The following is a 288358-nucleotide window of genomic DNA, read 5'->3' as shown; positions in this document are numbered from 1 at the left end:
GACGCTTTGGTTACTGAGAGATCCACGACGAGGTTTAGCTTTACCACGCCACATAAGAAAAGCATTTCGTCTAAAGTAGTTTTGTTCTTTGACAGTCATTCCAGCCTGGGTGTATTAGCCAAGTATTTACCAGAGTTGCACAACGTTTTCACAATATTGTTGTATAATCCATTAATATGTTTCATATGCACCTGATAATTACAACCATGATCTTCACAGACTACAACATAATATAGGATTTTAATCTTGTTTAATCAGAATAAAAGTGTTTGAGGATATTTCTGTTTTTCGTCGGAAGTGAGGTCTGACCAATTAATGTTGTTTTTCAAAGTTAAGAGTTCACTGGGGCGATAATCAAATGTCATTAATGTAGTTTGGTGGTAGGACAGTGCTAGATATGATTTATTCTCATACCACTTATATCGGAAATGGCAGTGTGAAGAGACACAACAATCCAACTAAGGGAGATAAGTTAATGTGCTAGTCATTGAGATAAGTAAAATTTGTTCTGTGTGTTATCACATTATGGTTTTAAACTAAATAATAGAAAAGAGCCAAAACCAAAACGTTCAGTAGAGTTTATAATTTATTTCCCTACACTGTACAATACAAAGTGAAAATTTAAAATGTACTTTCAGTATTGTGAATTAAATTCCAACTGGTCCTAGAGGTTCTATCACACAAGTCCAAAAAATATTGTGTTCCAAATATCCTGGAATGAATTCAGAATAATGCCAAAATAGTGCTTAAGTCTGAAAGAATAAATGAACATTTTGTAATTCCAATGAATAATTTAAATATAACTAAATACCGATTCCATTACAGATATGAAGATAGGAATGAATAATTCTGAATGTAAACAACCTTAATATAAAAAGCTAAGACACAATAAGAGGACCAAGATGAGGGTCAAAAGATAATTTCCAGAACATTCTGAGTTGAAGACAAAGTCAGTTCGTTTACTTAAATTTTAGTAAAAAATACGACAAACATAAGGTAGACCACGAATTTCCTTGTGAAAAACCTGATCCAAGTAAACATGTTTAAAACTCCTACCCTCAATTATAGACACAGGTCAACCACACAATACAAATTAAATATGCATAACAGTGATCTACTTTGAGTTTTAAGTCTGATATGGTATAATATAATAATATTCATCTCAAAACAGGCGAAAATCTCCAAAGGGAGTGGATTTTGAGTATATCAGCATTCAAACTAACTACAGTATTCGCATACTCTCTCGTTTGTACACAAACGTTTAGAGTGTTATCATTATCTAGAATATAATTAATTTTACACAGATACTCGACAAATTCCTAACAATTTTCAAAAAGATCACAAGGTTAGATAGATATTTACAAAAAGCAAAGAGGAAGAAGACTCAGTCTGACAGCTGAGATCAGCTTTTAATCAGATTGTAGTAATACATATTATTCTGGGATCGTCGAGGTGTTGTACTTCTTAATTCTTGCAAGGAGTTATCCATATAATACCCTTATACCTCTGGAAGGTTTACCTGTGTGAATGTCTTTAAGAAGAATCAGTTGGTTGTACCTCTGTCCGTGAACTCCTCGTGCACCAACACTGATGAGAGGCACTGCAACTCACTCTCGAATCATGTACAAAACAAATGTCAGAAATATAACATTTTGTAAAATAGTATGCATATATTTATTTTTAGAACGGTTAGTCCGAGTTTCTTCTGACCCTTGCCACCCCATTTTTTTATATTTGGACATTTATGTTAGGGTGTAGGGTCAGAGCGCATTCCCTATCGAAAAGTTGGAATTCACCGACACCATTTGGTGTCGGCATGGGGTAGCCGTTTTCTAGCCCACCCAGCACACTTGAACGACCTTTCATCGAGATATACCTGCATGAAATCGATAGGAATAGGATATATTTACTCAGAAATTGTGATCATAGTATTCGTTATGTTTTTAAAACGCTGATACCCGAGACGAAAGTACATCGTTGCTAAAATTTGACCTGGATCTGGCCTTTTGTATTCCTAGTCACGTGACTACATCTCTCGTAACCTACATGTCAATGACATCAGAGGTCATTCAGTCACGTGATATGAACAACAGACCATTACTAGTGCTGATGTAGGAAAACAAATCAAACATATAACTAAAAGTCATGTAATTTGTAAAGAAAAATGAAAAAAAACCCCATAAACTTCTCAAAATATTTATTGTGAAAACAACGACGAAAATCTGTGAATATTGCATAAATTTGAAGAAAACCAGATTCACTACGAAGAACATGCGTCTATGGGTAGTCACGTGACTAGCTACGATGTCGTAGCCTCAACTTGATTTGTTGTGGTTGAGGCTACGAACTGATCCCATATCATGTAATGGAGCAAAAAAATTCGTCACTAAAGTCAGAAAAACAAACAGTGTAGAAATCAAATACATAAGTATAATCATACTGTGGAAGAAATTTGGCTTATTTTGAATTTATTAAGCCCTTATGCGATAAAATAAATTGGCATGGTTACTCTAACCTTATCCTGTCTGCCATGACAGATAACGCGAGACTCTCGCCGTGACCCCTTTTCTACGAAAGTCTTGCCAGACCATATTTTGGATTTTCTACGCTATACAATTATCAATTAAGTGCGAATAATCGCTTCTTGGTGGAATTTCAAAGTTGCCGGTAAACCGTATTTACTTTTAATGCGCAGAATTTCTGACCCAAACGGCGCCAAAATTTTACTACGATTTGTTTACATTTCCAAAAAAGGCGCCAATGTCCTTATATGGCACACAAACAAACAAGGCTGAGAACGGAAGTAATCATTATTTGAAATAATATGGTGGATGATCTAAACGAAAATATCGGCTGAAAAAGGTAAACGAGATTTTACAACTATTTCTACAATGATTTTCGATACTTCCGGTATTAAATAAGAGGACTACTCAATTTATTGGCTTACATGCAAGGAATGTGTTTAAAGTTTTATTATTAGGCTAAAGGAACGCCGGGTGTGAATCACACCCGGCTTGCTCCATTAACACGTATATGCTCATGTTAGTACCCTGTCCACGAGGTACGAGTAAGGGTACTAATATTAGTACTATCACGTGACACCAACAAAAAAACATCGCTGACACGTGCTCGGTACTTCTTGGAAATGGTTTTCTCCACCCTGCTGCTATACGGACAGGTTTCTGTTCGTTGTTCTCAAAATAAATATGTTGAGAATTAAGTGTGCATTATATTTAATTACAAACATTAAGTGACTTCTATATAATATATCCAAATTATATGTACAACAACTTGGGAAATTTGTGTATTGTTGATTTCACGTGACTATATGACCTCTTATGTCATTGACATGTAGGTTCCGAGATTTGTATCGTCGTGTGACTCGGAATGCAAATGGCCAGATCCAGGTCAAATTTCAGCAACGACGTACTTTCGTCTCGTCCGTCAGCGGATTAAAGACATGACGAATGCTATGCTCACGATTTTAGAGAAAATAAATCATATTGCTATCGATTTCATGCAGGTATATCTTGATAAAAGGTCGTTCAAGTGTGCTGGGTCGGCAAGAAAGCGGCTACCCCCATGCCGACACCAAACGGTGTCGGCGAATTCCAACTTTTCGATAAGGAATGCGCTCTTACCCTACACCCCAACATAAATGTCCAAAAATCAAAAATGGGGTGGCAAGGGTCAGAGGAAGTTAGGACTATTGAACGGTATGCGTATAAGAGCCATTCATTTAATTTAATGACGTAAGCAATGATATTGAATTCAGTCTGATGAAGCAATAAAGCGAAACTGGCACACATTCTACGTGTTGGTGTTAATTTATTTTATAATTTATAAAGAAGCCATCATGTATAGTTGAATCCATTATAGTAAAACTTTGGAATATTAGAGCTTAATTCCCACTTTGGATAGTTGTTGTTGTTGTTGTGGGGTTTAACGCCATTTTTCAGCACACGATAGGCTATACATGGCGGCCAGTATTAATGGTGGAGGAAGAACCAGGTGAAACCCCCAGCAGCAGAGAGACTGGGCCCACCAACTTTTTCGCCCAACAGGACCATCTATCAAAAACTCTTCTGATAGAAGTTCTTATTTCACAAAATAAACCCTTCTAGCCAGAAACTATGATGACTAAATCCTCTTTTCTGGCTAACGGGGTTATTTCGACAGCGATAACCAGCCGCTATCGATAATAGTTTCTTCACCGGGGTGACGTCGACGACGACGTTGGTGGCGTAGTCTCTCTGCTGCTAATCATTTTAGGATTTCTGTTGTGAATTAAAAATTCGGGGTTAACAATAATGGTCAACATCGGAGAAGCACGTTCTGCTAGACTAGCTCGAGAGCGACTAGAAGCAATAAAAAATTTTCTTCCTGTTCGTGATAGTGTCAGAGAAAAATTACAACAACGACAGCAAGCAAAAGTTGAATTCACGGAGGGTACAACAGAATTATTTAAACCCGTAACAACAGCTACTGAAACAATAAAAACCGCTATCATAGGAAAACCTGATCCTGATAAACCGCAACAAAGTCTTCTTCAGGCGATAGAAGAACTTAAGAAGGCTCAGCCAAAACCTATCAAAGGATTTAATTATAAAACGGATTTCGTTGAAGGTTTTGTGGATGAAATCAAAAAATTTCCAGTTGGGAACAGAAATGAAATAATTACCTTTGGTGCTGAAGCTGCTAAGGCTTATCACTCTCGAGAAAAGTTGATTAAAGATCCTAATCAAAAGATAACTAAACAACAATTTCTCGATGGAATTTATAAAATAAAACGGGGTGTTGAACGGTTAGATACCAGTGATGTATTTTATCAAGAGTACATGTCAGGATCAGATCGATATGATATCCAAATGCGACAGACAAAACGGCATAAAAAACCAACTCCGAAAAAAATAATAGCTAAACCGCAAGTCGTCGCAGAGCCAACAGAAAAAGAATCAGAAGAATTATATCGACTTCCTCCTCCGTTGCAGCAGACCCAAGAGAAGACTCTTCGGATGTTGTTTACGAAAACCGGTCTTGATAAAATGGAAGGAAAGAGTTGGAATCTTCACGTTTTTGCTTTAGATAATTTTGATAAGAGAAAAAAATTTTTAAGAAAAAATAGTGAACAAATAATTGATACCTTTGATAAATGGGCAAAAGTGGTATATTTTGGTAAACATGATTTACCCGTTGATATGAACGATCCTGGTTATATAAAATTTAATGAGAGAGTGGCAGAGTTAATAGAGAAACGACAACAACAACCACAATCATCCTTCTCCGAGGGAGCCACTAAAGAGGAATTTTATAGTGACTCCGGAGAAAAGTCCGGGAGTGGTTTAGGGTCTGGTTTTATTGCTTGTCCTAATAATATCGTCGATGATGTATCTCGGTTGGAAGTCCTCATCGGAGGAAAACGTGCCGGAAATAACTCCCCGGAAATAATTAATGAAGCCGCAGATATCTGTCAGCGACTATTTCAGCGTGGTATCATGGATATCGGCATCTATCGGGGACTCATTAATGAACTCGCAGATGGTTACTACAGCGATTAGTTAGAGAAACAGCAATTGAATAACATGATAGTACACGATACTCGACCCAGCCCAGTCAGAGTAGTGAATTCACGATCACCGGTCTACAGAGCAACCTACGGAGATGGTCTCGGTGATGTTGTTACGGGTTTGTTTTCAAGGATAGCCCCTAAGGCGTTACCGATTGCGAAACAACTGTCGATGAAAGCGATTGATGTTGTCAAGGATAAAGCTCTTGGAGCTGTTGGTAATCTTGCCGGAAAGGCATTTACGTCAATCAAGAACAGACTGTCACGGTTAGCACGTAGACCTAGCGCGGTTAAACCACCGCCAGTAAAATTGCCGAGCACTGAACTTATGCCCGCGGATGTCAGTAAAGTAATAAATCAATCCGCAAATCAAAAACTTGCGGCGCTAGTAAACCAAATACCCGAACAAATAAATACGAGCCTGATATCAGGAAGTGGTCTTCGTTTTAGACGTCGATAATTTATATAAAATGTTCAAACGAGTATCAGATCCAGCGTTCGACATGGATGCACCATTACTCAAAGATGAGTCCGTGCGTGATTATCAGTATTATTCCTACGAAGCAACATCGCCCAATCAGCCGAGTCGAATTGAATTACGAGTTCAGGATATAAGCAGATATTTCCTGCCCGCGGAAGCGTTTCTTGAAGTCGAAGGTAGTATTTTAAGACCCGATAACACAGCATACGGAAGAGATGACCAAGTTGGTTTTGTTAACAACGGCATCATGGCACTGTTCAAAAGTGCTTCATATAGCATTGACGGGAGAGAAATTGAAACAATTCAGGATAACGTCGACGTTGCCACAACAATTATCGGATTGGCGAGATACTCAGATGATTACACCAGATCAGCCCGTCCGACTATGATGTTCGCTAAGGATAATTCTGATTATCCGGATCATAGACCCAGCATTTTGAGACGACCAAAAAACCGTGCTGCTCCTCCTGTTCCTTCTGATGATGTAGAAGATTTATATTTTTCCAACCCTAATTACAATCTGGGGTTTGCAGCGCGCAAATCAATGTTATCAGGTGACGGAAGATTTTCGTGTGCGATTCCGTTGTCTCACATCTTTGGATTCTGCAGAGGTGTCCGAAAGGTTATTTTTGGAGCTAATCATACGGTTGTACTTGTCAGAAAAGGTGATAGCAATGATGCTATCTGGCACGGTCCGGGCGCTGATGTTGCCGCAACTAGAGCACTTCATGGTAAAGTAGTATTATCCAAGCTTGCGTTGTGGATGCCAGTGATGTCCCCATCGTTAGCTGAAGAGCAACGGTTACTCTCTTTCATGGACACAGGTGGTAAATCATTGATATCATGGTTGACAACATCTACAGATTCTATTCAGGGCGCCGGGACTGGGGATTTTACGTGGCACATAGCATCACAGCAGGGGGTGTCAGCACCACGACATATTTTCGTTGCATTCCAAGAAAATAAGAGATTAAACGATCAAACAAGAAACCCTATGGCATTTGACCACCTTCAGGTCAGCGAGGTTTCGCTGCGTGTAAACGGACATCAAGAACCGTCCGAAGATATTCGTATAACTTTTGGGGAAAATAAGGTTGCACGTGCATATCACCGTCTGCTGACATTTATGGGACGTGATCAAAATATTGATACCGGTCTACAGATATCTCAGTTGGATTTCACAACGCGGTATCCGATTTATTACTTTTCTCTGGAACATATGGATTTAACCAAACAATCTGTCGTTGATATACACTTCAAGGCTAAAGTGGGCCTTTACCCACCTGCAGCAGTTGATGCGGCCGGACCTCCAGTCGTACTTGCAGGTCCCGCTGGTTTCAGAGCAATTGCTGTTATACTCTCTGATAAATCAATGTTGCTTGAAGGTGTTGGCGGACGAATGAGAGTCATCGATGCTCCAGTGGAAAATATGTAACATTGCTAGCAGCACGTGTAAACAATTAGATCAACATCATATTAAATAAAATGTCATACAGTTACGTTGATGTGTCACTGACTCCTGGTCAGGTAAAGAAATTACAATCGAAAAACGCGAGCACATGTGGGACATCAATAACGTTAAAGCACGATCAGCTAGCGGGCGGTCCCAACAAGCTGTCGCTGACTAAAACTCAGCTAAAACATTTCAATAGCGCGAAGCAGGGCACGACTGGAGTTCGAATTGATCTCTCTCCGGCCGCGGTCAAAGATATGGTCAAAAAGACCGGCGGAATACTTCCATTTCTTCCAATAATTGCCGCCGCGTTAGCACCAGCAGCAGCAGCCGCGGAAAAGGCAGCCGCGTTAGGAGCAGTTGGAACCGCTGCTGGAATGGCACTAAAGAAAGTAACCGGAAAAGGAATTTTACACAAGGAAAGTCTAAAAAAAAAGACAAACAAGAACACAAAAACCAACAAGACGCCCCCGAAAGACAACTATGCCTCAGCCCAATCGTTTGAAACTTCCAGTGGAACAATACGGAGCGGGTCTAAGACTACCGGGAACTCCGGCGTCATGGTACCCAAAAAGGTTTTGAAAACACTTCCAGCGTCCAATTTTGATCTACTCGATGCTGCTAAACAATTACGTATAAAATCCTTCAAAGGTGTATTTATGCGAGATGAATTACCAGCACGACCGAATAATCCAGAAACAGGAATTATTAATCTTGACAACAAGGAAGGCCCTGGGACTCATTGGGTTGCTTACGCGATCGATCCGCGTGGAATTATCTATTTCGATTCGTACGGGCTAGCACCGCCAGTTGAATTTTTCAGGTACGTCCAAGGATTTTCAATTCCAGTTTGGCAGTCAATGCTGCCAACACAAACACTAACCGATCCTCCGATATGTGGTCAAGAGGTTTTGAATGTTCTTGACGCGATAACAAAACATCCAGCGATTCCTCCTCATAAAGTCGTGCACAAATACACGTTGAAAAATCATCTCCAAATTTAAACAACCCCATAACAGATAATGGTTGATATTTACGGAAGATCAAGCAGATCCAAGGAGCGCCGCGAAGACGTCGATTTATCGAAGTATGCGACTAAAGATGAAATTGATGATCTTTTAAATCTGACCGGGATAGACCCGGATGAGGTTGTTATTTTTCAGGACAGGCACGGCAAGCTAAGAACCAGTAACATTAAGTGGAATGACATAATTCGCAGGGTTATTTTAGCTGTCACGGACAACATTGTTGTATTCACTGACAGCGGCAGAATCAGAGATTCGTCGATATCAATTGCGATGCTGGGAGATGATGCACGAAAAGTCGCCCGGGAACGTGTAGCAAAATCCGGCGACATAATGACAGGCGAACTCAGCATGAACGGCAACAAAATAACCGTTCTAAAAAATCCGGAAGGTCCCGAAGATGCCGCAAACAAACAATACGTGGACACCGTCAACGGTAAACTAGCCACGTTGCGGGCAGAGTATGATGATCACATAAAAGCGTTTACAAATCTCCGTAAAAACTTTAGGAAAGCTGATGAGACCGTGGATAAGTTCTTTGGGGCTCCTCCAGTCGTCGACGTGAAACTCACCGATGTACAGAACGACATCAGCACGATCAAACAAACACAGCAGGATATCGTATCGGGAATTCCTGAGATCGTTAACAAAATCAGTTTGATTAAAGTCCCCGTTACATTTACTCCCGGTCATATCACCAACATCGTATTCACGGTATCATCGGGATTCGCAACATGGTCCCGACAAAATAATACTATCAATTACACAGCAACGGTCACTGGCGTGTACAGGTTGTCTGTGTTTTCAGCCGCTAAATTTGAAATCTTCACAACATATCCTTGGAGACATTCCACCGATAAGTATTCCGGGGTTGTAACTATAATACTAAACAGCGGAACCGAAGAAATATTTATACTCGAAGCCGCAGACAAGAAATTAACCGCAACATCTTACTGGTGGTGTTTGGAATTCGTCGCAACAACGCCTCAATTGGTTACCGCGTAATTGAATAATGTCAGCGACACCAGATGCTCAACAATATCGATACAATCAGGTACGTGAGTGGCAATCAACGTTAAAAGCCACCATAGACATGTACTCGACAAAAATAAAAAAATACCGACGCCGCATAACAGTGCTGGACATCGCAGTGTATTCGGTATCCGCGGTGGTTGCATCCGCGGGCGTGATACTATCTGCGTTGACTCCGGTAACCGCCGCCGTAGCAATTCCAATTACTATCTCGGCGTCGACGACGCTCGCAGGTGTCGCTAATATCATCGCGAAAAAAATATCTTCGTGCGCGACGACAAAACTACACGAGTATCAACAACTGTCCAACGCGGCCAGCAGCGCTTACTCAAGGCTGTCCTCGTTGATATCATCCAGCGTCGACGACAATAGCATATCAGATTCCGAGTTTGCGCTGATGTCTAGCTGCTACAGCGACTATTGTTTTCATTAAAAACCAACTACAACAATAACGATGGAACGACAAGCGCTGCTCGACATAGCCGCAAATACAACTCCGGTAAAAACATCGATGATATCAGTGTCTTCGACGCAACCCGAATTCGGAATTAATTTTCCAACTGCAATTCCAGTTACCGAAATCGCGTTGGCACAATTACGAGTATATCACAGTTGGCCCAATATCAGGTCGACATCATTTCACGAACAAAACCCAAACAACTCATTTGTTTTTTCGTATCAGAATAACGCTGATGGAACCCCAGATTGGAACGTTATCACGTTACCAACTGGGAGTTATCAGATAGAAGAAATCAACAAGGAAATACAGCGTCAAATAAAACGTGTCACCGGAAAGGAAGCAAAGATTAGTATATCAGCACACGAGCCAACGTTGTCAACGGTCATCGAAGTCTCAACATCCGGTTACGCCGTCGATATTTATAGCAGCTCAGTAAGAACCGTGCTAGGATGGCCGGTGGAGAAACCACCAATACCAACACCAACGAAGTCTGATTATATCACTGACGCGCAGTCATATCACAAAATTACAATGCCGTACCGGGAACGTCTTGATGAGATCCGCCGTGATAATCTGCGGGGTAAGATTTTTCCTCAAGCGCAGGGTTCAGATGTAATGTTTAATTTTGTTTATGAAACCGAACAAACGCGGGTTAGTGTTGGAGTCCCCATAAACCTGAACGACATCGTTGGGTACCTGGCGGGTATCAGTGTCGCGCACGAAACACACCGAGGTTATCTACGGCAACGTTTTCAAGAACATATCGCCGCGGGAAGGACCACGCTAAAATGTTCGCGCGAAGAAATTATCAAACAAATTGAGATATTAAACCAACTTGCCGCAGATAACGAGTACATCAACGATATCGTGATTCAAGCGGTAATCAACAGTTACCTATCCTTCGATAAAAGAAAATTTTTGGATAAGTACTCGTTGACAGAAGCTGATCTACCAAAATTTAAATTACCAGGATATGTTTCCAGAGATGACTTACAAAAACTCGTTACTGATATCGTCGATGAATACTTCGATGACATACTCGCGCGGTACGCACAAATACAACTAGAACCTGTTATCTTGGCGTATGATAATTCCGAAGCGAGTGATGGCCGGCACATCTCTCCGGGAATAGTGAACATCACCGATGTCGTCGCGGTTAATCTTGTGTGTGACGTCATCGATGGCAGTTACAGTGTAAACACTGGCGAATCAAATCAAGCCCAGCAAGGGTTTATACTGTATTCATTTACTCCTACACAACCGCCTGGATTTTTGATTGTGCAGGAGCCAATCAATCCGGTGTTTCTTCGGTGTCATAACCCGACACTGACAAGAATAAATTTTAAAGTCACTGACCAACAACAGCGACTGTTGGACCTGCGTGGGGAGACTGTTAGTATTAATCTGCTGGTAAAGTCCTAAAGGATTTCCATCTTAAGATTTTCATCGTGAAACGATTTCCATCCTAAGGGATTTTCGTCTTAAGACTTTCATCCTAAAGGATTTTCATCGTGAAACGATTTCCATCGTAAAAATACAAAGTATTTTTCAATTAATAATATCATATCATAATAATGTCCAAAAAATCTTCGAATTACCAACAGTATGATGATGACGAGGATGTCTCTGATGTGATTTTGTTGTCAACGACGAAGATGTCTCTGACAGTGATTTTGTTGTCAGTGATGAACATGATGAAACACAAAGTGTTTGTGAATCACAGCGTGATTCTGACAGTGATTTCGCTGACAACGACGACGATGACGATGATAGCACTGTGGGAAACGCTAGCGTTTCCAACGGCATCACCATCAGCGACAGCACTGTCACAATAAATTATATTAAATGAACGCGAATAACATAGCAAATGTATCAACACATGAAATGTTCCATCGTTGACAAGCGTGCGCTTGAAGAATTCATCCGAAAAATATTTACCTGAAATCATTCCCCGGGCGTTGTTAAAATAATCATCGATAAACACGGCAATGATGACTTTTTACTGACAGATTTTCAGCTGAAGCAACTCCGCGAAAACAATATCACGATGATTACTTGTGATGCAGACCAAATCCTCAATGTTGCTCACTCGTGCATTTCACGGGATCATCTTGATAAGATACTTCAGTGAAAATTCTTTACTTTATATATATTTTTTTACCACTGACCATTTTCCCGATTTCATAACGGTATTTTGCTATGAAAATCAACGAAATCGGACAGTTGCATAATTTACACAGTAAAAAAAAATATTACTTTTTTTTTACTTTCGATTTCACTTCCAAGTAAAATGCAATCAAGGTGAGGTATTTACTTCCTCGTGAATGACTTCGTCATCCGTGACGAAGCTATCATTGCTTTCACCCTTGACTTCATCATCCTTGACTTCGTCAGCGGACATACAATGCTTTAATTTCCGGACCCGATTGTTAATTATTTTTTTAGTTTCATACTCAGCTGCCAGTGCCAGCCTGATCTTTTCGACTGCACGAGACAGTGGAACAAATTCATTTATTTGTGTCTCCGCTACGCTGGCCAGCGATTTATACAAATTATTTTGGATCATCTTTATGAATCGATATTGAGCAGGAAGAATATAACGCCCTGCGCGTTTAGCTTCGTATAATGATTCAAAATCTGACAGAATAGTTTCAATATTTAGTAATATTTTAAATCCTTGTTTTTCTAATTTTTGAATAGCATCAATCACATTATTGATATTTTCTTGATTCATATTTATATATATTTTTAAATCTTTAAAATAAAAAAACATCACATCTCCTTTGAGTCTCTAGGGTGTCTTATGACATCCTACCAAACTCAGGAGGGGGCGGAAACACTTACCCCCGATTGAGCCCCTAAACTGCCAAATAACAGTCTAGAAGGCCCAGAGGGTGTGTTTGCGAAACGACGAGACATTCCCCATTTGTGAACCTCCTAGCTTACCATCTGATATGCTAGCAAGGCTCATATGGGGATAACACATAACATATAACTTAATTCTAACTTATCCTAGGGGACGGCACAAACATATAGTATTTACAGTAGAAGCATATTTACAGCAGTAGAAGCATATTTACAGCAGTTGTATTTTACAATTGTATATATAACTTATCTTAGGACGGTACAAACATATAACTTATCCTAAGACGGCACAAACACATAACTTATCCTAAGACGGTACAAACACAATGCGGGGTTATAATTCTACATCCAACAAGTTGCACACTACCCCCTGAAATCAACCCTGTTTCCGGGTAAAAGGTTACCCCGAAACGGGGCGATAACAGAGTACGTGTGCAACTTCGTTGGGTTTCGAAACCCCAATACGGTATTAGGACGATATTGTATATAAACTGACTGATACTTGAAAGTCCAGAAATAGCTCAGCGTGATTTGTTTAAAACGTATATTCTTAAATATTATCGTGTGGAAACCACAGATGAACCATAAACGAGAACAAGTGTAATAAAATAGCAATATTGTCTGTGAAAAAAAAAAGATAAATACACGTTTACCTGATAAAATCCGGAAGATAAAATCATTCTTGCGCTGTCACCTTGACTTGTCAAGGGGAAACAAGGGAAGTTATTTACTTCCTTGTGCAGAAAATCGTCTGCTCGTTACCTGTGAATGCGGAAGTGTTAACGCGCTGTCAAGGTAACATCCTTGACAGCGTCAAGGGGGAAATAATTGTATCATTGACTTGAAAAATCTTTCGGATTTTCACGCAGTCACTGCAGAGTTATGTACATAATAAAATATAATCCAGCTATCAAACCTATTTGAAAAAGTTGATTTGATAACATTTTCTGCGACACGTTGAACCGAACGCGGTTCAATACCAAAATACTTCGCAGCTAAGCTCATTGAGCGAAATATATTTTCTTTGTTAGTATTTTTGTTGAGAGATCTTACAGCTCTTGGGATTTTTGCAAATTTGCCAGTGCCACCTCGTGCAGAATTCTCGCTCTGAGTAATGGCTTGCAAATTCTGAAGAGAGTTATTAAGTTTATTATTATCAATGTGATCAATTACAAGACCTTTTTTGATCTCACCGTTAAATACCTCGAACACAAACTTGTGATTAAGATACCTCTTTCTCCCAACAGAAAATTGGAGATAACCAGAATTAGTAACAGCACCAACTGGTTTTTTCAATCTACAGTGTCTGACTATTCCCTCGCGAGATGCTTCATAATTTTTAATGGTTGGATGTGAGACAAATTCTTGATTCATTTATACAATAATATATTTGTCTAATTTATAATTTGTCTGAAAACCTAGTTATATAATCACTCTCCGATTTTAGCGCGTCTCCGTTATTTTTTTTATTGTAATATCGCTTGAGTTCCCGGTATCGTTTCCCCCCCGCACCCCGCACATAATTGTGTTTTACCTCTGACACCAATGCCACATCGCAGGCAGCGAATAGGTCCTGTGCTTCCTCGTTTGATGCTCTGTATATGTTCACCGCAGAATTCCTTCCTACAGGGCTTACCACAGACTGTTACAGATCCAATTTTTAACCATCTGCAGGTGTTCATTGTATATATAATATTTTCTTATTTAAATATTTGTCTTAAATATAACAATGGAGGAGTTTTCTAGGCTAACCGCAGTTGGCGCTGGGAGATTCGATCTTGACAGGCTAAACCCGGATCCACGACGACGGCATCTAACTGATCTGTTCGATAGTATCAACGAGGGTAAGAAAGAATTCCGCGACGACGGCGCATCTCATGTATGGTCGACATTTAAAATTATCCGCGACGCTGACGAAGTCAACGACATCATCGATGCTACAATGACTGATGCCCGAGCAAAAACAATTATTGATTATATTAATCAACGTGACAAGAAATATTTTTTCAGAATAAAATTTATTGTCAACGTTGAAGACGATACGTGGATTATCCGTGACAAACTCGACCCTGTTCTTGCTAACGGAAAGACCGCTCTGTTAAGCAGCAATTGTAAACCAGGAATGCTGACCGGGATTGATATACCATATTACGCTCGAGCGTATCCTGTAACCGCAGTCATTTATGGAATATATCCTGTAAAAAAACCAAAAATTGATAAACTCGCTCCGATGCGAATGACTGCGTCATTTACTTCGACGGTGTTGAATTGTGTAGCCGAGCGAGTAATGGAACATTTTAAAAACACAAAACGAGGAAACGGTTTAACCGACCTGCGACGTGAAAAAATAACAGCCTGGGGCGATTCGGTTAAGAATACCGGGGCAACAATAAATGATGTTGCTGCGCTATCAAGTAAATTAAAATACTCAATAACAGTAAAAACACTAACCGGGGAAATATTATACAGTTCGAAGCGTTATAAAAAGTCAGGAACACCGATTGAAATTATTGATCATAATTCGCACGCGTGGACTGATGCGGTTACAATATTTCCACGAGATCGTGTTGTCAAGTTTTATCGTGGAAACATATACGAGGTTATTTACGCGCTGAGTAAAACCGACCCTGTGTCGGTGTGGTTATTTAGGAGCTCCGAAGATTCCGAGTATGATCAATTTGTGAGACCCAACGGAGAATTATACAGAACAGAATAGTTGCACCAACAAATGAAAAAACTCGCAAAAATGTATATGAGAGATGCTAGCGATGAGCAATTATTGATTAATTGTTTTACAGTTCCAAGTGTTGCCGCTCACGCCGCCAGAGAGAGAAATTCGTGGAGACCAACCCGAAGTCAGTTTCTTTCGGATATACAATTAAGTTGTGTCGAGTATGGTCATGGCGGGTTGTGGAACACCCGATATGACTACCGGGATATGATTTCCGTGGATATGATTGCCTGCTACCCAGGAAGCTTTCTCGGGAACGGCGAGTGCCGCGAATACTTTGCGCGGTTTGGACACCCCACGAACTCGATGACACGAGTCGCCGTAAACGGCAGTTTACCCGACGCTGACCTGACAGGATTTGCTCGTGTGACTTCGTTTGAATTTGCTGCGGGACTTCATCCGTGCTGTTATGTTTGGTTTGGCAGACACTTCGTCGAAAAGCGCTGGGTACCAATAGTGTTGCTGCGATACATGCTTGACAGCGGCATACTGGTATCGTTGACTGTCAGTGAAGCAATCATATGTTATCGACCGCAGACATCAGTTTGGTTGCCAACACCGGAGCGTGTAACTCTCGAAGAAGTTATCGAAGAATGGACACAAGCACGTCCAGAAACTCCTATTGATGCTATCCGCGAAGGAGCTCCTGAAATTCTCAAGATTAGACTCAAAAACAGTGAAAGTACAGCGAAAGATCTTGGACGAAGAATAATCGGTAAATTTACTCAGGGTGCAGCATTTGATCATAAAATGCATCACTCACGGTTGATTATCGATGAAGCTGAATTGGATTTTATAATCGCCGACGCGGTTGCCAGAGACATATTTTGTAACAGGGAGGATGTGTTCTTGTCCGACGGGGAAAAGTTGGGCACAATTGTAAGTTATATCGACGGAGAATCGCCTCAGTACACACATTTGAGATCTTCAATGCTGGCTTATGTTTCTATAAATTTGTTATCGATGGTAAATCGATTTCCTGACACCGCAGTCAGAGTTGCCACGGATTCATTTTACATCGACAAGAAATATTCAGAATTACTGACCGATATAATGAAATTCTGCGGCGGAGATGAATGGGGTTCGTGGAGAATAAAAGCCGAGATGTTGCACGGGTATTGTGAATCCGCTGATGTTGCAACAGAGGACGATTATTATAAATCAACAATGCCAGAAATATCTTCCGCACCGTCTGTGGATGATCCAATCACCAGACATAAAACTGTTTATTTGAACGGGCCGGGCGGGTCTGGTAAAACAACTCGAGCGATTGAATTATTTCGGAATTCAGATATGACTGTGCTAACACCTACACACAGACTTGCCAGAGAGATGAAACAGCGAGGAGTCAATTCTTGTACTTATCACAGCTTTTTCAAATACAGCGGCGGTACGTGGACGCCAGATCGAATGGGCACAAAATATATCAATGATATAATAATTTGGGATGAGATATGTACGGTGCCGCTCGAAACGTTAAAAACATTTCTTGATTGGCTGCTAACGAAAAATACCGCAGTGATTATGTGCGGCGATCACGGTCAACCACCTCCGTTTGTCGGCGCATCTCCGCATGATTGGCTGAGGAATTTTGTTGATTATCACGAAGAAGTAACTGATGATTACCGAGCACTTGATGCAACGCTGAAAGAATTTAAAACACTAATCAGGCTACAACCGAATAAAATTCAATGTGAAATCATGCGCGAGATGATTCCTGAAACTTCGATGAGCGACTTTTTACGCGTGTGGAAACCAAACGATTTGATAGTGGCGAGTAGAAAGATAGTCAGAGACACACTTCAACAACAGCTATTTCAGTTAAAAAAAAAAGTTTCCAATGCTGCCAACGCCGTTATGTTATAGACCAACTGATACACGGCTACAAAATATAGATGTTGATATTCCAGGAAAGACAGAGAAACAGAATTTAGTATTGAAAGATATTGTGTTAGTTGACATCGATGCTGTCGAGGATGCACTAGCGATGAATAAATCCCCGTGGACGCTAGGATACGCAATGACCATTCATTGTTCTCAAGGACTGACTATCTCTGATACAACTGTCTGGATCATTGATGATCGAATCGAATGGTCCAACCTAGTCAACTTGGCGGTGTCCAGAGTCAGAAGAATATCTCAACTGCGAAGAATTGTCTTGGAAAATCCTTCGGATTTTAAATCAAACAATGAAAACAACAGCATCACCGATGGTGATGTAATAAGAAAAAAACTCGCCGGTTACAAACAGAGTGACAAAAAAAATAATCGCGATTTTGATCTTGATGTTGACTTCGTTGTTGCGCTGAAACAACAGCAGAATAATCACTGTGCGAGCTGTAATTGTATAATGCTATGGCAGTATTCGAATAAAAATTCAAGACAATTTACCGTAGACAGAAAAGATAACAATCGCGGTCATACACGTGATAATGTCATGTTGACCTGTCTTGAGTGTAATCGACGTCGGGGTGCCAGCGCTAGTTAAGTCACTTCAGTGATTTTGGCGGCAATTGTGTGTCCTCGGGAATTACCTGAAGTTGCTCACGGGTGAATCCGCGTTGAGGAGCAGTTGAATCCAACCTGTAGATTGCTGGTCTAGAAACGCTTGCGTCTCTCCCAGTGGATCTTGTCACGGTGGATATCTTATGTGTGGTAACACTCCAGATGGGATCAGTCGCTCTTCGTTTACGACCTTCAAGTTCGCCTGGTTCGTATAAATATCTAACTGTGACATTACCCAACACTGGCTGTGTTGAAATATTATTTCGTTGTATTTGTATATATTTTTTTGTGATCGCGATGGAAGGTTTCATGTTGGTGGTTCGGGTAATTTCATTATTTAGCGCAGCTATCACGCTTGGTAATCTTGCAACCCATTCGCGCGATGTCGTATCTTGAATGAATTCCTTCGCGTATTGATATCCAAATAACCGCTCAGCAAGTGTTCGATTGAATCGCTCAACAATTGCCTGATCACGGTGAATTTCAGTGTGTCCTCGTCGTATAGTGACGTTATGTTGTTTCATCAACGATGATACCGCACCTTGAAATTCTTTGCCAGGATCAACTTGTAGCAGATGTGGCCATCGCAGAGGTCCTCGCCGACAAATTCTTTCAAACGCAGAAGCAACCTCATATGCTGTTTTAGTTGTTAACGGTTCTGCATCTTTGTATCTACTGGCAACATCAACTATGGTTAACGCGTACTTGTATGTGCGTCTTCGGATAGTATCATGTGGCAGAAATAATATATCAGCTTGATGAACCTCATTTGGTACACTAACATCAAAATGCGCAAAGTGAATTTGTTTAGGGCGCGGTAGATAAATTTGCCATATTGCCTGTCGGGATAACCAATTTTTGGCAACCGCGCGTGTTACTGATGCCGCGCTGGCAAGTTTATCAATTGCCGCGTTACCTCTCCAGTATCCGCTTGGGGAATAATAAATCGACTCCATTATATACCAGTACCTAACGCTAATTTACCCTTCATTGCAGTTTTTATCAACCAAGACGCTAACCTTTCTTTGAAAGATTTATCAGGGATGGCATTTAACGCGTGAATTAATTTCACGTCCGCGAGATGGCGCTGTTGCAAATCCTTGCTTCGGTAAGCTACATCATGAGCATGGCACGCTGCATCGATAGCGTTTATCGGGTACTCACCTGGTTTTGGTTGATCCTGAGCATCAAGTCTGATATCAAGTCGGGTTCCTGGACCACAGTAATTATATCCTGGAAGATGTTTTTCTCCTGGGTATTTAGCCCACGGAGCTCCTGGCAGCGCTGTTAACTTGGCTGCGATATCACCTCCGCTTTTTTTTAAATAAATCTAAATTTTTTTGTGCCACATCGTTCACACTTGCCCGTGAGCGCTTGTCGATTATTTTTTGTTGTAATTGTTGTCGTATCCGCAGTTGGGGTACGTGCTCGGCATTTCACACAATATAAATCCATATTATTTTATGATATATCTAATGGAAATCACTGACTTTTCCGCGACAAAGCGACGAGAGCCAATCAAGCATAACTCAGTGCTACCAAATTCTGTTCGAATGATTATCATAGGCCCATCTGGGTCGGGTAAAACACAGCTGTTGTTGAAATTTGATAATGAAGTGGATGAAGTGGGATAAACTGTATTTGATTGCCCCGTCTGTGGACGATCAGCGGTGTTATCAAGTGCTAAAAGATTTTAACGAAAGTGCAAAATCGATAATGGAAAATCAAAGTGATTTTCACGAAGATGTTATTGATTTTATAACTGACATCGAAGAAGCTCCATCCGTCGACGACATTGATGGATCAATTAACAACCTAGTTGTGTACGATGATGTGATGTTGGATAAACAAAAAAATCCAGCCAGAATATTCTCCCGTGGTCGACACAAAAACACTGATGTCATTTATGTGACTCAACGGTATACACAAATTCCAAAAGTGATCAGAGATAATTGTAACGTTCTTGCGGTGTTTAACGGAGTTGATGCACACACGCTGAGAAATATTCATCAGACTTGGTGCAGCGGAGACATGGACCTCAATAAATTTAAAAATTTCTTTAGTCATGCTCAACGAAAACCACACGGGTTTGTGACGATAAATTTACATGATCCTCGGACACGATACCGAGTTGGGTTAGATACATTTTTTAACTAAAAATCCTAAAATGATTAGCAGCAGAGAGACTACGCTACCAACGTCGTCGTCGACGTCACCCCGGTGAAGATACTATTATCGATAGCGGCTGGTTATCGCTGTCGAAATAACCCCGTTAGCCAGAAAAGAGGATTTAGTCATCATAGTTTCTGGCTAGAAGGGTTTATTTTGTGAAATAAGAACTTCTATCAGAAGAGTTTTTGATAGATGGTCCTGTTGGACGAAAAAGTTGGTGGGCCCAGTCTCTCTGCTCCCCCGGAAAGAACCACCGACCCACGAGAAGCCACTGGCAAGCTTTCTCACATACCCACATTGGCTGAATCTGAGACTCGAACCGGCGCAGACAGAGGTGAGATGGCAGTGATCCGTAACGGAGAGCGCTTTAGACCACTCGGCCACTCAATATGGATAGTAGTCTTTAACCAACGTATTCCTTGGCCACGCATCCACGTTCATTACCAAACTGCAAGGTGATTTTCGAGCTGGCATGCGTATTGTATTTCATACATATAGTTCTCCACCCCACCCCATCCCTCTACCCCCCAGGGTTGGCTTAACAGAGTAATCCTCAGTATAAGACGATATGTTCGACTGAGTTTCAGGTGGGCAAGCCGTGTAATGAATATGTCAGCAATGTGCTCAAGTGACAGGATGCGTAGCTTTGTGTTCCTGGTCCTTGTAAAATTTTGTATCTACCGCTCATAAGTGGTAATTATATCTAAAATTACAAAAGATGACCAGTCTAGATAGTAGCAAGGAGGGTGAACAGACCAATTTTGGAGCAAATCTTCTTTGAAAATAAGGTTTCCTAGGAAAAAAATGAAAATACAAGGTCAATAATGGCAAACCGAAGCCTCTAACCGACCGAGATTTTCTCTAATTGGGTTAGCTCATTTTGTTACTTTATCATTGTGGCTCGTGTTTTCAAATTTGTATGTGCGTTTGTTTATCCACCTGGACACTCATTATTAGTCGACACTCTCCCTTGTGATGTATTGTGCGCGTAATTAAATCATTATTATATGAATAATGGAATCTCACACAGCTAGGTTAGCTCGAGAGCGACTAGAGCAATTAAGAAATATCTCCCCGTCCGGGATTCTGTCAAGAAACAACTATAAGAGTAAGTCTCAGGTGGAATTTGCAGAGGGTGCAGAACAATTATTTAAACCGGTTACGAAGGTTAACGAAGGAGTTATAAAAGCTACCACAGGTCTTCTTCCCTCGTTGGAGCCAACCGATAAAGCAACTGGAAAAATAGCAGAAAGAACCATATATATAAAAAAAAGGAGAACTTCCAGGTGAAATAGCTGCTGCCCAACCCCTTGAAAAAGTCAAGGAAGTAATACTTGAAGGTATTGACCAAGCTCGTGCTGAAATAGGTGATATAAAAGATCGTATACCAAAACCAGAATCAGAACAGGCAAGAGAGAGAACCGCGCTGATCGATAAATTTACCGAAAGTAATATTACTGATATCAGGATCGCCAAAAACATAAAACGATTAGCTTTGAGAGTCGTGAAGAGTTTTAATAAGAAAGAACAATTTCTGAAACCCGAGTACCGTGATCATTCTGTACGCGGTGAAGACTGGTACAAATGGATATTTCGCATACATTACGGGGTTAATCGGGCCCGAAATGATGATATAAGAAAAAATGAGTTTATCGATACGATATATAGATATCTTACACGGTTACAACAACAACGAAAACAACCACGATCAGTATTACAACAACCACAAAACAACAATCAAAGCAACCATTCCAAACAACAAGTGACGAAGAAGAAAGATGACAGAATGTAAGTTCTACCCCCGGTGCCACTGGAAGTGGTATTGGTTCAGGGACCAGGGGGAGTGGTCTTAGTCCATGTCTCAGTAACGTCCTTGAACGACTAGAAATTCTGATTGGCGGAAAACGAGCCGGTAATAATTCCCCAGAAATTATCAATGAAGCAGCTGATATTTGTCAACGATTATTTACAGACGGTATCATGGACATTAATGTTTATCGGTCTCTCACTGATGAAATCATTGATGATTATCACAGTGATGAAGGGTATGTTAATAAATCAGTGACAAGAAAATAAGATGATCACACTTAATGCTCAACGTGAACCTTTAATGGTCAGAGTGATAAATTCGCGATTACCAACCTATAAAGTGATCTACGATGATGGACTCGGTGATGTTGTTCAATGTCTATTTAGAAAGATAGCCCCAAAAGCAATACATATTGCAGAACAATTATCAAGGAAAGCTATTGACGATGTTCGTGATAAAGGTACTGGTTCGTTGGCGATGTTGCTTGCAAAGCATTCTCAGCAATCAAAGATAGACTAGCACGAATAACACGACGAAACCTTCAGTCAGTAAAATTACCCAGTACTGGAGTTATGTCTGCAAATAATAGTAAAATTATCAATCAGTCTGCTGTTGTTGTTGGTGTTCTAGGGTTTAACCCCATTTGTCAGCATAAGATAGGCCCGTATAACTGGTAGAGGAAGAACCCTGGAAAACCCAGGGAAGAACCACTGACCCACGAGAAGCTACTGGCAGGCTTTCCCCACATACCCACGCAATCAATCTGCAAATCAAAAACTAGCAGAGTTGGCATTGTACCCATGTCAGAAAAAGAAGAAAAAATACAACTGCTAGTCTGATAGCAGGACGCGTTCTTCCTGTTAGATGATAACAAACATAATAAACTGTTCAAATGTGTAACTGATCCAGCAGTTGATATGAACGTACCAGTACTCAAGGATGAGTATGTTCGTGATTATCAGTATTATTCTTATGACGCATGAGAGTCAAACAGTGTAGACGAATCGAACTGCAAGTTTAGGATACAAGTAGATATTTCTTACCTGCTGAAGCATTTTTTTTAAAGTAGAAGGTGAAATAATTTTAAAAACAGATGATACTGAATATGAAGCTGGTGTTAGATGTGGTTTTGTTAATAATGGCATCATGGCATTGTTCAACAGTGCCACGTATAATATCGACATAAAAGAAACATTGAATCATGCCTGGAAAACGTCGTCGTTGCCACGACGATATTGGGTCTAGCAAGATAGTCGGATGATTATTCAAGATCCGCTGGTCCATCAGTGGTGTTTGAGAAGGATACTTCTGACTTTTCTGATCACAGACAGTTTGAAATAAGACGACCAAGAAACAATGCCAATAAAGCTGACGCTGATGTCTGGTCGTTGGTTCATGATGTTAACCCAGAATTCAACTTGGGATTTTCAGCACGTCGATCAAGGCTGAAAGATGGTCGTAGACGATTTTTATGCGCAATTCCACTGTCCCACATCTTTGGATTTTGCAGAAATGTCAGAAAAGTCATTTTCGGAGGCAAACATAATACAGTTGTAAGAAAGGCTTCTGTCGATGAATCAGTCTGGCGCCCTATTGGTGATGCAGGTAAAGTAATGCTAACAAACTTTCATTGTGGATGACAACAATAATACCATCACACGCTGAAGAACAACGGTTGCTATCTTTTATGGACTCGGGTTGTAAATCAATGTTATCATGGTTGACAGTGACCACAGATAGTGTTCAAAGTACCACTAATAGTTCATTCACATTTCAGATATCATCACAACAAGGTGTTTCTGCACCGCGACATATATTTGATGCTTTCCAAGATACTGCACGAGTAAATTCACAAACACACAGTATAATGATATTTGACAAACTTGGTATTACTGAAGTTTCACTGAGAATAAATAGACATCAAAAACCATCCGAAGATATATTATTGAATTTTGAGAATAATCATGTAGCACGTGCATATCATCATTTGATGACGTTCATGGGATGTGCTCAAAATATTGATTCTGGTCTACAAATATTACAACAAGATTTTACAACGCTGTATCCGATTTATTACCTTCCTTGGAACACCTGGATTTATTTAGACAATCTGTCGCTAATATATGCTTTCGAGCTCGTGTGGCAAGAGGAGCTATAGCTAATTACAGAGCAATCGCTGAGATACTCTCAGACGAAACAATGTTACTTGATGATGTTGGTGGACGAATGAGAGTTATTGATGCCCCAGTAAGAAACATGTAATTCAATCGCTCATGATATAATGTCATATCATCACGTTAGTGTCAGTCTCACTCCTGGTCAGATTAAAAAGCTACATTCAAAATCAGCAAATAAATGCGGGACAAAAATAGCACTAAAACAAGATCAGATCGCAGGTGGTCCAAGTAAAATATAACGGAGATAACGTCAACTCAGGCACTTGAATGAAGCCAAGCAACCAAAGACCGGCGTACAACTTAATCTTTGTTCGGGTGCCATTAAAGACGCAGTCAAGACGGGTGGTATATTTCCACTTCTTGCAGCTATATCGGCGTTGTTAGTCGCTGAAGCCCCAGCTGTTGCAAAAGCAGCTGCACTTGGTGCTGTTGAAACTGCCGATGAGATGGCACTAAAGAAATCAACAGGTCATGGAATAAAGACTTTCAAAAAAAAAGGGAAATGGTTTAGGACTGCCAGTCCCCCCCCCCCCCCTTCGTGGTACTGAAAGGGTTTAAGACTTCCCGGGACACTTTGTTAGACCCAAAGAGTCTCCTCCCTTCGTCCAATTTTGATTTAATTGATGCTGCTAAGCGATTAAATATAACAAATTTTAGAGGTGTTTTTTGCGTGACCAATTACCAAAACAACCAAACCGTGTTGAAATCGGTATCATTATTCTCGATGCAAGTTCTGGAAAAGGTACTCATTGGGTTGCATACTCTATTTATCCACGTGGAGTTGTTTATTTTGATTCGCATGGGTTGTCGCCATCAAAAGAATTTTTAAAATATGTCGGCGGACTTTAAAACACTCCCGTCTGGTATTCAACATTACCAACACAGACAATAACCGATCAGCCAATATGTGGCCGTGAAGTACTCGCTGTACTCGACGATGTGTCAAGGTCGCTGACACCACCTCATAAAGTCGTACACGAATATACAAGTAGACGGTATAACCGTCCACCGTTGTTTGAAACAGATCTTAAAGTATAATGGTAGATATTTACGGAAGATCTCTCCTGACTAAAACTCAGCAAGGCGACTTATCTAAATATGCAACACTTGACAGGTCAATGATGATCTCACTAATCCTCTGAGTCTCGCAAATATGGATCAAAATGAAGTCGTTGTTTTTTAGGATAAAAAAAGAACGATTAAAGACAAGCAATATCCCGTTGACATATATTATTCTGCGGGTTCCAGATGCGACCGAAGATATCTTAGTGGTCTTTACTAAAAACGGTAAAATTCGAAAGGAGCTCCGATAAATATCGTTGATCACAATGCGCATGCCTGGATTTCTGCTATAACAATATTTCCAATAGATAGAACTGTTAGATTTTACCAAGAAGATATATTTGATTACATTATCGAAGCAAGTAAGAATGCTCCGTTATCAGTATCAATGTGGTTATTTCAGAGTTCTGACGAAAATCGTGACGAATTAATTAAACCTTATTCTATATCAAAGAAAATAAATATGATCAGTTTGGACGACCTTATTGTGAGAATTATCACACAGAATTTGTTCATACAAAAATGAAAGATCTTGCGTCGAAATACACCAACGATCATGAAAAGTTGCTCAGCAATTGTTTTACGATACCATCAATCGCGGCTCATTTTGCTAGAGAAAAAAAGATCATGGAAACCAACTCGGTTTCATTTTCTTGATGATACAATATCAAGTTATGTCGAATACGAATAAGGTGGATTGTGGAATGCCAGATACGATTGCGGATATATGATATATCTTGATATGGCTGCGCGTTATCCGTGAAGTTTTCTTGGAATGGGAGAGTGTTCTGAATATTTTAAGCAATTAGGACATCCAACACATGATATGATCAGAGTATCGGTAAATGGACCTTTACCAGATTATGATATAACAGGATTTGCACGAATTACTTCATTCAAGTTTGCTTAAGGTCTTCATCCGATTTGTTATCACTGGTTTGGTAAACACTTTTCAGAAAACAATGTGGGCACCAGTAGTATTATTACGATATATGTTTGATGTAAAAATACTAATATCATTAACAATAAGTTTGGCAATAACATCATATTGTCCACAGAAACAATTTTGGCTACCGGAAGAGAAAAAACGATCTTTGGATCCCAATGAAGATGAAGATAAAATCAATTATGAGAATAAACTCTACAAATCTCGATAGAGAGATAATTGGCAAATTACACAAGGTGGTTCACGTGATCATAAACGATGATGTTGTTGATTAGTTATCGATGATGCTGAACTAGACTTTATAATTGCTTATACAAACGAAGAAGAATACCTGTATTAGCCGAGAAATGTCAGATGGAACTTAATTAGGTACAATTGTGAGTTACATTGATAGTGAATCACCTCAGTTTACTCATTTAAGGTCTTCAATGCTGCCGTACGTATCAATAAACCTACTGTCGATGGTGAACAGATTTCCTAAAATCGTTGTCAGAGTATCAACCGATTCATTTTATATCGACAAGAAACATATAAATCGATTGAAACAGCTGAATATCGGCACTGAATCATCATGGGGTGGATGGAGGAAAAAAACGAGAACAATTACATAGCTATGATGAAACAGCTGATATTGAGCATAAAAATATTTATTTTGAAAACAATCAAATATCAGTATCATCAGCACCAAAGATAAATGATCCCGTAACGAGATATAAAACAGTTTATCTCAACGGACCAGGAAATTCGGTAAAACAACACGTGTAATCCAATTATTTCGAGGACTTGATATAATTGTGTTAACCGCTACTTATAGACTCGCCAGAGAAATGAACGAACGAAGAGTTAAATTTCATGCTTATCACAACTTTTTCCGAAGTAAGGGAGATACATGGACTCCTGAACGAGTGGGTGAAAAATATTTTTCAAAGATTATTATCTGGGATGAAAAATGTACAGTGTCGCTGGAGACATTAAAAATATTTCTTGATTGGTTGTGGACAAAAATACTGCTGTGATAATGTGTGGTGATCATAGTCAACCGCCATTTTTTGTTGGATTGTCTCTACAAGAATGGCTGAAAACGTTTGTGGATTATGATAAGGAGATAACTGATGATCATAAAGCGCATAATCCAGAATTAAGAGAGATTAAGAAAATAATCAGACTACAACCAAATAAAGTTCAGTGTGAAATAATGCGTGAGACAATTTCAGAAATTCATATGAACAATTTTTGGAATATGCGGAAACCAGACGATTTGATAGTTTCAGGTAGAAAGATAGTTCGTGGTACTTTTCGACAACAATTATTTCTGTTTCAGAAAGAAAAAATTTTCAAATCTACCTGTACCATTGTGTTATCGCCCAGCAGATACTCGACGGCAAACCATCAACGTTGAAATTACAGGTTGTGGTAGTAAACACAATCTTGTGTTAAATGATATTGTTTTAGTTCCTGTAAGAGAGCGTGTTAACAATGGATAAAACTACATGGACGCTAGGATATGCAATATCGATTCATTGGTCACAAAGTCTAACTATTTTGGATACTAATATTTGGATTATTGATGAATGCTCAAATTTAGTTTATCTCGCAGTGTCTCGAGTCAGAAGAATATCTTAACTGCTGAGGGTTGTCGTAGACTTCACAGAAAATAATAATCAAACTCCGGAAATCAACGATGATGTAGTAAGAAAAAAAAATAGAAATAAACAGTGTGACAAAAAAAAGCGCGACTTTGATCTCAATGCTGAATTTATCATGACGTTAAAACAACAGCAGAATAATCATTGTGCAAGCTGTAACACAATAATGTTGTGACAGTATTCAAATAATAATCCAAGACACTTTACCGTAGATAGAATTAATAGCAGTTTTGGTCACACACGCGAAAATGTGATGCTGACCTGTTTTGAATGTAATCGACGTCGAGGCGCTAGTTCACAATAGTGAACGTGGTGGTAATTGTGAGTCTTCAGGAATTACTTGTAATTGTTTACGTACAAATCCACGTTGAGGAGCAGTTGAATCTAGGTTGCAAGTCTACCCGTGAATCATACCATGCTGGATATTTTATGTCGTCACACTCCAAATAGGTGCTCTTTTTTACTACCTTCAAGCTCACTAGGTTCATATAGATATCTACAGTCACACTACCTAATACTAGTTGTTTTGAGAAGGAGTCATGTCGTTGTATTGGTATATTTCTTGTGATCGAATTAATGGGTTTCATGGAAATCGCACGAGTAATTTCATTGTATAATGCAGCTACCACACTTGGCAGTATTGCAACCCATTCACGAGATCTCTTATCCACGGATTTAAGGTCGGTGGATATTTCCTTTGCATACTGATATCCAAAGAACCGCTCAGCAAGTGTTCGATTAAATCGTTCAACAATTGCTTGATCACGATAAATTGCTGTATGTCTTCGTCTGATTTTGACGTTATGTTTTATATCAGTGATGATACTGCACCAAGAAATTCTTTGACAGGATCAATCTTGTAGCAACTGTGGCCATTGTAGACCACCACGTTGATAAATTCGTTCAAACGCAGATGCATCGTCAGTTGCTGTTTTTGTTGATAGTGGTTCTGCTTCTTTATTATGAAATTTAACGAGTGAATCAACTTGACATTTGCAATATGTCGTTGTTGTAAATCGTTATTTGTATACGCTGCATCATGAAAGTGACATGCTTGATCAATAGCATTTATTGGATACTCTCCAGGTCTTGGTTGATCTTTCTCGTCAAGTCGGATATTAAGTCGGGTTCCAGGACCACAATAATTATATCAGGAAGATGTTTTTCTCCTGGGTATTTAGCCCATGGAGCTCCTGGTAATTTTCCTAATGAAACAGCGGTATCACCACCTGTTTTCCTTGAACTGTCAAGGGAGATAAATTTATATTTTTGTACCACATTTCACACACTTGTCTGTAAGTGCGCGCTTTTTATATTTTGTTATTATTGTTGGCAATCCACTTATAGGAGTGGATGCTCTGCATACGAACACAATATAAATTCATATTATTTATTATATTTGTACAACATGGATGTCAATCTCGTATACGATGATGTTATGCTGGACAAACAATCAAATCCAGCCCGGATATTTTCTCGAGGCAGGCACAAAAACATAGACGTGATTTATGTTACTCAGCGATATACACAACTATCTAAGGTGATCAGATATAACTGTAATATTTTAGTTGTGTTTAATGGAGTCGATACACATACCCTGCGAAATATTCATCTGACTTGGTGTTTAGTCCTACAATGTAAGACATAGCATATGTTGGTTTTGTTTTAATACTTTCGTACTATCCAAATAACGGCCTTGTATAGCATGTTCCGATGTCGTTGACACTGGAACGAGTAGTCAAAGTTTCAGGAATATCTCACACATTTGACAACATATATCGACACTCTTCCACTAATTTATGTGTAATTAATATACATGCTGTGCTGTCTTTATCCTGGCGGAATGAAAATATGACACTAGAAAATGGACTCATTTTCATGTTCCGTTGACATATATTTGAATTTGTTGCAATGGGACGGTAGTCGAGGTATGCAGAAGTATGTGTAAGTAGGTTCATGTGGCGGATATGTTTCGTGAACGAAACGAAACGTTGCTTTACAGTTCCAATAGACATAATATATGTTTATTCGTTTTGTTAAAGAATAATATTTCAACTTAACCCGATTTCGGCATCCCCGGCTTTCATCACTTTCCAGTCAGCTGAAATGTAGGCTAAAGAAACTTGAAATCAGGTCCATTTCTTTTGTGAGAATTTGAATTTGCCATTTGTGTGAGATATTCCTGAAAATTTGACTCTCATTACAATGTTAGTCGACATCAAAACACACTACACAGCGCTGTCAGATAGGGGGTCTCCATAAATACAGTAATGTACAGTAATGAAGAGTAATGGACAGTAATGGGCTGTAATGTACAGTAATGTGGACAAAAATACAATATTGCGAAAACAAATTATAGTAATGTACACTAAATATTATAGTTTCTATGGTACGAGCTTAAATACATAAATCATAAATAACAAATCTGGTTGTTATATTGGTTTTTTTTTTTTATATTGTTCATAATATGCTTTGATTAAAATAATGCCAAAAAGGGAATAACTCTGTCGCTGTCTATCTGTCTGTCTGTCTGTCTGTCCCCCCCCCTTCTCTAAGACTGTCCACCTTTTTTATTTTGTCCTCGTCTGACTCCACTCAGCTCTCATCCTTTTTCTCTGGTGAGGTCTTTTCCCTCCTGAAGGCGTTTTTGGTATAGTAATTTTACCATTTGCCGACCTTACTGTTAGCTTATTTGTACTCTTGTATTTGAGAAACTTTCTGAATAAAACATGTTTGTTTCTGTTCCTTGACACCACACGTCAAAAGACTTCGCATGTAGAGTGGAACCAATAATCACATAGGGACTACCTGAATCAAAATGTATACAGTCTGCAGAAGATCATAAGATGCAAGCTGCCGGCAGTCACAAATGGGTAAACCAGTAACATTTATAGATATGCAAAATAATAATAATGATAATAATAATAATAACTTTATTTTATGATGATAATACAGTTAGTTCTAGGATTGTGGTGGGTATATCTAATTTAGGTATATCAAATCGTTTTAGATTTGACATAAACAGAATACAGTAATTTGTGATGTGGGCTCTTAAAAGAATCAAGTATGTTGAAAATAATATACATAACCTAGATATACATACAGAATAAATGAGAAGATAGATAACCTTTTCTTGTAATATAAAACTCTATGACAGAGATAAAATATGATTTATTTAACGGCCTGATTGAAAACAACAATTCAACATTTATTCTAGGGAGCTTATTACCGACATCTTTTTATTAAAAAAACTTGAGTCGTTACAACATGGATGACTTGCAAACAATACAGACACAGCATAATACATTAATACAGGAAAATACAGACACAGCGTAATACCTTAATACAGTAAAATACAGACACAGAATAATACATTAATACAGTAAAATACAGACACAGCATAATACATTAATACAGGAAACTACAGACACAGCAAAATACATTAATACAGTAAAATACAGACACAGCAAAATACATTAATACAGTAAAATACAGACACAGCATAATACATTAATACAGGAAAATACAGACACAGCAAAATACATTAATACAGTAAAATACAGACACAGCATAATACATTAATACAGTAAAATACAGACACAGCATAATACATTAATACAGGAAAATACCTAATATGCTTATCATGTATCATCTGACAATAAAGTTGCTGAGATGCATGAATACAATTATGAGAGAGAGAGATCGAGATCATGTATTATCGAGGTAATGGAATTCATCACCCAAAATCTTATTATGACGTTCATTTTCTTTCTTTAAATTGATTTTACTACATTCCATTCACCATTTTCAAGATAAATATCGGTATGCAATCGGCAACATATAACATCGAATTGGTAAAATGTTCTTATCAAATACTCAGTTATTATACGGAAAGTTAGAATGCTAATTTGAAGACTAAAACTCCTCAATTTGCGATCAGTGACATACAAAAATCAATCCGATAATAAAGCTAATGAGAAAATGAAATTATTATTTAAAAACATCTACTTTACCAATTTTAAATGAATTTAAGAAAGGTATTGTTATTTATAATATTTTTTACATGTGATGTTGTTAACATTACACAAACAGGACAAATATACACTTGTTTATTAAATATTCGCTTCTTTCATCTTTCCTTTTCACATTTGATAACATATTATTGAAGCAGTGTGTTTAATTTAAATGGCAACAATTAATAAATTGTACTGGCTTATGAATTTTATGTGTGTGTGTTCGTGTGTGTGTGATTAGGAATTTAACGTAATCATTACATTTTTAGTCATATCGCTACGATGTCTGCAGTGTGACAGCTTGTAGTAGTGATGTCTAGCACTTGGGCATCATGTCTCAGACATGTAGCATGATGTCCCACCCAGTCATCTTATCCTGACACCAGCCCGACCTGCAGAGGCGTAGCTATGATATTTTGCGCCCGGGGACGAACTATAAAATTGGCGCCCCAGCCCCCTCCCCGTTTAATCACATTTTTGAATATTACCCTTGTTTACTTATTATAATGTAACGTTGTAAGCCTCATTTTGGCGCCCCTGTACCTTGGCGCCCGGGGACATATGTACCCCCCTGCCCCCCTCCTAGCTACGCCTCTGCCGACCTGTCCTAACACTAACCTGTACGCCTAGCGAGGCTAGGCGGTTAGTACCATTTTTGTAAGTCTTTGGTATGACTCGGCCGGGGTTCGAACCCACGACCTTCCGCTTTAGAGGCGGAAGCTCTAACCACAAGGCCACCGGAGCTGTCTCAATTTTATGTAGATATTGTTTAATGTTAAACACAGCTCACAGGATGTTTGCATATTTAAACGAATGATTGTACTGACAGCTCAAAGAATTTGCAGGGAGAATATAATAAAAATGATAGAAATTAAAGATCGTTAAATAGAAACTTAACAATACATAAGCAATCCAAAAGAAGTCGAACCTTACATAAAAGACAGCCCAGCCCTCAATTTTCCTACAATCACTGCAAGGAAACTGTTTCTTGCTCTTTCCTTTTACCATTCTAATATCACAAATGTCCACAAAACTGAGAATTTTATCACAGTAAATAGAAAATTGGTTTCTGGTTTGAGTACAACCTTCATATATATATATATATATATATATATATATATATATATATATATATATATATATATATATATATATATATATATATATATGTGTGTGTCTCTTGGAGCCTTCTCATTCCTTTCATCTTGATAGCAGTTATTTACATTAAAAATCACTGTTTAAACATTAGTGAAAGTTGACGACAAGCACTATTGTTCATATATCATTATATTAACTCAACTCTGTAACAAATGCTGTTGTTGATACCTCTGTTCAATTCTAGTAATGTATTAATTTTCATCTCACGGTATGTCCTTAAACGATAATTATTTTAGGTCATATATGACACTGCCTACTCAACTTACTTCATTCAGTGTGCTGCTAAAGTGGACGTCAAAGACACTTGCGACAGGTGAATACGGCATTTAATGAAAGCACACTATACTAGTTTTAGGTGGCTATTCAATTTAAATGTTTCAGCCATTAGTCCCAAAATAGAAATCAGTTAGCTATTTTTTTACAGAAAATTTTGAAGAAACGAACACTTAAATGGAGTCTCTTAAATGAAGACAGACATAAAATGATAAATAAATAAGTTCCATAGCTATGCAACTCTATGTTATTATTTGATAACATAGATTAGTATATACCGTTCACAAGTGCCAACATATATATTTTGTTTTGTTATACATATTTGATTCCCCAGAAAATTACATGTGGGTATACATAACAAAAGGATTTGACATAAGTTTTTCAACTTACCAGTTTTACTCCCTTATAAACATAATTAATTAACACACAGCCTTGAGGTCTCGAAAAAAGTCAAGACAGTTGACATACATGCATAGAATTAAATGAGAGAGATGAAAGAATGATAAAGTCAGAGGGACAGTGATTCATGTTTGTCTGGAATGCAAAATTTTAAATAGCAATGGTGATGGAACAAAACATAAATATGTTTCTGAATCTTTTTTTTGCTAATAATAAATTTCTGCGTATAAATCTTATAAAAATAGTTCCATGAATTTACTCCATTCCTGTTGAGCTGCAGAGAGGGCGAACAGACCCAAGAATTCCGACAAAAAAAAAATAAACAAAAATAAAATCATCTCGTAGAAAGGTCCAGATTTTTACAAAATAAACGTTTCCTGGGAGGTTTTAATTTTTGTTGAAACCAACCCCCCATCAATAAAACCTTAGTTCGAAAAGGTAGCTGAAAAATAAAGTACTCTACGTGTTTATTTATTTTTTGTTTAATTTCCACGGACGACCAACGTTGGTAGGCGCCCTCTCTGCTGCTATTAATTTTAAAAATCAGAAACGTTAAAAGATTTTATCAAGACCCACACGATATCTTGTTCTTGGATCATGTAAATTTATTGTTATAAATCCATGCGGAGTAGCTTGCGCTCGTGAAAAGAAATTTCTGAATTTATTACAATCCATGTCACCACCACACCAAGTTTGATGAATATTTCTAAGTGTGTGTGTGTGTCTACACCATTAAGCACAACTAAAAAACTAAACTGATCACTTTTGGTATTTGTGTATACCGTTGAGTAACATAAATTACATCTGTATTTTTATGTCTGCCGCGAGAAAATATTCTGGCTGGATTTGATTGTTTATCTAGCATCACATCGTCGTATACAACTAAATTATTAATAAATCCATCTAAAACATCTACGGATGGTGCTTCATCAATATTTGTTATAAACTCTATAACATCATTAACTTCGTCCAGTAATCTTGCGTTTTCATTGAAATCTTTAAGTACATCATAACATCGTTCATCATCAGCGGATGGTGCTACCAAATACAATTTATCCCATTTTAACCATCTCATTATCAAATTAAGTAATAATTGCCTCTTACCGGATCCAGATGGTCCTATGATAATCATTCTGATGGAATTGGGTAGCGCAGGATGATGCTTAACAGGTTCTCGTTTTCTTGTCGCTGAGAAATCAATTATATCCATATATTTTATAACATGAATTTATATTGTTTACGCTGTAAAGTTAGAACTCCAACTACTAATTCAGCTACGGTTACGACAAAAATAAAAAAATAGCGTATGATGGAAAATGTTCTGTGTGCGGTAGAAAATTTTTTTCATTTTTACCTAATAAGCGCAGTGGTGATATTGCTAATTTGATGTCAAAGTTTCCAGGTGCCCCATGGGCTAAATACAGCGGAGAAAAACATCTACCAGGATATAATTATTGCGGTCCTGGTACTCGACTCGATATCAGACTTGATAATCAAGATCAACCAAAACCAGGCGAGGAACCAGTAAACGCTATTGATAAAACTTGTCATGTTCATGATGTTGCGTATAAGAGTAAAAATCTACAAGACAGACATATTGCAGATGTGAAATTAATTCATGCGCTAGATTCTATAAAAAAAAAATATTAGAGAATCATTAGCTAATTGGTTAGTAAGATCCGCGATGAAAGGTAAATTAGCGTTTGGGTCTGATAATATATAATGGAATTAATTTATTATTCACCAAGAGGATATTGGAGAGGCAAAGCAGCAATTGGTAAACTTGCTGATGCAGCAGCGGTTAGACATTTTACTGCTAAAGCGTGGTTATCCAAACAGGCAATATGGTAAATTTATCTACCACCACCGAAACGAATTCAGTATGCGTATTTCGATGTTAGTGTTCCTAATGAAGTTCATCAAGCAGATATTCTGTTTTTACCACATGATACTGTACGCAGAAAAACGTACAAGTACGCGTTGACCGTTGTTGATGTTGCAAGTAGGTATAAAGAGGCAGAACCACTATCAACGAAAACATCATCTGAAGTAGCCGATGCGTTTTTTATCAACGAGGACCATTACGATGACCACAATTATTACAGGTTGATCCTGGTAAGGAATTTCTTGGTCCAGTATCATCGTTGATGAAACAACATAATACCAAAATACGACGATGTCATACTGCAATTCACCGTGATCAGGCAATTGTTGAGCGATTTAATCGAACACTTGCTGAGCGGTTATTTGGATATCAATACGCTAAGGAATTTATTCAAGATAAAAGATCTCGCGAATGGGTTGCAAGATTACCAAGCGTGATAGCTGCATTAAATAATGATATTACACGAACAACCAACATGAAACCCATTAATGCAATTACAATAAAAAAAAATATACCAGCACAACGAAAAGATACTGAAAAACAAAAAATATTGGGTGATGTTACAGTTAGATATTTATATGAACCGGGTGAACTTGAAGGTGGTAAAGCGAGAGCGACTGATCCTATTTGGAGTGTTAACACACACAAAATAGCCACCGTGACAAGATCCTCAGGTAGACCTGCAATCTATAGATTAGATTCGGCTGCTCCTCAACGTGGATTTACACGTGAACAACTACAAATAATTCCCGAGGATACACAACTACCACCGCGATCACTTAATTAGCACTAGCGCCTCTACGCCGATTACATTCAAGACAGGTCAACATGGTATTTTCTTGTGTATGACCGCGACTATTATCTTTTCTGTGTACGGTAAATTGTCTTGAATCATTACTCGAATACCTCCACAGCATTATACAAGTGCAACTTGCACAATGATTATTCTGCTGCTGTTTTAACTCAATAATAAATTCAGCATCAAGATCAAAGTCGCGTTTATTTTTTTATCAGATTGTTTGTATCCGATTAATTTTTTTCTTATTATATCGTCATCGATGATGTTAAATTTATCAACGATTTCAGGAATTATAATTCTACGTAATTGAGATATTTTTCTGACCCTCGATACCGCTAAATAAACTAAATTTGACCACTCGATGCGATCGTCCACAATCCAAACTCGTGTATCAGAAATAGTTAATCCCTGAGACGAGTGGATCGTCATAGCGTATCCCAACACCCATGGAGATTTGTCAGCGCGTAATGCATCTTCGACCACACTGATATCAACGGCGACAATATCATTCAATACGAGATTCTGTTTTTATCAACATTAATATTCTGTCTTCGTGTATCTGATGGTCTATAACACAACGGTACGGGTAATTCTGAAAATTTTTCTTTATGCAGCTGAAATAACTGCTGCTGTAAAGCGTCTCTGATTATTTTTCTGCTTGCTACTATCAAATCGTTGGGTCTCCATAAATTTAAAAAATCACTCATTGAGGTCTTTGAGATTACTCCGCGTATTATTTCACACTGAATTTTGTTTGATTGTAATCTGATTAATTTTTTAAACTCCTTTAAATTTTCATCGAGAGCTCTATGATCATCATCTATTTCTTCGTAATAATCAATGAAATTTTTTAACCAATCATGCGGAGATGGTCCAACAAAAGGCGGCGGTTGACCAAGATCGCCACACATTATTATAGCGGTATTTTTCGTCAACAACCAATCAAGAAACGTTTTTAATGTATCCAATGACACCGTGCATATCTCGTCCCAAATAATTATTTTAGGTATATATTTTTTCTCCCATTCGTTCAGGAGTCCATGTATCCCCGCGCCACCGAAAGAAACTATGATACGTGCACGATTGTACTTTCCGTTGTTTCATCTCGCGTGCAAGTCTATGTGTGGGTGTCAGCACGATCATATCTGAATTTCTAAAAACATTAATTGCTCGAGTCGTTTTGCCGCATCCACCAGGTCAATTGAGATATAATGTCTTATATCTAGTCACTGGATCACTCACCGGCGGCGCTTTCGACATTTCTGATATTTTATTACCCTTACGATAAAAATCTCTCATTGGAACATCTGCTGATTCTGTATAATTGTGCAATATTTCTTTTTTTATTCTCCACGAACCCCATCGTTCATCATTACTTGTAAATTTCATAACAGATTCTAAATATTTAATCGAAATATAAAACGAATCTGTTGCGACTCTGACTGCGGTCTCAGGAAATCTATTAATCATCGATAATAAATTTATAGAAACATAAGCCAACATAGAAGATCTTAGATGAGTATACTGTGGGGAGACATCATTTATGTAACTAACGATCGTACCCAATTTTGTTCCGTCGGATAAATAAGCAATTTCTCGATTTACAAATATATTTCTCGCTGTTGTGTCAGCGATTATAAAATCGTACTCGACATCATCTAAAATTAATCGTGCGTGATGTCTTTTATGATCATATGCACCACCTTGAGTAAATTTACCTACAATTTTTCTACCGAGATCTTTTGCGGTTTTGAGTTTAATCTCGAGAATTTTAGGAGCTTCTTTGATAATATTATCTTCGGAAACATCAGGACATTTTTCCTTAAATTCCTTAATAACTTCATCGAGATTGATATAATCTGGCATGGGCAACCAAACTTCGGTCTGCGCGTGATATGATATAATTGCCTCACTAACCACCAACGATGTCAGTATCGCACAATCTAGCATATATCGTAATAAAACTATAGGCACCCAACGTTTTTCACAAAAATGTCTGCCAAACCAAACATAACAAATCTTGTGAAGATTTTCCTTAAGCTCGAATGATTCAACACAAGCAAATCCAGTCAGATCAAAATCAGGTAATGGTCCATTAATTGCCACTCGCGTCATCTCGTTTGTAGGGTGACCAAAGCTTTTAAAGTACACAGAACAATCTCCGTATCCTAGAAAACTTCCTGGATAACATGCAACCATATCAACCGAAATGACATCATTGTAATTATACTTGGTATTCCACAATCCGCCGTGTCCGTATTCGACGCAACTTGCGCGTACGTCCTCGATTAAATCAAATCGTGTTGGTTTCCATGAATTTTTTTCTCTAGCGAAATGAGCCGCAACAGATGTAACGGTAAAACAATTAGTTGGTAATTTGTCAGTATTTTCCGTGGAGTGCTTGCACTCTAAAAACTTCTCCGCGACATTTTTCATCTCGTGATGGAGAGATTCTGTTCGATATATTTCACCGTTTGGTCTAACAAACTGATCAAATTCACCTTCCTCATTACTTTTAAATAACCATACTGATACAGGATCATTTTTACTTATTTCCTTAATAAAATCAAACATACTCATATCTGAGGAGTAAAATCTAACAGTTCGATCACGCGGAAATATTGTTACTGCGCAAGTCCATGCATGCGCGTTATGATCAGTAATATTTATTGGAGCTCCTTTCGATTTATATTTCGATTCGTACAGTATTTCTCCCGTTATTGTCGATACGGTTATTGGAAATTTTAATATTTTTCCTAATTCCTCAACATCTTTTATTGTAGCACCGGTATCCTTAACTGAATCAGCCCATGAGTTTATTTTTTCACGCCTTAAATCAGTTAATCCATTTCCACGCATCGCGTTTGTAAAGTGTTCTATTAATCGTTCGGCTACACAATTTAACCTTGAAAATTTCATGGGTGCCAGTTTATGAACGTTGGGTTTTTTTATTTATCTCATAGATTCCATAAATAACTGCTGTTACAGGATACGCTCGCTCATAATACGGTTTGTCAATACCCGTCAATAGACCCGGTCTGGAATTTTTACTTAATATGACAGTTTTGTTATTAACAAGGACAGGATCATATTTGTCACGGATAATCCAACTACCCGTTTCTGTTAATACAATAAATTTTACTTTGAAGAAATATTTTTGATTGCCCTCATACTCAGCGATGTAGTTAATGATAGTTGCCGCTCGCTTGTCATTCATTGTGGCGTCCTTGGCAGTATTGCGTATAATCTTGAACGTTGACCATACATGAGATGCACCATCCGTGTAAAATTCTTTCTTGGCGTCGTGAATTTTCGAGATCAAACTTTTATTTTTCGGATCAACCAGATCTCGTACTGGTAAGTCAGAAGATAATCTGTCGAGATTAAATTTATATTTAGAAGACCTAGTTTGGGATAATCTCTCAAACTCGTTCATATAATTAAAACAAATATTTAAATAAAAAATATTATATATACAATGTCTCAATTCAGATGGTTGATGATCGGTTCAGTAAATCGATAAAATAAATCCTGCAGAAAGGAATTTTTTTGGATGCACTTACAAAGTATACGACGAGGAAGTCCAGGACCAATACCGTGTCTGCGATGTGGTATTGGGGTGCGAGGAAAAACAGAATTATGTGGAAAGTGCGGTGGAAAACGGTTCAGAGAACTTAAAAGATATTATGACAAAAAAATAATGATAGTGAAAACGCTATAAAATCCGTGGAGGATTATATATCAAGATTTCAGACAAACAATGATTTAAACAAATAATATTATTGTATAAATGGATCAAAATATATTTGTCCCACATCCTGTCATTAAGAATTACGAATCAGATCATAATGGCATGATTAGAAATTGCATGTTGAAGAGACCGGTTGGTACTGTTGATAATACTGGCTATCTTAGATTTACTGTTGGGAAGAAAAGATATCTTTGTCATCGATTTACGTATGAGTGTTTCTTCGGAGTGATCAAAGATGGTCTTGTGATCGATCATATTGACGGGGATCCTCAGAACAATAGTTTATCCAATCTTAGGGTTGTCACGCAAAGTCAGAACTCTGCACGTGGTAATACTGGAAGATGTAAGACAGTTTCTAGAAGGGTGATCAAGGCTACAAACAAAGAAACTGGTGAAGAAATTATATTTCGTTCGATATGTTCTGCTGCGAAATACTTTAATATTCACCCGCATTCGGCACAAAAAGTAGCAGAAAATATATATAAAACTGCTTTCTCAAAAAAATATAAACAGAAAATCACCTTTCAGTATTGTTAACTATCATCACTACCTTAAATTATATTATTATTTGAGGAGACCCAGTACTGCATAATCGTATACTACTGAATTTTTGATTATACAAAAGGGAGATTACTGTGTAATATATAGTTTTCTTCGCAGATTTCTGATTTTGTAGGTCGTAATTAGTCAGTTTAATTACGTCGTAATTAATTACTCGTAGAAGTATATTTATGGTTTTTAAATATATAAACGTATTTTCCCATCATACAACATAGCGGATCCATTACGAGAAATCAGGGTAATATACAACCGCTGTTATTGATCCGCAGGTAGCTGTATATGCTGCATTTACAATCAGCTTAGAAACCGTTGTTATGGTGCACAGGTGTATTTCACAATCCGTTATTGATTTCGCAGGTTTGTATTTGCAGTCTGCTTAGGAAAAACGCTGCTATAATACAGAAACCGCTGTTATAATACAAAAACCGTTATTTTAATGCAGAAACAGTTATTTAAATGTTGAAACTATTATTATTCAGAAACCGTTGTTTTAGCGCAAATATATTTGAAATTAGTTCCTTTTCAGCTATATATTGCCGTCCGAAACATATGTTTGTAACAAGAGTCGATGGCTCAATCGGTATCCTATTTGACTGTGACGCTCGCGGTCCAGGATCGAATCCCCATGGCTGACAACTGGTCGGTGGTGTACGCATGATTGCGATTTTTATAATAATTGGGAAACCGCAAAACCCCCGCTCAGCAAAACTCAATCACCATATCAACCGGTGGTTGAGACATATTTTCGTATCACCCACGGGCTTGATTATTGTGGGTGGGGTTTTGATGTGCGTATATGTTTGTATTGTCCTTCATTCATTATATGTTTGTAATGTCCCTCATTCATTGTACATACCCATTTCATTTCATAATATATGTTGTGTCGTCCCATGCATAATCTGAGCTCGCTAAGACACTCGAATAGGGGCTCGTCATTCATTGTATATATCCATTTCATTGTATATATCCATTTCATTGTATATATCCATAATCTGAGCTCGCTAAGACACTCGAATAGGGGCTCTTCATTCATTGTATATATCCATTTCATTGTATATATCCATTTCATTGTATATATCCATAATCTGAGCTCGCTAAGACACTCGAATAGGGGCTCTTCATTCATTGTATATATCCATTTCATTGTATATATCTATTTCATTGTATATATCCATAATCTGAGCTCGCTAAGACACTCGAATAGGGGCTTTTCATTCATTGTATATATCCATTTCATTGTATATCTTGTGCCGTCCTTGAAACATCCCGACGAACTCGCTAAACACTCGATAGGGGTTCCATAGGGATATTTTTTTTATTTTAAAGATTTATATATTATATAATGAACCATGAAAATATCAAAGACATTATTTCTGCTATCAAAAAACTAGAAGAAAACGGAATTAATATATCTGACGAACTAAATCCTGAAAAAAATAATATCTGATTTTGAAACATTAGAAGAACTTAAGAATGAAAATAAGTATGTTCTATCATCTAAATATAAGTTCATAAAGCGGATTCAGGCAGCTATGTTTCAGTCACTGGCTTTGGTGAACGATGATCAAGTAAATGAATTTGTTCCTCTTTCTGTCGCAGTATAAAAGGTCAGATTGGGATTATCCAGCGAGTACGAAACGAAAAAAAACAATCAGTACCCGCATAAGATACTTAAGAAAAATTATGTCAACAAGTGACGACCAAAGCAACCCTGTCTGAAATATTTTATTTCTGAGATTATATTTATTCTGAGATTATATTTATTCTGAAATATTTTATTTTTTCTGAAATATTACATTTATTCTGAGATTATATTTATTCTGAAATATTATATTTATTCTGAGATTATATTTATTCTGAAATATTATATTTATTCTGAAATATTATATTTATTCTGAAATATTTTATTTTTTCTGAAATTGATGGGTTAGAATCATGCAAAAATGATCAAATTCATAATTTTGATGGGCTAGTTGGTACTCAGAATCATGCAAATCAATCAATTTTGTAATTTTGATGGGCTAGTTGGTACTCAGATTTATTCTGAATTATTATATTTATTCTGAATTATTATTTTTTTTCTGAAATTGATGGGTTAGAATCATGCAGACCAATCAAATTTATGACTCTGATGGGTTAGTTGGTACTCAGATTTACTTATTCTGAATATTTTATTTTCTGAATTGCCTATTAGATCGTCGGGTAAAGTTGCCTGATTCTCTGATTGATTTTAATTGAATAAAATATCAAAACCAGTAAAAATTACAAAAAAATCAGTAAAATTAGCTCAAATATCAGTAAAATTAGCTCAAAAAATATGTAATTTTTTACTGATTTACTTGTTTTAAATGATTTTGATATTTTATTCAATTAAAATCAATCAGAGAATCAGGCAACTTTACCCGACGATCTAATAGACAAAACCACCCAAGATGGGTAAAATACACCTCAAAAACACGAAATTTGTTGATTTTTCACTGAAATTCAGAAATAAAATAAAATAAAATAAAATATTTCTGATAAAATAAAATAAAATATTTCTGATAAAATAAAATAAAATAAAATAAAATATTTCTGATAAAATAAAATATTTCTGATAAAATAAAATAAAATATTTCTGATAAAATAAAATAAAATATTTCTGATAAAATAAAATATTTCTGATAAAATAAAATAAAATATTTCTGATAAAATAAAAAAAATATTTCTGATAAAATAAAATTTTTCTGATAAAATAAAATAAAATATTTCTGATAAAATAAAATAAAATATTTCTGATAAAATAAAATAAAATATTTCTGATAAAATAAAATTTTTCTGATAAAATAAAATAAAATATTTCTGATAAAATAAAATAAAATAAAATAAAATATTTCTGGAATATTCTTTTTTTTAAGTTGATCGACTTTAATACAGGAGTGTGCATAATTTAGAATCTGATCTCTGCTACAAATGATCTCGATAATATGTTTTTGACGGAGCTCATCTAACTGTTCTTGTGTTAATAAGAAATCCTCGTTTCCGTATACATCAATAACTAAATTAACGTTAAATTGTTCCATGTTTTGTGAAAACGCTGTTCTGATGGCGTTTTCAAGTACTTCTTTGTCAATTATAAAATCCCTCACGTGCTGGTACATTATATAATATTTACGGTATCTTTAAAATCAAGGATCTATGATTTCACATACAGATTTATCACAAGCTCTTCTCCACGTATGTCAATTAAGCGATTAAGGTGATCTGTGAGCTTAAAATTTATTCGTGTTAACATATTATTGTGACACCGCAAATACACAGGATTAGTTGGTTCTTGCACGATTAAACTTCCAGGGGGAACTTGTGGTGTAAATGTATATAAAATATATCCTTGTTGAGCCTGATTTGATCTTCCGAGATCTATTTGATAGCTGCAATCGACTACATCACAAACTAAATTAACCACGATCGTGCTGGTTATATTAACGATTCCCGGAGATACGTGTCTGCCGCCACCGTGTGGATCATTATTATATCTTAAAACAGTTGGAGGTGGTGCTGGTTTTCTCCATGCATCAAGTATTTTAGGAAAGTTCTCATCAATGACATCACTGACATATTTTTTAGTTCATTCGCGTTATATCCGGAGAATTTAAAATTTGGTAGATCAGCTTCCTTTATTTTATACTTGTCTAAAAATATCTTTTGTCATGGTTGTCTGCTTTTGTATTAATTACTGTATTAATTAATCGCTGGTTAAGATATTCCATGTCGGATACAAGTTGATTTAATATTTCTATAATGATTTCTTTGCGTGAGCTTGTTATTATCAAAAAGATGTTCTTGAAAGTACTGTTATAGTTGCTCTAGTTGTTGTTTATGATGTTTATTAATTTCTGTAAATATTTTAGTAAGTTCAGTTGTGCTAATAATAACTAGGGCAGTTGTTCCGAATTGGATTTATAAATATCAACGGCATAATCGGGAGAATGTATCTCAACCGTCGAGGATAGTGTCGGTTCATGAACGTTAATTGATATTTTTGCTTCTTTTCCGGTTATTGATTTTATTCCACGTTGAAATTCCTCATTGATATCTTCAATCTCATAACTACCAGTGGGTATTCCAACATCTATCCTGTCAGGAGTACCATCTGGTTTGTTCTTGTTAGCAAATATAAGCGAATTATTTGCTGGTGTACCATTAAATGATTTTGATCTGATATTTAGCCAGCTGTAATATACCCGTAATTGAGCTAATGCTATTTCTTTTACTCGAATTGCAGTAGGAAAGTTAATACTAAATTCAGGATTAGTTGAACTTACCGAGATCATCGTTATCTTTGGCGGAGTTGTGTTAGTCACGATCTGCTGGAGTAATTATGTCATTATTAATACTTGTATCTTTAATACCGATACCTTCATGATATATTTTAGTTATCATTGAAAACTCGAAATCAGATATAATTCCATCACTGAGACTCGCTGATAACAACGAAGACAATTTCGAGTATGCTACCGTCGCTGTGTGTAATTTTATTATGTAATCGGATAATTTTTCGTTCGTGCAAGTACATATTTTTTTTGCGATGATGTTAAGCACACCTGCAATCGTTGTTGCCGCTGAAATACAAATAGTCACAGCTACTGGTGCCATCATTGTCACCGCTGATAATATAACACCCGTTGCATCAACAACAGCGGATACTGAATAAACAATCACATCAACGATAACTAATCGTCGTCGATATTTTTTTTACTTTTACTGTATACTGTTCGACTCGATCTTTCAACGCTGCCTGTCATTAACGCGCTTGATTATACCTGTATTGTGCACCGTCCATATATTTTTATGCAGTAACCAATTGAGGTGTTTCGGCTACAAATTCCAAACACCACCAGTAAGATGTTGCAGTTAATTTCTTATCAGCTGCTTCCAAAATAAAAATTTCTTCGGTTCCGCTATTTAATATAACAGATACAACCCCGGAAAACTTATCCGTTGAATGACGCCATGAATACGTTGTAAATATTTCAAATTTTGCAGCACTAAACACAGATAGCCTGTACACGCCAGTGACTGTTGCGGTATATTTGATAGTTTTATTTTGCTGCGACCATGTTGCAAATCCCGATGATACTGTGTATACGATGTTTGTGATATGTCCGGGAGTTATTCCAGCTGGAATTTTAATCAAATTGGTTTTATTAACGATCTCAGGAATCCCCGCTACGATGTCTTGCTGTGTTTGTTTGATCGTGTCTAGGTTAGTTTTGATATCAACGAGTTTTAGATCAGCGACCAACGGATTACCAAGAAAATCTTCTGCGGTTTCATTAATTTTTCTAAAATTTCTGCGAAGATTTGTGAACGCGTTTACGTGAACGTCATACTCAGCCCGCAGCTTGGATAATTTACCATCTACGGTGTCGACGTATTTTTTTGTTGCTGCTTCTTCGTCGGATGTTGGATCTCTTAAAACTACTATTTTATTTCCGTTCATGCTTAGTTCACCCGTCATTGTGTCGCCGGTATTTTTCACGCGATTAGCGACGCTTCTTGCAATTTCATTTCTAATGGTTGCAAACGACATACTTGAATCTCTGATTTTGCCGCTGTCAGTAAACACGGGAATATTATCCGTAACTGCACCGAGTACTCGTCGAACTATATCATTCCATCTGATGTTCCTCATTTTTAGTTTACCATATCGATCCTGAAAAATAACAACCTCATCTGGGTCAACTCCAGCCAGGTTCATAATATCAACGAGTTCATCTTTAGTCGTGTACTTTGACAGAACCACTTCGCCGGGTTTTTTCTCAACGCGTGATGATCTTCTTCCGTAAATATCAACCATTATAATAAGACCTGTTGTCTAAAACGCTTTACGCGCAACGAAGCGGGTGCTTGTATAATCATGCACGACTTTATATGGCGGTTTGGATGATTTTGATATAGCGTTAAGTACATTAATTACTTCACGACCACATATTGGCGGATCTGACATTGTTTGTGTGGGTAGCGTTGAATACCAAACTTTACAACCAGAGGTTCTTGCGTGAAGTGGTGCGACATACTTGATAAATTCAACTGGTGGAGCTAACCCATATGAATCAAAATAAACAATTCCACGTGGATCAACCGCGTATGATACCCAGTGAGTACCGGGTCCTGAAGTCGAGTCTAGATTAATAATACCTGTTTCGAGTTTGTTCGATTGTTTCGGTAATTGATCTCGCATAAAAACACCTCTGAAGTTTTTTATTTTTAATTTTTTAGCAGCATCAAGTAAATCAAAATTTGATGCTGGAACATCTAGCGTGGAAGCCTCAGACCTCTCCCCCAACGAGATCCTGGTAATCTTAGACCGGGTCCCTTTTTTTTGCTATATCGTCCACCAGTAATTTTTTCGAAAACTTTTTACCCGCCGCTCCAGCAGCACCTAACGCAGCAGCTTTTGCTAACGCCGGTGCAGCAGCTGCGGCTATTGCAGGTAACTCAGCAGCTTTTGCTGCAAGTAGTGCTAGTATTGCAGCTAATAGTGGGAAAAATCCACCTATTTTAATCATATCTTTTATAGCGCTTGGAGAAAGATATAACTGAACTCCGGTTTTTGATTCTAGGGCTTTATTGAAATGTTTAATCTGATTATTTGTCAACGATAATTTGTTTGGACCACCACCAATCCGATCTCGTTTTAGTGATATTTTAGTTCCACATTTGTTGGCGGTTTTTGATTGAAGCTTTTTGACCTGACCAGGAGTCAGAGTAACATTAACATGACTATACGACATTTTTATATAAAATATATTTTTCTAAATAACATGATTAAATATTTTTCACTGGTGCATCAACGACCCTCATCCGACCACTACCACCTTCAAGTAACATGGCTTTATCGCTAAGTATGACCGCGATTGCTCTATAATTAGCACCATCTGTATTTAATGTTGCTTTAAGATGTATATCAACGACAGATTGTTTTGATAGATCAAGATGCTCCAATGAAAAATAATAAATCGGATATAGTTTTGGAAAATCTAATTGTGATATTTGCAACCCAGTATCAACATTTTGATCACGTTCCATGAACGACATTAAACGATGATATACACGTCCTATATTATTTTGTTCATAATTTAGTTGTATATTCTCTGTTGGTTCTTGTTGCCCGTTTATCCGTAAGGAAATATCTGTAACACCTAGTTTATCAAATATCATGTGAGAGCAAGTTTGATCACTTAATCGATCATAGTTCTGAAAAGCAATAAAAATATGTCGTGGTGCAGAAACACCCTGTTGTGATGCTATGTGCCATGTAAGCGGACCGTTAACGTTAGTTTGTAAGCTATCCGTGCTTGTTGTTAACCATGACAACAAGGATTTACCACCAGTGTCCATGAAAGAAATCAACTTTTGTTCTTCTGCGATCGTTGGAGTCATTACCGGCATCCACAGTGAAAGTTTCGATAATACTACTTTACCAGCATCACCAGCGGGTCTCCACAGAGCATCGTTATCATCATCTTTTCTCACAAGAACCACCGTGTGTCTAGCTCCAAAAATAACCTTTCTAACATTTCTACAAAATCCAAAAATATGCGATAATGGAATTGTACATGAAAATTTTCTATTGTCTCCTAGCAGCATTTTTCTGCGTGCTGCAAATCCCAAGTTGAAATCATCATTAACACTTTTAACCACCGACTCCACATCAGCATCAGCGTTATTGGCATGATTTCTTGGTCGTCCTGTTGTATATTGATCACTTTCAGGGTGACCAGTATTATCTTTCATAAACATCATTGTGGGACCTGCTGATCTTGTATAATCATCAGAATATCTTGCCAGACCAATTATTGTTGTAGCAACGTTGACATCTTTCTGAAATGATTCAATATTTTTTCCATCGATCATATAAGTGGCGCTATCAAACAGTGCCATGATCCCGTTGTTGACAAAACCAACTTTTACCGCATTTGCATAATTAGCATTAGTTGTTCTTACAATTGTACCTACTACCTCAATAAACGCCTCAGCGGGTAAAAAGTATTTACTTGTGTCATGAACTTGTAGTGCAATTCTTCCACGTTGATCTGGTATTCGTGCGTCATAAGAATAAAACTGATAATCACGCACAGATTCATCTTTAAGCACAGGTGCTTCCATGTCAAATGCTGTGTCTGATATACGCTTGAACATTTATTATAATTATTTTCCGTTTAACACGTTGATTACCGCGTTCGGGAAATTCCACTTCCTGAATTCAAACTTGAAATATTATTCCCTGATTCACTTGCTAACGCCGCTAGTTTTTGATTTGCAGCCTGATTTATTATTTTACTGACATCTGCAGGCATAATTTCAGTACTTGGTAATTTTACTGGTGATTGTGATTTTCGTCGCAATAATCGTGCTAGTCTTTCTTTGATTGCCGAGAACGCCTTACCAGCAACATTAACAATTGCTCCAGGAGCTTTATCACGAACAATATCAATAGCTTTCATCGATAATTGTTTCGCAACAGGCGCTACTTTTGGAGCTATTCTTGTGAATAATCCCTGAATAACATCACCAAGTCCATCTCCGTAAATTGCTCTATAGGTTGGCAATCGTGAGTTTACCGCTCTGACCTGTACCGATTTACGATGATTATTATGTATGATCATCTTATTTTTACTTGTTATTTATCTAACAACTAGTCATCAACAAGTTCATCGATAAGTTCTCGGTAAACGCCGATATCCATGATACCACCTTGAAATAATCGTCGACAAATATCAGATGCTTCATTAATTATTTCTGGTGAATTATTTCCTGCACGTTTTCCTCCTATGAGAACTTCTAACCGTGACACATCATTAATAATATTATCAGGACAAACAAAATTGTTTCCCAGACCACTACCAGTAGCACCTGGTACATCATCGTCAGGATCTTCTTTTTTAGAATCTATTTTACTTGATAAAAGAGACAATTTCTTTTTCCGCTCAGTCTCTCTCTCACTCAATTCTTCTTTTTTTTTGTCTCGCTCTTTCTTTTTTTTTGTTCTATTTCTGCCAGCATCCTTTCCCTTTATTTTTTAAACTCTTCAATTGACTCCCGCTTCGATGAAGAAAACTGTTGTTGTTCTGTTTGTTGCAGAGGTGGAGGAAGTTGATACTGGGAGAGTTGTTCTTGTTCTAGTTGTTTCAGTCTCCCTCTATAAAGTCTTTTTACTTCTTCTTCAATAATTTTATATTCTCGACCTTTAGCCTGTTTTTTTGTTGTGATATACGCGATATATATATATATATATATATCTAATAGTATTATCATCACTTACTTTTTCATGACGAGGTTTAAAAATATCAGATTTATTAAATATACTATTTAATATTACTTCGGGTAATTGTTCTTTTTTAGCATTTCTAATTTCTTCAACAACCCCTTTCCTAAATTTTGCAATCAATTCTACGTTTTTTTTTCTACTAGTTCGGGTTCAGGTGCATATTCTTTTTGCACGTCGGCGACTTCAGCACGAAGTTTTCCAATTTCTTCAAGTATTTCCTCACCAACAGGTGGAGGTTGAGCCGCAGCTATATCAACTGGAAGATCTCGTAAAATCTTCTTTGTTTGTTTAGTTCTTTTTGCTGTTTCTTTAGTTTGTGCCGCAGTTTGTTCTAATACCGGAAAAATACCCTTTTCCTCTTCTCATCTTCCTCTGCAATATCCCCCCATATAGTTTTTTCAGCAACCGCTGAAGCTTTCTCAGTAGCTGCAGTGACGGGTTTAAACAGCTTTTTAGTGTCCTCTTCGTACTCAACTTGTGTTTCTTGCTGCGCTTGCAAGTTTTTTCTAAATGAGTCTCTGACGGGAAGAAATTTTTTAATTGCTTCTAATCGTTCTCGTGCTATTCTTGCAGTATGAGATTCCGGATGTACCATTATTTTGATATAATAATTTTTTAATTAATACCAGCAGAGAGGGCGCCTACCAACGTTGGTCGTCCGTGGAAATTAAACAAAAAATAAATAAACACGTAGAGTACTTTATTTTTCAGCTACCTTTTCGAACTAAGGTTTTATTGATGGGGTTGGTTTCAACAAAAATAAAAACCTCCCAGGAAACGTTTATTTGTAAAAATCTGGACCTTTCTACGAGATGATTTTATTTTTGTTTATTTTTTTGTTGTCGGAATTCTTGGGTCTGTTCGCCCTCTCTGCTGCTTGTAGCTTTTCTTACATTACATTATTGTCGTCTACATTACTGTACATTGCTGCACATTACTGTCCATTACAGACCATTACTGTACAATACTGTGTTTATGTAGACCGTTAGTTAGACTGTGAGACCCTGACGCCCAAAACACAAATATCAGCGTCAAGGTCTTACATGTAGGACTATTTTGGTGTTCAGGGGATGTGGATATGATTAAGTTCAAAAACTTCTTTTCACTTGCGCAAGCTACCCCACACGGATTTATCAAGATATTTTCCTGATCCTCGGTCGCAATATGGTATAGAGCTTGATACAATTTTAGGTTGAGAGACAGCAGCAGGGAGGGTGACCAACAATGAGTGTCCAGGTGGGTAAACAAACACCAGGGTTCATACAGAATTCTGAATGATAAATTCAAAGACTTTTCCTAAACTTCCAAAGACCACAAACATGGATTTCCAAGACCTATTTTCGCTAACATTTTGTTTACAAGTTATGTTATATGAGAAAACAACGAATGCAAAATTCTACAATTATGTTTAAATTATGATGAAATTCAAACTATAATTAATCAAAAGAAAGAAACCAGGAAATCTCGACTACATCCGAGTCTAACAACCATGGACAATTTTATTTGTTATTATGGAAAGAAATTAAAAAAATTGGGTTTATTTCAATTTTCAAATACTTTTAAAGACCTCGCAGTAATCTGCCCGATTTTCCCAAACTTTCAATGCCTTGAAAATGCTACCTCATTTTTTCCAATCTGTCAAAGACCTTCAAAGACCGTAAGAACCCTGGAAAACACATACAATTTTGAAAACACGAGTGACAAAGATAAAGTAACAAAATGACCCTACCCAGTTAGAGAAAATTTCGGTCGGTTTTGGCGTTATTGACCTTGTATTTTTATTTTGTTTCGTAGGAAGCAATATTTTCACAGAAGACTTGCTCCAAAAATGGTCTGTTCAGCATTCATGCTGCTAAAACTGTGTAGTGATGAGTTCTCCCCCTTAGTACTTGCGTGCTCTACGTTCGGCATACCTTTGTTATTTCGATTGCAATCTTAATTTAGTGGACGCCATATTGAAAAAAGGGAGCTGGTTGAAAAATATCTTGCGGTCTTCTTTTGGTCCGCAGAGATTTTCTGACGTCGACTGTCTCCATAAACAACAAGCATAATGTTTCCAATAGGACCAGGTATAACCATGCTGACATATTTTTCAAATGTATACACTAATTAGGCCTGATTTTTGCGATCTTAAATCATGGACGAAAACAAAACCCTTTTGCCGTTATCTGATTTTTGCCCTCCTTTCCAGGTTCTGAATGGGTTAGACACTGGGTCCGTACTGCATTTCAGTAAAATACACGTGACAATAAAATAACCAAATATGACACAAAGTCTCAATTATGTGTGTATCTGTTGGATCATCACAGGCGTCTGACGTTTTAGCAATAAAGTACGACGAAATCTCCTTGTCGGTACTATATATTAACAGGAGTTCAAGCGTGATCACAACCCTCCGCTCGATTCGACTTTTCTCATGCGTCTTTTATTGCTTCAGAATCACATGAAGACAGAAAAACTACGCATATCCATTCATAAGACAGTAATATACCAACTCGTAACTCTCGCACGACCATCGCATAAATCCAATCCGGCAAATAAACCTTTATGTTCACCATTACGGTCACAAACCCATTATAGCAGAATCTACTGAAAGTACATGTTCTACAGGTCATGCATGCATTCAGCATTGATTATATCAGCCATTGATGTAAAAACAAAATAGCTTATTACACATAATTTTAAATGATGAATATTTAGTTTATTTTGTCCCTCGTCGATGAATGTTACACTGTTTCTCTATACCCTCATTTGCGCTTCAGAGACCCCCAACTTTATAATTTGACCCCCAATTTTGACACCAAGGAGATTTTTGGCTCTCAGTCCTGCATCCCTAGGGGTTACACTGATGTTACCTGAATAATCATAATGTAAACTAATAATACTGTACCCCTGTTTCTTGGGTTACTAATATGAGCCTATGTGTATCAACAGAGGAGTCATGTGTTATTCACATGTGGCACATTTTCATTTTTCTGTCAAAAGCTTTGAACATGTTCATTACATTTACTGAAAGAAATGAAATTGTCCTGTTTTGATTGTCCAATTGCTGCATATCATGGTACGTGTAAAATATTGTTTACCTTATTTATTGGTATTTTTTAATATCATTGGTCATTTTAATGAAACTGATAACTGGTTCTGTTTTCAGCTTAATTTTTTTGTGTGCAGTATAAGGACATTGTTGCCTTATTTGGATACATTAACAGATAGTAATAAATATGATATGCAATAAATAACATTGTAGGATATCCATATTAGTTTTGTAAATTCAAAAATAATTTATTTGCCTAGAACACAAAGTTAAAATTTAAAAAGAACTTACAGGTTTTAAACAAAATCCCAAATGGTCCTAAAACTCAAGTCCAAATGTATGAAGTTCCAGATGAATTTTAATGGTATTCCAAATAAATTTTGATATTGAATGTGTTGATGTGCCTGTAGTCTCCATTGTGCTAAGGAGTGTGATGATGTGCTAACAGTCTTTGATATATTGCAATAATATAATCTAAAATCCCTTCAGCAGGGGCATCTCGGCACAGAACAATGTTCATACATGGGTAAGGAAAAAATAGAGGCAACGTCTTTAACTAAAGATTTTTATTTCAGTAGAACTCGGCTACAGGGGAGTTAGAAGAAAAATGGATATTTAAGTCTTGGTTAAATATTTAACTATGGCTATTTCCTCCTCCCTCCTTTTTATGCAGCTCCCCCTTATTTTGATGACAAGTGAGAGCCACCACCCCACCTCCCTTTAGATAAAATCTTGGTAACATCTCTAAAGTTAAAGCACTGATGATGGAGGTGAAAGTATAAAAACTTAAAGAGTAGTGCTTACCATCTGGGTCCAACTACAATGACTTTTTATGAATGTCATTTCATTACCTTGATTTTTATTTCAATATTGTGTTTGTATTTATTTCTTGTATTTAAATTAGTAACTGAAGTAGAACACTTGATACCATGAGTAGTCACTGAACAGTGAAAACTGGTCATTGAAAAGTCGTTGAATTTCAGTTCACTTGATCTGTATATACCCAGATTAATATCACCAACACTTTTTCTTCTTAAATATCAATCAGTCATAATTGAGAAATATCAATCTTGCTTTAGAAAGCTACCAATATTGACCAGAGGTTCACAATAAAAATACTTCTCCAGAAAGTAACTGTAAAATAAAAAGGAAGACTTGGTAAGTATTAGAAGCCCTCTTGGTCATCAACCAGAAGGGCTTATTGGATGGTCTGTCATTTGTCTGTATGTTATTGCAAGTTTGCTATTACTACTCCTTCTAATTTACTTGCATGATTGGCACAAAACTTACACAAACGTTCATCCATAGTCTAGTTTTTCTGTAAACATATGATGTGGCTACCACACAGCCATTTTGAAAATCTAGCCCCTCCTCCTAAAGGGATAGTCATATCAACATGAGGCCTACTTGATCCCAGATGGCAGCCATACTGAAAATATTGTTACCACTGTTCCTCCCAAATGTATGGTCTGGTCATGAAAAGGTTCAACTAAAAGACTTCTTCTGGTGCCTACTTGACCCTCAAACTACATGGTACTAACAGTCCATTACAACTCATTATGAACAAAAACTTAAAATTGATGTGTAAATTTTCCCTACAAGACTTCTTGTGATACCCAGTTGGTCTTGAATGACCAAGGTGCCAATCTGACATTCAACTTGGCCACCAGACATCAGTGATCTTGAAAACCTTGTTATTGCTACTCCTGAATGGATTGTTGTATCAATATGATGTTTTCACTAAGACTTCTTATACTCAATTGGTCCTAATGAAATTGGTGCCAATCTGATGTCCACTATGGGCCCCCACAGCAGCAAATCTAGAAACTGCAAGGAAGGCATATTGACATTGGGTTTTCACCAAAAGACTTCTTATATCGTCTGTTTGGTCCTTAAATCAAACAGGAACCATGATTGCTGATTGGCCAGCATGATGGACTACTGAGTGAAAGGGTGATGGTTTGATTCCTACAATTGCTTGTCAATCTTGTCACTAATTCCCCTGAATGGACAATCATTATTACAGAGGGTGTTGATAAAGCTATCTCTACTTTGTCCAAAATGAAAATAGTACCAAGTTGACATCTATTATGTCCACCTCACTACAGTTTAGGTCAGTGCTGTCCAACCCGGGGGCTGCATGCAGCCTGCAAGCTGATTTTAAATGGCCCGCCATAGCTTGAGCAGCTATATAGTCGTTGCTTTTCAATTTTCTGCTGCGGTCCTCGGCATCAAGAAAAACATTTTTCAGTGGCCCATGGTGTCAAAAAGGTTGGACATCACTGGTTTAGGGCCTCATGATCGGGGTGGGTGGGTACTCAATAACAAAGAGAAAAAGACATACCTCATCCACATCGAAGTCTACAGATAGGCAGTTTAAGGTACTATACATTATATTACAGTGAAAGCAGGGTGAGAATATCTCATTATTGCAGTATAGGCAAGATGTGGGTTTTCACAACATATAGGAACCCTTGAAGATTTATGTCTTCATGATGCTAATCCTGTAAAATAAAAATGAAATAGTCGATCAGTTACTTACTAATAGGGACTTTGATGACGATAGCAATGCAGTGCTGGTTTGGCAAGTACGTATGTCCGATTAACAGTATTTTTGTAGTCCATGCTACCTCAGATTTTTCCTGCCCAATGTTAAATGCTCTCGCATTTCTTTTGGGATTTGAGGTCAGGGCTCATTGCCTATCCAAAATATGGTATTTGCCGCAACAAACTTACTTTGGGCCAATGAAACAGGTGTTGGCATAGGACAGCCACTTACTACTGGGTTTATGAAACTTGTGTTGGCATAAGGCAGTCACTTATTACTGGATCTATGAAACTTGTGTTGGCATATGGCAGCCACTTATTACTGGATCTATGAAACTTGTGTTGGCATATGGCAGTCACTTATTACTGGATCTATGAAACTTGTGTTGGCATATGGCAGCCACTTACTACTGGGTCTATGAAACTTGTGTTGGCATAGGACAGCCACTTACTACTGGGTCTATGAAACTTGTGTTGGCATATGGCAGCCACTTATTACTGGGTCTATGAAACTTATGTTGGCATAGGACAGCCACTTACTACTGGGTCTATGAAACTTGTGTTGGCATAGGACAGCCACTTATTACTGGGTCTATGAAACTTGTATTGGCATATGGCAGCCACTTACTACTGGGTCTATGAAACTTGTGTTGGCATATGGCAGCCACTTAATACTGGGTCTATGAAACTTATGTTGGCATAGGACAGCCACTTACTACTAGGTCTATGAAACTTGTGTTGGCATAGGACAGCCACTTATTACTGGGTCTATGAAACTTGTGTTGGCATATGGCAGCCACTTACTACTGGGTCTATGAAACTTGTGTTGGCATAGGACAGCCACTTATTATTGGGTCTATGAAACTTGTATTGGCATATGGCAGCCACTTACTACTGGGTCTATGAAACTTGTGTTGGCATATGGCAGCCACTTACTACTGGGTCTATGAAACTTGTGTTGGCATAGGACAGCCACTTATTATTGGGTCTGTGAAACTTGTATTGGTATAGGGCAGCCACTTACTATTGGGTCTATGAAACTTGTGTTGGCATATGGCAGCCACTTACTACTGGGTCTTTGAAACTTGTGTTGGCAGATGGCAGCCACTAATTACTGGGTCTATGAAACTTGTCTTGGCATAGGACAGCCACTTACTACTGGGTCTATGAAACTTGTGTTGGCATAGGACAGCCACTTATTATTGGGTCTATGAAACTTGTGTTGGCATATGGCAGCCACTTACTACTAGGTCTATGAAACTTGTGTTGGCATAGGACAGCCACTTATTATTGGGTCTATGAAACTTGTCTTGGCATAGGACAGCCACTTATTATTGGGTCTATGAAACTTGTCTTGGCATAGGACAGCCACTTACTACTGGGTCTATGAAACTTGTGTTGGCATATGGCAGCCACTTATTATTGGGTCTATGAAACTTGTGTTGGCATAGGACAGCCACTTATTATTGGGTCTATGAAACTTGTCTTGGCATAGGACAGCCACTTACTACTGGGTCTATGAAACTTGTGTTGGCATATGGCAGCCACTTACTACTAGGTCTATGAAACTTGTGTTGGCATAGGACAGCCACTTATTATTGGGTCTATGAAACTTGTGTTGGCATAGGACAGCCACTTACTAGGTCTATGAAACTTGTGTTGGCATAGGACAGCCACTTATTATTGGGTCTATGAAACTTGTGTTGGCATAGGACAGCCACTTACTACTAGGTCTATGAAACTTGTGTTGGCATAGGACAGCCACTTACTACTGGGTCTATGAAACAGATGTTGGCATAGGACAGCCACTTTCTACTGGGTCTATGAAACTTGTGTTGGCATATGGCAGCCACTTACTACTGGGTCTATGAAACAGATGTTGGCATAGGACAATGAAACTTGTGTTGGCATATGGCAGCCACTTTCTACTGGGTCTATGAAACTTGTGTTGGCATATGGCAGCCACTTACTACTAGGTCTATGAAACTTGTGTTGGCATAGGACAGCCACTTATTACTGGGTCTGTGAAACGTGTTAGACAATTTACATTGAGCCCTACCTAAATGAAATTGGTAAGAAGATGATTTATCTTCTGAAATTGCAGGTGTAACCTTTGTTATATTTTCTATTCATCAACAGGATCATCAGGAAGAGAAAATTGCTCTCCCCTAACATTTTTCAGTCATAATATCCACTAGTCATATTGATAAAACCTGTTTTGCTTAGTATTTGTTGCCATGTATTTTTTTTCCTTCAATAAAGACTGGTCTGGTACCTAAGTGTATATAAACTATAATGAATCTGTGACAGATGGTTTCAAATTCAAGAAATCTGTTTTCTTGGAAATGTGTCATGTACAGTTACTATGAATAGAAAATAAGGAAACTATTTGACATACGTTGGCACATACATCGAAGATGTAACATCAGTAGACAGAGGTCTGTGATTGTCAGGTGTGTAGCAGCCATTATTCACATATGAGCCTCGAACTGTATACGTTTTTCTGTGACTTTCTTACTCCTGATGCCATAACTAAACAGGTACCCTATGGGTGATGTTATTACCCGATTAATTTTGAATTAGTCTGCACTTGACTTCCCACATACCCATTGACAACTTTATTTTGGAAAGGTCATGGGAATCTCGGAGTTACAGTCTCTGACTTTACCATACAATCTAACAAAGCCAGTCAAGATTTATGCAGCCATGACTTCAGATGCAATATGCGAAATCTTTTGTTCAACCCTCTATGGGAGCAGCTGAATATTGGAAATTTAAAATGTTTGAGGTTTTAAATGTTTTGTCAGAAATTAATGCAGTGAAGTCATAAATTATTCGTAAGTTTTTAATAATCTGCCGACTGAAACAAATTACCAATAAAACAATTCAAGTTGGTCCACTTACCTTGATAACCGGCTTCGCAAGCCACTATAATGATATGCTTCAGTTCTGACCAATTGATTATAATTTGCTGTCCAAAGATACCAATGCCGATATTTGATCAAAAGGCAGTCATTTCATATCTTAATTGTTTCCTTTTCGTCTGTTGTAAACTTCAAACATAATCATGAAACAATCCAACCTAATTCATTTGCACCTCTGCCTGACCTGACATCATTGAACAGTTAGCTCCACCCATTTCATAAATATCTTCCATTGGTTTGACATTATTGGCCATCAAACTGTTGTGAATCAGATGTCAGTCAGATGTCAATCTGTGCCTCCTACAGTAAACTTGTTATGAACAGCGTACTCTTAGTAAGAAACTAAGCTGGAGGTTCATTAAGATTAATACTCCAGCCCAAAATGGAAAATTCCATGCATCAAAACCTGAGGGTACACGTCCATTGAACACCCTGTGGTATCAGACCCACCTCGTTGTCAACACTGGCACCTCATATGTGGGTAATACAGAGTTAAAAAGTGATCTGTATATTGTCTTATTTGAAGACTTTTGAAAAATAAAATAATAGTTTGCTTTGTTACTGTAAATAAATATAGAAAGATCATACCAGAAATATGTATGAAAGTTACGAACTTTAAGCAACATAATCTGTTTTTTGTACCATCTAATAACTTGACTTAATGCAGAATGTTCAGAGAAAATCAAACTAAACATTTGTTCTTTTGTAACTATTTTTATTCGAAATGTATTGAAGTTCAGAATAAAATCAAAATACATTTATGTGTTGTTTATTTGATTTTGGATAAGATATTTGGATGTTATGGTGTGCTCAGAAAAAACACTGAGTATGTAAGCGAATTTATTTTGTGCCAGTTTGCATTGTGAAATAAAGCAGTCAGTTTGTGAAATAAAGCAGTCAGTTTGTGAAATAAAGCAGTCAGTTCATAGCATGGAAGAAGAGTGGCCAGCCATGAACCAAGTAACTATCATGCAAGAGAAAATTCGTCACAGTTTCCAGATTGGCATAAATGTAGATATACATATAAAATGGTTTGAAATGTTAATACATGTGATTGTCATTTAAAAGGGCATGTCATTCGATCAAATGCCGTGTTTCCATGAATGCATTATGGATGTCACATTCAACAGCATTCTCATTGTTGGGTATCTTTAATTAATATGATAGCAGCAGCCGCAATGTCTCAATCAAATTGTTTTCTTTTTCTTCATGAAAAATAGTTAAATACAGCTGAATCCATGGTATATGATGAAATTTATTTTTCATTTGATGCTACATTATATAAAATTTGTGGATTGGGGAAGACGATTTTGATGTGTAATTGAAGTTTTTTTGTTGGAGGCAATAGTAGTTTTTGATGTCTGAGACTTGGTTGGATTTCGTGTCATGCTATCTGATTGGTATATTGAGTTTCAGGCGTGTATTTAATAAAGTTACTCCTGCATCTTTTTTACATAATTCCTTTTTTGTTAATGCTAGAGTACGTGTAGCTGATATTCCTCCTTTCATAGGATATATTAGTACACCATCTCCATATTGAGCAAGTGGATATGCTTATAATGTCGAGGTGGGCATATATCCCCCTTTTTTATTGAGAAGTTAAGTAGAGGAAGTGAAAGATCAGGACCATTGTTGGCAAGAGAAGGACGATTACAGATTTTTGAATTAAAGAAAAGATCATTAGAGATCCCCATTATCCTTATGTTACATATAGTGGTGTCATTAGGTGATGAGGTCTGGGGATTTGCAAGAATAGTTTTTTTAAAAAACTCCTATAATTATGGAAAATCCTTGTACCTGTAAAATTAATGAACACACTGTTATTGTTATGTATTCTGATGTATATTAGTGATCCCCGCTATCCATATTCTATTTATGTATGTTAATATAAGATATACACATTATCCAAATGTTATTTTTACGTATGCTAATATATTTAAGAGATCCCCATTATCTTAATCCATGTTTTTTATGATTAGACGAAATAAGCAATGATTAGACAAAATAACCAATCTCATCTCATCTGTTTTCATCATTTATTAAATCAAGCTGAATGTAATGACTCAATGTCTAAAAATTGATAGCAAATGTCTGAGTGTATTTTATGTTTCTTTCTGTTATATTGAATTATTTTTGTAAAGCATTTGTCTGGTTCTGCTTATGCCATTAGTTTATATTAGTGACGTAATGTGCTTTTAAATTGCTTTATGTCTCAAATGAAAACTAATTGTTCAGTATATCAATATTGTTTTGCTTTTGCATTGCAGCATGTTTCTTTCGGCCACACAAGGCATCACATTTTATTCCGAAATGTTGGAATACAGTTTGCTAAAGTCTTTAGAATCTTTACACAAAATATTCTTTTCATAATGGTTTCATTTCAAATTTCTACAAGTGCAAAAAAAGAAGTCATATTAGGATATAATTAGATTTATTTCTGTAATACAAGAGTTTTGAAAGAACGAGATGTGATGCTACGCCTTGGAAGAGCTATTGGCTTATTGCACTCTTTTGTTTCCATTGAAGGTTTAACCAGTTTTATGAACCAACAGATGAATGGTATGTAGCCCTTAGTTTCTCTTTCTATCCTAACTAATCCCATCTACACTTTCGAGTAGGGTCTAACTTTGAATATCATTTCAGCAATGTCATTTTCACTTCTTGCCTGGAGCGTACAGACATAAATGTTACAACGCTATAAATTGTTTATGCTGACTGTGAAAGCTAACATGACACAGGGCTGAGCAGATATTTGGATTTGTGGACAACTTGTTCTGCAAAATCAATCACTTGTCCTGCAGATTGATTGATTTGTCCTACAAAATCAATCACTTGTCCATGAATTTAAGTAACATTAAAATAGTTGCTGCTGTGACTTAATTTATTTTTATTTAGTATTTAAAAATTTTAACTTTACATAACAAACTATGAATTTTGAGAAATATTGTTTCTTGTTTTTTGTTTAGTTATTAGTAACATTTCTTTTTTGAAAGATAAATATCTGATTGTTTGGAATAAATATCAGTCTTTTTCTAGATGAACTAAATGCATGTTACTAGGACTGAATTTTATTTTGATATTAGTAGTTCTATACATTTTATAGAAAATTCAGTAAAATCATGGATGACACTGTTGACAGTTTTTGTCTTAGTAGCTAAAGTCTGCTGTCGTGTTTGTGCTAGATGGTTGCATAAGAATTTAATAAATTGGGTATTTTATTCTTATGTTTGAACCTATTACACTTTTTATGATCAGATTGGGTACTTTATGAACACTGCAAAGCACGGCACTGCATGCTGTTAATCATTTGGATCGATTTGAGCATTTTCATTGTTTAATTATTGTCGCTTAAAACATGTAAGGAGCACCTGGAACTAATTGTATTCATTGTGTGTGTACAACAGGAGCAGTACAATGATAACTTTCTGCTCTGAGCTTAAAATTGTTTTGTGTAATTTGTATGCATTACGTTTCATTGTCTGTTTTATTTTGTTTTCTAATTGTCTGTAAAATATGCAGTGATGCTGCTTATCTATTGCTCTGCATCTTTTTATTTTAAGATTTTGTCAGCACAACCAACAAAAATCTTCCTGATCTGCAAATTTTAAGTGTCTCTCTCGTCTGTGTTGCTTTTCAGTTTTCCATTTCAGTATTACTAGGTAAAGCAGTATCACAGTGATAGGTTGGGAGTCATTTTCATATTGGGGGGGTTGGGTTGCTGCTTTCCATTACCAATCAATTCAATCTCACTTCTGTTCATGCATGTTCAAGTATCGGGCTCTGCCAGTGTGTGTTTGTGGGAAAGTTTGCCTGTAGCTTTCCGTGGGTCAGGAGTTCTTAATGTTTTTTTTTCTGGGTTCTTCCTTCACCAGTTTGTATTGACTGCCATGTATAGCCAGCCTATCAGTTGCTGAAAAATGACATTAAACCCAGCACCACAACATTGTATTAAAAATGGCATTAAACCCAGCACCACAACATTGTATTAAAAATGGCATTAAACCCAGCACCACAGCATTAAACCCAGCACCACAACATTGTATCAGAATTTGTGCTGTACTATGTTAAATAAGGTATGAAACTCAAAATGGAAGAGTTGCTAGGCTGCTAGCCTCATATCCATGGATTTAATTGATATTGGCCTGAAATGAATGGAAAGTGTAAACTCATTAAAGTCAGTACATAGTGTCACTAGCTTGACCACCAATTGGCCTCTACACATTTTAACAGGTGTTCTTATGAGTGCCAGGCTGTGTTGAGGCAATCCATATAAAAGTATCAATTCTGAACACATGTTGACATGGGTTTAATACAGTCCTGGCTTGCGTTTTGACAATGTAACTGAAGGTGTTTGTTCTGTATGCATGTTGACTTGTGTTTTTAGCAATCCCACACAGCAGAGTCTGATCTGCACACATTTTGACAGTTTTTTTTTATGAGAGTAGATTGTGTACAATCGTGGGTAGCTTTCTGTAGATACTGACAGATGTTTTTTTTTAATTTTTAATGCCAGGTTATATTTTAGCAATCCAGACAAAGGTGTTTATATTCTGACAGAGGAGTAGTGAGCCAATGCTCTACTGTTTGTTTGAAAATGTATAAATCCACAAACCAAGATGGCAGCTTTCTGTTCACAGTCCAGGGTAAAATAGACATGTTTCTGGCCAGAACATTGTCAACATAGTCCACTTCACAATAACAAATTACCAAAACACATCCTGCTTAACATTCGATAAATTTCATGATAAGATTTATTGAAAGTGCTCACATGTATTAATTTAATTTACAGTATATGCTTGCATATAAGCCCATTGGGATATATGCCCACCCCTCACCCCCCCCCCCCCCCCCCCCCCCCCGGCCACTGAACTGGTAAAACATTAAAAAGCTGACCCATAGGTCTGGCCATATTGAAAATCTTGCTATTGCTACTCTGTGAAAGTATTGTCATATTCACAAGGGATTTCAGTACAGGAGGTCCCGGGGGTTCAGGTTAGGTATGTGATCTCGTATTTGGCAAGCTAAAATAACAATATGTACTAACAATATATATATACTGGTAGTCAACAAGTAAAGTTTAAACCTTGTTCAGTTGATAGTTGACCTCCCTTCTTCCAGGCTTTTATTTTTTCCTAAATTATTCGGCCTATATGTAAGTATATTTGGTAGCTGTGAAAGCTGATATTTTTGACAGATTATTTAATATACTGGTCATTAATCCAAGTAAGAAATTAGCAATTGTCCTAGATAAGTGACTTGGAAATTTTCACCCGCCTGATTGAGAATACAGTATTTTTTTTTCTGGATGATTGGCTATGGGATTTGTTCAACCCTGATGTAGATATATATGCATATATATTAGTCGTATGTTGCTTGCATTTGCTTCAGTACATGAGTACAACGTCATACCAACGACTAATTGTGCATGTAATCTTGCAAGTCGATATTTATACCCACTTTTTATGGATGTTCATGCTACTGCTTTTTTTGTCTGTCCATTTGCTATTCAGTTTTCCTTGTGACCTGAATTCCATATACACTGTGTGAATGTGACGATATGGGTATGTTATTTCATGGAGAGGAGTATTGGGGTCAAAGGTTGCAATTATTGATGGCATGCTCGGATATTATACATACCTCCACATGGTTGGGTGTCTTCGTTTCCATCGTGTTATTTTTTGTGATGTGATGTGTAATATACAGCCAACTGTGTGACATACATATGGTTGTTTGTTTTGTCAGGTACTGCATTTTAACTCAGTGTTACATGATTCCTAATTCAGGCAAAGACTTTGACTGGTTTTTATTAGAAATGTTGATGGTTTGTGTGGAAAAATAGTCAAACTAATTGAATTATATCCATCTGATATTGTTTAAACTGGTTTCCCTCAGCATCTGGTCATCCTTAGACACTGAGTAAAACATGGAGTGGTAAAATCGGCATGGCAAGTATCTTGGATTGGAACAACCATGGTAGGGTTACCGTTTACACCGTCACTCAGATCATCGGATAAAAATGGTGCAAAGTGGTAATTTTAACATCAGCACACCATAGAGACCATAGAGCAATACACATAACTTACTGGTCATTGCAAAATCGGTACACTGTAGATATACACATTAAATCCCCCCCCCCCCCCCCCCCGAGATATGCGCATGAAGTAGTGATAAGTTTAGAATTGGCAGATACTTGAAGTAGTGGTAATTTTATAAACCGTACACCATAGTGAGATACACTTGAAGTAGTGGTAATTTTAAAAACTGTACACCATATTAAGCATAGCTGCCAACCCTCACGATTTTGTAGTGAATTTCACAAATATTCAGTGATACATGGATTCACGCTGCATGCAAAAAGTCACGAATTCCCCAATTCTCAATTATTTTAAATCTTTAATAAAATAACATTTCCCGTTAAACGCTAGTTGTGATATCAGTAGTTGCTGAAACGGTCCATTACTGCTTGTCTGACTATAGCTGATTGGTACAGCTGGCCTGGTAGCAAGCATTTTAGCGCATTTTATTCTATATGTATAAGAGTAATTTTACAAATGATTTTGAGAGAAATTGGGGCCTAACCGAAATTTTGCTCCACATGTGCCGCCAACACTGATTTGAATTACCATTCAGCATCGTGTCTTGAAAATGTCTTCACCTCCAAGGAAAAAGAAATGTGCAGAAAGCGAAGTTTAGTTGGGAATATACCAAAAATTGGCAGTGCATTCAGCCATCAAACACCGATATACATCATGCTTTTTGCACACAGGAAGCACATTGGTAGCAAAAAGCACATGGAGGTTGGAAAAACTCAGATTTCAGCTCTGGAATATTTTAAGCCATCAATGGAAGACCTGCAAGCTACCAACGCTGAAGCATTGTACAATCTACCTTTATCAGCTTAAGACCATGCTAGACATTTGTTATTACAAATATTCCCAGACTCAAAGATCGCTTCACAAATTCATGTCAAAATTCACTAATTGTTTTCCCTATTTTCACTAATTGCGAGCCTGGAGGGTTGGCAGCTATAAGATACACTTGAAGTAGTATTAATTTTATAAACTGTACCTCATAGTGAGATACACATGAAGTAGCGGTTGTTTTAAAATCAGCGCATAGTTAAAGTAGTGGTAATTTTAAAATAGGTACACCATAGTGAGATACAAATGAAGTTGTGATAATCTTAAAATCTGTACACCATAATTTTAAATCAGCACACCTATACACATATAGTTAATCCATCATAAATATATAATTCTGCAGTAAATAGAATGATGCACATTTCCTTTAATGTGAAAAGAGAGCAGATAACATCAAACAGGTAGAGAGCATATAAGATCACACAATTAAATACTAGATGGTATCATGCTAGGACTTGATTCACATGAAAGCATGTTTTAATGTTCATCATGGGGAAATTTCTGAGTAGTGAAGAGGATGTTTTTCTGTTTAGATAAAATAACAGTTACATAAAATATTGGACGACCCAAATCTGATCAGTATCTTTAACAATTATCATTTGGTCTTTGGCACCATATTTGTAAATCTTAGATTGACCCCTTCACACGCAGCCCTGTTGAGTGGGGGTAAGTATTGTGGGTGGACACGCAAGAAAACAAAACAGAAAGTGTGGATATTTGTGATGACTTCTCCTTTAATTTGTTTCTTTTTAATTAAAAAAAAAGAAATATTGAATCGTTCTACATTTGAATATTTTCACAGAATGCCAGATCTTTAACCGATTCGGCCCAAATCCCGTCTGTAGGCGTGATGAGGCTGTACCCTATTTCTGAGCTCTGCAGAATCAAGGTCATTTAAGATACCCCAACTTGGGTGGTATTACAAAAAAGCAGACAGATATAGCTCTAAAATGATACCAAATAATCTGTAAGTTCTAGTTGTACTACAAAATACAGAGGGTAAAACTTCATTTTTTGGACCCTTTTTTTTCTCACCCAAAATTCACTCATGGTCGGAATGTGATTTTGTGTACGGATTTGAGACCTTTTGGCCTCGGATCTAAGGCAGATCGGTCTGAACTGCACACAGACAGGTGATTCTTTGCAAAAACTAGGATAAGGTATTTGAAATAAAGAGCGGTCTCCATATGAAAATGATGGGTCCAACTTGTACCCTTCTGCTCATGCGCAAGCAAAATAACCAATGGAAGATGATGTTTCTAATACAACTAGGCATTAGTCTCATGGAAAATCTGTTGAAAGCCGATGTATTACAATGTATTCAGAAATAGCCCCCCCCCCCCCCCCCCCCCCCCCGTCTTTCCTACGCATATTTCAGACGAAAATGACAAAAACCTTGGGGGCCAAATGAGTTAAATCTGTTCATGTCATTACCATGTTTTTACCTTCATAAAAAGCAGCCAGTCATAAGGTTTTCTGTTTCTGTCATTTGTTGTTTTAGTATTGTCATCTTTATTGTGGCAGAGCTGGAAAATGTGTAAGTGGGTCACTTGTCTGTAATTGAAAATATGTTAATTTTCATACAAACCTGAATTTAACATTTATAGGGTATTTGTAATTTTGAGTTTGTGACAAATTAGCTTTCCAACATATCTATATACTTGCCCCACACTGCCAGAAAAGATTTTGCCATCATTTGTGACCACCTTCATGGACAAAATGTTGACTTATTTTTATTGTCATTGTGTCTGATCCAACCCATCTTTTCAATCACATTTTTTTCATTGTGATTTATTGTTATTGAATATCTCTCACAATGTGGATTGTGATAAGTACCTTCAGAAACTTAGGGTTTTGGGTTCAGTTGTTTTCCCATTGATGTCAGTAATACATTTATTGTCATTTAAGTTTAATTTCTAGAACTGTAAATATTGACCATATGCGAGATGATAGATTGCTCCGCCTACCAAATTGCGTGACATGATGTCCTGCCAGCCTCTAACAAACATCAGACATGATATTTCTCCATTTTAAAGCAGAATTCCTCTTTTCTCCTGATTGAATCCGATTTTTCTTGATATAGTCCGTGTTTATTTTGTTATCATCTCCAATCCGGTTTTAAAAAAATGGTCTGTTCGGTCCCATTCCGCAACGACCCTTGTAATGTATTCGTTCCATATACACATTAGTTGGCAGAACTGTAAGGGGTTTTCAGCTTATAATGCATCATAAAGGAGTTGCATTCTATATTTTGAAAAATGTTTTCATCAGTGTACATATCAGGCTGTCCCTGTCATATGATGCACCTTGCTGCAGGAAAGGCTGCTGATAGAAGGAGAACTCCTGAAGAGTCAAAGTTGGCATTCAGCCTGACAATGCACTTCATGCGGACAGAGTTGATGTGCAGTGGCATCTTATTTCCCAGCTAAAAGATCCAGTAACTGGAAGATATATATTTCCTCTTCTTTGTCAGGTTATGAAAGGAATATTTGTTCTTTACCATTTTAATGCTGACTGTGAGAGATTGTAAAGTATTGTTAACAAAAATAAAACTGAAGTCAGATCCAGGCTTTGTAACCCAGCTCTTGGCTCTAGTAGACTGGTGTGCAAAACATTCATAGTCTCAGCTGGTGCAAAGTGTTTTGAAATGCAATATGAGAGACTTGCTTTTTTTAAAGCTCAAAGTGCTATATATGAAAATTTGAAGCATTAATTGATCTTAAACGTCCAGAAGGGGTAAATAAATCATATTGTACATATGAGTATTGAATTTTATTATATGTGGATTACTCTTTTTCTTCTCAGATTACTCTTTCTTTGCAACATCAGTTTGGTTGGTACTGTGATGCAGTTTTCAATAAATCTTGTTTAATGACTTTGGAGTACTTTTCTTCCTACCTGTGTTTATAAAGAAAACTGCTTTTCAAAACATGACCCCATTAAATTTTATTTTCAGGAATACTGTCAGTGTAATATAGATGAATTTTTCACTCAGATTCGTGTAAAAGATATTTTATGGCTTGCATTTTATACACTAGTAAATGGTTTCTATGTGAAATTATCAGTATTTAATCTTATTGCATTTGCTAGTACCAACAGAGACATGATGGACATCCTCTAATGACAAGTGGGTGGCATAATGTTTTATTTTTTTGGATGAAAAAGCACAATTTTGGGGGCACATAGGGTCAAGATTTGTGGAATATACAAGCCCACGCTTAGTGTACAAACTGATTCTTCAGTTAATGTTTATATTTAAATATATGTGCTGAAAATAGTCATCAAAGGTGTTGACCAGAAACTGTACATGTGCTTCCTGTCTGCCTGTTTACTGAAGTGCCTCACTTGAAAGCAGGTGCAGGGAAACTAGATTGGGCCATACAGTCAGTGATGCTGACTACAACATCGTATGGATATCCACTGGATGTACTGGTCACCATCTCACTAGTTCTGTCCTCTATGCATCCATTTCCACAGTATAATGTGGGCATTGGCACAACCACAATGCATGTAATGTAGCAACATTCAGACATGGTTTATTATTAATGTACATTGACAACTGGTCCTCCCTCCCTATGCACTCTCAGTTTGTTTTTAAATATTATTTTCACATTTTGATACTTTATATGTGGCATTTAAGTGTGATTTTGTAGTATATTCATAACAACCTGATGATCGACACAGCCAGAAACTTTTCTGCATTAAAAACCAGGTGCAGCACATTGCTGCATCAGCTATCTTTTTCCGGCAGCGATAAGCATGGTAGCAGAGTTGGGTCTATTCTAGATCTGAAAGGCTTAACTGAAAATCCTCCATCCTGTTAAATGCCAAAGAGATAATGTTTTTATTCTTTTTGTGCGAGTATAACTACTTCTAGTCATGTAATGCAAATCTGATGAGTGATGTAAAAAGAAAAATGTTAGAGTATGGCCTTGTGACCTTTAAACTTTCTGTATAATTTTTATCTCTACAGGACGTGGACCAGAATAGCTTACTGGATGTTTTTTTTTTTTAATCCCTTGTTATAGCTATTGTACCTAAACTGCTTGGAGGAAACTACATTCATCCCATGGTTTAGTTATTGATAAATTAAATTTGTGCCACTTGGACATCCAATATGCTACGTATGGATGGTTGTAACAGCATAGGATTTTACTAAAAGACTTCTATCTGCTTTACTTTTTATGATCTCTTATTTTTAATAAATGAAAATGGTGGCATTCGGACATGGACAGTGATGGTCTAAAAAAAATTGTCGCTACTTCTTGAGAATGAATGATTATATAATGAACATGGGGTATCACTGAATGATTTCTTAAGATGCCTAGTTGGTTGTAAATGAAACTGGTGCCAATCTGATCTCCAATATGGCTGCCACAATGGCCATTAAAAAAAAAATCTTATTGCTACTTTTCCTAGATGGTATTTGCTAAAGGTACAACTTGTGAGATTTTGTTGACAGATTTGTGTTTGGAAGTAAAATGCAGTCATCTTGAATGATTAACTACCATGAGGATTTTGTTCAAAGCGTGATTATTTAGCATCCACAGGCAGTGTTTATGATGTTTTTACATAATAATTATGGGGGACTTGATCCATGCTGCTTGGCAAACAACTAAATAGACAAAAATAAGAATTTTGAAGTCATTCTCACCTATTTTCATGCATTTCTCTTGATTTAAAGGTGTCTACATGATAATTGTTAAATAAATGGATAAAATAACAAATCCTTGATTATGAATGTAAGTAAATACTTACAAGTTGCCCTGCTTTAATTCTCTCTCTTTTTTAAAATATGTAGCTATTTCCAAAATCGTTTCTACCTATCCCTTATCTGTGTATCTGCATGGATGTCTGCTTTTGCTCTTCCAGCTTTTGAACTCCTTGTAACCTAAATACCTTTTGAACACTTTGTAACCTAAATACCTTTTGAACACTTTGTAACCTAATACCTTTTGAACTCTTTGTAACCTAAATACCTTTTGAACACTTTGTAACCTAAATACCTTTTGAACACTTTGTAACCTAATACCTTTCTATATGTATGATTTACATTTTATATCATTAACTATCTGCATATAATAGCAAAGAGCCAACATAGATAAAATGGAAACATAAGTGTGATTTTGTTAAAATATACCATACTTTGTCCTATTATTCTACATATGTTGCGATATTGTGTCTGGGGCAAACTCAGATTTTCCAAGTGCAAGTTCAATTTTCCAGTCAGCTTGCCCTGTGTAGGTTGATGTTTGTAAAATTTGTATAGTCCATGGTATAACCTTTTTAAAAAAATAAATACTTATTGCTGTCATTTAATTAGTTCATAATGGAAACTGACACATTGATAAAGTGCCTTTCATAAATTTCATTGCATTTACTCCATGGATCAAATTCAAAGGGTGATCTGCACGTGAGTATCTGTGTCAAGAAAACAAGATTGTTTTTATTGGTTAAACTGCCTGTATAATTAGGAAATGGCTTCAAATCAACCAATGGTTTGCGCCAATTTAACTTGTGCAGGATACCTGCCTAGATAAATACTGCCACTCAAACTCGGCGCCTGGGATACATGCTAGGTAAACTCAGCCACGTTATCGAGGCACTCGTGAGATGAGGGAGAAAGTATGACGAGTTATCGAGGCAGCAGGGTTAATGTGTTAAAGCACTGCTGATATTTTTAAGTGTTTTATTGGCTGATAATTTTGTCACTTAGCCCAATATGCAGTCCAGAGGTAATAGAACTCACACACATGGGACAGTTATCAGTGACCACTTCTGTAGTATCACAGGATGAATTGAGGTAGATTCAAGCATTCAGCATGTCCAGAGGGGATGAATGGCCAGGTAAAGGTAGATAAAGTGATTAAAGTATTAAAAGATGTGCTTTCCCCGACTTGTTTTATATAATAGGAAGAAAACATTTGTCCTGGACTAGTGCCTTGGAAAATTTTATTTCTCCAACTTTGAAAATCTATTGTCTTCGATGTTGGACTATGGGATTTGATCAGCCCATAATAAGACTTCTTACAGTGCCTTGGCTGTTGACATGAAGAAAATAATGTCAAGAAGCTCGGACTCAAATTCCACAATCCATGGCTCCAATTTCCATATGGCTAAAATTGACCCATTTTTAATATTATTTGTTACACAGTATTGCAGTTGCTGCACCCCAAATGTGACAAGATAAAAACAAAATCATATTAAATTGTCTTGTATATTTATTTGGAGCTTCAAGAATTTCACATAAAGCTACGTTTCCCTCCAGGTCCTGCAATTAGCTGTTGACTAATTGCTCTAACAACAATCTTTTTGCTAAGTGTATCAAAAGTGTTTATGTTGTTTAGCATCTGAAGCATGCCTTGATTTATACAGTTGCTGTTTGCATTTTTGATTTTCATTGGTACCACTTAATGTTTAACCAGTGTATCAGACCACTCTAGTGTCCTAGTGTTTAGAGCATCTGCCTCAGAAGCGGGAGGTCGTGGGTTTGATCCCTGTTTAAGTCATACCAATGACTTACAAAAATGGTACTAACATCTGCGTTGCTTGGCATTTAGTATTAAGAAGTTAGTGTTATGACTGGTCGACCTGGTATCAGGATAATGTGACTGGGGTGGAACATAATGCTACCCATCTGTGGCATGATGCCCCAGTGCTAGACACCACTATAAACTGCCACACTGCAGACATTGTAGCAATATGACTGAAAAATTGTTAAAGCTACTTTAAAAATCCAAATCACACATGCGCATTACACTAGTGTAAGTGAATTATTATTAAACATTGACTTGAAACATCATGAGCAACTAGACCATTAAAAAAATCAAACTGCTTAAGTGTTCTTGCCTGAAATCATATTCCTTTTTATTTCAACTCTCCCAGAGGATGGTCAGTTTTTACTCAGACTCAAAAGCCACCATGACCTCATTTGATCCCATTGTTAGCTTGTAATACCCCCAAAAACATTCTGCGTTTGGCCTAAACTCTCCAGATTACAGCAATACAGTTATCAACAACTTGTTGTTGTGGGTTTAATGCCATTTTTCAGCACACGATAGGCAATGCAAGGCTGCCAGTATTATTGGTGGAGGAAGAACCCGGGAAAACATGGATTACTGAAACAGTTCCGATACCCACTGGTTACGGTTGCTTTCTGTACTGCACATGAATATCTAAAAGAGTATTATACAATCATGTGTATGTTATAGCCGTGTGAATACCAGTTAGATTGACCCAGGCAATCTTTTCCACATCCATAAGTCACATGCTTTGCTTTGTACACAAAGTTTACAGCTTTCTAAGTATGATAAGTGGTTGATCTTTTTAAGCGTAATACATGGAGATAAATATACATCATGAAAATAAATTCATGCATTTCATCAGTTTGGTCAGTTTGGTCAAAGCTTTCTCAGACAAATACAAGCCTGATTAGCACCTCACTTGGAATACAGTAGGGGTCCCAAGGCTTTTAGTTTTTTTGAGCACTGTCTTTTGACACATAGTTGGTCTTTAATGAAAATAGTGTCAGTCATACAGCCAGAATGGCTGCCACAATGGCTGTCAATAAAATTTTACTGTGTCTCCGCCCCAGAATTGATGGCCATATTGACATAGCGGTTTTCACCAGAACACTTCTAGTTAATGTTTGTAATAACTCCAGGACATTCTTTTCACCCACTAGAGCATCAGTCCCTTCAAGGGACTCTTGTCTAGAAGTTAGCAAGAGTCCTGCATATGCGTGCCCTAGGCATAGATAAAGAGTAGAGAACGATGCAGATGATTTATAACAAAAACTAATATTGATTACTGTTGTTTTTGGCCATATATGTTGAACCAATTTTAGAACCAGAGAAATTCTCAGAGCTATTCTTAACTGTTACTGACCAAGTGCAGGTAGGTAGATATAGGCATAAGAGATGCATTGTGATTTTATAGAAGTTTGTCATGTTTGGCAAAATTGTTATCAATTCTGAATGTGCTGCCTAGATTTGAAAAAGTTTGTTAGGATTCCTGGTAAGCATGCATATTGGTTGACATCTCTGTACATGCATACACCTGAAAAATAGCTATATGTTAAGGATTTTACATGTGTAACCTTTTAATTTTTATATATATATATATATATATATATATATATATATATATATATATATATATATATATATATATATATATATATATATATATATATATGTATATATAAAATCGTAAACTTTTTATGCAATTCGCTTTTAGATGTGTCAAAAATTTAACTTTAGTTGACACCATATAGCCAATATTGTGCTTACATGCCACAAAATACTATTACATACTTATTTTACATACTGAAATCAGACTAATCGAGGAAACAGACAACTCTACATTAGTCTCATAAGTTCTGAATTTCATCTACAAAACTTGAGGAATCTGATTGGTTGAATTCAAGTATGACATGCAGTTGACCAATTTGAATGGCTGAATTCAAATCTGACAGCTGAATTCAAGTATGAGATGCAGTTGACCAATCTGATTGGTTGAATTCAAATGTCAGCAGGCTAGGCTAAAGATTTATGTAGTGAAATTGAATCCAGTTGTGTTTATTGGGAGGTTTTACAATACATGCAGTATTTGTGTTCCATGTCTTCTTGAAGCTTGCGCTATTTTGCATTTGTTATGAAATAAAATAAATTATTTTGCTATGTCTCTGTTATTGTTATGAATTTTTTTGTTTAGATGATGACAAATTTTCATCCGTTTGGATAGGTAATGTATAGTACTAATCTTAAATGTTTATTGTTCTATATAATGTTCCACTTCCATTTTCTTTCATTACAGTGCACAGTATAACTTGATCTGTTTTGTCAAAAAAAATTAAAACAAGCTAGGATGTTTTGCTGATCATATTGAAAATGTTGATGCATGCATACTTGTATCGGCTTTTGTTTTTAAGGTAACATACAGGGCGGCAGTGTATACCAAAATTTGTAAATGTGTAGATAGTAACTGAAAAATGACATTTAATTCAAACAATTTGAAACTCAACCTTTATCCTGATCTAGGCTTACAACCGACAACTATTTGTATGTAAGCCATTTAGCATTGTCTGTTCCATACTTTGTACAGTTTGTGATTGTTTCATTTTGCTATATTCCTTTTAGGACTTGATTAGGTTTGCAAGACATATCTTGGCTGTACATATCAGATAATTTAGGTAGAACATGTTACATGTATTTTTCTCATGCTGCTACATTTGTACATTTGTAAAAAAAAAAATGATAATGCAACCAGATGTACTGCCTGGACCATGCACATCATTCTTTACATTGTTACTGATTTGGTAGACACAGTTATGAGCAGTGAAATAAACAAAGTCGTTTAATACACAAAGCTGTCAACATTGCAGGCTTGGTAACATTGAAGCATATTACAAAGAGAATAAGGGGTATATTACAATTCCAACCTTGCAATGTCTTGCTCACAGAAATGTGTTACCAGTAATGTTTTTTGTTTTTTTGTTCATTGAGCAAGTGATCTTTCAAAGCCATCCTAACTCAGCATGTGTTTTTAGAAACATTTTTAGGGTTCAGTAATTTGATACGCAGTTTCATTATGTGAGTAGATGTCAGTGAAGATTTTGGAATATGGATGAAAATCTAAGAATGAGTTTCAGTAGATGGGCTCAGAAATGAACATTAATAAAAACATGTGCATATATTTGTGGCACTTTACAAAAATGATTCCATAAAGCAAGACATAGCAACCATATTTTAGTCCATCGTTTTGTTACCATACACAGGGATGGAAAAATCTGTTGTCAAGTAGCCTGGGACAAAATGCAAGTTTTGCAAAATTCTATATTCCATAACCTGGGACAAAGTGTACATTTTGCCATGGCAGTAATTTTACATAGAGTAGAAGAGGAAATCCAGATTTATTTGGATTTTACAAAATTTATACTCTGGACAAGTATTCCATTTTTATAGATTTTTCCTGCCCTATTTCCTTTTATCAGATATGAAAATGTGCCATTCCTTCTGCATTTTTGACCTACATCATGCTTGCAGCTGGCCTACATACCTAAATCTTTATGTACAAAATGCTCGCAGCTGGCCTACATACCTATATCTTTATGTACAAAATGCTCGCAGCTGATAACAAAGTAGACCCAGATCTGCTACTGTCAACAGGATATTTTATAATTGCTACTCATCCTCCTGGAAATAAAATTGTTCTGAGATTATACTCTGTGTTGTTCATTCAGGAAAAATCCAATTGTTCTAAACCCCTCATCATGACAGTATTTCAGGAAATAGGATCTAAGCTGTTTGCTTGAAATCCTAAGTTAGTGTCACGAAGATTGTTGACTAATTGTAAATTTATAGAATGAACACTGTCGACTAATCTCCTAGTGTACAGTGTACTAGCTGATAGGATCAAAACTGTTTGCTTGAAATCGGTGTGTAGATTGAACACTGAATAATCTCCTTGCATACGTTGTGAGGAAATGGAAGTCAAGTGCCTTTACCTTGAGCAGACCTAGGCAACTAGTCCAGAATGGTCAGTTGGGTATTGGACACATGACCTGTGGATTACGACATCTTGATGCTCAACCAACTAAGATAATGTGGTTCCTGTACTAGTCGATATGATCTAAGCTGCCTGCATGAAATCGCTAATTAATAAAATGAACAGCATTAGCTAATTTTTGTGTATAAAGTACCAAAAGATAGGATAAACTAAGCTGTTTGCTTGAAATCTTGGTAAATAAATTGAACATTGTCTCCTAATCTTCTAGCATACAATACTCCAGCAGGTGGGATCTAAGCTCTTTGCTTCAAATCATTAGCTACCCTTGTAGAATGAACAGCATCGATGAATCTCCAACTTATGATACGCCAGCAGATCTGTGTCTGAAGCGTTCACAGTTGTGTGCAGTTATATTTACAGCCGTGGCTGCCAATCTCCGTAACTCCTGTGTGAGAGATCTCCATATCTCCAGCGTGAGAGATGATTTCAGTTTAATTGGCTTTTGGGTTGGGGAAAAAGTTAAGCAGCATTAATTTCAGAAACTTACACAATCTATCAACTGTCTTGAAATTTTCTTTCTTTTTTCAAAAGATGGAGGATTGGTCAATTTGAAGCACATGGGCTTAACACTGGAAATTCGTAAGTGTTTTCTTTAATAGACTGTATATGACTAGGTAGTCAATACATGTATTCATCACACTTCAAGATAAATTGTTGACGATTTTACCTGGCAAAATTTGCATTTATGCAAGCATTGTTCACTGGAGCAGTATCTGACATAATACATGCACCTTGTCTACAATTAGGATATGTTTACACTTGAGTTAACATTTAGAATTTGAACAGTGTCCTAAAGGAAGGAATATGTACCTCAGTTAATCCACACCTGTATGTTGGAAAAATGTTGGCTCTTATGGGAGGTGATTGCTTAAGCGAGGTTTAATTGTATATGAACAAATGCTGTTGGAAAACGCCAGTAACTGAGTGGTGGCTGTGTAGGGAAGGCAGTTAACTCATTCCTAATCAGAGGTTGTATTATACAAGATTCCATGCATACGAGTGCCTGAAGGTCAAAGGTTGTAGTCACACAGGCAGTTACAGGATGGGAATTTGCTGGCAGGGCAATTGCATGTTAGTAATAAGTAGCTGATGAAAACGTACATATCATGGCCTGGAAAATGTACATATCATGGCTTGGAAAATGTACATGTCATGGCTGGGGAAAATACACATATCATGGCTGGGGAAATATATATATATCATGGCTGGGGAAAATGGACATATCATGGCTGGGAAAATGTACATATCATGGCTGGGAAAATGGACATATCATGGCTGGGAAAATATACATATCTTGGCTTGGAAAATGTACATATCATGGCTGGGAAATTGGGAAAATGTACATATCATGGCTGGGAAAAATACATATCGTGGCTGGGAAAATGTACATATGGCTGGGGAAAATACACATGGCTGGGAAAATATACATATCGTGGCTGGGAAAATGTACATGTCATGGCTGGGAAAATGTACATGTCATGGCTGGGGAAAATGCACATATCATGGCTGGGAAAATGTACATGTCATGGCTGGGGAAAATGTACATATAAAGGCTGGGAAAATACATATCATGGCTGGGAAAATGTACATGTCATGGCTGGGGAAGATAAACATATCATGGCTGGGAAATATACATATCATGGCTGGGAAAATGGACATATCATGGCTGGGGAAAATGGACATGTCATGGCTGGGAAATGTACATATCATGGCTGGGAAAATGGACATATCATGGTTGGGAAAATGTACTAAAATGGTATTCTTGTCTGGAATCAGTGGCCGGGAAAATGTACTAAAATGGTATTCTTGTCTGGAATCAGTGGCCGGGAAAATGTACTAAAATGGTATTCTTGTCTGGAATCAGAATCATGGAACTGTGCCAGGTTTCACCATTTTTATTTCCTGTAAATCTTGAGAAAAGTTTACTCGTCCAATATAGGTTTCAGTTTCTTCTAGACCTTTGGACAATGGATTATACTGCTCCTGTATTTATATTTCGTATTGGGTGTTTATAGTGGTGGTCATTCTGCAGTATTTGTATAGTATTGGGTGTTTATAGTGGTGGTCATTATACAGTATTTATATAGAATTGGGTGTTTATAGTGGTGGTCATTCTGCAGTATTTGTATAGTATTGGGTGTTTATAGTGGTGGTCATTATACAGTATTTATATAGAATTGGGTGTTTATAGTGGTGGTCATTCTGCAGTATTTATATAGAATTGGGTGTTTATAGTGGTGGTCATTCTGCAGTATTTGTATAGTATCGGTTGTTTATAGTGGTGGTCATTATACAGTATTTATATAGAATTGGGTGTTTATAGTGGTGGTCATTCTGCAGTATTTATATAGTATAGTCTTTCCCAATGATGTGCCATCATTTCATGAAGATTGAAAAAGTGTAATAATGTTCAAAATAAGTATCTAGTTAAAAATAGAAACAACTGATAGTTTGATAGATTATCCTTGGGGTTGTTTTGGGAAGGTGGGGGATGTGGTGGAAATGGTGGTGGGGTTGGTTATCTAGGGCTTTCATAGAAATTAAAATTGCTGGGGTGGAGGGAAATCCCACTTACTGTAAAATAAGGGGTTCAGTTTTCAAAATTTAGGAGGGATGTAAGGGAGATCGAGGTATAATTTTAGAGATGACGCATGATTTTTACACTTTTTTGTAGATTTGAGTTTTAGCACAGTTCTGAGACATTAGTGTGAATCGCAGAATCACATGTCCTAAATACAGCCCCAATTTGATTGTAATTCAGACATGTCATTAGACCACTGTGATATATTTCAAAATAAAAAAAATGATCAGCTCAGCATTGTACTCCGGAATATTTTATTTCCAATTCATATCCCACCCCAACAAACAAACTGAGGGTGCATATTCTAAACTCTTCAAGAAATCCTTGTATATAATCTATTCTCCTAATTTTATTTCCTTTTGTGGTCTTTCCTGGGCAGAATGTTTACTTGTTCCTTGACTGAAAAAATGGTACTTGCTCAAAAAGGAGATTTTCTTAAAATTTCAGCATGTAATTTGGGCAAGTACCTAACTTACATCTGTGGCCGCTCCAGTGGCTTAGTGGTTAGAGCATCCGCCTCAGAAGCAGGTGGACATGGGTTCAAACCCCAGCCGAGTCATACCAAAGACTTAAAAAATGTTGCTAATAGCTGCCTCGCTAGGTGCTCACATAATGATGTTAGTATTAGGATTGGTTGGCCTGGTGTCAGGATAATGTGAATGGGTGGGACATCGTGCTACATATCTGCGGCATGATGCCCTAGTGCTAGATATAACTATAAACTGCCACACTGCAGACATTGTAGTGATATGAATCTCACACACACACACATAACATACATTTGTAGAGAATGCACTTCAGCGTAAGCAGTATAGAACTAGATCCAATATCAAATAATGCACTGGCAGATCAAGTTGTGTACTGTATTGAACTAGATCCGATATCAAATACTGCACTGGCAGATCAAGTTGTGTACTGTATTGAACTAGATCCGATATCAAACAATGCACTGGCAGATCAAGTTGTGTACTGTATTGAACTAGATCCGATATCAAATAATGCACTGGCAGATCAAGTTGTGTACTGTATTGAACTAGATCCGATTTCAAACAATGCACTGGCAGATCAGGTTGTGTACTGTATTGAACTAGATCCGATATCAAACAATGCACTGGCAGATCAGGTTGTGTACTGTATTGAACTAGATCTGATGTCAAACAATGCACTGGCAGATCAAGTTGTGTACTGTATTGAACTAGATCCGTACTGTATTGAACTAGATCCGATATCAAACAATGCACTGGCAGATCAGGTTGTGTACTGTATTGAACTAGATCCGATATCAAACATTGCACTGGCAGATCAAGTTGCGTACTGTATTGAACTAGATCCGATATCAAATAATGCACTGGCAGATCAAGTTGAGTACTGTATTGAATTAGATCCGATATCAAACAGTGCACTGGCAGATCAGGTTGTGTACTGTATTGAACTAGATCCAATATCAAACAATGCACTGGCAGATCAGTTTGTGTACTGTATTGAACTAGATCCGATATCAAACAATGCACTGGCAGATCAAGTTGTGTACTGTATTGAACTAGATCCGATATCAAACAATGCACTGGCAGATCAAGTTGTGTACTGTATTGAACTAGATCTGATGTACAACATAATGCCATGGCAGATCAAGTTGTGTACTGTATTAAACTAGATCTGATATCAAACAATGCACTGGCAGATCAAGTTGTGTACTGTATTGAACTAGATCTGATGTACAACATAATGCCATGGCAGATCAGGTTGTGTACTGGCAGATCAAGTTGTGTACTGTATTGAACTTGATCTGATATCAGATAATGCACTGGAAGATCAGGTTGTGTACTGTATTGAACTAGATCCGATATCAAACAATGCACTGGCAGATCAAGTTGTGTACTGTATTGAACTAGATCCAATATCAAATAATGCACTGGCAGATCAAGTTTTGTACTGTATTGAACTAGATCCGATATCAAACAATGCACTGGCAGATCAAGTTGTGTACTGTATTGAACTAGATCCGATATCAAACAATGCACTGGCAGATCAAGTTGAGTACTGTATTGAACTAGATCCGATATCAAACAATGCACTGGCAGATCAAGTTGAGTACTGTATTGAACTAGATCCGATATCAAATAATGCACTGGCAGATCAAGTTTTGTACTGTATTGAACTAGATCCGATATCAAACAATGCACTGGCAGATCAAGTTGTGTACTGTATTGAACTAGATCCGATATCAAACAATGCACTGGCAGATCAAGTTGTTACTGTATTGAACTAGATCCGATGTCAAACATTGCACTGGCAGATCAAGTTGTGTACTGTATTGAACTAGATCCGTACTGTATTGAACTAGATCCGATATCAAACAATGCACTGGCAGATCCAGTTGTGTACTGTATTGAACTAGATTTGATATCAAACAATGCACTGGCAGATCAAGTTGTGTACTGTATTGAACTAGATCCAATATCAAACAATGCACTGGCAGATCAAGTTGTTACTGTATTGAACTAGATCCGATGTCAAACAATGCACTGGCAGATCAAGTTGTTACTGTATTGAACTAGATCCGATGTCAAACAATGCACTGGCAGATCAAGTTGTGTACTGTATTGAACTAGATCCGTACTGTATTGAACTAGATCCGATATCAAACAATGCACTGGCAGATCCAGTTGTGTACTGTATTGAACTAGATTTGATATCAAATAATGCACTGGCAGATCAAGTTGTGTACTGTATTGAATGTTTAATGCCTGATATCTCAGCAGATGACAGGTTTCAATATGTGGTCGGCGAGCTGGTGAATCAGCTATGCCAAAACGATTAGTCAGCTCGAGATATCAGACAATAATACTATAACCTTTATATTACATACTCATTTTTATTATTCACCTTATCTTCTAGATCTTTTTATGTTACTATGAAAAAAGTTACAAATCAATTAATGGTACTTTATATTCTGGACTTTATATCACTTTATATCACCCCACATTTTTCAATTATGAAATAAATTAATGTATCAGGTCTATCGTAGTGTTAAATATTTGATGATGCCATATAGTTATGGTGTGTTTATACTGATGAAGAATATTGTTTGACAATTGCGTATGTAGAAATATATTGTCAAGTGTTAAATCTGAAGGACAGTATATAATAATAGAATTAACATTGTAGACTTTGATCTGCTGGTACATTAAGTGATGGCAGATCTTGGTTTGAGCTTTTTGCATTTGGGTACATGATATACATAATTATGATTAAAAGAAATTTCAGTTGCCCAGCAAAATTTATTACTTGCTCCAAGCTGTTAGATAAATATTATTTCTAGTCATGATAGCATCCTCAAGGTATATTCTGGAACTGACAGTTATGAGAAAATTGCATAGGGAAATCCCCCCCCCCCCCCCATCCATTCATTTACACAATTAAACTGAATTAAATTAATTGCTGAAATGAAGAACGATGTGGGGAAATTGTCAAGATTCCAAGATCAATCCTTCTCTGTGAAAGTTACTTGGCAATAAAATATTTTCAGATCTTATTTTCCAACAGAGAACCACCTTGTACATACAAAGATAGTGTGCTTGCTTACATTTTCTTGTTTTGGCATTAATTAACAGTGTGTGATGTTCGAGACTACCAGATCTCGGTGTTCACATACTCTCTGTCTCACTTTAGTGCAAAGTCAACAAATGTTACATTTATTTATAGCAATATAAGCTATTGTACTATTCACGTCAGAGTTTGAATTTTTGTTCATTTCTTATGCCAAAAAATAAGTGAAGTGCCTTGTGTACATGAATCATCTCTAATTACGGTTTCTAGGGGTAGGAGGCTTAACTGCCAGTCTTGACCCTACATTGAAGTTGTGTTGCTTTGCATACCTGACAACTAATATGCTTTTGTCTTGCTTTAATATTGTCTTACTTTTGCCTATATATGGATTATGTTTTGTTTTGGTCCATTTAAAAAAAAAAGATGAAGAGCAATAAAGCGTTGTTTCTTGTTTTATTATCATCTCTTGAATCCTTGAAATTTGAGAAAAATCTGGAAAAGAAGGGTACTCTACATGACAAGTTTCAAAGAAACCAGATGGATTTCTTCATTTTGAAAAGTTGTCTTCTAGATTCATTATAATAATGATGAGAATTGGTTAGCAGACCAGTCTATAATTTAGAAAAATGGCACAAGATGTTAAATGAAACAGCTTTTATCGATGTGACATATTGATGTTAAATGACTGAACCATCATGGAAACATTTTATCAATGTGACATTGTATTAATATGACATGTGATGTGATCATAAGCCCCTGATCATAAGCCTTCCCCCCCCTTTTCCAATCCAGTATTCCACATTTTTGTATTTCTAATTTAATCCAGTTTTATTAAAGAAGAATAAGACTAGTCATGTGACCTGTCATCAAACAAAGCTGAAGCACCAAAAATGATGTGATGTGTTTCTAAAAACAAATGGCATTTCTAATACACAATACAAATAATATTTCAGCAATGCCAAGTTGCAGATAAAAAGATAGAAGGTGTTTTAAGTGAGATTAAGTAACAAGATACACACTTTTTCTTACAACACTTAAGTTACTGTATCACTGTCAGTGGTTTATAGTTGTTTTTATTTCCTTGTGAATAGTCTCATCCCTTTGGTAGCCTTAGCAAGGCAATAGTTTTCTGATGCTGACCAAAATCTATGCTAATTTAAGTACATGTACGTGTCAGACTACACTTTTTTAAAAGTATTTTCTTTTGTTAACCGTTTATCTCATGTAAGCACCTTCGGACACCTGTACTTCATTTGCATCCAAGCACCTTTGGATGCCTCTACCCGATGCTCATACAAGTGCCTTTTGATGCCTGCTGTAAACATCAGCCACATTTTGACCGGGTTTTCATAGCACCATCTTCAGAGAAACCCCCCTATTAGATACTACATTCATTGCTGTGAATGACCGTTATGTCAGATCACCTGGTCGTTGTTTATGCTCTGGTCGAAATCTTCTATTTAAAGTAACTGGGTCGTATTCTCCACTCTCCAAAATGGAGGTCGCGGATTTCGTTCAGTACTTACTTGAGTTTTCAAGATTAGAATCACAACTATGAAAGCTTCAATAACTTAGGTAAAGGCTCTGATATTGATATAGGAAGCAATTAGTTTTTAAAAATTATGAAATTCAGATGACGTAGTGATGTAGATGCAAAGAACTTATAAATTTCGAGTATGAGAAATGGCAGCATCGGTTGGTCACGCGGATTCACTGACTTGACAGTGAACAAGTTCTCTCAAGATTTTAAAGCACATAAGAAATTCTTCTGTGAAAAATAATTACACAGCTATAACAATTGGACTTTACTCTTAAATTTTTCCACACATAATAGATGTGTACCAAAAATGTGAAATGGTTAAAATTGCTGTTAAACGTAACACACACTACACTGCTTAACAGTTAACAGGCTGGCATATGTGTATGGAGTCTAATAGGTAACAGTTGTTCTATTTATAGCGCACTGCACTGGGTAACTTTGCTACATGTGTGTTGAAGGGCTATAAAGTCATAGTCTTTGAGGTAAAGGGTTAACATTGACTTTAACTAGTAGTGAAATGTAACGGACCAAATCATACACAAAATTGATTACTTTTCTTGATTGTCAGAAGTTCTTTTACACTGGAATACCAGTTTTTATGGATAAAATTTGACTCTGTAACGGAAAAAAAGATGAGGCTGTTGGCATTCATGTACCATTTCTTTAAATTTAACTGACTCGACATCAAATTCTGTGAGAAGCCGACTAATTCTATTCATTCTTTTATAGTCCCATATCCCTCCCGATTTTGATCAGTTACCATTGGCAACAATACAGTGCTAGAAGGAGAGTCAGCGTATCACTTTGATGGATTGCAAGGCTTTGATACTCTGTTTCATATACGTTTATTCCTATCAGTCACTTGCTGCTACATTCCATTTGCATTGAAGAATTGTAATCATGGCACAGTAATGGACAACTTCATTTTTTATTTAAATACTGGGCGCTATGGATTTTTAAAAATACTATTTGTGCTTTTATATACACTTGTTCATAATGAATAAATAACCATGTGTTTGTTGAGTGAACACTGTTTATCAGTTCCAGTACTAATTTGATACATATGAATGTTGAGTGAACATTGTTTATCAGTTCCAATACAAATTTGATACATATGACTGTTGAGTGAATATTGCTTATCAGTTCCAATACAAATTTGATACATATGACTGTTGAGTGAACAGTGTTTATCAGTTCCAATACTAATTTGATACATATGACTGTTGAGTGAACATTGTTTATCAGTTCCAATACAAATTTGATACATATGAATGTTGAGTGAACATTGCTTATCCGTTCCAATACAAATTTGATACATATGACTGTTGAGTGAACAGTGTTTATCAGTTCCAATACAAATTTGATACATATGACTGTTGAGTGAACATTGCTTATCAGTTCCAATACAAATTTGATACATATGACTGTTGAGTGAACAGTGTTTATCAGTTCCAATACAAATTTGATACATATGACTGTTGAGTGAACATTGTTTATCAGTTCCAATACTAATTTGATACACATCATTGTTGAGTGAACATTGTTTATCGGTTCCAATACTAATTTGATACATATGAATGTTGAGTGAACATTGTTTATCACTTCCAATACTAAATTGATACATATGACCCAGTTTTCCTTTCTTAGAAATTGACATGAATACAAATACTGGTAAACATTTTGTTTTAACCCAAGAATAAAGACTTAATGTGTATTTATTTATACAGGGTTCATCAATATGGTCAGCCATGTGTAATTATGCCCATAATCACTGAAAGAACACTGAAACAAGACTGACTCTTTAGGAACCAAAATTAACATTACCTGGATAACCTTTGGATTAGTTTTACCAAAAACAGCAGTAGTGAACTGATAATGTATGTATACATCATAGAAAACAATAGGGTCGGGCCAGTTAGTAAATGCTGGGTGGGTTTGGGCATATTTTTGTTGTTGTGCCACAGTAGCAGTTAATTCCCCTGTACATCAATGGCGCCTTAAAACCAGTTGCTTCGGGTAGATGGGACTCGTAAACCTTGGATGGTAGCTCATCTAGGAGAAGGAAAACTCTGATTCCAAACCTAAGCTGCCTTGTGGCTATACCCACTCATGGGAAAGGCTAAGGGAGTAAACCCCCGACAGAAAATCCGGAGATGGAGTCCCTAAGGCGGTATGACATTGACTTCAACGTCATTCCGGCAACTCCTGCGACGCCGTTGGTGCCAAGCTGTATCGGCATTCGTTGTTCCCTTGGGCACACCAGCTGCGTGGAGAGGGGGGATCTGTTGCATGGGCAACAGCTGATTCTCCGTACCACCCTGCCCAGGCTTCATAGCTCCACTGGAGAGGACACTCCAGAGTCGTCGTACGGCGTCGGCACAACACGAGAAGTAGCAGTTTACCGGTTCTAAGTCAAAGCTCAATTGGCATAGAGCTTGGCGCATGGGGTTACTTCTGACGGTGGGAGAGATCATCAGGTATCACTGGACAGCTACCGCCCGCCTCAAGCTGGGCAGCCCCCAGTCAGTAAGGTGCTGCCCGCCATGGCCTGCCTGCTTCACTGGGTGCGTGGAGCTTAGAGAACCATCTCGACAAGTGGGCCACAAAACTCTGCACCAGGAAAGACTAAAAGAAGAAATAAAAAGACTCCAACTCTTCGTTTTGCGACCTGGTACATCAGGACCACGTGTCCTGGATTGACCACTGACCTACAGCAGATCGACGATGCACGGAAGACTGCCGTCATTGACAGAGAACTCTCCCGACTGAACATCGACATTGCCTGCCTCCAGGAGACCCGACTGGCTGACAGCGGCACCATTAGGGAAGCCAATTACACATTCTTTTGGCAGGGGAAGCCCTTGGATGAACCTAGGCAGCATGGTGTAGGCTTTGCTGTCAAGAACACACTAATCGCCTTCACTGAACCTCCATCATCAGGTACTGAGAGAATCCTTGCCCTCCGGCTGTCAACATCCTTAGGCCCTGTCAACATCTTCAGTGTGTACGTCCCAACCCTCTACTCCACCTACGAGGAGAAAGACAAGTTTTATGAGGCTCTGGATCAGGCAATATCCAGTATCCCCTACAATGAAAGCCTTTACTTACTAGGAGACTTCAATGCTAGAGTGGGAGCTGACCATGAGGCCTGGTCCACCTGTCTCGGCTTTTACGGAAGGGGCAAGATCAACAAGAATGGTCAGCGACTGCTGGAGATGTGCTGCTCCCACAGCCTATGTGTGACCAACACTTTCTTCAAATGCAAGGAGATCCACCAGGTGTCGTGGAGACACCCACGTTCACGCCACTGGCACCAGCTGGACCTCGTCATCACCAGGCGTGCAGAACTGGCCAGTGTCCTCCTTACCCGCAGCTACCACAGTGCCGATTGTGACATGGACCATTCCCTCGTGGCCAGCAAGGTGCGAATATTACCCAAGAAGCTGCACCATGCCAAGAAGAAGGGTCACCCACGTATCAACACCTGCTGTGCAAGCAACCCAGAGAAAACACAGCAGTTCATCAGCAAACTGAAGGAAGCCCTGACCAAAGTGACACCTGATGACACCATTGATTCCAAGTGGTCCCATATCCGTGACTATGTGTACAATTCAGCCATCACAGCTTACGGGAAGAGCGAGCGAAAAAATGTCGACTGGTATGAGGCAAACTGGGAGGAGATGGAGCCGGTGACTGAGGCAAAGAGGAAAGCCCTCCTGGCATACAAGGCTGCACCTAGCCTTAGAACACTACAAGCCCTCAGGATTGCAAGGAATAACGCCCAGAAGACCGCCCGCCGCTGTGCCAACACCTACTGGCTGAACCTTTGCAACAGTATACAGACAGCTGCTGACACCGGGGATACAAGAGGAATATATGAGGGTATCAAAAAGGCGACAGCCCCCCAGCTACAAGACCGCCCCCTCAAGTCCAAGACGGGCGAAGTCATCACAGATCAGGGGAAACAACTGCAGCGATGGGTTGAGCACTATCTCGAGCTATATGCAACCCAAAACAATGTCACTGGAACTGCCCTGGATGCCATTCCAGACCTGCCTGTCATGGAGGAGCTAGACACACAGCCCACCGTGGAAGAGCTCGGAAAAACCATCGATTGCCTTGCCTGTGGGAAGGCTCCTGGAAGTGACGGCATTCCGCCTGAAGTCCTCAAGAGCGGAAAACCAGCACTGCTCCAGCCCCTACACACACTCCTCTGCCTTTGCTGGGAACAGGGATACATCCCACAGGACATGCGTGACGCCAACATCGTCACTTTGTACAAAAACAAAGGAGACCGTAGCGACTGCAACAACTATCGGGGCATCTTCCTCCTCAGCATCGTCGGAAAGGCCTTCGCCTGTGTTGCCTTGGCGCGCTTGCAGATCCTAGCCTCCCGCGTCTACCCAGAGTCCCAGTGTGGATTTCGAGCTGGCAGGTCAACTGTAGACATGATCTTCTCACTACGTCAGCTGCAGGAGAAGTGTCGCGAGCAGCGGATGCCCCTCTACATTGCCTTCATAGACCTGACGAAGGCGTTTGACATGGTTAGTCGGAGTGGACTCTTCAGACTCCTGCAGAAGATCGGCTGCCCCCCACGTCTGCTTGCTGTCATTATGTCGTTCCACGAGAACATGCACAGCACAGTGTGCTTCAATGGCGCAACATCTGAAGCATTCCCAGTCATTAGCAGAGTCAAACAAGGCTGTGTCCTTCCACCGACGCTCTTTGCCATCTTCTTCTCCATGCTTCTCCAGTATGCATTCAAGGACTGCAGCGAGGGAGTGTACATCCATACCAGGGCTGACAGCAAGCTGTTCAACATCACCCATCTCTGTGCTAAGACTAAAGTCACAGGGGTACTCATCCGTGAATTGCTCTTTGCCGACGATGCAGCCTTGACATCACACACGGAAGATGGACTTCAGCAGCTGGTATGCTGCCTCTCCCATGCATGTAAGGAATTTGGACTGACCATCAGTTTGAAGAAAACGAATGTCATGGCACAGGACACAGACTCCCCTCCCTCTGTCTCCATCGGTGGGTACAATTTGGAAGTTGTCGAGAACTTCACATACCTCGGGTCTAACATCTCCAGCTCACTCTCCATTGATTCTGAGGTGGGCGGCAGGATTGCCAAGGCAGCAGCAGTGATGGCCAGACTTAACCAGAGGGTCTGGAACAACCCCAACCTCACAGAGGAGACCAAACTGCATGTCTACCAAGCGTGCATGCTCAGCTCACTTCTCTACAGCAGCGAAACATGGACCACCTATGCAAGACACGAGAGGAAACTCAACAGCTTCCACCTGAGATATCTGCGGCGCATTCTACACATCCAGTGGCAGCACAAAGTACCCAACACAGAGGTTCTAGAACGCGCCAACATGAACAGCATGTTCTCCATACTCAGCAAGAGGCGCCTTCGCTGGCTCGGCCATGTCAAGAGAATGGACCCAGGTCGCATTCCCAAGGACCTGTTATATGGGGAGTTAGCAGAAGGTGCACGACCAACTGGACGACCATATCTGCGCTACAAAGATGTTTGCAAGAAGGATATGAAGACAGCAAACATCAATGTCAATGACTGGGAGAGCTGTGCAAACAACCGTTCCAGCTGGCGTCTAGCTGTCAGGAAAAGAGAAGAATAAAGCAAGCTGAAAAGAGAGCTAAAAAGAAGGATAAGCAAAAGCGTACTTTGGAGCTATGCCATCGTCTCCCGTAGACTGACGGATGCCAAGACATCAATTATATCATCATCATTTGCAGTTCCATTGAAATGCATAATAATATGCAAACTTGGTTGTGAAATGGGTGTGTGCACTAGATACAATTGTATTCATTGTATAGTGAATAGCCTTCAGTTTTGTATGCCCATTTCTTTGTACGTTTTTCCACTTTGTTTAACTTGTACTGTAATACACATAAACTGAACACATCATCTGTATAAATAATGCCTTGTTTATAATCTTAAAATTGTTAAGCCATGTGTTTGTCAAGGCTGTAAAATCCATCTCTGATGATGATGATGATGGATTTGAAAATGATGAAGGTCATTGCGGTCCAGTACCAGTCATTATGGTCTAAGGCAGTTCCATGAATCTGAGTTCCAGTCATTTCGGTCTGTGGCAGCTCCATGAATCTGAGTACCAGTCATTTCTGTCTGGGGCAATTCCATGTATCTGAGTACCAGTCATTTCTGTCTGGGGCAATTCCATGTATCTGAGTACCAGTCATTTCTGTCTGAAGCTGCTCCATGAATCTGAGTACCAGTCATTTTGGTCTGAGTCAGTTCCATGAATCTGAGTACCAGTCATTTCGGTCTAAGGCAGTTCCATGAATCTGAGTTCCAGTCATTTCGTTCTAAGGCAGTTTCATGAATCTGAGTTCAATCATTTTGGTCTAAGGCAGTTCCATGAATCTGAGTTCCAGTCATTTCGGTCTAAGGCAGTTCCATGAATCTGAGTTCCTGTCATTTCGGTCTAAGGCAGTTCCATGTATCTGAGTACCAGTCATTTCTGTCTGGGGCAATTCCATGTATCTGAGTACCAGTCATTTTGGTCTGAGTCAGTTCCATGAATCTGAGTTCCAGTCATTTCGGTCTAAGGCAGTTCCATGAATCTGAGTACCAGTCATTTCTCTCTGGGGCAATTCCATGTATCTGAGTACCAGTCAGTTTAGTCTGAGGCATTTCAATGAAGCTACCGGCCAACATTCTCACATACCCACACTGGCTGAATCTGAGACTTGAACTGGCGCTGACAGAGGTGAGATGGCAGTGATCCAGAATGGAAAGCACTTTAGACCACTCGGCCACACAGGGCTCCACATAGAACTGTAATAAATACTTTCCTTGCATATTGTTATCCCATGGACCATTGCATAGCACTGTAATAAATACTTTCCTTACATATGGTCTGAAAAATGTACACAAGTCTACAAAGAATAGCAAAAAAGTAAAACAGGTAGGATTATTATATGTAATAGATAGCAGGAAAATGATTTTGGAAGATGACCATAGCCTACATGTAATAGATACCCGGGGGGGGGGGGGGGTACTTCTGAAACCGAGAAACTAATTTCTGAATTGCAGTCAATGTTCAACCCCCAACTACACTTTAATAATGACCCTTATCCTTCACAAACTATTGGACTAAGAACAAGTTTCTGAGATTGTATAGGAGACAAAAAAGAAATTTTCACTTTATAAAAATGTTCATTGCCTATAAATGTACTTGAAAGTACACAGGTTTTGTAAATATTAGTAAATCAACAAGTACTGATATTTTTTCTTCATCCTTGTGTTTTAGATGAACTTTTATCAGGCTTCACATACGCTAAATATTTGTAGGTTTGTTTGTACAATCTGGCCTGGCCCTTATTACCTACCATTCAAGCGGTCACACCCAGCTGTGTTAGACTCGTATCTATTCTCAGTGCATTAAATCATGGCTACATAGTTATATTTATACAAGCTGAACTTTTTATCTGGTGTTTGGTTTCATAATGGAATAAAATCTTTGCATTATGTTCAAATCAGGGGAAAACAAAGGGCAACTAGAAATCATCGTTAGGCAAGTGCAGTTTCATGTAATTAGCCAATGATTTCATAGAAACAAAAGGAAAAAAAATTGAATACAGGGATCTTTTTTACATATTACCCATGCTAGACATATTAGTCAAAATGAGAATTGTCACATCTGTAATGTCTTGAAGATTATCTTTGGAATTAATCTCTTAGAAATATGATCAAAACTCATCCTAGTGCTGTGTTATCTTGCACAAGAAAATGTGGGATCTATGATGTGGAGAAGTAATGAGGTCTTCAGATCAGTGGAACTTTCTTTTTTTACATTTGTTTGCATTTAATTCATGATGATTGAGAGATAATGAAAAAGAATAACTAACTATGACTATAATAACTTAATTTCTTGTCGATTGTTTGTAATGCATTGAAAGCATGATTATTGCTACTTTTTAATTGCAGGCCAAGGTCAGGCTGGTCTGCCATTTGCATTCCCACCAGTGCAACCTGAAGGTAAGTAAACAGAATTTGTATTGTTCTTTTATCCTATCTGGCAGTATTGCATGCTTTCCTGTATCCCACTTTTGTCTACTTTTTCCTGCCTTTTTGTCCAAACACCAAACACCGTCTTCACTGAAAAGTTGTCCTACTATCCCAACTTTTTTTCAATATCTGTATTGATGTATGATATACATTGCCGTTTTGTTAACCATATGCTTTGATTCTCATACTTTACCTCTCTGTATTTTTCCTTTTAAATGAGCACTGAACTGTCCGAAGTAAACAAAATTACAATAATCTAGAAATGTGAACATATGATACATATCCCCTCCCCATGCCTGATGCATATGAAGAAACCTGGACTAAAGAGATAGCTAGTATGTGGATAAGAGCATGACTTTTTTCAAGCTAATAAAGGCGAGTAAAGTAAATGCTTTAATTTTCAGTAATTTACATAAATTTCATATTTTTATTTAAAAAATGTACCTGATTTCTTGTATCTTTTCCATACCATTTGTAAAAAGTTATCCTTTTGGATCTTTATGTGCTTTTACAAAAGGTTGCTGGAAAGACTGAAATTTAAATCAGAAATAGCCAAGTTTGCTTGTGTGCTGAATGGGCTTGTTTAACACGCAAGATTCATACTTTGTGGAACTTGTCAACTTTGGTCATATGTATTTAAGAACCATCATCATGATTAAAATGTTACATATGATGTTCAGTTGGTCCTATATAAAAATGGTACTGACCTAACATCCAATGTGACCACAGTTGTAGCCATCTTAAAAATCTTATCATAACTGAACAGTCATATTGATGTTTGGTTTTCACCATAATGTATTTATCTGGTCTCCAGTGAAAATGGCACCAATATAAAATCCAATATCACAGCCATATTGAACAACTTGTTATTGCTAATATTCCTCAGGGAAGTGTTTTACCTTGAAAATATTGTTAACTCCACTACTATTGAAATAGATGGCTATATTATCAATATTTTCTACTAAGAAATACAGTAATCATTATATTTCATTAATGTATTGCAATATATATATATATATATATATATATATATATATATATATATATATATATATATATATATATATATATATATATATATAGTGATACATATTAGACACAATGTAATGTTGCCATCTGATCAGCCTGAAAAGTAGTTAGTCTTTTCATATATATGCTAGAATGCATTTATTAAATCAGTACTCAAGAACAATTTTTCATTTATCATTTTTAATTGAAAGAAAAAATAAAAAGTAAGTTACAAATAAAACTTCAAAAATAATTAAGATCTTTTTGTTTTACTTTATCCCGAAAACTTTTCTGTTTTGACTGGTTTACTCAGTTACTCATTAATTAGAATAATTAGATTAACGACTAGACAGCATTGTAGTATTTTAGTCAGAATAATGAAGTTGTAATTGATCTTCCAAGCATTTGAATTAGAGATAGATCAGTCACTAAAAGAAAACCACTTTAAAATCCATGCCTGAAGAATTCTACTTTCAAACCAGGCTGGCTGAAATTGAAATTGACTTTGTTATTGCCAGAGACTAACTCTCTATGCAGTTGATGAACATTTGCTTTTCAGTGGGAACAAACTTTACATTGGTTGTTTTGTAGGAGTCACGCTTAATGATTTAATTGCTGTCGCTGAAGAATTTTCATCTTTATTGCTGATGAGGCGATTGAAGATCTCCAGTGTCTACTGCTACTTTTTTTCTTTTTTTAAAGAATGTGTGTGCAGGATGTTGGTGATTTAGGAACAGAATTGTTGTTCAACATAAATTTTAGTCTAAAATGTCGCCAAACACGGCTTTTGTCCTTTTTGTTTACAGCATGGTCAGTATTCTCTTCTGCTCATCGGGTTTAGTCTTAGAGCCCTAACTGACATACAACCATCATTAAAAATGAAACTTCTCATCGGGTTTAGTCTTAGAACCCTAATTGACATGAAACCATCATTAATAATGAAACTGCTCATCGGGTTTTGTCTTAGAGCCCTAATTGACATAAAACCATCATTAATAATGAAACTGCTCATCGGGTTTAGTCTTAGAGCCCTAATTGACAAAAAACCATCATTAATAATGAAACTGTTCATCGGGTTTAGTCTTAGAACCCTAATTGACATGAAACCATCATTAATAATGAAACTGCTCATCGGGTTTAGTCTTAGAACCCTAATTGACATAAAACCATCATTAATAATGAAACTGCTCATCGGGTTTAGTCTTGGAGCCCTAATTGACATGAAACCATCATTAGTAATGAAACTTCTCATTGGGTTTAGTCTTAGAGCCCTGATTGACATGAAACCATCATTAATAATGAAACTGCTCATCGGGTTTAGTCTCAGAACCCTAATTGACATAAAACCATCATTAATAATGAAACTGCTCATCGGGTTTAGTCTTAGAGCCCTAATTGACATGAAACCATCATTAGTAATGAAACTTCTCATTGGGTTTAGTCTTAGAGCCCTGATTGACATGAAACCATCATTAATAATGAAACTGCTCATCGGGTTTAGTCTCAGAACCCTAATTGACATAAAACCATCACTAATAATGAAACTGCTCATCGGGTTTAGTCTTAGAGCCCTAATTGACATGAAACCATCATTAGTAATGAAACTTCTCATTGGGTTTAGAGCCCTGATTGACATGAAACCATCATTAATAATGAAACTGCTCATCGGGTTTTGTCTTAGAGCCCTAATTGACATGAAACCATCATTAATAATGAAACTTCTCAGAGCAACTAGGTCACAAATTATTCATTAGTGAACATTTTAGAATAGGTTTGTAATTACTAAGAACTTGAGGTTTTATGATGACATAGTCAATAAGGTTTGAAATAATAGAATCATGTAAGATTTAGAGTCCAAATTTTAAAAAAGTCAACTGGTTACCCAGCGATCTTAATGATCGGTTACCCAGATACCTGATCAGAGGGAAATTATATTAAATGTGGACCTGAACTACTTTGTTGTTCATACATGCCACCCCCCCACCCCCCGAATAAGCTTAATTATTACTAATTTGAGTGGCAAAAAAGTGTAATCTGAACATAAAAAGAATGCTGTTTATACTACATGCCATAATTACAGAAAGCCGTATAAAAAGTACATATATACATCTGCTACTTTCCTGGATCTGCTTTTAGTTACAATTCTTGTCACAAAGCAGGTAAATCCATGTGGATTAGTACAAGAATACATACACGAAACAAAATGATAAATTATTTATACACAACATTTACTTTAATTAGTCTACGTCACATGTTTAAGTTTTAGGTCATATGTCATAAAGTCAGGTCCACAAATTCTGAATGCTGTATTATATCACTGTTGAATTTCTCTTTCAAAACTTGTAAAGCACTATTGATTTGCACTTTTTCTGATGTGAATGTTCTTCAATTTAATAAAATCTCACTTCTGTAACATTTTTCATTTGTAAACGTTTGAGTCAATGATAAAGCCTGTTTCGCTTAATAATATTTGGCATTGTTTTTTCAGTATAGACTGGTCTGCTGCATAAGTGTGTATTAATCTATAATTAATCTATGGCCAAAGGTTTCTAATTCAAGAAACCAATCTGTTTTCTTCATAACATGTCATAAACAGTTACTATAAATAGAAAATAAGGAAACTGTTTAAGTACATAGCCAGTCACACGCGTCGACGATTTGAACATCAGTAACAGAAGCCTGTGATGGATCAATGACACAAGCCTCGAACCATACTCATTAGTTTTGGTGCGCTCCTGATGGTGCCAGATACATTCTTGGATCTGAACTCAGATTTTAAAAAAAAAAAATTTTAAACATGAACTGAAACAGGTACACTTTAGCTAACTTTATTAGGGGGGTAATTGTGAACAGGCAGGTATCTGGATACTCGTTGACACCTTTAGTCGGATTCTCATTTCTTCAAAAATGTTCCAATTGTTAACAATTTAATCTTTAGCTGTCACAGATTAGACCATAAAACATTCTGGATTAGTGTACACTAAATTGATTATTCTAATTCATTCATTTAACACATTAACCCCTAGCAACGACTTAACGGGGCAGGAGGTAGTAGCCTACTGCCGAGCTCTCTGCGTCAGGGTCATGCATGATGCACACTAAAGTGGGTAGTATTATAGAAAGGTAGACAGATGTAATTCTACAATGATACCAAATAATCTGGAATATCTAGTTGCACTACAAAATACAGATAAATAAACCCTCATATTTTGGACCTGACTTTTTTAAACCCAAAATTTGCCCGTGGTCTGAATCCAGTTTTGTGTTCGGATTTTAGACTTTTTGGTCTCAGATCTAAGACAAACCATTATGAACTGCAAACAGACAGATGAGTCTTTGCAAAAAGTAAGATAAGATGGGCATTTGTGATAAAGAGTGGTCTCCATACAAAAATAATGGCTCCATTTAGCAACCAAAAAAAAAAAAAACGAGTGTTGAATATAATTAATTTGTCAGTATTTTGTTCTTTCTCTGGTTCTAATCCACATGGATTGTTTCCATTTGTGATTTGACCATCTGCAGATCAAGGTTAGTTGCAAACATAAATGTACAGAGGAACCTTGTTAAACTGGAAACCTTGCTATCTGGACATAATTCAACAGGAATAGAATTCCTAAACATTAATTTGCTCCGTTAATAAAGAAATCTGCTTTCTGGATTCGGAAATCAAAACCAGGGACCAAAGTGTAACATTATTATAAAACTTGTCTCTATAATCCAGAAATCTGTCCAGATATAAGACAATTTGGAAAATCATTTATGACAATACAGTCAGTCGGATAACAGATTCACCTACACAAAGTTGGACGTGTGTCAATTTATCACTCTCTGATTGGTCAAATTCTATTGGTATATTAAAGTTATCAATTGATCACATGATCAGGTGTGTGGAAAAATTAAGTAGGTTAACCATATTGTAACCAGTGATTGTATAAACAATGTCTGTTTTAGCTAGTTGCCGATGGGGGTGTTAATAAATAAACACTGGGATCAAATCGTCCACGCTTTCTGACATAACGTGGTTAATAAATTAAGTGTGTCATTAACCCTCTTTCGGTGTATCCCCTAGAGGTGCAAGACTGAGAGACAAAAATTACCTTGGTGTCAAAACTGGGGGTCAGACTGAGTTAAAAACAAACTTTGGTATACAAAATGGGGGGGTCAAATTAAAAATTTGGGAGTCTCTGTAGCGCATATGAGAGTAAAGGGAAACACTGCCTCTTTGTTATTTACCATTTGTATGTAACAATGAGTTTATTGATGGCTGTACAAATACAATTGATTGATTTAAGCTGTGGACAGTATAGAGCTTCATTTCAGAATAACATGGGGACGTCAATTATCAGATCATTAGCAGCTATAATGGCAGTAAAATAATGCTTATAAAAATGACTGCATTTTATTAGCTTACGATAACACATGTTATAATAATGTGAAAAAACCCACAAGTCAATAGATTGAATATACAGTACATTTACAGCTAGTAAAAACATATACATGTATGTAGTATGGTGACATTGTAAAATACACACATGCATGATTCAGTTATCCAGAAAACTCGTTAATCTGGACATATTCACTGAGAACAAAGGTGTCTGGATTAATGAGGCTCCTCTATACATTTTTGTACAGTGTACCTTAATTATGATATGTAATATATAGATTATACTTTTATGCTTAATTTACACTTTTTTTGCCACTTACATTAGCAGTAATTTAAGGGTTGGCATGTATGTGTTAGGGATGATCACAAATTAGTGTTACTGTCAGTAAAATGGAATACACTGTAGTTTTAAAAGTCTTTTGGAGCTAGTGAAATATTTTATAACAGAATTATATTATAAAATGAAAAAGATATTGTTTTCATGTTTTATGCTTTTTTCTCCACAGTTCCACCCTTGGGTCCTGTTACCACTCCTCCATTGGGTCAACCACCAACAACACAGTCACCCGTTGCACAAATAGATTTTATTTGCCCCCAACGGCCAAACCATGGCACAGATGGTCGTCCGATCATGCTCAGAGCAAACCATTTCCAAGTTCGCATTCCTAAGGGAGTGATCCACCATTATGACATCGCGATCACTCCAGACAAGTGTCCTAGAAGGGTCAATAGGTAACGATTCCCAAAAGCCTTACTTCAGATCAGGTTTAATTTTCACAAGATTGAATTATGTGCAGTTCTTACAAGGCTAGTAGTTGTCATTCAAAAGCTTACTTTGGAGCTATGCCATCGTCTCCCGTAGACGGATGGATGCCAAGGAGTTGTCATACATAGTGATTCTCACAAGGCCAGTAGTTCTCATGAGTAGTAATTCTCAGAAAACCAGTAGTTCTCATAAGAAGTGATTCTTACAAGGCCAGTAGTTCTCAAAAGGAGCAATTCTTTCAAGGTTAGTAGTTCTCATAAGTAGTAATTCTCACAAGGCCAGTAGTTCTCATAAGGAGCAATTCTTTCAAGGCTAGTAGTTCTTGTTTGTAGTAATTCTCACAAGGCCAGTAGTTCTCATAAGTGATTCACACAAGGCCATAGTTTTCATAAGGAGTGATTCACATAGTGATTCTCACAAGGCCAGTAGTTCTCATAAGGAGTGATTCTCACAAGGCCAGTAGTTCTCATAAGGAGTGATTCTCACAAGGCTAGTAGTTTTCATAAGGTGTATTTCACACAAGGCTAGTAGTTCACATAAGGAGTGATTCTCATAGTGATTCTCACAAGGCCAGTAGTTCTCATAAGGAGTGATTCTCACTAGGCCAGTAGTTTTCATAAGGTGTATTTCACACAAGGCTAGTAGTTCTCATAAAAGAGTGACTCTCACAAGTCTAGTAGTTCTCATTAGGAGTGATTCTCACAAGGCCAGTAGTTCTCATAAGGAGTGTGTTTCACAAGCTCAGTCATTTGAATGATGTGAAATTCTCACAGGCCTAGTAATTAATTCTCACAAGACTAATAGTTAACATAAGGAGTGATTCTCACAAGGCTAGTAGTTCTTGTAAGTAGTAATTCTCACAAGGCTAGTAGTTCTCATAAGGAGTGATTCTCACAAGCCTAGTAGTTGGAATGATGTGTAATTCTCACAAGGCTAGGAGTTTGTTCTCACAAGGCTAGTAGTTCTCGTAAGGAGTGATTCTCACAAGGCTAGTAGTTCTCATAAGGAGTGATTCTCACAAGTCTAGTAGTTCTCATAAGGAGTGATTCTCACAAGGCTAGTAGTTCTCATAAGGAGTGATCTCTCAAGGCTAGTAGTTCTTGTAAGGAGTGATTCTCACAAGGCTAGTAGTTTGAATGTGTAGTTCTCATAAGGAGTGATTCTCACAAGCCCAGTAGTTTGAATGATGTGTAATTCTCACAAGGATAGTAGATGTCATAAGGAGTGATTCTCACAAGCCCAATAGTTTGAATGATGTGTAATTCTCACAAGGATAGTAGATGTCATAAGGAGTGATTCTCACAGGGCTAGTAAAGCACAAGGTGTAACTGGATAAGAGATGACCAGCCAGATCCAAAAACTTCAGACAAATGTTTCTGAAATTGAGATTTTACATTATTTTGCTAATTATTTTTCCAATAAAATTGTGCATTTTGTTTGAAAAAAAGATGGGGAGGGGAAGAGAAAGGAAGCAGAAAATGATAAAAAATAAGTTTTAAAATTGTATAATGTGTAATCTTTTTATTCTTGAAAAAAGAGCTGAGATTGCCTCTTATCTGTGGAAATATTCTAAATTTCGACATAGATGACATGTGGGGATAATTCAACAGGTTCTAATCAAAAGAATTTTAAAAATAGATTTTAGTTTTCACATGAGAAACTGTTATAAATGTATCTTCTTTGCATATTAAATTTAAACTTTTTAAATGTTTTGTACATTTCAGAGAAATCATTGAAACAATGGTTACAGCATACAGCCAGAAAATATTTCAAGGTCAAAAACCAGTATTTGATGGAAGGAAGAACCTCTACAGTCGAGATCCCTTGCCAATTGGTCGAGAGAAGGTTAGTTCCCAGGGACCACCACCAATTATTTTCTGTGTACATACTTGTCTAGTCTATCCATTCATTTGAAAGCCATTTATTATTAAGTGATGAAACTTGCTATTCTCATACATTGTTACAATAAAGTGTAATGTACCACATTGGGTTGCTGTCTTCAAGGTCATAACCGTAGTTAAGTATTTTATATTGTCGTCACACTTTCCCTTCCATTCTGTAACTTGAAGGTTGTCTATGCCGGAGGGATTAAATGTACATTGTGTCTAGGTGGTGAGTCATATACCAGGTTTTGGGTGCTCTCATAAAAGAGCAAGGTCACAGCTCAATATTTTACATTTTTGGTTAGATTTTCCCTTATGCTGTATACTTTTAATGCTGTCTGAGGTTAAAGAATGCCTCAAGAAAAACCCAGGAAAGACATTTGAAATAAAAAAATAAAAAATTATGAATGATTTTTTAAAAACATGGATATTTTGTTTTAAAGATAAAATAAATGGGTTCTCTGTGGATCCTTAGGTAGCTTTGAATTCAGGGTTAGACTGGCAGAACTAGATACAACATTTCTCCAAGGGACCAAGTGGTCTATATTAACCCTGAAACCTGAAAGAGTTCAGAGATATTTCAGTGTGCATCCTTGCAAGCTGTTAACTGCATTGATGGACCACATTGATGGCCTAAGTGGGTGGAGCACCTGCCTCAGATGCAGGTGATCACAGGTTCGAACCCCATCTGAGTCATTAAAAAAACTTATAAAAATGATACTTGCAGCTGCCTCACTTGGTGCTCAGTTTTAAGATGTTAGTGTTAGGACTGGTTGGCCTGGTGTCAGGATAATGTGATTTTGTGGGACATCATGTTACATGTGTGCAGCATCACATGATGCCCCAGTGTTAGACATCACTATAAACTGTCACACTACAGAATTGTAGTGATAAGACTAAAATTGTTAAAGATGTGTTAAAATTCCAAACACGCAGACACAAACACACTTCATTTATGCCCACTGGGATAGCAGGATGTATCTCCATTAGCCCTAGATGGCTGTGTGGCCCCCAAGACCTGACATTGTCACCGATTTCCAGGGGTCCCTTGTGCGGCCAGTTTGACCTAGTATAAATTCTCCATATACAAACAAGTGAGATGAATACAGGTTTGTTGGGTGTACCAGAAAAGATGTGCACTTTTGCATTATACATTCCAGATCTTACTCTCAGTTAAAATTTGGTCTTCATCTGTTATATTATTTAGTTGAAATAGACTTACTTTTATATAAAAACTTGATAACCTTTGGCAATTTGGTAGCTGTGGTGCAAATGTAGCCTGTTAGTGGATTTAAAATCAGGAACTTTTCATTTTTGTTTTTTGCTTCAGATAGAAAGGTAGATGGCATTTTTCCTGTGACACAGCAGTGTTATGTCAGTTTTCAAATGCCATATGCAAGATTTTTATGTCTTGGTGTGCTTTTCTTGGTCATAAACTAAACAGTTTGACAAAATGAATTGTTAAAATTGCAGATAGGTGTTTCTAAATCAAGTTCTGTTTAAATATATTATTAACTGAAACATTGTATATACATTTGCTATTAATTGATACACTGTATATTAATTTGCTATTAATTGAAACAGGGTATATTAATTTATTATGTGTGATGTAATTTGTCTTGTTTTATAGGTGGAGTTGGAGGTTACGTTGCCTGGTGAGGGCAAGGACCGAGTGTTCAAGGTTTGCATTAAGTGGATGGCCCAGGTCAGTCTATATGCCCTGGAGGAGGCCCTCGAGGGCAGGAGTCGCACCATACCTGCTGATGCCACACAGGCCCTTGATGTTGTAATGCGACACCTGCCTAGCATGACGTATGTGCACAGTTCTGTTATAGTTGCTATGACATATGATAATAGTGGATGATAATTGTTTTATGTACAGAAAAGAACTTTGCAAATACACATCTAACCAAGTCAGCAATACATGGATATAACAGAATGACAGATAGGCAAAATACAGAAACAAATTCTGAAAGTTAGATTGCTGTTAATCTTGTAACATGTCAGCTGGTCCTAACAATGCACAAGACTGAATTTTATCTAAAGGTGACTTGAAAAGAGTTTTTTTCATGCCCCACCACAGTATTGATATTTCATACAGTGTTAGCCTTGTCCATGCATCTGTACTTGCATCTCCCCACATGGTACAAAATATATTGTTACCTTCATCCATGTGTCTGTACAGCTATCCAGCCATTAAACTGTGGCAGAATTTTATATTTAGGCCAGTTTTCATGCATAGCGGGGTTGAAAGTATGGTCTCTGAATATATTTTGTAGTTTTCCATGTGTTGGAAGCTCGTTCAGAATTTGAATTAGGTAAGACTAAAAAGAAAAATAGCTCTTGACAGTTTCCTTACCAATTGTATTGTTTGTCCACTGACTCATAAAATAGCTCTGAACAGTTTCCTTACCAATTGTATTGTTTGTCCACTGACTCGTAGCTCTTGACAGTTTCCTTACCAATTGTATTGTTTGTCCACTGACTCATAAAATAGCTCTTAACAGTTTCCTTACCAATTGTATTGTTTGTCCACTGACTCATAAAATAGCTATCAACAGTTTCCTTACCAATTGTATTGTTTGTCCACTGACTCATAAAATAGCTCTGAACAGTTTCCTTACCAATTGTATTGTTTGTCCACTGACTCGTAGCTCTTGACAGTTTCCTTACCAATTGTATTGTTTGTCCACTGACTCATAAAATAGCTCTTAACAGTTTCCTTACCAATTGTATTGTTTGTCCACTGACTCATAAAATAGCTATCAACAGTTTCCTTACCAATTGTATTGTTTGTCCACTGACTCATAAAATAGCTCTCAACAGTATCCTTACCAATTTTATTGTTTGTCCACTGACTCATAAAATAGCTCTCAACAGTTTCCTTACCAGTTGTATTGTTTGTCCACTGACTCATAAAATAGCTCTTAACAGTTTCCTTACCAATTTTATTGTTTGTCCAATGACTCATAAAATAGCTCTCAACAGTTTCCTTACCAATTGTATTGTTTTTCCACTGATTCATAAAATAGCTTTTAACAGTTTCCTTACCAATTTTATTGTTTGTCCACTGACTCATAAAATAGCTCTTAACAGTTTCCTTACCAATTGTATTGTTTTTCCACTGATTCATAAAATAGCTCTGAACAGTTACCTTAACAATTGTATTGTTTTTCCACTGACTCATAAAATAGCTCTTAACAGTTTCCTTACCAATTGTATTGTTTGTCCACTGACTCATAAAATAGCTCTTAACAGTTTCCTTACCAATTTTATTGTTTGTCCACTGACTCATAAAATAGCTCTCAACAGTTTCCTTACCAATTGTATTGTTTGTCCACTGACTCATAAAATAGCTCTCAACAGTTTCCTTACCAATTGTATTGTTTTTCCACTGATTCATAAAATAGCTCTTAACAGTTTCCTTACCAATTTTATTGTTTGTCCACTGACTCATAAAATAGCTCTTAAGTTTCCTTACCAATTGTATTGTTTGTCCACTGACTCATAAAATAGCTCTTAACAGTTTCCTTACCAATTGTATTGTTTTTCCACTGATTCATAAAATAGCTCTTAACAGTTACCTTACCAATTTTATTGTTTTTCCACTGACTCATAAAATAGCTCTCAACAGTTTCCTTACCAATTGTATTGTTTGTCCACTGACTCATAACATTTTTCCAAACATAAAATTAAAAAAAAGAAATATTTTTGATTTTTCAGAATGTTGTGATTAGTCCATAATCAATTTCATTATACTTCGTGATCATTAAAATGCTTCTATTTCTCCTTATAGTTTTAATTGCCATCTCATAGAAAAAAACACATGGTTCAGTTAAGGCTACCTTTACATGCTGTTTGCTAATACATGACCAGCTTCACATTTACATCAGTTTATATTGAATACATTTGCACATTGTTTATGTAATTAAATGTGGGGGTGCATATCTGTCAGTTACTTGTATGTTATTATGTAATACTGTCAAGGTCTTATCAAAATGGAAAAGTTAATAGGTGAAGCATCCATTGTTTACTTTCCGTATTTGGAGGGGGCAAGTAAATGAATGAAACATCTTATTCAGAGTGACCAAACCAGTTGTATTTGGCATGAAACTGGAAATACACAATTTAAAAAAAAAAAAAATTTATAAGACAGATTATGCATGATGCTATTAAGAACAGTAGAATGTTAAGGTGAACTTTGCACTCATTCATTGTCTTCACACTGGCAGAACTTGGGGATAATTAATATTTAACCAAATATAATGAAATGCAGCTTTCCTTTTGTAATAAAAGAAATGTTGTAATATTAAAACGGTAGAAAAGTACAAAAGTTTGATTATTTTGCGGTGGGTGGGATGTACCCTTGATTCATTAACTTTTTGTAGATGAGAATAGATTGTACACAACATTGTCATGGTTACATAATAACCGTTCAGAGCATTGTGTTATGTATATATTAAAGTGTGTGTTCCTTCTCCTGTAGTTTGCTTTGTGTACTTTTGCAGCTTATTCCCAATCTTGATCTTAAGTAAAGTGAGAGTTTTGCCAAACAATAGATGATAATTACTGGATTCTTTTAAATGCTTAAAATTTTCAAACTTACATTCTATCTGTAAGTGCTGAATTTGTCATATCCATATCTGCTTGAACTGAATAGCTATGCTTTCTAAATCACACTCCATCAGAATCCTTGGATGTTTGTTGATGAGAGATTCCATACACACATTTATGGTTCTTTATTTAAAAATTCATCCCTTCTCAAAAATAGACTCATCCAGCACCCCAGAATGCATTTGGATGACGCTATTCAGGATTACCATGAGCAATGTCAAGTTGCTCTGTTGGCGCTGTGAAACCGGATCACTTTTACTGGACATGGATATCATAGTTGTGACATTCAAATATAAATGGTTAGTTTATACCAATGTAAAATATTTTAAAAATGTGATCATTTTCCAAATTTTGACTTGTGTTTTTATTTATTCAGGTTTAGATAGGGGTATAAGCTGCAGAGGATCTTGGAGAAAACTATAACATTATACAGCACTTTGAATCTTGTATATTGAAGAGTTACATATCAGATAGCAGGGTCTTGGAATGATACCTATTATGGTATTTTCAGAGACTTTAAATTTATTTCAACAGGTACACACCAGTGGGAAGATCCTTTTTCTCACCACCAGAAGGTTATGATCACCCCCTGGGTGGAGGAAGAGAAGTTTGGTTTGGATTCCATCAAAGTGTTCGTCCTTCTCATTGGAAGATGATGCTTAACATAGATGGTAAGGTTTTATATAGACTCTGTCAGAAGGAATTATGTATGACATTCATGTGTATTTATGTATAAGATTATATAACATTTGTGATGATATTTTCTTAACAGGGAGCGTTATAGGGCATGATGCACTCTAATATAAACTTTTTGGGGCATCATACACTGTAATATAAACTTTTTGGGGCATCATACACTGTAATATAAACTTTTTGGGGCATGCTATGCTGTAATATGAATTTTTTGGAGCATGATACGCTGTAATATGAACTTTTTGGGGCATGATTCGCTGTAATATGAACTTTTGGGGCATGATTCGCTGTAATATGAACATTTTGGGGCGTGATACGCTGTAAGATAAACTTTTTGGGGCATGATACGCTGTAATTTAAATGTTTTGGGGCATGATACACTGTATTATAAACTTTTGGGGCATGATATGCTGTAAGATAAATGTTTTGGGGCATGATACGCTGTAAGGTAAACTTTATGGGGCATGATACGCTGTAATATAAATGTTTTGGGGCATGATACGCTGTAAGATAAACTTTTTGGGGCATGATGCGCTGTAATATAAACGTTTTGGGGCATGATATAGTGTATTATAAACTTTTGGGGCATGATACGCTGTATTATAAACTTTTGGGGCATGATACACTGTATTATAAACTTTTGGGGCATGATACGCTGTAAGATAAACGTTTTGGGGCATGATACACTGTATTATAAACTTTTTGGGGCATGATACGCTGTAAGATAAACGTTTTGGGGCATGATACACTGTATTATAAACTTTTTGGGCATGATACGCTGTAAGATAAACGTTTTGGGGCATGATACACTGTATTATAAACTTTTTGGGGCATGATACGCTGTAAGATAAACATTTTGGGGCATGATACACTGTATTATAAACTTTTGGGGCATGATACACTGTATTATAAACTTTTGGGGCATGATACGCTGCAGCTTCAGGATTTGATGCATTTACAATCTGGGGACAGTTACCTTAGTCTTGAGGAATGTTTTTTGTTTTACTTGTTGCTTAGTATTTTCAGTCATTGCAATCAATTCAACTTTTATATTGATATATATAAACATAGTTTGTACAATCATCAATGAAGTTTTAACACCTTTTAAGTGGGACATTTTTGTTAATTTTTTTTAAATGTCCTTGAACTTTTCCCAGAACTCCTTGCATTATCTTTAGAAAAAAATAACATCTCTTGTAAGATTCAGAATTTTCGTATTGATATATTTCCAAATAGTAAATAGGTAAGTAAATAAAATATAATAAAATTACAAGGATCGATTGATACATGATACAGATAGTTATTAGATGGAGTAGTGTCCCTTTGCTGTTTTGGTGCTGTTTGTTTTTTTCTTCTACTTCTAGCTTTGTATCTACTTGTATGGTGCTAAGTAATGCATGGGGGAAGTTAATTTCTTTTTCAGTATCGGCAACTGCATTCTACAAGGCACAGCCTGTGATAGAGTTTATGTGTGAAGTTCTAGATATCAAAGATGTTAATGAACAGAAAAGGCCTCTCACAGATTCACAGAGAGTTAAATTCACCAAAGAAATTAGAGGTAGGAGCACATCAGTATTACAGAAAGAGTTTTTAATGTGTCAGCATATTTTTTAAAATTTTTTTATAAAAATGTATAGGATTTCATCCATTGAAAACAGTCAATTAATCTTTACTATTATCATGACCACTCCTGTGACCTAATTGGTTAGAGCATCCACTTTGGATGCGGGAGATCATAGGTTCTAACCCCAATCATGCAAGCGACTATTAAAAATGTAGTCTGATAAATTAACCCCCCAAATCTGTGTTGATGATGGATGATGTGTGGGTCTGATGTCACCTGTTCATTAAAATTTGTAATTTTGTTGCATGCATATCATTCTGGAACAATCCTGCACATACCATTAATAGGTAACAGCCATATCTAGCGTGAAATCTAAAATGACCATAGGACAGATGGTTGTGCTGTTTCACGTGGATTTACAAGTCACCAAACATAGAATTTGCTCTGAAAATATAATATTCATGTCACCAAAAGAACCCTTTAGCTGACGGTAACTCCAAAGTCATGAAAAATAGTTGCAGCTTTCAATGAATAGGTGAAATCAGCCCCCAACCCGAAAATCAACATCATGACGGGTGAGGGACTGATTTATTGTCCTAATATAAATGGTTCTTGCAGTGCTTTTGGTTGTCACTCGGCATAAGAAGTTAGTGTTAGGACTGGTTTTACCGATACCACATGAATTTGGTGGGTCATGATGCTACATGTCTTTGGCATGATGCCCCAGAGCTAGACACACTATGAACTTCCACACTGTAAACATCTTAGCGATATGATTGATTTTTAAAAAAAAAACTGCATTAAAAATCCAAATCACACACATATTTTATCATGCTCATCCAGGTGTGGATGCTTTTAACTGTAACTGTAGTATGATTATAATAACTGTTCATTGCAATTTAAAAATGTACTTTGAGTGAGAGTGAGACAATCCATTAATTCCTTTTTTAATTTTTTACAGATAGGGTTACAAATTGAAAATATAATAATTGAATTAGAGCATGACATTTCATTAATTTCTAGTCCAATTGTTATAGATAGGATTACACTACAAAGGTAGAAGTAGTTAAAGGTTTTTATAAATGTCGTTTGTAGTTGTTCAGGTTCTTCCAGTTTTTTTCAGAAAAGTTTCTTTGCTATCATTAAGAAATAGTCTCAAAATTTGCAGGTCTTAAAGTGGAAATCACACATTGTGGAAACATGAAAAGAAAGTACAGAGTTTGCAATGTTACCAGAAGGCCGGCACAAACACAATCGTAAGTTCATTGCCCAGTGGCTCTTTTTCTGCTGGATACTTGATTTTAATGAATATCCTTAGGTGACTTACATGTTTTTCTAATTTCATGGTGTTTGTTTTTGTAATAATATTATGTTTTTTATCTTATAGGTGTTGTCTAATGTTGTAAAGCACTTAGATCTTCTAAATATTAGGTGCTATACAAAGTCCTCATAATTATTATTATTATTATTATTGTTATTATTATTATTATCTTTAGAAAGAAAAGCTATGCTAAAATTTTTTAGTTGATAATGGAGATAAATAAAATTGCCAGAAGTCCTGATTTCTTATTTTTAAATTAAACAGGTGTAGAAACTAGACTAAAACCCAACAGCTACAGAATCTCTTGAATACTTGACATCTTTCAATAGTATTTAAGCCCTGATGTTCAGACTTCTCTTGTCTCCTACCTTGTGAAAGTCTAAATATCTCTCAGAGAATTTGTTATGCCCTGATGTTCAGACTTCTCTTGTCTCTTACCTTGTGAAAGTCTAAATATCTCTCAGAGAATTTGTTATGCCCTGATGTTCAGACTTCTCTTGTCTCTTACCTTGTGAAAGTCTAAATATCTCTCAGAGAATTTGTTATGCCCTGATGTTCAGACTTCTCTTGTCTCCTACCTTGTGAAAGTCTAAATATCTCTCAGAGAATTTGTTATGCCCTGATGTTCAGACTTCTCTTGTCTCCTACCTTGTGAAAGTCTAAATATCTCTCAGAGAATTTGTTATGCCCTGATGTTCAGATTCTCGTCTCTTACCTTGTAAAAGTCTAAATATCTTTCAGCAAAAGTTTAGATCTTAAGCACTGAAACTTCTTAAAGTTGTGGTCTACGAGGCATTGTCGATATATGCTAAGTTATTTTGCTCCAGGGTTCATAGTTTCTGCAAACTATTCAGCGCTGACTTGTGTATTTATTAGGATCAATGAAGAAAACATACCAGTGGCAGTATTAATGCATTAAGGAAGAAAGGCCAATTGTTTGGCTTTCATTTAATTAAAGTTAAGACATTGTATCAGCATATCTGGTAATTACATGTGATACCATATTATGCTGGTAATGACATGTGATACCATTTTATGTAACTATCACAGCAGACTTGTACTTCACTTAGAGAGGATTTGCTTTGTTTCCTATATAACTTTTAAAAGCAGCATCTAGTACCAAAATGGTAAATATTGTCATCCACTAATAACTGGGCCACGATTAAAACTATATATAAGATGTGTAGTTTGAAATATGCAGAATGGTACTGAATTGATGCTAATGTTTTGTTTTGTTTAGATTTCCCCTGCAGTTGGAATCCGGGCAGACAGTTGAGTGTACAGTAGCCAGATACTTTCTAGAAAGATACAAGATGAAACTACAGTAAGTACAGCAAAGGATCTTAATGTTTATTAATTTGATGTCTTTTCTAAGCATTGTTGAGACTGTTGGGTATAATTTTTGGGAATGTGTTGTCAGTGTTGTTTTTCATGGTACAGCAGCCAATATTAAGTTAACACAAACTTAATGGATGTATTCATCATGTAGGTTTTATTTGAATTTGAGGAGGTAATGCCTTTTTTAAGCACAAAATAGGCCATACATGGTGGGCAGAGGAAGAACCCGGGATGGTCCTGGGAAGAACCACTGACCCATGGGAAGTTACTGGCAAGCTTTCTTGCTTACTCAAGTCAAGACTGATCTATGTGGACAGAAGTTAGATCTGGATGGGCACCTTATACTACTTGCCCACCCAGGACCTCCATCCTGGAGGGTAGTGTGTATCACATGAGGCAAAAGGAGGTCACAGTGACCTTTTCTCATAGTTATGTCATTAAATGACTTTATTGCATTAAGTTCAATTACTGTGACAATAAAACTTATTGAATGCATTCATCTTAGGGATCCTTCCCACTGCATACTTCTGCTGTCTTCGTAGAGGTTGTGGATTATACCATGGGAGGGTAGGCCATTCTCTGTTATTCTTTTGTTGAAAAATGTGTCCCTTATCAATTGAAAAAGATACAATGGATGTATGTCAGATGGTTTCATACCCATCCAGGCTAGCCTGGGTTGACTATCTCTGTCTGACGATTGGAAAGGCACTTGGCTTCAAGCCTGGGTTGGTTATATCTGTCTGACGATTGGAAAGGCACTTGGCTTCCATTTCTATTGCATGATGTAACCAATAATGCATAGAAATTGTTATTTAAAAGAAATAAACCAACCAGTCTTGAATCATACACAAGGTATTTATTGGAATGACCTTTATGATGTATAGCAAATAAGGTTATATTGAATCTCCAGGGACTAACTTGTTTTATCCATAAATGTTATGGAGGTGATGTCAGTGTACAGTCTACACCTAACTTGTTTTATCCATAAATGTTATGGAGGTGATGTCAGTGTACAGTCTACACCTAACTTGTTTTATCCATAAATGTTATGGAGGTGATGTCAGTGTACAGTCTACACCTAACTTGTTTTATCCATAAATGTTATGGAGGTGATGTCAGTGTACAGTCTACACCTAACTTGTTTTATCCATAAATGTTATGGAGGTGATGTCAGTGTACAGTCTACACCTAACTTGTTTTATCCATAAATGTTATGGAGGTGATGTCAGTGTACAGTCTACACCTAACTTGTTTTATCCATAAATGTTATGGAGGTGATGTCAGTGTACAGTCTACACCTAACTTGTTTTATCCATAAATGTTATGGAGGTGATGTCAGTGTACAGTCTACACCTAACTTGTTTTATCCATAAATGTTATGGAGGTGATGTCAGTGTACAGTCTACACCTAACTTGTTTTATCCATAAATGTTATGGAGGTGATGTCAGTGTACAGTCTACACCTAACTTGTTTTATCCATAAATGTTATGGAGGTGATGTCAGTGTACAGTCTACACCTAACTTGTTTTATCCATAAATGTTATGGAGGTGATGTCAGTGTACAGTCTACACCTAACATGTTTTATCCATGAATGTTATGGAGGTGATGTCAGTGTACAGTCTACACCTAACTTGTTTTATCCATAAATGTTATGGAGGTGATGTCAGTGTACAGTCTACACCTAACTTGTTTTATCCATAAATGTTATGGAGGTGATGTCAGTGTACAATCTACACCTAACTTGTTTTGCCCATGACACCTGTATGTTATCAAGGTAATCTGAAAGATAATAATTTTATTTTGACATTGCCTCACAAGTGATGTATTTTCAATGATTATTGTGTGCTAATTGGTAATGGTTGTCATTTCCATGACATTGCACTAGTTTTCTCTATTTTCTGAGGTGTTGGTTTAAAATTCATTAATTCAGGGCACATTGACTATAATTCTTTAGTACCATTGCAGTTAGATCTGTGGCTTATGACCAAAATTTAAGGTACTAGCTCGAGATGAGCGATTTTGAAATTACCATGTAGAAAAATTATAATTACAATAACATAATTCGTATAATTTCCCAGTGGGTTCCTAGTATCAAGATAGAGTAGTGATATTGACTGAGTTTACAAAGTGAGACATACGTATGACTTTTTTAGTCAAGATGGTCTCACTGTCTTCAACATCATTGTATCTAAATTAAAATAAAAACATGAATAATATAGTTGTGAAAAGAACAGTTTTGTCATTTAAAAAAAAACAGTCATTGCTCACTTTCTGTGACATGAAGGCTTTCATTGCTGACCGCTCCAGTGGTAAGAGCATCCACTTTTGATGTGGGAGGTCATGGGTTCAAACCCTGGCCGAGTTGTACCAAAGACTTATAAAAATTTTACTAGTAGCTGTATCTCTAGGTGCTCAGCATTAAGAAGTTAGGGCTGGTCGGCCTGGTCATAATAATGTGACTGGCTGGGACATGATGCTACATGCCCATGGCATGGTGTCGCAGTGCTAGGCATCATGATAAACAGACACACATTATAGAAATATGAGTGAAAATTTGTTAAAGCTACATTAAAATCCATATCACACACACACACTGTCATTGCTTTTCCAGGTTGTTCTTAAATTTGTTGAAAATGCCTAGAGTTCAGATTTCAATAGAGAAAACGTTTAATCTGTAGTACTCATCCCCTTGATTATATTATAGATATATGACCTTCATTTTTCTCAGTAGCACAAGTTTCATGTCTGTCTGCTCTCTTAATATCATTATATTTTCTTTTTCCAGATTCCCTCATCTTCCTTGTCTACAAGTGGGACAAGAACAAAAACATACATATCTTCCACTTGAGGTATGTTGGAGATAAATCTGTTTTGAGTTTAATCTTTCTTTTAAAAATCGATAGCCCAATTTTGTGGCCAATACAGTTTATCAGACGCATTCCTGAGTAATCTTATCATGTTTGAGCTTAAGATTTGATTGAAGTTTTCCATTTTCAAATGAATTTGCATGGTAGTGATGCTTTACCTAGTTTTGAGTTAAAGACCTGATATGAACCTTTTACCCACCTTGACATTGGTAGGTTTATATAGCACTATCCTAGTCCATCCAAATGTGCATATGCCTGTCTGTCAGACCATAGTTGCCTTTTGAATTGGGTCATTTTTCAGGTAGTTTGGTGGGGCATCAGTGTCCCAGTAACACATTTATTGTTCATCTAGTTATTACACCCAAAGCATGCACGCTGATGAACTTGAGACAGAGATATGATTAAAAAACTAAATCATTACTTAGATTGTGTTCGTGAAATTGAGACCTGAGACATGTTTCAAACCAAATCATTTCTAAGACTGTGTTGGGCAAATTATGACCTGAGATATGTTTCAAACTAGATCATTTCTAAAATTGTGTTCATGAAATTGAGACCAGAGATATGGTTCATCACAAAAATGTCAGTCCTCAATGATGTACCTTTACCAAAACTGATGAATGATTTGAATGTTGGGTAAGAAACCTCTTGATTTGGTGGGTGGGTGGGTGTTAAAGGCCAGGGTCACTAACCAAAATGAAAACAGTTGTTGCACAATAACTTGCAGTTTTCCGTCATGTACCATTACCAAAGTTGGTGGATTACTTGAATGTTTGGTAAAAAGCCACTTGATTTTAGGGTCCAGATGTCAAGGCCACTTGATTTTAGGGTCCAAAGGTTATGGCCACATGATTTTAGGGTCCAAAGGTTATGGCCACATGATTTTAGGGTCTAAAGGTTATGGCCACATGATTTTAGGGTCCAAAGGTTATGGCCACATACCAATATCTGCTGAACAATAACTTGCATTTACGTGACTGACTAGGGATAAACTTCATGGATGGCATGCACTTGGGGTAAGGAAGAATCTTATTAATTTTGGGGTCCAAATGTTGGAGATCAAGGTCACTGAATGAAAGAAGAAAAATGTTTTGGCATAATAGATTTTTTAGACCACATTCCTTGTGCTTAAGGTATCAGAAAGATCTGTTGATATTGATTTTAAAAGTCCAAAGGTCAAGGACCTTGTTGCTGAGAGAGAGAGATGAGTTTTGCAGAATAACATTTATCCTCTACCAAATTTTGTGGTTGTTATAAAGCAACATATATTTTATGGGGTCTAGAGGTAAGAGGTCATAGTCATGTCAAGTCAGATATAGAAATAATGGGGTCTAGAGGTAAGAGGTCATAGTCATGTCAAGTCAGATATATAAATAATGGGGTCTAGAGGTAAGAGGTCATAGTCATGTCAAGTCAGATATATAAATAATGGGGTCTAGAGGTAAGAGGTCATAGTCATGTCAAGTCAGATATAGAAATAATGGGGTCAAGAGGTAAGAGGTCATAGTCATGTCAAGTCAAATATCGAAATAATGGGGTCTTGAGGTAAGAGATCATAGTCTTGTCAAGTCAGATATATAAATAATGGGGTCTAGAGGTAAGAGGTCATAGTCATGTCAAGTCAGATATATAAATAATGGGGTCTAGAGGTGAGAGGTCATAGTCATGTCAAGTCAGATATATAAATAATGGGGTCTAGAGGTAAGAGGTCATAGTCATGTCAAGTCAAATATCGAAATAATGGGGTCTAGAGGTAAGAGGTCATAGTCATGTCAAGTCAGATATATAAATAATGGGGTCTAGAGGTGAGAGGTCATAGTCATGTCAAGTCAGATATATAAATAATGGGGTCTTGAGGTAAGAGGTCATAGTCATGTCAAGTCAGATATATAAATAATGGGGTCTAGAGGTAAGAGGTCATAGTCATGTCAAGTCAGATATATAAATAATGGGGTCTAGAGGTGAGAGGTCATAGTCATGTCAAGTCAGATATATAAATAATGGGGTCTAGAGGTAAGAGGTCATAGTCATGTCAAGTCAAATATCGAAATAATGGGGTCTAGAGGTAAGAGGTCATAGTCATATCAAGTCAGATATCGAAATAATGGGGTCTAGAGGTAAGAGGTCATAGTCATGTCAAGTCAGATATAGAAATAATGGAGTCTAGAGGTGAGAGGCCATAGTCATATTACGTCTCATAAGAAAATAATGGTTTCTGCACTTTAAGTTTCAACTGCATACCTTTGTCAAAGATCCAGGTCATTGAAACCTGTTCGTCCATAATCTTTGTTAGTTCCTGCATTGAAGACTGTTAAACACAGGGTTGACATGTATTGTGCTGTTCATGGTACTCCTTTTTATTTTAAATTTTGTTCTATCAAATGTTTGGCCGGATTGATGATGTTTGTCCATCCATCTTCTTGGTATAAACACTAAGAATTAGATTTGTGTTTATGTAATTTTCTTGGACACTCTTGCTTGTAGAGTTACATGTCTTGGTATGAAAGTGTTTCGTGAGGAGTACTACAACTATAACTGAAAACTGGTCGCAGTGACTTATATTTCAATCACATCAAGGATGATTTTCTTTGAAGTCATATACATATGGAGTACATAATTGTACGGGCTGTAGATGGGATCCTACATTCTACTAAACCTTTGTTACTTACAAGAATTATTGACCTGTTTCCTAATGATCTTTAATTATACACATTTTGCCTTTCAGGTGTGCAATATAGTTGGTGGACAGAGGTGTATAAAGAAACTGACAGATAACCAGACTTCCACAATGATCAAGGTTTCTCAAATAAGTTTCGTCTTCTATAACAGCATGTTATTAATGTCCCTTCTGTACACACCTCATGCTTCAGTGTACTGAACCCACTTCTAAACTCGCATTTCAGTTTACTAAACCCCATTCTGTACAGAATTCATCTTTTTCAATGTGTTAATCTCCCTCCAGCACAGAACTAATGTTTGGTGTCCTAATCTCTCCAGTGAAAATTAACGTTTCATTGTACTAACTCCCTTCTATACCTAGTTCCTGTTTTCAGTGTACTAACCAATGAACCACCCACAAAATATGTACAAAATTGGTGTTTCAGTGTACTAATTCCCTTCTGTACACAATCTGTTTCAGTGTACTAGTCCCCCTTCTTAATGCAAATCTTGTTTTAGTGTACCATCATGTATTGTTGAAAAGCACCCAGAACACACTTGTACCTCTGTTCCCGTAAAAATGTGAAAAAATAAGTTGGAAATATGCAGCTTAAGCAGTTTTAAATTGGTTCTTGTCAGTAGTTCATTTACTTGACAAAAGCTCATTTACTTGGTGTTATATCATGTTTGTTTAATGCCTATTTTAAGCAATTAGGTCAGTTTTATCAGATGGTGCAGATAGAAAATTATTGGGATTATGGTCTTGGTTTTATCAGACAAACAGATAGAAAAGAGTAGGCCTTGTTCCCAACCTTATGTTTTGGTTTTATCGGATGGGCAGATAGAAAATCTATAGGCTTAATGGTCTTTTTTTCATCAACAATCTTGGGTATTTTGTTTGAACGTCATGTACCCTGCAATGTTGGTTTTTGTATATTTCGCAGGTATATTTCCTGACATTGATCTTGTAATAGTCTTGTAAATGATGTGATTGGGTTTATGTGCTGTAATAGTGGAGAACTTACTTGAACCACATGGAAGACTGCTTTCAAGCTCCAATTATAAATGTGTACATTTACCATGCATCTCCAATGATAAAACAATTGAGGATTGCTTAATTTCTTTTTGTAAAGTATGGTCTTATTATCAGACAAGACAGACATAATCAGCATATTTAAAGGAAGAGAGTGAGAGAAACCAACAACATTAAAATGCAAGTTAATGAAAGGGTAAGTGATAATGTAAATGCAGAAAGACTTTAAAAGTGCTTGATACTTCGTCTCAACTGAACAAATTCAGAATTATTCAAATTGGGAATGCACAGGGTGTGTGCCTTTTGGGTGCCCATATTTTTTGATAAGGAACACATGATTTTACAGGTAGAGATATGCAGGGAATTATTATTCAAGTACAAAGAAGGAGGCTTTCTTAAGATTTTTACATGTGGTAAAACTTTGATACATTACTTTTGAACCCATGGTTAAGAGACAAAAGATTGTATTGAAGCATGCAAGTAACCATGACCAATACAGTCATGTCTTTCCAACCTGCTGGAAAGTTTATGTGCAATATGTTCACCTACACAGAGAATAATGTTGAACCCCATGGCACAAGAGAACACCACAGAAAATATACAGTACTGTGCCACAGGAAATTAACTGTATTATGCCACATAAATCAGATATAATTTTCTTGAGACTATTCCCAAAATGTATCCAGACCTACTGAGGGGTGGCATCATTTTGAACTGGGATAATGCTCATGCAAACACATGCAAGTTTGCAGTGCAGACTTAACAGACGTCTGTAAAAACTTTACATTCAATTACACACCATCTAGACCAGTTTATGATCCCTGTGACTTTTACCTTTTTAAAAATTTAAATAGAGGTTCAGTAGTTAGCATTCCAGACTTGCTACCAAAAGGGTGCGGGTTCGAATCCTACCGTTGGATCAGCCTGGGTCAGCTGCCATGGTATCCTTGTGCAAGGCACTGTACTTAAGTTGCCTCAGCACTAAATACCCTACTTGTTTTGCTGTGCTATAAAGCACGATACCAAACCTAAATTGAATGATTCCTTTTTGTGGAAGAACAAATGGATGCAATCATTTGGATGATTTTAAGTGGCAGGATACTGCATGTATTCAGGACAAGGGTCACAAGATGGAAGAAGTGCAGTAAGTTCAGAGGAAGCTATTTTGAGATGGTCTACTGAAATTATTGTACACTCCCCAGTAACTTTTCTTGATAGTTTTTGTTAGAGAACTTACGATTTACCCTTATATCATTGGTGTTTGACAGGATCATTGAATCAAACAAACTTGAAAGTGGGCCAACAATAAAAGGAGGGTGTCTATTTCATTTTTCATTGCTTGCAGTTTTATTCACCTAATAAATGGCAATTCTTGTGGGTGAACAAATCATACAGAAAAAAAGTGAGAACTCAGATGTGCAAATTGATGAACAGATCAGTTGTACAAGGAATAGCAGCTGATTGATGTCGTAAATCGACAACAAAATATCTATTAGCATATGAATTGGCCTGTTGTAACATTATACATTGTCTTGTTACTTGTTATTGTCAGTATAATGTCCTATTAAAAAAAAATTGTCGTCTTAATGACTGGATCTGCTTTGTAATGTGAATATAAGTAAAGCAACAGTATTCCCAAGTAAAATTGCTATGCTCTTTTAAGAATCTAGTACAGAGAAATGATGTCAGAAAGAATACCAAATACAGTGGTTGACACACTTGACAGCACTTCAAAATGAGATACAAAAGATGCTGATCCCTGTATTGTTTATGGGCATGTACAAATTTTAATCCTTGCAGTGTTCATGAGTATGTACAAATGCGAATCCATGAAGTGTTCTTGGTTATGTACAAATGCTAATCCATGCAGTGTTCATGGGTATGTACAAATGCTAAACCATGCAGTGTTCATGGTTATGTGCAAATGCTGAACCATGCAGTGTTCATGGTTATGTGCAAATGCTGAACCATGCAGTGTTCATGGTTATGTGCAGATGCTGAACCATGCAGTGTTCATGGTTATGTGCAAATGCTAAACCATGCAGTGTTCATGGGTATGTACAAATGCTAAACCATGCAGTGTTCATGGTTATGTGCAAATGCTGAACCATGCAGTGTTCATGGTTATGTGCAAATGCTGAACCATGCAGTGTTCATGGTTATGTGCAAGTGCTAATCCATGCAGTGTTCATGGTTATATGCAAATGCTAATCCATGCAGTGTTCATGGTTATGTGCAAATGCTGAACCATGCAGTGTTCATGGTTATCTGCAAATGCTGAACCATGCAGTGTTCATGGTTATCTGCAAATGCTGAACCATGCAGTGTTCATGGTTATGTGCAAGTGCTAATCCATGCAGTGTTCATGGTTATGTGCAAATGCTAATCCATGCAGTGTTCATGGTTATGTGAAAATGCTAATCCATGCAGTGTTCATGGTTATGTGCAAATGCTAATCCATGCAGTGTTCATGGTTATGTGCAAATGCTGAACCATGCAGTGTTCATGGTTATGTGCAAGTGCTAATCCATGCAGTGTTCATGGTTATGTGCAAATGCTGAACCATGCAGTGTTCATGGTTATGTACTAATGCTAATCCATGCAGTGTTCATGTGCAAATGCTAATCAATACAGTGTTCATGGTTATGTGAAAATGCTAATCCATGCAGTGTTCATGGTTATGTACTAATGCTAATGCATGTGGTGTTCCTGGGTATGTCCAATTGCTATTCCATGCATTGTTTATTGGTACGTACAAATGCTAATCTATGCAGTGTTCATGAGTATGTACAAATGCTGATCCCTGTATTGTTCATGGGCATGTACAAATCTTAATCCATGCAGTGTTCATGCTTATGTACAAATGCTAATCCATGCAGTGTTCATAGTTATGTGCAAATGCTAATCAGTGTATTGTTTATGGGTACTTACAAATGCTAATACATGCAGTGTTCATGGTTATGTCCAAATGTTAATCCATGCGGTGTTTTCCTATTAAGACAACTTGCAACTGAACAGGAAATATACACAATACATATGGAAAGCATTTTTTAAACAATTTGGGAGAGTCTTAGAGAGGGTGAGCAAAAATTACATGAAAGTAGCATGTGTGCTGGAAACTATGTTATTTTATGTCATTTACTTTGTTTTGTTATTGGAGAGAAAATAGAAAATTGGCTTGTTTGTAATTGATCCGATGTCCAAAACCTGACTAGTCCAAAGTATAACCAGGATAGCAGAAGTGGTGATATACTTATTTTAGTAGCAGAGGGTTTGAAGAGCAGTCTTTCATTGGTTTCTTGATCATCAACTATTCGTGGAATTTTAAACCTTGAAGAATCAGAAAATCTCAAATTTTGTCAGGTAAAGTGTGGCTGGTTTGCTATATGCTTCTTAAGAGTTATTGATCAGATTTTGAGATGGCTTTAGTTTGACATAAGACAGTTTGAGATGGCTTTAGTTTGACATAGGACAGTTTGAGATGTGATTTATTGTTATTATAACATCAATGTTTTGTTTTGACATACACAGGAAACTTGACATACAGTTACTGTATATCATCTTAACATCGATGTTTTGAGTGACCTTCTGCTTGTGCTTTATATGCTGATATTTCTAGAGACAGGCTGTTTGCAATGCTGACATTTCTAGATAAAGGCTGTTTGCGATGTTGACATTTCTAGATACAGGCTGTTTGCAATGCTGATATTTCTAGAAACAGGCTGTTTATATGCTGATATTTCTAGATACAGGCTGTTTGCAATGCTGACATTTCTAGATACAGGCTGTTTGCATTGCTGACATTTCTAGATACAGGCTGTTTATATGCTGACATTTCTAGATATGGACTGTTTATATGCTGACATTTCTAGAGACAGGCTGTTTATATGCTGATATTTCTAGATACAGGCTGTTTATATGCAGACATTTCTAGATATAGGCTGTTTGCAAAGCTGTAGTTTGCATAAAATTTGTGTGATTTTGGTTTTGAGATAGCATACATTTATTTTTGCAACATTACAGTTTTTTGTAAAACTTAATGCATATAGTCCATGGTCCTTGTATTGTTTCACTTTTTAATTATTATTTCATTGGAAATATTTAAGATCTATAGTAATGGTTAAAAGTGGGTTACAGTCAGCATAAAACCGATGGTAATGGATATTCTACAAGTTAAAAGAATTTCAGAGAATATTGAAGACCATCAATTAATAAGAAAGTAAAAGGTCAAAATCTGCATATTTGACACTGGCATGGTGAACAATGGTACAGTAGGGGCAAGTAGTTTTACCCATGTCTGTCCATCCAGTCCCTGCCAATCCTGTTTATGAGTTTTACCCATGTCTGTCCATCCAGTCCCTGCCAATCCTGCTTATGAGTTTTACCCATGTCTGTCCATCCAGTCCCTGCCAATCCTGTTTATGAGTTTTACCCATGTCTGTCCATCCAGTCCCTGCCAATCCTGTTTATGAGTTTTACCCATGTCTGTCCATCCAGCCCCCACCAATCCTGTTTATGAGTTTTACCCATGTCTGTCCATCCAGTCCCCACCAATCTTGTTTGAGTTTTACCCATGTCTGTCCATCCAGTCCCCACAAATCCTGTTTATGAGTTTCACCCATGTCTGTCCATCAAGTCCACACCAATCCTATTTATGAGTTTTACCAATGTCTGTTCATCCAGTCCCCACCAATCCTGTTTATGTCCCATCACATCAGTCCCAAGTATGTATTTGCTTTATAACTTCAGAGTGACTATAATGTTTTAGGCTTAAGAAGACCTAGATTAAGTCCCATTTTCATTGTTTTCCAGCAAAATTAAACTGAATTGTGGTTCATGTTTAACTTGCAGATTTGCCTTCAGTTTCATTACTGTAAGCCCCATACCTCTCACTGTAGTACTGTAAGCCCCATACCTCTCACTGTAGTACTGTAAGCCCCATACCTCTCACTGTAGTACTGTAGGCCACATATTTCTCTCTGAAGTACTGTAGGCCCAGTATATTATTGGAGTACTGTAGATGAGGATAGTGTTTTCTTTGTATTTACCCAATATCTTGCACTGAAATACTGCATAGTGCCATTTTTGTATTTACCCAATATCTCTCACTGAAATACTGCATAGTGCCATCTTTATACTTACCCAATATCTCTCACTGAAATACTGCATAGTGCCATCTTTGTATTTACCCAATATCTCTCACTGAAATACTGCATAATGCCATCTTTGTATTTACCCAATATCTTGCACTGAAATACTGCATAATGCCATCTTTGTATTTACCCAATATCTCGCACTGAAATACTGCATAGTGCCATCTTTGTATTTACCCAATATCTCGCACTGAAATACTGCATAGTGCCATTTTTGTATTTACCCAATATCTCTCACTGAAATACTGCATAGTGCCATTTTTGTATTTACCCAATATCTCTCACTGAAATACTGCATAGTGCCATTTTTGTATTTACCCAATATCTCGCACTGAAATACTGCATAGTGCTATCTTTGTATTTACCCAATATCTCGCACTGAAATACTGCATAGTGCCATCTTTGTATTTACCCAATATCTCGCACTGAAATACTGCATAGTGCCATCTTTGTATTTACCCAATATCTCGCACTGAAATACTGCATAGTGCCATCTTTGTATTTACCCAATATCTCGCACTGAAATACTGCATAGTGCCATTTTTGTATTTACCCAATATCTCTCACTGAAATACTGCATAATGCCATCTTTGTATTTACCCAATATCTCTCACTGAAATACTGCATAATGCCATCTTTGTATTTCCCCAATATCTCTCACTGAAATACTGCATAGTGCCATCTTTGTATTTGCCCAATATCTCTCACTGAAATACTGCATAGTGCCATCTTTGTATTTGCCCAATATCTCTCACTGAAATACTGCATAGTGCCATCTTTGTATTTGCCCAATATCTCTCACTGAAATACTGCATAGTGCCATCTTTGTATTTACTCAATATCTCTCACTGAAATACTGCATAGTGCCATTTTTGTATTTACCCAATATCTCTCACTGAAATACTGCATAGTGCTATAGTGCCATCTTTGTATTTACCCGATATCTCTCACTGAATTGCTGGAGGCAAGTATGGTGCCTTTTTTGTTTCCCTGATTGAGTTGGTGCCACATTCTGTGTATATATATATATATATATATATATATATATAATATATATGCTTTCTCATAGTGAAGTGTGAAGTACTTTGTACAGTTACTGGACTGTTTTTGTTTCTGTGCCAGCCATTCTTTGCGTATTTGGTGTCTTAACCATCTCTCTTGCTCTCTCATTTGTAACATGATTTAACTTATGATTGTCATTTTAAATGAAACAGCAATTTTTCCCATTTGCCTTTTTATCATTTGTGCAGTTTTTATTGATTTCATCTGGCATGTACTAATATCTCACTTTCCAACTCATAGATGAAATTTAATTCTTAAAGGATGTTGCAGAATAGTAGATAACTTATGTATGCATTATTTCTTTAAAGGCAATGTTGTGATAAAATTGAGAGGTTTACACACATGGAGTACATGGGATTGACATGAATGTTTATTAGACTAAATATTATTGGCTTATAAAGCCAAGGAAAAAGATATTATGTTCTAGTTTGAACCTTGAATTCATGAATGAAGTTTTACAAATGCTATAAAAAATATGGGCTACCTGGAAAACCGCAAAATGACTTGACTTCCTACATGGTCTACATGGTTTAGCATCATAGAGTGGTTGATGAGAACAATACTGACAGTGGTTATTAAAGTTTTGAAGTACATCAGATTAGCAGGAAAAGTGTCACTGGATATGCCAGTCAGTGATTTTGAACCTGAAAATGATGTTGAGTCTGATGTACATGCTGGATGGACAGAAACATCATGTGAGTCTGATGATGTACATGCTGGATAGACAGAAACTTGTCAGTCTGATGTACATGCTGGATGGACAGAAACTTGTCAGTCTGATGTACATGCTGGATGGACAGAAACATCATGTGAGTCTGATGTACATGTTGGATGGACAGAAACATCATGTGAGTCTGATGTACATGCTGGATGGACAGAAACATCATGTGAGTCTGATGTACATGCTGGATAGACAGAAACTTGTCAGTCTGATGTACATGTTAGATGGACAGAAACATCATGTGAGTCTGATGTACATGCTGGATAGACAGAAACTTGTCAGTCTGATGTACATGCTAGATGGACAGAAATATCATGTGAGTCTGATGTACATGCTGGATAGACAGAAACTTGTCAGTCTGATGTACATGCTGGATGGGCAGAAACTTGTCAGTCTGATGTACATGCTAGATGGACAGAAACATCATGTGAGTCTGATGTACATGCTGGATAGACAGACACTTGTCAGTCTGATGTACATGCTAGATGGACAGAAACATCATGTGAGTCTGATGTACATGCTGGATGGACAGAAACTTGTCAGGGTGATGTACATGCTGGATAGACAGAAACTTGTCAGTCTGATGTACATGCTAGATGGACAGAAACATCATGTGAGTCTGATGTACATGTTGGATGGACAGAAACTTGTCATTCTGATATACATGCTGGATAGACAAAAACTTGTCAGTCTGATGTATATGCTGGATGGACAGAAACTTGTCAGTCTGATGTGTATGCTGGATAGACAGAAACTTGCCAGTCTGATGTACAAGCTGGATAGACAGAAACTTGCCAGTCTGATGTATATGCTGGATAGACAGAAACTTGTCAGTCTGATGTACATGCTGGATAGACAGAAACTTGTCCGTCTGATGTACATGCTGGATGGACAAACATGTCAGTCTGATGTACATACTGGATAGACAGAAACATGTTAGTCTGATGTACATACTGGATGGACAGAAACTTGTTAGTCTGATGTACATGCTAGATGGACAGAAACATCATGTGGGTCTGATGTACATGCTAGATGGACAGAAACTTGTCAGTCTGATGTACATGCTGGATAGACAGAAACTTGTCCGTCTGAAGTACATGCTGGATGGACAAACTTGTCAGCCTGATGTACAAACTGGATAGACAGAAACATGTTAGTCTGATGTACATACTGGATGGACAGAAACTTGTTAGTCTGATGTACATGCTAGATGGACAGAAACATCATGTGGGTCTGATGTACATGCTAGATGGACAGAAACTTGTCTGTCTGATGTACATGCTGGATAGACAGAAACTTGTCAGTCTGATGTACATGCTGGATGGACAGATACATCATGTGAGTCTGATGTACATCTGGATAGACAGAAACTTGTCAGTCTGATGTACATGCAGGATGGACAGAAACATCATACCAGTCTGATGTACATGCTGTATGGACAGAAACATCATGTGAGTCTGATGTACATGCTGGATGGACAGAAACAGACAAAATGCTGGTCAATGCCTAATTAATGGTATTTCAAATTTAAATGTTGAATAGGCAGAATTTCAAGGAAAATTAAAATATGGGCATTTTAAAAGTAGAGTGCAGTTTGAATTTGTTTTCTCAAACAATTCTGTCCTGATTGTTGTTGTTGTGGGGTTTAACGCCATTTTTCAGCACATGATAGGCTATACATAGTGGCCAATATTAATGGTGGAGGAAGAACATGTCAATACCAGGAAAGAACCACTGACCCACGAGAAGGTGCTGGCAAGCTTTCTCACATACCCACGTTGGTTGAATTCTAGACTGAAACTGACGCAGATAGAGGTGAAATGGCAGTGATCCATAATGGAGGGCGCTTTATACCACTTGGCCACTTGGGGCCCCCAATTCTGCCCTGAGGGATCTTGTACTTCAAAACTATAATACTCTGAGGGTTAGTATAAATTAATAATCAAGATGGAAAAAGAAATTAAAAAGTATACCTCAGCCAAAACATTGAGACTGTGGCATTGATGGACCCTAATACACCACTGTGGAACAGATTAGAAATCTGGCATTGTAGTAAAACACTGATTGAGGAAAATGAAACTTTAATTTGAAGCAGAGATGTCCAAGGGACAGTGCTTATGCAGTGTGGACATTGTACTTGGATATGCATAAAACAGCAGACTGTGAAAGATGGTTTTTCATACACAAAGAAACAGATTCAGTTAAAACAATCTACAGATTAATGCTTATACAGTAATACCTTGAACATTCGCGAGGTTAGGTTCCAGAACCAGTCGCAGATCAGGAGGAATCGCGAATGTTTGATACGAGTCACTAAAAATGCTAATAAGTGCTTATTTCTTGGGTTTAAACCCTAAATATGACCCAAATCATGCTCCCAAAGCACTTTAATTTCATTTAAAAGTTAGCTTAATACATTACCCTTAAAAAGAGAAATAAATGGTTGACGTAAAAATAGAGTACACTATCGCCTAATGGGTATTTGCCACACTAGCGCATTTACAGTATGGTACATGTATACTAATATTACCCCTATACTAATTCATTGGCTGCCGTTTTCTTTTGCACTCACAGTAAGGTAAAACCAAGTAACGAATGGGACTGTAAAATTAATGACTGACGTTTTCTTTGTCATTGTCAGAAAGGTAAACTAGGTAAACTTCATGTCACAGAAGTCATATAACAAAGGTACAATTCAATAAAATAAAGAAAACATGTACGTAGAGGGTACCAATGAAAATTTCACAAATCTGTGAATTCGCGAATCCAGAAATGCGAATGCACGAGGTATTACTGTACAACTAGAGGAGACATCTTTTGATAATTTCGATTCAATTAGATATATGAAGGATTGGAGCAGGAAAAAACAGATCAATATACAAGTCTTAGGTAAATATTGAACCATAGGTGTGCATAGTTTGACTTTGAGTTTCAACTTGAGATTTAGTTTGTACCAATCATAGATGACTTTACTTTTCTAAAACTTGAGATTTGTTTGTACCAATCATAGATGACTTTACTTTTCTAAAACTCGGATTAATGATAGTGGATATTCAATCTCAGACCAAAGTTTGGTTACTTGAATTGAACATTCTAGTGTTAATGCCTCAGTGTTACATTTTTATTTGTGTTACATTTCCGCATAAAAATTAATTGAAACAGAGCCTAAAACCTATAAAAATAAATTATTTAAAAAGAATAATTTGGCTCTGGTTCAGAAGAATATGCAAATTTTTATAAAAAAAACAAATAAATCGTATAGAAAGATTCACCTAAACTTGATGTACAACTGTTGCGACATTACACAGCTGGTCTTCATAGTAAGAGTTGGTTTTGTAGGGTTGTTTTTTTAAGAAAGGTTTTATTACAAGTAGCAGCACTAAAAAGAAATCAATACCTTTTTTAATAATTTACAGTTAGGTATCTCTAACAAATTTTATTTTGAAATAAAAATTGAGTTATATAATTTATTTTTGAATGTCTGTCAAATTAGAATTTCATTCCATTTTTGCATTAATTACAATCCCTGATCCTGTGACTCCCAAAATATTTATCACCAGCTAATTTTTGGTAATATGTGAGTTTTTCCCCATTTGCTTCTGCAAATACAGCATGGAAATTAGCACTTTATTTCCACATACAATCCACTTGAACCCATAAAATAAAGGTCCAGGCAAGGAGCAGACATTCCATTAGAGATGTAGTTGGCTCATTTTAAAATCGACTTTAAATGGCCATTTCCTTATTTTAATGCAAAACATCTGTTTAAATACCTTTGTAAAAAAACTTCTCTTTGTCCTTTAGCTTTGAAGACATCTTTTCAGCCATGCAATTTGTGCATGGTACATAACAGAAGATTAATCGTGGGGCTTGTATCAATCAAACTGTTTTGTGAAATTTCCACATATTGTTAATAAATGATGCAGTAGGATCAGTGATGTGGAGGTAATTGCTAGGATTATTGATTTGTTACTAAAATTGTTAATAAATGATGCAGTAGGATCAGTGATGTGGAGGTAATTGCTAGGATTATTGATTTGTTACTAAAATTGTTAATAAATGATGCAGTAGGATCAGTGATGTGGAGGTAATTGCTAGGATTATTGATTTGTTACTAAAATTGTTAATAAATGATGCAGTAGGATCAGTGATGTGGAGGTAATTGCTAGGATTATTGATTTGTTACTAAAATTGTTTTTACCATGGCCATGTCAACAGAAGTTATTGATTTGTTACTAAAATTTTGTTTTTCCATCACCACGTCAACAGAAATTATTGATTTTTTTATACTAAATAATAAAAGTAGCACTACAGCATAAGGAGTATTTCATTATAACACCATTCTTTTTATAAGGCAGGAAGTTTTGTATGATGTAACTCATTACAATGTCTAATAGCCTATCTTGTGCTAAAAAATGGCATTAAACCCTACAACAACAGCAACAGCAACATAATGTATCATTATACGATGGTATATCTTGTGGCTGGCATGGATGGCATTATAATGAGTGAGTACTGTATCATGTACTTAATAACAAGTCATTCACTAGAAGGCAGTATATGATATGACTTTATTGACAGCATTATAATGAGTGAGTACTGTATCTTGTACTTAATAACAAGTCATTCACTAGAAGACAGTATATGATATGGCTTCTAGTGACAGCATTGTAATGAGTGAGTACTGTATCATGTACTTAATAAAAAGTCAGTCACTAGAAGGCAGTATATGAGATGACTATTGACAGCATTATATAATGAGTGAGTACTGTATCATGTACTTAATAACAAGTCATTCACTAGAAGGCAGTATATGATATGACTTCTATTGACAGCATTGTAATGAGTGAGTACTGTATCATGTACTTAATAACAAGTCAGTCACAAGAAGGCAGTATATGAGATGACTATTGACAGCATTATATAATGAGAGTACTGTATCATGTACTTAATAACAAGTCATTCACTAGAAGGCAGTATATGATATGACTTCTATTGACAGCATTGTAATGAGTGAGTACTGTATCATGTACTTAATAACAAGTCATTCACTAGAAGACAGTATATGATATGGCTTCTAGTGACAGCATTGTAATGAGTGAGTACTGTATCATGTACTTAATAACAAGTCAGTCACTAGAAGGCAGTATATGAGATGACTATTGACAGCATTATATAATGAGTGAGTACTGTATCATGTACTTAATAACAAGTCATTCACTAGAAGGCAGTATATGATATGACTTCTATTGACAGCATTGTAATGAGTGAGTACTGTATCATGTACTTAATAACAAGTCAGTCACTAGAAGGCAGTATATGAGATGACTATTGACAGCATTATATAATGAGTGAGTACTGTATCATGTACTTAATAACAAGTCATTCACTAGAAGGCAGTATATGATATGACTTCTATTGACAGCATTGTAATGAGTGAGTACTGTATCATGTACTTAATAACAAGTCAGTCACTAGAAGGCAGTATATGAGATGACTATTGACAGCATTATAATGAGTGAGTACTGTATCATGTACTTAATAACAAGTCATTCACTAGAAGGCAGTATATGATATGACTTCTATTGACAGCATTGTAATGAGTGAGTACTGTATCATGTACTTAATAACAAGTCATTCACTAGAAGGCAGTATATGATATGACTTCTATTGACAGCATTGTAATGAGTGAGTACTGTATCATGTACTTAATAACAAGTCATTCACTAGAAGGCAGTATATGATATGACTTCTATTGACAGCATTGTAATGAGTGAGTACTGTATCATGTACTTAATAACAAGTCAGTCACTAGAAGGCAGTATATGAGATGACTATTGACAGCATTATATAATGAGTGAGTACTGTATCATGTACTTAATAACAAGTCATTCACTAGAAGGCAGTATATGATATGACTTCTATTGACAGCATTGTAATGAGTGAGTACTGTATCATGTACTTAATAACAAGTCATTCACTAGAAGGCAGTATATGATATGACTTCTATTGACAGCATTGTAATGAGTGAGTACTGTATCATGTACTTAATAGCAAGTCAGTCACTAGAAGGCAGTATATCATATGACTTATACTGACAGCATTATAATGAGTGAGTACTGTATCATGTACTTAATAACAAGTCATTCACTAGAAGGCAGTATATGATATGACTTCTATTGACAGCATTGTAATGAGTGAGTACTGTATCATGTACTTAATAGCAAGTCAGTCACTAGAAGACAGTATATGATATGACTTTTATTGACAGCATTGTAATGAGTGAGTACTGTATCATGTACTTAATAACAAGTCATTCACTAGAAGGCAGTATATCATATGACTTATACTGACAGCATTATAAACTAGGGAGTGATATTCATCTGTGGCCAAATGCATCATTGAAAAACACTACTGTCAAAAATTTAACCACCACTGGCCCAGACCTTTTTTTATTGTTGTGTTGAATATATTTAAATGCATTTGAGATGGAAGATTCATAACCCAAAATAGTTGCTGTTAAGACTCAAGTTGCAGGACAAAATGCCTGGCCATTGGCCCTAAACAACAACTCTGATAGAGTATGAATGCTTTCAACATGTATCAAAATCAATTTTAGTCATACAGGGTAAAATTCCTTGCCACTGGCCGTTATCCTGGCCACTGGCCTTTAAGGACAACTTTGATAGAGATTGCATGCTTAAATTAATGCTGCTCATACAGGATACAAGTTCAGGCCACTGGCCCTTAAGGATAGTCCAAATAGTTTGAATGTTTTTTTAAATTAAAATCAAAACTTGTACTGGGTGAAATTCCTGACCACTGGCCAGATAAGCTGAGATAAACAACACTTCCTCATTATAATGTTGTTGATAAGAGTCAATCCTTAAAATAAGACCAACTTATAATGAATTACATTATTCCTAAATTCAATATTATGTAGTAAAATGAGGTCCATAATCTTATAAGAAATGTGTTATACTAAAGGGCATTATAGTGAATGTGTTTTAATAAAGGGCATTATAGTGAATGTGTGTTATTATAAAGGGCATTATAATGAATGTGTGTTATAATAAAGGGCATTATAGTGAATGTGTGTTATTATAAAGGGCATTATAGTGAATGTGTGTTATTATAAAGGGCATTATAGTGAATGTGTGTTATTATAAAGGGCATTATAGTGAATGTGTTATAATAAAGGGCATTATAGTGAATGTGTTATAATAAAGGGCATTATAGTGAATGTGTGTTATAATAAAAGGGCTTTTAGATAGAGAAGGTGCGGGTTGGGGTTGTTAGTACAAGTTGAACTTTTGTGCTCAGAACTTTTCGTGAATACAGAGCTGTTATCAAGTAAATGAATGAATATGTAATAAGACTTGTTCGTTATATCACACCTGTCATTTATTTTAGGCTACAGCCAGATCAGCTCCAGACAGAGAGAAAGAAATCAACAACCTTGTGAGTACTCTCTTATCTATATACATAAGTGTCCTGTTAACATGGTGTTTTATATTCAAAGTGTGTACATAAAATGTTAAATATAATTCACATTCAGTTGTTTGCTATGGATATAAAGTGTTTTTAAAAATGACTCCTCAGTATTACAGCATTTATAAATTACATCTTTATTATAATGCAAATTTGATTACACACAATTATTTCTTGTTATCATTTTTGTTTAAACATTGCTGATGGAGACAGTGTTTTGTAAAGAGTCAGAAACTTGCAACAATGTTTGGGAGCTGAATTTTAATCTTTTTCATCAAACAACAGAATATTTGTAAATTCCATGTATGTTTAGACAATTCCTTTTTTTACAACCATCTTAAAGAAACAGTACTTAAGATCATAATTTGATAAAATTAATTTGTTTCAAATCAGCAGTTACTGTTAAATGAAATATGATTTTTAGATATTTTGCAAAACCTTTGGCACTATTTGTTTAAGTAATTTGACAAATTAACTTTTATGCAAACATTATGTCAGTTTCAGACCATTTTATTTCAAGGTGGTCTCTAAAACCTCATGGCTGCTTATTATCATCAGGTTCCTGGGATTTACACAGACTGAGAACAGAAAATTATTAGAAATTTTATTAGAAATTTAAAGTCAGTTTTCAGATATTGATCAGAGACTGTCCTTGTCCTTGTAATGACATTCAGTACATGTATAATTATTATTGATATTCAGTACATGTATAATTGTTAATGATAACCAGTACATGTATAATTATTAAAGATATTCAGTACATGTATAATTATTATTGATATTCAGTACATTTATAATTATTAATGATATCCAGTACATGTATAATTAATAATGATATTCAGTACATGTATAATTATTAATGATATCCAGTACATATATAATTATTAATGACATCCAGTACATGTATAATAATGATATTCAGTACATGTATAATTATTAATGATATTCAGTACATGTATAATTATTAATGATATCCAATACATGCATAATTATAAGTGATATTCATTACATGTATAATTGTTAATGACATTCAGTACATGTATAATTATGATGACATTTAATACATGTATAATTTGTAATGACATTAAATACATGTATAATTGTTAATGATATCCAGTACATATATAATTAATAATGATATTCAGTACATGTATAATTATTAATGATATTCAGTACATGTATAATTATTAATGATATTCAATACATGTATAATTATTAATGGTATTCAGTACATGTTTAGTTATTATGAACAAAACTGTCAATGTACTGTTTGTCCTTGAATGGGAATGTCTGAATCTCTGCAAAGCTGAAAATTCATAGTTGACACTATTATAAATATTTTATGAAGAATACATTTCAATACAAACAGGAATTGGCTATCTGAACTCTTACTTAACCTGCCTTTCCAATCAAATTCACCATGTCTACCCTCCCGCCATCCCCTCTTGTTTCACTAATTCACCATAGCAACAGTTCTAGGATTGTTTCAAAAAAAGCAATATGAGCTCATGTTCGGAAAATCATTATACACAAATTTTTGATGATTCAGCAGAAATGATTTTAGGCTTTTAATATATGTCGGTTTGGTGTCCAAGGGAACTCTGTATTGAACAGTTGTTTCGGGTACACCTAATGAAATTCATTTGTTGTACAATGGATCATTTGGACAAAAATAATTTTGCATTGCTAAAGTTAGCAGATAGGGAGATGTAGACATCACTTTCTTGTATTGATGTTACCTACAGTGTACACAGTGTATTGACCATATTTTATTCAATCTGGTGGAGGGTGCTGTTCAGTGTAGTAGTTTAGTGATCTAGGCTTGTGAAATCTGTCTCTAGTTGTATTTCTGTCACCAATGGACCCCTTTCACAATATATGTTTTGGACGATTTACCATTCCTGTTATTGATTGCTAAAAATCAAACCGAGGCTATTGCTGCTGGGTAAATATTCTTTATATTGATTTGGAATTGGAGATCTTTGTGGTCAAGTCTGAATAATATCATGACTTTGTGTCCATAGTGTTGGTATGAGCATTCAGATTATATAGATCTGTAACAATAATAATTAATTTAATAATAACAAGATGCCTGCAGAATTATTTTGGGGTGGGAGCGGTGGGGTGGAAGTGGAGACATTATGGTAAGCTATTAAGTTTTCTAGTTTCATGTTTTTGAGGGGGAATAACATTATTTTTATAGTTTGGGTAATTTATTTTAAAATAACATGATACTATAGTTTCGGTAACGTAATTTAAAATAACATTACTCAATAGTTTCGGTATTTAATTTAATAAAACATTCTTTTGATTTGGTATTTAATTTTAAAATAACATTCTGTTGTTTTTATTATTTTGTTTAAAATAACATTATTCTGTTGTTTTACAGTGCAGGGTATACTTTTTCCTGCAAATTAGGGTGTAGGTACGCGAAACTTGCATAGCCATGTCAGTGCTTACACTAATCAGATTTGAAATTTCTTTTAATTGCCTGAAGGTTAAACACTGTAAATCCTTTTGGCTGTAATCGATGTTTTTCTGTATACTGACAATTTGATTGTAACTCTCCCAGCAATGAGTACCTCATTAGGAATTTTGAGATTTTGCGAGATAACCAGAGATCATTGTCTCAGGTTTTGTGAAACTGGTCAGTTGTAAATTTGACTAACCTGCATTTCAATCCTGGATTCATTCAGGCCAATTTGTGAATTAGGTTTCTATTCCTGAGGGATTTACTGTAGGTGGGGAACATCATGTGTCAAAATTATTCATGTCTGTTACCCAAAAGCACAGTGCAGCAAGGCCTGACTCGACCTTTATGACCTTGAGATTATCCTGTGTAGTTGGGTGTACTTGAGTGGATGCTATATAGCCGCCAGTGGAAAATGGTCAATCCACTGTTGGAGTAATATCTACAATTTTATTTTAAAGTTGTTTAAAATTTGTATATGATACATTATGGCATAGATAGTAGAGAAGACAATGTAGACAATGTTCCAAAGAGCTCTTGCTTATTTAAATGGACACCTGTTTTTTTTTCAGATGGATGCTGGTTAATTTTACTTGCAGTAATTTAGCTTTGGGATAATATTTTCGTCCTGAGTTCTTCAGCTGCTTTAGTCTTTAAACATATAAAACAAAGGTCCTTTTTTATATATCATGTTAGTCCAGATGCTGTGCATCATGGCAGTTTTGACCGTCAGTGTATGTTTTCTGGAGATTTATTTACACTGTTTTTATTTTTTTTTTAATACTTTTAAGAAGACTAAAGTAGTGTTATAAAATCAGATGAATGTTTTATTGACAGTTATTTTATCTTTATAAAATCCACACATTTGAATGAGTATAGATAGTCACCTGGACTTGTATTGAATTTTCCTTATATTGTTGTATTATGTTTTTACAACTGACCTTGTGAATGATTGGTAATTCTTATCAAATTCTTACAATTTTTGCTATTTCGGTCAGTTGTAGACGTCCAAGCTTGCAGTTGACTCAGTTATGCAGGGATAGATTTTGAAGTTATGCTTGCATATAGCTTGGAAAGTAAGAAGCTTCTTATAAATTGAAAGATACTTATTTTTGTTTCCAAAAATATACAAGTTATCATAAATTCAAATTGGTATTGTTCAGGCATGCAGAAGTATTGTTACTGTTATTAGCATTGTGTATAAAATATAAAAGCTATGAAATTCTCAATTTAATTACATTCATGGCCCTAAATTTACTATAAGTGCCACTTCGATAGTAATAAAATGGGGTTCTTGTTCATAAATTGCATCACTAGTGTTAAATTCCATAATGCCTATGGCATAGTGTCCATACTCTTCTACCAAATATAGATTGTATTACTAATATTAGTAACAAACATTTTAGTCTTCAAAAAAATTCTCAGAATTTTGAGACCCACTCTCAGATCATTTTTATGTCAGATGCAACTAAAATTTGATTAGAATTGATGAGTAATCTCCCTTGGATATCTCGTTGATGGTAATACTTGAAACAATAGTACAAAATGCTTTAATTTTTAAAAAAATTAAAAGCACAGTAATTTCTTCATTATTGTTTCAAATGTTGATATAAATTCTCTAGTGACATTGAAAGAAAAAGAGTTTTAAATATTTAGATATTATTTAGAGTAGTAGGTTCAGTATCAATTGGATCTTTTGTTTAGTATCCTTCAGAGTCCTCAGTATCAATTATATCTTTTGTTATTTAGTATACTTCAGTCCTCGTATCCATTAGATCTTTTGCTATTTAGTATCCTTCAGAGTCCTCAGTATCAGTTAGATCTTTTGTTGTTTAGTATCCTTCAGAGTCCTCAGTATCAATTAGATCTTGTTATTTAGTATCCTTCAGAGTCCTCAGTATCAGTTAGATCTATTGTTATTTAGTATCCTTCAGAGTCCTCAGTATCCATTAGATCTTTTGTTATTTAGTATCCTTCAGACTCCTTAGTATCCATTAGATCTTTTATTATTTAGTATCTTCAGAGTCCTCAGTATCAGTTATATCTTTTGTTATTTAGTATCCTTCAGAGTCCTCAGGATTGATTAAATGTTTTGTTATTTAGTATCCTTCAGAGTCCTCAGTATTCTCAATGTATTCAGTCTTGTAGGTCAGGCCAGGTGTTTCCTGATTTGAAGACATGAGTCACAGGGTTAATGCAAGATCATCAGTGATTGGCTAACTGAAAACGCATAGCTTAATTATAATAGAATGATGTAAGATTGTTGCCTGTTCCATGACTTCTTTCAAATAAAGGAAATATAGCACATTGAAAATATTTATAAAAAAAATAGTGTACAGTCAAACTTGTTAAACTTAAATTATATTTACATTATCTTTACAGCTAAAGGATTTGTTAGATGATAAGAGATACATATAAGATGAAATGTTAAATTACGTTTTTCCGATGTGGAGGGAAATTCATTTGATTAAAAGAATTTATATATGCAAGCAAAACTGTTTGTCAGGAGGGCTTGCTAGCATAGCTGCAGGGTCACTTATTGAAAATCTAACTTTTTGTTTGAGGGACCTATCATGTCTTATTATTTATCTCAGCATTTTTAAAATCCGAGTTTTTAGAATTAAAATCAGCCAACAAGTATCTGCCTACAGAATTTTTCAAGTCAGTGAAATTTTAATTTGCTAAAATATGATGACATATTAATGCACTTGACCATATTTTATGTACTTTGTGATAAAATAATTCTGAATTTGCAGCCAAAGAAAAGGTTTAGTAGTGTTAACAATAAGGTATAAATTTGTCTTAGGAAAACCTATAATGGAATTAAAATGTAGACTAATAAGTGACCCTTGCAGTGGAGTACTTGAGGGAATGAATGAGCCTTAATCATGTTACTATCATGTGACTATCATGTGACTTGTGTAATTTGTACCATTTTTGCTCAACATTCATCATGTACTCCCTCCTCATTCCTGACGGCTAGGTTGAGCGAGCTGACTTCAACAACGATCCCTACCTGAAAATCTTTGGGATCACTGTACACTACCAAATGACTGAAGTTCAAGGACGGGTGCTGCCCGCTCCCAAGCTTGAATACGGCGGGAGGGTAGGCGCATTGTTCATCTTGTTCTTTATAGTATTACTTTATATATCTTTCAGTTGTGGATGTTTTTTGTCTGATCAGGAAGACGGCTTTTGTGAAATACTACAATTTCATTGGAACGTTTCTCGATAAAATAAAACTGTATACTTTAAGACCTTTAAAGTGTATAATCTACGGCATCAGATCTTTTATTCAAAGTAGCATGACCAGGTTAAACTAATTTGCATAAAAAGAAAGATCATTGAAATTTTCAAAAATTTAGAAAAGCTGTCTTCTGCTTCAACATGAAATGTCCAAGTTCAGTTTTCTTCAAGCAAGTGACAGATAATTTGAAATAATTTTAAACAGTTTGCTCTGATTGCTGAGGATGTGTTACTGTTTAAGAAAATAGTATTTGTCACTTATTTCAAGAATTCTCTCATATTCAGAAAGTGGCAGCCCTATAGATTCTATTCAGCTTGAAAAGATTAACAATGGCATATTAACACTCAGTTAGAAGAATCTGCTACATCTCTTCCGTGTCCACAAACCTTTAAAACTTTTGGATTTAGATGATTTATTTTGTTACAAAAAGACGGTCATAAATTTATAAGATTTATTTTATGGAATTAATATTTTTTTTTTAAAAAAAATTAAGGTCAAAAAATGATAATAAATGACTACTTTTCTAGATGTAGTGTGTGTAAAGGTATGCAAGTCTTCCAAAAAGTATCCAGGATGAGACACATATTGCTTTGATCTTTTCAAACTTAATGTATATTTATGGGGCAGTGCCATTTGTGAAGATTTTTTTTACACCCCTGATGCTGCCGGGTGTACATTTTGTGGCATAGTTGATTTTATACTGTCTACCACATTTACGGGTCTGTCAGCACAATTAGACCGGTGGTTTAACCACACACATCATCTCCGACACAAATTTTAATATAAGTGTTCTTTTTGTTCCCCCGATTTGCTGATCCTAGGTTCGAAAGGCTAATTTCAACTCGGACCCTTTTCTGCAAACTTTTGGAATCAGCATAATGACGCAGATGGTGGACGTACAGGGAAGGGTCTTGAATCCCCCTAAAATACAGTATGGAGGAAGGGTAAGGTTTCTCATGATGATTAGTGGGTCAGGCTGATGGAACTCGATGGTGCAGTGCCGTGAGGTTCTTTAGCCACATGACCGATTGTTAGTTAGTGAATCTGCTGTGCACTAAAAGCTTCAAGTTGATCCATGCAATTATATCATTCTCTCCACCTACTCCTCCTCCTGTATACTATCCTTGAAATTCATCCTGTGTCACGCCCCTGCCTTCGGACAGTTTAGATTGTTTACATCAGGTCCTGTGTTCATTTGTAAAAAAATGTATAATGTATACAAAATATCAGGGAATAGAGGGCAAAGAGATAGTAATGTTGAATTTTGGGGAAGTGACATACATTCAAGTACACAGGTATAGTCGGCAAGTAACAGGCTGTTAAAGATGTCCCTGGCTTTTATTGTTTAGTTATGTATGTAGCACTGAAATATATTGGTTGGTTTAAACTTAATTATTATGATTGTATAGCGCGTGTGTAGAATTAATAATTGCTACCATTGCTCATTCTCACAAAAGTACAGATAAAAATTGTAAACAGAAAGTCTCTTTTGGGATTCCATATGATGCTCCGTACATCTCAGAATTGTAAATGTCTTACCTGTTTTTAAGATGTATTTTCTAGATTCTGTGATTGGTGATTTGTTTTTGGACTGATAGGTTTCATTGTAACACAGGTAGTAAGCCATTCACAGAATCATTATAAAAAAGTATGAAACAGAAACAGTATGGGGATCCTAGTTATCAGGCAAGCATTCACAGGAATAGAATGGGGATCCTAGTTATCAGGCAAGCATTCACAGGAAGAGAATGGGGATCCTAGTTGTCAGTCAACCATTCACAGGAACAGAATGGGGGTCCTAGTTGTCAGTCAACCATTCACAGGAACAGAATGGGGATCCTAGTTGTCAGTCAACCATTTGCAGAAATGGTGGGGATTAAGTTTCATTTGTCAGTTGACAATTCATGGAAGTAGTATTGGGATCTTAGTTTCATTTGTCTGTCAACCATTCACAGAAACAGTATGGGGTTCCTAGTTGTCTGTCAGCCATTCACAGAAACAGTATGGGGTTCCTAGTTGTCAGTCAACCATTCACAGAAACAGTATGGGGTTCCTAGTTGTCTGTCAACCATTCACAGAAACAGTATGGGGTTCCTAGTTGTCTGTCAACCATTCACAGAAACTGTATGGGGTTCCTAGTTGTCAGTCAACCATTCACAGAAACTGTATGGGGTTCCTAGTTGTCAGTCAACCATTCACAGAAACAGTATGGGGTTCCTAGTTGTCTGTCAACCATTAACAGAAACAGTATGGGGTTCCTAGTTGTCGGTCAACCATTCACAGAAACTGTATGGGGTTCCTAGTTGTCAGTCAACCATTCACAGAAACTGTATGGGGTTCCTAGTTGTCAGTCAACCATTCACAGAAACAGTATGGGGTTCCTAGTTGTCAGTCAACCATTCACAGGAACTGTATGGGGTTCCTAGTTTCTGTTGTTCCTTGACTATTCACAGAAACCATAAAAGGATCCTAATTTATGTTGTACTTTTATCATTCTTAAGATTTCAATTTTCTGACTGTCTTTGAATGGATTTCAATTTTCTGACTTTCTTTGAATGGATTTCAATTTTCTGACTGTCTTTGAATGGATTGTGGATCCGTTTCATTGCACATATGATGTGGTCCATTTCATTGATCAGTATAATTGGATGAATTGAAGAAAGTAAAAAAGAAACACAGTGAAACCCCATTAATCCTGACACTTTTGTTTCCACTCTTTTTGTATTGAGTCCACTACCCACTATCTGCTTAAATAATCAGTCAAACTAGCATACTTTCAAGAAAGCAGACCATGAATGTTATTCTTTAGTCAGCACACCAAAATAATGGTGCCATTTCTTTCATCTTTGACATGAGACACTGAATAATTGATTTATTATAAATGTCTCACTGGACTGTTGAAGAAAGAGATACTCGCTGTAGGGCATGTGACATTTGCTTCTGTTGACTTTCTTTACTTAATGGTATATGGCAAGTTCTAATCATTTTAAACCAAAGTCGTTTTTTTTTTCTTCTGTATTTGTGGAATACCATATATACTTGATTATAGTAAGACTTGATTATAAGTTGACCTCCTCCCCATTTCTCTTTGACCTTAAAAGAATTGGAATGTATTTCACAAGTCTGATCTTTCTATAAGGGGTGATTCATCATCAGTAACTTGCAATTTGGACAAATAAACAAGCCATTTTGGATGGATAGATGGGTGGGTGAGGAATGTACACAAAACCATTGTAAAATAAATGCAATTGAATTACTGAGTGGAATATCATAAATAAATTGACAACTTACATTTTCACCATCTTTATTTAACATAAATCATAGATATACATACTACTTGATATTTTAAATACATTCATTTAATAAATCCATTAATTTGATTATAGGTCACAAAATTTGACAGTCCAGAATGATGAGCCACAGTAATCTATTAATTTGAAACCTCTTTTAAATAAACAGTAAAAGTAAAGTCCACACTTTTGTTGATTCACAGTATCCTATAAATGTCAGTGTCTAATGTCATCTGGTTCAGAGTTCAAGTATTCATCATCTATGTCACCAGTTCTGAATTCGTCAACTGTCATCTGGTTAACGTAAACATTGTCCAACTCTGATATTCTTCTACAGATTCATAAGTCTCTCATTCCTTGTCTATTCTGTCATCTGTAGATGTTTCATTGTCAATCTTGACTCCAACAAAGTTGTTGAAGAGTTCTCTCCATCCCATGGTAGCACTGGAAATGACAGATTTATTAAATGACTTGACCACTGTGTTATACAATTTCCTCTAATGCAGTGCTCGCCCATTCAGAGACTAAATCAAGTCCTGGAGGCTTCAGATTTCCTGCCTTTGTTAATTCTATGGATCCATATTGAATCCAGCTGTGCCACTGATTCCATGTTTGCCTTAAATAGCTTGCTTATACAAGCATCTAATAAGTACAGTATGGACATGGGCATGAAAGCAATCAGAGCATGTTATGTTCAGAGCTGTGGCAACTTCTTTTACAGACTGCATGAAGTGCACTCGAAACATGTCCCTCACAAGCAGTACCTTAGCATTCAACACAGCGCTCTGTCTAGTGTTCCATACTTTCTCAATCCAGACCAAGCTTTGTCTATCCATCCCTTAGGATAACTAGTTACAGCAAGTTCATTTACATCTTTTCAGCATAGTCTTGGGTTTTTTTCAGCATAGTCTTGGGGTTTTTTCCAGCATAGTCTTGGGTTTTAACACCAGTATTGGTTACATTTTTGTGACATTTGCAAAACTTGATACTAAAGTGGAATGTTGTTAATCCTTTCCTGAAATTCGCCATGTCACAAATGGGTGTATTTTTCTGGAATATGAGGGAAGAAAAGGAAATTTTATCAATATTTCAATTGTATGCCAGGTCAAAATCGTCTTGCTTCCTCACATTTATAACCAATAAAAAAAACTTAACACTTTCTCCTCAACATCCTCTGGCAGTTTCTATGCTGTGTGAATGCATTGTCTAAGCGCAGGTCCATGATGTCTCACAAATTGCATCCAGCTGAAGCTTTATATGATTCATCACTGTTAGCCTTGGCAGTAGAAAGGGCCTTCAGTCTAATGAGTTTCAAATGACTATGCTCATCACTGTTAGCCTTGGCAGTAGAAAGGGCCTTCAATCTAATGGATTTCAAATGACTGTATGCCCATCACTGTTAGCCTTGGCAGCAGAAAGGGCCTTCAGTCTAATGAATTTCAAATGACTGTATGCTCATCACTGTTATCCTTGGCAGTAGAAAGGGCCTCCAGTCTAAAGGATTTCTAATGACTGTATGCCCATCACTGTTAGCCTTACCAGTAGAATGGTCCTTCAATCTAATGAATTTCAAATGACTATGCTCATCACTGTTAGCCTTGGCAGTAGAAAGGGCCTTCAGTCTAATGAATTTCTGACTGTATGACCATCACTGTTAGCCTTGGCAGTAGAAAGGGCCTTCAGTCTAATGAATTTCTGACTGTATGACCATCACTGTTAGCTTTGCCAGTAGAAAGGGCCTTCAATCTAATGGATTTCAAATGACTATGCTGATCACTATTAGCCTTGGCAGTAGAAAGGGCCTTCAATCTAATGAATTTCTGACTGTATGCCCATCACTGTTAGCCTTGCCAGTAGAAAGGGCCTTCAGTTTAATGGATTTCAAATGACTATGCACATCACTGTTAGCCTTGGCGGTAGAAAGGGCCTTCAGTCTGATCAATTTCTGACTATGCCCATCACTGTTAGCCTTGCCAGTAGAAAGGGCCTTTAATTTAATGGATTTCAAATGACTGTATGCTCATCACTGTTAGCCTTGGCAGTAGAAAGGGCCTCCAGTCTAAAGGATTTCTAATGACTGTATGCCCATTACTGTTAGCCTTGCCAGTAGAAAGGGCCTTCAATCTAATGGATTTCTGACTATGCCCATCACTGTTAGCCTTGCCAGTAGAAAGGACCTTCAGTCTAATGGATTTCTAGTGACTGTATGCTCATCACTGTTAGCCTTAGCAGCAGAAAGGGCCTTTAATCTAATAGATTTCAGATGACTGTATGCCCATTTTGCATAAAGGCTTTTCCTTGTATTTTCTTAAGATGTTTGGCACTATCACCTATAATTGGCTTTTTGTGTGCCAGTCTGTACCCGTTTCTTGACATACCATTCTGCAGTGTTAACTGTTAAGTTTCTCCTGCAAAGTCCACCACTTTTTACCTAAAAATGCTCCGTCATAAAAATTACATTGTCTTTCCCCATATAGATGAAACTGTCAAAGTATAACCATTCAGGATGAATAATATCTAAGCAACCCAGTAACTGACAGAACACTGATACTTCACAAACTTGGACCATTATTTATGTAAAGACTGAACTCAGGCTCTAAGCGACATTTATCGCTGCAACTGAGCAGATTTAAATTGTGTGGAGGGAGTTTGAATAAGCTTCCACAGTTAACTGACTTAAATATCCAATTCACAGCATGATCAAAAGGATTGTCCACTGGGAAAACAAAGCAGCCTTTACAAGCTTAAAGAAAATTTCATATGCATCAAATTAGCTACTCAATCAATAGTAAATGGGGAAAAACAAAGCAAGTACTTCTAAAATCTATGGTATTATGGTCATCTGCATCAAATTAGCTACTCTGTCAATGGGAAATGGGGGAAAAACAAAGCAAGTACTTCTAAAATCTATGGGATTATGGTCATGTGCATCAAATTAGCTACTCGGTCAATGGGAAATGGGGGAAAAACAAAGCAAGTACTTCTAAAATCTATGGGATTATGGTCATGTGCATCAAATTAGCTACTCTATCAATAGTAAATGGGGAAAAACAAAGCAAGTACTTCTAAAATCTATGGGATTATGGTCATGTGCATCAAATTAGCTACTCTATCAATGGGAAGTGGGGAAAAACAAAGCAAGTACTTCTAAAATCTATGGGATTATGGTCATCTGCATCAACTTAGCTACTCTATCAATGGGAAATGTGGAAAAACAAAGCAAGTACTTCTAAAATCTATGGGATTATAGTCTTGATTTTAAAAATATTTGGTATGTTACAATTTTAAGCCGACACCTCTTTTGCATGAATCTAGTTATTAGTAAACACATGACTTATAAGCATGTATATATTATATGTTAACATTAACCATAGTGATGTAAACTTGGAAAAAATTCAATATGGACAGATTTCTAGTCAGGGATGGCCAACTGCTAGATAGCTGAATGACATTAAGATGTAATGAAACAAAGAAATTGTGTGATTATCACAAAATGGTTAATATATGCATTTACACTTGTACAACACTTGCCATTACAGGACTCACATGTATGATAAAGGTTATTCAATAATTTTGAGTTCAGCAGTCTTGGGGACAACTGCAGTAACTTACTAGGCAACCGGGAAACTCCTCTTGCCAACCCTATTTTCAAAGCTGGTTCTCAGGGATAACATGGTATTTTAACAATTTTTCTACCCACACAGTGTATTTCTTTGCCATGAGTACAGTTGTTTTATTATGGTGCATTTGATCAATATAGACTTCCCTATTAAAATATAAGTTCATGACTTTCATGCACATTTGAAATGATAGTACTTGATCACAGGGAGATCACTCACTTGGATGGAGCTTTAAAATTATATACACCCTGAATAAGCTGGCTTATGCATTCTAAAAGGAATAATTTTTGATATTTTAGACTTGTACTGTTATCACAAATTTGTGTTTTGTGGTATAGGACTATCCCATTGAAGCATAATGAGTTCCAAACCAAGAATAAAATACCCATTGTATGAAATTTTTATTAAGAACTCTGCCCTTAAAAGTATTCATCCGGCAGCCTGTAATAGCCTATAACATGTATATATATTTATAGAAGCATAATTATCACTGTAATATTCAGCATATTAGCACACCTGTAAAATGGAATTCATGTCATTTAATCGTAATTGGTAAAAATCATTTATCATCATTGAATCTAATTGGTAAAAAAAATCATTTATCAGTATTGAATTATAATTGGTATACATACATGTCATCATTGAATCATAATTGGTAAAAATCATTTGTCATCCTTGAATCATAATTAGTAAAGTCATTAGTTATAATTGAATCATAATTCATTAAAGTAATTGGTCATAATTGAATCATAATTGGTTAAATCATTTGTAATCATTGAATCATAATTGGTAAAAGTCATTTGTCATCATTGAATGATAATTGGTAAAGTCATTTATCATCATTGAATGATAATTGGTAAAGTCATTTGTCACCATTGAATGATAATTGATAAAGTCATTTGTCATTTAATCATAATTGGTAAAAGTCATTTGTCATCATTGAATGATAATTAGTAAAGTCATTTGTCACCATTGAATGATAATTGGTTAAATCATTTGTAATCATTGAATCATAATTGGTAAAGTCATTTGTCATCATTGAATGATAATTGGTAATGTCATTTGTCATCATTGAATGATAATTGGTAAAGTCATTTGTCACCATTGAATGATAATTGGTAAAGTCATTTGTCATCATTGAATCATAATTGGTAAAAGTCATTTGTCATCATTGAGTAATAATTGGTAAAGCCATTTGTCATCATTCAATCATAATTGGTAAAGTTATCATTGAATCATAATTGGTAAAAGTCATTTGTCATCATTGAATAATAACTGGTAAAAGTCATTTGTCATCATTGAATAATAACTGGTAAAGTCATTTGTCGTCATTGAATCATAATTGGTAAAAGTCACTTGTCACCATTGAAAAATAATTGGTAAAGTCATTTGTCATCATTGAACCATTATAAACATGTATAATTATTGCCAAAATAGAGAAAGCTTATGCAATCATTGTTGGCATCTGCATTGGAATTTTAGGGCAAATCAGTGCAATTTTCTTTCTTTCAGTAGGTGAACTATGTATTTGTTCACAGTGCTTGTGTATGAAGCAGAGTTTCCAAAATTAAAATGGCTGATACCAAACATTTTTTCATAAAAATTAATTTGGCAGCCAGTAGCTAGCCAAATTAATATTAATTCATTTGAAGCAGGTATAACTATTTTGTAAGAAAAAAAAACAATATATACCTGTAAGTGTCATTTTGTATTCTGGAATTACTCTTGCTTCAGTTTTAGCATTATTCCTCCATGCTTTGCTATTTGACTTGTTAACTGTTTATATAAAATTTCCTTTGAGAAAACTGCATTTGTGAGTTAATCTCAGTAATTGTATTTCATGCAACTTGGCTGTTTCTAACAATTATGCATTATTTAACATCAAGAGGCCTTGCTACCTCAGAAATACATAATAACTAATGGTCTTTCCTGTCACAGCCGACAGCCAAGTTTTATTTCAATCAAGTCCTTAAAGAAGTGTTAGAGTTGGTAATAAAGTCATTTATTTTTGTTAGTAAATATGGCCGTTTTAAGATCTCTGGCATGAACTGTAATGTATGCGTGTACCTTGTCCTCATATATGAACTGTGATGTACACATGTACCATATCCTCATATATGAACTGTGATGTACATGTGTGCCATATCCTCATATATGAACTGTGATGTACACTTGTACCATATCCTCATATATGAACTGTGATGTACATGTGTGCCATATACTCATATATGAACTGTGATGTACACGGTTACCATATCCTCATATGAACTGTGATGTACACTTGCACCATATCCTGATGTGAACTGTGATGTACAAATCCTCATATATGAACTGTGATGTACACATGTGCCATATCCTCATATATTAACTGTGATGTACACGTTGACCGTATCTCATATATGAACCGTGATGTACACTTGTACCATATCCTCATGAGATGACCTGTGATGTACATGTGTGCCATATCCTCATACAATATGAACTGTGATGTACATGTGTGCCATATCCTCATATATGAACTGTGATGTACACTTATAGCATATCCTCAGATGAGATGAACTGTGATGTACATGTGTGCCATATCCTCATACAATATGAACTGTGAAGTACATGTGTGCCATATCCTCATACAATATGGACTGTGATGTACATGTGTGCCATATCCTCAGATGAAATGAACTGTGATGTACATGTGTGCCATATCCTCAGATGAGATGAACTGTGACATACATCTGTGCCATATCCTCATATGATGTGAACTGTGATGTACATGTGTGCCATATCCTCATACAGTATGAACTGTGATGTACATGTGTGCCATATCTTCATATATGAACCATGATGTTCACTTATACCATATCTTCATATGAGATGAACTGTGATGTACATGTGTGCCATATCCTCATACAATATGAACTGTGATGTACATGTGTGTCATATCCTCATACAGTATGGACTGTGATGTACATGTGTGCCATATCCTCATATGAGATGAACTGTGATGTACATGTGTGCCATATCCTCATATATGAACTGTGATGTACACTTGTACCATATCCTCGTATATGAACTGTAATGTACACTTGTACCATATCCTCATATGAGATGAACTGTGATGTACATGTGTGCCATATCCTCATACGTGAATATTAATATAAAATACTAAATTTATATGCATTCTTTTCAATGAAATGTTGACCTTCAGGTTTTGAAATGTCATTTTCCACATGGACTGCCAGAGTATTCATCTGCATCTTAAACATAAACTTTAATAGTCAGAATAGAAATGTTAGTATGTTGTAATTAAATGCAATGTTTAATTGAATTCAGAATAAATTTAGTACATCACATGATAAATTATCAAATTCTGATTGGATGACTACATAGATCTATTTTGGGATATGATGCATTTCGTCTTTAGTGCGGTATGCTATACTTGGCTTTGGGAATTATAATTGCTACTGTATTTTCGCCATGTGCTGATTTATATAATGTCCTGTGGTGTACTAAATCTATTATTGCCTTTTCCCTTGGGAACTGTCCTCCTCCAGTGTTTTCTGGTGGAGTATAGTGCCCGAACCAAAGCAAAAGGTTTAGAGAGATTTTTTTTTATGTTAAGTCTCTTTCTGCGATACAGACCAAGGCTCAGGCTGTGCCCAATCAGGGTGTATGGGACATGAGAGGCAAACAGTTTTACAGTGGTATAGAGATCCGAGTATGGGCTATAGCATGCTTCGCCCCGCAGAGAACAGTCAGAGAGGATGCACTCAGGTTTGCCATTTTGTGATAGTGTCATCCACTGGAATTGCTGTGAATTCATTTTAATTATTGAGATCATTTTTTGTAGATTCTACAAACCACAAATGTAAAGCCTGAATGAAGGAGGATTGATTTATAAGGAAGAAAAGGATCCCTCCTACCTTTATGATATTGAAAACAAATTCCCATTGCAGTAAACATTTAATGTTAGATACCGAGAACAAGAAGAGAAATTTAGGTAGACACTTGTGGATTCAACATCTGCCTTTGTAGTGAATGAGACATAGTTGTGTTATCATCTCAGTTGTGTTATCATCTCAGTAATCAAAGCTGATTGCAAATGGTGACCAAGTATTTAAGTATACAGAAAATGGATACTTAATGATATACTTAATATTTAAGTATTTCTGATTTATTTAAACATATACATTTGTAGTGAATGAGACATCCGTTGTGTTATCATCTCAGTAATCAAAACTGATTGCAAATGGAGATCAAGTGTTCTAAGTATTCCTGATTTATTTCATGAATAAGACATGTTCAGTACTTAATTTATTTAAAGTACTTGCAATATATAAATGTGATTCAATATAATTACTTATCAAGACATTTTAAGATATCTTTTTTTCTAAAGAAGACTTCCAGAAACTAACCTGATCACGAGTTTTGCATTATTCAACTATATATATTTAGGTATTGTTTAGTTAAAAATACCTCAGTGACTTGATTCCATATCTTTTATAACTTTTGTAAACTGTTGTGACCTTATAAGTGTGTACATTTTGCTCATGGTTGCACATGTTTTCAGAAATTTTACACAGCAGTTGCAGAGAATCTCCAACGATGCTGGCATGCCTATACTTGGGCAACCATGCTTCTGTAAGTATGCAACTGGACCAGACCAAGTAGAGCCAATGTTCCGCTACTTGAAGAACACGTACCAAGGTCTCCAACTGATTGTTGTTGTGCTGCCAGGGAAAACACCAGTATATGGTAATTTGTGAGGTTTTTTTTGCGTTCTAAAAGACAGAGCATATATTGTTACTACATCTGTCTATCAGTTTATTACCTTTTTTCTTTCTGCACAGTAACTTCATTTTCATACTGTCTGCTATTACCAATCTTTTGTCAGAAAAGACTTGTGTGATCCAAGTAATAGTGTGGTAGGATAAAGTCCCATGTGATCCAAATGTTAGCAAGGTAGGATAAAGACCCATATGATCCAAATGATTGTAAGATAAGATAAAGACCCATGTGATCCAAATGCTAATGTGGTAGGATAAAGTCCCATGTGATCAAATGCTAGTGAGGTAGGATAAAGACCCATGTAATCCAAACGATTGTAAGATAAGATAAAAGACCTGTGTGATCCAAATGCTAGTGAGGTAGGATAAAGACCCATGTGATCCAAATGCTAGGGAGGTAGGATAAAGACCCATGTGATCCAAATGATTGTAAGATAAGATAAAAGACCTATGTGATCCAAATGCTAGTCAGGTAGGATAAAGACCTATGTGATCCAAATGCTAGTCAGGTAGGATAAAGTTCCATGTCATCCAGTTGCTAGTGAGGTAGGATAAAGACCCATGTGATCCAAATGATTGTAAGATAAGATAAAAGACCTATGTGATGCAAATGTTTGTCAGGTAGGATAAAGACCTATGTGATCCAAATGCTAGTCAGGTAGGATAAAATTCCATGTGATCCAAATGCTGCTGTGGTGGGATAAAGTTCCATGTGATCCAAATGCTAGTCAGGTAGGATAAAGTTCCATGTGATCCAAATGCTAGTCAGGTAGGATAAAGTTCCATGTGATCCAAATGCTAATGTGGTGGGATAAAGACCCATGTGATTCAGATGCTAGTGTGGTGGGATAAAGACCCATGTGATCCAAATGCTAGTGAAGTAGGATAAAGACCCATGTGATTCAAATGATTGTGAGATAAGATAAAAGACCCATGTGATCCAAATGCTAGTGAGGTAGGATAAAGACCTATGTGATTCAAATGATTGTGAGATAGGATAAAGACCTATGTGATCCAAATGATTGTGAGGTAGGATAAAGACCCATGCGATTCAAATGATAGTGAGGTAGGATAAGACCCATGTGATCCAAATGATCGTGAGGTAGGATAAGCCCCATGTGATCCAATTGATAGTGAGGTAGGATAAGACCCATGTGATCCAAATGATTGTGAGGTAGGATAAAGACCCATGTGATTCAAATGATAGTGAGGTAGGATAAGACCCATGTGATCCAAATGATAGTGAGGTAGGATAAGACCCATGTGATCCAAATGATAGTGAGGATTGTGAGGTCAGGGTATATCCTCAGCAATGTTCAGAATTTAGTTCAAACCCCCCACCCCCAACCGCAATGGTAGAAGAGTGAATAGTGTTTTACTGCTGTCCTTCATTACATTTGTACAGCCATATGACTACCTGTACTTACCAAATTCATACATTTGTACAGCCATATGACTACCTGTACTTACCAAATTCATACAGTTGTACAGCCATATGACTACCTGTACTTACCAAATTCATACAGTTGTACAGCCATATGACTACCTGTACTTACCAAATTCGTACATTTGTACAGCCATATGACTACCTGTACTTACCAAATTCATTTTAGCACATCAGCACTGAAACTATTGAAGTCATAGCCATGAAGTTTTACACAGTTTATATATGGTCATAACTAGATAATTTGATTAGATATTTGTCGAGTCCACCTATATGCGTGACTTAATGTCTGTCCTAATTTCAGTATGCATGACTGTATGTCTGCTATTTTCTGTGTGACTGTGTCTCCTAATTTCTGTGTCAGTCCTAATTTGTGTGTGTGTCAGTCCTGATTTCTGTGTGACTGTTTCTATCCTAATTTCTGTGTGACTGTGTCTGTCCTAATTTCTGTGTGACTGTGTCTATCCTAAACTCAGTGTGACTGTGTCTATCCTAATTTCTGTGTGACTGTGTTTCAGTAAAACGTAGATCAGGTCCAGATAGCATTGTCCGAGAACTTGGTTGTCTCTCATGCTGACTCGTCTATTGGTTTATATCATTTATCCATTTAGTGACTATTTGTGTAGTCATCCACGATTTCCAGTTAGCTACATATGTCACTTGCAAATTTGTAACATTGATGCACTTATTGCAGTGGGATTTTAGAGCCTGGCATATTACAGGTGTTTGCAATTTCTCACCCATAGCACTGAATTCAGGCATCACTGTTACCCTTTCCTTTGAGGACTGATGGCCTGTTGGAACCTCTCCTTTCATTAACGAAGTTTCTGCATTGAAAATCATTTGAGTGAATCTAAAATTTGCAATACTACATTGTAGGTCACCAGTCATCAAAAGTGAAGCCACATGGCTGGTTAATAAAGTGCATATACTTAACTAAAAAACAAACAAGCGAACAATGTTCTTTTGATCTTGACTCCAAAATGAATAGCATCAATCACAGCTTGATACTCAGCAGATAAACATAATCGTTCTCAAATGGCTTATCTATAAGCAGTTAGTTATTAATATAAATAACCTTAACAGTTGATTCCTTTGTATGGTTCAAATCCATCAGATTAGATTGTTGTCAGCCCTAATCTGTGTTGGTGCAAGTGTCAAGAGTTGTTTTAACAATGCATGACCTTAGGGCATTTTCAAGGTCTTTGTCTCTTGGATCAGATAACACAGCACCTGTTAACTGTAGTTTAATCTGTTCCAGCGTATGTCGGTAATTTAGCAGCTAAAATATATTTTGAAGTTTCAACTGAGTTTCAGTTGTATGGGATAGTTCTAAGTGTAAAATTGAAATTTGGGATCAAAAATTGTTCCAGTATTCAGAGTTGAGGGTTCCGGTTTATGGGGAAAAATGATATTAAATAAGAAAAATTTCAGGACTTAAAAAAAAATCGGTCTTGAGGAGGATTCTGGTAACCTGTGGGTTCGGTTTTGAGGAATTTCACTGTGTATATAGATGACTTAATTAATTGTATGTAGGCATGTGTAGAGGACCTGATTAGTCATTGTATAGATATATGTAGAGGACTTAAGTGTGTGTAGGCATGTGTAGATGACCTGATTAGTCATTGTATAGTTATATGTAGAGGACTTAATTAATTGTGTGTAGGCATGTGTAGATGACCTGATTAGTCATTGTATAATTATATGTAGAGGACTTAATTAATTATGTGTAGATGACCTGATTAGTCATTGTATAGTTATATGTAGAGGACTTAATTAATTGTGTGTAGCCATGTGTAGATGACCTGATTAGTCACTGTATAGTTATATGTAGAGGACTTAATTAATTATGTGTAGATGACCTGATTAGTCATTGTATAGTTATATGTAGAGGACTTAATTAATTGTGTGTAGGCATGTGTAGATGACCTGATTAGTCATTGTATAGTTATATGTAGAGGACTTAATTAATTGTGTGTAGGCATGTGTAGATGACCTGATTAGTTATTGTATAGTTATATGTAGAGGACTTAATTGTGTGTAGCCATGTGTAGATGACCTGATTAGTCATTGTATAGTTATATGTAGAGGACTTAATTAATTATGTGTAGATGACCTGATTAGTCATTGTATAGATATATGTAGAGGACTGATTAAACTTTAATGCCTTTTCACCCATTCATATTTTTTTTCAGGATGTTTGAATTTTTGGGGACTCAGTTGTTTTGAGTTTTGCACTGGGGACAAATGTATTACAAATTCAAATCTAGTTAGAACAATATTTTATATTCCTCACTTAACTGAGAATGTACATTTCAAACAGCTGGTGTTTTATTCTTTCAGCTGAAGTGAAGAGGGTAGGGGATATCCTATTTGGACTGGCCACTCAGTGTGTGCAAGCTAAAAATGTGAACAAGACCACACCACAGACACTTTCTAACCTTTGCCTCAAGATCAATGTCAAATTGGGTGGTATCAACAATATTCTTCTGCCCAGTATACGGTATGTATCCATACTGTGTTTTCTCCCTTTCTGAGGCCATGGCATGGTGTCAGTATGTAATGTCACCTATGTCCATCCATTTATCTGTCAGTATTAATATGCCCATTATACAGTACATGTCCATATTATTATTGTTTCCCCCTTTTCTTTCACCCTGACAAGAAGATGACACTATGCCACCCAGACATGAAATACAGAGTGCCACCCTTGTCCATCCATTTCATTATACCATTTTACAATATTGTTGTGCTGAGTTTATGTATGTGTCCATATTATTGTCTCCTCAATTTCTTTGAGGTAACATGTAGTCTCACACTGACATGATGGGAACATGTATGTCACTGACAAGGAGTGGACATGTAGTGTCACAATGACATGGAGGGAACATGTATGTCACTGACAAGGGGTGGACATGTAGTGTCACAATGACATGGATGGAACATGTACTGTCACTCCAAGGAGTGGACATGTAGTGTCACAATGACATGGATGGAACATGTACTGTCACTCCAAGGAGTGGGCATATAGTGTCACATTGACATAGGGGGAACAAGTAGTGTCACTGACAAGGAATTAACATGTAATATATATAAAAAAAGAGGGTACATGTAGTGTCACTCTGAAAAGGAGTCAACATCTAGTGTCACACTGATATTGACGTAACATGTAGTCTTGCCATTCATTCATATGTCCATCCTATAACTCAGTATTTTTTTCTTCAATTTAATAACTGATTTTGATTGTATACATCCTGCATGTAAAAGAGTCATTATATCATAGTGAAACTTAGTTACCCGAAACACACTACCCTATATTTTGATACTGAATCAATTATACCTCACGGACCAGTTGTTCATAGACATCAGATAAACTAAGACATGCATATAATCAGATTCCACATTAATATGGTTTCACTGTAAATTTCAGACCTTAAGTTTATCTCCTGGACCAAATTAATAAGAAACTAATACAGTATAGCATTGATAAGTATGCAAACAACTGTATAAGTTTCTGTAATATGTCATTGATAGGGATGCACACAGCTGTATCATCTTCCTGTAACCAGCCATTTCAGAGCATTACAAATTTCCATTGTTATAATTCAGTTTATGTATGGTGTTTATTCATGTACAAGTCTCTAGTACTAAGAAACTTTTCTACATCAAACATATTTATGACCAACTGTTTTGGCCAGAGTTCCCACGCTACAGAGAAAAAAATATTAAATGACAGTTGTATGCCGGTTGTAATAAAAATGCAAAAATGAAAGAGCATGAACTTCTCCGTATTTATACATTCCGGAAACAACTTCTGGAGTTTTGTTGTATCACGTGACTACCATGTTGACATGTGCTCTCTGCTTGATAAATCAGACTAGCGAGATTGCTGGTTTTTAAAAATAGTATCTGACTTTCATTTAATATAATCAAATTTATGTACAACAACATTAAAAAGGAGTTTGTTGTTGATATGTGACTACTGGACTTCCGATGTCATTGTTTGAGATTTGTGAAGTCATGTGACTACTAATGCAAATATCGATTACAGGGTCAGATTTCATCTATGTCGTAGTTTCGTCTAGTCTGTCAGCAGATTAAAGACATTTATAATACTTGTAGTCCAAATTGTTGAATCTCACAGCTGAAATTGTTGTCCATTGTATTATATATTAAAAAATGATATGAGCCCATGTATTGATACATGCTTGGGGACTGGTTTAACGAATTACAAGTAGACAAGTTGATTCATTGGAAATTTCAGTCCTTGTTTATAAAACAGTATATAATTTTGAAGGTCCTTTGTCAAAATTTAAATTAACCCATTGGAAAATGTTTTTTAAATGATGGATTTTTAACCAGATTGTCTTAAGGAGATTATGTTGTTTGAAAATCTGGTTTGGGATTTTATTGGTACATATAAATTTAGGGTTAAACTCTATTCATTACAAGACAAGATTTTAATTATTTGTGTTCATTACTTTTTATATATACTGTAATAGGAAATGTTTACTTTCTATATGATGCATATATATATATATATATATATATATATATATATATATATATATATATATATATATATATATATATATATATAATTCATTAGAATTATAGGTTTGAAAGGAAACAATACAAATTTATGTTCATTATGCTGTTCCCACTTGGCAAAATGTTAAAATTTTTACTCTGTGCATTGAAATGACTTTTCATGCCAATTTATCAGAATATCATCAAACTTGTTTCCTGTGATACATTTTGTGGTTTTGTACATGATCATCTTTTCTCAGTAGAGATTTTGGAGAGTCTTGAAAGAGAAACATCTTTTGATTTAGAAAAAGCATGTTTTACATTTAAAATGTTCTTTAATTCCATTCAGTAATGGTCATACGTGAGCCTTGAAAAAATTAATTTCATCCTGGAAGAAAGCTGGAAATTACCTGGAAATTTATATTTAGAAAAGCATGGGAACCAAGTGTAGAGTTTGTATTAAAGTGAAAATGCCAAAATATTTTGTCCAGTCTGTCAAAGTGGCCTATTTTAAGAAGTTTCACTGAACCTGTTTTGACTGAATAAATGCAAGCAGAACTGAAAATACTACAATTGTTTCTGTATTGATCATAAAGCTAACTGAAGAAGGCTATTTTTACAGTCCAGTCATGTTCCGTGAACCATTGATATTAGTGGGTGCAGATGTTACTCATCCACCAGCAGGTGACAGAACCAAGCCATCAATAGCAGCTGTAAGTTAGGGGCCAGTAGTGGTTTCAGTCTTTCTTTGCTGTATAGTGTCGGAATGCATCTCAAATATGTATACACTATGCTTGCCCATCTTATCCATATTTACCTGTCAGTTTTCCAAAGTTCTAAGCTAAATGCAGGAACTCTTGTTACATATTCATGCCTCCAGGAGAAGTTGTTTCAGCACAAGGGAGCTAATTGCTGTAATACTGATGGTAACAACCGTAGATGAGGTTTTCTTGGCAGTATTTACCTGGAATAAATTTAAGCAAATAGTGTGGTTTTATTTGTACATTTCTAAAATCTTTTGTGTATATAGTTACTGTAACTGAAATGTTGCAGCCCTTTCTGTAAATGTGCAAACCATTTAGAATTATGAGAATTCAATGTATATGCAATTAGAAATACACAAAAGTGCATGTACGCGATACTGCTGTCAGAAGTCCTTGATTGTTCATAAATTGCTCACCTGTCCAGTGAAACCTGTTGGTAACTGATAGTCCTTTGAGTACATGTATTTTCTCTAAGGATGTTAAATATTTAAGTCAAATTAAGCAGGTGAGTGTTCATAATAAGCAGGTATTTTCTAATTCAGGTTCTTCTGCTATATGAGCATTTGCATGATCATGGTTCATGTTTCTGTGAACAGGGTAAAATGCCATAAAATGTGGCACTGGTTCTGACCTTTCTATTTAGAGTACATTTTCCATCCGACTAACCCTTAGAGAAATACATGTATTTCAGCATGTGCTCTCAACACACACAAGCAAGTCCTTTCAGTATCTCAACAGTATTTTTGTAAGGCTTATTTAATTGAGATCTTTCCAGCCTTTCAGTATCTCAACAGTATTTTTTTAAGGCTTATTTAACTGAGATCTTTCCAGTCTTTCAGATTTGACTAGTGCTGTCTGAAAAGGTAATGCAAGGGAGCATATCCTTTTTCATTATGGTCAAGTGTCCTATTAAAAGTGTTAAATACTAAAGTGAAATTTTGAAAATATATTTGTTTTTTAACAAGTATATATGCTTTGTGAAAGGTTTGTTCAAAGACATTTATATACAAGTACTTGAGAAAGTAAGACAGCTTTGAAAACAAGGTTTCATAGTTGAGATTATAAAGGTTTTGCTTTCACCCTTCACATACCCACTCTTCTTTTTGCTTGTAACTTTGACATACCTACACTTATTCCTGTTTGTAACCGTTACATATCATATTTTCTAAAGGTAAGTGTCCCAAACTTGCTTATGCTTGTTTTTGAGGCAGCGAGTGCGTGACATCAGTATTCAGGATTCCAGTACAATTTTCATATGAATCTTTACCTATGCTGTTAAAACACTTACGTTTAGCAGGGGTTAATTGTGGCTATATTGATAAATCCAATAGATACAAAAATAACTCAATAGATACAAAAATTACTCACCATCAAATACAGTCAACATCATATTTGGCTGACATTGCAACCAAAAGATACATGTAACAAGTGTGTTTTAAATCACTGGCAAATAGAAACTTAATTTCTAACATCTTCCAAATTAAGGAAACAACATTTTCCTGGCCCAATTAACCCTAGAAAGTAAAAAAGCACTCTTGGGTATATGCATTTTCATGTAAGTTGCCCATTTTCTATATAGAATTAGAAGACAATGTCAGATTTTGAAACCAATTTGCTTGCATCATCCTTGACGAGCGAGTAGGTAAAAATTGAAATTATACCCCACTGCAGATGAGGATATCAGTTTTATGAGTTGGGTCCTCTTGACTTGGTGAAGTTTAACTGTAGTGTAGTATATGCTAATACAGTTGAACCTGTCTTGAAAGAACACCTGTTTTGCCATATAATTAATCAGTCTGTGCTTTGTGGACCTGGTCTCGGAAGACATGGGGTCTTTCTTAGCAATGGTCTTTCAAGACAAATTTACATATGAATTATAGATAACTTTAATATATGATGTGCCCAGATTAAGCTAGGCCAAAAGGTCCATTTATAACACATACCAGAATTTGCCACCTGAGATACATAATCTTTTGCATTAATAACAACACAGCATAGAATAGTCAGTTAAAGAAGTCAGATATTTCAAAGAATAATAGTAAATTAGAGAAGTCAGAGATTTCCTAGGAAAATTGGCTTCTTATAGAACATGTTTGACATACTGTAAATGTTAAGTGCAGATAGCATTGTTTTGACTTTAGATTAGGGATTCCAAAGACTGTTGTCTATTTAAGTGTTGGTATTAAAAGAAACTGAAAACCATTAAAACAAATATGGAAACTGGTATTCCCAGCTTAGTAAACTAGGACTGTTGTGTTGATTTTATCTGTGACAGTCACAATGAAACTTAACTAATGCAAATTGATGGTGGTGGGGTGTTATTACAAAGGTACTACGACTAATTGTAAACTTCTAACAACACAATGGACTGGTTGGTTATTTGCAAAATAATAAAGATACAATTACACATCAGCTGCACAATAATTGTCACAGTGCAAGTAGTGTAAATGTGGGAACTTCAGCACATCCTGCATTGATCAAGCAACCCCAAGTGGTGTCTTCTGTCCAGTGTGCCACAGAACATTCAGAGCACAAATTAGTCTGATCAGATACTCCTTTGCCTACAGAAACCAAACATGTTAATAATGTTGTGTTCATCTATGAGCTTGAAGGATGAATAAGAGAACACAATTTGCATGCCCCTCCTTGATTAAGTTATGCTTGTCTGTACATCATAGAAAGCTCGTTAGCAGCATTGTGCCAAAAGCACTCAACATAGACAAATAGAATTTGCTCTGAATATTTGCATCTTTTGCAGACGGCCGTGGTGGCAGAGTGGTTGAAAGCGCTTGCTTTAAAAATCACTGATATCTCGATTCTCACATTTGGACATTGTGGGAATGTGAGAAAGCTTGCCAGTAGCTTCCTGTGGGTCAGTTCTTACCATGATTTTACTGGGTTCTTCTCCACCAGCAGTCATTTTGTAGCCTATCGTGCACTGAAGAAAAAAAAATGCTTTAAAACCAAACAACCATAACATCTTTTACAGGAATTTGTCGTTTTTTAAAATACATTTTGAACTTTTGGGAGATGTTTGACAGCAATTTTTGAACTTTTGGGTGTTGTTTGACAGCAGTGTTTCAACCTTTGGGATTTATTTGACAGTTGTGAGCATAGTTAAGCAAAAGCCACCCGAGGTAGACAAGTTATATTTAATAAGTTTCATTGACCTGATTATATCTTCAGGCCCAACAGTTTTGTACATACATTTGAATACATTGGACTTGGGACTTTTTGTGACCAGATCTTGATAGCATGAGTCAGCCAAATGAACTAGAGATGACACACAATTTGGTATTTTGCTTGTGTGCACATGTAAATGACCTGAATAGATTTGTATGCCTAGAGATAGATAATTTGGTATCATGTTTGTATGCATTTGTAAATGACCTGAATAGATTTGTATGCCTTGAGATAGACACATGATTTGGTATCGTGTATTTATGCATATGTAAATGACCTGAATAGATTTGTATGCCTTGAGATAGATGATTTGGTATCATGTTTGTGTGCATATATAAATGACCTGACTAGATTTGTATGCCTAGAGATAGACAGATGATTTGGTATCATGTTTGTGTGCATATATAAATGACCTGAATAGATTTGTATGCCATTATGACAATTTGTCTTGTTGTTTTTTTCTATAAAATTTTAAACTTCTGACCGAACATTGACAATGGCTTCCACTTTGAGTACAAAAGATTTTACTCTCTAAAGTTAATTGGTGAAGGTCATTGTAAATCGGGTAAGAAAAGTATGGTTTCTGCACTGCATACTTTGACCAGAGGTCAAGGTCATTGGGACCCATTGGTGAAAGGTGTAGACCATCAACCATGCCCTAGTAGTACTTACATAGAGGACTATTACGTAGAGAGGAATCATGGTACTGTTGTTGTGAAAGTTTTTTTAAAAAACTTATCTCAGATAATTAAAACGATGTAAAAAATTTCATTACTAATTACTGTACCATTGTTTTAACAAATCATTAAAGTGCAGACGAGTACTTTAACATTATATGTTCCACACTGTTTGCTGCCATGATTATTCCATGTATTTTCTTGGACCCTGATGCAGCGTCATATTAATCTGCTGACAGCTGATAATGTTTGCTCTCTGGCCCCCTTACAGAGTCGTGCAGTCCATTGCGGCATAAGACAGTTGCCTGTTGGTCCTAATTCCTGTTTCAAGTTATTTGCATTGGATGCACTTTATCTCTTTTCAGCACGGGTGTCTTCAGGGAGCCCGTCATTTTTCTTGGTGCTGATGTCACGCACCCTCCTGCAGGGGATGCTAGTAAACCATCTATAGCTGCTGTAAGTTCTCACTGTATTGACAGTAACGAATGAATTGAATGTATCGAATGTATTGCATGTATCTTTATACGAATATATCTTCAGTCTTACTCTTGACTGCCTCATTCTATCGAACTAAGATTGAAAATGGAACAGTTTAGAATTTTGTTACTTTTTTGTGATTTTATCAGGCTTATGGCGCAGTTATATTTGGAATTTAATTATTTTAAATTGTATTGCCATACATTTCATTTCTTAAGTCACCTATATTATTAGCAAGTATTTGATTTTGTAAGTCACACATATCAACAAAGATTTGATTTTGTAAGTCACACATATCAGCAAAGATTTGATTTGTAAGTCTAACATGTCAGCAAAGATTTGATTTTGTAAGTCACACATATCAGCAAAGATTTGATTTGTAAGTCAAACATATCAGCAAAAATTTGTTTTTATAAATCACATATCAGTAAGCATTTGATTTTGTAAGGCACACACATTAGCAAACCTTTGGATTTTTAAAATCACATTATCAGCAATGATGTGGTTTTGTAAGTCATACACATTATTGGGAAAGATTTGATTTTATAAATCACAATAGTATTAGCAAACATTTGATTTTATAAATCACACATTATTAGCAAACATTTGATTTTATAAATCACATTATTTGTTTTTATAAATCACACACTATTAGCAAATATTTGATTTTTTAAATCACACATCATTAGCAAACATTTGATTTTATAAATCACACATTATTAGCAAACATTTCATATTGTGAGTCACATTATCAGCTAGCATGTAATTTTGTAAGGCAAATATAACAGCCACCAAATTGATATTGTAAGTCATACATATAAACAAACATTTGATATTGTAAGTCACACATTATCAGCAAACATTTGTTGTTATAAGTCACACATTATCAGCAAACATTTGTTGTTATAAGTCACACATTATCCGCAAACATTTGTTGTTATAAGTCACACATTATCAGCAAACATTTGTTGTTATAAGTCAGACTTATTGTCAATTAGTATTTTAATGAAGGACTTGGTCAACCAGATGTTTTAATCTTTCATCAGAATGCAAATCAACATCTACATTAAATTGGTGAATTCTTTGATATTTCATTACCCATCTCTAAATATCTGGCCTCTTGAAGCTTTAAGTACCTGTCAGTATAGTAAATGATCCACAGTTAAAGGTAACTATATTTTTTTAAACCATTTTGTTGTGGTCTTTGAACAGCATTATTTTTGTTTAGTAAACCCTAGATGAAGATATTTGTTTTTTTTTTTTTTTGGGGGGGGGATAGTCTGCAGTATTGATTATATAAATAACTTGAATAAATATTTCAGGTTTTACTGATAGTCTACATTATCAATTGAACAAACAACTCAATTAAATGTTAAACTTTTTGTATAATCTTGCTAAAAGTGTTTGAATAACTTTTAAGTCTAGATAAATTATTATTGATAATTTTTACTTTCATTGAATTTAATAATTTTTATTTCATTTCATGGAACGATAAAAATAAAATACATTAATATCTGAGGGACCGTCATTCTGGCATTTAATTCTGCAGAAGTCTATAATCGTTCATTTCACTGCATAACTTTTAACATGAATAATCATCCAGTTGATAGATGGCCTTTCTGAAGAATATCCAGCATTGCAAATTGTTTTTCCATCCAAGTTTCAGGTTGAACTTTGTTTCTTTGTGTGTGTGTGTGTGTGTGAAGTTTTCAGTTTCTAATGTATAAACATTGCCTTGATTAAAATGAAACGGTCCTGTTTCAATATGCCTATGTATACTAAAGTATGAGTCATTTTGAGCTAAAATATTTGGTAACACTTGTTATAGTGGTAACTTGAATACCAAATTCATCTTGTCAGTTAACATGTCATTGTTGATAACTATGGATAGGAATGAGTATAATTGATTTCAAAATTAGTTAGATTCAAACCGCACCTGATTATTCCAAACAAAACTGGTACACCCAGTTCATTGGGTGCATTATACGATGGGTGCAGTTTGCAAATGTACAAAAAAATTGGTTTCGTTTAATACATTGTAAAAATAATTTTATTGAACATCCATTCGTAGTTGGTTCAGTCGTTCAGTTTAAATACAGTTTGAGACAGATTTAAAGTGAAAAATAAAAGTTTTTGATCTTAAAGGGAAAATTAAGAGAAGTTTGTTTGATTAATTAAATCTTGAACACTCGTGGTTTTGTTAGGTTGTGGGTAGTATGGATGCACATCCAAGTCGCTACTCAGCCACCGTTCGAGTTCAACAACACCGTCAGGAAATCATCCAGGAGTTGTCTTCCATGGTGCGAGAGCTGCTTATCCAGTTTTACAAATCAACAAGGTTCAAACCAACCCGAATCATCTTCTACAGGGATGGAGTCAGTGAGGGCCAGTTCCAGCAGGTAGCTTGCATGTGAATTATGCTCACATATGGGACAGTTGAATTAAGTATTAAAACATTATTTCTTGTCCATGGGCTGCAGGGTTTAAACTTTTTTTTAAAATCAGTTGTGTAAAATACTGATAAACAATTTGTTTTGCCCATAAATATACAAAATCATTTATACTGAAATCAGTTGTCACATACATACATTTTTTTTTTGTTCTTCATTGATTCAAGCAGATGTAACTGACTAGTTCAGGAATCTACTTAGGTTGAAACAAGATTGGGAAAGGAAAGGTTTGTACACATGGGAATAGTGCTCAGTTGTTTCATTTTGCCAAATTTGACTATCTTGAAACTGCTGACAAATGTTTGAACAGTTTGGGATGGAAGATAAACCTCTTCATTCAGTTTATCAGTGTTCCAAAGGGAAAATGCGAGAACATTTGATCCTTGCAGTTATTTGTGTGCCAGTTGCCTGGCCATTCTTGGGATGCCCGGTTTTTTATAGTCTTCAGGACAACAACATAGGCATCATTTTCTTGATAGTTTTATTTCCAGTAAGATCAATTTCTGACTTTCCTGCCAGGGATGTTAGTAGGCTTGTTTTACACCAAGGACAATTTCTGATTTTCCTGGCAGGGATGTTGGTGGTTTTGTTTTCCAATAAGGTCAATTTCTGATTTTCCTGCCAGGGATGGTGGTGGTTTTGTTTTCCAAATAAGGTGAATTACTGACACCATATAGTGTCATGAAATATTAATTGATGCATTCATCTCGGGAGATATTACTCACTAAGAGCAAAAATTGGTCACAATGACACAGCATACATTCTTAAGGTTTTGCAGTTAGCTTAATTTCTCTTACTGTTGTAGACTGCTCCGGTGGCCTAGTGGTTAGAGCATCCGCCTCGGATGAGGGAGGTCGTGGGTTCAATCCCCGGCCGAGTCCTACCAGAGACTTAAAAAATGGTACTAACAGCTGCCTCGCTTGGCGTTCAGCTTTAAGAGGTTAGTGTTAGGACTGGTCGGCCTGGTGTCAGGATAATGTGACTGGGTGGGACAACATGCTACATGTCAGCGGCATGATGCCCCAGTGCTAGACATCATTTTAAACTGCCACATTGCAGACATCATAGCGATATGACTGAAAAATTGTTAAAGCTACGTTAAAAATCAAAATCACATCACATCACTTACTGTTGTATGTAGTCATAAGCTTTTTGTGTGCATGAACCCTGATTGGTACTTATCTCAGGCAAACACAGGTAAATTGGTACTTACCTCAGGCAAACACAGATAAATTGGTACTTACCTCAGGCAAACACAGATAAATTGGTACTTACCTCAGGCAAACACAGATAAATTGGTACTTGCTAAAGCTGTACCGATTAATCGGCCATACTCATAATCGGGCTGATTATTAGAACAATTGGTATAATCATTATTGACAGAAATAATTGGTGCCGATGTAAACAAATTTCCAAAATATAAATTTAATCATAACATTCATCCTGACATGGTTTGAATTTTAAATCAGAATTAAATAGTGGAAATTAAGGAATAAACATTTGATTTGGGGATTAATTGAAAGATAGTATATTCTTAAAAGTAAATACTTTTTAACACACTTGCTGTAAACTACCGCTGATTGTCTGTTCACATCAAATTATCAGTACCATGGATGCACTCATCCCAATCACAGCAGCCAACCAGCATATGAGGCCTCGTGCGGCTGTTGAACATCCAGCATACACATTACAGGGATGGTCCTGGCTTTTGAAAAGTTGTAGCAAAAAAAACTCGCCAATCTCAATATTTTGTTGCCAATTTTCAATAAATGTTGCCAGAATAAGTAGTGAATATTTTTCCAAGACTATTAATTTAATAGGCAGTGAAAATTGAAAAAGATGGGATAGTTATTACTTAATTGACAAAGAGCAATACAGCCATAATATTACAAAATAAATCTTTACATGACTGTTTTGCACTACTTCCATGGTCATTGCATTGCGCATCACCGTTAGTGCATAGGTCTAACTGTTGTCACCTGAAATAAATGCATTATCAACTGTAAAATGTCTACTTTCCTACAGTCTTTTTTTCAGTAGAAACATCAGGTATTAAGCAAATCTGTATTATGTATAATATTTTCCAAATAATAATTTTGTAAGGAACTTTAGATAATGACATTTTAATACTAAAACCCTACGATCGTACATTGCAATGTAAGATAAGTGATGTATAATGTGACCGTCAATTTCACGCATGCAGGAATTAAATGCCCCTTCCCCCTTCCTTATGGCTAGCTTTACAAAGTACATCTCCTTTAACCAGGAGTTCAGAAATTTATTTTTCCGCACTTTACATGCTTTGCTTGTTAGTGAACTGCTTCCTAGATCCCAGGAATGAGCACTGAATGCTGTTGATTTTTCTCGACAAGCAAATTATGATCTCCATTCCCACCAATGAAACTTACACGAGTAAACTTGACCGGGCATTACTGTACCATATATATATATATATATGCATTGATTACCATCATTAAATTAAAAGTTGGAATGAAGAAACATATCACAGAGCATATGTGCCCCCAAAAAACTAATTTGGAATAAATATGTTATTTAGTAAAGAGTTTTATTTGCATATATGAGTTAACAATAAGAAATAAGGTGGGATATGGGAAATAGTTATCACATGTATGGTAGTTCGAGACCACATTTGAACTGTTAACATAAATCCGTACCCATTTTAGGCATTGTTAGTTTTAACAAAAATATTGCATGGTTTACTTGTCAATCAAATGCTAGTGCTTTAACTAACTGTAGAACAGGTGGTTTCTTGAAATAATCGGTCTCATAATTGGTATCGCCAATTTTAATAATCGGCTATACTGGGTATCGGCATGATCGGCAAAATGTGACATTGATACAGCTTTAGTACTTAGCGTAGGCAAACACAAGTAAATTGGTACTTAACTACAGGTATGAACTTGATTGGTACTAACCTCTGGTATGAACCATGATTGGTACTTACCTCAGGCAAACACATAAATTGGTACTTACCACAGGTCAACACAGGTAAATGGGTACTTAACCACAGGCATGAACTTTGATTGGTACTTAGCACAGGCATAAACCTTGATTGGTACTTACCACAGGCAAACACAGGTAAATGTGTTATTTTTTTTATCTGACACCAGCTGGCACATCATGAAGACATGAAAGGGCATTATATTAGGGCACATAAAGAAGACGTGAAAGGGCATTGCATTAGGCACATCATGAAGTCATGAAAGGGCATTGTATTAGGGCACAATACGAAGATGTGAAAGGGCATTGCATTATAGCACATCATGAAGACATAAAAGGGCATTATATTAGGACACATTGTGAAGTATTGAAAGGGCATTGTATTAGGGCACATCATGAAGCATTGAAAGGGCATTATATTAGGGCACATCATGAAGACATAAAAGGCATTGTATTAGGGCACATCATGAAGACATGAAAGGGCATTATATTAGGACACATAAAGAAGACATGAAAGGGCATTGCATTAGGCACATCATGAAGTCATGAAAGGGCATTGTATTAGGGCACAATATGAAGATGTGAAAGGGCATTGAATTAAAGCACATCATGAAGACATAAAAGGGCATTATATTAGGACACATTGTGAAGCATTGAAAGGGTATTATATTAGGACACATTGTGAAGCATTGAAAGGGCATTGTATTAGGGCACATCATGAAGCATTGAAAGGGCATTATATTAGGGCACATCATGAAGACATAAAAGGCATTGTATTAGGGAACATCATGAAGACATGAAAGGGCATTATGTTAGGGCACATCATGAAACATGAAAGGGCCTTGTCTTGTGGCTAGTTCACAGTAGGTAGCCTATTTTTCTTGCTTCATTGACTTCACTTTGTAATGTGCCCTTGTCAAGCAGGCAAGACATGGCATTTAGTTGAATATTTACTGTGTCTTTATAATATGTCCTCGTCAAGCAGGCAAGACATATCATTCTATTAAATACTTGCTAGAATCATGAAGCACCTGGAACTCAAATTGTGTAAATTATTTGATGTATATGAAAACCAACCATTCATGAACTGCAGCTAGATGTAACCACTTAAGATGTCAGATCAATTTGTGCTTGTTACTGTTGTATAACAGGACAGTTTTCTTCTGCTCCTGTTATGGCACAAGTTTAATTTTGTTTATATCAGGAAAGAGGTGTTTAACTCCAAATTATGGGGTTAAATACAGATAGGATAGTTATGCAGTTTATCTGAGCATAAATATGATAGGAAGAAAAGAAACTAGTAACAAGTGCCATTGAAAATATATTGTAAACCTTCATATCTGAATAAGCACATGCACAAGACATAAAAGAAAAAGAGTTTATAAACCACTCCAGCTATTAAAGCACCCTGAATTCTTAAAGATGGATAATCCATATCACCCCCACCCTATTTTAGGTGTTAGGGGCTAAAACAAGGGTAAGAAGGACAAAATAATTGTATACCCTAGGTAAGGTCTGTGCAGGCAGCGAGACTGCCCTCACAAGCAAGCTGACCAAACTGCTGGTGAAGCTTCTATACCTGTCTTAATCAGTAGAAGTGACACTTGTCCTGCACAGCCAGTTAAAAGGTGGCTTACAAAACACAAGAATTACAAGTCAAAAAGGAAGTAAACCTTCCGGTATGGAAAAGATGCAAAGATTGACCTTGTGTAGTATCTGGGGATTTTTAAACATAGACTTTGTATCTTAATTGTAATGAATAATACATGACAAACTTCTTGATTAATATGAACCTATCATAGTACTTATAATTTGACATTATAGATGAAGATGCTTTTGTCTTGTTTTTTCCATCGCAGGGGTCACCATTTTTATAGGTTATCATCACTTTACTCTGAATTTATTTTGTGCCAAGGCTCTCTAAAGAAAAAAAATATATAAATAGTGACTACATTCTGATATTTCATTGTTCCTGAACAGGTTCTGAGTCATGAGTTGCGTGCAGTAAGGGAGGCTTGCATGAAGCTGGAAGTGGGATATCAACCTGGTATTACATTCATTGCTGTTCAGAAACGCCACCACACACGACTCTTCTGTGCTGACCGCAAGGACCAAATTGGCCGCAGCGGCAACATTCCAGCTGGCACCACTGTAGATGTGGGCATTACCCATCCAACAGAATTTGATTTCTATCTATGCAGTCATGCTGGTATCCAGGTTTGTACAAGGGGCATATTAGGGCGTCTGCTTGTAAACAATTGTGTATGCATGCTCTTGTTGTTTGGGGTTTAATGTCATTTTCCAGCATCTGATAGCTGCACATGGTGGCCAGTTTAACTGGTGGAGGAAGAACCCGGGAAAACCCCCAGTAAGAACCACCAACCCATGGGAGCTACTGGCAAGTTTTCTCACATACCGACATTAGCTGATCCCAAGATTCAAATCCATGCAGACAGTGCAATGGCAGTGACTGGTAAAGATGAGCACTTTAAACCACTCGGGGCCCCTGTACACATGTAAACAGGCCTGGCATCTAGGAATTTTTTCACGATATTTTGCCGTGTGCATTTGTTTACCATATATACTCGCTTACAAGTCAGGTCTAACTGCAAATGACAAACCCTAATTTGCATTCACATAATATGCCCACAGATCAGGGTCTGTCTTGATTGTTGTACTGATCGCGGATAACATACTGTATAGACCCAGATATGTGTGTGCATTAAACAACAATAGATCTGGATCCATAGTTTGCAGTTGGACTTGACTTACAAGTGAGTACATGCAGTATTTGTTCTGACATTGATAGACTACCAATGAGTCAAAAACCAATTTACATTTAGATACTCTTATTTTAAATAATTATGTTCACAAAAAAATATAAAAGAACATCAAAAAAGTTTTTTTGACCTTTATTTTGTGATGAGCTTTATGATGTCTTCATTTTTTTCAAACCTACCCAGGTTGAAGCTAGACATAGTGCACTTGCATCCTTACATCTAGCAGCTGTAGTAGCTCAGTTGTTAGGGTGTTGAAGTCATTTTCCAAGGGTCGCTGGTTGGCTGTCTTGGTGGGTCTTTGAGAAAGGTGCTTAGCTTCCATTTCCTTAGCATATAGCCAAAAATGTGCTAAAAGTGCTGATAAAGCCATGTAAAACATCCATACATCTGTTTACACCTAAAATTATTGTTGGTGTTGAAGATTTTATTTTCCTTTTAGTTTATTACCATTTTATCCCACCCTTTGTGGCTTTTGAATATAACTCAGGGTCCACTTGAGCTTTTGAAGATAGATCTTGGCGCAGGCTTGACTTGTGGGCCATATCAATTTTTTTGTGAAAATGTTTGAAGGATGCATTTGATGAGTAATATATGAACTTATAATTGTTTTCTTTTACATACCTTGCAATTAATGTTACTTTAAACTTTAAAATGTTTGTTGACAGGGAACAAGTCGACCATCTCATTACCATGTATTATGGGATGACAATCGGTTCACTGCAGATGAACTACAAACTCTAACATATCAGTTGTGTCATACGTACGTACGCTGCACTCGAAGTGTGTCCATTCCTGCTCCAGCTTACTATGCACATCTGGTGGCATTCAGAGCTAGATATCACTTGGTGGAAAAGGAACACGACAGGTAGGACACAAATTACTACAGCATTAGTTGATATTATTGTTTTGGCATTGCTGCTGTTGTTATTATCAGCTGCATCATTTCCTTAAGTTTAAAATACATTTTTTTGAGCCCATAAGTTTAAGGTCTTTTTGTTATGAATAATTACAATGCTAAGACAGTTCATTGTGTGATTTGCTCACTCACCTCTTTGGCATATTGGTGAAGGTCACCATCAGAAAATTGCGTAAAGGTTTTGATTAAAGTATTCTTTATTTCTTTTTTCTAGTTCTAAATCACTTGATAGATCTATTACTATTTAGGATAAACCATTTTGAAGCTAAGACATTTTTTTCTGCAATACAGTTGTTCACTGTTTTAAGCTTGGTCTCAGGATTAAAATCAGAGAAAATTTGTTTTAAGGTTTTGGTTCAAATTTTTCACTTGCTTATATTGCACAAACTCCTTGATGGATTCATTTATACTTTGAAATTGTCGTTATGAAACCAAGACTATTCATTTTCAGACTAGCACTCAACCTTTTGACATTCTGGTCAAGGTGAAATGTTTTGACTAAATTCTCTATGGGGACAGCATGCAGGTCTTGGCCTGATTCTTATTCATGTTATGAAAGAATTTCAGTGAGTTGTTATTGACAGTTGTCTGCACCAATTGAAGGAGGTAGCTGCCTCGAATGATGATTTATTGTTGTCCTCAATTACTGGAGGCAATAGCTGCCTCATATGATGATTAATAGATAGATGTCCATAACTCCTAGATGAGGTGGCTGCCTCGTGATTTATAGATAGATGTCCATACCTCCTAGGGGAGGTAGCTGCCTCATGATTTATAGATAGATGTCCATACCTCTTAGAGGAGGTACCTGCCTCATGATGATTTATAGATATATGTCCATAACTCCTGGAGGAGGTAACTGCCTCATGATGATTTATAGATGTCCACAATTCCTGGAGGAGTTGATTGCATCAGATGATGGTTATAGATAGCTGTCCACAATTCTTGGAGGAGGTAGCCAAAGAATGACTAGATTAGTTATACTCAGGGAACATTGAACATTCACTTTGAATACCAAATTATTTTAAATTAAGTATATGCAGCACAGCAGAAATTAATTTATTTGTTAGTCTTCTCAAGTCACAGTCACTGAAGGACTTAAGAATGCATAATTACTACTAAATTCTTTCATCTTTGGTATTTTGTATGGAGCAACCAATTTTGATGCTGTGATAAAATCTTGAACAACAAAAATAAAGCAGTGGGATTGATGGGCACAAATTATTACACAAGATTATTAGATATTGTGATGTACACCAAAAAACACAGGTCCATTAAGCACACAATGATTGGTATAAAAGTATGGTATAATGGGAGTGGTGATATTTGATTGAAGGAACCATCCATGCCAGAAATCACCAGATGTGTATTTTGTAGGGTTGTCACTATTTGGACACATAACTACAGCTACAGAGATGTATTTTAGCAAGCTGTTGATACACATCTGTCTTGATAAATAATTGAACTTCAGCAAAGGGAGACAACACTTCAGACAAAATTATGGAAAGAATGTGTAGATGGGAAAATAAGTCTGATGTTATAACTGTATTATGTAGATTAATTTTTGTAAAAGTTCTTGTGCAGAAATAAGGTGTAGTTTTTCCCAAGATTCCGAATCTAAACATTTCTTTTTTATGTCATTTTAGTGGGGAGGGAAGTCGCCACTCTGACAACAGCGAAGACAGAACTCCAACAGCGATGGCTCGTGCAGTAACTGTGCATCCTGACACTATTAAAGTTATGTACTTCGCCTGATTTGCTAGTCTTATCAGATCATTTCAAGAAGGCTACTGCAAAGATCTCACCTCATCAACAGATAAATGCTAAAATTGGGCAGTGTGGATATCTGGTTTCCACTAGGAAGTCAAAGACATATATAGAATGTCTTGTGTGCTATTTTATTATAGATCCTTGGACAAAGTGAAAATCTGTGATAGTTTATACAAATGCTGCCTACACTTTTGTGAACTGGGAACCAATGATGGGGCATTGTGATGATTGTGAACTTAGTCATGATAACTTCTTGTTCACAACATTCCCTTTTCCAGTGCTTTAGAAATGTTTTTCTATGTTACATGAATGTATTCTTGTCTGATGGATCATTTCTTTCATGAATTCTGGATTCAGTCTTTCAGGTACAAAGTGCTACACTAAGCAAAATGTCAAAGACATAACAAAAGAGCAAATTATTCCAATCTGCCATCACAGCTTGTAATAACTGATATAATAATAAACATTTGTGATATGCAGACTTGGATCATTTTTAGGTTTCACGGTTTTATTAAAACTTAAGCCTTCTAATGCGTACTATTTATACACACAAATTACATTTGTCTCTGTATTTCTTTTTTAAAGACTGATACCAATAAGGATTTCTGCACTGCAATAGATGTGATGTTGTGGTACAGAATGTAAATAAATGGGACTATATGCAGGTTCAAAGGTCATTCACTTAGCCAAATGATTATTATGGTTTTATTTTTGAGTACACCTTTGTGGAAACATGAAACAGAGATGACTGTCGCCAATGTCCATTCAACTGTCGGCACCATAGATTCACATCAGTATTTAAGTCATTGTATTAAACTCTGTGTTAATGTGTTTACTTAATGGTGTTAAATGGTAATATTAATTAAAAATTTTATTTCTAATCATTTGCTCTACACTGCAGATGAAAAACAGAGTAGTATGTTTGAATAAAACAGCAGATCTTTATGCCCCTACAATGTTACTGGATCTTTTGCAATTCAGGCAGTAAACTTGTTTTAGTTGGTGTATATGAAAGTTGATTGAGCAGGTAGGTAAATTAATTCATTTATAAATTCTGGTAAAAAAACTCTTGAAAAACCTTTGCATTGTATGGTGCTTCCTTGAGTATGACAGAGGACTGAGCAACATTTGTCAGCTGTTGTTACCTTGGATTGAGTAACAGATTGTTCATAGGATGCATTGAGGACAGTGGTGTTATTGTTGATGTTTAGGTAATCATTGACGACTGTGGTGATATTGTTGATGATTAGGTAATCATTAAACAGTGGCGTTATTGTTGATGATTAGGTAATCATTGAGGACAATGGCGTTATTGTTGATGATTAGATAATCATTGAGGACAATGGCGTTATTGTTGATGATTAGATAATCATTGAGGACAATGGCGTTATTGTTGATGATTAGATAATCATTGAGGACAATGGCATTATTGTTGATGATTAGATAATCATTGAGGACAATGGCATTATTGTTGATGATTAGATAATCATTGAGGACGACGGTGTTATTGTTGATGATTAGGTAGTCATTGAGGACAATGGCATTATTGTTGATGATTAGGTAATCATTGAGGACAATGGTGTTATTGTTGATGTTTAGGTAATCATTGAGGACGATGGCGTTACTGTTGATGATTAGGTAATCATTAAACAATGGCGTTATTGTTGATAATTAGGTAATAATTACAATAACAATAGACAGCTAGTTAAGAAGCTAAAGTCTTTTCATAAATAAGCAAGATATTTTTTTCTTCAAGAACACAAGTCTTTCCAAATTATAAAATCAAACTTCTTTATTTGGGCACTAAAGCTTTATATTATTGGAAAAATATTCAGAATCCATGCCATGATCATGATATATGTGAAATCGTGTTACAGTGAAGCATGTTATAATGGGCTTTTACTGTATGAAGTAAAATGGACATCATCTGTTGTCCTTTTCTATGCAAAAATGCATGGTTGTTCCTTGGTTATCCTTGGAAGGCAGACTTTATTCCCACCTATATTTATGCCAACCATGATACTTAAAGGTATTCAATAAGCAGAACAAAGTTAGCATTGGATGTTAAACCTAGTCATTCATTGTTATTTGGGGGATTTGGGATAGGGTTAAGTTGATGTTGAGTTTGAGTAAAGTTTTTCAACCTCCCAACCAACAGCCATTAATATCTTGGAATGTTTTTGCTAGCCAATAGTCAGTACACAAGTATGATGGGTCATTCAACCTTTATTTTTTAAAAAGTGTTCTGTGCAATACCTGAGAACTGTATAATTTTTTAAAAAATGTGTTGCTTTAATATTTTTACAAAGGCAAGACTCGGCTAAACTTAAATGTGGAACAGTTCATGTTATGTAAGAGCTAATGATAAAAAAATTTAATGCTGAAGAATTTTATCTTTGATTAGTGTTGTGCTCTTATAATTCACTCAGAGATCGTCATACAGTTTTTCTTATTTGAATACTAATGCTGTATAAGTGACAGTCTTTTGAAGATGGGAGACCTTTGAACTCCAGGTAGCTTGTAATAAAATTGGACATTTACCTTTTCTGTTATAGTTTGGAAAAATATTAAAAATATTTGGAAAATGAACTTTGACCTTATTACTGACTTTGTTATGAAGTTGTTGATGCAATTGCTTATGATTAATCTTGTGTGGCTTTAGATTTCATAAAACAGTTGGAAGATTGTTGTTGTCAGGACTCTGTGTATATACTGTTTATGCAACAGTTGATGTATCTATCAGCCAGAGAGGTCTTCAAGGTAATAAAATGCAACATAATGCTACATTAAACGGCATGTGATATCAAGACTGAACAAATTTACCTTAGAACTTCCATCAGCTTCATCGCATCTCACTGGACATCGATAAAACCTCCGCTATGGCCCACCAAATACCTATGGTCTGTTTTTTCATCATTATCTCATCTGTGTCCCACCAAAAACCTGTGGTCTGTTTCCTCATAATTATCTCGCCTGGTTATAAGGATAAGACAGCTTATGGTATTATTGTTTTTTGTCCATCATGCATTTTCCATTCATAGTTGTTATTTAAAACTTCACCAGTTTTGTACATAGTTTTACTGGGAGCATTCTTACATCAAGGACTTCCTGATTTATTGTTGACCCGTTGTCCAGTATGCAAATGCAACTAAAGTATGAAGACCTCTAAAGAGAATTTGACCAAAAGTCACAAAAAGCATTGTTGCATGAAGTCCTATCAAGTTTTTGAAAGTGTGCCTATCCACGATCAAATATGTCAAACTTTAATAAGGAAAGAAACCTGCTGATCAGATTTGACATCCTAGTATGTCATCCTTACAGTGGTTTTTTTTTAATGAATACAGTATACCATCAGATTTGTCTTTTTTTTTTACTGAGAATATAAAAAGCTTTAAATTGCTGCTTCTGTGAAAAACCTAAACATAGTTTGATAACTTTAAACAAAAAGCTTTAATTGCTTTAAACATTATTTACACAAGGCTGATACACTCTAAAATACAAATAGAAAACACTTTTATTAAACAGTTTCATATATATGGACATAATTTAACCAAACTTGACCAAAAAAGTTCAGAAAGGGCTTTTAGATTTCGGCAAGTGATTCCAATCTGCCATAAAATATGGCCACCATTACTAACAATAGTTAAACCTTTAAACAACTTATTTATAACAAAATTTTTTTAAATCCAAATTTGGAAAAAGATGAAAACTTTTAGAGGAACATTGAAATAATTTGTTTTAATAGCAGTCAAATAGCATTAGAAGAACTTAGAACAGAAAGCAATTGACAGACTCAGATTATTGGCCAACTGATTTTGCATTTGGCTGTTATACAAATGTCAGGCTGGTGAGCGATCTTGATTGTCTTAGGTCTCTTGTAATTTAAAAGTGTGAAAATCCTTTAATCTTCTATTAAGGTCTTTTCATTGCTTCAATTAAAATGGTGCCTTAAATTGATTTGGACATTAACTGTTCATTAGGTTTGAAAAGGTGTAAATTGACATCAGGGAATAGAAAATTAAATGTAGGTATAGTCTTAATTATGCACCATTTTTAAGGGTTATAATTTATTTGATGAGCTCAGTCATAAATTAAGGTCACAGTCCTCACTGTCTCACTTGTACATGTGTACAACATGAAATAAGGTAACATTATCCCTTCTTATTTCAGGAGAGAGCGTGTCTCATGTTTTATTTGTTAACTTTTCTGTAATGTTATATTGTTCTAGTCCTGCGGCGTCTGTCACTAACTCCATAACAAGAATTTTAAAACGTTTATCTACAAAGTTTACTTTTTCACTATCTTTAGAATTAACACTACCTGTAGAGCAAATATTGCATGTATTGACGAGAGCAGAATCTGCCCAATTGTTACATTTTGTTTTTAGCTTTTGACACACAAATGCATTCTTTTGCATATTTACAGTTTAAAATGACCTGATCCTTTTCAGTTTTTGCCCCAATCTCAAGGATCCAGAATTATACCCCCAGAAATAAAAATATTTTATCACTTACACTGTAAATAGTCTTCAGCCATTTTTACTATATTGACTGTGTCTATCTCATCCCAAGCTATGAAAAGACCCGTTGTCATGTATGTCATCATGGGACATTTGTTCGTCACTATGACTGTTCATGAGAGTCATAAAATGAATATCATGTCAGTACTGCCTTATAAATTACATAGATGATGGAATGTAGATATTTATAAATTTTTTAAGACTTTACAGCAATTTTTCAATTTTTTTACCGTTTTTAAAATTCAACATTTTTGTCACAAGACACCATACCCGATCATGATTAAGTAAATATCACTTGAAGTAAACCAGTAAAATTTTATATGCATGTTTGAATGTATATGAATATGTTCATGCAGTTTTTCAAATTTGCCTAATTTGTAGGGTCCAATTTGGACATGTTTGGTTGCAGAACAATCTACTAACAGTATTACACAGTGTGAGTAATAGTGTTTTACAAACACAGTTTTGTGTTTTTGAATGGAAAGTCATATTGACATGATCTTTTAACCATAAGACTTCTTATGAGGTTCATATTTCTAAATAAAATGGTGCCAGTCTGATGTCTAAAATGCATGCCATAGTGGCCATTTTGAAAATCACTACCTCTGAATGAATGAATGGTCATAACAGCATGGGGATTCTCAGAAAGACATTTTATAATGTTTTGTTAATCTTAAATTCAAATGATCTGACAGTATTTGTGGCCATCTTGAAAATCTTGTTTTCACTACTCTTAAATGGAAATTCACCTTGACATGGGATTTTCATGAGAAGAGTTCTTACGGTGTTGTTCATAAATGAAGATAACTAACCATCAGGATGACCAACATGCTGATTATCTTGAAACTATTGCCAGTCCCAAATGGATGGCTATATCAAGACCAATAAACATGAAATTATTCTTCCTGCATGAAAATTGTGTCAGTGAATATGGCAGTTACGATGGCTGTCTTGAAAGTCATTTTGTCATTGCTCTTAAATGAAAATGGTGCCAATTTAAATTTGAGCATTCCGACCACAGAAGCTAATTTGAAAATCATAAATAAAAAGTATCAAAGATGGCTTCAGTACTCTGCACTTAGTAGGAAGAAATGTGCTTCATGGAAATTCTTTTTGCCCAGTATAGTGTCAGTCCATTCAGAGGACTTTTCTTTGAATTACAGCATTGTTTGAATCCAGAGTTAAGAATGGGGGAGTTAGTAGTTAAGAATGGGGGAGTTAGTACTGTATTTACATGAGCAGGTTATTGGCTTTTCCTGTAAGTTGTGTGTGTATCTCAAAACTTTAAATTCTTTTGATGAGCCCTGAGTAATCTCTCTCATCTCTGATAAAAAGGGGATAAAAATCTCTTGTATATTATTAATTTAAAAACACCCCAAAACTTATAATCTAGTATATTTTGTTTCATGTGATAAATATGGAATTGTCACTGTTGCAGCTTACAAAGTTAGATTTCATTGTAGTAAATGTAAAGTAATATATATCAATTTAATGTAGTTTTTGTCGCACTAAAATTAAGATATTGTTTGTTGAATGGGTATATACTAGACACAGTAAATATCAGAAATTTGAAATGTTGTTTCTATTGTTTCATCATTACCATTTTTTTTCTTCAGATTATGAAAATCAGTTTTCACTTTTTTCAGTTATGAAAAGTTACAGCTGGAAGAGGTTAATGATAAAATCATGCCATATTCACAGTTACTTCCCTTTTTGTGAAGGATTTTTCTTGGTTACCTTAATATTTAGATAGTTCTTCACATCTTATCCTTTATTTCTTTCTTTAATGATATGTAAAACATATATTATCTAGTCCAGCATTTACCATTACATTTGAAGAGTAGTTTAAGAGTTTGATTTCATTTCTGTATTATTATTATTGCTTTCATTTTTGTCACGTTATTATTCTTACTGGAATTGCCTCCATTTCTTTCACATTTTAATTTTTATTACTGTAATTACCTTTGTTTATTGTGCACTCTAATGTGAACATTATAAACCAATATCTGTCATTGAATAATATGCCAGAAGATTAGGTCTACATTGCTTGTATGGAATCATGCCATGCTTAGAATTAATGCATTGGTCTTGATTTTCTGGCTCATTATGAAACAGCGTTCAGGGGTTGTGATGTCTGTAATAGAGTGACTATCATAGACCTTGATCTTATCTTCTGGTTCATTATGAAACAGCAGTTCAGGGGTTGTGATGTCTGTAATAGAGTGACTATCATAAACCTTGATCTTACCTTCTGGTTCAGTGACTAGCATAGACTTAATCTTCTGACTCATAAGACCGCAATTCAGGGTCTTGGATGTCCGCATGAAATCATTTCAGTAGTAGAAAGACCAAGACATTGATCTGATCATTTGGCTCTTTTTAAAGCAGCAGTTCTGTTTCTATGATGTCTGCATGAAATCATGTCAGGAGTACCATGATGAGCATAGACCTTGATTGTCTGGATCGCTATAAGACAGCAGTGTTGGTTGTGTGATGTTTGAATTAAATATTCAGTAGAATGACCAGCAAAGACCTGGACCATCTAGCTCATAAAGGAGCAGTTTAGACCCTGTAATGTCTGTACAGAATCAATGTAAATGGTAGATTAACTGCCTTAGACCTTCATCTTCAGGCATTGCGAGTGCACTTGTACAAGGGAATTTCAAAGACATATTGCCAATATCATATCAGCGTGGTTTGTCCTCCACAAACAAGAAACTCATTTGGTGGTGGTTCCCTTTTGTAGATTGTTCTTCTCTTGGATGTGATTTGCTGAACAATCCATCATTAAAACATGTGAAATGTTTATTCCTTTTTACTTGAAAATAGTAATGTATAAATACTCAGTTTATATCAGTTGATTGAAAACTATTGCTTTAAAGACATTTCAACTCCGCAAAATGCTATTTTTGATTAATTACTGTAGAGTTACTGCATGGGAGCAATTCCCTGTCAGAAAGGGAGCCAAATTGTTCATGGGTTTACTGTTTATGATTTAACTGCTTTCCGTGACAGAAATTAGACTTGTGTGTTCAGTGTTTATATATATAAAAACAACTGAATCATTTTATCATTTTGCAGTCATTCCTTGTTTTGTTTATTGCCCATGTCTGATAATATAAGGATTGTACATACTTTGCTGTCTTTTGTTTTGAGGTTGAACAATATCATGTTGTTTTGATCTGTTGTTCATACGTCCATACATATTAAATATAACATCACTTGCAAATATTTCATATGCTCCCCACCCCTCTTTTTGTTTATTTTAAAATTAACGGGCTATGATGATGGGTTGGTATTTCTAGCAACAGTTGCTGTGTAGTGGCTAGGACTGGGCATGTCAGCATGGATAGCTATAGTAGTCTAACAGCCATTGTGTTAGTGGCTAGGACTGGGCTTGTCAGCATGGATAGCTATAGTAGTCTAGCAGCCATTGTGTTAGTGGCTAGGACTGGGCATGTCAGCTTGGATAGCTATAGTAGTCTAGCAGCCATTGTGTTAGTGGCTAGGACTGGGCTTGTCAGCATGGATAGCTATAGTAGTCTAGCAGCCATTGTGTTAGTGGCTAGGACTGGGCTTGTCAGCATGGATAGCTATAGTAGTCTAGCAGCCATTGTGTTAGTGGCTAGGACTGGGCATGTCAGCTTGGATAGCTACAGTAGTAGAGCAGCCATTGTGTTAGTGAGGTCCTGGGTTTGAGCCCCAGTGCAGCTGTAAATTTCTCTGTGTTGCAATTGGTACCGCAGACAATGTTCCACATATTCACCTCCAATTATCAAGGGAGTGTGCATTTAACTGGAAATCGGATGTTGAGACGCTAGGACAGCAGTGAGAAGGTGTAATGGATTGGACTGGGAACATTGACTTGGATAGCCAAGTGTTAGAATGCCCATCTAGAGTTACGGAAGTCCTGGGTTCGAGTCCCATTCTAGTCATGCATTTTAAGCCTGTTACATGTGCTTTAAACTTGTACTTTAATATCACTGAACTAGCTTCATCCAGATTTGGCAGAGAGTATCCTTGCTTAAAGGTCTTTAAGTTTTTGCAAATGATTTTGACTTGCCATCAAATCTGTTTGCAATTTGACTAGCATAAAAACCTTAAGCATTTGCACAAATGATGCCAATCAGACATCCAATATGATTGCTTTTACAAATGAAAGAAGAAGAAAAATGCAGCAGAATATTTTAAAATATGCAACAGGAATACTAGAAACAAGCAAATTCGAAAATAAGTAAACAATATCTGCTGTAAAAATGCTTGACAGAATTGGACCTAATTAGAGAGAAGGCTTGAATGATGCTGATTTGTAATCAAATATAGCTACTGTTAATGAAATTATGAATAAAATACAGAAGTTGAAATGGTTGTTTTCTTAACAAAAGGATTGAAATTGCATTGGAGGAAGATTTGACAGAAGGCATCAAACTCATTTTTCTTGTTTTGTTCCTTTTATTTTCATGGAGAAGACAAATTTCTCAGTGCTGTAATAATAATCCATTAACTCTGTTAGCAAGTAGTTTTGTTCAAATTTTTTTTGTCTAGTGATAACCTCACCCTTAGCTTTTGGAAAAAGCTGGCCTTCCAGAGCTGATCATAGGTGTAATACTGTATGGTTTTTGTTTTACATCAGGGTGATTGTTGCATTAAAATAATCTACCTTCTTGTCTTATTGAACAGAGCCATTTTTTAGCTAAATTCTATGGAACAAATTAAAGATCCAGTATTTATTGAACAAAAGTTTTCCATAAATGTCGGGAATATAGAATACATGGATCCTTTCCAGAAATTGTTTTTCTTCCCACATAGCCGTTGAATCTAAAATTATATATTATAGAATAAGGCCAAATTCTGTATGTTAAGGGCACATCCCCAGAAGGATTGACAGTTTTTGAAGTCATTACTATTGTTGGGTATTGAATGTACAAATTTTAAATTGATACTAAAATTCAAGATAGTATTTATTCATGTATATACCAGAGTTTTATGACGTTTTGATGTATTTATTTACTTGTGTATAATACACGTTGGACTGCTAAGATAAAGTGTACACCCATATCTGCTGTTGTGGTGTGCACCATAAGAACAGGGTGTACGTGGCTTAATTGGATTTATAATTAGAACATCAACCCTGATCAACTAGTGTATGACATGACAGCAGTTGGGTTTTAGCAAAATATTTATTGATAGTCAACCCACATCATGTCAATTTACACCTCAACGAGTTCATCTTTCACCACCATCCATTATTTTTTGTCACTTTCAGAAATACCCATCATTGAAGTTGTATCGTTTCATGAAATACTTTTTTGTAAGTTTTTTAATGTTATGTGTATCTAAGTATCCATTTTTTTAAATCCAATCAATTCTTTTTATGTTGTTTTGTATAATTGTATTAATTGTATGTATTTTCACCATTGTATTGATACGTGATGTTGGGTCCACATAAGACAATGCTGTTTTTTTTTTTGTTGCTGTTGTTTAATTTGCTCTAAAATGCAGCTGACAATTAGGTTATTCATTTTATGCCGGTGCCCTTATTAAAAAGATCTTCATAGAATTTGTTTTGTCCAGTAGTTTATGAAGACTGAATTTACTGCTGTTTATACAGTGTAGATTAGCGTTTCAGTTCCTCAATGCACTAGTCCAGGTCAAAGGACCTACTTAGTTTTTCAGTGCCATGCAGTGGAAAGCCAGTCTATGATCTGGGGAAAAAATCAGAAAAAAATGGATAAAAGATGCCCCTGATTCACTCATTTGAGGTTCACAAAATTAAAGCTAGTCCGGCTCTTCTAGCGTTAATTTAATTGTGTATTAGCATAACAATTTTTTTAATGTTATGAACATTATGACGTCTGAGTTTTGATGATGATAACAGGTATGTAAAAGATGATACCACAAACATCCATATAGTGTCAACAATCTGGAAGGTTGTGTGGTTTTTACCCAGACTGGTGTTTGTAAATACTCTATGTAGATACAGTCAGGGAAGGCCAAAAATAGCAATGCACCAGCAGATTAGAGTTTACATTTTTGTTTTTACTTTTTAATTTGAGTCAGCAACATAGATCTAGATGGCAACATATCTTTACCATATTTATTCATGTATAATGCTCTTCCAGCTTTAAACAGCATTGACTGTGACCTGCTGGTACATTATGTCATATCAAAATTTACACTGTTCACACTTCAGAAAGATTAGCATAGACTCCGACCTACTGGTACATTATGTCATATCAAAGTTTACACTGTTCACACTTCAGAAAGATTAGCATAGACTCTGACCTACTGGTACATTATGTCATATCAAATTTTACATTGTTCACACTTTAGAAAGATTAGCATAGACTCGGACCTGCTTGTACATTATGTCATATCAAAGTTTACACTTATCACTTTTAACAAATAGAACAGCATAGACTCTGATCTGCTTGCTCATTATATGTTAGCTTGTCAAGGTTTACAATGTCCAGATTCGTTTGTTATAATAGTACAAGAAAATAGTGTAGACCCAAATTTGCTGGCACTTCATGTCAGGGTTTGTAAAGTTTACATCATTCACTCTTGGTAATAAATCATATCATAGACCCAGAATTGCATGCATCTTCTGCAATGGTAGGTTGGTGTTTATGCTATGCATTTGTAATAATAGCAACAAAAAAAATTGTATAAACCCAAATTGAATATTCACTCTGGTAATAAAGCATATCATAGACCCAGAATTGCATGCTCATTATGTGATGGTAGGTTGGTGTTTATGCTGTTCATAACAAGTCCATTCAGCAGCATAGACCCAGATCTGCAAGCAATTTATGAGGGATCTGGCTCTGCTTTTTTCTATTGGGTAACTACTGTGCTGCCTTTCTTTAGGAGGAATTACTGTTGGCACTACCCTGAGCTCTCTAGTATTCAAGACCAAGACATAGTACTGTGTTCCAGTACTGTTTTATTCACAGCCAAGAACTCAAATCAGCTAGGTAAAAGGCTGTAAAGAATGAAAATACAACTATTACAAGATACTACATTTATTACATTTATATATGGTCATGTGTATCTGTAGTAATGAAATAATGGGCGTATAAATGTTTTAAGTTTACCATACACCAAATAATGTATCTACCATGAATCTACAGCTGAACAAATGATAATTTATGAGCATACTATGTTGTGGGCTGTGGATTTAATGAAATGAGCTCTGAAAATACTTAGACAATTCTGCCTTAATGTATTACAAGCATAGAAAGGAAAGTCATTTTTTAGAAGAAGAGTTCACAAGAAGGGGACTAAATTCTCACAGGGCTGCAATAAGTGAACTGTCCTAATGGTTGCAGCATAAATATCAAACAAAGGTTGATTCTGCTTGATATATATATATATATTATAATGGCAGAATATACTCTTGTACATTAATATCTTTTTAATGAGTAAATATATCGATATTTCAGTTTTATGGTTCTAGAAAGATAATATTTTAAGCTATGGATGCATATTTTAGTTTGAAACGGCACGATGAATGAAATAAACATATACAGATATTAAGTGTACTTTTAATTTTATTCCCAATTTGAGTGAAATGCATTCTTGACGAAATTTACTCGTAAGAATAGATGTGTTGCAGATGTTGATAAGTAGGTATCACTTTTCAGGCAATAGATTTATCATCAAATTTTAAAATCCAGTGTTCCTGTTTTTCTAAAGTTATATATGATCTTCATCTCATGCTGTAATCAGCGTCAAGTTTGGTGCAGTATTACTAAATACCTACAGTTTGGTGCAGTATTACTAAATACCTACGGGGCCCCGAGTGGCCGAGTGGTCTAAAGCGCTCTTCGTTACGGATCACTGCCATCTTACCTCTGTCTGCGGCGGTTCGAGTCTAAGATTCAGCCAATGTGGGCATGTGAGAAAGCTTGCCAGTAGCTTCTCATGGGTCGGTGGTTCTTTCCGGGGTTTTCCGGGTTCTTCCTCCACCATTAATACTGGCCGCCATGTATAGCCTATCGTGCTGAAAAATGGCGTTAAACCCCACAACAACAACAACAACAACTAAATACCTACAGTTTGGTACAGTATTACTAAATACCTACAGTTTGGTGCAGTATTACTAAATACCTACAGTTTGGTACAGTATTACTAAATACCTACAGTTTGCTGCAGTATTACTAAATACCTACAGTTTGGTACAGTATTACTAAATACCTACAGTTTGCTGCAGTATTACTAAATACCTACAGTTTACTGCAGTATTACCAAGTACCCACTGTTTCGTACAGTATTACTAAATACCTACATTTGGTACTTTGGTACATTATTACCAAATACATACAGTTTGGTACAGTATTACTAAATACATACAGTTTGGTACAGTATTACTAAATACCTACAGTTTGGTACAGTATTACTAGATACCTACATTTGGTACAGTATTACTACATGCAGTCTGGTACAGTATTACTAAATACCTACAGTTTGGTACAGTGTTACTAAATACCTACAGTTTGGTACAGTATTCGTAAATACCTACAGTTTGGTACAGTATTACTAAATAACTACAGTTTGGTACATTGTTACTAAATATCTACAGTTTGGTACAGTATTACCAAGTACCTAGAGTTTGGTACATTGTTACTAAGCACCTACAGTTGGATACAGTATTACTCAGTAACTACAGTGTGGTACAAAATTACTATGTACCTACAATTTGTGCCCCAATACACTTTGAATCTTGTCAGCAGTATCCTCATACCATAAAATTGGTGAGTCACAGTGTTCTAGCCTGTACTAATTACAGGGTACTAAGACTTATCTGTATTAATTACAGGGCATTAAGACTTGCCTATACTAATTAATTTGAGCGGCAACCATTAGCAGCATTTGAACCTGTTTCTATGGATTTCGTACGTACAATCTTGACGAAGAGTGCACCAAAGTCGTGAACTTGATCCAGTTCCAACATCATTGCATCTTGAGTGCTTAGATCCAGTATTGCCTTCACTATATGATTTTATTAATATCTCTCTCTCTCATCCGGGGAATTCCCATCATTTTTCAAAACTGCCATTGTAAAGCCTCTGCTGAAGAAACCAACAATAGACCATAACGATTTAAAGAACTACCACCCAGGTTCTAATCTCCCATTCATATCAAAAATCTTAGAAAAGGTTGTTCTATCCCAGCTTGTATCTCATCTAAATTCAGTCTTTTTAGCAATGTACAATCTGCATATCGCCCTTGCACAGTACTGAAACTACTCTTCTAAAAGTAGTTAATGACATTCTCTCTGCGTTGGATAGCGGAAAGATTACAGTCCTCACCCTCACCCGGCAGCATTTGACACAATAGACCATGATATATTACTTCACTGTCTCCAGCACGTATTTGGCATTCATGATACAGCCTTACTGTGGTTCAAGTACTACTTGGTCAGCAGGACACAAATTGTATCTGCAAATGGAATACACTCCAGCCCAGTTGATCTATGTTGTGGTCTGCCACAGGGGTATGTTTTTGGACCTGTTCTCTTCATTCTGTAGACTCAGTCGCTCTCAAGTGTCATAGATCATCATCCAGTATCTCACCAATTGCAAGCTGATGACACCCAAATGTACAAATCTAGCCACCCAACTGAAGTTGATGCTACCATCCAAGGTGTAGAGAGGTGCATTTCTGATGTGAAATTATGGATGACATGTAACAAGCTGCAGATGAAGATAAAACTGAGGCCATTCTGATCACAACACAAAGACTTCCTCATTCACATCCTTTACCTCAAACAATAAATATCAGCAACACCAACATTAAATTCACACAATCAGTACGAAACCTAGGTGTTACTCTGGACAGTACTCTCACATTGCACCAACATGTCATGAACATATGCAAGGGTGCATATCTTGAGCTGAGACGCATCAGCTCAATTCGCAAATATATTTTAGTTGATGCCACTAAAACACTTGTGTGTTCATTAGTACTTTCAAGACTGGACTATTGTAACTCAATTCTGCCTGGTTCATCTCAATATCTGCTCCAGAAACTTCAAAAAGTTCAAAACACAGCTGGTCGAATCATACTTGGAGTACCACGATCAGAGCACACCTCCCCGCTGCTCTGTACCCATACACTGGCTATCCATTCGATCCAGAATCAAACACAAAATTTGTTCTCTGTGCTACATTTCACTGACAGACTCTAGTCCAACATACCTATCTGACCTCACCCATGGGTACACACCAGCAAGATACTTATGCTCCTCTTCTGACAATCGTATACTCATTATTCCCACTATGAAAACAAAAGTCATATGGACAGCGTTCTTTTGCATACCAGGGCCCAGCAACGTGGAATGAATTGCCCACCGAACTTAGACACAAAGACACAGTGATCACATTCAGGAGTGCTCTAAAAACTCACTTATTTCGACTGCAAGAACAAACTTAAAAGACCTAATAATGTTTCCTACCTTAAATATTCTCAGCATGTTTTTTAAAAATGTTTTCTAATTTTATGGTGTTTGTTTTTGTAATCATATCATTATGGGTTTTTTTTTAATCTTATAGGTGTTGTCTAATGTTGTAAAGCGCTTAGAGCTTCTAAAGATTAGGTGCTATACAAAGTCCTCATTATTTATTATTATTATTACAGGGCATTACAGGGCATCTGTACTAATTACAGGGCATTAAGACTTGTCTGTACTAATTACAGGGCATTAAGACTTGTATGAACTAATTACAGGGCATTAAGACTTGCCTGTACTAATTACAGGGCATTAAGACTTGTTGGTAGAGTGTTACTAAATACCTACAGTTTGGTACAGTATTACTAAGTGCCCACAGTTTGGTACATTATTACTAAATAGCTACAGTTTGTTACAGTGTTACTAAGCACCTACAGTTGGGTACAGTATTACTCAGTAACTACAGTGTGGTACAAAATTACTGTACCTGCGATTTGTGCCCCAATACACTTTGAATCTTGTCAGCGTTATCCTCATACCATAGAATTGGTGAGTCACATTATCCTAGCCTGTACTAATTACAGGGTACTAAGACTTGCCTGTACTAATTACAGGGCATTAAGACTTGGCTGTACTAATTACAGGGCATTAAGACTTGTCTGTACTAATTACAGGGCATTAAGACTTGTCTGTACTAATTACAGGGCATTAAGACTTGTATGAACTAATTACAGGGCATTAAGACTTGTCTGTACTAATTACAGGGCATTAAGACTTGTATGAAAATGGGCTTTTGCAATACATTAAAAAAAATTGAAGGTGTGCTTTGATTCAAACTGAACTTGCTCATATTCTCTGTTCTGTACATGCAGTGTAATTTAGTGATAACTGACAGTTTTGCCTTAATCCTAACATGACATTGCAGTACTGTACATGCAGTGTAATTTAGTGATAACTGGCAGTTTTGCCTTAATCCTAACATGACATTGCAGTACTGTACATGCAGTGTAATTTAGTGATAACTGGCAGTTTTGCCTTAATCCTAACATGACATTGCAGTACTGTACATACAATTTAACTAAGTAATAACTGGCAGTATTGCCTAAATAAAAACATGACATTGTAGTGTACATGCAGTATAATTTAGGAATTGGCAGTGTTGCCTAAATCCTATCATGGCATTGTTTTATACATACAATGTAATTTAGTAATAACTGGCAGTATTGCCTAAAGTCTAACACGTCATGGTACTGTACATGCAATATAATTTAGTAATAACTGGAAATATCACCAAAATCTGAATATGGCATTGTTCTTTACATAACAGTGAAATTTAGTAATTGACAGTATTACTTAAATCCTAAATTGGCATGGTATTTATATTGGATCTTTAAAGAAAAGGAAGAGGATGAAAAATGCTAAAAAAAATTTTGTTTCAGAAAGTGGGGTATGACACATCCACATGCACGCGTTATGATGTCAGTTTCTATTTGAAGAGCAAAATCAAGCATATAGTCTTGGGCACAAAATGTGCAATTTCATCAGTAGTTTTAATCATTTTAACATTTATTTCAGCTTCCATTGAAAGCACCAGTAATTTGCTTAAGGATCGATTGGAGTCCATTTTTTTAAATTCAGAGCACTAGTAATTTGCTTAATGTTTGCTTAAGGATCGACTGGAGTCCTCTTTTTAATTCCGAGCACTAGTAATTTGCTAAAGGATCGATTGGAGTCGATTTTGTTTTATTCAGGGCACTAGTAATTTGCTTAAGGATCGATTGGAGTCCATTTTTTAATTCAGAGCACTAGTAATTTGCTTAAGGATCGATTGTAGTCCATTTTTTCCATTCAGAGCACTAGAAATTTGCTTCAGGATCGATTGGAGTCCATTGTTTCCATTCAGAGTACTAGTAATTTGCTTAAGGATCTATTGGAGTCACATTTTTTCCATTCAGAGCACTAGTAATATGGTTAAGGATCGATTGGAGTCCATATTTTCCAGTCAGAGCAATAGTAATTTGGTTTAGGATCGATTGTAGTCCATTTTTTAATTCAGAGCACTAGTAATTTGCTTAAGGATCAATTGGAGTCCAGTTTTCAAATTCAGAGCACTAGTAATTTGCTTAAGGATCGATTGGAGTCCATTTTCTTCATTCAGAGTACTTGTAATTTGCTTAAGGTTTACTTAAGAATCGATTGGAGTCCATCTTTTAATTCCTAGCACTAGTAATTTGCTTAAGGATCGATTGGAGTCCATTTTGTTTTATTCAGAGCACTAGTAATTTGCTTAAGGATCGATTGGAGTCCATTTTTTAATTCAGAGCACTAGTAATTTGCTTAAGGATCAACTGGAGTCCATTTTATCCATTCAGAGCACTAGTAATTTGCTTAAGGATCGATTGGAGTCCATTTTTGTCCATTCAGAGCACTAGCAATTTGCTTAAGGATCGACTGGAGTCAATTTTTCCATTCCCAGCACTAGTAATTTGGTTAAGGATCGATTGGAGTCCATTTTTTAATTGAGAGCACTAGTAATTTGCTTAATGATCAATTGGAGTCCAGTTTTTAAATTCAGAGCACTAGTAATTTGGTTAAGGATCGATTGTAGTCCATTTTTGCCTTTCAGAGCACTAGTAATTTGCTTAAGGATCAATTGGAGTCCATTTTTTTCCATTCAGAGCACTAGCAATTTGCTTAAGGATCTATTGGAGTCCCACTTGTTCCATTCAGAGCACTAGTAATTTGGTTAAGGATCGATTGGAGTCCATTTTTTCCATTCAGAGCACTAGTAATTTGCTTAAGAATCGATTGGAGTCCATTTTTTCCATTCAGAGCACTAGTAATTTGCTTAAGAATTGATTGGAGGCCATTTTTCCATTCAGAGCACTAGTAATTTGCTTAAGAATCGATTGGAGTCCATTTTTGTCCATTTAGAGCACTAGTAATTTGCTTAAGAATTGATTGGAGGCCATTTTTCCATTCAGAGCACTAGTAATTTGCTTAAGAATCGATTGGAGTCCATTTTTTCCATTCAGAGCACTAGTAATTTGCTTAAGAATCGATTGGAGTCCATTTTTTCCATTCAGAGCACTAGTAATTTGCTTAAGAATTGATTGGAGGCCATTTTTCCATTCAGAGCACTAGTAATTTGCTTAAGAATCGATTGGAGTCCATTTTTGTCCATTTAGAGCACTAGTAATTTGCTTAAGAATTGATTGGAGGCCATTTTTCCATTCAGAGCACTAGTAATTTGCTTAAGAATCGATTGGAGTCCATTTTTTCCATTCAGAGCACTAATAATTTGCTTAAGGATCAATTGGAGTCCATTGTTTTTTCTCCATTCAGAGCACTAGTAATTGCATTTAAAGATCAGTTGGAATCAAATTATTTTCCCATCCATCCTTACTCTGTTCAAGGAATTAAACTTGAATAATATATAATGTTCAAAAAATTAAAATTTAGTAATATATAATGTTGGTATTATAAATGTTTATAAATCAAACCCCTTGAATTTAGTTTAGAAATAATAGTAACAATATTTCATTTGCTTTGTACAAAATAGGAATATTTTAATATACTAGTATGTACTCAGTTTAATAATTGTTCTGGTACATTAACAAGAAATCGACAAAATAAAACAAGTATAAATCTGCAGCCAAAATTGTAAAGTATCGGATTATAACAGGAATCAACATATTCATTTAAGAATTTGTATGAACTGGTGTCAACACAGTCATTTCGGAATTTGCCTGAACTGATGTCAACATATTCATTTCAGAATTTGTCTGAAGTGATTTCAGCATATTCATTTCAGAATTTGTCTGAAGTGATTTCAGCATATTCATTTCAGAATTTTAACTTGTCTCAAAGTATTCATCTCACAATTTGCCTGAACTGATGTCAACATATTCATTTCAGAATTTGCCCCTACTGATGTTGACATATTCATTTCAGAATCGGAACTTGTCTCAAAGTATTCATTTCAGAATTTGCCTGAACAGGTGTCAACATATTCATTTCAGAATTTCTCTGAACTTGTGTCAACATATTCATTTCAGAATTTGAAATGGTCTCAAAGTATTCATTTAAGAATTTAATCTGGTGTCAACATATTCATTTCAGAATTTGTCTGAATTGATGTCAACATATTCATTTCAGAATTTGTCGGAACTGATATCAACATATTCATTTCAGAATTTGCCTGAACTGATGTCAACATATTCATTTCAGAATTTGCCCCTACTGATGTTGACATATTCATTTCAGAATCGGAACTTGTCTCAAAGTATTCATTTCAGAATTTGCCTGAACAGGTGTCAACATATTCATTTCAGAATTTCTCTGAACTTGTGTCAACATATTCATTTCAGAATTTGAAATGGTCTCAAAGTATTCATTTAAGAATTTAATCTGGTGTCAACATATTCATTTCAGAATTTGTCTGAATTGATGTCAACATATTCATTTCAGAATTTGTCGGAACTGATATCAACATATTCATTTCAGAATTTGTCTCAACTGGTGTCAACATATTCATTTCAGAAATTGCCGGAACTGATATCAACATATTCATTTCAGAATTTGTCTCAACTGGTGTCAACATATTCATTTCAGAAATTGCCGGAACAGGTGTCAACATATTCATTTCAGAATTTGTCTCAACTGGTGTCAGCATATTCATTTCAGAATTTGCCTGAACTGATGTCAAAATATTCATTTCAGAATTTGCCTGTCCACTATGGAGAACATGGCAGCCCGGTGTTTGCATGATATTCCAATACCCATCAACATAGCTCATACTTAAGTTAGTTTCTGTGGCAAACAGTTCTACTGTGTGCTTTGGGGTACTGTAATATCCAGCTCCTTCCATGTAACCAATGAGGCGAGGCAAGGAGTGTTGTTTCACCTTGTTATTTAATATATAATTGGGTCAGTATCACGTGGGCTTACATCTGACACGAAATGTGTCATTTCTTAACAATTTATTTTACTTTTTTTATGATTTGTCATTGATAAGTCCTATCGCTGGTTTAATGAAACTACTAAAGATACGTGAACGATACGTGTTTAAATTCTCGTATTTTAAGAGTTGGAACAAATTGCTCTTTAAAAATCTTACAAAATTTCATTCTTAACAAAGTCCATTGATGTCGACAGGTCCGTATATTTGTACATAGGATATCTCTAATATTTTATGTTTAAAATACTTTTAGTTTAAATTTGTACATCCTTTTATGTTTAAAATGCTTTTAGTTTATATTTGTATTTTAATATAGAAGGATGGACTATACAGTCTGAATTAAAGAATATTATCTGATCTTTATTCTGAATTAGCAAATATACCATGACCAGAATGCAAAGTATTTATAAGCCAATATATAATGTTCAGAATTCAGTTTCTACAATCGAACTATTTTCAGTACATTGAAGAATTAACTTTAGAAAGCCGAAATGATGTAAAAGGTATTTTCAAAATCTTTCCCCATTTACTTGAAAACATTTTCAGCTACAAAAACATACAGGAACATTTATGACGGTTATCAAGTCAAAATTGACAAATATCCTAGTATAAAAAAAAGCTATTAAAAATAGCTTTCAATTGTCAGGTTTTCTCATTTGGAATAAGATTTCTCATGTTATAAAATCATATACAATCATCTCTTCCTTCCACAATAGGTGTAATAGATGAACAAAATCCGAAATAATATGAGTCCTTATCAAGCATAAAATGCACCAACTACCTGTTTTTCTTTTCTGCATAAATGTACAATTTATATGAATAGTTTTTAAAGTAGTGTGTTTGTGTGCGTGAATGTAATTATTATTATCTTGTATATTATATACACAAGGGACCGATCATTTAATTTTCAGACGGGTAGGTGGGGCCTGAGATTTCACTTGAACCAAGATAAAAAAAAATTGCCACAAAAATAGTTCTTTTTTTCAAGTAATATAATTGCAATGCCTGAGATTAGCAGTGGCAGACTGCTAGCCTGGGATTAGCAAATGTCCTGTCAGACAAGTACTTTTCAGTAGTCAGATGACTGGTTAACTTGAAGATGTCGACATTCAGCTAATGAAGGACTAGAATATATACAGCAGGACTAGTACATTTTTCAGGCTACTAGTCCTGAATGGATATGATTAGTTCTCTTTTGTACAAATCAGATCAGTGCAAGAATAATTTTTAAAGTTATTTGTGGGCTGGAAATATAATGCCCCCATCAGAAATTAATTGGTTAGACCCTAATAAAGGCCTCTAGGCAGATTAATTCTTAATTGTAATTGTCACACCCTCCATGAAACGTTATTATTATTATTATTATTATTATTATTATTTATATACAACTTGACTGTATTACATATTTTATATTTTCTGTCGTAATTTGGTTTTGGGATGTTTTAATTCAAGATGTCTGATTCAATGTATACATGATAACCTCACGCTATTAAATATAACGGGGGGTATCAATTTTAAATTTAATTTTTTTAACGTTTGGAAACATTATCATGTCCAGATGTAATCTGTATTCTATTGAATTAGACCAACAAAAAAAAAAAAAAAAAAAAATAGAAAGAAATGATCCTATACACACGAAGTGAAAAGGGATGCAAACATGTTGCTTCAGCGCCTTCTAAATTGCAAGCTTTATGCAGACGTAATTGTAGGCTAACATGTCCAATTTTATAACAAGTACTGGCTAAGTTTATAATAAAATTTTTTTTAATAGGTTGCAAGGAATTAAAAGGCTATGAAACATTATTTGTTATTGAAGACTATGAAACATTATTTGTTATTGAAGAATAACTGCAGAATTTATTAAATACAAGACATCAATACAGTTAGGAAGGTGAGAAAGGACTGCGTTGAAAGTATTTTTTCCCTTATTTCGCGCGCGATATCGAAGATCATGTTTTCTCTTTTGAGGTTGCTAATGATAGTTTTCCTATTTCTTCAGTTTCCCTAAATCTGGCCATTTCGGCTGTAAGTTTTCTGGTGCCATTGGCAAAGTAGTTTGTTATTTTATTCCCAATAATAATTCGACAGGGCTGTATCCATTCGTTAATGGTGTTGCGCGATATGTCAAAAGAGCTATGTAAGGATCGTTTGCTTTTTAAGCATTCTTTTAATTGTTTTAACAGCTCTTTCGGCCAGACCTTTGCTCTGTGGATGTTTTGGACTGCTTGTAATATGCCTGAATCCATAATTTGTCGCAAATTCTTTGATTATTGCTGAAGTGTATTGCGGACCAGTGTATGAAACTAATAATTCTGGTATACTGTATCGCGCAAAGATTGATTTGAGATGACTGACAATTGCTTTTGAACCTGTGCCTTGCAAGTTTACTATTTCGACATATTGTGAAAAATAATAAATCACCAAGGGATATGTTTGACCATTCAGTTCAGTTAAGTCTGATTCGAATCTTTGCCGAGGTCGACTTGGAAATTCATTTGGTATCATTGGTTCAGTTTCATCTCTTGAGTTTTTGGTGCAATTTTGCCAAGACTTTACCAAGTGTAAGAGCTGAGTATTTAGTCCTTTCCACCAAACTGACGTTTTGGCGCGTTCTTGGCATTTAACTAAGCCTTGGTGACCATTGGATATTCTCTGTAGGATTTATTTTTGAAGCGATTCTGGAACGACCTGGCGTGTACCTTTCGTTAAGAGACCATTTAGACTGTAAATTCATTCACCTATATCTGCCAAATGGGATTGAGGTTTTCCGTCAATAGCGGATTTCTCTGGCCACCCTTTTTCACAGAATTGTACATGTAGTTAGAAAATCGAATCATTTCGATATTCAGACTTTACTTGTTCAAGTCGACTATTTGATGCGGGCAAATCACTCACTACCAAATCAACATAGGCGTTAGTGTCAGCCTGAAGATCTCTGTCGCGCTCAGCGTGATAACTTAAAGGTGCTCTGGTTAGAGCATTAGCAGTAACATGAACTACATAAAAGTTGAATCTCTTCAAACGCACTCTAAAGCGTTGAATTCTAGGGGGTAAATCTCCCAAGTTTTTGTTCTCATTAGTGGTACTATTGGCTTATGGTCAGGTTCAAGTTTGAATTGTGACCCAGTTTAAATAGCTACTGAAGTGTTCACATGCCCAAGTTATCTCTTTTAACTGATTCATTCAGTTTAGTTTGATCCACGTAAATTCTTACCGTACCATTTGGTTTCGGAACGACAACCATTGCCGCGCACCACTATGTGGGCTCATCTACCAACTCCTCTTCAACTTTATTCATTAAAGGGATAGGAACCTTTTTGGGGGTAGATAGGGCATTACGCTTTGGCAGTTTTGTCCAGAGGTATCTTATAGAACCACTTTGTTTTCCCAAGGCCTTTAAACAAATTTGGGAATTTCTCGCGATAGACCCCATCTAAATTTATGGATTTATCGTGACTTTTCCTTGCATTTTGTGAGTTTTGATCTGAGGCATTTACTGAAAATATATTTACCTGTTCAATAATCCTGTGGGCCTGAATCGCGGTGCATGATTCAGTCCCTTTACAACAAATATTTCTTGTACACTGAATGCATTTTTCGACTCCAGTTCACATATAAATTTTCCCAGCACTTTAAGTTCAGAGTTTTCTGTCCCATACAGTTTTCGATCAGACTTGGAAAGTATTTGGTCTCCAATCTTTCGTAAATCCCTCTCAGGAATTACAGTCACATCAGCTCCAGTATCAATCTTGAATAAAAGTGAAGCTTTGCTCAGTCTCACACGCGCTATCCATGGCTGACCCTTCTTTGTGCTAACAGTCCCTTGAAATCCAGGTTCCGCTCTCGAATCTATTGTGCGAACTGCTGATTTTGACAGCAGTTTTCATAGCGTCCATTTTGCTTACACTTGTGGCTTTCTGCTTCTTTTGCGGGAAACTGGTCCCGAGAATGATTAACTTTGTTTCCACATCTCGTACAGCCTTTTCTGCTGACATCGTTCTGTTAAACTTTTGGGATTTTTCGTTTCTGCTTCCCATATTTCAGTGAGGATGATTTTACAGTCATTCGTTCTCAAGTTGCTCGTACAATTGATTGTTGCTTTTCACAGCCCCATTTTGTCAAGCTTGACTAACGGCAGACTCTAGAGTTAAATGTGCATCTAATTGCAATTTTTTCTCTGCTCATTTCATCATGCTGTGGCCAGAAATTACAATCATCTGCCAACACATAGATAGATGTAACAAAACTGTCCACTGTTTCTCCCTCTTCCTGCTTTCTTTGATTAAATGTTCCCTTTCAAAAATTACACTCCTCTTTGGAATGAAATATCGCACGAATCTATGTCACGAGCTTCCACTTCTTTTGATCTTCATCTGTCAAGTTGAACGAAGACAATATGTCATCAGCCTAACTACTCATGGAATGAATTAATGTATTCAATTGAATTTCTTCCGTTTTCATTAAGTCCAGACACTTGACGAAAGCGTTCAAAGCGCTGAAACCACCTGTCCGAAGTCTCGGGTTTCGAAAAGTCCAATTTGTTAGGATTTGTAAATTGAAATGAAGCCATTTTCAACTCTGATAATTTCAATCCTGTGTTTTTACCACTGCCACCATGTAATGTTATTTGTTATTGAAGAATAACTGCAGAAGGCGTTCTATACTATTTATTATATTCCTAACGTTTTCGTACAGTTAGGAAGGGGAAAAAAGGCTGCCTTGAAAGTATTTTTCCCATGGAACTTAAAACCCCAGTGAACATATAACATAAACCAGCTGTTGGTGTATATCATTCTTTATCCAGTGTGGAATGTCTGATTACTTTTACTGTCAAGTGATATTTCAAAGCTACCTAGATTAAAGCTTACAATACAGGCACCGTTTTCGTACGCAAGAAATCAAAAAGGACAAAACGTATCGTGGCGAATATTCGACACTACAATAACATTTCTGTTTCGTTCAACTCAGTGACATTCTTCAAAATATAATAAAATGTATGTTTAGTACTGCGCTCTACATTGTAATTTCTTAAGGCAATACCATATTCAGAAAAATGCATATCTAGATAATGCATTATATAATTTCCACAAGTTGGTGATAGCGTTTGTATTCCATTCTAGTAACATACTCTGTTTTCCAATCACGTGTCTAAACACGCACATCGTACACATCAATAACATTGCAATGGCTGTACGTCATGAAGAATCTGGAATTCGTAAAGAATCTAATTCTCAGTGGGGTTTTACCTGGTTTACCTTTTGGGATTAGGTACTTTATAAATTTTCCATCTGCTGAAACCTGCTGGACACCTCGTGAATTTGATCCACATATATAGATGTTTCCTTCTTTGTCCGTGTCCAGGGCACATTGCCCAACAATGTCTTCATGTGTGTAAACAAATATAACCTTCCATGATGAATTGTAGGCAACAATTATATTTCCGGAATGATACAACACGTATGTAATTCCTTTGGACATGTTAGTCGTGACAAGCGATGGACGGAGGAGTTGGTGACCTTCATAGTGTTTGGGATGGATCCTTCTGATCTCAGTCCCTTTCTTGTCCACTATCAGTATACAGTCTTGATCTGTCCACGTGGAAATCACCAGTTTGTCCCTCAATGCCGCTAATCCCCAACACCTCAGCTTTGTTTTAATCTCTTTGGATTTATGTATTTTATCAGTGACGTCCAATATATAAATTGTTTTCTTATAGGGCAATGAGACAGCAACTTCTGTATCGGACATAGAACATGCACTCCACGGTCCCTCCTCAAGAGACAAACAATCCATGTACTTATAATTATTTGAAAAGATCTTTATTTTGGAATTCCCATGATCAACAAAAAGGACTGATCCAGGCAGCTGTACAATATCTGTAAGGTAAGATATATGTTCGTCCCCTGCTATTTTCACATAAACCTCTGACAATTTCTTTACTTTTAAATCATTCTGAATTGTTGCCGAAGGCCCACTATGGTCATTGTCGATGCTTTTAGTTAGCGTCAGACATGTGGAAAGAATAGTTTTTGTTCGGAGCATATTAATTTTGCCAAGCGTGCACAATTTGTTTACCAGTTCGTGAAAACTCTTATCTACAATAAATGTCATCCTAACACATGTTAAGTCCTTTTGAAACTCTGCTACTCTATGGAAGTATCTCTCTTGATTCTGGTTTAGCTTATGAAGCACGATGATCTTCTTGACCTCTGACCCGTGGGCCATTACAAGGTCAAGCTGAATTAGATCCGTTTCATTTTCGGTCAGAAGACTGAGTACTTTGGCTTTTTGGGATTGTAAGTTTAATTCCTCTGCTTTCTGATTGACATCCATTATGGAAGCTAGATCATCTTCAAATTTTTTCATCTTGGTATCAATTGTAGCTACGAGAGAACGAATCTGTTTTGTAATGGTTGCTTTATCCTTATTAAGTGTATCGATATTTCCTATAACAACTGACGTCACTTGTTTCAAATTGCTTTGACACGTTTTCAAATTTGTTTCCACTTCTTTAGACGCAACGGATATACAAAAAGTTGTTATCATTTCATCAAGCGTGATGATTGTCTCGCATTTTCGATGTTCCAGAAACCCACAGGTGCTGCAAAACATTGTGCTGTGGTCCCTGCAAAAGAATTTAATGCGTTCATTTGAATGCTTGGAGCACATTTCTATGAAATCTAAGTTTGGTAGTATGTCATTCGAATTGTTTCCAGTATTTAAGTTCAGAATATTTCCTTTATTACACGCTGAAATGTCATTGTGGTACTCTTGGCACAAAACACACATGGATTTCTTACATTCCCGACAATAAGATATTGCCGGTGTTTCTTTTTTTCTCTTGAAGCACAGATCACAGAGTTTTCCTGGAGGAATATCCACCTTTAAATCCAACAGAGATACCACCATACTGTTAACGGGAAATAATTCTGCCCATTTATCAGTGTCAATTGTAGGATCAGGTGGAGCTGTGCTTGCCCTACACACAGGACAGGGAAAGCTTGCCTGTCGTGTACCATTATGGGTCACCTTGCTGTTGATATGTGACTGAAGACATGAAGCACAATAGGTATGTCCGCATGGCAGAACTGTGGGCCTTTTGAACGTATCCTGGCATATTGTACAATTTATAAGCTGAGTAAACTGTCCTTGTGCATGTGCCATTTTATTTTAGCGCTGTCAGCTACTACTTAGTTTGCCATAAGGAAATACAATGTGTATGCACCGAATCGTATTACTTGGCTGTTTTCTATACAAATTCAATAACACTGCGTACCATATCCTGACTTCTCGGTAAGATAACCTAATAACATCCTTGTCATCAGACACGTGATTTGTATGGCTAGCGATGACGGCCATAACGTGTATAATAAAAGAGTTATAACACAGCTTCTATATTCTTTCGCCTAAGAGGACATAAAGGTAAAACTGTATGGATTACGCTGAGTTTTTAAAATTTTCAAATCTACTCAAGGCTGAACATAATTTATACATACTGAATGCACATTTAAAGATATAACTTACATTTCTTTGCCATTATCTAAAATCGTAGCATTTAAAATAACAATCATGTCACATTTTATTTCATTGTCGACATCCATTCTTAACTCCAGAAAGGACATGTCCGGCGAATGTTACTCGTAAAATGTCCCTCAATTCTGTTGCATATGCTTACATTTGTTGTATAATGTCTGCAAGGTTTTGTATCATTCCTCGGAATAGGTACATATTATCGAGAGCTGTATGATGTTGGGTGTATAATAAATACAGGCTATGTGCAGAGCCGTCACTGGAAGAAACGGCGCCATGGGCGAGCGTCGCATTTGGCTTTCACCCTCCCGTAAATATAATGCCACTCCACGAAATGGTACTCCACCCACCCACCGACTCCCACCCTCTGGGCTTGTCATCCTGGGCGGCCGCCCGTATCGTGTGCCCTTTACGATGGTCATTGTTGTCAGTACAGTAACGTGATATATGTGGTTGTATGGCATGTGTTCGACAGAGGAAGGGCAGCAGATCGCTGTCAACCATGATACAATACAAGCCCCAAGATCAAGCCACGGTACTGATGATGGGTTTTTAAATACCCTAAACATTTTATTTAACAAAGAATGACAACTTTTTGTGTTGTTGTTGTTTTACTTTGACTCGATCCATCTGCTCCAAGTGTACATTATTTATAAATATAGCGTAACCATTGTTGTCCTGTAGACTAGTTTGTAAATACAATATATATATATATATATATATATATATATATATATATATATATATATATATATATATATATATATATATATATTGTTTGTAAGTATAATGTAACCGTTGTAGTCCTATACACATTTGTCGATAGCTGACGTTGACGACAAGGAAACTCGGTCAATATTAGGTGTGTATGTGGAACTAGGATATCGATTTCCCTAGGGAAATGTAGCCTTTATCAGGGTTGTGTAATGTTCGGTATATAACAAATCAAAATATCTGGTAATACGTACCGTAGTTATTCCAATCAATATAATAGCTCATTCACGTGTCAGCACCTACCTTATGGAAATCCTTACTACGGAAGACGCGTAATTCCAATTCCCCTGATGCGTTTAAAATACCGTTAAAGAAATTCTTCCTGGATAGCTTGAATGACATAGTAAAGCCGCCGAATAGAAAACATTATCATTTTGTGCAGAAATAATATATCTGTGTTTTATTCAATGTATGTATATACGACTTCAGATATATTGAATGTGTATACCTGTGTATAGTATATTGTTTATGTATGTAGCTGTTGACCAGTATAGTCACACATATTAATTCATTTTAAATTTTCGTGAATACCATATTATGTATATAATTTTGTTAAAAAATATTCTTTAATCTTTTTTGTTATTTTCAACACAACTGTTACAAAAATTGAGGACCACATGACAGATGGATTTTTCATGACCAAATGTGTTATCCTCGTTAAATAAAGTTTATTAATACAACTACTTATAATAATTATTATTATTATTATTATTATTATTATTATAGAAGCACACCCATCCATACCTTCCCACAAAGAGTACTATCCTATCAAAGCTTGTTCATTCTTTTCATTTCAATTATATTATGTCTAAATAAGAAAAACTGTACGTGAGTAATCAATCGACTGTTAGATAAAGAAAAACAACTTAATTTACGAACGTTTACATTCGAACAGTGATGTAGGAAAATTGCAGCGCCCACAGGAAGTTTATTAAAATAGCTACGATAATTAAAAATCCGTAATATTTAAAATCACAATTTGTCATCTTACCTTGCATGCAGTTTTCTGTTCATGAAATGATTGTTTTACTTTATAAAGTCGACTAAGAGCAAAAAGTCACAAAGCCAGATTTTAGAAAGACATTAATTAGTTGTTAAATAGACAATAATTCATCCTAAAACTGTAATTGATATCAGCAATTAATCCGACATGGACATCACCGGCAAGCATTTGTTGTATACTAAAGTTGGGTCTACAAGCGATTTTGTATTTACATCACACTTTGTACGAGTGTAGACAAAACAGCACGGATTCTTGACTAAATTACACGGAAGGACAATTGGCGTTAAAGACCGACGATTGAAGATCAAAAGACGTGAGGGGACGTGTGGGAATCTTCTGGGAATGCTCAATAATTGATATCACGTACTTGCAAGTTTCTATTCAGTGAGAACGAGTATCTAACCACGAATAACTTACACGTACATGCAAATTCTCAGTCCTTGAGAACGAGTATCTAACCACGAATAACTTACACGTACATGCATATTCCCACTCCTTCAGAACGAGTATCTAACCACAAATAATTTACACTACATGCAAATTGACACTCCTTGAGAACGAGTTTCTAACCACGAATAATTTACACGTACATGCAAATGTCCACTCCTTCAGAACGAGTATCTAACCACAAATAATTTACACGTACATGCAAATTCCCACTACTTCAGAACGAGTATCTAACCTCGAATAATTTACACGTACATGCAAATTCCCACTCCTTCAGAATGAGTATCTAACCATGACGTACCTGCATATTCCCAAATCTTGAGAACGAGTATCTAACCACGAATAAATTACCAGTTCTTGACCAAGCAGTTTATCCTCTTGATACATTTGTGGAGTATAGGCATCGAGGATACCCGTGCCATTAGGAATTGCATGGAAACGTGCATTAAAAGTACCAATAAAAAGTTATGGGTAACTGCAAGCGAAATGAACTGAAAGTTTGAATGCAAAACTAAATATAACGAGCCACATATTCAGGTAAGAGAGAGAGAGAGAGAGAGAGAGAGAGAGAGAGAGAGATTACGAACGTAATGAAAAGTTTTTGTACGGATTTGTACATGCATATATTTCACAGATTTTACCTGATATAATTCAGTAACGTACGTGGACCAAGGTGTGTGTATTTGTACTTGTGGAATATAACTTCAAAAACAAAAAAGAGATACAAACAGATAGACCGGAAATACATAATGAAATGAACAATCAACATAGAAACAATATCGTCGTATAAGGCCCAGTTTATAATTTGTATGTAGAAGGGTGTGGGGTTGGGTTAGGTGTGTGTGACGTTTGCACGCATTGGGGTGGGGTTCTTCCAATATATATTACTTAAATTATGATGAAAGTTCCACCCTGGCTCGTGAGGTTAGAGAGTTAAATTAGTGACGAGGTAGATTTACAGCTCTGAGCCCCCAGTCAGCAATGCCGACGGCTAAATTATAGAGAACACGAAGATGAAATTCAATCAATAACAAATTTAATAAATTCGATAATTTAAAAACGATAAACTTTCAATCATCCGTCTTTCCCTCGACCAAGTGACAGCCTAATTCATCCCGTGATTTACAGTGTGAGTTCGATTTTCCCCCTGTCCTTGCGTCTATTCATCTCTTTCTTTCCCGCTAATTCCTTCTTTCCTGCAACACCTCCTTCGACTCCGCTTCCCTCTCGACTATCTCCTCCTCCAATTTCGCTCCCAATTTCCTCTTCCTCCCTTCTCTCCTCTTTTCCTCCTAGGCTTCAACTTTTCCTGACTTCTCTCCTTTCTTCTCCTTTCCTCCGTCTCTCTATCTGAGACTACGGGACCAAACTGTAACTGGTCTGTCCCTCAAAGCTTCCTGTGAAAAACCACAAGGCGTTAACATATGCTTTATCGAATCTCACCTCACACTAGATCAACAATTAATCATCAGATAAGGCTATCACGGTTTCTGTCACGCATGCGTACACACCGAAATTCCCACACACTTCTTGCAGGGTAAACAATGGCGTAATAACACGGTATCAGCGAATGGTCATACAGACATCAATACATTGCGTCACGTCAGTATATACACATATATATATTTAATCTCATTGGACTACAAATAACAATCAGACGCATGTCTGTACATTACACAAATATTCAACAAAATCAAAATCTATAATCACATGAACACATGTGCTAGTCTACTATAAGATACCCATATAGCGAATTACAATAATAACTCTTACGACGGCTAGCAAGCTATATAATTCTTTACAAATATCAACTCATTCCTTCAAAATATGCAAATATATTAACACCACAAAGTAATTCTTCGTACTACGATTCTAGTAATAATAAAGTATATACACGACCTACAATTAAAATTCAGTCGCATTCCGCAAAGGCCGAACAAATAGCTCACTGACCTTATTTGTACTTAGAATTTCCTGTTCTAAGATTTTCCCGCCAATAACGAATGGCTATTCGGAGTTACGCTAACCTCCTCTGGGTAATTCTCTTAGCGAACTAATTCTTGCCGGGAGACGCGGAGATATCATTCTACCCAAATCAGGGTCTCTCCCCTATCACGATTCTGAATGGGTGGCGATAGGACCCTGTCCAATCGTCTTAGCGGCCAGTTCAACCTGGCTGTCTGTCTGCAGGGAAAAAAGTTAAGACCCTCCCACTTCTTCGTGAAACTTCTTTTGACCTGGACAAACGTTTCCACATCTAGGTGATAATTGGCTATCTGGCGTCCTCGCAGCTCCTAGGTCTGGCTCTCCACTTCCAGCCACGGCAATCTTACGTAATGGATTAATGGCTTGTCAGAATTACCTTGCTTATACATGTTTCAAACTGGGGCTACTCTGGGTCGGGGTAAACGTGACACCGTGTGTGTGATGTTGAACCTGATTTTACGAACCCGATATTTTATTTGTTTTTTATAAGCCCCACTCAAGCACTGTATAACCACATCATATCATTCAGATAACTTGGTTGTGATATGAGCTAAGGATGGGCAAAATGCCAATACACGCTGTTGGGTTCATGGGAAATTGTTGTCGTCATTGCAAAACGCGCACATGCAAGTGTAGTTAGATTAAAGGTCAAAAAATGTAGCGTAAGTTCAACTTCATAACAATGTGCAATTCAATAACTTTGTATAAACATTGTATTTGTACTTGTTTAATGATTTTGCTTGCAAAGTCATGGTGGTTCGATATGAGAACCAGACTATATTTCTGGATCCATCCCGTGATCAGAAAAAAAGTTGATGAAACACAGTCAGTATTAATTGAAATGTAGATTACCACACGCCAAACCACTCCGGTGGCCTAGTGGTTAGAGCGTCCGACTTGGATGTGGGAGGTCGTGGGTTAGATCCCTGACCGTGTCATACCAAAGACTTACAAAAATGGTACTTACAGCTGCCTCGCGTGGCGCTCAGCATTAAGATGTTAGTGTTAGGACTGGTCGACCTTGTGTCAGGATAATGTGACTGGGTGGGACATCATGCTACATGTCTGCGGCATGATGCCCCAGTGCTAGACATCACTATAAACTGCCACATTGCAGACATCGTAGCAATATGACTGAAAAATTGGTAGAGCTAAGTTAAAAATCCAAATCACACACACACACACACACACACACACGTCAACGTATTCTGTGTTTACACCTTCTTATTGCTTAATCGCCAAGTCTGGTACTGGGTTTACTATTTGTAAATATTAGCCTAATTTGCTTGGCTGATTTTCTTTCACAAGGAAGCTGTGAATAGAGCGTAAACTCGCTTCGTACTATCAATATGACGACGTGTCAATGTCGTTTGGTTTATGAGTAGATTTACACATACTGGAATCGTCGATATCGTCTATTTTAAGGTTCCTCCTTTTTGTGAACCCGTATGCAGCCTTGATGGAACGATTAACTTTACGGCTAATGGCCGGATGGCTTGACGTAGACTTATTTACAACGAATTTTATCGGACATAGTTGTGTCATTAGAAATGAAACTAGGTGGAAATGTGAACCATGTATGTAATGTTTGACAGGAAGAGAAGCAAAGGTTATCAAGTAAGACCAAATCCAGTCATCCATTATTGCAGGAATTAATTACTTAACTTAGTCCGTAATCGGTGTCAATGATTTTTGTTGTTTAGTTGCTGAGTTACTGGGATAATACAGTTTGACTATAAATCATTAGTTGATGGTGAAGCTGTGATAAAAATCAGCCTACGTTATTATAATTTTGAAATGAAACTTTTAAAGCAAAGACAGTTAACAAGAAATCTTGTAATGTTCTAAATATTTGGAATACTTTTAAAAATACTGAGGAAAATATATATGAGGTTATATAAATAATTTTCATATAGTAGATTTCATGTACTTCTGAGAATTTTTGTAATTGTATATTTGTACATAACTTTGTTCCAGATGATTTCACTAATGATACAATTATTCCGATAGTGAAAAGAAACATTTTAAACTGACGGAAAAAACGATTATAGATCTCTAGCTCTTGCGACAATTATTTCAAAAATATTTGAATGCATTATTCTAAAACGACTCGAAGTCATACTCTCCAATAATCCGTTCGGTTTAAAAACGCAGCATTCATCATATTTATGCCTCTACGCCTTTAAGGAAACTCAGTGGCGTCACTAGGGTTGGTGTCACCCAGTGCGGTAACTCTTGATGTCACCCCCATGGACCTCCTTCCTGCACAAAAATTCTAAATTTTTATAGACAGTCATGTACAGTAACTCATGGTGTCATCCCCATGGAACACTTCCTGCACAAAAGTCGAAAATTTTATAGACAGTCATTTGGGTGTCACCACCTCTGATGATGTCACCCGGTGCGGTCCGCACCCCCCCCCCCCAGTGACGCCACTGAGGAAACTGTCCGCTACGTGGAACATGACAGCTATGTGTCTGAATGATGTTCCAATACCCATCTACATAGCTCATACTTTAGTTAATGTCTATGGCAAACAGTTTTGCTGTATGTTTTGCGGTAGTGTAATATCCAGCCACTTCCATGTAACCAATGCCGAGTGGTCTAAAGCGCTCTTCGTTACGGATCACTGCCATCTCACCTCTGCCTGCGTCGGTTCGAGTCTAAGATTCAGCCAATATGGGTATGTGAGAAAGCTTGCCAGTAGCTTCTCGTGGGTCGGTGGTTCTTTCCGGGGTTTTCCCGGGTTCTTCCTCCTTCATTAATACTGGCCGCCATATATAGCCTATCGTGTGCTGAAAAATGGCGTTAAACCCCACAACAACAACAACAACAACAACATGTAACCAATGAGGCGAGGCAAGGAGGCGTTGTTTCACCTTGTTATTTAATGTATAGTTGGGTCAGTATCATGTGGGCTTACATTTGGCACGAAATGTGTCATTTTTTAAACAATTTTAGTTTTTTGTTGTTGATGATTTGCCAATCAAGCTACGTGAACAATACGCCTTTAAATTTCTCGTATTTTACAGAGTTGGAAAAAATTGCTCTTTAAATGTCTTGCAGAATTTCATTTTTAACAACGCTGGACAAAGAGGTTTGATGTAGATGGGTCCGTATATATGTACATAGGTACCTATAATCTTTAATACTTAAAATACTTTTAGTTTATATTTGTATTTTAATATGGAAGCATAGACTATACAGTCTAAAATAAAGGTTTTTATCTGATCTTTATTCTTGATAAGCAAATATATCATTACCAGAATGCAAAGTGTTTATCTGATCTTTATTTTTGATAAACAAATATACCATGACCAGAATGCAAAGTGTTTATCTGATCTTTATTTTTGATAAACAAATATACCATGACCAGAATGCAAAGTGTTTATCTGATCTTTATTCTTAATCAGCAAATATACCATGACCAGAATGCAAAGTGTTTATCTGATCTTTATTCTGAATCAGCAAATATACCATGACCAGAATGCAAAGTGTTTATCTGATCTTTATTCTGAATCAGCAAATATACCATGACCAGAATGCAAAGTGTTTATCTGATCTTTATTCTGAATCAGCAAATATACCATGACCAGAATGCAAAGTGTTTATCTGATCTTTATTCTGACTCAGCAAATATACCATGACCAGAATGCAAAGTGTTTATCTGATCTTTATTCTGACTCAGCAAATATACCATGACAAGAATGCAAAGTTTTATCTGATCTTTCTTTTTGATAACACAAATATACCATGACCAGAATGCAAAGTGTTTATCTGATCTTTATTTTTGATAAACAAATATGCCATGACCAGAATACAAAGTATTTATAAGCCAATATACAATATTCAGGACTCAGTTCTTACAATCAAACAGTTTTCAGTACATTAAAGAATTAACTTTACAGTGGCCAAATGATGTACAAGGTATTTGCAAAATCTTTCCCCATTTACCTGAACAAAATATTTTTAGCGAAGATAAACTACAGGTAAATTTCTGATGGTTAACAAGTCGAAATTTCCAAATATCCATGTAAAAAAGGAGCTATTCAAAAATAAATTTAAATTTTCAGGTTTTCTCACTTGGAATAAGATTTTTCATGTTAAGAAATCATATACAATCATCTCTTCGTTCCAGAATAGGTGTAATAGATGAATAAAATCCGAAATAATATGAGTCCTTATTAAGCATAAAATGAGCCACCTACCTCCTATTTTTTTTGTCTGCATAAATGTATCAATTATGTGAATAGTTTTTAAAGTAGTGTGCGTGCACGTGTGTGAAACAAATTTTAACAGGCTGCAAGCAACTAAAAAGCCTTCGTTTCCCTACGCAAGAAATGAAAAGAATAAAACATACCTTGGCTGATACTCGACATCCCACTAACATTTCTGTTTTGTTCGACTCGAGGACAGTCCACAAAAATCTAATAAATGAATGGCGCTCTACATTGTAATTTCCTCATGCAACATTTATATAGTTTCTAAAAAAATGCATGGTAGATATCTTGCTATTTCCTCAAGTGTGTGTTAGTTATAAAAACTGTTGTGCAGTGGAACCACCTGGAGGAGAATATTATGAGCACCAAGTCAGTGGAAGCATTCAATCAGCACTCCAAAACGACCCACTAAGATGCGACATCGCCCCATAGTAAAATACCAGTATTTGTCACTGATATCTACAGGTACAGACGCAGATACTTTCCAGTAACAGTTATCATGTTCTGTTTTTCTTTCAGGTGTCTAACCATGCATATCGTACACATCAATAACATTGCAATGGCTGTACGTCATGAACAATCTGGAATTTTTAAATAATCTAATTCTCAGTGGGAGTGTACCCAGTTTAATTTTTGGGATCAGTTTCTTTATAAATGTTCCATCTGCTGAAACCTGCTGGACACCTCTTGAATTTGATCCACATATATAGATGTTTCCTTCTGTGTCAGTTTCCAGGCCACCTTGCCCAACAATGTCTTCATGTGTGTAAGCGAATAAGACCTTCCATGATGAATTGTAGGCAACAATTATATTTCCGGGATGATACAGTACGTATGTAATTCCTTTGGACATGTTAGTCGTGACAAGCGATGGACGGAGGAGTAGGTGACCATTATAGTGGTTGGAATAGATCCTTCTGATCTCAGTCCCTTTCTTGTCCAGTATCAGTATACAGTCTTGATCTGTCCACGTGGAAATCACCAGTTTGTCCCTCAATGCTGCTAATCCCCAACACCTCAGCTTTGTTTTAATCTCTTTGGATCTTTGTATTTTATCAGTGACGTCCAATATATCAATAGTTTTCCCGTAAGGAAATGAGACGGCTGCTTCTGTATCGGACATAGCACATGCACTCCACGGGTCCTCCTCAAGAGACAAACAATCCATGTACTTATAATTATTTGAGAAGATCTTTATTTTGGAATTCCCATGATCAACAAAAAGGATTGAACCGGGCAGCTGTACAATATCCGTAATGTAACATCTATGTTTGTCACCTGCTATTTTCACATAAACCTCTGACATTTTCTTTACTTTTAAATCGTTCTGAATTGTTGCCGAAGGTCCACCATGGTCATTGTCGATGGTTTTAGACGTAGTTTGCGTTAGACATTGGGAAAGAATAATTTTTTTCGGAGCATATTTATTGTTCCAAGCGTGCACACTTTATTTATCAGTTCCTGCAAAGTCTTATCCACATTAAATGTCATCCTAACACATGTTAAATCTTTTTGAAACTCTGCTACTCTATGGAAGTATCTCGCTTGATTCTGGTTTAGCTTATGAAGCACGATGATCTGCTTGACCTCTGACCCATGGGTCAATACAAGGTCAAGCTGAATTAGATCCGTTTCATTTTCGGTCAGAAGACTGAGTACTTTGGCTTTTTGGGATTGTAAGTTTAATTCCTCTGTTTTCTGATTGGCATCCATTATGGAAGCTAGATCATTTTCAAATTTTTTCAGCTTGGCATCAATTTTAGCTACGAGAGAACGAATCTGTGTTGTAATGGTTACTTTATCCTTATTAAGTGTATCGATATTTCCTGTAGCAACTAACGTCACTTGCTTCAAATTGTTATGACACATTTTTAAGTTTGTTTCCACTTCTTTAGACGCAACGGATATACAGAAAGTTGTTATCATTTCATCAAGCGTGATGATTGTCTCATATTTTCGATGTTCCAGAAACCCACAGGTGCTGCAAAACATTGTGTTATGGTCCCTGCAAAAGAATTTAATACGTTCGTTTGAATGCTTGTAGCACATTTCTATGAAATCTAAGTTTGGTGGTATGTCATTCGACTTGTTTCCACGATTTAAGCTCAGAATATTTCCTTTATTACACGCTGAAATGTCATTGTGGTACTCATGGCACATAGCACACATGGATTTCTTACATTCGCGACAAAAAGATACTGCAGGCGTTTCTTTTTTTCCCTTGAAGCACAGATCACAGAGTTTTCCTGGGTGAATATTCACTTTTAAATCCAACAGAGATACCGCCATACTGTTAACGGGAAATAATTCTGCCCATTTATCAGTGCCAATTGTAGGATCAGGTGGAGCTGTGCTTGCCCTACACACAGGACAGGGAAAGTTTGCCTGTCGTGTACCATTATGGGTCAGCTTGTTGTTGATATGTGACTGTAGACATGAAGCACAATACGTATGTCCGCATGGCAGAACTGTGGGCCTTTTGAACGTATCCTGGCATATTGTACACTTCAAAAGATGAACAAAGTGTCCTTGTGGATGGGAAGCGATTGCCATTTTATTTTAGCGCTGTGAGTTATTGCTAAGTTTGCCATAAGGAAATACGCTGTATATGCACCGAATGGTCGTATTGGCTGTTCTCTATACAAAATCAATAACCTGCGTACCACATCCTGACTTCTCGGTAAGATAAACTAATAACACCCATGTCATCAGACACGAGATTTGTATATCTAGCAATGACGTCCATAACATGTTCAATAAACGAGTTATAACACAGGAAATAAAGGTAAAACTATGTGGATTCCTATGTATTTACAAAATATTCAAAATTAATCAAGGCTGAACACATTCTATTCATATTGTATCCATATTTCAAGATATAACTTACAGTTTTTTTTTCATTACATAAAATAGTGGCATTCAAATCACAATTGTGTGACATTTTTGTTCTTTCTTTTCATTTTCGAAATCCATTCTTAACTGCAGAAAAGACATACCCGGCGTATATTACTCTAAAAATGTCCCTCGATTCTGTTGCATATGATTAGATTTTGTTGTATAATGTCTGCAAGGTTTTGTATCATCCTCGGAATAGGTACCTATCATCGAGAGCTGCGTGATGTTGGGTGTATACTAAATATAGGCTATCATCGAGAGCTGCGTTATGTTGGATGTGTACTTAATATAGGCTATCATCGAGAGCTGCGTGATGTTGGGTGTATACTAAATATAGGCTATCATCGAGAGCTTCATGATGTTGGGTGTATACTAAATATAGGCTATCATCGAGAGCTGCATGATGTTGGGTGTATACTAAATATAGCCTAGGAGCTGTCGCAAATGTTCACTGGAAGAAACGGCGCCATGGGCGAGCGTCGCATTTGGCTCTCACCCACCCGTAAATATATTGCTACTCCACGAAATAGCGCTCTACCTACCCACCGACGCCCACCCTTTGGTCTTGTCATCCTGGGCGGCTGCCCGTATCGTGTGCCTTTTACGATGGCCATTGTTATCAGTACAGTAACGTGATATATGTGGTTGTATGGCATGTGTTTGATTGAGAAAGGACAGCAGATCGCCCTCAACCATGATAAAATACAAGCACCCAGATCAAGCCACGGTATTGATTAAACAATTTATTTTACAAAGAATGACAACTTTTTGCGTTGTTGTTGTTGCTTGACTTTGACTCGATACATCTGCTGTAAGTGTACATTATTTATAAATATCGTGTAACCATTGTAGTCCCGTACATTGGACTCTAAATACAATATATATATATATATATATATATATATATATATATATATATATATATATATATATATATATATATATATATATATATATATATATATATATATATATATATATATATTGTTTGTAAGTATAACGTAACCGTTGTAGTCCCTACACACATTTGTCGATAGCTGACGTTGACGACAAGGAATCTCGGTCAATATTAGGTGTGTATGTGGTACAAGGATATCGATTAGCCTAGGGAAATGTAGCCTTTATCAGGTTGTGTAATGTTCGGTATATAACAAATCAAAATATCTGGTAATACGTACCGTAGTTATTCCAATCAATATAATAGCTCATTCACGTGTCAGCACCTACCTTATGGAAATCCTTACTACTGAGGACGCGTAATTCGAATTCCCTTGATGAGTTTAAAAAACCGTTAAAGAAAGTTTAAATTACTGTTAAGGACATTCTTCCTGGAGAGCTTGAATGACATATTAAAGCCGCCGAATAGAGGATTTTACCGTTGTGTCCAAAAATAATAAATCTATGTTTTATTCAATGTATGTATATACGACTTCGGATATATTGAATGTGTATACCTGTGTATAGTACATTGTTTATGTATGTAGCTGTTGACCCGTATTGTCACACATATTAATTCATTTTAAATCTGCGTTAATACCTTAGTATGTGTATGAGTTTTGTTTTAAAAAATATTCTTTTATCTTTTTTCTTTATTTTTAACATAACCTGTTACGAAATTTGAGGACCATATGTCAGATGGATTTTCATGACCAAATGTGTTATCCTCTTTAAATAAAATGTATTGATACAACTACATACTATTATTATTATTATTATTATTATTAATATTATTATTGTAGAAACACACACACCCACACTTTTCCACAAAAAAGTACTACCTTATAAAATCTTGTTCATTCTTTTTATATTCATTACATTATGTCTAAATAATTAAAACAGTACGTGACTCAAACGACTATAAGAAAAATAAAAACAATTTACGTTCAGTCGAACAGTGATGTACGGAAATTGCACTGCCACATGAAGTTTAAGATAATAGCTACCGTAATTAAAAAAACAATCCGTAATGTTTAAAATGACAATGTGTCATCTTACCTGGCATGTAGTTTTCTATTCACAAAATATATGTTCAGCACATGATGTTTTACTATATAAAGTCGACTAAGAGCAAAACGTCGCAAAACCAGATTTAGAAAGACAGTAATTCATTGTTAAGTAGACAATAATTCATCCTAAAACAGTAACTGATATCAGTAATTAATCCGACATGGACAACACCGGCAAGTATTTGTTGAATATTAAAGTTGGGTCTGCAAGCGATTTTGTATTTACATCACACTTTGTACGAGGGTAGGCAAAACATGGAATGGTCCTTGTGTGTACATCACATTTGTTTCGATTCTTGACTAAAATACACGGAAGGACAATTGGTGAAGACCAACAATGCAAGATAAAAAGACATGGTGAGAGGGCGTGTCATAAAAATGACCTTGGATTTCAAAAAGTGTTATATATCTTTCATAGAACTTTATTACGTTTAAGACATGGCACCAGAATTGCATTGTATGAAAATCGTCTCTTTTAAATTAAAAATCTTTTGGGAATGCTTAATAATTGATATCATATACTTGCTCCGTGAGAACGAGTATCTAACCACGAATAATGTTCACGTACTTGCAAGTACCCACTCCTTGAGAACGAGTATCTAGCCACAAACAATTTACACGTGCATGAAAATTCCCACTCCTTGAGAACGAGTATCTAACCACGAATAATTTACACGTACTTGACCAGGCCGTTAATCCTAGAACTAAATTTGTGGAGTGTAGGCATCGAGGATACCCGTGCCACTAAGAATAATATTGCATGGAAACGTGCATTACCAATAAAAAAGTTATGGGTAACTGCAAGCGAAATCAACTCAGAGTTTTAATTCAAAACTAAATAAAACGAGCCGCATATTCAGGTAAGAGAGAGCGGGAGCAAGCGAGAGAGAGAGAGAGAGAGAGAGAGAGATAGATTACAAACGTAAGGCAATTTGTTTTTTTAAACGGATAGTTACATACATATATTTCACAGATTTTACTAGATATAATTCAGTAACGTAAGTGAACCAAGGTGTGTGTAATTGTACTTGTGGAATATAACTTCAATAACAAAAAAGAGATACAAACAGATAGACCGGAAATACCTAATGAAGTGAACAATCAACATAGAAACGATATCGTCGTATTAGGCCCAGTTGATATTTTGTATGTAGAAGGGTACGTGGGTCGGTTGTGGGATGTTAAGAGTGTTTTTACGAGCTCGATATTTTGCTTGTTATTTATAAGCACGACTCTAGCACCACAACACATCATTCAAATAACATGGTTGTGATATGAGCTAAGGATGGGCAAAATGCTAATACACATTGTTGGGTTCATAAAATTGTTGTCATCATTGCAAAACGCGCGCACGCGTGTGTGGTTAGGTTAAAGGTCAAAACATGTCGCGTAAGTTCAACTTCATAACAAAGTGCAATTCAACAACTTTATATAAAACATTGTATTTGTACTTGTTGAACGATTCTGCTTGCAAAGTCATGGTGGTTCGATATGAGAACCAGACTATATTTCTGAATCCATCCCGTGATCAGAAAAAAAGTTGCTGAAACACAGTCAGTATTAATTGATATGTAGATTACCACACGCCAAACCACTCCGGTGGCTTAGTGGTTAGAGCGTCCGACTTGGATGTGGGAGGTCGTGGGTTCGATCCCCGACCGTGTCATACCAAAGACTTACGAAAATGATACTTACAGCTGCCTCGCGTGACGCTCAGCATTAAGAGGTTAGTGTTAGGACTGGTCGGCCTTGTGTCAGGATAATGTGACTGGGTGGGACATCATGCTACATGTCTGCGGCATGATGCCCCAGTGCTAGACATCACTATAAACTGCCACATTGCAGACATCGTAGCAATATGACTGAAACATTGCTAAAGCTACGTTAAAAATTCAAATCACACACGCACACACACACACACACACCACACGTCAATGTGTTCTGTGTTTACACCTTCTTACTGCTTAGTCGCCAAGAATGATACAGGGTTTCCTATTTTTAAATCTTAGCCTAATTTGCTTGGCTGATTTTCTTTCACAAGGAAGCTGTGAAAGAGCGTAAACTCGCCTCGTACTATCATTATGATGACGTGTCAACATCGTTTGGTTTATGAGTATGTTTACACATACTGGAATCATCAATATCGTATATTTTAAGGTTCCTCCTTTTTGTGAACTAGTATGCAGCCTTGATGGAACGATTAACTTTACGGCTAATGGCCGGATGGCTTGACGTAGACTTATTTACAACGAATTTTATCGGACATAGTTGTGTCATTAGAAATGAAACTAGGTGGAAATGTGAACCATGTATGTAATGTTTGACAGGAAGAGAAGCAAAGGTTATCAAGCAAAACCAAATACAGTTTGCCATTATTGCAGAGATTAATTACTTAACTTAGTCGATAATCAGTGTCAATGATTTTTGTTGTTTAGTTGCTGAGTTACTGAGATAATACAGTTTGACTATAAATCATTAGTTGATGGTGAAGCTGTGATAAAAATCAGCCTACGTTATTATAATTTTGAAATGAAACTTTTAAAGCAAAGACAGTGAACAAGAGATCTTGTCATGTTTTAAATATTTGGAATACTTTTAAAAATACTGAGGAAAATATATGTGAGGTTATATAAATAATTTTCATATAGTAGATTTCATGTCCTTTTGACAATTTTATGTAATTGTATATTTGTACATAAATTTGTTCCAGATGATTTCACAAATGTTACAATTATTCCGATAGTGAAAAGAAACATTTTAAACTGACGGAAAAAATGATTATAGACCTCTAGCTCTTGCGACAATTATTTCAAAAATATTTGAATGCATTATTCTAAAACGAGTCGAAGTCATAATCTCCAATAATCCGTTCGGTTTAAAAACGCCGCATTGAACATATTTATGCCTCTACGCCTTTAAGGAAACTGCCCACTATGTGGAACATAGCAGCCCGGTGTTTGAATGATGTTCCAATACCCATCTACATAGCTCATACTTTAGTTAATGTCTATGGCAAACAGTTCTGCTGTGTGTTTTGGGGTAGTGTAATATCCAGCCCCTTCCATGTAACCAATGAGACGAGGCAAGGAGGTGTTGTTTCACCTTGTTATTTAATGTATAGTTGGGTCAGTATCACGTGGGCTTACATTTGGCACGAAATGTGTCATTTTTTAAAACAATTTTACTTTTTGTTGTTGATGATTTGCCACTGATAAATCATATCGCTGGTTTAATGAAATTATTAAAGCTACGTGAACAGTACGCCTTTAAATTCTTTTTAAATGTCTTACAGAATTTCATTTTTAACAACGCTGGACAAAGACCTTTGATGTAGATGGGTCCGTATATTTGTACATAGGTACCTATAATCTTTAATGCTTAAAATACTTTTAGTTTATATTTGTATTTTAATATGGAAACATAGACTATACAGTCTAAAATAAAGGTTTTTATCTGATCTTTATTCTTGATAAGCAAATATATCATTACCAGAATGCAAAGTGTTTATAAGCCAATATATAGTATTCAGAACTCAGTTCTTACAATCAAACTGTTTTCAGTACAATAAAGAATTAACTTTAGAATGGTCAAATGATGTACAAGGAATTTGCAAAATCTTTCCTCATTTACTTGAACAAAATATTTTCAGCGCAGAAAACCTCCAGGTAAATTTATGATGGTTAACAAGTCGAAATTTCCAAATATCCAAGTAAAAAAAGGAGCTATTAAAAATAAATTTAAATTTTCAGGTTTTCTCACTTGGAATAAGATTTTTCATGTTAAGAAATCATATACAATCATCTCTTCGTTCCAGAATAGGTGTAATAGATGAACAAAATCCGAAATAATATGAGTCGTTATTAAGCATAAAATGCGCCACCTACCTCCTATTTTTTTTGTCTGCATAAATGTATCAATTATGTGAATAGTTTCTAAAGTAGTGTGTTTGTGTGCGTGCATGTGTGTGAACGTAATTATTATCTTGTCTGCTATATAGACAAGGGACCGAACATTTAGTTTTCAGACAGGTGGGCTTGGTCTAAAATTTTATATAAAGCGATTATTTGTGCCTCAAGATAATTTTTTTTAAAGTAATATAATTGAAATGCCTGAGATTAGCAGTGGCAGACTGATAGCCTGGGTCGTAGTTAATATTCTGTCAGACAAATACTGTTCATAGTTTCAGTAGTCCAATGAATGGTTAACTTCCAGTTATCAACATTCACTTAATGAAGAAGGAATAGTAAATATTCAGCAGGACTAGTAATTTCTCAAAAATTAATTGGTAATTCCTTAATAAAGAACTATATGTACATTACTTCTTACTTGTAAGTAATTTTCACACCAACGAAGAAAAGCTATTATTATTATTATTATTATTATATACAGCATGACTGTATTACTTATTTTATATTTTCTGTCGTAATTTGTTTTTGTGAGGTCTTAATTCCAGCTGTCAGATTCAATGAAGAAATGGTAACCTCACGTTTTAAAAATGAAGCATGGGGTTATCAATTTTAAATCTAATAATTTAAACATCTGAAAACATTATCATGTCAAGAGGTAACTTGTATTCTATTGAATCAGCCAAAAACCTTGTAAAAGATTACCCTATACACACGATGTTAAAAGAGATGTAAACATTTTGCATCAGAGCTTTATAAATTGCAAGATTTATGCAAACATATAATTTTATGCTAATATGTCCAAATTTGTTACAAATTTACAATGAAAAACAAATTTTAACATGCTGCAAGCAACTAAAAAGCCTTCGTATTCCTACGCAAGAAATGAAAAGAATAAAACATATCTTGACTGATACTCGACATCCCACTAACATTTCTGTTTTGTTCGACTCGAGGACAGTCCACAAAAATCTAATAAATGAACGGCGCTCTACATTGTAATTTCTTCATGCAACATTTATATATTTGCTGAAAAAATGGATGGTAGATATCTTGCTATTTCCTCAAGTGTGTGTTAGTTATAAAAACTGTTGTGCAGTGGAACCACCTGGAGGAGAATATTATGAGCACCAAGTCAGTGGAAGCATTCAATCAGCACTCCAAAACGACTCACTAAGATGCGACCCCGCCCCCTAGTAAAATACCAGTATTTGTCACTGATATCTACAGGTACAGACGCAGATACTTTCCAGTAACAGTTATCATGTTCTGTTTTTATTTCAGGTGTCTAACCATGCATATCGTACACATCAATAACATTGCAATGGCTGTACGTCATGAACAATCTGGAATTTTTAAATAATCTAATTCTCAGTGGGAGTGAATCTGGTTTACCTTTTGGGATCAGTTTCTTTATAAATGTTCCATCTGCTGAAACCTGCTGGACTCCTCTTGAATTTGATCCACATATATAGATGTTTCCTTCTGTGTCATTTTCCAGGCCACCTTGCCCAACAATGTCTTCATGTGTGTAAGCGAATAAGACCTTCCATGATGAATTGTAGGCAACAATTATGTTTCCGGGATGATACAGTACGTATGTAATTCCTTTGGACATGTTAGTCGTGACAAGCGATGGACGGAGGAGTAGGTGACCTTTATAGTGGTTGGGTTGGATCCTTCTGATCCCAGTGCCTTTCTTGTCCAGTATCAGTATACAGCCTTGATCTGTCCACGTGGAAATCACCAGTTTGTCCCTTAATGCTGCTAATCCCCAACACCTCAGCTTTGTTTTAATCTCTTTGGATTTTTGTATTTTATCAGTGACGTCCAATATATAAATTGTTTTCTGATAGGGCAATGAGACAGCTACTTCTGTATCGGACATAGCACATGCACTCCACGGGTCCTCCTCAAGAGACAAACAATCCATGTACTTATAATTATTTGAAAAGATCTTTATTTTGGAATTCCCATGATCAACAAAAAGGATTGAACCGGGCAGCTGTACAATATCTGTAATGTAACATATATATTTGTCACCTGCTATTTTAACAGAAACCTCTGACATTTTCTTTACTTTTAAATCGTTCTGAATTGTTGTCGAAGGTCCACCATGGTCATTGTCGATGGTTTTAGACCTAGTTAGCGTTAGACATTGGGAAAGAATAATTTTTTTCGGAGCATATTTATTGTTCCAAGCGTGCACACTTTATTTATCAGTTCCTGCAAAGTCCTATCCACATTAAATGTCATCCTAACATATGTTAAGTCTTTTTTAAACTCGGCTACTCTATGGAAGTATCTCTCTTGATTCTGGTTTAGCTTATGAAGCACGATGATCTGCTTGACCTCTGACCCATGGGTCATTACAAGGTCAAGCTAAATTAGATCCGTTTCATTTTCGGTCAGAAGACTGAGTACTTTGGCTTTATGGGATTGTAAGTTTAATTCCTCTGTTTTCTGATTGGCATCCATTATGGAAGCTAGATCATCTTTAAATTTTTTCAGCTTGGCATCAATTTTAGCTACGAGAGAACGAATCTGTTTTGTAATGGTTGCTTTATCCTTATTAAGTGTATCGACATTTCCTGTAGCAACTGACGTCACTTGTTTCAAATTGTTATGACACGTTTTCAAATTTGTTTCCACTTCTTTAGACGCAACGGATATACAAAAAGTTGTTATCATTTCATCAAGCGTGAATTCTCTCGCATTTTCGATGTTCCAGAAACCCACAGGTGCTGCAAAACATTGTGTTATGGTCCCTGCAAAAGAATTTAATACGTTCGTCTGAATGCTTGTAGCACATTTCTATGAAATCTAAGTTTGGTGGTATGTCATTCGACTTGTTTCCAGTATTTAAGTTCAGAATATTTCCTTTATTACACGCTGAAATGTCATTGTGGTACTCTTGGCAGATACCACACATGGATTTCTTACATTCCCGACAAAAAGATATTGCAGGCGTTTCTTTTTTTCTCTTTGAGCACAGATCACAGAGTTTTCCTGGGTGAATATTCACTTTTAAATCCAACAGAGATACCGCCATACTGTTAACGGGAAATAATTCTGCCCATTTATCAGTGCCAATTGTAGGATCAGGTGGAGCTGTGCTTGCCCTACACACAGGACAGGGAAAGCTTGCCTGTCGTGTACCATTATGGGTCAGCTTGTTGTTGATATGTAACTGTAGACATGGAGCACAATACGTATGTCCGCATGGCAGAACTTTGGGCCTTTTGAACGTATCCAGTCATATTGTACAATCTAAAAGCTGAGTAAACTGTCCTTGTGGATGGGAAGCGATTGCCATTTTATTTTAGCGCTGTGAGTTATTGCTAAGTTTGCCATAATGAAATACGCTGTGTATGCACCGAATTGTCGTATTGGCTGTTCTCTATACAAAATCAATAACCTGCGTACCATATCCTGACTTCTCGGTCAGGTAAATTAATAACATCCATGTCATTAGACACGAGATTTGTATATCTAGCAATGACGTCCATAACATGTACAATAAACGAGTTATAACAATAAATAAAGGTAAAACTATGTGGATTCCTATGTGTTTACAAAATATTCAAATCAAGGCTGAACACATTCTATTCATATTGTATCCATATTTCAAGATATAACTTACAGGTTTTTTTGCATTACATAAAATAGTGGCATTCAAATCACAATTATTTGACATTTTTGTTCTTTCTTTTCATTGTTGAAATCCATTCTTAACTGCAGAAAGGACATGCCCGGCGTATATTGCTCTAAAAATGTCCCTCGATTCTGTTGCATATGATTAGATTTTGTTGTATAATGTCTGCAAAGTTTTGTATCATCCTCGGAATAGGTACCTATCATGGAGAGCTGCGTGATGTTGGGTGTATACTAAATATAGGCTATCATCGAGAGCTGCGTGATGTTGGGTGTATACTAAATATAAGCTATCATCGAGAGCTGCGTGATGTTGGGTGTATACTAAATATAGGCTATCATCGAGAGCTGTATATGTTGGGTGTATACTAAATATAGGCTAGGAGCTGTCGTAAATGTTCACTGGAAGAAACGGCGCCATGGGCGAGCGTCGCATTTGGCTCTCACCCACCCGTAAATATAGTGCCACTCAACGAAATATCACTCCACCCACCCAACGACCCCCACCCTCTGGGCTTGTCATCCTGGACGGCCGCCCGTATCGTGTGCCCTTTACGATGGCCATTGTTATCAGTACATTAACGTGATATATGTGGTTGTATGGCATGTGTTTGACAGAGGAAGGACAGCAGATCGCCCTCAACCATGATACAATACAAGCACCCAGATCAAGCCACGGTACTGATTAAGCAATTTATTTTACAAAGAATGACAACTTTTTGTGTTGTTGTTGTTGCTTTACTTTGACTCGATACATCTGCTTTAAGTGTACATTATTTATAAATATATTGTAACCATTGTAGTCCCGTACATTGGTTTCTAAATACAATACAATGTATATATAGATATATATATATATATATATATATATATATATATATATATATATATATATATATATATATATATATATATATATATATATACATTGTTTGTAAGTATAACATAAGCGTTGTAGTCCTACACACATTTGTCGATAGCTGACGTTGACGACAAGGAATCTCGGTCAATATTAGGTGTGCATGTGGTACAATGATATCGATTAGCCTCTGGAATGTGGCCTTTATCAGGGTTGTGTAATGTTCGGTATATAACAAATCAAAATATCTCGTAATACTTACCGTAGTTATTCCAATCAATATAATAACTCATTCACGTGTCAGCACCTACCTTACGGAAATCCTTACTACTGAGGACGCGTAATTCGAACTCCCTTGATGCGTTTAAAATACCGTTAAAGAACGTTTATTGTACTGTTAAGGAGATTCTTCCTGGACAGTTTGAATGACAAAATAAAGCCGCCCAATTGAGAATTTTAGCGTTGTGTCCAGAAATAATATGTCCATGTTTTATTCAATGTATGTATATACGACTTCGGATATATTGAATGTGTATACATGTGTATAGTATATTGTTTATGTATGTAGCTGTTGACCAGTATAGTCACACATATTAATTCATTTTAAATCTGCGTTAATACCTTAGTATGTGTATGACATTTTAAAAAAAAATATATTCTTTTATCTTTTTTCTTTATTTTTAACATAGCCTGTTACGAAATTTGAGGACCATATCTCAGATGGATTTTCATGACCAAATGTGTTATCCTCTTTAAATAAAATGTATTGATACAACTACATACTATTATTATTATTATTATTGTAGAAACACACCCACCCACACTTTTCCACAAAAAAGTACTACCTTATAAAATCTTGTTCATTCTTTTTATATTCATTACATTATGTCTAAATAATTAAAACAGTACGTGACTCAAACGATTATAAGAAAAATAAAAACAATTTACGTTCAGTCGAACAGTGATGTACGGAAATTACACTGCCACATGAAGTTTAAGATAATAGCTACCGTAATTAAAAAAACAATCCGTAATGTTTAAAATGACAATGTGTCATCTTACCTGGCATGTAGTTTTCTATTCACTAAATATATGTTCAGCACATGATGTTTTACTATATAAAGTCGACTAAGAGCATAAAGTCGCAAAACCAGATTTAGAAAGACAGTAAAGTAGACAATAATTCATCCTAAAACAGTAACTGATATCAGTAATTAGTCCGATATGGACAACACCGGCAAGTATTTGTTGAATATTAAAGTTGGGTCTGCAAGCGATTTTGTATTTACATCGCACTTTGTACGAGGGTAGGCAAAACATGGAATGGTCCTTGTGTGTACATCACAATTGTTTCGATTCTTGACTAAAATACACGGAAGGACAATTGGTGTTAAAGACCAACAATGCAAGATAAAAAGACATGGTGAGAGGGCGTGTCATAAAAATGACCTTGGATTTCAAAAAGTGTTATATATCTTTTATAGAATTTTATTACGTTTAAGACATGGCACCAGAATTGCATTGTATGAAAATCGTCTCTTTTAAATTAAAAATCTTTTGGGAATGCTTAATAATTGATATCATATACTTGCTCCGTGAGAACGAGTATCTAACCACGAATAATTTTCACGTACTTGCAAGTTCCCACTCCTTGAGAACGAGTATCTAGCCACAAACAATTTACACGTGCATGAAAATTCCCACTCGTTGAGAACGAGTATCTAACCACGAATAAATTACAAGTTCTTGACCAAGCAGCTTATCCTATTAATACATTTGTGGAGTATAGGCATCGATGATACCCGTGCCATTAGGAATTGCATGGAAATGTGCAGTACCAATAAAAAGTTATGGGTAAGTGCAAGCGAAATTAACTCAGAGTTTTAATGCAAAACTAAATATAACGAGCCACATATTCAGGTAAGAGAGAGAGAGAGAGAGAGAGAGAGAGAGAGAGAGAGAGAGAGAGAGATAGATTACAAACGTAAGGAAATTTGTTTTTTTAAACGGATGGTTACATACATATATTTCACAGATTTTACTAGATATAATTCAGTAACGTAAGTGGACCAAGGTGTGTGTAACTGTACTTGTGGAATATAACTTCAATAACAAAAAAGAGATACAAACAGATAGACCGGAAATACCTAATGAAGTGAACAATCAACATAGAAACGATATCGTCGTATTAGGCCCAGTTGATATTTTGTATATAGAAGGGTGCGTGGGTGGGTTGGGGATGTTAAAACTTTTTTTACGAGCCCGATATTTTGTTTGTTATTTATAAGCACGACTCTAGCACCACAACATATCATTCAAATAACATGGTTGTGATATGAGCTAAGGATGGGCAAAATGCTAATACACACTGTTGGGTTCATGGCAAATTGTTGTCGTCATTGCAAAACGCGCGCACGCGTGTGTGGTTAGGTTAAAGGTCAAAACATGTCGCGTAAGTTCAACTTCATAACAAAGTGCAATTCAACAACTTTGTATAAACATTGTACTTGTACTTGTTTAATGATTCTGCTTGCAAACTCATGGTGGTTCGATATGAAACCAGACTATATTTCTGGATCCATTCCGTGATCAGAAAAAAAGTTGCTGAAACACAGTCAGTATTAATTGATATGTAGATTACCACACGCCAAACCGCTCCGGTGGCCTAGTGGTTAGAGCGTCCGACTTGGATGTGGGAGGTCGTGGGTTCGATCCCCGACCGTGTCATACCAAAGACTTACGAAAATGGTACTTACAGCTGCCTCGCGTGGCGCTCAGCATTAAGAGGTTAGTGTTAGGACTGGTCGGCCTTGTGTCAGGATAATGTGACTGGGTGGGACATAATGCTACATGTCTGCGGCATGATGCTCCAGTGCTAGACATCACTATAAACTGCCACATTGCAGACATCGTAGCAATATGACTGAAACATTGCTAAAGCTACGTTAAAAATCCAAATCACACACGCACACACACACCACACGTCAATGTGTTCTGTGTTTACACCTTCTTACTGCTTAATCGCCAAGCATGATACTGGGTTTCCTATTTTTAAATCTTAACCTAATTTGCTTGGCTGATTTTCTTTCACAAGGAAGCTGTGAAAGAGCGTAAACTCGCTTCGTACTATCATTATGATGACGTGTCAATGTTGTTTGGTTTATGAGTATGTTTACACATACTGGAATCGTCAATATCGTATATTTTAAGGTTCCTCCTTTTCGTGAACTAGTATGCAGCCTGAAGGGAACGATTAACTTTACGGCTAATGGCCGGATGGCTTGACGTAGACTTATTTACAACGAATTTTATCGGACATAGTTGTGTCATTAGAAATGAAACTAGGTGGAAATGTGAACCATGTATGTAATGTTTGACAGGAAGAGAAGCAAAGGTTATCAAGCAAAACCAAATACAGTTGACCATTATTGGTCAGAGATTAATTACTTAACTTAGTCGGTAATCGGTGTCAATGATTTTTGTTGTTTAGTTGCTGTGTGATGTGATTTGGATTGTTAACGTAGCTTTAACAATCTTTCAGTCATATCGCTACGATGTCTGCAATGTTTCAGTTTATAGTGATGTCTAGCACTGGGGCATCATGCCGCAGACATGTAGCATGATGTCCCACCCAGTCACATTATCCTGACACAAGGCCGACCAGTCCTAACACTAACCTCTTAATGCTGAGCGCCAAGCGAGGCAGCTGTTAGTACCATTTTTGTAAGTCTTTGGTACGACTCGGTCGGGGATCAAACCCACGACCTCCCGCATCCGAGGCGGACGCTCTAACCACTAGGCCATCGGAGCGGTGTTGTTTAGTTGCTGAGTTACTGAGATAATACAGTTTGACTATAAATCATTAGTTGATGGTGAAACTGTGATAAAAATCAGCCTACGTTATTAAAATTTTGAAATGAAACTTTTAAAGCAAAGACAGTTAACAAGAAATCTTGTCATGTGTTAAATATTTGGAATACTTTTAAAAATACTGAGGAATATATATATATATATATATATATATATATATATATATATATGAGGTTATATAAATAATTTTCATATAGTAGATTTCATGTCCTTTTGACAATTTTATGTAATTGTATATTTGCACATAACTTTGTTCCAGATAATTTCACAAATGTTACAATTATTCCGATAGTGAAAAGAAACATTTTAAACTGACGGAAAAAATGATTATAGACCTCTAGCTCTTGCGACAATTATTTCAAAAATATTTGAATGCATTATTCTAAAACGAGTCGAAGTCATAATCTCCAATAATCCGTTCGGTTTAAAAACGCCGCATTGAACATATTTATGCCTCTACGCCTTTAAGGAAACTGCCTACTATGTGGAACATGGCAGCCCGGTGTTTGAATGATGTTCCAATACCCATCTACATAGCTCATACTTTAGTTAATGTCTATGGCAAACAGTTCTGTTGTGTGTTTTGGGGTAGTGTAATATCCAGCCCCTTCCATGTAACAAGTGAGGCGAGGCAAGGAGGTGTTGTTTCACCTTGTTATTTAATGTATAGTTGGGTCAGTATCACGTGGGCTTACGTTTGGCACGAAATGTGTCATTTTTTAAAACAATTTTACTTTCTGTTGTTGATGATTTCACACTAATAAATCATATCGCTGGTTGAATGAAATTATTAAAGCTACGTGAACAGTACGCCTTTAAATTCTTTTTAAATGTCTTACAGAATTTCATTCTTAACAACGCTGGACAAAGACCTTTGATGTAGATGGGTCCGTATATTTGTACATAGGTACCTATAATCTTTAATGCTTAAAATACTTTTAGTTTATATTTGTATTTTAATATGGAAACATAGACTATACAGTCTAAAATAAAGGTTTTTATCTGATCTTTATTCTTGATAAGCAAATATATCATTACCAGAATGCAAAGTGTTTATAAGCCAATATATAGTATTCAGAACTCAGTTCTTACAATCAAACTGTTTTCAGTACAATAAAGAATTAACTTTAGAATGGTCAAATGATGTACAAGGAATTTGCAAAATCTTTCCTCATTTACTTGAACAAAATATTTTCAGCGCAGAAAACCTCCAGGTAAATTTATGATGGTTAACAAGTCGAAATTTCCAAATATCCAAGTAAAAAAAGGAGCTATTAAAAATAAATTTAAATTTTCAGGTTTTCTCACTTGGAATAAGATTTTTCATGTTAAGAAATCATATACAATCATCTCTTCGTTCCAGAATAGGTGTAATAGATGAACAAAATCCGAAATAATATGAGTCGTTATTAAGCATAAAATGCGCCACCTACCTCCTATTTTTTTTGTCTGCATAAATGTATCAATTATGTGAATAGTTTCTAAAGTAGTGTGTTTGTGTGCGTGCATGTGTGTGAACGTAATTATTATCTTGTCTGCTATATAGACAAGGGACCGAACATTTAGTTTTCAGACAGGTGGGCTTGGTCTAAAATTTTATATAAAGCGATTATTTGTGCCTCAAGATAATTTTTTTTAAAGTAATATAATTGAAATGCCTGAGATTAGCAGTGGCAGACTGATAGCCTGGGTCGTAGTTAATATTCTGTCAGACAAATACTGTTCATAGTTTCAGTAGTCCAATGAATGGTTAACTTCCAGTTATCAACATTCACTTAATGAAGAAGGAATAGTAAATATTCAGCAGGACTAGTAATTTCTCAAAAATTAATTGGTAATTCCTTAATAAAGAACTATATGTACATTACTTCTTACTTGTAAGTAATTTTGACACCAACGAAGAAAAGCTATTATTATTATTATTATTATTATATACAGCATGACTGTATTACTTATTTTATATTTTCTGTCGTAATTTGTTTTTGTGAGGTCTTAATTCCAGCTGTCAGATTCAATGAATAAATGGTAACCTCACGTTTTAAAAATGAAGCATGGGGTTATCAATTTTAAATCTAATAATTTAAACATCTGAAAACATTATCATGTCAAGAGGTAACTTGTATTCTATTGAATCAGCCAAAATCCTTGTAAAAGATTACCCTATACACACGATGTTAAAAGGGATGTAAACATTTTCCATCAGAGCTTTATAAATTGCAAGATTTAAGCAAACATATAATTTTATGCTAATATGTCCAAATTTGTTACAAATTTACAATGAAAAACAAATTTTAACAGGCTGCAAGCAACTAAAAAGCCTTCGTATTCCTACGCAAGAAATGAAAAGAATAAAACATATCTTGACTGATACTCGACATCCCACTAACATTTCTGTTTTGTTCGACTCGAGGACAGTCCACAAAAATCTAATAAATGAATGGCGCTCTACATTGTAATTTCCTCATGCAACATTTATATAGTTGCTAAAAGAAATGCATGGTAGATATCTTGCTATTTTCTCAAGTGTGTGTTAGTTATAAAAACTGTTGTGCAGTGGAACCACCTGGAGGAGAATACTGTGAGCACCAAGTCAGTGGAAGCATTCAATCAGCACTCCAAAACGACCCACTAAGATGCGACCCCGCCCCATAGTAAAATACTAGTATTTGTCACTGATATCTACAGGTACAGACGCAGATACTTTCCAGTAACATTTATCATGTTCTGTTTTTCTTTCAGGTGTCTAACCATGCATATCGTACACATCAATGACATTGCAATTTCTGTACGTCATGAACAATCTGGAATTTTTAAATAATCTAATTCTCAGTGGGAGTGTACCTGGTTTACCGTTTGGGATCAGTTTCTTTATAAATGTTCCATCTGCTGAAACCTGCTGGACACCTCTTGAATTTGATCCACATATATAGATGTTTCCTTCTGTGTCAGATTCCAGGCCACCTTGCCCAACAATGTCTTCATGTGTGTAAGCGAATAAAACCTTCCATGATGAATTGTAGGCAACAATTATATTTCCGGGATGATACAGTACGTATGTAATTTCTTTGGACATGTTAGTCGTGACAAGCGATGGACGGAGGAGTAGGTGACCATTATAGTGGTTGGAATAGATCCTTCTGATCTCAGTCCCTTTCTTGTCCAGTATCAGTATACAGTCTTGATCTGTCCACGTGGAAATCACCAGTTTGTCCCTCAATGCCGCTAACCCCCAACACCTCAGCTTTGTTTTAATCTCTTTGGATTTTTGTATTTTATCAGTGACGTCCAATATATAAATAGTTTTCCCGTAGGGAAATGAGACGGCTGCTTCTGTATCGGACATAGCACATGCACTCCACGGGTCCTCCTCAAGAGACAAACAATCCATGTACTTATAATTATTTGAAAAGATCTTTACTTTGGAATTCCCATGATCAACAAAAAGGATTGAACTGGGCAGCTGTACAATATCCGTAATGTAACATCTATATTTGTCACCTGCTATTTTCACATAAACCTCTGACATTTTCTTTACTTTTAAATCGTTCTGAATTGTTGCCGAAGGTCCACTATGGTCATTGTCGATGATTTTAGACGTAGTTTGCGTTAGACATTGGGAAAGAATAATTTTTGTTCGGAGCATATTTATTTTTCCAAGCGTGCACACTTTATTTATCAGTTCCTGCAAAGTCTTATCCACATTAAATGTCATCCTAACACATGTTAAATCTTTTTGAAACTCTGCTTCTCTATGGAAGTATCTCTCTTGATTCTGGTTTAGCTTATGAAGCACGATGATCTGCTTGACCTCTGACCCGTGGTTCATTACAAGGTCAAGCTAAATTAGATCCGTTTCATTTTCGGTCAGAAGACTGAGTACTTTGGCTTTTTGGGATTGTAAATTTAATTCCTCTGTTTTCTGATTGGCATCAATTATGGAAGCTAGATCATTTTCAAATTTTTCCAGCTTGGCATCAATTTTAGCTACGAGAGAGCGAATATGATTTGTAATGCCTGCTTTATCCTTATTAAGTGAATCGATATTTCCTGTAGCAACTGACGTCACTTGTTTCAAATTGCTTTGACACGTTTTCAAATTTGTTTCCACTTCTTTAGACGCAACGGATATACAAAAAGTTGTTATCATTTCATCAAGCGTGATGATTGTCTCGCATTTTCGATGTTCCAGAAACCCACAGGTGCTGCAAAACATTGTGTTGTGGTCCCTGCAAAAGAATTTAATACGTTCGTTTGAATGCTTGTAGCACATTTCTATGAAATCTAAGTTTGGTGGTATGTCACTCGACTTGTTTCCAGTATTCAAGTTCAAAATATTTCCTTTATTACACGCTGAAATGTCATCGTGGTACTCTTGGCACAAAACACACATGGCGTTCTTACATTCCCGACAAAAAGATACTGCAGGCGTTTCTTTTTTTCTCTTTGAGCACAGATCACAGAGTTTTCCTGGGTGAATATTCACTTTTAAATCCAACAGAGATACCGCCATACTGTTAACGGGAAATAATTCTGCCCATTTATCAGTGCCGATTGTAGGATCAGGTGGAGCTGTGCTTGCCCTACACACAGGGCAAGGAAAGCTTGCCTGTCGTGTACCATTATGGGTCAGCTTGTTGTTAATATGTGACTGTAGACATGAAGCACAATACGTATGTCCACATGGCAGAACTTTGGGCCTTTTGAACGTATCCTGGCATACTGTACACTCTAAAAGATGAAAAAACTGTCCTTGTGGATGGGAAGCTATTGCCATTATATTTTAGCGCTGTGAGTTATTGCTAAGTTTGCCATAAGGAAATACGCTGTGTATGCACCGAATGGTCGTATTGGCTGTTCTCTATACAAAATCAATAACCTGCGTACCATATCCTGACTTCTCGGTAAGATAAACTAATAACATCCATGTCATCAGACACGAGATTTGTATATCTAGCAATGACGTCCATAACATGTATAATAAACGAGTTATAACATAGGAAACAAAGGTAAAACTATGTGGATTCCTATGTATTTACAAAATATTCAAATTAATCAAGGCTGAACACATTCTGTTCATATTGTATCCATATTTCAAGATATAATTTATAGTTTTTTTTTTCATTACATAAAATAGTGGCATTCAAATCACAATTATGTGACATTTTTGTTCTTTCTTTTCATTGTTGAAATCCATTCTTAACTGCAGAAAGGACATGCCCGGCGTATATTACTCTAAAAATGTCCCTCGATTCTGTTGCATATGATTAGATTTTGTTGTATAATGTCTGCAAGGTTTTGTATCATCCTCGGAATAGGTACCTATCATCGAGAGCTGCGTGATGTTGGGTGTATACTAAAAATAGGCTATCATCGAGAGTTGCATGATGTTGGGTGTATACTGAATATAGGCTATCATCGAGAGCTGCGTGATGTTGGGTGTATACTAAATATAGGCTATCATCGAGAGCTGCGTGATGTTGGGTGTATACTAAATATAGGCTATCATCGAGAGCTGCATGATGTTGGGTGTATACTAAATATAGCCTAGGAGCTGTCGCAAATGTTCACTGGAAGAAACGGCGCCATGGGCGAGCGTCGCATTTGGCTCTCACCCACCCGTAAATATATTGCCACTCAACGAAATGGCGCTCCACCCACCCACCGACCCCCACCCTCTGGGCTTGTCATCCTGGACGGCCGCCCGTATCGTGTGCCCTTTACGATGGCCATTGTTATCAGTACATTAACGTGATATATGTGGTTGTATGGCATGTGTTTGACAGAGGAAGGACAGCAGATCGCCCTCAACCATGATACAATACAAGCACCCAGATCAAGCCACGGTACTGATTAAACAATTTATTTTACAAAGAATGACAACTTTTTGCGTTGTTGTTGTTGCTTTACTTTGACTCGATACATCTGCTCTAAGTTTACATTATTTATAAATATAGTGTAACCATTGTAGTCCCGTACATTGGTTTCTAAATACAATACAATATATATATATATATATATATATATATATATATATATATATATATATATATATATATATATATATATATATATACATTGTTTGTAAGTATAACGTAACAGTTGTAGTCCTACGCACATTTGTCGGTAGCTGACGTTGTCGACAAGGAATCTCGGTCAATATTAGGTGTGCATGTGGTACAATGATATCGATTAGCCTAGGGAAATGTAGCCTTTATCAGGGTTGTGTAATGTTCGGTATATAACAAATCAAAATATCTCGTAATACGTACCGTAGTTATAATAACTCATTCACGTGTCAGCACCTACCTTATGAAAAGCCTTACTACTGAGGACGCGTAATTCGAATTCCCTTGATATGTTTAAAATACCGTTAAAGAAATTCGTCCTGGACAGCTTGAATGACATAGTAAAGCCGCCGAATAGAGAACATTAGCGATTTGTCCATAAATAATATGTCTATGTTTTATTCGATGTATGTATATACGACTTCCGATATATTGAAAATGTATACCTGTGTATAGTATATTTTTTATGTATGTAGCTGTTGACCAGTATGGTCACACATATTAATTTATTTTTAAATTTTCGGGATTACCATATTATGTGCATGATTTTGTTAAAAATATTCTTTTATCTTTTTTCTTTATTTTTAACATAACCTGTTAGAAAAATTGAGGACCACATGACAGATGGATTTTTCATGACCAAATGTGTTATCCTCGTTAAAATAGTTTATTAATACAATTGCATATTATTATTATTATTATTATTACAAACACACCTACACCCACACTTTCCCAGAAAAGAGTACTATCTTATCAAAGCTTATTCATTCTTTTTATATCCATTATATTATGTCTAAATAGTAAAAAAAAAGTACGTGAGTAATCAAACGACTGTTAGAAAAATAAAAACAAATTAATTTACGAACGTTTACAGTCGAACAGTGATGTACGAAAATTTCACCGCCCACAGGAAGTTTATTAGAATAGCTACGATAATAAAAAAAATCCGTAATATTTAAAATCACAATTTGTCATCTTACCTTGCATGTAGTTTTCTGTTCATGAAATATATTTTCTATGAAATGATTGTTTTACTATATAAAGTAGACTAAGAGGAAAAAGTCGCAAAACCAGATTTTAAAAAGACAGTAATTCGTTGTTAAGTAGACAATAATTCATCCTAAAACAGTAACTGATATCAGTAATTAATCCAACATGGACAACACCGGCAAGTATTTTTTGAATATTAAAGTTGGGTCTACAAGCGATCTTGTATTTACATCACACTTTGTACGAGTGTAGACAAAACATAGAATGGTTCTTGTGTGTACATCATATATGTTTCGATTCTTGACTAAAATACACGGAAGGACAATTGGTGTTAAAGACCGACAATGCAAGATAAAAAGACATGGGGGAGAGGGCGTGTCATAAAAATGACCTTGGATTTTAAAAAGTGTTATATATCTTTTATAGAATTTCATTACGTTTAAGACATGGCACCAGAATTGCATTGCATGAAAATCGTCTCTTTTAAATTGAAACCTTTTTGGAATGCTTAATAATTGATATAATATACTTGCTCCGTGAGAACGAGTATCTAACCACGAATAATTTTCACGTACTTGCAAATTCCCACTCCTTGAGAACGAGTATCTAGCCACGAACAATTTACACGTGCATGAAAATTCCCACTCGTTGAGAACGAGTATCTAACCACGAATAAATTACAAGTTCTTGACCAGACAGTTTATTCTATTAATAAATTTGTGGAGTATAGGTATCAAAGATACCCGTGCCATCAGGAATTGCATGGAAAGGTTCAGTACAAATAAAAAGGTTATGTGTAACTGCAAGCAAAATGAACTGAACGTTTTAATACAAAACTAAATAAAACGAGCCACGTATTCAGGTAAGAGAGAGCGAGAGCAAGCGAGAGAGAGAGAGAGAGAGAGAGATTACAAACGAAAGGAAATTTTTTTTTTTAAACGGATAGTTATATACATATATTTCACAGATTTTACCTGATATAATTCAGTAACGTAAGTGGACCAAGGTGTGTGTGTATTTGTACTTGTGGAATATAACTTCAATAACAAAAAAGAGATACAAACAGATAGACCGGAAATACCTAATGAAGTGAACAATCAACATAGAAACGATATCGTCGTATTAGGCCCAGTTGATATTTTGTATATAGAAGGGTGCGTGGGTGGGTTGGGGGATGTTAAGACTGTTTTTACGAGCCCGATATTTTGTTTGTTATTTATAAGCACGACTCTAGCACCACAACATATCATTCGAATAACATGGTTGTGATATGAGCTAAGGATGGGCAAAATGCTAATACACACTGTTGGGTTCATGGCAAATTGTTGTCGTCATTGCAAAAACGCGCGCACGCGTGTGTGGTTAGGTTAAAGGTCAAAACATGTCGCGTAAGTTCAACTTCATAACAAAGTGCAATTCAACAACTTTGTATAAACATTGTATTTGTACTTGTTGAACGATTCTGCTTGCAAAGTCATGGTGGTTCGATATGAGACCCAAACTATATTTGTGAATCCATCCCGTGATCAGAAAAAAAGTTGCTGAAACACAGTCAGTATTAATTGATATGTAGATTACCACACGCCAAACCGCTCCGGTGGCCTAGTGGTTAGAGCGTCCAACTTGGATGTGGGAGGTCGTGGGTTCGATCCGTGTCATACCAAAGACTTACGAAAATGGTACTTAAAGCTGAATCGTGTGGCGCTCAGCATTAAGAGGTTAGTATTAGGACTGGTCGGCCTTCAGGATAATGTAACTGGGTGGGACATCATGCTACATGTCTGCGGCATGATGCCCCAGTGCTAGACATCACTATAAACTGCCACATTGCAGACATCTTAGCAATATGACTGAAAAATTGTTAAAGCTACGTTAAAAATCCAAATGACCCACGCACACACACACCAAAAGGTCAATGTGTTCTGTGTTTACACCTTCTTACTGCTTAATCGCCAAGTATGATACTGGGTTGCCTATTTTTTAATCTTAGTCTAATTTGCTTGGCTGATTTTCTTTCACAAGGAAGCTGTGAAAGAGCGTAAACTCGCCTCGTACTATCATTATGATGACATGTAGCAGCCTGAAGGGAACGATTAGCTTTACGGCTAATGGCCGGATGGCTTGAGGTAGACTTATTTACAACGAATTTTATCGGACATAGTTGTGTCATTAGAAATGAAACTAGGTGGAAATGTGAACCATGTATGTAATGTTTGACAGGAAGAGAAGTAAAGGTTATCAAGCAAAACCAAATCCAGTTTACCATTATTGGTCAGAGATTAATTATTTAACTTAGTCGGTAATCGGTGTCAATGATTTTTGTTGTTTAGTTGCTGAGTTACTGAGATAATACAGTTTGACTATAAATCATTAGTTGATGGTGAAGCTGTGATGAAAATCAGCCTACGTTATTATAATTTTGAAATGAAAGTTTTAAAGCAAAGACAGTTAACAAGAAATCTTGTAATGTTTTAAATATTTGGAATACTTTTAAAAATACTGAGGAATATATATATGAGGTTATATAAATAATTTTCATATAGTAGATTTCATGTCCTTTTGACAATTTTATGTAATTGTATATTTGTACATAACTTTGTTCCAGATAATTTCACAAATGTTACAATTATTCCGATAGTGAAAAGAAACATTTTAAACTGACGGAAGAAATGATTATAGACCTCTAGCTCTTGCGACAATTATTTCAAAAATATTTGAATGCATTATTCTAAAACGAATCGAAGTCATAATCTCCAATAATCCGTTCGGTTTAAAAACGCCGCATTGAACATATTTATGCCTCTACGCCTTTAAGGAAACTGCCTACTATGTGGAACATGGCAGCCTGGTGTTTGAATGATGTTCCAATACCCATCTACATAGCTCATACTTTAGTTAATGTCTATGGCAAACATTTCTGCTGTGTGTTTTGGGGTAGTGTAATATCCAGCCCCTTCCATGTAACCAGTGAGGCGAGGCAAGGAGGTGTTGTTTCACCTTGTTATTTAATGTATAGTTGGGTCAGTATCACGTGGGCTTACATTTGGCACGAAATGTGTCATTTTTTAAACAATTTTAGTTTTTTGTTGTTGATGATTTGCCACTGATAAATCATATCGCTGATTGAATGAAATTAATAAAGCTACGTGAACAGTACGCCTTTAAATTCTTTTTAAATGTCTTACAGAATTTCATTCTTAACAACGCTGGACAAAGACCTTTGATGTAGATGGGTCCGTATATTTGTACATAGGTACCTATAATCTTTAATGCTTAAAATACTTTTAGTTTATATTTGTATTTTAATATGGAAGCATAGACTATACAGTCTAAAATAAAAGTTTTTATCTGATCTTTATTCTTGATAAGAAAATATATCATTACCAGAATGCAAAGTGTTTATAAGCCAATATATAATATTCAGAACTCAGTTCTTACAATCAAACTGTTTTCAGTACAATAAAGAATTAACTTTAGAATGGCCAAATGATGTACAAGGAATTTGCAAAATCTTTCCCTATTTACTTGAACAAAATACTTTCAGCGCAGAAAACCTCCAGGTAAATTTATGATGGTTAACAAGTCGAAATTTCCAAATATCCAAGTAAAAAAAGGAGCTATTAAAAATAAATTTAGATTTTCAGGTTTTCTCACTTGGAATAAGATTTTTCATGTTAAGAAATCATATTCAATCATCTCTTCGTTCCAGAATAGGCGTAATAGATGAACAAAATCCGAATAACATGAGTCCCTATTAAGCATAAAATGCGCCACCTACCTCCTATTTTTTTCTCTGCATAAATGTATCAATTATGTGAATAGTTTCTAAAGTAGTGTGTTTGTGTGCGTGCATGTGTGTGAACGTAATTATTATCTTGTATGCTATATACACAAGGGACCGAACATTTAGTTTTCAGACTGGTGGGTTTGGCCTGAGATTTTATATAAAGCGATATAATTATTTTTGTCTCAAGATAATTTTTTTTCAAGTAATATAATTGCAATGCCTGAAATTAGCAGTGGTAGACTGCTAGCCTGGGATTAGCAAATGTCCTGTCAGACAAGTACTTTTCATAGTTTCAGTAGTCCACTGAATGGTTAACTTCCAGTTATCAACATTTACTTAATGAAGAAGGAATAGTAAATATTCAGCAGGATTAGTAATTTCTCTAAAATTAATTGGTAATTCCTTAATAAAGAACTCTATGTACATTACTCCTTACTTGTAAGTAATTTTCACACCCACTGAGAAAAGGTATTATTATTATTATTATTATTATTATTATATACAGTATGACTGTATTACTTATTTTATATTTTCTGTCGTAATTTGTTTTTGTGAGGTCTTAATTCCAGCTGTCAGATTCAATGAATAAATGGTAACCTCACGTTTTAAAAATGAAGCATGGGGTTATCAATTTTAAATCTAATAATTTAAGCATCTGAAAACATTATCATGTCAAGAGGTAACTTGTATTCTATTGAATCAGCCAAAATCCCTGTAAAAGATTATCATATACACACGATGTTAAAAGGGATGTAAACATTTTGCATCAGAGCTTTATAAATTGCAAGATTTATGCAGACATATAATTTTATGCTAATATGTCCAAATTTGTTACAAATTTACAATGAAAAACAAGCAACTAAAAAGCCTTCGTATTCCTACGCAAGAAATGAAAAGAATAAAATATATCTTGGCTGATACTCAACATCCCACTAACATTTCTGTTTTGTTCGACTCGAGGACAGTCCACAAAAATCTAATAAATGAATGGCGCTCTACATTGTAATTTCTTCATGCAACATTTATAAAGTTGCTAAAAAAGTGCATGGTAGATATCTTGCTATTTTCTCAAGTGTGTGTTAGTTATAACAAACTGTTGTGCAGTGGAACCACCTGGAGGAGAATACTGTGAGCACCAAGTCAGTGGAAGCATTCAATCAGCACTCCAAAACGACCCACTAAGATGCGACCCCGCCCCCTAGTAAAATACCAGTATTTGTCACTGATATCTACAGGTACAGACGCAGATACTTTCCAGTAACAGTTATCATGTTCTGTTTTTCTTTCAGGTGTCTAACCATGCATATCGTACACATCAATAACATTGCAATTTCTGTACGTCATGAAGAATCTGGAATTCTTAAAGAATCTAATTCTCAGTGGGAGTGTACCTGGTTTACCTTTTGGGATCAGTTTCTTTATAAATGTTCCATCTGCTGAAATCTGCTGGACACCTCGTGAATTTGATCCACATATATAGATGTTTCCTTCTGTGTCAGTTTCCAGGCCACCTTGCCCAACAATGTCTTCATGTGTGTAAGCGAATAAAACCTTCCATGATGAATGATAGGCAACAATTATATTGCCGGGATGATACCGTACGTATGTAATTCCTTTGGACATGTTAGTCGTGACAAGCGATGGACGGAGAAGTTGGTGACCATTATAGTGTTTGGGATAGATCCTTCTGATCTCAGTCCCTTTCTTGTCCAGTGTCAGTATACAGCCTTGATCTGTCCACGTGGAAATCACCAGTTTGTCCCTCAATGCCGCTAACCCCCAACACCTCAGCTTTGTTTTAATCTCTTTGGATTTTTGTATTTTATCAGTGACGTCCAATATATAAATAGTTTTCCCGTAGGGAAATGAGACGGCTGCTTCTGTATCGGACATAGCACATGCACTCCACGGGTCCTCCTCAAGAGACAAACAATCCATGTACTTATAATTATTTGAAAAGATCTTTATTTTGGAATTCCCATGATCAACAAAAAGGATTGAACCGGGCAGCTGTACAATATCCGTAATGTAACATCTATATTTGTCACCTGCTATTTTCACATAAACCTCTGACAATTTCTTTACTTTTAAATCGTTCTGAATTGTTGCCGAAGGTCCACTATGATCATTGTCGATGGTTTTAGACCTAGTTAGCGTTAGACATTGGGAAAGAATAATTTTTGTTCGGAGCATATTTATTTTTCCAAGCGTGCACACTTTATTTATCAGTTCCTGCAAAGTCTTATCCACATTAAATGTCATCCTAACACATGTTAAATCTTTTTGAAACTCTGCTACTCTATGGAAGCATCTCTCTTGATTCTGGTTTAGCTTATGAAGCACGATGATCTGCTTGACCTCTGACCCGTGGGTCATTACAAGGTCAAGCTGAATTAGATCAGTTTCATTTTCGGTCATAAGACTGAGTACTTTGGCTTTTTGGGATTGTAAATTTAATTCCTCTGCTTTCTGATTGGCATCAATTATGGAAGCTAGATCATTTTCAAAGTTTTTCAGCTTGGCATCAATTGTAGCTACGAGAGAGCGAATATGATTTGTAATGCCTGCTTTATCCTTATTAAGTGAATCGATATTTCCTGTAGCAACTGACGTCACTTGTTTCAAATTGCTTTGACACGTTTTCAAATTTGTTTCCACTTCTTTAGACGCAACGGATATACAAAAAGTTGTTATCATTTCATCAAGCGTGATGATTGTCTCGCATTTTCGATGTTCCAGAAACCCACAGGTGCTGCAAAACATTGTGTTGTGGTCCCTGCAAAAGAATTTAATACGTTCGTTTGAATGCTTGTAGCACATTTCTATGAAATCTAAGTTTGGTGGTATGTCATTCGACTTGTTTCCAGTATTTAAGTTCAGAATATTTCCTTTATTACACGCTGAAATGTCATCGTGGTACTCTTGGCACATAGCACACATGGATTTCTTACATTCCCGACAAAAAGATACTGCAGGCGTTTCTTTTTTTCTCTTTGAGCACAGATCACAGAGTTTTCCTGGGTGAATATTCACTTTTAAATCCAACAGAGATACCGCCATACTGTTAACGGGAAATAATTCTGCCCATTTATCAGTGCCGATTGTAGGATCAGGTGGAGCTGTGCTTGCCCTACACACAGGACAGGGAAAGCTTGCCTGTCGTGTACCATTATGGGTCAGCTTGTTGTTAATATGTGACTGTAGACATGAAGCACAATACGTATGTCCACATGGCAGAACTTTGGGCCTTTTGAACGTATCCTGGCATATTGTACACTCTAAAAGATGAAAAAACTGTCCTTGTGGATGGGAAGCTATTGCCATTATATTTTAGCGCTGTGAGTTATTGCTAAGTTTGCCATAAGGAAATACGCTGTGTATGCACCGAATGGTCGTATTGGCTGTTCTCTATACAAAATCAATAACCTGCGTACCATATCCTGACTTCTCGGTAAACTAATAACACCCATGTCATCAGACACGAGATTTGTATATCTAGCAATGACGTCCATAACATGTATAATAAACGAGTTATAACATAGGAAACAAAGGTAAAACTATGTGGATTCCTATGTATTTACAAAATATTCAAATTAATCAAGGCTGAACACATTCTGTTCATATTGTATCCATATTTCAAGATATAATTTATAGTTTTTTTTTTCATTACATAAAATAGTGGCATTCAAATCACAATTATGTGACATTTTTGTTCTTTCTTTTCATTGTTGAAATCCATTCTTAACTGCAGAAAGGACTTGCCCGGCGTATATTACTCTAAAAATGTCCCTCGATTCTGTTGCATATGAGTAGATTTTGTTGTATAATGTCTGCAAGGTTTTGTATCATCCTCGGAATAGGTACCTATCATCGAGAGCTGCGTGATGTTGGGTGTTTACTAAATATAGGCTATCATCGAGAATTGTATGATATTGGGTGTATACTGAATATAGGCTATCATCGAGAGCTGCGTGATGTTGGGTGTATACTAAATATAGGCTATCATCGAGAGCTGTATGATGTTGGGTGTATACTAAATATAGGCTATCATCGAGAGCTGCGTGATGTTGGGTGTATACTAAATATAGGCTATCATCGAGAGCTGCATGATGTTGGGTGTATACTAAATATAGGCTAGGAGCTGTCGCAAATGTTCACTGGAAGAAACGGCGCCATGGGCGAGCGTCGCATTTGGCTCTCACCCACCCGTAAATATATTGTCACTCAACGAAATGGCGCTCCACCCACCCACCCGCCCCCACCCTCTGGGCTTGTCATCCTGGGCGGCCGCCCGTATCGTGTGCCCTTTACGATGGCCGTTGTTATCAGTACATTAACGTGATATATGTGGTTGTATGGCATGTGTTTGACAGAGGAAGGACAGCAGATCGCCCTCAACCATGATACAATACAAGCACCCAGATCAAGCCACGGTACTGATTAAACAATTTATTTTGCAGAGAATGACAACTTTTTGCGTTGTTGTTGTTGCTTTACTTTGACTCGATACATCTGCTCTAAGTGTACATTATTTATAAATATAGTGTAGCCATTGTAGTCCCGAACATTGGTTTCTAAATACAACACAATATATATATATATATATATATATATATATATATATATATATATATATATATATATATATATATATATATATATATATATATATATATATACATTGTTTGTAAGTATAACGTAACCGTTGTAGTCCTACACACAGTTGTCGATAGCTGACGTTGACGACAAGGAATCTCGGTCAATATTAGGTGTGTCGTCAATATTAGGTGTGTATGTGGTACAATGATATCGATTAGCCTAGGGAAATGTAGCCTTTATCAGGGTTGTGTAATGTTCGGTATATAACAAATCAAAATATCTCGCATTACGCACCGTAGTTATTCCAATCAATATAATAGCTCATTCACGTGTCAGCACCTACCTTATGGAAATCCTTACTACTGAGGACGCGTAATTCGAACTCCCTTGATGCGTTTAAAATAACGTTAAAGAAATTTTAAAGTACTGTTAAGGAAATTCTTCCTGGACAGTTTGAATGACATATTAAAGCCGCCGAATAGAGAATTTTAGCGTTGTGTCCAGAAATAATATGTCTATGTTTTATTCAATGTATGTATATACGACTTCGGATATATTGAATGTGTATACCTGTGTATAGTATATTGTTTATGTATGCAGCTGTTGACCAGTATAGTCACACATATTAATTCATTTTAAATCTGCGTTAATACCTTAGTATGTGTATGATTTAAAAAAAATTCTTTTATCTTTTTTCTTTATTTTTAACATAGCCTGTTACGAAATTTGAGGACCATATCTCAGATGGATTTTCATGACCAAATGTGTTATCCTTTTTAAATAAAATGTATTGATACAACTACATACTATTATTATTATTATTATAGAAACACACCCACCCACACTTTTCCACAAAAAAGTACTACCTTATAAAATCTTGTTCATTCTTTTCATATTCATTTCATTATGTCTAAATAATTAAAACAGTACGTGAGTACTCAAACGACTATAAGAAAAATAAAAACAATTTACGTTCAGTCGAACAGTGATGTACGGAAATTGCACTGCCCACATGAAGTTTATTATAATAGCTACGGTAATTAAAAAAGCAATCCGTAATATTTAAAATCCCAATTTGTCATCTTACCTTGCATGAAGTTTTCTGTTCACTAAATATATGTTCAGCACATGCTATTTTAAGCCCTGACTATAATCTGCCTTGAAATGATTATTTTACTATATAAAGTCGACTAAGAGCAGCAAATCACAAAAACAGATTTTAGAAAGACAGTACTTTGTTGTTAAGTAGACAATAATTCATTCTAAAACAGTAATTGATATCAGTAATTAACCCGACAAGGACAACACCGGCAACTGTTTGTTGTATATTAAAATTGGGTCTACAAGCGATTTTTTATTTACATCACACATTGTACGTGTGTAGACAAAACAACACGGAATGGTCCTTGTGTGTACATCACATTTTGTCGATCCTGGACTAAATGACACGGAACGTTAGCGTGAATAAATGACAATTGGTGTTAAAGACCGACGATGGAAGATCAAGAGTCACGTGTGTGTGTGGTGGTGGTAAAAAATGACCATGGATTTCAAAATGCGTAATATATCTTTTATAGAATTTTGTTAAATATTACGTTTAAGGCATGGCTCCAGAATTGCATTATAAGAAAATCGTCTCTTTTAAATTATAAATCTTTTGGGAATGCTTAATAATTAATATTACGTACTTGCAAGTTCCCACTCCTTGAGAACGAGCATCTAACCACGAATACTTTACATCTACATGCAAATTCCCACTCCTTCAGAACGAGTATCTAACCACGAATAATTTACACGTACATGCAAATTCCCACTCCTTTAGAACGAGTATCTAACCGCGAATAATTTACACGTACATGGAAATTCTCACTCCTTCAGAACGAGTATCTAACCGCGAATAATTTACACGTACTTGCAAATTCTCACTCCTTCAGAACGAGTATCTTACCACAAATAATATAAGCCTACAAGTTATTGACCAGACAGTTTATTCTATTAATAAATTTGTGGAGTATAGGCATCAATGATACCCGTGCCATTAGGAATACTATTATATGGAAACGTTCAGTACAAATAAAAAAGTTATGTGTAACTGCAAGCGAAATGAACTCAGTTTTAATGCAAAACTTAAACAAAACGAGCCACATATTCAGGTGTGTGTGTGTGTGTGTGAGAGAGAGAGAGAGAGAGAGAGAGAGAGAGAGAATACGAGCATAAGGAACGTTTTTGTACGGATTGTTACACACATATACATAAAAGATATGATTCAGTAACGTAAGTTCATCAAAGTCTGTGTATTTGTACGTGTCGAATATAACTTCAAGAACCAAAAAAAAAAAAAAGCGATACAAGCAAATAGACCACATGCATTGTAGCATGGGATTCGTGGAACAGTAAATGTTGCAGAAAAGTATTTAACTCTACGGCTAATTGCCAGATGGCTTAACGTAAACTTATTTACAACGAATTTTATCGGACATAGTTGTGTCATTAGAGATGAAATTAGGTGGAAATGTGAACCGTGTAAGTATCGTGTGACAGGAAGTGAAGCAAAGGTTATAAAGCAAAACCAAATACAGTGAACCATTATTGATGAGATTAATTACTTAACTTAGTCCGTAATCGGTGTCAATGATCTTTTGTTGTTTGCATTTATACAAAATACTGTCATTGCCATTGCCATTTATAAATTTAATTTAATATTCACATATATTCTATCTCGGTACTCCCAGATGTCACCAACACTTTCCTGTGCAAACTAGATATGACACTCTGGGACAGTGTGAAGACGAGGAAGAAAAACAAAACTGCTGGGGGAAAAGAAAGAGAGGAATTATTGGGCCTTGGACTATATTTCAATGGTACATCCTAACGATAAATCTGCAGTTAGGACGAATGATTTGTGAATTTTAAGTCAGTCTTAAATTTCAACCAACATGACCTGGACGTTTCCAACACATTTTGAATCCGAATTTAAATTGACAAATCAGATGACTCAGATATGGAGCTAGGACCCTAACGTTAAGTATCATAATACTACAACATAACTACAATTAACCCTAACGTTGAGTATCCCAATACTACAATATAACTTGGGGCCCCGAGTGGCCGAGTGGTCTAAAGCGCTCACCGTTACAGATCACTGCCATCTCACCTCTGTCTGCGTGGGTTCGAGTCTCAGATTCAGCCAATGTAGGTATGTGAGAAAGCCTGCCAGTAGCTTCTCGTGGGTCGGTGGTTCTTTCCGGGGGGTTTTCCGGGTTCTTCCTCCACCATTAATACTGGCCGCCATGTATAGCCTATCTTGTGCTGAAAAATGGCGTTAACCCCTCAACAACAACAACAACAATATAACTTCAATTACCCCTAACGTTAAATATCCAAATGCTACAACATAACTACAATTACCCCTAACGTTAAATTTTCAAATACTACAATATAACTGCAATTACCCCTAACGTTAAATATCCCAATACTACAATATAAATACAATTAACCCTAACGTTAAATATCCTAGTACTACAATATAAAAACAATTACCCCTAACTTTAACTATCCCAATACTACAACATAACTACAATTACCCCTAACGTTAAATATCATAATACTACAATATAACTACAATTACCCCTAACGTTAAATATCCCAATACTACAATATAACTACAATTACCTCTAATGTTAACTATCCCAATACTACAATATAGCTACAATTACCCCTAACGTTAAATATCCCAATACTACAATATAACTACAATTACCCCTAACGTTAAAATAGCCCAATACTACAATATAACTTCAATTACCCCTAACGTTAAATATCCCAATGCTACAATATAACTACAATTACCCCTAACGTTATATATCCCAATACTACAACATAACTACAATTACCCCTAACGTTAAATATCCCAATACTACAACATAACTACAATTACCCTAACGTTAAATATCCCAATACTACAATATAACTTCAATTACCCCTAACGTTAAATATCCCAATACTACAATATAGCTACAATTACCCCTAACGTTAAATATCCCAATACTACAATATAATTACAATTACCCCTAACGTTAAAATATCCCAATACTACAATATAACTTCAATTACCCCTAACGTTAAATATCCCAGTACTACAATATAACTGCAATTACCCCTAACGTTAGATATCCCAATACTACAATATAACTTCAATTACCCCTAACGTTAAATATCCCAATACTACAATATAACTTCAATTACCCCAACGTAAAATATCCCAGTACTACAATATAACTGCAATTACCCCTAACGTTAAATATCCCAATACTACAACATAACTTCAATTACCCCTAACGTTAAATATCCCAATATTACAATATAATTATAATTACCCCTAACGTTAAAATATCCCAATACTACAATGTAACTACAATTACCCCTAACGTTAAATATCCCAATACAACAATATTACTTCAATTACCCCAACATTAAATATCTCAATACTACAATATAACTACAATTACCTCTAACGATAAATATCACAATGCTACAGAAAGCTTGGAAGATTAAAACATTTCGATTGAAGTACATTTTACAAAAACCTGTGGATATGCTCTTTCGCCCTATGTCACACCTGGTTTTATAATGTCAAAGTGACCTTACGATTTTCGTATATATTACTGCGGCATATATTGGATTAGACCAATCATGTAGTGTCTGGTATTTGTGAAAGTGTTAGAATTATTCAAACAGGCTATCTGAAATATTTGCAGAGTGTTTTCAAAAGGTTTACAATAGTTTCGAATTGTTTAAAAATATGAAAACAGACCCTATCACACGCAGAGGAATAAATATCATGAAATATTTAAACAAATTTCACGTTAGCATAAGGCGGCGGTGATGTGGTATGTCTAAAGGTAGCATGTCTAAATGGAGAGTGTCTAAAGGTAGCATGTCTAAATAGAGAGTGTCTAAAGGTAGCATGTCTAAATGGAGAGTGTCTAAAGGTAGCATGTCTAAATAGAGAGTGTCTAAAGGTAGCATGTCTAAATGGAGAGTGTCTAAAGGTAGCATGTCTAAATGGAGAGTGTCTCAAGGTATCATGTCTAAATGGAGAGTGTCTAAAGGTAGCATGTCTAAATGGAGAGTGCCTAAAGGTAGCATGTCTAATGGAGAGTGTCTAAAGGTATCATGTCTAAATGGAGAGTGTCTAAAGGTAGCATGTCTAAATGGAGAGTGCCTAAAGGTAGCATGTCTAATGGAGAGTGTCTAAAGGTAGCATGTCTAAATAGAGAGTGTCTAAAGGTAGCATGTCTAAATGGAGAGTGTCTCAAGGTATCATGTCTAAATGGAGAGTATCTAAAGGTAGCATGTCTAAATGGAGAGTGTCTAAAGGTATCATGTCTAAATGGAGAGTGTCTAAAGGTAGCATGTCTAAATGGAGAGTGTCTAAAGTTAGCATGTCTAATGGAGAGTGCCTAAAGGTAGCATGTCTAATGGAGAGTGTCTAAAGGTAGCATGTCTAAATGGAGAGTGCCTAAAGGTAGCATGTCTAATGGAGAGTGTCTAAAGGTAGCATGTCTAAATGGAGAGTTTCTAAAGGTAGCATGTCTAAATAGAGAGTGTCTACAGGTAGCATGTCTAAATATAGTGTCTAAAGGTAGCATGTCTAAATGGAGAGTGTCTAAAGGTAGCATGTCTAAATAGAGAGTGTCTAAAAGTAGCATGTCTAAATAGAGAGTGTCTAAAGGTAGCATGTCTAAATATAGTGTCTAAAGGTAGCATGTCTAAATAGAGAGTGTCTAAAGGTAGCATGTCTAAATAGAGAGTGTCTAAAGGTAGCATGTCTAAATAGAGAGTGTCTAAAGGTAGCATGTCTAAATGGAGAGTGTCTAAAGGTAGCATGTATAAATGGAGAGTGTCTAAAGGTAGCATGTCTAAATATAGTGTCTAAAGGTAGCATGTCTAAATGGAGAGTGTCTAAAGGTAGCATGTCTAAATAGAGAGTGTCTAAAGGTAGCATGTCTAAATATAGTGTCTAAAGGTAGCATGTCTAAATAGAGAGTGTCTAAAGGTAGCATGTCTAAATAGAGAGTGTCTAAAGGTAGCATGTCTAAATAGAGAGTGTCTAAAGGTAGCATGTCTAAATGGAGAGTGTCTAAAGGTAGCATGTATAAATGGAGAGTGTCTAAAGGTAGCATGTCTAAATATAGTGTCTAAAGGTAGCATGTCTAAATGGAGAGTGTCTAAAGGTAGCATGTCTAAATAGAGAGTGTCTAAAGGTAGCATGTCTAAATAGAGAGTGTCTCAATGTAGCATGTCTAAATGGAGAGTGTCTAAAGGTATCATGTCTAAATGAAGAGTGTCTAAAGGTAGCATGTCTAAATGGAGAGTATCTAAAGGTAGCATGTCTAAATGGAGAGTGTCTAAAGGTAGCATGTCTAAATGGAGAGTTTCTAAAGGTAACATGTCTAAATGGAGAGTGTCTAAAGGTAGCATGTCTAAATATAGAGTGTCTCAATGTAGCATGTCTAAATGGAGAGTGTCTAAAGGTATCATGTCTAAATGAAGAGTGTCTAAAGGTAGCATGTCTAAATGGAGAGTATCTAAAGGTAGCATGTCTAAATATAGTGTCTAAAGTTAGCATGTCTAAATGGAGAGTGTCTAAAGGTAGCATGTCTAAATATAGTGTCTAAAGGTAGCATTTCTAAATGGAGTGTTTAAAGGGAGCATGTCTAAATGGAGAGTGCCTAAAGGGAGCATGTCTAAATGGAGTGTGTCTAAAGGTAGCATGTCTAAATGGAGAGTGCCTAAAGGTAGCATGTCTAAATGGAGAGTGTCTAAAGGTAGCATGTCTAAATGGAGAGTGTCTAAAGGTAGCATGTCTAAATGGAGAGTGCCTAAAGGTAGCATGTCTAAATGGAGAGTGTCTAAAGGTAGCATGTCTAAATGGAGAGTGTCTAAAGGTAGCATGTCTAAATGGAGAGTGTCTAAAGGTAGCATGTATAAATGGAGAGTGTCTAAAGGTAGCATGTCTAAATATAGAGTGTCTCAATGTAGCATGTCTAAATGGAGAGTGTCTAAAGGTATCATGTCTAAATGAAGAGTGTCTAAAGGTAGCATGTCTAAATGGAGAGTATCTAAAGGTAGCATGTCTAAATGGAGAGTGTCTAAAGGTAGCATGTCTAAATGGAGAGTTTCTAAAGGTAACATGTCTAAATGGAGAGTGTCTAAAGGTAGCATGTCTAAATATAGTGTCTAAAGGTAGCATGTCTAAATGGAGAGTGTCTAAAGGTAGCATGTCTAAATATAGTGTCTAAAGGTAGCATTTCTAAATGGAGTGTTTAAAGGGAGCATGTCTAAATGGAGAGTGCCTAAAGGGAGCATGTCTAAATGGAGAGTGTCTAAAGGTATCATGTCTAAATGGAGTGTGTCTAAAGGTAGCATGTCTAAATGGAGAGTGTCTAAAAGTATCATGTCTAAATGAAGAGTGTCTAAAGGTAGCATGTCTAAATGGAGAGTGTCTAAAGGTAGCATGTCTAACTGAAGAGTGTCTAAAGGTAGCATGTCTAAATAGAGAGTGTCTAAAGGTAGCATGTCTAAATATAGTGTCTAAAGGTAGCATGTCTAAATAGAGAGTGTCTAAAGGTAGCATGTCTAAATAGAGAGTGTCTAAAGGTAGCATGTCTAAATAGAGAGTGTCTAAAGGTAGCATGTCTAAATGGAGAGTGTCTAAAGGTAGCATGTATAAATGGAGAGTGTCTAAAGGTAGCATGTCTAAATATAGTGTCTAAAGGTAGCATGTCTAAATGGAGAGTGTCTAAAGGTAGCATGTCTAAATAGAGAGTGTCTAAAGGTAGCATGTCTAAATAGAGAGTGTCTCAATGTAGCATGTCTAAATGGAGAGTGTCTAAAGGTATCATGTCTAAATGAAGAGTGTCTAAAGGTAGCATGTCTAAATGGAGAGTATCTAAAGGTAGCATGTCTAAATGGAGAGTGTCTAAAGGTAGCATGTCTAAATGGAGAGTTTCTAAAGGTAACATGTCTAAATGGAGAGTGTCTAAAGGTAGCATGTCTAAATATAGAGTGTCTCAATGTAGCATGTCTAAATGGAGAGTGTCTAAAGGTATCATGTCTAAATGAAGAGTGTCTAAAGGTAGCATGTCTAAATGGAGAGTATCTAAAGGTAGCATGTCTAAATATAGTGTCTAAAGTTAGCATGTCTAAATGGAGAGTGTCTAAAGGTAGCATGTCTAAATATAGTGTCTAAAGGTAGCATTTCTAAATGGAGTGTTTAAAGGGAGCATGTCTAAATGGAGAGTGCCTAAAGGGAGCATGTCTAAATGGAGTGTGTCTAAAGGTAGCATGTCTAAATGGAGAGTGCCTAAAGGTAGCATGTCTAAATGGAGAGTGTCTAAAGGTAGCATGTCTAAATGGAGAGTGTCTAAAGGTAGCATGTCTAAATGGAGAGTGCCTAAAGGTAGCATGTCTAAATGGAGAGTGTCTAAAGGTAGCATGTCTAAATGGAGAGTGTCTAAAGGTAGCATGTCTAAATGGAGAGTGTCTAAAGGTAGCATGTATAAATGGAGAGTGTCTAAAGGTAGCATGTCTAAATATAGAGTGTCTCAATGTAGCATGTCTAAATGGAGAGTGTCTAAAGGTATCATGTCTAAATGAAGAGTGTCTAAAGGTAGCATGTCTAAATGGAGAGTATCTAAAGGTAGCATGTCTAAATGGAGAGTGTCTAAAGGTAGCATGTCTAAATGGAGAGTTTCTAAAGGTAACATGTCTAAATGGAGAGTGTCTAAAGGTAGCATGTCTAAATATAGTGTCTAAAGGTAGCATGTCTAAATGGAGAGTGTCTAAAGGTAGCATGTCTAAATATAGTGTCTAAAGGTAGCATTTCTAAATGGAGTGTTTAAAGGGAGCATGTCTAAATGGAGAGTGCCTAAAGGGAGCATGTCTAAATGGAGAGTGTCTAAAGGTATCATGTCTAAATGGAGTGTGTCTAAAGGTAGCATGTCTAAGTGGAGAGTGTCTAAAAGTATCATGTCTAAATGAAGAGTGTCTAAAGGTAGCATGTCTAAATGGAGAGTGTCTAAAGGTAGCATGTCTAACTGAAGAGTGTCTAAAGGTAGCATGTCTAAATAGAGAGTGTCTAAAGGGAGTATGTGTAAAAGGGGTATTTCAATGATCGTCCGAAAAAGAACAGTTCCTTTAATTTTTTTCGTTTTTTAAATCATTTATTGATGATACAGTTGGCTCCCCATTCATTATATTTTCATATTAAACAATTCTTCGTACCAGTATATCAATTTTTCGAATGTTGATTTTTAACATGAAATTCGTACCATGTCACCTAGTTTGTAATTTGGCTTATTACCTTTATAAAGTAAATCTCTATATAGATTCATACATTTTTACTTTTTTTTTTGTTTTAACTAGTTTGATAAGAGTAATTGTAATACATCTGTTTTGTATTGTTATATTTACGTACAATTTTTGGTAACATCCAAAATATGTATTTGTGTTGCTTGCTATGAAGTACTTCCACATAATATTTCGACTAAATCTTCCGACAACCGCAGATTTGCCTTCCTTAGAAGGGTTATATATTTCAATATTGTTTTCATGCATGCATTAAAGTTTAATGAAGATATTGTAATTAATTTGGAGTATTCGAAATTGTATATAGCTCTCCATTTGAAGGATTTCTTAGATTGTTGTGATTACTTGTTTGATTATGGAAAGTCTTTTGCTAGTGAAATAGTCCCCAGGCCGAATAATTGTCCAATTACTAGGAGCAAATGTTACGGATTGAAGCGTTGGTGAGATTTCTTGATGGCATGGTTTAGTTTTAGTTAGTTCAGGCCAGTACCGCAGTGTCCCTGGAGCTCTCAAGTCAATATTAAAATCTAATTGTGTGGATTGACTGTGTGACTCCATGTGCAGTACTTATGATTGGTGACTGGATTAATTGTCAAATGGGATAATCGAGCAGGGACTTAAAATCATGATTTGACTGACCTAGAGCAGCGTACTGAAAATAGTTCCCCGTAGGACACACGGTACTAATGGTATGGAAAAATGGGAACCAGCCTGGAAATGGGTGAATATAAAATAGAGTATATATGGGTTAGGCTGACCAGGATTGGCTAATAATTAAGTTATGTTGTAGGAAAAAGAATCTTGTGATAGCTTATCCTAGTTGTAAGTGATTTGTTTTAGAGACATTGTTTTATTGATGAAATTTCAGTCCTTTAGCAGTCTTGAGTTTGGAACACTCATTATTAAAATTAGCACCTGACTCTGTGGTGCAGAATTGAAAGCACATGTTTCAAATGCATGCAGGTCCAGAAAATGCCGCGGCTCATATCCTTTCCTCTACACAGAAGCGGAATCCAGGTTTCATCTATACTGGTAAATATAGGTTTGATCATGATCACTAGATTTGTTTTTAAGTTATTGAATTTTTAATATCATGGTGTTTGCATAGGTTTTCTATGGGAACTAAATTAATACCGTGAGTCCTGTATTTGGTGGGAGAGTTGCTTATTTTCACTGCGTGAATAATGGCGTTGCGTTACGGAAATATAATGAGAAACCATGCATTTGTGTGGTTGGCAGGCAGTTGTTAAGTGGTGACGTATCAATTAGAGACACATTATTTATATTCTGATCGCGTTGGAATTTCCAGTTCATAACAGTAGTTGTATAAAAGTCATTGTAAATCAAGGGGAAACAAGTGATTTGTAGCAGGATTCACGCCAGGGTTTAAATTCACTCGGTAAAGACATTCCTTGGCTCATTACCATATTCATTTTTTTTTTCAATCAATAATTCCTGTCTTCTTCGCGTTTATGATTCGGCTTAAGCATTGGTGATATATTCAAAGCTTACTTATGAAAGGAGTTAACAACATTAAGCAAATATTTAGACAAATTGACTCCATTTACTGAATATTTTCACATCAGCATAATAGGCTGATCATATACAATCTTTTTTATCTGTTAGTATACTGCGCTGAGTAAATTGTTCCTATGACTGGTATATGCAACTCTTCAGATACTTGTACAGTCCATTTCGGACCAATCAATTTTTTTCTTCTCCCGGCGCTTGATTTGCTTTACCTTGCTTCTTTCTAGCCCATACAATAGGACTAGCAACACATTGTTTCAATGATTATTGACTAAATGTTTTACCGTTATGTGCATTTAACTAAGCCGCCATTATTTTAGCACACCAATTTTGTTAGCATCTGTTTCTTCATATGAATAGTCGTACCGCATCCAGTTGATAGAATGACTCTGTTTTCTAACGAATTTCTAGGGCCACACTGTCTGGCAGTCCTTTCTTTCAAAACTAAGTCACGATTGCCTTATGCATGTCGCGTTTAATGAGGACCTAGTATTGCAAATTACTCAATCACCTTTCATTAAGTTTCATAACTTCAGCATTTGTATTGACTTTTTATACATATCAAAGAATATAATTACATATTTACAGCCCCCCCCCAATAAAACAAATTCACACATACAAACGTACAGTCACTTGAAATTAATATAACCATCATTTTATTCTTGCGCACGTTTATTGGGTATTATGAAAACTTTGAGTAAATAGATACATAAATGTTTGCTTTGGTGCTCCTTGGAGGAATGTCAGGGCCCTTTTGAATTTTTTTACACCTCTGAACACTTTACCAAGAATATTGTACTTAAATCGTTAGAAAATACACAAAAGTGTATATTTCCTTGCGTTTATTACCAAGAACAACCGATGGAACTATTTCAATTATTCACTCCGTAATTTCACTTTAAATGCCTACTTGTATTCACTCCGTAATTTGACTTTAAATGCCTACTTGTATTCACTCCGTAATTTGACTTTAAATGCCTACTTGTATTCACTCGCTAATTTCACTTTAAATGCCTACTTGTATTCACTCGGTAATTTCACTTTAAATGCCTACTTGTATTCACTCGGTAATTTCACTTTAAATGCCTACTTGTATTCACTCCGTAATTTGACTTTAAATGCCTACTTGTATTCACTCGGTAATTTCACTTTAAATGCCTACTTGTATTCACTCGGTAATTTCACTTTAAATGCCTACTTGTATTCACTCCGTAATTTGACTTTAAATGCCTACTTGTATTCACTCCGTAATTTGACTTTAAATGCCTACTTGTATTCACTCGCTAATTTCACTTTAAATGCCTACTTGTATTCACTCCGTAATTTGACTTTAAATGCCTACTTGTATTCACTCGCTAATTTCACTTTAAATGCCTACTTGTATTCACTCGGTAATTTCACTTTAAATGCCTACTAGTATTCACTCGGTAATTTGACTTTAAATGCCTACTTGTATTCACTCGGTAATTTCACTTTAAATGCCTACTTGTATTCACTCGGTAATTTGACTTTAAATGCCTACTAGTATTCACTCGGTAATTTCACTTTAAATGCCTACTTGTATTCACTCCGTAATTTGACTTTAAATGCCTACTTGTATTCACTCCGTAATTTGACTTTAAATGCCTACTTGTATTTACTCCGTAATTTGACTTTAAATGCCTACTTGTATTCACTCGGTAATTTCACTTTAAATGCCTACTTGTATTCACTCGCTAATTTCACTTTAAATGCCTACTTGTATTCACTCGGTAACTTGACTTTAAATGCCTACTTGTATGGCGTAAAAGGTTTTCGATGCCGTTCATAAATGTATTGAAAAATTCCCTAAAAATGACTAAAGCGTATATATTACTAAGAAGAGTGCTTTTCAACGTGCCACAAACAACTGTAACATGCAATTTCCAGTACTTTTCCAAATGATTCCTCATCACATCAACAACTCGTTTTAAAAGAGAGCACTATTTGCTTTTAATTGCGCATGTTTCCCTATTTGATCAATTTATTTTAGTTTTTGTTCCAACCCATTTTCACATATTTTCTCAACATTCTACACATGTTCCACCCATTTTAATTGCCAATTTTTTCTTTTGACTTCTTTTTTTTTTCTTTGTCATTGACTTTCACCTCCCTCTCTGTTCATCCCCGTTCTTTATGTAGGCCTACATTGTCTAAATACTACAGCATTACCTAAAGATTATTCATTAAAACTGGATATCGTCCGCCATACATTCATATATATTTAAACATTCTCCATCGTCAGAGAAGAACATTATAAGCAATTGGCTTTGGTTCGAATCCTTTTCTGACTATATTGTACATGTGCTATATATAATCTACAACAACAAATTTGTGAAAAAGCAAATATGCAGAAACAAAGTATACTCTAACGTTAAGCCCTTGGCATTTTTAAATTGAATTCCCATAAACCACCACGTGTCATTCCGTCCGTATGGGGTGGGGTGTGTGTGTGACAACGTCTACTATAGTTATATGTCCATGGCATGTATTAGTAATCAGAGAAAGAAAGAAAGAGGCAGACGTGAAATTACAAATGAAAAATGTTCTAGTCTTGCATTACACACAAGTTGCATAAATTGTCTAGTTTCTCTCTTACCTTACTGGAGCTTAGGTACAACCTGACAAAACATATTTGCTAAGCAGTGCCGGATTAAGTCCTCCCAGGGCCCTAAGCACTAAACATATTATGGTGCCCTCCTCTCCCCACAATGGGAAACAAAATAAACAATATTAAAAGTTAAAAGGTGGGGAAAGTACCAGTGTTTCCATCATTCCAAATCAAAATATTCGACATGGTCATATATAATTAATTAATTCAGGTTTATAATCAGCAATTCATTTTGAATTTTTTCTGGTACTCCTGTTGAGCTGGTGCACTAAGCACGCGCATTGTGTGCTTAATGTGTTATCCGGCACTGTTGGAACCAAATACTCTGATATGGATTTGAAGAAAGATGAGAACAGTATTATTTCAAAGGTAGGTGGCTGTAAATTATTGCGAAATCAATATTTTTAAAGAATGAGGCTTTTTTAATAAAAAAGGGGACATTTTATTCGCGCCGGGTGCTTATTCTACATTTGTGCCAAAATAGGACCACTCTGTGCATTTGATGCACGTACTGAAGATGTAACATAAGGAAACAAAAAAAAAAATTATAATAATAAAAAAATAATAACAAAAAATGCATTTGTAAGCTACATCAAAGACAATGTTTAGTCACAGTTCGGGGTTGAATGGACACATAGGGCTACAGCCTGGAGAAAATTCATTCAAATGTGAAGTTTGTGATAACAGTTTTAGTAAGAATTCAAATTTGAAAGTACACTTGAGGCTACATATGGGAGAAAAACCAGCTTGTAGGTACACAAGAGGCTTCATAGAAAAATCATTTAATTGTGAAGTTTGTGATAAACCTTTTCAATGGATTCAGACTTGAAAGCCCATATGGGGCTACATACAGGAGAAAAACCATTCAGATGTGAAGTTTGTGATAAACGCTCAGTTGGCGTTCAAACTTTAAAGTTCATATTAGGAGTTCAAATTTGAAAGTGCACGTGGTGCAGCATACTGGAATGAAATATTTAAAATGTGAAGTGTGTGATAAAATGTTCAGGTGAAGCGCGAGCTTGACGGATCACGTGACAATACACACTTGAGGAAAACCATTCAAGCATGACGGATCACATGGCAATAAACACTTGAGGAAAACCATTCAAGCTTGACTGATCACATGACAATACACACTGGAGAAAACCATTCAAGCGTGAATTTTGTGATAAACTGTTCAGTCAGTTCAAGTTTGAATGTACATATCAGGCTTCATACTGGCACAAAACCATACAAGTGTGAAGTATGTGGTAAAACGTTTAGAATCGGTTCAGACTTAAAGAAGCACAAGAAATACGCAAGAAATAATAGTAAAGTGTGACACCTGTGGTCAAATGTTTTGTAGCAGTCCGAATTCGAAGATCTACATGAGGATACACACAGGAATGAAAATATTTAAAAGTGAAGTTTGTGATCAAATCTTTACTAGGAGTTCAAACGTGAAGAGACGCGAGGATACATACCAGAGAAAAACCATTCAAATGTGACGTTTGTAATAAAATGTTCAGTAAGAGTTGCAATATTGAGACGCACATGAGGACACATACTCGTGAAAGGCCATTCCTGTGTGAAATTTGTGATACGAAATTCAGCCAGCGCTTTAACATTAACGTACACATGAGGTTACAGACTGGAAAGAAACGTGGCCAGGGATAAAGTTATAACATGTTTAATTGTCGTGGAAAACTGAAAGAGTACTGCATCCTGAGCAATTGAAGGATACAATGTTTGCAGTATTCATCATTAATTACTGACACACACAACTGTAAGGATGCAAATTTCTGTCAATCTGAGAAAGGGACGTCAATTTGGGCCAGAGAACAATTAATTAGAATTATGGGGACAGGTGCTTGTTAAATCGCTATACTGCAATGATTTCTAATGTCTGTGTCGGGAGAGGAAGTGATTCTTAATTAAGCCTTCGTTTACTTAACCGTTAGACGACTAGAAAAGGGAAGGTTACCTTTGATTTTATATTGGAACTGTCAGATTTGAATATTTCCAGATCTGTTGTTTGGAATTCTATAAGTCATGCTGGCCGCAACTCTGGCGCCTAGATATAAAAGGCGGTAAATATATTTAATCCTGATTAGTTATGCTAAATAATGGGCGGGGTTCCCACACGAAAATTCTTGGGGTTAAATTGCCCTCATCGAAAACAATTTGTCATTCTGCGTTTTTCTTGCAAGAGTGAAAATATAAGGGACTCCGAGAGTGAATTTGGAAGAAATTCTCTCGTAAAACAATGGTCAAAGGGACCGAATGTCCGAAAAGTCGACGGACATAATTTTGGCGGTAGAAGCGAACAAAGCTTGAAAGTACAATGTCAAATAGCTCCACGGACGTATCCACTGAATTATCCACGGACTTATGCACGAACGTATCCACTGAAGTATCTACTGACATATCCACATACCTACTTATCCAAGTGTCTACGTATCTACGTACTTACGTATCCAACTACCCACACTAAGTTTGAGGGCCGAAAAGAGGCAAGACATTAGTGAGGTTGGAAAAGGGAAAAGGCGAAATGACCTAGAGGAACCACCACAGTGAAGTTGGAGTGGACTGGAATAAGCAGGTTATGAAGTTGTACAGGGCAATGATTTCGATCGTTCAGTTGATTATATGATAACCAATTCTGTCATTTAAAACAGATCAGTTATTTATATAAATATATTTGTGTTTGAAATTCGGTGAAAGTTTTATTTCAAAAAGAAGTGTATCTTCCTAATGTAATGTACTATCACAGTTCTTTACGTAATTGATTAAATTTTCTGTTTTTCCATGTACGGGGGCTCGTGTCATTCTGTTCTATACATTTGCTCAGATCTCTATTTATTCCATCTATAATTTCACACTTTATTTTAATATTTACTCGATCCGGGCAACAATACAGAGGGCGACCACCCTCTAAATAACGATAGGCAAATAAAGCGGACACCTTGTAAGAAGGTACAACCTCATTATACCACGCCGCCAGTAGCAACCGCTACAACAACCCTTTTGTAAAATAAGATAATTTTAAACTATTTTATTTTAATGAATAATGAAAACACGCTTTTAATATCATTAAAGTTGCAACAAGATTCATTGGAAATTTGTGTTTATTCCTTATTGATGGAAACTACAGACGTATAGGTACAGTGAAAAAGTACCAAGGTACATGAAACTGGAAAAAAGGCCGCGGTAATTGTGCTCACATTTAGCTATCACTATTACTAATGTAATTATTAGTGTCCCTAGAATTGATAAATGGCATGATAACTATCCTCCAAATGGACACTTTAAAGTGAACAATGTACTTTAAATGCATATATCAGTCTCAGTTGCAAATCTCATTAACAGATAAATTAATTATCGAAGTTATAAATGAAAATGTGGGAGAAATTTACAATATCAAGACGTGAAGTGGATCCAAAATATTCTGGATAAAGCTCTGTAAAAGTCCTACAGAATGAAAGTTCCTTACAAATCTCAAAAACAGAAATGTACTGGTCTGCCAAGAATATTGATGTCAAGATGGCATCGTCCAGAACTACTTTGAATAATTCACAACAGTTCCAGAAAAATAAGCCCTTTCTATTTCTACTGAACAGTCCAGTCCAGTCATGATTTTCATCTCGAGTATCTAAGGGCAGCATAAAATACGGCTGCAAACTTAAAACAGGAATACAAGAAATGACTCAAAAAAAGGAATGAATCTGATTGCTCAGTTCTATTCTTATATGCACCTTCTATTGCTGCTATATTTCACAATATACCCACACGTGACAGATCATACTTATTTCGAGATTTGCCGATTCACAGGACTTAGCCCAATCAGTTGGCGAGGTGGGGGTATTAGTAGTATATGGGGACGATTCAGCCTCAATGGGAATTAGCATTACAGACCCCCCTGGGACTGTTTAGCCTCAATGGAAATTTAACATGGACGAAAATTGTGGGACTGTTTAGCCTCAAGGGAAATTAACATGGGAAATAGATTTTGGGACTGTTGAGCGACAAGGGGAATTGAACATGGGAATATGGGACTGTATAGCGTCAAAGGAATTTAAACAGGGTGGGACTGTATAGCCTCAAGGGAAATTTAACATGGGATTTTTTTATTTTTTTTTATAAAAAAAATGGTGGGTAGGCAATTGAAACTAGATCTCTTTTCGAGAAATGGGAGTGGCCCTGAAAAGGGCCTTTGGATTTATGTTAATATGCCCTTAACATAAAGGGCATCTGCGGCATCTTCTTGTCCTCAAGCTACGTCTTAATGCAGGACCATAAATCAGAGTTCTCTTGAGGCATCCTTGTCTCTCTATGTACACTCTTCGTATCCACAGACTGGTGTCTGACTTGTGGACAACTGTCCACTTGGATCGGACATACATGAGCATGTCCGTCCTGAACATCATTGTTGACACAAGGGTGGAAGATTCAACGTCAGTCCACATCTTGAGGCTCCGAGAATAGGTGAGTGATTGTACTGAACTGCGCTTATTTATAGGGAGGGAAAGGATTGAAACGGATTGAGTTCGTTGACCAATCCAAACACGCGTGACGAAATTCAGTCAGTCCGCATCCAATCGGAAGAGAGCAGTCTGTGACGTCACGTAGTCTATATACATTCGCTAGTGCCTGTGTGCAGTCAATCTATGCGACAGTTTTTCAACATGACGGAAACTCAGAAAACGATCCATTGGGGTGCACCAGTAGTGGAGATTACACAAGGGAACCCGGACTTACTTTCAGAAGAGGTAAACTGGTATTTTGTGGATTTTCTTACCTCGCAAGAATTTGTTCCAGAACCTTCGTCACCGTCATTACCACACGTGGAGAATTTTCGACAGAGACAGAAAGAAGAATTGGAGAAATTTATGCAGCAGCAAAAGGAAGTGGAACAAGCTTTTCTTCTACAGCAACAGCAGCAAGAAGAAGAGGTAAGAAAAAAAACAGCAAGAAGAAGAAGAAGCAGCAAAGAAACAAGAGGGTGAAAGTCAAACCGTCACGGTACTGTTGGACATTTTAGTGGAGTTAAGAAGTCTGAAACAAATGTATCTGACTTCTTTATCACGACCGAAGAGAATACGACCTTCCCGAATTAAACACGCCAACCCTGGGACTAAGCCTACCGTACCGCCCTTAGTGATTTCAACCAAAGCATCATCAGAAGTAGGCCTCGGCCGTGGCAAAGGCTCAAGACAGTTAAAGTTGATTGCTTAAACTCACCCCTGCACCAAGAAAAGAACGGTCCTTTTCAGGGCCACCCACGTCTCTCGAAAAGCCAATAACTCAAAAAATTTCCCATTTTACCCCTATAGTACGTGTCTGTGTATGAGTGCGTGAGTGTAGGTTCTTATTTTTAAAATCAAAAACCCAAAACACTTACCTTTTATCATTAATTTATTCTTTTATCAATAGTTACAATTCAATTCACAATTCACAACAGAGCACTTTAAAAAGTTCATAGACTTCTTCTATCTCATTATTTACTCTCTCTATTTTTTAAATTTCTTCACAGGCTTTTCCTCTTCTTCTTCCTCACTTTCTTCCCTTCTTCTTTTCTTCTCCTGTTTCTTTTTCTTCACCTGTCTGCTTTCTTCCTCTTCTTTCTCTGAAGAATCCCTCTCTTCTTCTGACTCCTCTTGTTTCTTTTTGGGGCAATCTGGAGACCAATGTCCTTTTTCTTGACAATAATAACAGGTATCTTGACTTTTGTCTTTTCTAGCCCCTGTTTTTCTTTTTTGATGGTCTGGACACTCTGAAGACCAATGCCCTTTCTTTTGACAGATATAGCAAGTATCTTCACTTTTATCTCGAAAGGAAGGAGAGTAGTCCGTCGGCTGGTCTGAAGAGAATTTTCTAATGACCCCTCGCAAAGCTCTGATGAAACGTTCGATTTGGCTAGTCTCTTCCATCGTTGTGCTCGGTTAGAGAGTGAAATGAATAGTGAAAGGACAAGATAATACCCTTTTATATACGCTGGTCTACCATGACTATAAAGTAGCTCATGGTGTTTAAACTTGAGTCATTTGACTTTTTGCTTTCAAGATGAAACGATCTAATTCATTTGAGAAGAAAGAAGAAGAAAGTAAGAGGCAGAAACGTGATCTATCGCCTCGTACCAGAGCTGAAGTCTTGGCACAAATTCATGCCAGTGATTTTGAAGAGGACATGAGTGAACCAGAATCCAGACCCTCTTAACCAAGGTCACCACCCTTAGTCAACCCTGACAAATACTATTCCATTCGAGAGACAGAAAAGCGCTCCTTTAGAAAATTTAGAACCACGGCTTACAAATACACGGTGAAGTTTAAAGATTTCAAGTCCGAAGTACCCTTAGAGAAAGCAGAAGGGTTCATCACCGGAGTGTGGGATTCTTTACTCACCACACTCAAGCTACAATGTCAACCCAAAGATTACGATCGCTTGAGACTTTCCATACAACACGATGGTTTGAAATCCCCTGTTTGGATCGAGTTTAGCAGCCCTGCAGAATTGACCGCTTCCAAAGTCATGGACAAGATTCAACACGTACAATAATCCAATGACCAGTTTGACATCACCGATGGAAAAGCCACACTGGACATGACCCACGTCTCTCCTCCTCAAGGGACCGGACAACGCAATAAGATGTTACTGGTGAACGACCTTCGCAGCACCAAAAAGAGTCTCGTCCAAATTCACAATTCTCAAGACCAGATGTGTTTAGCCCGAGCCATCGTGGTGGGACGAACCTATGCCAACAAGAACGACACGACAGAATGGAAAAGAGCCTGGAAAACTATTCGACAATCGGACCGAGCCAAGCAACGAAACGAAGCAGAACTCCTGTTACGACAAGCTGACCTATCCAAAGACACACCCTGCGGCATTCCTGAAATGCAAAAATTGCAAGATGTCCTAGCTCCACGCTACACCTTGAAAGTGCACCCTCAAGAAGCGCGTGGGCCTCTGTTGTTTCGAGGCCAAGACTTTAAGGACGGAAAATACATTCATGTCTATTATCAGGATGACCATTTCGATACCATTACCAGTATCACTGCATTCCTGGGATACGGTTATTACTGTGAGAAATGTGACCATGGTTATAATAATCGAGAGCAACACAAGCATTGTGGATCGAAATGCTCAGGATGTTTGGCCTCTCCACCCTTGCTGAGCGAAGGATGAGTGCATTGTCCTGCTTGTCTGCGCACGTTTGTCAGCCCTGCCTGTTACCAGCAACATCTGAAGACGCAAGGTTCACAGCAGAAATGTTCTTGTCAACTCCTGAGATTGTGCCCTACGTGTGGACAAGGCCTACGTACCAATAATGCCAAGGCACACGTATGTTCAGGAAAGAAAAAATGTCACATTTGTCACCACATCGTGGACTTGGAACACGAATGCTACGTGCAAAAATACCAACCCCCACCAGAGAAAGAGGACGGTCACAAGAAGAAAGGCAATTTTTTAGATTTCGAATGCATGCAAGAAACCGGTATTCACATTCCTAATTTCTGCGTGGCTCATCGAGCGTGCGAGAAGTGCATTCAGGAACCTATCTTCAGTCATTGCCCTCACTGCAGTAAGATTCCCAGAGGGCGTGAAAAAATCTTTCGAGGACCGAACACGTTAGCTGATTTTGCACAATGGGTCTTAGACCCCATCGACAAGACGTGGAGCCAAGAGGACATCGAACGTTACGGAGATTGTCATCGTCATGCCACGCTGATGGCTCACAATTTCTCCGGATACGATGGACATTTTCTTTTGAGGTACTATACGGAACAAGGCACCGAGCGTCCTAAAGTGACTTTGAACGGAGCCAAAATCATTTTCATGCAAGTGGGACAAGTACAGTTTAAAGATTCGATGAGTTACTTGGCCATGCCTTTGAGTCGAATGCCTAAAACGTTTGGAATGACAGAAATGGCTAAAGGGTACTTTCCACACTTTTTCAATACGGAAGCCAATCAACACACCGTTCTACCCCATTTGCCTGAGGCTAAAGATTACGACCCCGACAACATGGGTACCGAACAACGAGAAGCTTTCTACGCTTGGTACCAGGCTCACGCCTCCGACCCTTTCGACTTTCAGGAAGAAATGCTAAAGTAGTGTCGTTCCGACGTGGACATTTTACGACGTTGCTGTGGAAAATTTCGGGAACTGTTCATGGAATACGGAGGTGTCGATCCTTTGAAAGAAGCTTGCACCATTGCCAAAGCGTGTTCCTTAGTGTACCGGCAACGATTCATGCCTGAAAACACCGTGGCTGTCATCAGTCCTCAAACAACCCACTATGTCAAACGTCAATACTCGGTCAAAGCCCTACGCTGGTTACATTACTTGTGTGACAAGGAAGACAAGTGGATTCAGCATGCCCGCAACGGAGGGGGCGAAAAGACCATTGGAACGCATTCGGTCGATCGCTGAGACTTTGAAAACCCCAAGATTGTGTACGAGTTTAACGGCTGCTTATTTCACGGATGTCCCGTCTGTTACCCTGACCGTGGCACTAAAAATCAGTTTTTGCAACGAACCATGGAAGACTTGTACCAGGCCACTTGTCAGCGACGCCTAAAGTTAGAACAGGAAGGATACCAAGTGGTGGAAATGTGGGAACACGAATACGATCACCGTTTGAAAACCGATCCCGAGTTTAAACGCCTCGTGGAAAGTTACCAGTTCATGGACCCGCTGAACCCGAGGGATAGTTTGTACGGAGGAAGGACCAATGCCACCTGTTTGCTGTACCAAGCCGACGAAGAAAAAGGAGAAGAAATGAAATACTTGGACGTGTGTTCGCTGTATCCCTACGTGTGCAAATATTGTCGCTTTCTTGCAGGCCACCCACAATTGTTGACGGAACACATCGACCTGAACCACATTCGACAATGCGAAGGCTTGATCAAGTGCAAAGTTTTGCCTCCCACGAACTTGTACCATCCCGTCTTACCTCACCATTGTCAAGGCAAACTGATGTTTCCTTTGTGCCGTACTTGTGCCGAAACGTGCAACCAAGACCAGCCTTGTCAGCACACCCAGGAAGAACGCGCCTTGACGGGGACCTGGGTCAGCGTAGAATTGTTCAAAGCTCTGGACATGGGATACCAACTGTTAGAAGTGTACGAAATTTGTCACTTTCCCAAGACACAACAATACCACAAGGGTGACCCCACTCAGAAAGGGATTTTCGCCGACTACGTGGATGCCTTTTAGAAACTGAAACAAGAAGCCAGCGGCTATCCTTCCTGGTGTCACACTCCCGAAGACCAAATACAATTCAAAGAGAAATACTATGCACAAGAAGGCATCTCTTTAGACCACATCGAGAAAAACGAAGGCAGGCGATCGTTTGCCAAAGTGATGTTAAATTGCTTGTGGGGTAAAATGGCACAACTACCGTGTTTACCCAAGAGGGAGTATTTGACAGAACCTTCCCGCTACTTCCAGATGATTCACGACAAAACCAAATACATGAAACACGTGGACGTCGTTCGCGAGGATTTGATCTTGGTCAATTACGAAGAAGATCTGGACTTTGTACAAGACGACCCTTTTGGAAATGTCATCATTGCGGCTTACGTGACAGCTCATGCTCGCTTAAAATTGTACGAAGCTTTAGAACTGTTAGGGGAACGCGTCCTGTACTTTGACACGGACAGTTGCATTTACATCCATCACCCGAGTCAACAGCACCCTGATATCGAAGGAGACCGTTTAGGAGCCTGGACAGACGAGCACCCCGACGACAAGATTTTAAGTTTCGCCAGTGGCGGTCCTAAAAATTACGGCTACGAATACCGTGACAAACAAGGAGAAGTGCACACGAAGTGTAAAGTGAAAGGATTGACTCTGAATTATCGTACCAGTCGAGTGGTCGACTTTGGGGTATTGAAAGAAGCCTTACACTCTGGAAAAGATCAACACTTTAAAGTGACTACCTATCAACCCAACAAGATTGTACGTTTACCCACTCACCACATCGTCAGTCGACCCTTGGAAAAAGTCTATCAAATCGTGTACCAGAAGCGAGTGCGACTTCCCAACCACTTTACTTTACCGTATGGACACGTTGGTATAAAACATTGGTTGTAAGAGGATAGCCACTCACCAGAAGAATGAGTTCGCCACAGCAAGAATCGAGTGAGAAACCCAATGAGAACTCCAAGTTCAAACCCCACCACTTTCCAGTCTTCTTACCTGACTATTGTGATTGTGCCCGTCGATTGGAAACGTTTCAAAAATGGCCTACGGATAGGAAAGGATTACCTACTTCGAATGTTTTAGCTAGAGCAGGATTTGTCTACTTGGGACCTGACACTGGATTGGGATACGAAGTACAGTGTTTCGCTTGCGGACTAAAGTTACGAATGGATCTGTGCATCTATAAAGATTCAGCTATTCTGGAACATACTCGATGGTCTCCACACTGCCCTTACCTTTCTATGGCCTTTCCACCCATGACACTACGATACAATGATGACGGCACCTATGAGACGGTACCTTCCAAAACAAGACGTAAAAAAGGAACGATGTATAAGCTTGAGACTGCATTGCGACTAGTATAAAAAGAGGTTATGGTCAAGATCGACCAAGCGAACAAGATGAATTTTTTGAAAGAGACAACATTTCAGTTTGGTGATTGTACAAAAGTTTTACCTTCCCCTAGTGTGACTAATATTGGATGGATAAAACCCAGGCATTGCGACGGAAAATGTCCGGAAGGAAACTGCAATTGTCCATGCGGTTACCATTGTAATTGCGTATCGGAGTTTGCAGACGAGTGCGATTGTGAGCCTTGTGATGGGAACGATGCTGTACGCTGTGACCTGAGCGATGCCGTAAAGCATCATGGGAACTTTGTTTTCACTACCCCTATCATGGAAAGTGATGATGTGCGTGCCAAACCTGAGGGATGCGAAAGCGATGCCACTCGTTCTCTTGGGCACTTTACTGGGTTTCGGTTTAAAGGGGAATGTTCACCTTCACGTTTACCTCCCTACGGATGTCATCCAGCCCTGAACAAAGTCCTGTCCATGTCACCCAACCCTCATCGAAACGAACATGTGAAAAACGAATATTCCTTCCCGTTGCGTTTGTCGGAATACTGCGACTTTGAAAATCGTCTTCAATCGTTCAAAGGAAAATGGCCTAAGTATCTGGGAGGACCGACCCCCGAAGAATTAGCCAGAGCCGGATTGTTCAACTTGGGCGAAGGAGATAAAGTCAAGTGCTTCAGTTGCGGCATGTCACTTCACCACTGGGAACCACAAGATTCGGCCTACGTAGAACACGCTCGATGGTCACCGAATTGTCATTACTTACCCTTAGTGGGACCGAGACATTGAAGTAACTTACCATAATCTGTTCATGTATACCTTAAACGAGAACATTCGTGCTTTGCCTGTGGGGTTGAGAGAAAGGGTCTACCGAGAGCTGGTCAAAATACAAGTGAAACGTAAAGAACAATTGCATCCGTTACGTCACCAGATGTTTAATCACTGGTACCTGAATGCTATAAAAGGACTGATTCAGTTGAAAGTGTTCCATTGGACAGACATTGATCAACAACCCCACTGGTTTAAAAAGGATTGGTTTGCTATGGATGATTCTATCTACTACAATGTGAACTTACTGCATCGAATTCCAGAGGAAGAGTTAACGAATTACTGACATCTTTTACACAATGTCAACTTAGTGAAAGAGGAAACTTCTGAACGAATTGTAATGTGTAAATTAGTGACTATACGATTTAAATTTGGCACTTAAGTAAAACCATGTCTGTGCAAACAGTACATTTCTTCTGTCAGACAAAAGAGGATTTAGCATGACCTGTTTATGGATACTTTACAAGAGAACATTCGTGCTTTGCCTGTGGAGTTGAGAGAACGCATTTACCGTGAGCTGGTCAAAATACAAGTCAAACGTAAAGAACAGTTGTATCCGTTACGTCACCAGATCTTTAACCACTGGTACCTGAATGGTATAAGAGAACTGGTTCGTCAGAAATTGTTTCAGTGGTCAGACCTTGTTCAATACTACCAGGGCCCCGATGATCCACGTGTTGATCATTTTGGTTACTTCGAGATTCACCTAGTGCAACGCATTGAGGAAGACAAGGTAAAGGATTACCGACATATTTTACGTGGAATCTACTTAGTGGAAGAGGAAACTTCTAAACAATCTCTGACGTTTCGGTTACAGTATGCAACATTTAAATTCCCCACTGGAAAACGAAGATCTCTGGCTAGAAAGTACGTGTATTGTTTCCGAAACATAGAGACTATAAAAACAGGCTGCCATGCCACGACTTTTATCACATGTAATCCAACAGATTCCGTGGAAGGAACTCAATGACCATATTCAAACCGTGGATCATTACCATCGATTATTACAAGAACTGTATCCATTCAATTTGGGTCGACAAGTGGTGTGTGTCTTAGTGACTTGTTTTCTAGGATTTCGTTTACCAGCCGATTCCTTGTGGACTCTTTACGATCAGTACTTACCACACCCCCATGGCCTTAAATGGTCACGAAAGACTCCTTTTGCTCAAAGCCTTGCGGTTTCATCTGGATACTTCTCGTCCTATACTGGAAAAAAAGATTCGTCAACTTTTAGCTACCCAAGACGATGTGTGTGTAGCTTGTGACTTACACCCCCATTGGACAGATGTCCGTGCCTGGAAAGAATGGGATTTTGAGGCTTGGACCCAAGAAGTGGCCCAGTATGCACGAGAGTTGTTCAAGGAAAAAAGTCACTTTTCAACCTGTGTTAGTGACGGTGCCCGAAGAACCCGTCACCCAGGACAGGACTGTCGTGAACATGCCTGAAAGACCCTTTCGGGAGGACACTTGTGTGACCTTACCCCCCATAGAACTGGTCAGAACCTTACCCACAACATGTTGTACAGACACTTGTTTCTATTCCGCGTTGATCATTTCGATGTGCCTTTGATCGTTGTACTTAAGTCTTTGGCTTTTATGTATTTTTTCTTTCGTGTTCCTGTTTAAAACATTCAATAAACGTGACCTGAAAAAGTATATAAACTCTTGTCTTGTTTGTTTTCGTGTCACAAGTGACATTCCTCACACTATGGCTACTTCTGCTCCCTCTTCCTCTACTGTCAAAGTCATCGACAAACACTTAGATCGTGCCAGTTGGGAGGCTTTGTATCTTCGTCATCCCTTTAACATGCTCATTGCTGGACCTAGCGGTTCAGGCAAAACCGAATTTGTCAAACGTTTGATCGAACATAAACATCATTTGATCGATCGACCCCCTCAACGCATCGTGTGGTGTTACAAAGAGTGGCAATCGGCGTACAGCCTCTTGCGAGAAAGTCAAGGCGATTCCATCGTGTTTGTGGAAGGCATTCCTAAAGAAGACGATGGCATCGTCTCTGACTCCCGTCAAACCCATTTGGTAATTTTTGACGACATGTTAGGAGAAGACGAAGAAGAAATTAAACTGTGGTTCACGCGCAAAGGGCATCACCGTAATGCCAGTGTCGTTTACATCACTCAAAATTTGTTTCAACAAAGTAAAGCCCATCGCACCATCAGTCTCAATGCGCATTACGTGGTCTTGTTTAAAAGCCCTCGAGATAAATCGCAAGTGCAAGTCTTAGCCAAACAGTTAGGAACGCCTTGGCTGACTCAGGCGTACGACGATGCCACTCACACTCCACACGCCTATTTACTCGTCGATTTGAAACCTACGACCCCCGATGATTTGCGATTTCGTACCCACTTGTTTCACCACTGGTGCCAAGACGGAGGGCCTGTCCTGTACACGTCTCCGTCCTCGACTTAATTTCACTCCAAAAAAATCTATAAAAACGTCAGACACTTTTCGTCGGTCTCACACAGTGTGAACATGACGTCCCTTCAATCCCATCTTCCCGTCAAATTGATTCGTGCCTTGTACGGCATCAGTCGAGAAAAAAATCCACAAATACGAGCTCGTGTCTTAGAAGCTAGTCTCAAAGAAGTCTTACGATGGTTCACGGTGACGGCATGTCAGTTACTCCAAGGGATCATTCAGATTCCTCATCAAACCAAACGCTTTTTTGATCGAAACAAAGTCGCTTTGACCCAACTGGCCGATCCCCGCATCGACACTCAAACCAAAAAACAAATCATTTTGAAACCTGGAGGGAGTGGTACTCTAGGATGGGTCATCATTCGCTCTCTCTTAAGATGGGATCCTAATGCTCCCAAAGTTCTCCCCAAGACAAAAAAAGAAGTCAAACGAAGCTCCAAGAAGAAAAAGAAAAAGACCAGGTCCCCAAAGAGAGCCTTGTCTGCAAGAACTTCTCCAGTGGCGGGGCCCTCCTCTTACCAGACACCACCCCGGAAAAAGAAAAGCCCCCAGAAGAAAACTAGTCGCAAGACAGGCACTTCGGCCAGGACGCAACCTTACACTCGCAAACCATGACCTGCCACGGCGTTGACTGCATCTCCGGTAGCCTCAGGTTCAATCACTTCTCCGTTGATGTCACCAAGAACCGAACAGTACTTGGAGACGTTGATCACACCAAGAACGTCTTCGTTGATGACCCCAAGAACTTCCCCAGTGGCAGGACCTTCCCATGTATCGGCAGTGGCCGCGGATCACAAAGTACCTGCTCCCAAAATCAAAGTCCAAGAGAGATCGGGCATGTTACAAAGTTTACTGGATTTGTCCAAGCAAGAACTGGCTCGATTTAGTCCGTTGCGTTCCCCTACACGACGTGTCATGCCTGTCCTCAAGTTGATACGACGTCAAGACAATCAGTGGCGACGCGTTCCAGTATAAAAAAGGCCTGGGACCAAGTAGGGGTATCAGTGTTTTTGGTGCTGAAGACTCAAAGATGTCATCCTCCAGAAAGCATTCCTCTTCTAAATCCCAAGGAAAGAAAAGGAAAGGACTGCCTCCACGTTTAGTCAAACATGGGGACATGTTATCTGTCCTGTCCAAAGCTTCTCCACCCCTGCGAAAAAAACTCATTCAATCGGCCTCCAAAGAGGTCATCGATACCGTGTGCGAATGTTGTTTGAACGTCTTGAAAGGCACGATCCCTTTGTCCAAACACCAGAAAAAATGCTTAGGTAAACATCGTCACGTTCTGCGCCAAATGGTTCAAAAGAAAATCCCCCTCCGACAAAAGAAGAAGATGTTGGTCCAACGTGGAGGAATTTTACCCCTCTTGCTAGGTCCCTTACTGAAAGGAGTCTTGGGAACCATGTTGGGAGGCCTGATGGGAGCAACATAAAAAAACCCTCTGGAGTCCCAAGATCTCAGAATCGACCCCTGACAGCCCATGGAAGGACGAAAACTAGCTTTAGTGCCTTACAAACGATGGATGGAATACCATCGTTGGCAAGAACAACGCACCCCGCATTTACCTCCCAATCCCCATTTGAACGAGATGTCCCAGTTACAACACGAATTGCAGTCCTTAATGGATCGTCAAGATTTGTCCGAAACAGAAGAATCGCAAAAGTACGGCCAACTCTTGCAACGACTGCAACTCTTTCACCAGAAAGCTTTAGACGAAACAGCTCTTCCCACTCTGAAAGATTTTAAGTCCTTGATGAAAAGTCCAGCACCATCACCGCCACCATTACTACCAGTGACCAAGACAGAAAAAGGAGAAGAAGAAAAGGAAGGGTTTCAAACTCCACCAGAAAAAGTACGCAAGTTAACAATACCACCTACCTCCAGAATTGGATGGATTAAAAAGATGATGACCACCCCTTCTTCATCAGAAGAGAAAAAGAAGGTGAAGACAGAAGTGAAACAAGAAAAAATATCCCCTGTTCAGACATTCTCCTCCTCCTCCTCGACACCTATTGCCAGGCCCACACACGCAAAGCATTACAATCCAAGAAAATACCCCAAGAGAAAAAGAGTAGCATCTTCCAAGAGTGGGTGCCTTATTAACACACCAACCAAAAAAAAATGGAAAAAGTCTTAGCCAGCATTTACTACGATCCCTCCCATCCTGCAGGTTACGCAGGAGTTCAAAAATTGTATCGTGCTGCCAAAACGCAACTGAAAAGTCTCCGTTTACCTCAAGTGCAACGATGGTTACAAGAACAAGCTACTTACACTTTACACAAACCCATTCGACGCAAGTTTTCCAGAAGTCGCACTCAAGTGGAAGGCATCGATCATCAATGGCAAGCCAACTTAGCCGATGTCTCTCATTTGGTCAGCTGCAATCGCGGCTACAAATATTTGTTTTGTGTCATCGACGTCTTTTCCAAATTTGCCTGGGTCGTGCCCTTGACTTCCAAATCGAGCAGCGAGTTAGTGCGAGCCCTACAACGAGTGTTGAAACAAAGCGGTCGTCACCCTCTTCGATGGCAAACCGACAAAGGTACCGAATTTCTGAACCAAGCTTTTCAAAAAGAATTAAAGAAACGTGACATTCATTTTTTTACCACCGAGAATCCCGAAACCAAAGCCAGTATCGTGGAACGTTTTCAACGCACTTTGAAAGAACGCATGTGGAAATATTTTACGCATCACCACACTCTGAAGTACATCGACATCTTACCGCACCTGGTGCAAGCGTACAACCAATCTTACCATCGAAGCATTGGACGTGCCCCGCAAGAAGTGACCCCCGACAACGAAGTGCTAGTGTTTGAGCGCCTGTTCGGTACGTCCCCGACGAGGGCTGTCCCCAAGAAAAGCGGTGTGTTAACCGTAATAGATTGGGTGCGCATTGGCAAAACCAAACGCACTTTCGACAAAGGTTACTTACCTAACTGGACTACCGAATTGTTTCGTGTCACTGGACGAGTGCATGGTCGTGATCCTGCCGTCTATAAATTGGAAGACATGAACGGAGAAGTGCTCAAAGGAACATTTTATTTGCCCGAGTTACAACGTGTCACCAAAAAAGAAGACGACGTGTACGACATCGAAAGCATTCTCGAACGCAGAACCCGTAAAGTGGGCAAACGACGTGTCAAAGAAGTCAAAGTACGTTGGAAAGGATATCCACCCAGATTCGATTCTTGGATCGACGCTTCGCAAGTCATCGACTATAAAAAGAAGTGACCATCATGCCCTTTCACACAGACGCAGCTACGTCGACCACTCCTTCACCCAGTTCTTCTATGCAAGATTTACAAAAACAACCCTTGTGGGTGTGGTGTGGAGAACGTGTGCCTAAAACGCAAATCGTCTTTTTCTGTCAAATCTTCGTGGTGTATTGTGTCATCGGGGCGGCCATCGCCAATTTGAGTTTGCAACAAGGAGACAAACAATTGTGGACCATTTTATTGAGCAGTTGCATCGGTTATCTGCTTCCTAATCCCTCCCTGAAATTGACCTCGAACGGGAACAACAGGAACCTTGTGTCCAGTACCAGTGCCAGTCACCATTCCAATAACAACAACAACAACCCCATTTTGGGCGGAGACACGCCTCTGACGTCCAGTAACCCCTCAGACAGCCACAGAACTCTGGAATTATGAGTCACCAAAACCAATTTTACTTAACCTTACCTAGTTACAGTTCCATGGAGGTGTTTCCCAACAACACGTTGTGCTGTTACACGGCGAAATTACCTCAATCCATCCCATTAGATCACGAAGCCCATTGGGAAGTGGCTTTAGTAGAAATCATTCACCCGACCCAAGTCCTCAATGTCCTTCCCAATCAAAATTTTTTTACGGTGGAAGTTCATGACGAACCAATGCAAAAGTACTTGAATACCCATGTCAAATATGATCACAAAACCTCAGATGACAAAACTCAAAAGTGGTCCTACCACTTGTTCATTCCCCCAGGCTACTATTTTAGTGGTCAACATTTCGTCAGCACCATAGCTTCCAGATTTAATGTCGTGTTTCTGAAAGCTTTGGAAAGTGTCAGAAAAAGTGTCACCCTGGAGTACCACAAAGTAGCTCGTCGCTTCCTGATGAAATTTGACGGGGGTAAATTCGTGTCCATTTTATTTTGTCCTGAATTGTTTAATATGTTGGGCGGGGACATGGACATGAGAATGGCCATGATGAAGAAAAACGAATTACCAATCGTTTCCGACAACGATTCTTTTAGCAAGTTATTTCGTTTCCCGGTAGAACTGAACCAAGGACTGAATTTGATGTTTGTGTACTCCGATGTGGTGGAGTACAACGTGGTGGGACACACCTCCGCACCGTTACTACGTGTCATTCCTTTCAAAGTGGATTCTGCCACGGTCACTGACGAAGAAGGTGGAAACACTTACCACGTCCACAGCGAATTTGTACATCCTCACTATTTGCCTGTCAGCAAGTCGTATTTGGACACGGTCAACATTGCTATAAAAGGAGATCTGGGCCAAAATATTGCATTCACCAAAGGAAAAGTCACGGTGAAACTCCATTTTCGAAAACGGTTCTCTCACGACTCGTAAGTCATGTATCCAGTGTACCGAGGGGTTGCTCGACAGCGAGGACACGGTTTAGGAGATATGTTTAAATCAGCCTTTCGTTCGGTGGCTCCGGTGTTGAAACCGATGGTGACACGCGGATTGCACGCCTTGAAAGATGCGGCACTGACACACGGTAAAGAATTTCTCCAAAATGTCATCATCGACAAACAAAACCCCAAAGAAGCTTTCTTGAGGGCTGGCAAAAATGTCTTGTTGCAAACGGGTAAAAGACCTTTTGAGCCGGCGAGAAACACCTTTAAATGCCCTGCACGCTACCGATTCAGGCATTCAGCAAGGACAAGGGAGAAAGAGACGACGAAGAAAACACCCTTTCACCAGACTTCACACGTCTAAAGCTAGAAAGGCCAAGAAAAGAAGAACCGTTCGAGACTTAGACGTTTTCGATTATTGAGAAACAGACAAAAAAATGATGCACCGAGAGTCTTGCGCTTGTTCCAGGTCGGAACTGGATCTGTTTGCCATGACGCCCACCATGATGACCATGCAAGAATCCCAATGGGTGGAATTTCACCCCGTCTCCTCTTTGACGGATTCCGCTCCCATCGAGTTTGAAATCAAAGGGCAGCCCGAAGATTACATCGATCTGAATAGCAGTTACTTGTACTTGAAAGTCAAAGTAATCAAAACGGACAATACCAATCCTGGAGCCAATGATAGAGTAGCTCCTGTCAACAATTTCATGCATTCCTTGTTCAGCGAAGTGGACCTGTACTTGAATAACAAACTGGTCAGCAGCAGCATGGATACTTACCCTTATCGCGCCTACCTGGAAAATATCTTGACGTACGGAAAAGAAGCCAAGAATACTCATCTGGATGCTTGCGTGGTATGGAAACCTGACACCGCGGGTGATAACACGTTTAACGATACAGCCCTCACAGCAGATGACGATCCTCACAATGTGGGGTTTAACACACGTAGAAATAAAATTCTGCAAGGACGTAGTTTAGAACTGATGTATCGTTTGTATTTGGACATGTGGTTACAAGAAAAGTATTTACTGAACAGAGTGGATATCCGCCTGAGACTGAATCGTAGCAGTGCCGCTTTCCATTTGTTGGCTCATGCTAACGAGTACAAAACGTTCATCCAAAAAGCCAGACTCTACGTGCGACGCGTGGAAGTGTTACCCAAAGTGGGAAACGATATCATTCAAACGTTGAGCAGAACCACCGCCAAGTATCCCATACGACGCGTGGAAGTAGAAACCTTCACCATTCCTGCTGGACAGCGATCCATGATCGAAGATCATCTGTTCCAAGGCCAGTTACCCAAGCGTTTGATCCTTGGTATCGTCAAGAATTCAGCCTTCAACGGAGTCCACAACGAAAATCCTTTCCTGTTTCATCATTACAACGTAGCCAAGATCGAAGTCAGTCGCGATGGCAAGACACTGTGTACCCGACCGTTTGAGCCTAAGTTTAGTGACAGGAATTACTTGAGGTCGTACTTGTCCCTGTACGAAGCCACCGGACAGTTAGGGACCAACGCCAGTCACGGCATATCGTACGAGGATTATACAGGAGGCTACGGCTTGTGGGCGTTTGATTTCACTCCAGACCAAGGGAGCGACGAGGGACATTTCCACCCTATAAAATCAGGCCAGATTCGTGTGGAACTTCAGTTTACTAATCCTCTACCTGACACAGTGAACGTCCTCCTGTATGCCGAATTTGACAATACCCTAGAAATCAACAGTTTGAGAGAAATCATTCTAGATTATTAGAAACCATGGAAGACTGTTATCCCTCTTTACCAAGTGGAGAAACTTTGGAGATGAAATGTGAGGAGACCGTGGAAGAAGAATCCCAAGACAAAGACGAAGAAGTTGTCATGATGAAGTCGAGATGGCCAGAACAAGAAGCCCATTTAGTCTCCTGTTTTGCCAAACACTTGGCCGAAAAAATTACGGAATTGATCAAGAAAAATTGCTATGGATGTCAAAACGATCATCCCAGTCAAATTCAACACGATAAATGCCTGATGTTAAGTCAAGAAGAAACATTGGACGAGTATCTGGACGAAGCTTGGAATCTCATCTCGGACGAAGTCGTGTTGCATCAGTGATATAAAGACTTGCGTGAACATTCTTGTCCACCATTAACCACTCAAGAGATCCATCGTATCGAAGCTCTCCTGAATCAGAGTGAGGAGACGAAGCGAAGAAACCTTTATTTGTCAGACATTTTCAAGCAAAAAGTCAGGATCGAATTGATGACATATTATTACCTGTGAAGAAAAAAGAAGAAAAAAACCCACACAAAACATGGATACCTGGGAACTTTATTACCTTTTGAACCACAGTTCGTACACTGCTTCTTGGAATCCTGTCGTCTGTGCTAAAGATGAACTCCCTCATCGCAAACCTCAAGGCCATCAAGCTTATGTGATCAACACGGACAACAGTCATCTCCAAGGAACTCACTGGGTAGCCGTCTACTTTCCTCAAGAAGGATGTGTGGAATATTTCGATTCGTATGGATTGCCTCCTTTGGAAGACGATATCATTAACTTTATGAGAAGAAATGCTCAGACCACCCGATTCAATAATGTGAAATTACAAGGCACAGATTCCTTGGTGTGTGGACAATATTGCGTGTATTTTCTGCATCATCGCAGCCTGGGCTATTCCTTAGAACATTTAGTGACTCATTTTGATCCTCGTTCTTCTTCTAGAAACGATGTGAAAGTAGATCGATGGTTCTGTGACCAGTATGCTTATCTTTTGTCTCAAGCTAGGAAACGTAGTGTTCATCAATGGCCTAATGACTTCCAACAGTGGAAATCACAATTTCATTCACAACGTTGTCAGCCCTGTCCAAAATAATGTGTCAATTGAAAAAATGTTTGGTATTTGAAAAAAATGTTTGATGTTATATTGTTGAATTATTGTTAAAAATGTTAGAGTTATTGGTTAGTGTTAAGTGATTTTGAATAAAAAATGTTGTGTTTTGAAAAAAAATGCCTTTGTCTTTTGTTGGGCTATAAGAATGTTGATTCATGTACTTTGACTTCTTACTATCTCTCTCATGACACTCATTGAACGTTGCGGATCGAAAACCGTGGACGGATGTTTTCCTTCACGTCCGCACTTTGACTTTAAGAACCGGGGTAGCCTACAGTCTAACCATCCATTGTCGACTCATCCTCCTACGAAGATGTGCTCCAAACTAGCTAAGCTAAACGATGCCTACGTGAATTTGCATAGGGTCAGACACAGTCTGATACCGAAGCCTGAAGAGATAGAGAATGTGAGAATGTTAAAAGTCACTGAAGACCTGATAGAAGAGCTCTTCAGAGAAGAAGTGAACAGGGAGAAAGAAGAATAGACAGAGAAGTACAGACTTCAGAGACAGCAGCAACAGCAACAACAACAGCAGCAGCAGCAGCAACCTGAACCTGACAAAGGTTTTGTCGATTGTCGTATCGACACCAAAGAGTTCTTCTTCTCTTTCCGAAGAAGCAGACCTATTGTCAGAAAGTCTATCCTCAGAGGACGTCGCATTCTTAGAAACTAAAAGATGGCCCTAGCTTCAACTTGACGCAAGCAAAAAACAGCCCTTTTCAGTGCTACCCCAATCTCTAGAAAAGAAATAACCATCGATTTGCCAATGTGTGTGTGTAGAGTAGTGTGAATATAAACACTCACTCTTTTGTGGTGTGATTGTATAGGTTAATATGTGTGAGTGATCATTAGGGCCCAAGTACGTTAGTGTGGATAGTAGATTATGATGATGTTTTTTCCGCTGTTTGAAGTGCGTAAATAGTAGATTTGGGGTTTGATTTGACTGCTTACGTATGTGGATAGTATATTATTGGTTTCATGAAGTTATTTAGAATAGTGGTGGGTAGTATAAAAAAAGTGAGTGAGTGTTTCTTTTAGGTCCGCGCGTCGTTGGGACATGATCTAGGTAATATCAATTTTGTTTTAGGGGGATGTTTTCCATCACGTCCGCGCTTTTAGTATAAATTAAAAGTCACTCGTCAGTCTAGCTACCCTTGTTGATTGATCAACACAAGAATGAACACCAGACTAGCGAAACTGTTGGAACTTCATGTGCACCTGGAATATGCCAGGCACATACTAAGTGAACTGGCCGCGGAAGCCATTGTCGAAGAGGGAAGTATGAAAGAGGAGGAGAGAAGAAACAAAGAAGAGGAGGAGAGAAGAAACAAAGAAGAGGAGGAGAGAAGAAACAAAGAAGAGGAGGAGACAAGAACAAAGAAGAGGAAGAAAAGGAGAGAGAAAATTTCAGAATCCCAGAGACAGAAGACTGGGGTTCTGAAGCCACTTATCCCGCCTCTGCTCTCTCTCTCCAAAAAGAGTGAAAAGAAACTGGGGAAGAAGATGTGTGTGTGGTGCCAGGCCTGGAAGGTGCCATCATTAACCAGGTGCCATGGAGTTCCAAAAAACAAACAACCCTTTTCAGGGCTACCCAATACTCTAGAAAAGAAATAATAATCGATTTGCCAATGTGTGTATGTAGAGTAGTGTAAATATAAACACTGACTCTTTTTTATTTGTGTGTGTGTGTGTGTGTGTGTGTGTGTGTGTGTGTTTGTAAGCGCTCACGTACGTTTGTGTAGATAGTAGATTTGGGTTTAATTTTAATGCCTTGCATATGTGTGAATATTAGATTTGGGGTTTGTTTATTGCTGATTTAACTTATGTGGATAGTATATTATATGAAATGAGAAAGGTAGGGGGATGTTTTTCTTCACGTCCGCGCGTTTTAAGTGATGATCTAGGTAATATCAATTTTGTGTCTTAGGGGAATGTTTTCCTTCACGTCCGCACTTTAACTATAAGAACCCACAAAGTTCGTCATTCACATCATTCTACAGAGAATAAACAAAGAAGATGGAGGTGTTATCACTGTTTAATGATTTAAGGCATGTTTATTTCTGGATGGTGGATGGTGAATATGGAGTTGAAAGGATTGAAAGAGATTCGAAGTTAGGAACCAGTGTGCACTACGTGAAAGAAATAAAATTAGCCAGGGAGATGATAGAGGGATTAATTGAAGAAGAAGTAAAGAGATTGAGAGGGCTAATAAATCCACCTTATGTCAGAGTGGGGACATTAAAAGAGGCCATGGAGAAAGTAGAAGAAGTAAGAAGGTTCTTGGAAGAGATAGAAAAAAGATCAGAGTGGCCCTTTGTCAAAAGGAGTGTTGAAAGATTGAAAAAAGGTGAAGAAAAGATGAGAAAGGTTTTAGATGAAGAAGTGGAGAAAATAAAGGACAGATGGGCAAAAGAGAGAAAAGAAGAAGAAAATAGAAAGAGAACAGAAAACTTCAACAAGCTCAACCATAACTGGATACGAATACAGGAGAAATTTAGAGCGCTAGGCCATCCTGACTGGATGCCAGAAACGAAGGAGAAGACGAAAGGAATTTGGGGAAAGATTAGGGGCTGGATGAGGAAATGGAGGAAATAGAAGAAGCAGAAGAAACCCAAAGGCCCTTTTCAGGGCCACTCCCATTTCTCGAAACAAGATCTAGTTTCAATTGCCTACCCACCATTTTTTTTATTAAAAAAAAAATAAAAAAAATCCCATGTTAAATTTCCCTTGAGGCTATACAGTCCCACCCTGTTTAAATTCCTTTGACGCTATACAGTCCCATATTCCCATGTTCAATTCCCCTTGTCGCTCAACAGTCCCAAAATCTATTTCCCATGTTAATTTCCCTTGAGGCTCAACAGTCCCACGATTTTCGTCCATGTTAAATTTCCATTGAGTCTAAACAGTCCCAGGGGGGTCTGTAATGCTAATTCCCATTGAGACTGAATCGTCCCCATATACTACTGGCATTACTTAATTCTTGTAGAATCGTTAAAACCCCATCAGCCAATGAGAAATTAACCAAAAGTCGTAATTGAGACTATTATTAGTAACTGGCAACACATACGTAAGTATCTATTTATAGCGCTTTTGTAATTGTATGCTCGTAATAGGAATAAAACAGACACTAGTCACGTCGGCAAAATATAACTAAAGGTAATAAGAAATTTCCACAATTTACAGAACGAATACAAAAAAGGAGATAAAATCATGTACCAGGTAATACATAACATTATATCTATCTATCTATCTATCTATCTATCTATCTATCTATCTATCTATCTGTCTGTCTGTCTGTCTGTCTGCTCTGTCTGCTCTGTCTATCTATCTATCTATCTATCTATCTATCTATCTATCATGTTTTTGGTACCACACGATGAAATATATCCGGTATTAACGTTGGAAAAGAAAATATCCATATATCCCCCCCCTCTCTCTCTCTCTCTCTCTCTCTCTCTCTCTCTCTCTCTCTCTCTCTCTATATATATATATATATATATATATATATATATATATATATATATATATATATATATATATATATATATATATATATATATATATATATATATATATATATATATATATATATATATATATATGTATATATATATATATATATATATATATATATATATATATATATATATATATATATATATATATATATATATATATATATAAACCTCTCTCTCTTTTTCTCTCTCTCCCTCCCTCTCTCTGTCTCTCTCTCTGTCTCTCTCTCTCTCTCTCTCTCTCTCTCTCTATATATATATATATATATATATATATATATATATATATATATAGAGAGAGAGAGAGAGAGAGAGAGAGAGAGAGAGAGAGAGAGAGGTTTTTGCCATGCTAGCTTATGTGTGTGAGAGAGAAAAACTAATATAATTACCAGAGCATCTCATGTCTGTGTGTGTGTAAGAGTGCAAACAATCAATAAAGTTGTTATTTTTTAAAATCTTTATTAAATGCATGTATATAATGAGGAATCAGTTGAACGATATACAGAATTAGTTGAACAATATATAGTGTATTCCTACCGAAAATCATGCCCTGTCACATGACTAAATACAGTTGCTCCAGGCAGAAAAACCTTCCTCGTCACAAGACAAAAATAAGTAGTGCGATTCCTCAAAGTTCTTTATACTAGCAGCAGAGAGGGCGAACAGACCATAGAATTCCGACAAAAAAATAAAACCTCCATGGAAAAATCATCTCGTAGAAAGGTCCAGATTTTTACAAATAAAAGCTTCCTGGGAGGTTTTTATTTTTTGTTGAAACCAACGCCATCAATAAAACCTTAGTTCGAAAAGGTAGCTGAAAAATAAAGTATTCTTCGTGTTTATTTATTTTTTGTTTATTTACTGGACGACCAACATTGGTAGACGCCCTCTCTGCTGCTATTAATTAAAAAATTGTTATATCAAAATAATGGTACGTCCAGAATCTCATACTGCAAGAATAGCACGAGAACGATTAGAAGCAATTAAAAAATTTCTTCCTGTCAGAGACTCATTTAGAAAAAAATCTACAGGCGCAGCAAGAAGCACAAGTTGAGTACGAAGAAGACACTAAAAAACTGTTTAAACCCGTCACTGCAGCTACTGAGAAAGTTACAACAGTCATCAAAGAAGATCTTCTTCCGGTATCAAAACAAACAGCAGAACAAACCGAAAAAATAGCAAGAAGAACTAAACAGACAAAGAAAATTGTACGAGATCTTCCAGCTGATATAGCTGGGGTTCAACCTCCAACTTTTGGTGAGGAAATACTTGAAGATATTGGAAAACTTCATGCTGAAGTCACCGACGTGCAAAAAGAACATGCACCTAAATCCAAGCCAGTAAAAGAAAATATAAAATTAATTGCAAGATTTAAGGAAGGGGTTGTTGAAGATATCAGAAATACTGAAAGAGAAAAATTACCCGAAAAAATATTATTTGATGTATTTAACAAATCTGATATTTTAAACCATCCTCATAAAAGAATAAATGATGATAATCTTATTAAATGGATATATCGCATACATGCAAACAAAAGACAGGTTAGAAGTGACGATTCGAAATACAAAGATTTTTATAAAGAAGTAGACGTACTTTATAGAGAGAGATTAAGACAACTAGAACAAGAACAAGAACAACTCTCCCAGTATCAGCTTCCTCCACCTTTACAACGTAAATAAATTTCTGCGCCGGCAATGACATATTCACCGGTAGATTCACCACATGGATTTCAAGGAAGTGACTCACCTGACATATCCCCGGTCACCACTGAAACACCTCAAGATGAACCTAAAGCAGGATCTGGTTTATGTCCTGATAATATTATTAATGATGTGTCACGGCTAGAAGTTCTCATAGGAGGAAAACGAGCTGGAAATAATTCACCAGAAATAATTAATGAAGCATCTGATATTTGCCGGCGATTATTTCAAGGTGGTATCATGGATATCGGCGTTTACCGAGAACTTATCGATGAACTTGTTGATGACTAGTTGTTAAATAAATGGTAAATTAAAAAAGATGATCATACATAATAATCATTGTAAACCCGTGCAGGTCAGAGCGGTAAACTCACGATTACCAATCTACAGAGCTACTTACAGAGATGGACTTGGTGATGTTATTCAGGGATTATTTACAAGGATAGCTTCAAAAGCAGCACCTATTGCAAAACAATTATCGATGAAAGCTATTGATGTTGTTCGTGAAAAAGCTCCAGGTGCAATTGTCAATGTTGCTGGTAAGGCGTTCTCGGCGATCAAAGAAAGACTAGCACGATTATTGCGACGAAAACAACAACCGGTAAAATTACCAAGTACTGAGGTGATGCCAGCAGATGTCAATAAAATAATAAATCAGGCTGCAAATCAAAAACTAGCGGAATTATCTGAAGAAGCAGAAAAAAATATAACAGCAAATTTAATAGCAGGAAGCGGTCTTCGTCGACGATGATTTAGATCATCATTTGGAAAAATGGTAATTATAATAAAAATGTTCAAGCGCGAATCAGACACAGCATTTGATATGGAGGCACCTGTCATTAAATATGAATCGGTACGTGATTATCAGTTTTATTCTTATGACGTAATACAACCAAATCAGCGGGGGAGAATAGAATTACAGGTTCATGATACAAGTAGATATTTCTTGCCCGCTGAGGCGTTTATTGAAGTAGAAGGTAGACTTGTAAAGAATGTTGTAGCTAATACGCCATATGCTGCTAATTTGCGTGTTGGTTTTGTCAACAACGGGATTATGGCGTTGTTTGATCGCGCCACTTATATGATCGATGGAAAAAATATTGAATCAGCTCAGAAGGATGTTGATGTTGCTACAACAATAATTGGTCTAGCGAGATATTCTGATGATTACACAAGATCAGCCGGTCCAACAATGATGTTTGCCAAGGATATTACTGACAACGCTGATCATGTTCAGTATACTAAATTACTGACACCACGAAATACTGCAGTTGATCCACAACCAGGTGATTTTGAACACACAGACAGACCAGGTGCTGATTTTGATATTATAAAAAGTGTTAATGAGACTTACAACCTAGGATTTGCAACATGCCGAGCAGCGATGTCAGGAAATGATAGAAATTTTTCGTGTGCAATTCCATTATCTCACATCTTTGGATTTTGCAGAAATGTTAGAAAGGTCATCTTTGGAGCTAAACACACAGTTGTGCTCGTAAGAAAGGGTAATGATAATGATGCAGTCTGGCGAGGTACTGGTGTTGCTGATGGTAAAGTAAATATATCAAAGCTTTCATTGTGGATGCCAGTGATGACTCCATCTATTACTGAAGAACAAAAATTACTTTCTTTTATGGATTCAGGCGGTAAATCATTGCTATCATGGTTAACAGTAACCACAGATACTATTCGATTCTGTTGTTGGTTTATTTACATGGCATATAGCATCAGAGCAAGGTGTTTCTGCACCACGACATATTTTTATTGCGCTGCAAAATGATGCCCGGACGAATAATCAAGAACGTTCACATATGATATTTGACAAACTTGGAGTTAATGAAGTTTCCTTGCGAATAAATGGACATCAAGAACCAGCTGAAGATATATTGTTAAATTTTGATCAAAATCATGTAGCGCGTGCATATCATCGTTTTAATGTCATTCATGGGACGTGATCAAAATATAGATACTGGTTTGCAAATATCACAATTAGATTTTACAGGTCTATATCCGATTTATTATTTTTCACTGGAGCATCTTGATCTATCCAAACAATCTGTAATTGATATACACTTTCGAGCTCGTGTTAATGCCCTGCCAGAAATCGCGGCTGGTACACCAGTTGTTTATGGTCCTTACAGAGCAATCGCAGTCATACGTAGCGATAAAGCCATGTTACGTGAAGGTGGTAGTGGTCGAATGAGAGTCATTGATGCACCAGTGGAAAATATTTAATCATGTTATTTAGAAAAATATTATTTATATAAAAATGTCGTATGGTCATGTTAATGTTGCTCTGACTCCTGGTCAGGTAAAAAATCTTCAATCAAAAACCGCCAACAAATGTGGAACTAAAATATCACTAAAACGAGATCAGATTAGTGGTGGTCCAAACAAATTATCGTTGACAAATAATCAGATTAAACATTTCAATAAAGCCCTAGAATCAAAAACCGGAGTTCAATTTCATCTTTCTCCGAGCGCCATCAAAGACATGGTTAAAACGGGTGGTATATTTCCACTTCTTGCGGCTATTCCAGCGTTAATAGCTGATGCTGCTCCAGCCGTAGCAAAAGCAGCCGCGTTAGGTGCTGTTGGAACAGCTGCTGGAATGGCTCTAAAGAAAGCAACAGGAAGTGGATACAAAAAAAGGGACGCGGTCTAAGATTACCGGGATCTCGCTGGGGGAGAGGTCTGAGGCTTCCACGTTAGATATTCCAGCATCAAATTTTGATTTACTTGATGTTGCTAAAAAATTAAAAATACAAAACTTTAGAGGTGTTTTTATGCAAGATCAATTACCGGACCGACCAAATAAATTCGAAACAGGTATTATTAATCTAGATTCGAATTCAGGACCCGGTACTCATTGGGTATCGTACGCGGTTGATCCACGTGGAATCGTTTATTTTGATTCGTACGGGTTAGCTCCACCCGTTGAATTTATCAAGTATGTTGCACCACTTCACATGCAAGTTTGATATTCAACGCTACCCACACAAACAATGACAGATCCGCCAATATGTGGCCGTGAAGGAATTAATGTACTTAACGCTATATCAAAATCATCCAGACCGCCACATAAAGTCGTGCATGATTATACAAGCAACCGATTCGTTTTAAACAACAGGTCTTATTATAATGGTTGATATTTACGGAAGATCTTCATCTACCAGTAAGAAAAAAAAATCCGACGCTGATCTGTCGAAGTACGTAACTAAAGATGAACTCGCTGATATCATGAGCCTGGCTGGAGTTGACTCAGATGCGGTTGTTATTTTTCAGGATCGATATGGAAAACTAAAAACGAGCAACATCAGATGGAATTACATAGTTCGGCGAGTACTCGGTGAGGTCACGGATAATATTCCTGTGTTTACTGACAGCGGCAAAATCAAGGATTCAAGTATATCGTTTATAACCATCAGAGATGAAATTGCAAAAAGTGTTGATAATCGCTTGAAAAACACCGGCGACACAATGACGGGTCAACTCAACATGAACGGAAATAAAATAGTAGTTTTTAGAGATCCAACCTCCTGTGAAGATGCTGCAACGAAAAATTATGTTGACACCGTAGATAATAAATTATCCACGTTACGGGTTGAATACGACGTTCACGCAAACGCGTTTTCAAATCTTCGTAGAAATTTTAGAACTCATCAAAGAATCGTAGAAGTATTCTTCGGTAATCCGCTCACCGTTAACATAAATCTTTCTGATATCAAGACCAACATTGACACGATCAAACGAACACAGCAAAACATCGTAGCGGAGATTCCTGATATCGTTAATAAAACCAGTCTGATTAAAATTCCATCCGGAATAACTCCTGAGCAGATTAAAAATATCGTATATACTGTATCTTCTGGATCCGCAGCCTGGTCGCAGCAAAATACAACTATTAAATATACCGCAACAGTCACTGGCCTGTACAGGCTGTCTGTGTTCAGTGATGCAAAATTTGAAATATTTACAACGTTTCCATGGCGTCATTCAACCGATAAGTTTTCCGGGGTTGTATCTGTTATATTAAATAGCGGAACTGAAGAGGAATTTATTCTGGAAGCAGCTGATAAGAAATTAACTGCAACATCTTACTGGTGGTGTTTGGAATTTGTAGCTGAAACACCTCAATTGTTAACTGCATAAAAAATATATGGATGGTGCACAATACAGGTACAATCAAGCGCGTGAATGGCAGGCAGCATTAAAAGATCGAGTCGAACAATATACAGTAAAAGTAAAAATATATCGACGACGATTAGTTATCGTTGATGTGATTGTTTATTCAGTATCCGCTGTTGTTGCTGGAACTGGTGTTATATTATCAGCGGTGACAATAATGGCACCAGTAGCTGTGACTATTTGTATTTCAGCAGCAACAACTATTGCAGGTGTGCTTAATATCATCGAAAAAAAAAATGTGCACCTGCATGAATGAAAAATTATCCGATTACATAATAAAATTACACACAACGACGGTAGCATACTCGAAATTATCCTCGTTGTTATCAGCGAGTCTCAGTGATGGAATTATATCTGATTTCGAGTTTTCAAAGATGACTAAAATATACGACGAAGGCATCGGTATTAAAGATACAAGTACTAATAATGACAGGATTACTCCAGCAGATCGTGACTAATACAACTCCGCCAAAGATAACGATGATTTCGGTAAGTTCAAATAATCCTGAATTTAGTATTAGGTTTCCAAGTACAATTCCAGTAAAGGAAATAGCACTAGCGCAATTACGAGTATATTACAGCTGGCCAAATATCAGATCAAAATCATTTAATGGTACACCAGCAAATAATTCGCTTATATTTGCTAACAAGAACAAACTAGATGGTACTCCTGACTGGATAGATGTTGGAATACCCACTGGTAGTTATGAGATCGAACAAATCAATGAGGAATTTCAACGTAGAATAAAATCAATAACCGGAAAAGAAGCAAAAATATCAATTAATGTTCATGAGCCGACGCTGTCCTCGACGGTTGAGATACATTCTCCTGATTATGCCGTTGATATTTATCAATCCACGATAAGATCCGTACTAGGTTGGCCTGATGTTCCTCCAGTGTATGAAAGACCACCAGAACCAACTCGGGCTGATTCTACGTCATCGAAAAGTTTTTATCATAATATTAAAATGAATTATACAAGTTTCTGGTGGAACATAGAAAAACCGGTATGGGATAAACGGGATCAATTTCGTCTCGAGCGAACTGGTGAATACTACTGGCTCTTACATAACGTTGATGGTGGTAATTCATTTTACGATATAAATATCAATAATGTCATTAGTATCATAAATTCAGACCATAAAGAACAACTAGACAATTTACGTGATAGTTTTCGGGAATATTTGTCTGATTTGACATCTACGCGTGAAGAAATTATTAAACGAGTAGAAATTTTAAATCATATAGCTGATACTATTGAATATTTTCATAATAGAATCATAAACCTGGTTTTTGAATCATCGGGCGATCATAGAAGGTTTTTTGCAACCAAATACAAAATACCCGAAGCTGACATTGTAACGTTTAAGTTTCCTGATTATAATCCAGATGGATTAAGAAAATCTGTCAATGATGTCATTGATGAATATTTTCCTAAAATACTCGATGCGTGGAGAAAACTAGCACCACATCCAACTGTTCTCAGACATGATAATGATCCACACGGCGGCGGCAGGCACGTTTCTCAGGGAATCGCTAATATAACCAGCACGATCGTGGTCAATCTGGTTTGTGACGTAGTCGATGGCAGCTATCAAATAGACCTCGGAAAATCAAATCAGGCTCAACAAGGATATATTTTATATACATTTACACCACAAGTTTCCCCTGGAAGTTTAATCGTGCAAGAACCAAATAATCCTGTGTATTTGCGGTGTCACAATAATATGTTAACACGAATAAATTTTAAGCTCACAGACCACCTTAATCGCTTAATTGACATACGTGGAGAAGAGCTTGTAATAAATCTGTATATGAAATCTTAATTAATCAAGTAAATATTATATAATGTACCAGCACGTGAGGGTTTTTATACATGACAAAGAAGTACTTGAAAACGCCATCAGAACAGCGTTTTCACAAAACACAGAACAATTTAACGTTAATTTAGTTATTGATGAATACGGAAGTGAGGATTTCTTATTAACACAAGAACAGTTAGATGAGCTCCGTCAAAAACATATTATCGAAATCATTTGTAGCAGAGATCAGATTCTAAATTATGCACATTCCTGTATTAAACTCGATCAACTTAAAAAAAATAATATTCCAGAATAAATAAAATAAGGGGTGGATCAGAAATATTTTATTTTTATTTTATTTTATCAAAAATATTTTATTTTATCAGAAATATTTTTTTTTATCAGAAACATTTTATTTTATTTTATAAGAAATATTTTATTTTATTTTATTTTATTTTTTCAGAAATATTTTATTTTATTTTAGTTTATTTTATCAGAAATATTTTATTTTATCAGAAATATTTTATTTTATTTCTGAATTTCAGTGAAAAATCAACAAATTTCGTGTTTTTGAGGGGTATTTTACCCATCTTGGGTGATTTTGTCTATTAGATCGTCTGGTAAAGTTGCCTGATTTTCTAATTGATTTTAATTGAATAAAATCACAAAGCCAGTAAAAACCAGTAAAAACCAGTATATCAGTAATAAATTACATATTTTTTTAGCTAATTTTACTGATATTTGAGCTAATTTTACTGATATTTTGTAATTTTTACCGATATTTATTGATTTTGATATTTTATTCAATTAAAACCAATTAGAGAATCAGGCAACTTTACCCGACGATCTAATAGGCAATTCACTGAAATTCAGAAAATAAAATAAAATATTCAGAATAAATAAAATAAATAATAAATCTGAGTACCAACTAACCCATCAGAGTTATAAATTTGATCATTTTACATAAATCTGAGTACCAACTAACCCATCAATTTCAGAAATAAATAATAATTCAGAATAAATCTGAGTACCAACTAACCCATCAAAATTGCAAATTTGATCATTTTACATAAATCTGAGTACCAACTAGCCCATCAAAATTGCAAATTTGATCATTTTACATAAATCTGAGTACCAACTAGCTCATCAAAATTACAAAATTGATTGATTTGCATGATTCTGAGTACCAACTAGCCCATCAATCTCAGAATAAATATAATATTTCAGAATAAAAATAAATATAATATTTCAGAATAAAAATAAATATAATATTTCAGAATAAAAATAAATATAATATTTCAAAATGAATATAATATTTCAGAATAAATAAAATCTCAGAATAAAAATAAATATAATATTTCAGAATAAAAACAAATATAATATTTCAAAATAAATATAATATTTCAGAATAAATATAATCTCAGAATAAATATATTCTCAGAAAAAAATAAAATATTTCAGAATAAATATAATCTCAGAAAAAATAAAATATTTCAGAATAAATATAATCTCAGAAAAAAATTAATTATTTCAGAATAAATATAATCTCAGAATAAATATAATCTCAGAAAAAAATAAAATATTTCAGAATAAATATATGATATTTTAGACAGGTTGCTTTGGTCGTTACTTGTTGACATAATTTTTCTTAAGTATCTTATACGGGTACTGGTTGTTTTTTTTTGTTTCGTACTCGCCGGATAACCCCGACCTGATCTTTTCTGCTGCGATAGAAAGAGGAATAAATTCATTTACTTGATCATCGTTCACCATAGCCAGTGACTGAAACATAGCTGCCTGAATCCGCTTTATGAACTTATATTGAGATGATAGAACATACTTATTTTCATTCTTAAGTTCTTCTAACGTTTCAAAATCAGATATTATTTTTTCAGGATTTAGTTCATCAGATATATTAATTCTATTTTCTTCCAGTTTTTTGATAGCAGAAATAATGCCTTTGATATTTTCATGGTTCATTATATAATATATAAATCTTTAAAATAAAAAAAATTATCCCTATAGAACCCCTATCGAGTGTTTAGCGAGTTCGTCGGGATGTTTCAAGGACAGCACAACATATACAGTGATGGGAATGACGAGCCCCTATCGAGTGTATTAGCGAGCTCAGATTATGGATATATACAATGAAATGGATATATACAATGAAATGGATATATACAATGAATGACGAGCCCCTATCGAGTGTATTAGCGAGCTCAGATTATTGATATATACAATGAATGACGAGCCCCTATCGAGTGTGTTAGCGAGCTCAGATTATGCATGGGACGGCACAACATATATTATGAAATGAATATATACAATGAAATGGGTATTACAAACATATAATGAATGAAGGACAGTACAAACATATACGCTCAGCAAAATCCCACCCACAATAATCAATCCCGTGGGTGATACGAAAATATGTATCAACCACCGGTCGATATGGTGGTTGGGTTTTGCTGAGCGGAGGCTGGCGGAGCCCCAATTAATTATAAAAATTGCAATTATGCGTACACCACCGACCAGTTGTCAGCCATGGGGATTCGATCCTGGACCGCGAGCGTCACAGTCCAATACGATACCGATTGAGCCATCGAATCTTGTTACAAACATATGTTTCGGAAGTTAATATATAGCTAATAATCATTGAAAAGGAACTAATTTCAAATATATTTGCACTAAAACAACGGTTTCTGAATAATAATAGTTTCTACACTTAAATAACTATTTCTGCATTAAAATAACGGTTTTTGTATTATAACAGCGGTTTCTGAATATATAAACAGCGTTTTTCGTAACAGACTGCAAATACCTGCGAAATCAATAACGGATTGTGAAATACACCTGTGCACTTAACAACGGTTTCTAAGCTGATTGTAAATGCAGCATATACAGCTACCTGCAGATCAATAGCAGCGGTTGTACATTGCCCTGATTTCTCGTAATAAGATCCGCTATGCTGTGTGATGGGAAATATTTAAAAACCATAAATATACTTCTACGAGTAATTAATTACGACGTAATTAGTTAAACTGACTAATTACGATCATAAAAAAATCAGAAATCTACGAAGAAAACTATATGTTACAAAGTAATCTCCCTTTTATATAATCAAAAATTCAGTAGTGTATGGAGGAAATACTGTGACATGAATTAAAAAATTAATTCGCTGTGGTGATGATAGTTAATAAATATAATTCGAGGTGGTGATGATAGTTAACAATACTGAAAGGTAATTTTCTGTTTATGTTGTTTTGAGAAAGCAGTTTTATATATATTTTCTGCTACTTTTTGTACTGAATACGGGTGAATATCAAAGTATTTCGCAGCAGAACATATCGAACGAAATATAATTTCTTCACCAGTTTCTGTGTTTGTGGCCTTGATCACCCTTCTAGAAACTGTCTTACATCTTCCAGTATCACCACATGCAGAGTTCACGCTTTGTGTGACAACTCGAAGGTTGGATAAACTATTATTTTGAGGATCCCCGTCAACATGATCAATAACAAGACCATCTATGATCACTCCGAAGAAACACTCGTACGTAAATCGATGACAGAGATAATGTTTCTTCCCAGCAGTAAACATTAGATAACCAGCATTAGTAATGTAACCAACTGGTCTCTTCAACCTACAGTGTCTGATGACACCATTACGATCTGATTCATAGTTTGTTATGACAGGATGTAGGACAAATATATTTTGCTCCATTTATACAATAATATTATTTGTTTAAATCATTGTTTGTCTGAAATCTTGATATATAATCCTCCACGGATTTTATAGCGTTTTCACCATTATTATTTTTTTTTGTCATAATATCTTTTAAGTTCTCTGAACCGTTTTCCACCGCACTTTCCACATAACTCTGTTTTTCCTCGCACCCCAATACCACATCGCAGACATGGTATTAGTCCTAAGCTTCCTCGTCGTATATTTTGTAAGTGTATCCAACAAAATTCACCTCTACAGGATTTGTTGCAGCGATTTACTGAACCGATCATGAGCCATCTGCATTGAGACATTGTATATATAATATTTTTTATTTAAATATTTGTTTTAATTATATGAACGAATTCGAAAAATTA

General features: G+C 36.6%; 7 protein-coding genes across 20 annotated transcripts; 1 reads left to right on the top strand and 6 right to left on the bottom strand.

Moving 5' to 3' along the window:
- Positions 1–52023: 52023 nt before the first annotated feature.
- Positions 52024–181787, top strand: LOC149774690 (protein argonaute-2-like). 14 transcript variants are annotated; one of them, XM_089944786.1, is made up of 23 exons: positions 52024–52152; positions 61115–61147; positions 76609–76656; positions 91732–91782; positions 97711–97936; positions 99695–99815; positions 101484–101665; positions 105002–105138; positions 106584–106718; positions 107893–107980; positions 109286–109369; positions 112171–112234; positions 114978–115049; positions 130293–130340; positions 136909–137031; positions 146635–146768; positions 147565–147749; positions 151569–151728; positions 158745–158835; positions 161061–161255; positions 166248–166484; positions 167713–167912; positions 169610–181787. In XM_089944786.1, exons 1-23 carry the CDS (start codon positions 52134–52136, stop codon positions 169716–169718), a joined length of 2742 nt encoding a protein of 913 aa, XP_089800912.1. In that variant the 5' UTR covers positions 52024–52133; the 3' UTR covers positions 169719–181787. The 14 variants fall into 14 exon arrangements, with proteins under 14 accessions (XP_089800912.1, XP_089800905.1, XP_089800910.1 ...); XM_089944779.1 differs by having other exon boundaries at positions 146617–146768; XM_089944784.1 differs by lacking the exon at positions 136909–137031 and adding an exon at positions 135824–135946.
- A 13016-nt stretch (positions 181788–194803) lies between these two features.
- Positions 194804–196921, bottom strand: LOC149774689 (uncharacterized). Its single transcript, XM_089944797.1, has one exon. It carries the CDS (start codon positions 196827–196829, stop codon positions 194814–194816), a length of 2016 nt encoding a protein of 671 aa, XP_089800923.1. The 5' UTR covers positions 196830–196921; the 3' UTR covers positions 194804–194813.
- Positions 196922–205886: 8965 nt separating this feature from the next.
- LOC149774688 (uncharacterized) lies at positions 205887–207914 on the bottom strand. The gene is made up of 2 exons (XM_089944975.1): positions 207220–207914; positions 205887–207070 (listed from the first exon to the last, which is right to left on the bottom strand). Exons 1-2 carry the CDS (start codon positions 207912–207914, stop codon positions 206149–206151), a joined length of 1617 nt encoding a protein of 538 aa, XP_089801101.1. The 3' UTR covers positions 205887–206148.
- Positions 207915–213977: 6063 nt separating this feature from the next.
- Positions 213978–257695, bottom strand: LOC149774684 (uncharacterized). Its single transcript, XM_089944974.1, has 3 exons — positions 257306–257695; positions 255282–255439; positions 213978–216641 (listed from the first exon to the last, which is right to left on the bottom strand). The coding sequence occupies exons 1-3, from the start codon at positions 257693–257695 to the stop codon at positions 215720–215722; spliced, it is 1470 nt and encodes a 489-aa protein (XP_089801100.1). The 3' UTR covers positions 213978–215719.
- Positions 224771–226640, bottom strand: LOC149774687 (uncharacterized). The gene has a single exon (XM_089944892.1). The coding sequence runs from the start codon at positions 226638–226640 to the stop codon at positions 225558–225560; it is 1083 nt and encodes a 360-aa protein (XP_089801018.1). The 3' UTR covers positions 224771–225557.
- On the bottom strand, positions 226653–227684 carry LOC149774686 (E3 ubiquitin-protein ligase TRIM45-like). The gene has a single exon (XM_089944893.1). It carries the CDS (start codon positions 227586–227588, stop codon positions 226653–226655), a length of 936 nt encoding a protein of 311 aa, XP_089801019.1. The 5' UTR covers positions 227589–227684.
- LOC149774685 (uncharacterized) lies at positions 233207–237071 on the bottom strand. The gene has a single exon (XM_089944889.1). The coding sequence runs from the start codon at positions 236978–236980 to the stop codon at positions 234950–234952; it is 2031 nt and encodes a 676-aa protein (XP_089801015.1). The 5' UTR covers positions 236981–237071; the 3' UTR covers positions 233207–234949.
- Positions 257696–288358: the final 30663 nt, after the last annotated feature.

This window comes from Sinohyriopsis cumingii, unplaced genomic scaffold, assembly GCF_028554795.1.
Source record: "Sinohyriopsis cumingii isolate HCF-2022 unplaced genomic scaffold, ASM2855479v2 utg000160l, whole genome shotgun sequence".
Taxonomy (NCBI): Eukaryota; Metazoa; Mollusca; class Bivalvia; order Unionida; family Unionidae; genus Sinohyriopsis; species Sinohyriopsis cumingii.
The sequence above is the reverse complement of the archived record's forward strand: the minus strand, read 5'-3'. Positions and strand labels throughout refer to the sequence as shown.

Bases quoted from the DNA above. Each gene is read 5' to 3' on its own strand.
- LOC149774690 (XM_089944775.1), top strand. The intron at 109,370-112,170 runs GTAAGTACAGCA...TTCTTTTTCCAG, and splicing joins AGATACAAGATGAAACTACA to ATTCCCTCATCTTCCTTGTC. The intron at 112,235-114,977 runs GTATGTTGGAGA...TTTGCCTTTCAG, and splicing joins ATACATATCTTCCACTTGAG to GTGTGCAATATAGTTGGTGG.
- LOC149774689 (XM_089944797.1), bottom strand. From the start codon at position 196,829: ATGGCACATGCACAAGGACAGTTTACTCAGCTTATAAATTGTACAATA.
- LOC149774688 (XM_089944975.1), bottom strand. From the start codon at position 207,914: ATGGCGGTATCTCTGTTGGATTTAAAAGTGAATATTCACCCAGGAAAA. The intron at 207,071-207,219 runs GTCAGAGGTCAA...TGATAAATAAAG, and splicing joins GACCTTGTATTGACCCATGG to TGTGCACGCTTGGAACAATA.
- LOC149774687 (XM_089944892.1), bottom strand. From the start codon at position 226,640: ATGAACCACGGGTCAGAGGTCAAGCAGATCATCGTGCTTCATAAGCTA.
- LOC149774686 (XM_089944893.1), bottom strand. From the start codon at position 227,588: ATGGCAATAGCTTCCCATCCACAAGGACAGTTTTTTCATCTTTTAGAG.
- LOC149774685 (XM_089944889.1), bottom strand. From the start codon at position 236,980: ATGGCAATAGCTTCCCATCCACAAGGACAGTTTTTTCATCTTTTAGAG.
- LOC149774684 (XM_089944974.1), bottom strand. From the start codon at position 257,695: ATGGAAGAGACTAGCCAAATCGAACGTTTCATCAGAGCTTTGCGAGGG. The intron at 255,440-257,305 runs GAAAAGCCTGTG...TTAAGTTTGCAG, and splicing joins AAAGTGAGGAAGAAGAAGAG to CCGTATTTTATGCTGCCCTT. The intron at 216,642-255,281 runs GTACATTTCTGT...TGATAAATAAAG, and splicing joins TCAATATTCTTGGCAGACCA to TGTGCACGCTTGGAACAATA.